This window comes from Lissotriton vulgaris, unplaced genomic scaffold (genome assembly GCF_964263255.1).
Source record: "Lissotriton vulgaris unplaced genomic scaffold, aLisVul1.2 SCAFFOLD_1430, whole genome shotgun sequence".
NCBI lineage: Eukaryota > Metazoa > Chordata > Amphibia > Caudata > Salamandridae > Lissotriton > Lissotriton vulgaris.
The window spans coordinates 339,287-627,644 of record NW_028251049.1 but is presented as its reverse complement, the minus strand read 5'-3'; the positions used below and the strand labels follow the sequence as shown (position 1 = coordinate 627,644).

Sequence of the window (288,358 nt, the reverse complement as noted above, 5' to 3'; positions counted from 1 at the left end):
GTGGCGTGAGAGAGAGAGAGTGAGAGTGTGGCGAGAGAGAGAGAGAGAGAGAGTGTGGCGAGAGAGAGAGAGAGAGAGAGAGAGAGAGAGAGAGAGAGAGTGTGGCGAGAGAGAGAGAGAGAGAGAGAGAGAGTGAGAGTGTGGCGTGAGAGAGAGAGAGAGTGAGAGTGTGGCGTGAGAGAGAGAGAGAGAGAGTGTGGCGTGAGAGAGAGAGAGAGAGAGTGTGGCGTGAGAGAGAGAGAGAGAGAGAGAGAGAGAGAGAGTGTGGCGTGAGAGAGAGAGAGGGTGGCGTGAGAGAGAGAGAGAGAGAGAGTGTGGCGTGAGAGAGAGAGAGAGAGAGTGTGGCGTGAGAGAGAGAGAGAGAGAGAGAGAGTGTGGCGTGAGAGAGAGAGTGTGGCGTGAGAGAGAGAGAGTGTGGCGTGAGAGAGAGAGTGTGGCGTGAGAGAGAGAGTGTGGTGAGAGAGAGAGAGAGAGAGAGAGAGAGTGTGGCGTGAGAGAGAGAGTGTGGCTTGAGAGAGAGAGTGTGGCGTGAGAGAGAGAGAGTGTGGCGTGAGAGAGAGAGTGTGGCGTGAGAGAGAGAGTGTGGCGTGAGAGAGAGAGTGTGGCGTGAGAGAGAGAGTGTGGCGTGAGAGAGAGAGTGTGGCGTGAGAGAGAGAGTGTGGCGTGAGAGAGAGAGTGTGGCGTGAGAGAGAGAGTGTGGCGTGAGAGAGAGAGTGTGGCGTGAGAGAGAGAGTGTGGCGTGAGAGAGAGAGTGTGGCGTGAGAGAGAGCGAGAGAGAGTGTGGCGTGAGAGAGAGCGAGAGAGAGTGTGGCGTGAGAGAGAGCGAGAGAGAGTGTGGCGTGAGAGAGAGAGTGTGAGAGTGTGGCGTGAGAGAGAGAGTGTGAGAGTGTGGCGTGAGAGAGAGCGTGAGAGAGAGAGTGTGAGAGTGTGGCATGAGAGAGAGCGTGAGAGAGAGAGTGTGAGAGTGTGGCGTGAGAGAGAGCGTGAGAGAGAGAGTGTGAGAGTGTGGCGTGAAAGAGAGAGAGTGAGAGTGTGGCGTGAGAGAGAGAGAGTGAGAGTGTGGCGTGAGAGAGAGAGAGTGAGAGTGTGGCGTGAGAGAGAGAGAGAGAGAGAGAGAGTGTGGCGTGAGAGAGAGAGTGTGGCGTGAGAGAGAGAGAGAGAGAGTGTGGCGTGAGAGAGAGAGAGAGAGAGAGAGTGTGGCGTGAGAGAGAGAGAGAGAGAGAGAGTGTGGCGTGAGAGAGAGAGAGAGAGTGTGGCGTGAGAGAGAGAGTGTGGCGTGAGAGAGAGAGTGTGGCGTGAGAGAGAGAGTGTGGCGTGAGAGAGAGAGTGTGGCGTGAGAGAGAGCGAGAGAGAGTGTGGCGTGAGAGAGAGCGAGAGAGAGTGTGGCGTGAGAGAGAGCGAGAGAGAGTGTGGCGTGAGAGAGAGCGAGAGAGAGTGTGGCGTGAGAGAGAGAGAGAGAGAGAGAGTGTGGCGTGAGAGAGAGAGAGAGAGAGAGTGTGGCGTGAGAGAGAGAGTGTGGCGTGAGAGAGAGAGTGTGGCGTGAGAGAGAGAGTGTGGCGTGAGAGAGAGAGTGTGGCGTGAGAGAGAGAGTGTGGCATGAGAGAGAGTGTGGCGTGAGAGAGTGTGGCGAGAGAGAGAGAGAGTGTGGGGCGAGAGAGAGAGAGAGTGTGGGGCGAGAGAGAGAGAGAGTGTGGGGCGAGATAGAGAGAGAGTGTGGGGCGAGATAGAGAGAGAGTGTGGGGCGAGAGAGAGAGAGAGAGAGTGTGGGGCGAGAGAGAGAGAGAGAGTGGGGCGAGAGAGAGAGAGTGGGGCGAGAGAGAGAGAGTGTGGCGTGAGAGAGAGAGAGTGTGGCGTGAGAGAGTGTGGCGTGAGAGAGTGTGGCGTGAGAGAGTGTGGCGTGAGAGAGTGTGGCGTGAGAGAGTGTGGCGTGAGAGAGTGTGGCGTGAGAGTGTGGCGTGAGAGAGTGTGGCGTGAGAGAGTGTGGCGTGAGAGAGTGTGGCGTGAGAGAGTGTGGCGTGAGAGAGTGTGGCGTGAGAGAGTGTGGCGTGAGAGAGAGTGGCGTGAGAGAGAGTGGCGTGAGAGAGAGTGGCGTGAGAGAGAGAGTGTGGCGAGAGAGAGAGAGAGTGTGGCGAGAGAGAGAGAGTGTGGCGAGATAGAGAGAGAGAGAGAGTGTGGCGAGATAGAAAGAGAGAGAGTGTGGCGAGAGAGATAGAGAGAGAGTGTGGGGCGAGAGAGAGAGAGAGCGAGAGAGAGTGTGGCGTGAGAGAGAGAGTGTGGCGTGAGAGAGAGAGTGTGGCGTGAGAGAGAGAGTGTGGCGTGAGAGAGAGAGTGTGGCGTGAGAGAGAGAGTGTGGCGTGAGAGAGAGAGAGTGAGAGTGTGGCGTGAGAGAGAGAGAGAGAGAGTGTGGCGAGAGAGAGAGAGAGAGAGAGAGAGAGAGAGTGTGGCGAGAGAGAGAGAGAGAGAGAGAGAGAGAGAGAGTGAGAGTGTGGCGTGAGAGAGAGAGAGAGAGAGAGAGAGAGAGTGTGGCGTGAGAGAGAGAGTGTGGCGTGAGAGAGAGCGAGAGAGAGTGTGGCGTGAGAGAGAGCGAGAGAGAGTGTGGCGTGAGAGAGAGCGAGAGAGAGTGTGGCGTGAGAGAGAGCGAGAGAGAGTGTGGCGTGAGAGAGAGCGAGAGAGAGTGTGGCGTGAGAGAGAGAGAGAGAGAGAGAGTGTGGCGTGAGAGAGAGAGAGAGAGAGAGAGAGAGAGAGTGTGGCGTGAGAGAGAGAGTGTGGCGTGAGAGAGAGAGTGTGGCGTGAGAGAGAGAGTGTGGCGTGAGAGAGAGAGTGTGGCGTGAGAGAGAGAGTGTGGCGTGAGAGAGAGAGTGTGGCGTGAGAGAGAGAGTGTGGCGTGAGAGAGAGAGTGTGGCGTGAGAGAGAGAGTGTGGCGTGAGAGAGTGTGGCGAGAGAGAGAGAGAGTGGGGCGAGATAGAGAGAGAGTGTGGGGCGAGATAGAGAGAGAGTGTGGGGCGAGATAGAGAGAGAGTGTGGGGCGAGATAGAGTGTGGGGCGAGAGAGAGAGAGAGAGTGTGGGGCGAGAGAGAGAGAGAGAGTGTGGGGCGAGAGAGAGAGAGAGTGTGGGGCGAGAGAGAGAGAGTGGGGCGAGAGAGAGAGAGTGGGGCGAGAGAGAGAGAGAGTGTGGCGTGAGAGAGAGAGAGAGAGAGTGTGGGGCGAGAGAGAGAGAGTGGGGCGAGAGAGAGAGAGTGTGGCGTGAGAGAGAGAGAGTGTGGCGTGAGAGAGAGAGAGAGAGAGTGTGGGGCGAGAGAGAGAGAGTGGGGCGAGAGAGAGAGAGTGTGGCGTGAGAGAGAGAGAGTGTGGCGTGAGAGAGAGAGAGTGTGGCGTGAGAGAGAGAGTGTGGCGTGAGAGAGAGAGTGTGGCGTGAGAGAGAGCGAGAGAGAGTGTGGCGTGAGAGAGAGCGAGAGAGAGTGTGGCGTGAGAGAGAGCGAGAGAGAGTGTGGCGTGAGAGAGAGCGAGAGAGAGTGTGGCGTGAGAGAGAGCGAGAGAGAGTGTGGCGTGAGAGAGAGAGAGAGAGAGAGAGTGTGGCGTGAGAGAGAGAGAGAGAGAGAGTGTGGCGTGAGAGAGAGAGTGTGGCGTGAGAGAGAGAGTGTGGCGTGAGAGAGAGTGTGGCGTGAGAGAGAGAGTGTGGCGTGAGAGAGAGAGTGTGGCGTGAGAGAGAGAGTGTGGCGTGAGAGAGAGTGTGGCGTGAGAGAGTGTGGCGAGAGAGAGAGAGAGAGTGTGGCGCGAGAGAGAGAGAGAGTGTGGGGCGAGATAGAGAGAGAGTGTGGGGCGAGATAGAGAGAGAGTGTGGGGCGAGATAGAGAGAGAGTGTGGGGCGAGAGAGAGAGAGAGAGTGTGGGGCGAGAGAGAGAGAGAGTGTGGGGCGAGAGAGAGAGAGAGTGTGGGGCGAGAGAGAGAGAGAGTGGCGTGAGAGAGAGAGAGTGTGGCGTGAGAGAGAGAGAGAGAGTGTGGGGCGAGAGAGAGAGAGTGGGGCGAGAGAGAGAGAGTGGGGCGAGAGAGAGAGAGTGGGGCGAGAGAGAGAGAGTGTGGCGTGAGAGAGAGAGTGTGGCGTGAGAGAGAGAGTGTGGCGTGAGAGAGTGTGGCGTGAGAGAGAGTGGCGTGAGAGAGAGTGGCGTGAGAGAGAGTGGCGTGAGAGAGAGTGGCGTGAGAGAGTGTGGCGTGAGAGTGTGGCGTGAGAGAGTGTGGCGTGAGAGAGTGTGGCGTGAGAGAGAGTGGCGTGAGAGAGAGTGGCGTGAGACAGAGTGGCGTGAGAGAGAGAGTGTGGCGAGAGAGAGAGAGTGTGGCGAGATAGAGAGAGAGAGAGAGAGTGTGGCGAGATAGAAAGAGAGAGAGTGTGGCGAGAGAGATAGAGAGAGAGTGTGGGGCGAGAGAGAGAGAGAGCGAGAGAGAGTGTGGCGTGAGAGAGAGAGTGTGGCGTGAGAGAGAGAGTGTGGCGTGAGAGAGAGAGTGTGGCGTGAGAGAGAGAGTGTGGCGTGAGAGAGAGAGAGTGGCGTGAGAGAGAGAGTGTGGCGTGAGAGAGAGTGTGGCGTGAGAGAGAGAGTGTGGCGTGAGAGAGAGAGTGTGGCGTGAGAGAGAGCGAGAGAGAGTGTGGCGAGAGAGATAGAGAGAGAGAGTGTGGGGTGAGAGAGAAAGAGAGAGTGTGGGGTGAGAGAGAGAGTGTGGCGTGAGAGAGAGAGTGTGGGGCGAGAGAGAGCGAGAGAGAGTGTGGGGCGAGAGAGAGTGTGGGGCGACAGAGTGGAGAGAGTGGAGAGAGTGAGAAGGGAGTGAGTGACAGTGGAGATAGAGTGGAGATAGAGTGGAGAGAGAGACAGTGGAGATAGAGTGGACAGAGCTGAGAGAGTGTGGAGACTGACTGACTCAGTCTGAATACTGACTGACTGAGAGAGAGAGACTGACTGACTGACAGAGAGAGAGAGACTGTGATGGAATTGGGGTCACAGTGTGTATGAAGCTATGCAATGCCTCTTAAGATTGCTATTGTCTACTAATAAAAATGTATTATCAAAATGTGCTCCTTGTAGTTGCATCTGCTTTTGAAATACTGCATTGTCGCTTTGTCTAATGTTTTAAAACTGAAACGAGAAGGAGCAGTGGATGCACTTTTGTCAAAACTGAACGATGAGTGGGCCCGATGTTGTGTAGCGTGACAGGAGTCTGCATCAGGAAACCCACCTAAAATTGGGCAAACTTCCCTGGCGTACTGATGGCAGGGACCCTGTAATGAATGGACCACCACCTATGATAGTCTGCTGGCAGACTAAGCCCAACCTTTCACTCCACCATCCAGTGTTACTTATAACGGCTGTATTGGTGACAGTGGCGTAACAATCGCCCCACATCCCCTGCAGTATGGCGGGTTGCTGGCCTGAGAGCTCTAGACTAGCACGAGTATGGGAGGGGATCCCCTCCATGTAGTTTGCAGGGGGGGGGGCCCTCAAGTTTCGTTACGCCACTGCGATGCACTACTTCCAAGCAACATGCCCATGCTCGCAAAAGCGCTGTGGAAGCAAAAAAAGAAGTTTCAATTGACCTTTCAAGCACGCAAACTAAAAATCTGTGCATCCGAATTGTTTGAAATACTGCTTGCCCTCAAAGCACTGGGCGCCACCAATTATCCAGAAAACCTCTTCTATTTAGATTACTTACTAGGCAATCTGCACTTTAGTGGGGGGCAGTTCCAAACATCACATTTAGCCCCGACAAACGTTACCTAGCTAGAGTAAATCATGCCCGGACAAAATACAATATCAGCACTTTAAATAATACCCAAGTACTTTTAGCACTAAGAGCACCTTGCAACCATCCTGGCATCAGGTGGGATGAGAAGAGTCTGGCTGGAACCGTGCACGCAGCTTTTCTTAATTGCACTAAAGCAACAACAGAATGTTCTACGAAGAGCTACTTTTTAGTTGTCTCAAGTCTGAAAAGGAAATTTTTAGCAAACATGAATTTGTGCCCGTTCTTTTATCATTATCATGTGTACTAATGATTTTATTGACTGACTTATTGTATTGCAATGGTTTTTGGTAACTATGCAAATAAAATAAACCTAAACCTTCTAATGTTTCTGGGGGCTGCCATGTGACAGATGTATACCGGTTTTTCCTTCTGCATGCACCTTTATAAGTTTGATCTCCATCCCTGGCTGTTGGAGGCTCAGCTGTTCCCCCAGTTATGGATTGTCCTGCTTGGCAACTGCCAAAGCCACATACCAGAACAGTTGCATGTACCTGTGTAAAGCTTTCTCGCCCCAAATGCCCAGCATTACCAGGGTTGGAGTAGGGATCAGAGTGAGGCCTAACCTCTAGATAATGTTTTGCTGACTGTATCCCATCATCCTTGTATACGTGAGCAGTCCCACAGGGTGTGCAGTAGTGTGCCCAGTTATCTGCAACCTCTATTGCCCAGTTATCTGCAACCTCTTAAGTCATCGATCAATGTCTACGTTCCCATTTGCCAACATCTGTACTCTAGTGTAGTACCCCCTGTGGAATATCTTTAGTTGTCTCAATCTAAAACCTGCACGGGTAGCCACTTCACTAAGATAACTCATTGTCCAAGCCCGTCCCGGCCACGTTAGGAGTCCCACAAGGATCTTCACTATCTCCGACACGGTTCAATTTATTCATGGAACCACTCACTGAAATTCTCAACTCGTCTAATGTGCAATATCACATGTACGCTGACAACACATAATTATACCTTAAGAAATATACCCTAGAAGACATCAAAGCGCTCAATACAACTCTCTGAAAAATCAGACCTGGCTGGCCGAAAACCATCTAAAACTGAATGCCCTCAAAACCGAATTCCTCCTAATCTCTCCTCCCGCTCAAGGACCCAGAATGCAAGAATGGATCAATCACCTTGCTGCACTCAACTGCCAACCTCATCGTTGACTCATGAAAATCGCTGGGAATTACACTGGACAGAAACCTCATTATGCAAAAACTCATCAGCGACGTGACAAAAGGAGCAAACTTTCAGTTACATAGTGAGTGAGTGAGAGAGAAGGGGAGAGAGATACAAGTGACAAAAAACAGAGAAGAAGGAGAAAGAAAAGTTTGGGTGAATGGAGAGAGGTGCCAAAAACACACGCCAGAGATGTTTGGAATTAAAGGGAAGGGGGAAAGAGTAGGAAACACAAATTGCTATAATATTACCCGGTTCAGAATATGCTCATCGAATCTTACTGCACTTTAGGCCCATGTTGTAAAAGGAAGCAACAAGATACAGGCACTTTTTTGGTGAGCGAACTGGTACTTTTTCCTGTACACAAATTTTGGTGCTCAAAGTGTGCAAAAGTAGGTTTTGTAGGGTGGGCATTGAGGGAAAGGAACATTCATTTTTTTATCTGAGGTAAATGCACTTACTTTCTCAACTATCTCCAAAGGCATCAGCTTGTGACACTGCCACATTCATGGACATCCATAACTTTTCAACAGGGAAATCCAAATTATTCTTTCAGGTTTATACTTTGAATAGGAAGGTATAGGTAGTGGAAAACAACCATACAAATGGCTGTTCAGTGTTCACCAATGGCTGCTCAGTGTTCACCAATAACTCAGTGCCTCGAAGTGAATGTGCAAAAACATCTCTCTGAAATGAAAAGTATTTTGCTGCACTACAGGTGCTAGGTTCAGTCTGACATCAGTGGAAAGATAGAGACTGTAATTACCTTGATGCACAACAATTCCTCTGACTTGGCCCCTGTTAGAAATGGGGTTCTCTAGTTGGTAGAGGTAGGCGCCTTTGTCCAAGTAGGGACCCTTCTTTCTAGTCCTGGTAAGGGGGATACACTCCCAAAATAACCCCTGCTGTCCTCATTGGTAGTTTTGGACAAGCAGACACGCTTGTCTCAGAGGCAGTGTGTAATGCATTTGTGAACGCATACGGTAATACAGTGAAAACACTACAACTGGTCACCACACCCGTTTAGACAAATAGGTAATCTTTATCTAAACCAAACAACAAAAATCCACAATATAGTAATAAAAATATGACTTTCAAATGGTAGAAATAGTTCAGTTCAAAGCAAATTGCAGTTGCATCACTTTTCACACAAAGTACCTTGGATGTGTCGCACACACAAACAAAAAGGGTCGCAGGGAAGTTGATGCGTCGGCTCCTTACAGTCGGGAAAAGTGATGTTGTCTCCTTGCTCCAGGGGAGGTGATGTGTATTCCTCCTCAGTTTCTCCAGCTCTCCTCTTTGGAAAAGGCTCCTCTTGATTTCGCAGAAGGGGTCTCTGAAGTTGTATCTATCCCGGAGACTTCCAACAAAAGGCAAGCTCTACTACAAGCCCTTGGAGAGGAGAAAACTCTAACAGCAGGATGGTAAAAGAACAGTCCAGTCCTTTCCCTACCCAAGACAGAAGCAACTACTGTAGGCCAACTCCAACAGCACAGGGGCAGTACTCCTCCTCCAGCTTTCCCGGTCCTTCTTCTTGGCAGTTTCCTTAGTTCAGCAGTGATCTAGAAGTCTGGGATCTGGGCCCCTTTTCTATACAGTAAATCTATTTGTTCTCTCCTGGCCCAGGGCTCTGAGCCCAGTCAAACCTGTTCGGGGGGAGGGAGGTACTTTTCAAGTGCACAACAACCTCCATTGTCCGTGTGAGCCCTGGTTCTAGACACACCACAGGGGGGCGGAACCATCATTGTGGAAGGTAGGCACAGCCCTATTCAGGTGCAGGTGCTACTGCTCCCACCTCTCCAAATGCAGACCAGGCCTATTCAACCTAGCGCTGACTCATCCAGACTTTCTGGAGCCACTGCACATCCCCAGCCCCTGTCACTCCAAAGCCAGACAGTCAATACACATCCTAGCATAGGCACACTGGATGGCTAAGCAAGAAAATACCTACTTTCTTAAAGTGGTATTTTCAAACACAGAATGTAAAAATCAGCCTCACTAAAAGATGCATTTTTAACATTCTGAGTTCAGGCATACTAAACTTTATTTTCATACCTTGTTCCCAGGGGTAGTTTTGTTTATAAGTCTCTCCATTATATCCTATGGGAATAAGTAGCCTTGAAATAGTGAAAATCGAAATTGGCAGTATTTCACTATCAGGACATGCCACACACACCAGGGCATGTCCTACCTTTCACATACACTGCACAATGCCCACAGGGATATCTTTGGCCTACTGTAGGGGTGACTAACTTGTAAGAAAAGGGAAGGTTATGGACTGCAAGTATGTGTACTTGCCATGTCAACACAGCAGTACAAGTCTGCACACAGGCTCAGGCAGGCCTGAGTGACATTTACAGGCTGCTTACGTGGGTGGCACAATCAGTGCTGCAGACCCTCTAGCAGCATCTGATTTACAGGTCCTGGGCACACACAGTGCACTGAAATAGGGACTGACTAGTAAATCAAATCAGCCAATTATGGAAACACCAATCCATACATACAGTTTATAGGGAGAGCATATGCACTTTAGCACTGATCAGCAGTAATAAAGCACCCAACGTCTTAAAACCAACAAAAACAGGTCAGAAATAGAAGGCCACAAAGCAAAAAATCTTGGGATAAACCCGCTGTAAAAGCCAGGTCTAACAGCCCCAGCACTGGAAAGCCATTTTCTAGCATTGGTGCTGCAGCTTCTTTTTGAAATTTATCCCCAAGCGCCCTTGGTCAAACCTGTTATTTTAAAGTGGGGTTTAAGTAGCATCCTGTGTGCTCTGAACTAAGGCTCTCCAGAGTAAACTGAGATGAACCTTGATTTTGCACCAAGAAGCTAGCATTTATATGATAGGGTTTCAAACCAGCACGATCCAGCAAAGCACACCATCTTGAGCTAACCTTTGAGCTCAACTAGTTTGACATGGGCTCTATTATCATGAATATGTTTGCTATTCTCCACCCCACTACCTTATTTCTAAACAGCAGATAACAGCCATTCTATTTGCTTTGTAAATTTGCACCAGAATTTAAACACCTTCCAATTCTCCTTCACAAAGTAATTCTTCCATCTGCAACATACAATAAGTGAATATCAAGCGAGTGCACTAGCAGGACATGCTTTAAGTGGGATTACTAGGCGCATGGTTGAAGTAGTGTACCTAGGGATCGTTTCCAACATGACGATGTAATTAGGGGCATAACTAAAACAAAAAATCCTGTGCTTAACACAGCCAGTGACCTGTCCAGTATTCGAGGGATTCTGAGTTTTCTTCCTTTGCATCTATACATATAAGACAACAATGAACATATAAGAAACAATCCATACCTATTAGCTCTGCTAATGCTTGTAAGCATTATCAAAAAATGAGTAACCGCAACAGTTGTGAATAATTACTATTGAAATATTCCAATTCTTAAAATATAACTGTGGATTAAGCATTAATAATGTCTGTGGAGAGGGTAGTGGTCCCCAGAATGACTTATTCAATCACATTCTACACTTTCGTCTGCACTGTTATTACACATGCACAACTTTTTTCTCCCCTCGTCTTTTTTTAAATCTTTCCTCTGCATATCTCACATGGCATCTCTTTCCTCTTCAGCAACATCTTTGCACTCCCTTCTCATTGTGTGTGCTTGCTTACATCATCTTCACTTCACTATCCTCCATTTACACAATCGACCATTACCTGCTGGCACTGCATTGTTTTCTTTGGCAAATGTCCATAGTGCTACAGCTGCATATTTCCGTTAAACTTTCTAAAATGTACAATCCGCATGTATGTGACCATTGCTCTGCACAGAGGCCAATAACTGGATGTACAATGGATCTTAACACCTTTATCACCAACTAGCAGGCACCATTAGAACCTCACACGGCTTTCAGTCTCCACTCTAAAGCTTCCGCCAGACACCTGTAGGTGATTTAGTACAAAATATGCACAACACAAAAGCTGTATTTTGCATGTAACACTACAGAAAAACAGCAGCTTAAAGAAGAAAATATACTGAGCAATGCTAATTCAGGTTGCAAACAGACCCGTTTCAAAATCGCCCCACTTAAAGCTCTACTAAAAGGAACTACTAGGGATGTAATAAAAAGGGACGTCATGCACTGCGACTCTTTCCTTCCTTTTACACCCAAGCCTTCTGCACGGTGTGCAGCACAACCTCTGATTCTAAACTGAGGGACACATTCTTTAAGCTAAAAGGGCTGCTCTGTGTGTGCTTGCTTAGACGTTACTTGTAAGAGAAACATGCTTAATGAGCATGCCGTCAGACCAAGTTATTTTACATTTACCATCCTACCACTCGGATCGTACTGTCGAACTCGGACTGTGGACCAGGCCTGGGCATCAGTTATTTGCCCCCGCTATGAACTGCTCCTTATCATGCTCAATTACGCATTCTGCACATTACTCCTGCAAACTTCGTTACCTGTCATAATGTCTCAACTTCAAAGCTGTAGTGAGTGCCCCCCAACAGCGAATGCTAATCCAACCTGAATTCGCAATAAGAAATTGGACAGGATAAATGTGTAAATGGCAAGACAGCAAGAACACACATTGTTTTAATTAAAGGGGAAATGTAATCTAGGTCGGGTCATTCTATATACATGTGAGCGAAACAGATTGCAGCGTGAGGCACGAGCACTACTAGAGGTGTAAAGATGTATTCAGGATTGTAAACACTAAATTGTCCGCATATAAAAACTGCTTTGTTTATAGACTTGAGGTAACCATTTGGAGCCTTTCTCACAGCAGGATTTTAAAACACACGGGAATGCAATTCAATTTTTACACTGAAGCAGAGACTTTGTACAATAATTTAATTATAAATGCTCTTCCTGCCCCACATCCTACCTGCATGTCATTAGCATTGCGGCAGGGACATCTAGAGCTAAGTGCAGAGACACTGCTTTAGAGCCAGGATGGAAGTCCTGGGACAAACATGCCAAGCCAAGGCCGACATTATCCTCCAGCTCGAATAGTGTCGTTGAAATCATAGATGCAGAGGGAGACTCCGTTCCGCCTTTGATTTATGTATATATGTCTAAACTGTTGTACATCTTTGCCACTTTGGGTGTTGCCCTGGACATTTTATCTTTTCTGCAAAAATTGCAAAGCGATTTAACTGGTAGAGTATGTTACAAGACTATGGGTGATTGCCCCAAGGCTTCTAAATTGACCAAGGGATTCAGACAAAGTAGCTTGTTATCTCTAATTGGATTTTTTTTTATATATATATCAATGATTCAGCCTCAATCTTACCTGCTGGAAGTTCTTTCCTGGACGCTAGGCATTCTCCTTCCTTCCTGCGTCCGTGCTGCTAGGGGAAAAGCCTGTCACATGCTGAGGCGCCGCTGGGGACCACGACTCCCGACTTCCCATGTGCTAGAACGTGTATAAAACAGCGACAACGGTTGGGAAGCTCCGGGGCCTGTGTCCGGGGAGGACACCCAGTGTTTCACCTGTATTAACAGGTGATCTACTATCAGCATCATCGGCAAGGGGAATTTTGTGAGGTTGTGCCACTGCGTCCCAGGTCTTTAAAGTTGTGGCTGTGACAGGCAAGAAATAGAGTCCCCATGCTCTGCTTGCGTGGAAGCCATTCTTCCTCCATATGTTTGAGCCCGCTATTGTCTGATTCATAAAGGACCAGTGCTTTTCTGAGAGCGGGCGTCCATTCTAGTATAAAGCATATTTGGGAGGCATGAAAATATCTGGAGATCCCACTGCTTTGGGTCTAGTGATGAGTTGGAGGTTAAGGCATGGTTGTTTACCCCTCCCCCCCCAAACAAATCGATTGATAGCACATTGTAGGTTACGTAGTAGGGGCGGAGGTATGGTCTGAAAAATGTAAAGGATACACAGTAGCAACATCATCTTGACAGAGGCGATGCGGCCGGCCCATGATAATAAACCAGTGCGGTACCAGGTGACAAGCTTCTTGGTAGCCTGATCTACACAGGGGCTATAGTTGGCCTTGAGCGTCCTCTTCAGGGTAGGGGCCAGGAGGATACCCAGGTATGGGACCCCGTCTTTTGCCCACTCAAAGGGATATTGTGCACGCAGGGTCGCAACTAGTGCTGTGGTGACTCAGAGGTTCAGGATCTGGGATTTAGGAAGATTCACCTTGAACCCGGAGATGTCACTAAAGCCTTTGAATTCCTCCTCTAGGTCAGAGAGCGAGGATGTTTGGTCGGTCAGGGACATGACAACGTCCACGTACATGCTGATCGTGTGCGTATCCGCTCCGAATCTCAGAGACCTGCAGGTTGTCCCATACTCTCTACGGCATAGGCTCCACATAGAGCACAAAGATTAGCAGGGAAAGGGTGCAACCCTGCCGCGTTACCCTCAATATGGGGATAGGAGTGGAAGAGAGGCCATTGACTCTAGCTGTGTCCAGAGCTGCAGTGCGTCCTGGCAGTAAACCTGTCCCCAAACCGTCGGAGTGTTGAGGTTCCGTGACGATTTGAACCCGTGTTTTCAAGTTTGTCGGAAATACATAATATTAGTATCAGCGAACCGCAAATGATCCATTTAGCATATCCTGGTGTTTTCGCTACGATACGAGCAAGAGCACTCCTGTTATGAACACATTTCTGATCTACCCATGGCATCCATCTTAGATCATGGCAGCCATTTTGTGTTTCTTGCCCTCACATATGCAATAACCTCTGATCACTTCATTTCGATTAAGGACACGTAGCCTTAGCCGGAGATTCACCTCTTTCATGACACGTACACCTTAAACCAGATCACGCTGAAGCTGCATGACTCGACAAAGGCTGCCTCCTCTGCCCGAGGCCAGCCCACCTGAACTGGTTTTCCTGTCCATTGTCCTGATCATGATTAGGCGGCCGAAGCTGGTAGCCTTGCCCATTTACAACCCACAAACATCTCTTATCCCGTTTTTCTATCTTCTGCACCTGGCTCTGCTCCTTTCCTTCTGGGCCTTTATTAGGGGGAGGTAACGAACTTTACGATGAGGCGGTCCGGCACTTGAATGCAATATTGACAAGGGATTGTGATGGACTAGTGGGAACCCCTCTTCGTGATGTTTGGCATCAGATATTATCGACAGTTCCTGTGTAACGCCAAATATTTATTGTTTAAGACACAAAGGTTTGGGAATGTACTGACATGTGAAATATTTGCCTGAAGCACAATTTTTGGTATATAAGGAGCAACCCTCAATGTACAAATCGAACAGTCTCCTAGTCTCTGCCCGTGTGTAGATTCTGTGATTTCTGTGTCCCTGCAGTAATAAACCTTTGGTCTTTGACGCCACCATCGAGAAGCCCGTGTTTCTGTTCATTTGCGCACCAAGGCAGGTGGAACTCCGGGGTCTTTGGGTGTTGTTCCCTGACACCTCTGGATGGAACCAAAAAGTCCAGAACTCCAATTGGCGCCCAACGTGGGGCGACGTCATTCGGTACCGGTCCAAAAGCCTGAAGAGTTCGAGGAGCTTCGTGTGAAGATTCCTGAGGGAGGCGCCCCACTTCATCGATCCCGGCATATCGCAAAAGTGGCCCTGAAGTTCTCTTCCACGAGGGTTCCCGTTCAGGACGGCTGCAGTGGGCCGTTGCCTTGACCGTCGCCCTGTCTTGGACCCGAGGTGCAGCCTTAGTACAGCGAAACGTGACGGGTTTCTCCTTGGTGACGTCTTCAGTGCCTCAGTTAAGTATTTAGTGATAGCTAGCTGGTTACTTTGTGAGGATTGTTAAAAATCCCTGATCGGTTCTTGGTTTGGTTTGGTTTCGTAAGATTATCACTAGTTGTTCTGGTTACGATAATCTATTTGGTTCAGTTTGGGTATCGATACATTAGTTTGGTTTTGGTAGGCCTAAGTTCTTGGTTCAAGTGCACATATCTGTTTCGTGTTTTATTTGTTTTGTGTTCCAGACTGAAAATGGTAAGTCGGAAAATGTTGTCTTGTTTCGGTTGCAACCATGACTCACGATTGGAGGATTCTTGTTTGGTTCCTCCAATTGGGACTCCCCTTTATGACCTATATTGCAAATTTGGAGTGGGTCCTATATCTTATAACGAGGTGTGGGTCCGTTACTGTAAGAAGGATGGTGTCCTTAGTTGGCCACTACATGGTAGTTTTGAACCCGAGATCCTTGATAATTTAGAAGCGAAACTGTTTAGTAAGAAAGCCCGGCCGGCAATGTTTGATTCTTTCCGTTACTGGCGAAAAGAATCTAAACAGAGAGAAATGAAAAGGCTGAAGAAAGAACAAAAAGAGCAAGAAGAGTTAACTCTAGAGCAAGCAACTAAACAACTGCAAGATAATGAGTGCGAAAAGGCTATAGATGTAGCAATTAGAGAGCATAATTTAGCGATTGACAAGTGCTACCCTGCCTTGCCATCGAAAACAGCTAAGATACTGGAGGATCCCGAAAACGATCCTCTGTTGTCTTATCTGTTACGTTCACCTCCACCGTACGCACAAGGTGCTGCGGCTCAACTTGTACCGAATGTTCAATTGCCGGTTGCTGGACAACCTGGTGTTCTTGTTCCTCAGAATCTAGTTCCTGTACCTCCTGTGGTTAATGTGAATGTTCCTACGGCTCCTCCTCTTCCTGGGTTGCCGACTTCTATACCTGTATCTGTCTCGCTTACACCTACTACTTCACAAACTATTTTCATCGATACTCCTACTGCTTCGCAATCTGTTCCTACCTCTACTGTGTTCTCTACGTCTGCAAGTGTATTAACTCCACTTTCTGTACGTCGAAAAATAACTGATTCTGTTGCTAATATTCTGTCTCCTTTATATAAATCCTTAATTAAGACTCCTACTTCTGATTCAGTTCAGAGACGTAGTCAGCTACCAAGTACTGAAGAACGGGGAGTTTTAGATTCCACGGCTCTCAGATGGATTACGAAAGTAAGAAGATATAATACGAGAGATGTATTAGATACGTTTATGCAGTGGAAGGAACCAACGCAACGATACGTCTTTGATGAGATGTGCTCGTTGTTACGTGAGGAAATAGAGGAAGATGAAGTTGAATCAGACTTGGAGGATTTAATTAAGGTGCAAAAAGAGTTTGCTGCAGGAATGATAGTGGGTGATAATATAAAAGAAGCGATGGAACTTATTTTGAGTTTTAGGAATGATCCATCTCTTCGTTCGCCGAGAGATTTAGAGAAAGGTAAAATGAAGCTAAGTCGCCAATATCCTATGAGGGAGGTTCCTCCAATTTGGCGCGAAGCTGTGCAAGCTGATCATAACGCTGGTATTGTAGCTGCTCCAGCACAGTTCCAACGAGTGTGGATACACATTCCATGGAAGCGAGCTGAAGTACTAGCAGTGAAACAGGCCTTACCAGATCCGCGTAAGAATCCAGCCGGATATTACAAGGAATTGACACAGACAGTTGAAGCTTGTATAATGAATTTGGCAGACATTGACATGTTATTTGGCAATGTAGTTCCACAACCAGTGTGGGCTAAAATTCGTAGAGAGGATCATCAAGCAGCTTTAGGTGGTGATTGGGCAGCTATCACTGCAGCGGATGGTCAGCAAACGGGTGGTGCAAAACCCGAACCCCTAATTGCTAATCTTCCAGGTAGAATAATTGACTTAATGAAGACTCTGATGCCTGCGTTGCGTGTTAATTGGGATAAATTATCCGCATACAAGCAAAAGAAAGATGAAAGTGTCTCCGACTTCTTCACGAGGTTCGAAGAGACTTTTGTAGACCATAGTGGTCAGGATATGAGCACTGAAGGAGGACAGAGATTGTTTGTCGATAAATTTGTGCATAATTTGTTACCTGAATTATGCAATAAATTAAAGGATTCAGAGAGTGCGTGGGCTGTTTCCACAACTGCGCAAATACTTGCGACTGCGCAGTACTACGAAAATAGGGATAAAGAGGAAAAGGAGAAATCAGAGAAGAAAACGAAAGATTTAAAGACTAAAGTTCTTTTACAGCAGGCGTATCCGCCTCGCACGAACCAGACTAATATGCAACAGAATTCGTATCAAAGGACAGATTATAGTTCAACCAGGCCTCAATATCAGTGGAATCAGTGTGCGTACTGTAAGAAAGAGGGTCACTACAAGAATGAATGTCCGATTTTAGCGCAAAATAACGCAGCAGCAGCTCAGAGAGGTCGTGGTGGTTTTGCGCAGAATTCTAGAGGTCGAGGGCGAGGTGCTATGCCTCCGCAAACGAATGATCGTCCCTCTAATCACTTTGATCAACGAAACGTACAGTCAGCTCAACAGAATAGATCTCAGCAATATCTTGTTGAGGATTATTGTGAAGTTGATGAGGGATTCCAGCAAAATGGGTACTAGGACAGCCATGGACAGAGAGAGGGAGTAGTATCAGTTCCAGTGGATCAGAGTGGGCCTTATGTCGCAGTAGCAACATCAGGTGTAGTCGAACCGTTTCTGTTGGATACTGGTGCCGCAAAAAGTTCTATAATTCATGCGAAACTCCCTGGCGCACCTTTGTCTGGCTCAACAAATGTTTCCGTAGGTTTTTCAGGCGCCCCTGTTTACAACCCGATATCTAATCCTTTGTCTATTTCTGTTGGACCATGCCAATTGAAAGCACCCTTGATTTTGACGACAGGTTGTAATGAAAATCTGCTTGGTTTAGATTTGTTAAAACGACTATATGCGACATTGTACTGTTCTCCGGAAGGAGTACAGCTTACTTTGGGTAAAAGACTCACTTCTCCGATGTACTTGTCAATGGACGCACTCCCGCCAGAGCTGCGCTCACTCCCTAATTCTCTTTGGGCGACTGGTCCTAATGATGTAGGCCTTTTAGAAATACCACCGTATGTAGTAACTTTGAAAGCAAATGTAAAATTTCCCAGAATTCCCCAATATAAAATATCGAGTGAAGGAGAACGTGCACTTTTATTGATTGTGCAAGATTTGATTAAGAAAGATGTGGTTGAAGAAACTCGAGGAAATGTTTGTAATAGTCCTGTATTGCCAATTCTGAAACGAACTGATCCTACGAAGCCTCCAGTATATAGGTTTGTCATAGACCTTAGAGAAGTTAATAAGATTGTGGTTCCGCAGTTTCCTGTGGTTCCAGACATTACTGCCTTGTTAACATTGATTCCTGCTACAGCCAATTGGTTCTCAGTCATCGACTTGAAGAATGCCTTTTTCAGCATTCCGATAGCCGAGGAAAGCAGGGATATTTTTGGCTTCTGTCTAGGAGGTCGAAGCTTCAGATTTAAACGCGCTCCACAAGGCTACTGTGAGAGTCCATCTATTTACAGTCAAGCATTAAAAAGTCAGCTAGATTATTTTGTCCTTCCTCCAGGTTCTGCCTTAGTACAGTACGTAGATGATCTTTTAGTGGCTGCCGATGACAAGGAAACTTGCAAAGCAGCTACAGTATCGTTGTTACATCATTTGTCTGATTTGAATCACAAAGTATCACCTTCCAAGATGCAATACTGCTGCCAAGAAGTGACCTACCTAGGTCATCTCTTGTCAAAGGAGGGAAGGAAGTTGACCCCAGAAAGAATAAAAGCAATTACGCAAATGAGTGTTCCACGCACACAGAGAGAAGTACGTGCCTTTTTAGGTATTACCTCCTACTGTAGGCAGTGGATTCCAAATTTTTCTCTTTTAGCGAAACCATTGGTAGCTTTGACTGGGAAAAATGTTCCGAGTCCGGTGCCATGGTCTGATGAATGTCAAGAGAGCTTTACCGAATTACGAAAAGCCTTGTGTTCAGCTCCTGTATTGGGTACACCTGATTACAGTAAACCATTCACGCTCTACGTTCACGAGAGAGAAGGTTGCGCGTTGAGTGTCCTGACACAGAAGTTTGGTGATAAACAACGCCCTTGTGCGTATTTCTCATCAACATTAGATCCGGTAGCTAGAGCGTTGCCTAGTTGTTTGAGGGCTACAGCGGCAGCTGCGGCTTCCATTCGGCAATCTGCTGGTTTGGTGATGAACAACATGCTAGTGGTCATGGTTCCTCATGCAGTGGATACACTCATGAACCGAACGAAGACACAACACCTTACTAGTGCGAGATTATCTGGTTACGAACTAACACTACTAGCGAGTCATATTCAGATCAAAAGGTGTAATGTATTGAATCCAGCAACGCTGTTGCCGACTGATCAAGAGTCGAGTGATTCTGAGCCACATGACTGCTGTTTTAAAACGGAGGAAGAGACAAAAGGACGCATCGACCTGAAAGATACTCCGTTACCCGATCCGGATGGTACGCTGTATGTGGACGGGTCATGTTTTAAATTGGAGAATGGTGATGTGACTGCTGCTTACGCGGTGACGACTTTGAAGACGATTGTGGAGACTGCAAGAGTGAGTCAGAATTCTGCCCAAGCTGCAGAATTAATAGCTCTAACGAGAGCATGTATTTTAGCTGAGGGAAAGAGAGTGAATGTGTTCACAGATAGTCAGTACGCATTTGGCGTGGCCCATAGTTTTGGCCGGTTGTGGAGAGAAAGAGGTTTCATTACGTCCCATGGGACTAAGATTCAACATGGTCAGCTAGTTAACGACTTGTTGGAATCTCTAACCTTGCCAACTGAAGTTGCAATTGTAAAGTGCAGTGCTCATAAAGCAATCACGGATGATGTTGGACGTGGGAATGCTTTTGCTGATGAAATTGCTAAACAGACAGCTAGAGATGTGATGAGTAGAATGTATGTTGCAACGTCTGCAAGATGGATCGCTGAGTCTGGGATGTGTGAAGATACAATGGAAAGTGTGAAAGAGATTCAGAGAGAAGCAACTGAGGAAGAGAAACGTGTATGGAGAGAAAATACGGGCAAGTTGGACTCGAATGGATGTTGGATTGATTTGACAGAGCAGCAACGTTGGATGTTGCCGGATGCGTATGTGCTTGCAGTAGTGACAATGGCGCACGGAGTAGCGCATATAAGTTCTAAAGGTATCTGTAAGATGTTGGCTCCGGTCTGGAAGAATGATGGGATCAGTAAGTGTGCAGAGAGAGTGGTGAAAAATTGTATGGTGTGCTTGATGCATAACCCTGGCAAGGGAACTCCAACTCCAGCTGGTCATTTCGCTCCTCCTTCCTGTCCCTTTGAAGTGATTCAGTTAGATTTCATTCACATGGAACGCTGTAATAATTTGAAATACGTCTTGGTGGTGGTTTGTGCTTTTTCCAGGTGGATAGAAGCATACCCACTGAAGGACAATACCGCCTTATCAACTGCCAAAATTCTTCTCAAAGAATATTTCCCTAGATTCGGTATGCCACGGATTGTATGGTCAGATAACGGAAGTGAGTTTATAGGGAAAGTTATGCAGAGTGTATGTGCAGGCCTAGGTTTAAAACAAAAATTTCATAGTGCGAACCATCCCCAGTCAGCTGGTTTAGTGGAGGGTTATAATGGCACCCTCAAGCTGAAGATAGCTAAGATACAAGCATCCACAGGTTTGGCTTGGCCAGACGCACTTCCTTTGGCTCTGTTATCCACAAGAGCGACTGTACATTCTCGAGTGGGGCTTAGCCCTTACGAGATTGTATTTGGTCGTCCTGCCAATATTTGGGGGGTGCCAAGACCAAGGGAGTTCAGACAGCTGGAATATCCTATGTTGATAGACTACCTTTACGACTTGACTGCTAAATTGAGTCTTATTCATCAACAGGTTTTCGATGCACTACCAAAGCCTCCGGAGAGTCCAGGGCATCAACTGAAACCCGGCGACCAAGTGGTGGTCAGAAATTTTGCGAGGACAAAGAATCTTCAGCCCCGCTACGTCGGCCCCTTCCAGGTCCTACTGACAACGAGGACAGCAGTCCGTGTAGCTGGCCGTAAACATTGGGTACACGCGTCACATGTAAAGCGTGTACCCTTGCCGCTACCTTACGACGACTGGGTGAAAAAGGGAATTGGTGCCTCCGAAACTGACAGCACACCAAAGTTTATTCCTTTCAGCGATGCCAAATTGATTACTGATACTCCAAAATCTGACTCTCCTCCTGAAAAAACTCTTTTGAACACTGAACATTTGTCTCCAGCATCAGAAGACACTTTGCTATCTGCGAACTTAAACACTACAACAGCTGCTAATGATACACTATTTTCCGATCAGACGATACCTGCGAAACAGAAATACAATTTGAGAAAACGCAAAACGGACAAATAAAGCAGGCAACTGCATATTGTGATTTTTTTGATATATTGAACATTTGATATTGAACATTTGCCTTCAGCCAGGAAGTTTGCTATTGTTTGTTTTTTTAATTGCCTTGCCGTCTGGGTAGCCGTAGGGTCGTGGCTGTGTGCCTAGGTTGAATTTGCAGGGGTCTGACACAAGGTCGATCTTTCTGTTGGTTCTGGGAACTCCCAGGGCTGACAGAGGCATTTTCATCTACGTACACATCATCAGTGGTCGCGAGCGGATTGTAGAAGATGGAGCTTCCTGCGCTGCAACGAGAAAATGTGATTTATGTTCGCAGAAACAGACTGTACAAAATTCTTCGTAGCAAATGCTTTTTGATGCAATGTGCCGTTACATTTTTGATTATTTTAGCAACATTGGTGGGTGGAATCGTCTTTAGTATAAATCTGATTTTTGTGCCAGTTACTACAGTACCTCCCCTTGATCCTGTTACTTCTACTGTTTCTTCTATACACTCTTTTCACTCGTTTCCTGAACATGAGCAAGCCCGACGTACAGAGTTCATTAACAACACTTTTGTACAGCTCTTGCACCAACACCAACTGGTAGTTAACACTACAGACTGCTGGGTGTGTGGCTTGATACCCCACACTATGGATAAAGGTATTCCTTACCTGGTTTTGCCTTTCAGCTACAATGGATCATTTCAGGCCCTTCAAACCATCTTTGCTTATGCCCTTGAGACCTATCCTCCGCGTCCACCACGTTCCACTAAATATAACTCTGCCAACAAAGCTTTAGTCCAGGGAATTATTGACATGATCAAGGATGTCAATAATACTCCATCATACCCTAGAGACGAACTACGAGTGTATTTGAGTTGGAATACTTCAGAGTATCGCCTTAGTTTAGGAGAAAGCAAGCGTAAAAGCTCAACTCCAATCTGGGTCGTACCTCACCGAGGTCAGGTCTGTTTGCAAGGTAATGGGAGAAATCCGAGAGCTCAGCTAGGGAGGAGTGAGTGCGTTGAGACTTATGTGTTTCCGGCTAACTCTTCCCCTGCCTTCCTTACTGCTAGGGGTACCTATTTCATTTGTCGAGACCGAGCTTATACATGGTTGCCTGCAGACTTTTCAGGTTCATGCTATATTGCTCGATTGTTGCCTCCAACATACACTGCTTCATCTGATTACCACAGAACCAGAGTAGCGAGAGGTGTCTTCAGCAAGGAAGATACTGCTGGTCAGGAAGCTGGAGACTTCTTCAAAGGCTTCCTTCCGTTTTGGGGGCCTATGGCCAATAGTAGAAACATACGTCAGCTAACACGGGTAGTTGAATCTACTATTACCGAAACTGCTGGTGCCCTTAGCAACCTGACAGCTGAGCTTCAAGCGGACAGACTCATGACGTTGCAAAACCGTATGGTTTTAGACGTTATCCTTGCAGACCGAGGTGGGGTATGCAGAATGATCCAATCGAGCTGCTGTGTCTTTATTCCTAATAATGCTCCAACAGTCTATGAGGCGATCTCTAAGCTACACAAGATTTCCGACTCTATACATGTAGACAAGGGAAACTGGTCCTTTATGGAGTGGGTTTGGACTCTGATCTCAGCGTGGGGATGGAAGGTTCTAATGGTCATTGGTGTCATCTTAGTATTCCTATTCTCATGCTGCCTGATTATCCAGTGTGGTCCAGCCCTGTGTAGCCTTTGTGCTGCAACCTGTTTTAGGAAACCACCTGCGTTTGGAGAAAAGGCACGAGAAAGGATGATGATACAACAACATGTCACTGACCTGATGAGCATAGAACTCGATTCTGACATAGACTGAGTAATTGCCTATGTAAGGGCAAAAGGAGGGCTGAGGTTCCGTGACGATTTGAACCCGTGTTTTCAAGTTTGTCGGAAATACATAATATTAGTATCAGCGAACCGCAAATGATCCATTTAGCATATCCTGGTGTTTTCGCTACGATACGAGCAAGAGCACTCCTGTTATGAACACATTTCTGATCTACCCATGGCATCCATCTTAGATCATGGCAGCCATTTTGTGTTTCTTGCCCTCACATATGCAATAACCTCTGATCACTTCATTTCGATTAAGGACACGTAGCCTTAGCCGGAGATTCACCTCTTTCATGACACGTACACCTTAAACCAGATCACGCTGAAGCTGCATGACTCGACAAAGGCTGCCTCCTCTGCCCGAGGCCAGCCCACCTGAACTGGTTTTCCTGTCCATTGTCCTGATCATGATTAGGCGGCCGAAGCTGGTAGCCTTGCCCATTTACAACCCACAAACATCTCTTATCCCGTTTTTCTATCTTCTGCACCTTGCTCTGCTCCTTTCCTTCTGGGCCTTTATTAGGGGGAGGTAACGAACTTTACGATGAGGCGGTCCGGCACTTGAATGCAATATTGACAAGGGATTGTGATGGACTAGTGGGAACCCCTCTTCGTGATGTTTGGCATCAGATATTATCGACAGTTCCTGTGTAACGCCAAATATTTATTGTTTAAGACACAAAGGTTTGGGAATGTACTGACATGTGAAATATTTGCCTGAAGCACAATTTTTGGTATATAAGGAGCAACCCTCAATGTACAAATCGAACAGTCTCCTAGTCTCTGCCCGTGTGTAGATTCTGTGATTTCTGTGTCCCTGCAGTAATAAACCTTTGGTCTTTGACGCCACCATCGAGAAGCCCGTGTTTCTGTTCATTTGCGCACCAAGGCAGGTGGAACTCCGGGGTCTTTGGGTGTTGTTCCCTGACACCTCTGGACGGAACCAAAAAGTCCAGAACTCCAGTGTGGCACAGAAGTACGGCCAGTGGACCCTGTCTAACACCTTTTCAGCATCAACAGAGTAGAAGGGCTTCTCTCCGGGAGCGCTGGATGAGATTTGTGAGATGGATGAGGCGCTTTGTGTTGTCACCGCATTATCTTGACGGTATAAACCTGCCTGGTTTGGGTCCCCCAGACCCGGTATGAGAGGGTTGAGGCACACAACCAAGATACCTGTGAATAGTTGCACATCTGTTTTGAGCAGGGAGATAGGGTGATACGACCCACACTCCTTGGGGTCTTTGTGGGGCTTCAAGATGACAGAAATGGAAGCCTCCGACATAGTCTGATACGCTCACTGACTCTAGGAACGAGTTGAACAGCCTGGCCAGCAGGGGGGCTAGTTTCTGACCAAATTTCTTATAGTACAGTGGGGAGAAGCCATCAGGGCCAGTACCTCGGAAGGTTTAAGGTGTGCACTTCCTCTATTCGAATGGGGCGCTCCAACTGGTAGGCAGTCTCAGGCAAATGTCGCAAGTAGGACTCAATTTCACCAGATGGTGAGTCCTTCCCCGCGCATAGAGCTTGCTATAAAACAGCCTGGAAGGCCTCAGCAATATCTGGGTCCGAGTGTACTTTTACCCCAATAGAAGTGCAGATTGTGCAGATTGAGGAGACCACCCTATTAAGCAGCCTATGCAATAGCATGCGGCCTGATTGATCGCCAATAACAAAACAAGTATGCTTTAGGGACAGCTAGGCATATTCATACATAGTCCTCTATACTTTCCTCCTTACCTGGTTTCCTTCTGTAAAATTTGTATCTGTGCACTGCAACACACACCGTGGGCGTGTAATAATTATCCAAGTCTTCAATTGCCTCATTGAAAACATTTCTTTCTTCTTCTCTTAACTTCTTCGTAATGTTATTGTACACTTTCAAACCACCTGCACCCAAACAATGTAATAGTATTTTTTTCTTTTCCTCTGGTTTTAGTGGTTCATCGTTTTTGTCAAATGTTGTGATGTAATTACAAAAGTATTCCTTCCATTCCTCCCACTTTACTAATGGTGTTCCTGCACTCTTCAAAAACGCTACTGGTGGCTGCAAATTGTAAATGTTTCCTGTTGCCATTATGAACTATCACTCAATCTCTTTTATTAAGCCACCAAAGTCAATATTTATTTACTAATTTGATGTTCTAATGAGATGCTTAACTTAGTTTTGTATATATGTTTTTTTACACCTTGAATATGGCTCAAAGTTCTCACCTGTTTTAAGTCCGCTTAGTTTATGTACTCCGTTGAGCCAAGAGGTTCTATTGCCTTTATAGGTCTCACACTTTGCGACGCATGTCGCCAGCGAGACCTATTATTGTTGTTTTCCCTCCCAACTGGTACAGACCGGTGCACGAGCAGACTCCGGTCTGTGAACGCGCTTTCTAGAAACAGTGAACAGCTTGTGCGCTCGTTAATTATAGTTGAGTTCTCCTCTCCGGAAGATGTGGTGAGCGTACTCAACTATAATTAACGCACACCACGTCTTCTGGAGAGGAGCACTCAACTATAATTAACGCGCGCACACGCTGTTCACTGTTCTTCCTGCAATGCCTTTACACTTTTATTAAACCTTCATGGTTTCCATTTTAATTCCTTTCAGTCTTCATTGCGAAGCCTAATGTGCTTTACGTCTAATTCTGAGGTGTTATTTGATATTAAATGTCCATATTGACCAAGCCCAGTTGTGGAGCAACAAACTCCTTAAAGGATTAACACCTCTCCCAGTTCATCAATAGGGTTTAAGATTGAAAACCACAGTAGAAGCCCTAAATCTGTATCAAAGCAGTCTACATAACAGAAAGACGTGTCTAAAGCGTCGACTGCACACAGTAAAGTTATATGCATCTACTAATTTTCCTTGCTCGAACTGTGTGAATATAATAGGTCCAGATACTGCCAGTGAAACATGCTAACGTCCTCTTCAAATACCCAAATACATATTTCTCTTCCCAGTACTCAAAGTATCTAATATCTCCAAAATACAGTCACACATCTCCTCATTAATCGAAGGGTATTTAGCATCCCCAGGGAAAGGGGTGGTCGCAGAGCAATGTAAGAGCTAGCAAACGAAGAATCATACCTGCACGCGTCCTCTAGAGCCTGGCTGGATAAGTGAAACGTCCATGGTTGGGCACCTGCAGCACGATCCTCCTCTCATTAAAAGCTTGGCGCCTCCAATAGCTAGCCCCGGTCACCAACCGTTTACCAGCCCGTCGATGCCGTTGCTGTACGCGGGCATTAGTTGGGTTACCCCGTCCTTGTGTCAGCACATTGTGCAGTTCTGTTTGGCTGTGACGCAGTAGACCCCCCTCTGCCTTCCCGCGGATCCGGCACTGAGGGCAGGGATTTCAACCGCTCGGGCCGGGGTTGAGTGTACAGCGGTTCCGCCCCCATCCCACCAAGTGGCGGATTCTAGGAAGGGTGCGCGTCCTCTACCGTGCCAGCCGCTCGGACCCCAACCGCCACATCACAAGAATCGCGTGAGTCCCGGCGCGTGGCCGCTACTCCCCGCCTCAGGCCCCACCCACGGAATCCCTGCTGCCGCGGTGTGTGAGCGCCTGCACCTGTGGGACCGGCTACGGAGGAAGAAGACGAGTTGATGGAAGAGATGATGCTGGCCATCGCAGAGATCCCTGTGAGCAGCTTGGGGAGGAAGGGAGGGTGGTTGGGTGCGCCTGGCATGGGTAGAACTCAAACATTTTTGGTGCCAAATTGGCCCTCAGATTTCTTTACAACCATTTGTCCCTCCCCCATAACTGCCTGTGATCTGCAGCATTGTGGACGGTGTCCTCGGGGAGCAGGGTCAGCCCTGCTTCCAACCCAGTATTCCGCAGGATATTGTTTTCTTTCTGCCCTAGGGGGATGATGTTAAGCAGTGATAAGCGGTGGTAGATAAGCCTATCAACTGCTTAGTTATCGGGTTGAAAACTGTAACGCGATGTGCTTAAAATTCAATCGTTTATTTTGACGCAAAGTTATTGCGCTTTGGCAAAACGTGGTATCTCCAAAATCACGGAAAATAAACTCTTGGTCCTATTGCTGCCGGAATTTCTATCAGCCGTTGTCTCTGTGCATGTGTCCGCCTATTTAAAAAAAGTGCAAACACAGCCTTCGTTCTTTAAAAAAAAAAGGGAAGCTCTTCGGTCTAGCTATACCGTAGAAAGCAGATATTTCTTATTGCTGTGATTTTATTAAAGGCTACCGAAAATCACAAGGGGGAATACGCAGCACACCAATTAAAACAGGCATTTAAAAGAAGGTATACTGCAAAGTCCTTCGTATAAACTCATAGTAGAGGAAGACAAGTACTTTACCAATCCCGAGTTATCGTCTCAACCAAGACAAAAGAGAACATAGGTTACTCCCAGTAAATTTCAGGTAACTGTGAGAAGACGGACTTTCCTAGAGACAACATTCCAGATCTGCAAATGCTTCTGTCATTATGACTATTGACAAAATCTGAAGATGATAAGAATAATGGTCCACCTTAAGTTAACGAGAACAGGGTGAATGAATAGCTTGTTAGCCTAATTAAGGTGCAGGTTTAACCTTGAAGAGTTTCTTCGACTAGTTGACTACTCTGCTAGATACCCTATCATCATTACTCTCCATATAAAAGCTCGGAAACATTCATGAAGTATAAAATAGGGATTACGAGGCAAGCTTTGATATGAAGCCTTGTCACAAAAAAAATCTGATTCAAATCTACACTATCAAAGATATTTAAGAAAGACAGTAGTCACCGTACACATATGAATCAAAGAAAATTTTGTTTTGTCTTGCAAGATAAGTTGGTGCATAGAGATATATATATATATATATATATATATATCCTACTGGCGGTCGCCAGTAGGTATATATAGTTAGGACCTAGTTTCCATAGGAAATCCGCAACATTCTATTGGGAATAACTTTGGCGCCGGTTAATGAATCTACGCGAATTTCTCAAAGAAGATGGCCCGTTACGCTCCGCTTCTTCCCTGAAAGTTTCAGGGGGATTCATGAAGCGGGGGCCGAGAAAAAAGGGGGGGTCCCAAAATGTGTTTTCCCCATGCAATTTTCCATAGGACATCTAGACAAGGCTACAGCCGAACCGCTGAACGGAATTACACCAAACTTGGCAAAATGGTAGAGACTGGTACGCAGTAGAGCCTTCTGTTTAAATGGTGTAAATTGCTCCAGTAGTTTCTGAGAAAATCGAATTTGAAAAATATATATCTATGGGCGGGACACCGTGCGTGCACTGTAAGCTTACTGTACTCTGTACCTTCCCGAGTACGAGCTGCATGCTGATTGGCCTGCGCTGTCTGTCAACACTCCAAAACAGAAATTGTTGGCAGCCATATAGTGCCTCGGTAGACTGAGGCACAGGAAAGCAGAAAAACAAATGTGTAGAACTCAAAAAGGGGGCAGGGTATAGAAGTACCCTGACCCCCTAGGCCTGCTCAGGGGGTCCCACCAGGACCCCCCATGCCTTTTTGAAAAATCACGGACCGTATGCGTACGGTACGCGTACGGAGTGGGCACCCCGCAATTTCTCCCATGCTAGCCATCTTCAGGTCTCTACTGTCCACATTCCTTAATATCCTTAACATCACTCCGACCAAATAGAATCTCTCGTTATAGTTATAAAAGTATACAACACCGGTATTACATTTCATCCTCTCAACCATTATGAATGTTGAAGGGCACCAGCTGCTGTCAGGGCAGTGTTTTTTTCTGTATCAACAAGTACCAATTCACATTAGTTCTGACATTCTAAGCGATACTCTCCCTGAATCAAGCTGATGTGGGATTGAGGAAATCCTTGATTACTGAATATATAAAGGCTTCTCTGTTGAACATCCCTGCCTTGGGACGCCCCAACCATTCAATCTCCAAATTGCCAGGTGCAACTGATCAATTATTTCTATTAATAATAATATAATAATAATCCACATTTGTAAAGGGCGACCCACACCCGTAAGGGTCTCTAGGCGCTGACGGCCGTTGGGAAGATTAAGCAAGCTATTGCCCAGAGTCACATGGTGCTGGGCTGACCTGCCGCCGAGTCGGGGATCGAACCGTGATCCCCAGATTCCAGCGTCAGTCACCCTGGCTGCAGCGCCACACCTCTCCCTGTTGGGTGCTGGGAGAGGGGAAGTTGGACAAAAATGTTAGCAAGCTCACCACTAGTTATGTTCTGAGGATTTTTTTTAGCATATAATTGTCCATGGGGGTTATCCTGCCGCTTAGCTGGTCAGCTGTTGTTTACATGGACATAAGTGCATCTTGACCACGTATGTGCGCCAGTTGGTGGCCCTGCGAAATGGACTACATAATCTGCACTCTCTTCATTGATTGCATGAAAATTGCTGCCAGTGTAGACGAGCTCATGTTGAGATAAAGCCATGGGACTGCCTTTTTATACAAGGTATTTTCTTGGGTGAATGTGTTTTCATTATGGTTGCTGCTAGATTGCACCTGCTAGAGTTCGCATTTGGGCTAAAACGTATTACAATGACACCTGATGGTGTAGCCTCTACCAGCAGGTAGAAGGTTCCCTTTCAAGTGACTGAATACCTCCACAGAAGTCCATTATACACAAAATAGTGACTGTACGAACCACATTAAGGTTACAAGTGCGCCTGGGCGGAGTTCTGCCTTGCGGAACTCTGCAAATTGACCAAAAACCTCTGCCTCACTACGCGGAGTTCAGCAAACGGCAGATGTGTGCTTGGTGATGACTGTTCGTGTTGATTTTCAGCGACGGGTGTCTGTCATACGATGGAAAATCAATGCGAATGGCACCACACCCAGTGCAAGAGGACGCCGCTTCTTTTCTGTCGCTCGAGTAGATTTTCTACTCGAGCAGCAACTTTCTCAAAGCGAACAGGTTTCTCAACGTGAGTGGTCGTGACGGCACGCATTGAGAAACCCGACCGCCTGCGTGAAGAATCTCGCCGGGAGGCAGATTTTCCTCGCTCAAGCTTGCCAACTTGACCTTGGGCAGCACGAGCGAAGAAAAAAACTCTGCTCCACTATGTGGAGCGGAGTTTTGCTTACCCTCGTCTGCTCCAAGAAGTGCAGAAAACTCAGCAAATAGAGCAGAGTTCACAGCCGGAACTTAGTTACAAGAAAGCTAGCGCAGGATTGAGTTTTAGCACCTTTCTTATTTTTATTTTATAAGCATGCCCTCAAGTATTTTTAGGTCTCGCCTAGCGATGCAGCGCACGCGCTGCTTGCCTTGGCGAGATCTATTGATGTTGATTTAGCTTCTGAAGGAGGACAGGAGTTGTGCACGTGTACGGACGCCGCTCTGTTTTTTTTTATTTTGCTCCTGTGAATAATCAATTTCAGCCAGGGGTCTTCAAAAGGTAGGGCATAGCGGGGGCTGTGGGGCTAAGGGAGGGCACGCAATCCTCCATACGCCCACTGCATGGTCCACAAGGCAGCACCTAGTCCAAACCCAGGTTTGGGCCGCACCCAACCTCGAAGCTGCATGTCACCCCCTGCCCAACTGTCCCAACTCCCCGCACCAGACTCCTTCTCTTGCTCCCAGTCTCTGCTAAAAGCGGCCGCCCACCATTTCTTTTCATTTCCGTCACTTTTTTTACGATTGCGTCAACCACATAGATGCTGCGATTGAATCAAAAGTAAAGAAATCGAGAAAAAAAAAGTTTCTATTAATTTCCTTTTGATGCAATCGCAGCACCTGCGTGGGTGACGCGATTGTAACAAAAGTAATGAAAACAGAAAAAAAATTGCAGGCGGCTGCTTTCAGCATGCACAGAAATGGGGAAAAAAGGTTTCTATTTCTTTGCATGCTGAGACTTATTTAACTGTCTTTAGATAAAAGTTACAATCACTGCAAAATTGTCATTTTTTTTCCCCCCACTACAGTTGTAATGTTGGCTTCCCTTATTACAGGTCGCATGCTGCAATGTTGAAAAAGAAGCCGTTCCTGGGCTCATTTGCATACCAATAATGCCATGGTGTGCGATTGCTACGTTAGGCTGGTTTATTCTGTTTAACTGTGCTCCTGCTGGTGCAGTGATATGTTTGTGAGTTGGGGGTGGAAAGCATGGACAGTGGGCCTTTGATGGCAAAGTCACCCTTGGTGTAAAATCTTTCCATTTGAGACCTTTATATAGTTCGCGGGAGTGAAAAGTTTTAATTCGCTGGCAGCACATTATAGCATGTGGAGTTTCCTCTCGGAGCCGCCCAGGGACAAAATTGTGCTGCCTCGAGGCTACCGCAGCATCTGGGGCCTCCATCACAACAACAGCAATAGATGCAGCTCAGTTTCTGGCTACAATAAACTCACAAGCTGCCTTAGTCACCTCAGATGCGATAAACCCAGCAGTCACTGAGGCAGCTCAGTCTCCAGGTAGAACAAGCACTTGCAGTGCAATAGGTCTCGCATTTGCGTGAGTTTGATCTATTGGCTTTGTAAATGATGCATATTATTTATGTGTTTAGAAAACCTGCAAGCGTTGGGTAAACGCCGCTTGTAGGTTTATAAACGCATAAGTAAAAGGCATTATCATTTACAATGCCAATAGCTGAAACTCTCAGAAATGCGAGACCTATTGTATTGCAAGTGCTTGTTTCCTAACTGTTGCTTATTATTCCTCTCACATGTAGGGCTGTACTTACACTTTTAAGTTCACAGTAAAGTCCACTGTTCCTTTTTATTCATTCCGAACGATATATGCCTCCTTTTATTTTTTTATGCTTTCTGATCATAAATCGCCTGTACATTTTGTTTATCACTTAAAAAAAAAACATTTTTTCCTTGTTTCTGAAAAGGCCTCACACACGTTTGCAGTACGTAAACACTAGACCGCTTCAGTTTTTTCCCTCAATGCTGCGCCGATGCGTGTGACTCACTCCGTCATTTTCCTCTGCGCCGCAATAGTGAAGAGATTTCCAGTCAGTTATGCTCAGTGTGTATCCGCCTGCGCTGAAGTGCATTCACTCATTTTTTTTTAAGTACAGTCACTGGAATTCCTCCCGTTATTTAATCAATACCGCTTCCTGTAGCACTTTTGTTTTCTGCCACTTCACACTTTCTTATTGTTTCAAGATTTCCAGTAACTCATGCTTAGCGTGTGTCTTCCTGCTTAGAAGTGCATCCACCTTATAATCCTGGTAGAGACACTGAAATTCCTCTCAGTTTTCAATCAAAACCGCATTCCATAGCACTTTTTTTTTTTTTTTAGCCCACATCACAGTTTATTTCCTCTTTTTTTTTTTGTCCGCCACAGCTCACAACATAACTCTTCTTACGCCCATGACAGGCTCTGCTTATACATCTTTAAAATGCAGTTCTCTAATTACACTGTACTGGCGGTCATTCCCATTAACAACACTTTTTTCTTCAAGCTTTTTTAAACGCTTCCACACGCTTGATTACTTTATATTGATGCAATAGTTTATCATCACCATTGTTTATCATTCCGCTTTCCACACAAAAATTTTATTTTACTTCTTTACTCTCTCCTGTTCTTTTTATCGTAAATTTTTCTTTCTCCTTTAAATTAAATTTTCTTTTTCTCATTCATATCGTTTCCACAAGCTTCCGACTTGCCTGCTTTCCTCGCATGTCAAGCCCGTGTTCCAATGTATTCCTTTGTAGTTTCCCAAGAAGGTCTGCTTCCATAAATTGTTTTTCCTCTTTTCACTGTTTTTCATTAAAGTGGGTTCTTCTGTGTGCTATCCTAGTACCTCGTTGCCATTGTTAAGTAGACATCCAGAGCCAGCGAGTTAATTCATAAACTCTTTATTTTAATACTATGGACAACACACCATGAACAGGGGTAGAGTGTGTGTGTAACCTCAGGGTGACATCGAGTGACCATTGGTTAAGCTCAAATGACAGTCTAGAACTTCCAGCTGTCAACGGTCCAGCTGGTGAAGAAATGTGAAGGAGGGGTAAAGAAATGAGGTGGAGGAAGAGCGAAAGGGCAGGAAGCTCAGGATAGAGAACACAACAAATATCGCTCTTGGTTGTGAATCGCGTATCACCAACGATAGCATCTAAACTCTCGAGTTGAGATTTTTTATTTTTCTTTCACACACTCGCACATGTGTATTCACGGTCTCTCTTTAAAAACACTGGGCACCACTCTTACTTCTTTTTACTCCCATTCAACAGCCCATACTGAAAGGCCTCCTGTTTCCGTTTCTTTCAGTGACCCCTTACGAAGGGTCTACGGTTGACCCGAAATGCATTGGGTTCTCGAAGAACATTAATAACTGGTTATATCTCACTATATGGATTATGCATGAAAATGAATGCAGTAAACAAATAAAGACCATACACGATGGAATGAACTTCTGGATATACATTTTTTATATTAATTCCTCCAGGTATATGTGCTCCCACCAGCACAAAGAGACTTCTCTTCATGCATTTCTTTTCAATACTTCTTGACCTGCTGCCATTCTTTCTGTTTCAGCTTGTTATTGCTGGGGGAAGAGGTCCCATCCTGGAGGCCAGAGGCCCCAACCTGGGGGCCAGCGGGAGCATTGATTTGAAGCCGAGCACAGGCATCCTTAGCGATCTAATTTGATGTAGGTTTCCTTCAAGGTGAAAGATAATTCGAAATGGGTGGCCCCACAAGTAGGGGATGCTGGATTTATGTAAGTGGTCTGTCACTGGGTGAAAGTCTCTGTGTTTCTGTAGAGTAATCCAAGAGAGATCTTGGTAGAGTACCGGCGAGTGACCTCGAAACTGGATCGGATGGGCTTATCTTGCTTTCTTGAGGATGTCCAACTTTGTTTGAAAATAACGCACACTTATAAGAATGTCCACAGGGGTGCCTTTCCGCATTCTAGGGTGATCAACCTGATAGGACTGTTGACGCTGGTCGAATACTCCTTGGGGCAGCTTGCTCAGTGCACGATATGGTCCTTAATGCGGGGGAGCGGTTTCTAAGCGACAGAGTCATATTCTTCTTTGGGCGCCTCTGTGCCCCAGGATTGTCTCTCTAACCCAAGTAGTGGACCGGTAGGAGCTTCCGAGGTCAGGCTAGCGCCTGTCAACCGAGACTGGGCCACAAACTGGCAGGCCACCTTCAGGGCCCCAAGATAGACCACACACCCCTCTCAATCACGCAGCTTTCGGTGCCATCGCCCCTCAGACGGGTCCTCTGACTTGTTCTCCGGCTCCGCGTAGGTCCAGATGGGTGCGCAGGTAGGCTGTTGGGATCTCTACGCCCCTCCGAGCCCAGGGCCTCTGTCACTGCAGTCGTAGTAACCCAATGCGGTCTGATCTCCAGCAAGGCCCGCTCTAGCAATGCCCAAGCACCAGGGCAGTCTTCTTCTGTCTTCGCCTCTCTGCGCAGCTATCCAGGTTGGGGGGGGAGGGAGGAGTCGTCCCCGGGCCACCAGCAGTTTCCCGCTATGTTGCCCGGGGTCCCACCCGTGGAGTGCCGGCCAGCAGGTCGGGCATCAGGGAGGCCCTCGATGCGGCTCGGCCCCATACTTTGGGCCCCCATGGGCCTAGGGCCACTGTAATTGCACTCACTTAATGCATCCAGGTCCTTTCACCACTGCATTCTCGGAGCTGGCACCATCTGATTCAGCACCCATGCGCAGCGATCCAGGTGGGCGGGGGCACCTCAGCACTGACAGCAGCTCCTCCCCGCGATGGCCGTAGTTCTTACCTGCGAGTCGCTGGTGCTCTACAGCCTGCTGGGAGCCACAGATGCCCGGCGTGCTCCGATCACCATTCTGGAGGCCACGCTCAAACCTCAGGGCCTCGTGATGCGATCGCTCCCGCGACCCGCAAGTTTCCAATCAGAATCAACAGTCCCTGGCGAACGTCACCCCTTCTGCAGGCTGCATCACCGGTACAGGTTTGTTGGTGAGGTGCCAGCGGGCTGATTAAAGAGCTTTTGTGGCTGCGGCTCGGAGGGATCGTGAAAGATGTCGTAGCTGCCCGTCATCTAGGCCACGCCCCCCTTTTCAGTTTTTTAGACGATCAAAGGGAGATTTTTGTTTTACCTCTAGGAAAAAACAAAATAGAATATTTTGCCTTTTGAGTTGTCCAGGATCCCTGCTGTTTTGAAACGTGCTCCATACTAGTTGCATGACATCTTTGATGTATGTGTGCCCTTTTTGACACTACCCCCGTCTCTGGAAACAAGTTACAAAAGAGACAGGAGTACCAAATGATTCTGATGGTTCCAAGGTGCCCCAGCAGATTGTGATTTTCCATCATCTTTTAGATGTATCTAAAACCCTGTGGCTTCTGCTTTAATAATTATTCTCCTCCTGAGAATGGCTCTTTGACATTCTCAGCAGGTAAATGCCCTTTGCACCTAGTGATAGGCAACTACCTCTATAACTGTTAAGGAAGAGCCTGGTCATTGAAATTTGAAACTTGAAACTAGACATGCAGTCTTAGAGTAATTTTCAGTGGCGATGTGTGGATTTAGACCCCATAACAGGTAGAGCAGGCAATTTCAAAGGTCTATGAGTTGCTGGTTGCCTCCTGTGATATGAGATTGCTACTCCTGTTGTGTCTTCGCTTCTGATGTATTTCTTTCGTGTCTGTACCAGAAAGGACTGCCTCCAGGCCTCTAGCAGCATTTTGATGATGCATAATTTGCCTTATTTTGCAGTGTTTTTCAATGTTATGGCGTCTTCGATCATGACACATGTTGCACGTAATCCCGGTGAGGCCCAGGCAACTGTATGCAGGCAACTTCTTTCAGCGACGTAAGCGGACATATTGCGGCTCATGCAACTCAGTAACCCCCTGTGTCGCAGATATCTATTGCCAAGCAACCACTTGAGCATGTCGATGAGCGCAGACCAGCTGAGCACAGGCTCGTCCGAGTCACGAATGCCAGTTAGCATTAAATCGGAGCTAGTTCGTTGCGTTTCAGTGATGTACTCTCCTGAGGTATTGTAAGTAACAGAAGATGGCGATTGCAGGGTATTATTAATAAAGCGGCTGAGTCTACGCCGGTGAGAACGGACAATGGAGATGGTTCCTTGTTTAGCTGTGATACGCACACCTAAAGTACAGTGAGTACAAACTATGCACATTGTCTGTGATGTGTGCACTTTGCGATCAGTCTTTTCCTCTGCATGTTGCACACCTTGGTGACGTGCACACCTAATTTGCAACACTCACCTAATATTTCTTTACTATGCACGTTCTGTCGGTGATGTACACAACACCCTGAGCAGTGAAAGTTACTAAGCAGTTCATGAATGGCACCACTTATGGTTCACTATTTGTGTAATTGTACTGCTTTTATACTCGCGGGTATTGTAGTCACGAAGTTAAATCCTCTGTAACAACTCATTCAGCATCTTCACTCATAAGCAGCATTCAGAAAGCTGTACTACCTCCATCTCCCTTCTTGTCAACACCGAGAAATCCCCCAGTGGATTGGGGATCGTGGTTAGAAGGGTTTGAGGCCAATGAGGGGAAAGATTTTGATCATAAGAAAACACTGACTTTATTGCGCAACTACTTGGGAACAGAAAGGAGAAAAGTATAAAAAAACTTACCTGAGGCTTTTTTTATGGGGAAGGGTGATGCTGTGGACGATTCTGCCTCTGCCATTAAAATGATGGATACACGATTGCGAGTGTGAACGGACACTCTCGTTATTAGAAATGGGGAAAGGCGTACTGCAAGGGACCATTCCAGATTTGTAGAAAGGTGTCCGTGGCAATAGCCTTCGGTCCCTGTCTCCACAAGAAAAACCTCTCCAACTGAGTGGGTAGATAGGAGCAAAAAGTCTGTGTGGCATGGAGCCTGCAATCCTGTAGGAAGTGGAAGATTGCCGGATGTAGTTTCCACTCACTAGTGTCCCGAAGGTACTTAGAGTTTCAATCTGCTACCACATTGTTCTGGTCGGGGAGATACTCCGCTATCACTGAAATGTGATGTTGAAGGCAATAGTGTCAAAAGGTCTTTGTATTCCCTACTAACACTCCCGATTGTATCCCTCCTAATCTAGTTATATTCTGGACTGCTGAGATATTGTCCACTCCCAGCAGGCTGCAACAACTGGATTTGTGAGGTGGTAGTGTGGTGGTGAGCCTCAGCAAGGCCTACCAGTGCAAGGGATTCACCCTTCTCTGCACAGAGTTCTCAGGCCAATAGGAAGAAGTTGGCACAGAAACTGGAATATAAAAGACAGAGTTTATTAAACCTCATGAGGTGGCACTACATTCACTCAGCACACTTCGGTAATGCATGAAGTAGCACTGACTGGAAGGAGCTTGGTCCTTTTATACCCACACAGGAGCTCAAATTAAGGCGGTAGAAGTATAGAATGATGGTTTCAAATACATACAAGCTCATACAGAGAGTGTGCTGGCAACAAGTGGGAGGGGCTGATAGCTAGCTAATTCTGGTGGACACATCCTGACAGTTACAAGTTGAGGACAGCTGTAAGCTCAACTGAGCATGTGTGGAGCAGAAGAGACTAAATATATCTAGTCTCTAGGCAGATTTCAAGAGCAGGTAACAGGAAGGTAGGACAGAGCACATGGTGAGCACATGGCAAACAAAATGGCTGCCAGAAATACAAAATGGATTCCACAAAATGGACAAGATAGTCTCTAAATACATGATGTGTTCTGCTAATGCTTAACCTAATCGCTGCCAAATCACAACAGTAGGTTCTTTATTGCAAAGGATCTTGCATTAAAGCTCCAAACAGTTTATGTGGAGACCACCTTCTACTGAGGACCACCGTCCTCTGGTGGAAATATCACCCCATCTGACTTCCCAACCCCACAGTTAGATGGCTGACTCTAAAATGACGTCTGGACGGGAACCGCATATAGCTCTGCCGTTCCAGGTGGTCATATGGTCGAGTCACCATTGTAATTCTGTTCTGTTCTCCGGGGTTAGGTTCTCTAGTTCTGAGTAGGCAACACCCTTCTGAAGATAATGTATCTTTAATTGCTGGAGTGCTGAGTACTGTGTAAGGAGAGGGGCATAGAAAATGGCTTGGGTGGAGATAGCCAGAAGACTCACTTTCCTAACAAGGACTCTCCAGGATAATTTATCCTTGTGGAGTGTGGAACTAATTTCTTTCTAAACTGTCATTAGTTTTTGCAGAGGAATGGACAATTGAGCGGTCATGGAATCTATCTGAAACCCCTATAATTCTTTGCTTTGTGAGGGGGCAAGAATGGATTTCATTTCGTTCCCTAGGAAGTCTAGTTCCTGAAGCAGCTGGGCTGTCCAACCCAAATACTGTAATAGTAATACTTTTGTTTTGCGCCATCCAAAGGATGTCGTCGTCGAGATAGATAATCAGACATATGCCTCTGGTGTAAAGTTTCTCGACCACCAGACACATAATCTTTGTAAAACACCAAAGAGCGGAGGATAGATCGAAGGGGAGCACTTTGAACTCATTCCAACGGTTGTCCCAGACCAACTGAAGGAACTTCCGGTGAGGAGAAAAAATGGGAATGGAAAGGTACACTTCTTTCCAGTCGAGATGCACCACCCAGTCCTCTTCCCTGAGAAGATCTCTGAGAAGGCGAATTCCCTCCATTTTGTAGTTGCAGTATAGAATCCACCCGTTAAACTCTTTCAAGTTGATGACTAACCTGGAATTCCCATCCTATTTGGACACCACTAAGATATTGCTACAGAACATTAAAGGTTCAGGTTGACATTGGCAAATGGCATCCTTATGCTGGTATTGATTTATTTCTTCTTGTATAAAGTTCAATCTTGTTGGGAAAAATGGATAGGATGGGGATGGGAGGGTCAGATAGAACTCGATCTTTTAAACTGTTACCGTTTTCAAGATCCACAGATCAGATGTCAACGAACACCTGGATAGAAAAAGTTGAGTACTACCCCCCAATACCACAGATGAAGGATGAATAAGCCTTAACTTGAGAGCCTGTTCCAGCAGAGGAGTTGGACAGAGGGAACCCCTTCTGTAACGATGCAGACCTCCACACGCTCTGGTGGGGTAGAAGGTGTTCTGGGTTGGGTGCTGTAACCATGACCTTCTGGCCCAGGTGACTTTATGGGGGCTTCGTACACGTACTGGGCTAGACAGTCACCCTCTATAACATCCTCCCGGGCTGTGGCGAGTTCTGACAGTTTGGGGTAAATGCAAATAAGCACTGATCTCCGAGGTTCCATAGAGAGCACACAATTTGTGTTGCCCAACAAGCACAGCGCCCATTGTCTCCACCCTGCCAGGATATTCAGGTCCACCGGAGTACCCATGTCCTGGCTGCCTATACACCAGAGGATCTGTTTCAAATCCCTATGTACTGTCTTCAGGGCAGTTCATGGGTTAGGCCCCCGACCACTCCAAAATAAATTTAACTGGTATGAGCCTACCCGGTCTCTTCGATCCTCATCCTTAAACCTTATCAGCATACCCCGGATCAAGAAAGCCACCTGTGGTGGCAGAGCTTTTAGCATAGCTGCAACTCATTTGTGGAACAACCTTCCTACTGACATCAGAAAAACAAATGAACTGATGTCCTTTCGAAAAAAGGTTAAAACATGGCTCTTCCCAAAAATCTAATCGACCAGAACTTTAGACCACTGTCCCCTTTCTGTTACACAGGTTTTTTCAGCTATATATACTCAGCGCCAGGATGCCCGTAGGGTTGCAGAGCGCTCTATAAATGCTATAAATAAATAAATAAAGTTGGCGAGCACTGCCATCTCCAGAATTAACCTGTTAGGTCCCATTGTCCTGACAGTCCTTCCAAGACCTGTCAATCCCTTTCTTGGGGTCTTTGGTGGAACATTTCAGGAACATGGCCAGATTAGGGTCAGGTTTGGGGTCTCCACTACTCTGTCATCAAGATCTGGTCTGGGACACTCAGAGCGGAGACGATTGCGGTCGTCTGTCCTAATTCTTTTGTATGCGGTCATGAACGTAGTCAGTGACTAAAGGAAGGGTGGGGGGGTCTAGTCGGAAGAACGGGGATGGTTAATGGAGCCAGGGTTGAAGTCCAGGGTGGTGCCTGGGTTCTTGGGAGGCCTGGGGGAGGGAGTAGGATGCTGTTGAAGTGGAGTGGTTCTGAGGGCTTGAGCGTCATTGTTTCTGACATGGGCTGGAGGTGTTGTCAGTCACAGGAGGGTATGTGGGAACTCTGTCTGTCTCCGTCGGGGGATTTGAGGAGTGGCGATAGCACTAGTGGAGGGATCTAGTGCAGAATGTGTGGTCTTGAGGTAGAGTTTGTGACATGTATGCCATCGATGCTGCGTGGGGCCAGCATCTGATTTTGCCTGGCTTTGACATGTTGGGAAGGGAGCCGGGTTCCAAGGGGTCGTAGACATATCGTACCTTTTTAAATGGCTGGTGATGAACTAGAGGACCTTTGCCAAAGCCTTGTTAACTCATAGTGTGACTAAAGCACTTAAGGCTTCCATAATGCTGTCCGCCAGCTTGCATTGATCATCCTAGTCATGGGACAGATCTGGGGCTCCCTAGTGCCTGCCATGGTGTGATGCAACCAGTGTGGTGAGGGTTTGCAATCTGTTGTACACCTCAAAGGTGGAATTCTGTAGGTGAGTGGGGTGAAGGCCCTCAGGTAGGCCGTATGAGGGGGGCAGTAGCTAAAGTCTTGTAGTTTAGTTACCATATCCATGATAGGCTCTTCGCATTGGAATAATATACACTATAGTTTTGACATAGGACTGAGGTCCGTATGTCTCTTTCGAGTACAATAATCTTAATTACTTGTGTGTGCCAGCTAACTCAGAGGTCACTAGAAACTTCTCGAATGAACAAGAAGGGATTAGTTTCTGACAACCGCATAAACATGACAACTTTATTTCCCTTCGAGTCGGAAAAATATCTTCAGAGTTGTGGAAACAATAGATTACAGTTTCACTCAGTCAATCGTGCATGCTTCGTTTCTACAGAGTTGCACAGAAATAGAGGGACAGGCGTTTCAATAAAAGAGTTTATTGAACAGTCTTATTTCTCATGCAAGAGATATGAACTGCTACAATCGTAAGACCGAATGCGAAGTATAATGCGTACAGCATTAGCAGTAAGATAAAATAATACTGCAATCGCATGGTCTGTAGCTATAACATATATAAAAATACATACATAAATAACACAGTCTAAAATACTCAACTGGTGCTTCTAAAATAATCCTACCTCAGTGTACCTAACCTAAGTATAGTACGAGGGAAGAAGTAGGTGCTGTTTAACTATAGTTTAGTTTAGTTGTGCCAAGAGTTGCCAAAAGTTTTTCTAGGTTCTAATCAGCTCCATACCTTAGAATGAGAGAGGTTGGTATCTCCTACCCTGGACTCGATCTCGAACACCCCGCAAGTGGAGTCAGAAACACTGGAGCAGGATTCTCAGCGAGGACGATGACAGCGTCTGATCAGTGCGACAGTTGGGGACTTGACTTCCTTCAGGACTTGCTGTGGCGAGCCGCGTCGTGCAAGTAGGTAGCCGAACCGCACCTTGCCTTGCTTTAGCAAGTGAAGGTATATTTATGCCTTGAAGGTGTTTAGGAATGCCAGTATTGACGTACAAGTCAGGCATATGATCGTCATGAATGAACCCCTAAGGAATAGATGTTCATGCTTAATAGAGTTTTTGGAAAAATCAATATCCCGGCATGGGGAAGTCCTAAAGGCTTAAGAGTCTGGTTTCCAAGAACTTGTTGTGACGAAGACGATCAGATGTAGTTGACCATGCCTGTTCTTGGTTAGCATGAGCAATGCCTAAATAAGGGCTGGATTTCTATGCCTAAATAAAGGTAAAGTGAACTGTACCTATATAAGGGCATGAATCGGGAAATCTATATATGGTATCTAAATCCACACACAACACCCACTCCACTTTCATATGAATGACATTACTAAATCCTAAACATGTTAAACATATCTAAAATATATCTACACACGAAGTGCTAAAGACATGTCCAAAATACATTCTAAAATGCATTCGAACTGGTTGTAAGCATAAAAATGCATTGGTGCTGTACATATTGAAGCAATGTTTCATACTAAGCATATGTTGACATTTGAATGCAAACTAAATGGATCATGAAAATATACATTTATAAAATGGGTCGTAAATACAGAAGAAAAAAGTGTTGAAACCATTTAATGTCAGATTACATAAAAACTGTTTGTTTGTGGACAAGTTCATATATTGTCTATGGAAGTATTCAAATAATTATATTCCCTATGAATAGTTCTACTATAAGCAGATTACTTGTGCCAAAAAATGAAAAATAAAAATTTGGAGAAAAACAATTAATCATAGGAAAAAGTTCCAAAGTTAGTACCTTGTTTTGAAAAAAATGAAGGTCAAATTCAGAGTCTCAGTACGAATGTACATTGTTTTCCCGTAGTCATTTTCCTTGCCGGGAATCACAACGCGGTCGTTACAACGACCACCTTCTGATTCCGCATACCATTACTCCGCAAGTCGGAACAACGACTTGTGGAGGGGGGGCGCTGGATGTTGGAATAGTATCATTTACTATTCCAACTCCAGTCTGTGCGGACTACAGGGAAGGTGTTGGACCACGTTGTGATTCCCTGCGGGGAAAAAGATTTGTGGTAAACATTGTTTACCTCTCAGTAAACTGTGTGCCAAAATCAAGTCAGTGTTAGGGCTTGGAGAAAACATAAAATCTTCTATTTCTGTAGACAAAAAGTCATCTACCGTTGTAGGTGAAAGTTGGAATACCTCATTTAGAAGATTAACCGCACATAGGTGTGAACTATTGCCTTCAGCATTGTTCGCATCAGTAATGTTCGAATCAGATGTTACCTGCGCGCCTGTTGATTCCTCTCGTACCTCAGCGGTTGCAATTTGTGTCTGTGAGATCTCAATGAATGCCTTCATCAGGATTTGTAGCTGCTGGGGACAACACAGAGCATGGGCCGTTACAGGGTCCAGCAGAGTATCGACATCAGTGGGCATGACTGATGGGAGTGTTAGACAGATGTCTAGCACCCATTCTTCACCGCAAAGCAGGCATCGTAGAATAGGTAAGATTCAATCTTGCCAGATTGGTCTGAATGGCAGGAACCATGTGGTATTTAAGTCTCGTAGATGAGGTAAACCCAAAATTTGAACGATGCGCTCACAACACTTCATCTCCTGCAGAGCTCTCTCCACGGTGAATTGGGTGTCACTGGTGATTTAGCTTGCCATATCGCAGCAGTAGGAGCAAAAATTGTATCACTGTAACGAGTCCCAAAAGTAGGGGCCGTCGCCAAACACAGAGTGCACGAAAGTTTGGAATTATTCTGAGGACTGCTTGAAAAGGTGCTAACAGTCCGGAACACACAGTCTTAAATACATGTACAATACCGCTCCTATCAGATATGTTTAAGATACGACCTAACATTTCTGAGAAATGTATAGGGCAGTTTGTATTTAATTTTTTTTTAATGTATTCTTTACCCAACCTTTCATATTTGCCTGCTGGTATGTGTTTTAGGCAATACTGAAAATGGAAAATTGTAACAGGCAGAGTGATTTTTCCATATATTATCCACTCAGTAGCTGGTTTCTCTGCCAATGTGAATGGTAATCTTTCTAGTTTTTCAATGCTCAGCATCGTGTAGTCTGCCCCCCTTTGTGCCATTTTGATCTGTTTATCAGTGAGATTGAATTCTGAAAACAGTGACGTAGTGTTGATTAAACGCCAAGGCACAAAGCCTGCATGCAGGTTTCGTAGCGTCCAGCCTAATAGCATGATAGAATGTAATTGAGACTGACCATGTTGCAACGTGATCAAGTCTTGTTCCATGATGTCTATGGCAGAAGACACAATGATGTGCAATGAATATATCCTGGACGACAGTCATTAGCCCATTGTCTACTACAGATAGAGATTTCTCTAAATTAATACGATCAATTTCTTGTATTCGTTCTGCAGTCTCTGCTTGGGTAATCTTCCATAATTCGTAATCTGCAGCATACATACTGGCATATATCAAATGTTTTTGATGTGGTTTTCTTGGTCCTAGCAAGAATTCCCTACGGTCTGCTCCATCTTTATGTAAAGATAAGTGATGTTTTACATCCTGTAGTGTAGCTGTCTGTAGTCAATCAAGGCATTGTTTCCCTACACTGTATGTTGTTTTACCCCAGGATGCTGTTTTTGAACATATCTTGGGTCTGGCCTATTGATTTTGAAAACCTGATTCTTGTTCAGGAATCGATCTTTACAGTTGTTTGGAACAAATGGTTGCTCTGGCCCATAGACACAATCTGGATCTGATCTGTTGTGATGCAAAATGTCGACCTCCTCCCATATGGTGCTATTAATTGCATGTTTAGATATGGTCGGTGTGTTCATGTCCTTGATCTTGGCTAACCCAAGGCAAGACATTTGTTGGACAGTGTCATTCAAATTTTCAAGTTTTCATTAGGTTAAATGCATTTGAAAATTTGGATGACTTGAACTCAAGTTGAATGATTAAAATTCTTTCTTGAACCGTAATAGGAGTCTCATTTTCTGAGAACCCATGGAGTGCCCGATATTCAGGGATGCCACTATGGTTACATGGTGACGCATGACACAGTGTTTGAGAGACGTGTCTAAGACGGACACGTTACCTGTTGGGAGCACCCAACCCATAAAAACGCTTAAGAACATAACGCTCTTGTAACTTTGAGAATTAGCTGTGCGCCTCCTACTTCTGAATAGTATTGGATATTCTGTTTTGTTACTTCTGGTATAGGAAAGGCTGTGATGTTCACTGTTGACAAGTCTCTTTGTTCATGATGTGATGATTTGTGTGGCTGAAGAAGTAAGTTCACTCTTTTACTTGCTGTGTCCATTTTTACATATCTCCCATTTATCAGAATACCCAGAGTTATTACCAGAGCTAACCAAAGTCGAAGAAAAAATAAAATATTCCCAATACAATCCAAAATTCAATCCATGGTGAAACCAGATACGTTTTTTCCAGGTGATGAAATAAGTTGGTTTCTTGTTCTTTGAAAGTTCTTTTTGCTGGCACAGTTTCAGGTTCCCTGGGATCCTCAGAAAATGTATCCGAGTCAAGGCTCGAAAAATCCGAAAAATGGTACTAGTCCTGCAGGTCTAGTACCTTGAAAAATCTCCTCGACCTAACTGCAACCTACTTGAGCTCCGTCTATGAAAGCGGAGCAAATGTGACAAGATAACAAGATTCAAAGGCATCTTTATTGCTCATTCACTTTGTGAGCAATAAAAATGCCTTTAAATCTTTTTATCTTGTCACATTTGCTCCGTTTTCAAAGACAAAGGACAAAAGTTAGTTTGTTTTCCTACTTGCCAGAAAGGGCGAGTAGAACCTAAAAATAGCTCGCCCTCATTAATTCTACCTGTACCTCACAAATGCGAGCGTGCGAGTGGATTTGTCGAGCCCTGAAAGTTAATGAAGTAGCCAGATGCAGTCCTGTCAATGTTTGGAAATGCATCTGGATTTGTTGAAATCGATGGAACCACTTAATCACGTGTTACTACATTGTAGACAGGTGTTTCAGGACGAACTGTTATTTGAGTCTCAAGAGGTAAAAGTTCCATAGCTTTGTTGCTTAGTTCTTCTTTTCTCACTGCAGATTCCTCAATGGTGATGAGTCTCTCAGTGTGAACCTTTTGGATTGTAGCTATAGGAGTGCGTCTGCTACATTGGCGGAGTCCACTTGGCCTACTGCTTAGTATCGGCCACATAGTGTGGATTGATCAGGTCGATAGACACTAATCTCTTCTCCTTTTTACCAGCAAGGGGCGGCAGTATTACTGTTCTTGATCTGAGGATTGCTAGGATAGGTACTGGTTGTCTGTATGAAGGCCCAAATTCCTTCTTGTCCGCAATTTGTTCTCTGACTAGATCACCAAGCTTTGGGATCCAGACAGGCCTTTCTGTGATGGCTGGTTTTTCATCAGTGGTGGTTGGCTTCAGGAACACATTGCTTTGTTTCGTTCATAGTTCATTTTAGTCCGGTATAACAGCCAAACGATCTTTGATATCAAATTTCTTATTTTCCACCACTGTTCAATGACAATCAAGGGCCAGAACCAACATTCTTGTCCCAAATAAGACCTCATATGGAATGACACCCCCTAGAGAACTTCTTGACAAGTTGTTAACCACTTGGACGCTAAGGGAATCAGGTCCATTTAATGAGATTTCCATTGAAATGAATGGGCAGTGCATGACGAGTTACCCTTGTCATTAGCATTGAAGATGTTAAGTGCACGTTGAACCCCAATGAGATGTTTGACCCACAGTCACCCGAACCTAATACCCTAGCTGTTGTAGACCGCTTTATGTCCCTTTTTTTCTTTCCACAACAGAATTTCCCTCGGATGGAATGGAGAAGAATACCGCAATTCAACGCCCAAACTGGCCATGGCTTCTTTGCAAGCTCGAGAGCTAAACGCCGGGCCCTGGTCAGAGTGTAGTGTGCCTATTGCATATATGCCGATAAAGACTCGCACATCTTTTATAACGGTTCAAGCGTCAGCCGAGCGCTGATACCAAATCCAAAGGAACCATGAACACGGATCTACTGCGACCATGATATATTTATAGTTACCATTGCTTTGTAAGGGACTGCAGTGGTCCAGGTAAACACTCGCTAGTGGTTTATCGGAGATGCATGATTGCATGTGGTATGTTAGTGGTGTTGTGAGGTCTTTTATGAAGCAAGCTTTAGTTAACTCAGTAGGTCTTTGGTTAATGCACTAATCCTGGCAGGATTAGCGCATTAGAGTGAGACACAGAAGAGAGCCTGCACGAGCAAGTAATTTAGTGGAAGGGGAAGATTACACTCAAACAGCCAATAGTAACACCGAATTGATCATGGACTCCAGTCATTTCTATGTATAAAATTGTATATGATGGCTGTACCTCCAACCTATTTGTATGCATAAATTGAAACCAACATTCTAAATTTGTAGCTGGTTCTAGGAGTACCTGGCTATGGGGAATCTCTCCTTATACCTACATTGACCTTAATTTTAAACATTGTGTTATCAGCTACAGAGAGGCTTTGCTGATGTGTTCAAGATTTGCATTGCTACCCAATCAGATTGATGTATTTAAAAACCTTTAGAGGTTGAGGTTTTAATGTTAGGTCGGGTAACTCAATCATTGACCAAGCCAATCAGTTGGGCTCTAGTTTTTGTGTAGAGAAATGGTTTTCTCAATCTTTAGTAAGAAACACAGAAAAGTTGCCACACAGTTCAACTTATGTAGTACAGGTATCGTAGAGTACATGTTTTAACTAAAAAGGAGACCGGGCTAAACCCATCCATTCTTCATTCTTGTTTAGTCCATATTGTGTCTTAATTTTGTTCTGCAAAAATGCCAATTTGTGTTTTATAAACTCAGGAAATAGTGTGTATTCATGCTGCCTATGCCTCCTTGGGCTGATAAAACAGACCTGCGCGGTGCAGTCTAAGCACCGCTTCCATGATTTGTGCCAGAGCAGCCCATGAGAATGATGTGAAGGCAGGTACAACATACTCTGAGTGGTTGAAAGATTCCTCTAGGATTGCTGAAACTGCATGTTTTTTAAAAATTCTGGTCGGTCGTCTTTTAGCCAAGCAGATTTGATCTCCGTGCTTAAACTGTTATGATTGGCTGCGTAGCAGTCTGTTGAAATACTTTGCTAATCCTGAAGCACTGTCCCACCGGTGAGCTACTTCAGTGAATCATGGACAGTATATTTTTCCCCACTGTCTAGTTCACACTATTTCCACCCCTGGGGAGCTGGTTTAGAACATGCTTTTAAATGCTGGCTAGGCAATGAACATATTTACTCTACTACTAGGAGTGTAAACGTGATCTGGACAAGGGATCATGTTTATAATGCTGCTAGAGCTCAGTGACTGGGTGGAGTAGCCATTACATTGTGTTTGTTTGTTTCTAGGTGAATTCCTGAAATTATTGTATGTGACTGTATTGAAAACATTTTTATTTTGAGAATTTTGTGACCAATCTCATGGGAGCTGCGAAAGGGCAACCAAGTGGGTGCTTTACTGCAGTCCTAATATCCCAAGTGGGCAGGCATGAGGAGGAGCAACTTGATTTTGAAAATGGGTCTCAAACGAGGTGACCCCGTTGCTGGTCGTAATCGGCACTAGGCTGTCCTGACCCACTAGCAGGAAGATTCTCTCTAGCCTGCCTGATACCAGGTCATTTCTGCAGCATGGAATCCACTTGTATTTTACAAGAAGTGGAAGCCAGAATACAGCTAAGCCCTGTTGAAGAGAAGGGCCATCCCCAGTGGGTTTATACTGCCTCCGACCTCTCACACAGCTAAGTGAGTGCTGTAATCTCTCATCTACGAATTTCCATCATGCTCTGTCATTTGGAGTCACTTCATAGGCCATTTTCTTGCTCCTACTCCCAGGATCCTCTCACTCACTTAATCTGTTGCTGTTCTCCAGGATGTGATTGATACCTCCTAGAGTAACCTCTTGGAACATGGGGGAAGCAGGTGCACCGATCTCAAAAAGGGAATGTCGGAGAATGGGGTGAAGTGGCACCCCATTTTAAGCATGAGTGATACCTATCTTCCATGTGTGATCTGGCCATCCAGAATGCTGTACCAGTATTACCTAAAACCCAATTTCATCAACTATATATCTGTAGTCAGCGAGGTGGCATCTGCAAGCCCGCTTGGTTTCTGAGAAGTAGTTGGTTACTAAAGACCCAATTTCCACTCTGCTTAGTGAGCTTGTACCTTTTGCCGTGTGTGTAATAGGACTTAGGCACAAATGCTCCCATTTTACATGTTACATTTAAACGTAACATCTTTTTAGATGGTGACTTTTAGCACAATTTGCTTGCCTGTGATAATGTACTAAGAAAGTGTTTTGGTTACAAACTAATTTCTTCGTGGACATATTATCACAACACTGTACCTCTTGTCCAATTACACTGAGCACACTGCCCTTGCATTATGTTGTCCGTTAGGAGACCGCTCTGAGGTGGGAAAATAAACAGTGACATAGGCATCTGAACTCAGGTACAGTGTAAATGGTTCAATTCTTAATATATAATCTGCCCCAAGCCCTTATTCTGGAGTGGAGCAAATCCATGGAGTATCCCGGTGCTTCGCCCGTGCCCGACTACCAGCCCTGCTGACTCAAGTCACTATCCTGCGAGGGACTGCAGCCTGTTCTACACCAGACTGTCTTCTGGATGAATCTTACACACAGAGAAATGCTTTCTAGGATAGGTAGTGCTAGGTAGGAGTACTATTATATGTATTCATATAATCCCTGTTAGACCCATCAGCTTTTTGGATGGTCTCCCGCAATTTTTGTCCATTTCTGCCTCCCATTTTTTTTTCCCACCAAACCTTTTTGTGTGGCCTTAGGTCTCCGGGTACCCCACCACTGCTAACCAGTGCTGAGGTACAAGTGCGCCTCCCTAAAATGGTGGATAGAGAGGGTTCCTAAGATGGACGCCTACTAGAGTTACCTCAGAGCTCTGGCCCATAGGATAACAGTAGAGGGTTCCAGAACCTCCCAGTCCACTCTAGTGACCCAGGCCAGGCTATATAAGGGAGGAACCTGGGCGGCCATTTTGTTCATGACTGCGCTGGCTGGAGTGCAGACTATAGAGTAGGGGGATTGTGACTCAGGCTGATTTGATTACTCTTAGGGGCTGCTAGTTAGTGGTGATCGCTGCCCTCCTTTCTGCTGATCTTGCTCTGCCTGTGCTAAGTTGCCAGAGCTAAGCTTTAGTGTGGTCACTCTTAAAAAGGAACGACATTTCTTCAGCATCTGATGAGAGTAACCTGGTCCTGACCTTGGAAATCTGGAAGGGTGGTTCCTTGGGATATAGAGGCCACATGGAAGGAAAAGACTTCTAACCTGATCTCTGGAATAAGGTGAAATCTGGAGTGGTGACTACGTTTGTTGATTGACCTGTATTGAGAGCGTCCACCTTCCTCAAGGTGGTTAAGGCTCAACTCATTCAGAGCTGCTGGTAATTGTGCCCGTGATACCCCTCCCACCCCCTCTTTCTCAACCAACGCAACCTGGCTGAGGGGCTGGGCGCCAAGGCTGCGGGCGTCACTGCACCGCAAAATCAGATGTGGAGATCGCCGACTAAATCCCGCGCCAGGCGTGAGGAGGAGAAGGGGCGTCGCCGGCTTGAGGAAAGAGACTCAGGGCGGGGTCGCTTGGCAACCGGATTCCCACCTGGCGCGTCTCCATACTCCCCAGCCAAGCCGGAATTTCCTGGTGTGTGATTCTGCCGCGGCCCTGTGAAAGGCCCGGTCGCCCTCTGGAAGGACAGGTGCAGAAGAGCATGGAGGCCCATGTGATACGGAGCCTCCGGGAAAGCACGCCCTGCGGATCGGCAGCAGCCTCTTCCCGCCTCAGGCATAGTGCCAGTCCTGAGTGGGAGGGGGAAACATCAGTCCGCGGACAGCCCCAGAATCGCTTAGCGCAAGTGCCGGTCAACCTGAGGTATTCGGGAACCAGGGAGGGGAGGGCTGAGAAGGGATTATATTGGAGCAGAGAATTCAAGAACTAGTCCTCTAAGGCAGACCCATCCTCAAGCCAACTTGACACTCATAAATTAAGGACGTGGGTGACAACCTTATTCCCCCCCTCTTTGGAAATAAGTTCTCCCGAGTAATGATTCAGGCCCAGAAGTAAAGAAGAGTTAGCACCCTTTGACTCAGTAGCCTTTGTGATGTTTAACATAAATGCCTTTCTGAGCCTAATTTAAGTTGATGAAGAAGTTGACTACACTAGAATATCAGTTTATCTCTGAATGTACTAAGGGAGCAATTGTATGTACTACAGTAATTGAAAGCCAGATGGCTAAACCATTGTGGAGAAATGTAATGAGCTATGTGGCTAATGAATGTAGATCCGAAAAGGGAATGTTCAAAGAATTAATTTCTTAAGCAATATGTTTTTTCTCTTTTTTCCTTTATTCATTTGCCATATATAAAGATAAAGCTAATCTATTCTCTATTTGACAGATGGTGTGGTGTCATTTTTGGTGGGTTTGTGCTGGGGTGTTGTAGTGTGTGTGATGCAAGCACGTCACGTATGCTTTCTAGATTTAGCCTTCCAGCTAGTGCCTTGCTACCCTAAGTGGGCCGGCAGCCCGGTTCCAACAATCACTGCAATAATTATAATTAGGGCTCCCGGTTTTATGATATTTATTATTTTAACATTTCTGTCCTTATTTATCCATATTTAGTTTTTGACCATTCTGTTGCTATTTATCTATATTTATTCTTTGTTTTGAAAAAAATTGAGTTGTAAAATGGTATTTTTCCACATGTCTTGAATTGATAAACATGCACTCTTACATCAATACCAGTCTCGTTTTAGCAAATAAAGCAGCCAAATATAACAAAACCCTACAACCACCGTTAAATATTAACATTATATCCAAGTATATGTTAACATATGCCAGTATTTAGGGAAATCTCATCAGTTTTTTTAAATCCCGATGCTGTTTATCTGCTCAGCTGCTGTCCTGAAATTCATGAAGGACACAGAGTCACTCGAAATAAGCACCATTTTCTGTTTTTTTTTTTTCCACAATTAAAAATAAATGTAGACAGACAACAGATTGTTTTGCGTCTGTATTTATCTGTAAAAATAAGTAAACGAGGAAAACTGGGAGCCTTAATTATAATGGCTAAACTGCTCATCTTTTTCACCATTCTTGTAATGGTGGTTAGAATGTTTTTTTCCTTCTGCTAAGAATTGGCGCTCACGTATTTTACACCAGAATCCAGTTCCTTCAATAATTGTTTGAAATGCTTATTTGTGTATTTCTTGTTGCCTCCGTTTGGGCATGTCTGAGATGACAACGAAAGAGTAAATATGTATCCACAAATTCCTTGGGGGAATTAGGGCTGTCATGTTCTAAGGTTGCAGACACCATCCGGTACCCTGTAAGATTTATGGGTCCAGAAGGCGAACTGTGAGCTAGCCAGGAAGCAAGCCAGCATATTCTGATGGTATGAGTGGACTCGGTTCCCATATTTTTGACACCTATGCAGTCCAAATGCACAATCTTACTGAATTAGTAGGAACCGTGTGACATTGTATTCTGCAGAATATTTATGTATTTTGAGCATGGTGGCACCAAGTGACCACATAGATGTACATATTAATGAATTGCATCAATGACGTGGGTCCTGTTACATCACCACCCTAAAATCTTAAATAGTTAATATGTACTGTGAACTAAGATACCCTGTAAGCCCATTTATTCACATAGCTGTGCCATACTCTATCAGGGTGTAGAGGTGGACTTCAGCAAGGCATACCAGTGCTAGGGGTTCGCCCTTCTCTCCACACAAGTCCTCAGACCAGAAAATAGAAGTTGGCACCAAAGCTGAAATAGTAAAAAGATATTTTATTACCTCATGAGGTGGAACTACATTCACACAACACCCTTAGGTAGTGTATTAGGTAGCACAAGGAGTAGAAGAACTGTGGGTCTTTTATACCCACACAGGAGCTCAAAAGAAGGCGGTACAAGCACACATAAGAGAGCTATACATAGATGGTCATACAGAGAATGCACAGTTAACAAATAAGGAGGAGCAATGAGTTGCTGACTTCGGTAAAAACAACCTGACAGTTATAGACTAGAGCAGGTGCATGGGCAGCTACAGACTTTTCTGAGCATGTACAGAGTAGCAGGGGCTAAGTATAGTCCATTCTTGAGCACAGCACAAGGGCAAGCAACAGTGAAGAGGGAAAAAGCACATGGTGAGCATGTGGCCAGTAAGATGGCTGCCGAAAGCAAGATGGCTTCAGCTAAACGCTAACAACATATCTCTGCCAAATTTCCACAAGGATACTCTGTCAGTATGTGTTGCATGAGGTAACAAAGTTTTGGCTCCGAGGAACGGAGGATTGTACATGCTTTGGAGGAAACTGAAAGTTTTTCAAACTGGTGTTTGCCTGAATTTCTGATTTGATTGAAGAGATCCCATTTAGCTGGACATATAGTTCAAACTCAGCAGTGCTCTGAAGTAACCACGAGGTAACACCTAGTACTATAGAAATGACTAAATAACCAGTGTGGAGAATGTCTACGGTAATGTAATTGCAATTTAAATGCTGCTTGCTCACTGATATCTTTCCTATGAATAATCACAATGTGCAACATTTACAGAGTAATATAAAGGTTAGTTATCAGAAGTTAGGTATTTACCAGCCTTCTTTATTCCATTATGCCAATTATCTTCTAATATAACAATAGCCGACACAAGTTCTAATGTCACCCAAGTCGTCACTGGCACCTTTCATTAGCCAACAGGTTTTTTTCATATTAATGCAGGCAGTGAACCAAGCCTCTGAGTTATAACTTAAGACCGCTACTTTGTATAAGTTTGCTTTCTTAACTTCGTCTCACATCTTTTATAAAAAGTATCACCTGATCCTAATGTTTCTAAATGCATTTTCCATATGAAAAAAATACTTGATTGCTTACAATTACCACTATAGTACTCTGTGAATGTTGCACATTGCGAGTAATATTTATACAAAAAATGGTAGTAAGCAAGCAGTGCTGAAAATGCAATTCTATTGCCTTCCACATTCTCCTTGTCATGTATTATGGTTAATACTTCATTTACAGAAGAAATTCACCAGTAGTGCCTGCTCAGGTTACCAGCTAGTGTGGTGGAGAGGAGACAGGAAAAGTCTGTGTGGCTGCAGCCTCCGGTATTTGCAACTCAATTCACTTCCTGACACTTGGAGCAACATGTCAGAGAAAGTCAGAGGCTGTGCACAGCTCACAAGCACTTAACCATCACTGAATTAAGTCGCTGCTACTTTCCCGGCAGGGAAACCTGCCAGCCAGCACCTGAATCAGCACATCTTTCTTCTTTATCTTGGAAACCACTATAAACGGGATCCGCTCAGATCCTGTGAGACCCCATCTCTGTACTCCCTAAGATGCACGCTTTGGGAAGCAACTTGCCAGCTGGACGAAGCCAGATTACACAGGAGAAAATCACTCCTCCATGCTTACCTTACAGCAATAGGCGTTGACATGGTGTGCAGCACTGCAAAGGCAGCGCTCTTGCTGAGGGTAGAAAGTGGTGCGGCAAGGAATGTGATTCAATTAGGCACTTCTGTGCGCATGGCTCGCCGTTTAATTAGTTTTTAAAGAAAATTTGTTGCCAAGTTGGTTTGTGCAAGATATCTTTTTCAAGTGTGCTCATATTACAATGTACTATTGCAGCTGCTGAGCTAAAGTCTCTGTTAGCATTTCCTGTCCCAAAAAGTATGTCCAGTTAGAGTACCACTGGAGGATCTACATACCAACATTTGTCCTTCAATGAGGGATTTGACCATTCCCAGCATCTGAACTAAAGTGGTGCTACCTTTCACAAGCCTAATAACCTTATAGCATGCTCGAGTAATCTTTAATTGCATTGAGTTCTTATCAAATCACTTTTATCCTGGGACAGATCCAGCAAAGATGTATTGAGCTGCCAATTACCTCATCTTATTTTTTATGCGGGAGGAACCATTATTTTGAATGCTTCCCCATGTGATGTATAATTTTGTTTTTGAAGTCTGTCCTTAATACCTCATTATGATTCTGCCCTATGTCTCAACATAGTCCTTCTTCTGACTCACTGAGCTGGGAAGGGTCACATCTGTGTTTTTTTCCATATATGAATTAGTGTCGAAGGGATTCTGCTTTTGCATAACTTCCTTGGGATACCAGAACGTCAGAATGCAGGGACTGGGTCACTCTGACAAATCAATATCTGGTGCACCATATTCCCAGTTAGCTCACAGCGCCTTACATGTGCTCCTAAACTCACAGAGCAATAGGTTATTATGGGAACCCAACAGCACAATACTCTAGTCCTCTCAGGGAACAGTGGAAATACAGATCATCACCTTTTGTTATCTGACTCACTCTCACATGTCCATAGCAAAACAGTAAACCACACCCAAAGAAAGTTCACAATATATTTATTGCAACTAACGTAATCTTGCATGAAGCAAGTTTGCTGTTATTATTATTCTGATTATACAAAGCAACCCAATTATCATTGTTATGAAACTGTACTCTACAAATTCTGTAACTGTTAAGAGCATTCAGCCTGAAGAAAATCTCTTCTGTAAAAGATTGTTGGGTCTAGATCTTACTAGCTCAAGTTTTTTTATGCACGAAGAGCTATACATTGACCATGCTGAAGACTAGGCCAAAATTGCCCCCTTCTTGTGCGTTGCAGTGTGGTGTGGTGAACATACTGCATTCAACAGGTATTTGATTGAAGATTATCTTGGGTGCGAGTATGGGCACAAAATTCCATGGCTAGACTAAATCTGGAGTGTTACCATATCTTTAGTCCGCCCAGATATGTTCCATAGTCAGCTGCTTAGCAAAGGAGACCGGAAGTTAGTTAAGGAGCTGCTACTAATGCGTACAAGTGAGAACAGAGAGAACACAACCCTGGAGAAACCTAGCCTGACTGCCCTTTTGCCTTAAAAAAATAGTGTTGGCCCCGAACCTTACCTCTCTTCTGTCAGAAATCCTTAGCAGAGATCTCTTTTAACCAAGTTCCGTTTGTGCACAATCCAATTTTACTTGTGTTTCCCTCCTGAGCAAAATGAGCCGAGTTCTATCAAAATGTTCCTCTGTGATGATGGCTCAACCCAGACCTTAGAGCGTCTGGTACTATTCTGTCGGTATTATTATGATCCCCCTCGAAGGAAGTACCTGCTGCCCAACTTCAGGCCAAATGCTTTTTACCAGACTTTCTTTATCTACAATTGTGAAATGATCATGCTGTGACTTCTTTTTTTAAAAGTACCTTGTATTGGAATAAAGTGATGAAATCTTAAAATGATATCTGCCTTTTTAACATCGGGGTTAGAGGATGTAGCCTCACCGCTAGAGCGGTCGAGATCAAAGGTGGGGAACCGGTTTCGAGTCTCTGCAACGACGCTCAAAAACCTATGATACTGGGCAAATTATCTAATCTCCTGGTGCCTAACAACAATGAATGTGTCCTTATGTAACGAAACTGGTGCTCACGTAAAGCGCTCTGATACATGATATCAGAGGGCAGGACCTCTGACCTTGTCAATGACCCAGCTCTCCGCCCGTGCAGCTCCGCTGCCCCTTCCACCTCCGCTAGGTAGGGGTTCGAGTCTGTCTTGGTGTCCTATTTTCTGTTGCTTAATTGTATTTGCCTTAAGTTTTAGCTTGGCCTTAGTTTTAATTTCTTATTCTACCTCCTTGATCCACTGCTGCCTCCTTCCTGTTCGCCACCTCAGTTTATCGCAGCTGCTGCCCCCGCGACCCCTCCCCCCTGCCGGTTTGCCGCCCCGCCTCCCAGCTGCTCTTCCCTTCCCCCTTCCCATATTTAAAGGCGCCCGCTGTGCGGATACACTAAAAGCCAGCCCGACCACGACCCTGGTCCCCCGGCAACCCACCGGTATGACTAGGTTGCCCTCCTCGCACTCCAACCTGGAAGGAATAACAACTGCCAGCTGGCGACACAGAACACCACCCTCGTCCAGTACTCCTGCCGCCACTGATGCTGAAACTTCACCACCACCCGCACCATTACAGCCGCCACCCCCACGTCAGACGCCAACACCCCCGGAACCCTGAAGTACATCCTCAACGAGTGCTCCCTGCACAGACATGCCGTAGAAATCTGGGACCTCCTCAACACCCTCTCGCCAGACGTCGCCTTCTTCATGGAAACGTGGAACATCGCCTCCTCCGCCCCTGACATTGCAATCGCCATTCCCGATGGCTACAAGATCCAGAGGAAGGACCGCGCCAACCGCCCATGAGGAGCACTCGCTATCACATTCAAGACCTCCCTCCTACTTTCCAGCATCACCACGAGTGGTGAGTTCGCCACCACCGAACACCTCCATTTCCAGATCCAGAACGCCCTAGTACCACACTGCGGGCATCCTCGCCTACAGACCAGCCGGACCTAGCGCTTCGTTCGCCGCTTCCATTGCTGACCTAATCGCACCTCACGCAATCACCTCCATACTACATACACATCGAAGACCTAAACTTTCACCTTGACAACCTCAGAGACCCATATTCCACCACCCTCCTCAGGGCTTGAAAAATGCCAAAAATGGTACTAGTCCTGCAGCACTAGTACCTTAAAAAATGTCCTCGACCTAACTGCAACCTACTTGACCTCCATCTCTGAAAGCGGAGAAAATGTGACAAGATAACAAGATTTAAAGGCATCTTTATTGCTCATTAACTTTGTGAGCAATAAAAATGCCTTTAAATCTTATCTTGTCACATTTGCTCTGTTTTCACAGACAGAGGACAAAAGTTGGTTTGTTTTCCTACTCGCCAGAAATGGGCAAGTAGGACCTAAAACAGCTCGACCTTGTTAAATTTAGCTCGACTATGCGAGCGGTCGAGTGGAATTTTCGAGCCCTGCTCCTGGACAACATTGGACTGAAACAGCTCGTCACGACCCCTACCCACAAGGCAAGAACACCCTTGAGCACATCTTCGCCGGTGGGAACAACATCCGCTGCAGCCACACCACGCAGCCCCCCTGGACGGACCACCACAGCGTTCACTTCTCTTTCAGCTCCTCCACCGTGCCCTCCGTGAAGGTACTGGAGCAAGGTCAGAGAGCAGCACCCAACTCCACCCTCATCCACAACACCCTTCACACCCCAGCTTCGACCAACGCCAACTCAGCAGCTGAGGAACTACACTTCTGGATCGCCAATTGCGGAGACAAACTCGCACCGCTGACATACAATGCCCCCTGAAGGCCACTTCTTTCGCCACCGACCTCCAAGAAGCCAGGCGCTCCTGCAGACGTCTCGAAAAACAATGGAGAAACGGCAAAACCATGGAAGACCTGGCCACATACAAAACGCCATGACAGAATACCAACAACGCATAAGATGCACAAAGACCTTCATCCAGAATCGTTCACGGTATCCCACAGCATATACACATCACCCAACACCTTCAAGACCTCCACTGGCTCCCCGTCTAAAAGAGTCACCCAGGCCTACAAATCCCTCCACAACATCGGCCCAAATACCCCAATGAGAGAGTCTCCTTCCACATACCCAAAAGGAACCTCCGCTCCTCCGATCTCGCCCTAGCAGAAACCCTGCGCATCCGCAGAACCAGAGCGGGCGGAAGAGCCTTCTACACTGCAGCCAGATCCTAAAACGAGTTCCCGGTCAACATCAGATGCTCCCCTACTCTGCACACCTCCAGGAAGAGCCTCAAGACCTGGCTCTTCATCTGATCTGGACCTGCATTCCCCCCCCCCGCACCTTGAGACCCTCACGGCGAGTAGTGTGCTCTAAACCCCCCCTCCCCCCCTCCCCCCCGACTGATTGATTGATCTTCAGGTCCAGTTCACGCTACTTAAAACTCTAAAACAAATTAAAAGTGATCCTCAGTGTAATATGATGAAGTTTTACCCTCATCCATCCTGCTTTTATGATTCACCTGGTTTTAAACTGAATGTGATATGTTTACATTATTTTATTCTTTTATGATTTTATATTTATAATAGAATAAAGATTTTTCAATCGCTGTTGTCATGTCCCGGTATCATGTTGGAAGGCTTAACTGTATCAATTTCCTTAACATTATTTCTGTATTTAAAGATGCAGGCCTGTGGTGGCCCCTTTACTCTCTTGAATTGTCCACCACAAAGCCTGATACTTCTTCAAAGAAAGTGTCAGGCACTTAAAAAGAAGAGAACTGAAGAAATTCAATTAATTGGCTTAATTAAAAGAGCGCCTTCGATACATGTGAAAAGCCAAAGCCGTAATGAGATGTCTTCCCACTCAATTAATTTATTTTAGAGTTACTTCATGGAAAGCGCTGAAAGCTACTTTCACAGTGAACACACATTTTTTGACATGGAGCAGTTACTTTAACTCCTTTCTAACATCTTTTTTCTAAACGTACTTAATTATTTAGCGCAGAAAATGCACATATACTAGTCTCTATTATGTGTGTGTTTTGAGACTTCAAGGAGATGCCTTAATGAGAATTGTGTTCTTGCTCCATAAATTATTGACTGCAATTAAAAATGTATAAAGGCAATAGTTAATTTTTTCTTCTGGTTTCAGTAGTTTGTCATCAAGGAGTTGTTTACCACAACAAAGCTATGAAATAATTTTAGCTGCTATAATTTATAAGTAGAGAGGGTATATGATGGTCAATGCACACATGAAATCTACTTACAACGCTTATTGATGTCATGGGGTACCATCATTTACTCTAGTAATTGGGTGAGAAAGGAGTACCCTTTACCTGCGGGTCAAATTATAGCAAAACTTTGATTTTAGTATATGCAGGGACCATGCCCACCTGCCTTTAAGGATGCATGCTTTTAATTCGAATTTATGGTTAACTTTGAAGCTATGTTTTGACCCACAGTGACGGAGCAAAAATATAGAAAGGTGAGAAGAAGACCCTTTATGGGTGCTAGTGATGCTGTTTTTAAATATAACAATGGATAGTCCTCTCTAATGCTTATTTGAGAGTAATCATTTGTTTTTAATGATAAACCTCCCAAGCTTTGGCTACTGACAAGGTAGCCTTGTGTGGATGTTAACTGTGTAAACTGAAAGAAACACATGTGTAAATTTAATGATATTTGGTTGGTCGATATATGCTAGTACTAGTGTTTCCTTACAATATATTGCCATTGGGGACATCAATATTGATTACTGCTCTACATTATGTACTTGTACTTAATGGTTTGACAGTCCTCCGTCACTAAGTACATTGCCCGAGTTGGGTACCTGTGAAAGAGTACTAAGTCCTTGTCTAACTGATCCCTATGATCAGTACTCAATATTTCAGCAAATAACTTTTAATTTCTTGAGAGAAGTTGGTAACAAATACATATCACATTCTTCAATTAATCATTTGATGAAAGTTGAATTATGTAATTCCTTCCCTAGAATGTATATGTACTTCTTGTGCTAAATGGCTTGAAGTTTGATTGTGAATTCTTCAGCTGTACCCCTAACGTCATTGCAGGATTAGCTTTTCTGACTTTTTCTTTAGCCTTGATTAAAACATTCTCGATGACAGATGCGTTAGGTAATATCAATGCTGTTGTATTGTCTAATAACATTATCTAACAAGACTTCTCTCATTGACTTATTGTTCAGTAATCATTTGCTGTTAACAAGTAGCTCTTGATCCACTGCTTTTATTTTTGTTCATGGTTTTTCTTCAAGTTTCCTGTGCTACTTACCTTTTTCTTATTACTCAGATGCTCCTAGTGAGCTGAGGACGTGTACGGAAAAGATTAGAAAAGCCCCATGCACATTTCCATTAACCCAAGCCATGCTGATGAAGAGCTGAGCTCGTCATCAGCCACGGTGCTCGTGTGCTGATGACGAGCTCGTCATGGCCGTTAGAACCATCACACGCGGGGCTAATTCCCCCGCTGTGCTGAGCGTTCTAAAGAATGGGCGTGGCCGTGACGAGCTCAGCTCGTCATCAGCACATGAGCACTGTGGCTGATGACGAGTCATCAGCACTGCGTGCGCCCCCCGCCCACCCAGCAGAGCGGGGGAATTACCCTCCCTGCAAAGGGGTTAAAGCAAAGCCCCAGTATGATGTTTCTTTTTGTTTCACTGCCTGCTGAGTGGCTAAGACTTCTCCAAACCGAAAATGCACTGCTACGCTTTAGGCAGTTATATGTAAAGGACACAGAAACATACTCGACAAACAATTCAGTACAACAGCAAGTGTCCTCCGAGTACCAGAGAGGTCAGTCCTTCAGAAAGCACAGAAGGGCTTCAGAGCCATCTACTGTCGTGACACTCAGTAGTTGAGCAGCTTGCTGAAAATGTTCATTGTTCGTACAGTATATGGTTTAGCATGTAACAACATATTCAGATGGTATAGACATGACTAGCCTGCTGTAAAATAATTGGCATGTTTCCTAGAGTACTTTTGGTACTGTTTCGTGGTTACATAGTGCTTTCCGCCGCATCCACATTGAAAACCTAATCTATGCTGCAAAGATTGCACAATTTTGTTTCAGCCCCAGACAACACTGGGTAATTCCTTTGTCTCTCTGTAGTTAATTTGTGGCATAGGTAATGCTGAGTTGCATTCATTTGATTTGTTACCCAAGGCAGGCATAACCTCCATAGCATTAACAATCTAGAATTTGTTCTGGTTATTTCTTTTACTTTCAATAAGGCAACATTGCAGCAAAACCTCAAGTGAGCTGCCTTTTTGAAAAACATTTTTGTTCTTAAGTGAAACAGCGCACATTAAGGAAAGAAAATAGCTTAATATGCTCATGTACGGAGAAGTGAAAGAAGTACTGTGTCTTTCACGGAGCCAGCAGCTTCCCTATACCTGCATGCCTTTTACTGGTATTTGCTTCACTGTCTCAGTTCTATTTTCCGACTCATGCTGAGAGGATCTCTGAACGCTTCCAGGGTTTTGTTACCATATTCTGTGAGTTTTATCCCTCCGATTTCTAATTATTTTGGCTTCATTTAGTGTCTTAAATAGGGGTGGGCGGAATTTGCGTAGTAGCGCTACACAAAGCTCCTCGAAACGGTAAAAAATCTCCGCGAGCTTGTGCAGAGTTACCCGAACAAGCGGAATTGCTTGTTCCGACCGTTCGCGATGCTTTTTTCCTGTTTGCGAACACTGTTTGCGGGCTCGGGGGAAATATCTTGCGAACACGCATTTTGATAGCACGAACAAGCAAAAAAATTCCACAAAGCAGAGGATTGCAGAATTTTTGGCAATTCAGTGTTCTCCGTGGAACGCAAAATTACCCAAATTCCGCAAAATTCCACAAGCGGAATGAAATTTACTACCCAAGCCTAGTCTTATACACGTTTGAAGCATTTCCGCTTTCTTTATCTATAATCTGAAGAGGAATCTTGCTGTGCTTTCACTCTATGTGAAGTGCGCCTTTCTGTAGTATGAAGAAAGCAAAAGACTCACGTAATTTATGTTATCTTACAAGGTGTGCATTCTAATAAAGACTGCAAATTTTGTTAGAATTATTATTTTTTTGTAAGCAAGAAGGACCGAACAGAAGTTTGCCCAAGGAGAAAACCAGAAGAGTTAAAGGAAAAAGTGGAGAAATGGAAACATCCCATATGATCACATAACCCCAACCTGATGGAACTCCATTGGCTTGGCTCACCTTGCCAACCACAACCATCTTCAAAACCAGATGCATCATTTACATAGCCATCACAACCAGCTCATCTTGCACACAAGCTAACCATATCTGGTGGTTCTTGGCACAGCCAGGGAAATTGCAAAAGGAAAGGGAGCAGGCCTTTCCAATCCTTGCACCCAGGGTCTGCAACTACATTCCTCTATCACATCAGGACTACCCAATGCTGCTCCAAGTTAGTAAAGAGTTGAAGAACCCCCTCAGGAAAAAAAGGAAAAAAATATACAACCCAAAGTGTTAATAGTACCCAACCAACCTATCGCTGCTATCACTTATTGATTTTGTTTGTCTTTGACCCTGTATAGCGCTCGGCTGCATTTAAACTAAGTTTTTTCGTACAGAAATACCATATACATATATACGGCCAGGAAAGGTGCTTCATCCACTGCACAGAGAATCGGATAGTACCCAGTGTTTGTAGATTCCTCTGTAGGAAAATAAGGAAATAGCAAGAATATAGCTACATTGTGTTTAGGGTGAAAATGGGAAAAGGTGCTTGGTAGGAAAGCAGATGTATGTTTTCCCCCAAAAAAATTGCATCAACAAAAGGTTTGTTCTGCTAAGATCACCATCTTCCCATTACAGTTGAATAAAAAAAAATAACATTGAGCAGGGGAAAAACAGCCATTTGTGGCAGAAGTTTGATCTGTTAATTGTTTGCTACAGTGGCCAATTTACATAGGTAAAATGCTGTTATGTCAACTAGCGACCCTTCTGGTCGCGGGAGATTTACAGGGTTTGTAGCTCCTTCAAAAACACACCAGAGCCAACACCTTAACTGCATCTTAAAATGATTATAATGTACTGATTATACAGTAATTGATATGGTAAAATATAGGGAACAAAAAAATGTATGTGAAAAAATGATGTATTTCTAAAATGTTCACAAGATATTGAGTTCCTAAACTCTAAAGCAGTGGTTATTTCTACAGCTCTGAATTTATGGTGACCCAAAGTACCGTGAGTCAGAGGTCATTTTGCAAAATAACTTCTTTTTTTTAACTTACATTCAGAAATGCAGAGAGATTCAATTGGTAATAACAAATGTTCTATTATTCTGGGTTCCCACACGTCTCCTGATAAAAATGGTACCCGGCTTATGTAAGTGTGCATGGTGCCTGTGACAGGAAAGGGCCCAAAACATAACATGGACAGATGAAAGAAAATTCACTCAAACTGACACTTTTTCTTTGTTAAGTGGGCAGCTGTGGATTTTAGGCCTGAGCATGACAGCCACCCAGAGAATCCTACAAAACCCAGATTTTTCTGAAAACTAGATACCAGGGTGGTGTGACTTGCTAGGCTTTAACAAACTTTTTTTTTTTTTTAACAAAACCCCATTCTAACCTCAACATTTGGCTCTGAATGCATATTTTCTTCACATTTCTGTGAGGGAAAGTTTCTGAGTCTGCAGGGATTCACACATTTCCTACCACCCTGTGTTCCTGCATGTCTCCTGAAAAATCTTGATTTTGCTTGTGTGGCTGGGGCTAGTGCATGGAACAGGAGCACATCAAAGCAGGGATAATTGGAGTCCTTCGTGTGGGCTCCTATTGTCCCTGATTCAATCCTTTTCTGCCACATGCAGATCAACAGCTACCCCTAGTGTCAGTGCCTCCACTTTGCATTTTGGGGCCTTTTGGGTTGCAGTCGCTAGGCCAGGCCACACAAGTGGGCGTAGCATATTTATTGGGGGAAAAAAGTGGGAACTAAGGTGGTAGGAAGTTTGTAGATCCCAGTGAATCCCAAAACTTTCTCACAACAAATTTGTTTTTTTATTTTAAGTTTGAAATTTGAAAGGCATTGTGATACGAAATGGCCTGTGATTCACACAAAACACAGCACCCTGGACTCCCCCATTTGTGTCTAGTTTTCAGAATTTTCTGTGTTTAGTAGGTTTTGTTGGGTGGTGGTCGAGCACAGGCCCAAATAGTGCAGCCGTTCAGTATGCCACAAGATGCAAACCTGTAATCTTTAATCTCTTTTTCAACTTACTTTTTCCCTCCAATTTGTTCCCAGATTTGTTTGCAAGTTGTATGCTTCCCTTTTGTGTCCGCTTGCTTCTTTCCACTATTCCATTTGATTAAGGATGATAAAACAATCACTTTTTGTGCAAAGTGCCTTTCTTCTTCAACAAGTTCTGTGTTGGTTTAGATGTTATATAGACCCCATTATCTGTTAATATAACACCAGATTTACCTCCGCTTACAAATATTTCTTTAAAAATCGACTCCCTCAGGAGTAATTTCAGACAAATGAACATGTCCATCAACATAAGGATAATAAAACTGAGGTACTTTTTCCATTGAATGTGACTCATTATGCCTAAAGCTATCTCCATCTATGCTCCCACTTTCATAAAGGGGGCAAAACTGTCCAAGACTTCAGTACAACTTTGCCTCAGCTTTACCATCTAGGCCTTTGTCAGTTTCCAAAAATCCTCATCATACTCTAGAATCTAGAGGCTCCCTAAAATACAAAACAGGGAAAAGACTATTCTTATGAGGAGACGGTGCACACCTAACTTTTGGCCACGCAATGAAGTTACTTGAATTTGCTATCAATTTAGTAAAACTAACTGATATTTTTCTTCAACTGAAATTAACGCTGCACTACTTCAAATTTGTTTTATGATATATTTATTGTATCCGACTTTAATGAAACTCCAACTGTAAAGAATTTATTTAATCAAATATTAAAAATGGAGAGTAGTTGAAATAAGGTAGTGATTGTAGTCGGTGGCGAGACCTTGAGCAGATGATCACTGTGTAAAATGAAACAGTGGAGCAGAGATGGGTAGGCAATGGCCCGGCACCAGTGAAGATTTTGGTGTGAAAAATACAATAATGAAGGATCAATTCTTAGCCATTAAGAAGCTATTCAGGACTCCATTGGTATAGCACTGTGAGATAGGTTTCTTTCAAAGCACTATGTGAAGGAGAGTAAGATAGAAGCCTCATATGATTAGAGGGGTGCATTAAAGCAAAATGAATATCCGAGAAACAAAAATATCTGAAGAAGCTGACTGACATTACTGAATCCTAAGGATAGGAAGTAGTAGTTCAGTGCCCAAGACTACGTACTAAAGTCACCCAGACCTTCAGAGATTAATTGCATGTTAATGGTGTTTGAACATGAGTTCCATGTAGCTACAAACTCGAAGCCGCGACCGGGGGTGAGCTGACACGCCGTGAACAAACAAGTGATTACAGACACCATAAGAATTGGTTGTGAATATTGGCACCATTCTGACTGTCTACAAAGATGAATACCTAATTTGAAGAATTGACCTGTTCTACTTAGAATAAGGCTACCATTACCACGTATACTGGGAGCTTCGAATATTATATTCTTGAAATACTTCTGACATAATCTCCATATCTTTCGCCCTGAAGAAGTCCTCTGGACGAAATGCGTTGGCTATGCTTTGTATGAAGATTTTGAATAAAAGACAAAGAAAACTTTAAGTCCTACTGAACTGATTCTTCCTTATGATTGCTTTGACTATCATCGTTACTGTGTTTTATGTGGGAGTGCTGAACCATCGTCCGCAAATCCACCCTCTGCCTGAGCACACTCCCCGATGAGCCCACACACCTGATGCAACACCTTCACTTCAAGATACTGGCCAGCCCTACCTCCAACCTCCATGGTACCCCCATCTACCAACCCAATGGACCCCACGGACTTTTTGCCAACTCCATCACGGACATCATCTCCCCGCATGCCATTGCGTCCACCAACTACACCCTACTGGGAGACCTCAACTTCCACCTCGACAACCAACTGGACTCCAGCACCACATCCCTCCTGGACAACCTCCATAACTTTGGACTCCGCCAGATCGTGACCTAACCCACGCACTCAGCAGGACACCCCCTTCACCCCCGCCTCACAACAGGAAACTCCATCACCTTCAGCCACACCACCGAACTCCGATGGACTGACCCTTGATACGTCCACTTCACCTTCAGAATACCCACCATCCATCGACACCAACGCCTGCTCCCACGAAGTAACTGGACCAGAATCACCGACTACCATCTAACCTCATCACTCAGCAACTCCACCCCAACCATCGCAGAAAACGACGACGACAACATTGCAGTGAAAACCCTGCACAGATGGATCTCCGACAGCGCCAACACTATAGCTCCCCTCAAGAAAAACAACACACACACCAAGAAAACTAGATGGTTCACCACCAAACTTCGAGAGTCCAGACTCACTTGCCGCCGCCTTGAAAAGGCCTGGAGGAACACCAAATCCACAGAAGCCCACAACAACTTCAGAGCTGTCTCTAACGCCCACCACCAACTCATCAGAAAAACGAGGGAAAAAGCGAATGAAGACAGAATCTCCACTCATGCAAACAACAGCAAAGAACTCTTCAACATAATCAAGGAGTGCGCCCAACCCGCCAGCGAGTCCACCGTCATCCCTCCCTCACAAGACTTCTGTGAAAAACTCAGCACCTTTTTCCACCACAAATCAAGAGCATCTACGACAACTTTGACGAAGACAACCACCACACTGAACCCTCACCAACCACCCCTGACACCCTGAAGCCAGTGATCTCCAAATGGACAGCCCTCACCACCGAAGACACACTGAAGACGATTAAGTCAATCCACTCCGGGGCCCCCGCGGAACCCTGCCACCACCACATTTTCAACAGAGCTGCTGACGCCATCGCACCCATGCTCTGCCACACCATCAACCACTCCATGGCAACCGCCTTGTTCCCTGACTGGAAACTCGCTGAGATCAACCCCTGAAGAAACCCTTGGCGGACACCTGCGCCTAAAAAACTACAGACCCATCTCCCTGCTCCCATTACCAGCTAAAGTCATCGAGAAAGCCATCAACAGCCAACTCGCCACATTCATTGAAGAGCACAACATCCTCGACTCCTCCCAATCTAGCTTCATTAAAAACTACAGTACGGAAACCGCCCTCCTTGCCACAACAGACGACATCCGTACCTTACTGGACAAAGGAGAAACAGCAGCCCTCATCCTCCTCGACCTCTCAGCGGAGTTCGACACACTCTCTCACCGCACTTAATATGCAGACTCCATGACGCAGGGATCCAAGACACAGCCCTCAACTGGATCCGCTCCTTCCTCCACGGCAGAACGCAGTGGGTCAGACTCCCCCCCCCCCCTCCTCCCCCTTTCCAATCAGACCCTACACCTACCACTTGCGGAGTCCTCCAGGGGTCCTCCCTCAGCCCTACGCTCTTCAACGTCTACATGGCTCCGCTAGCCCCAATCGTCGGAACCTACGGACTCAACAGTGTGTCATACGCAGATGACACCCAACTCATCCTCTCCCATTCCAACAAACCCAACACCGCCAGACACATCTTTGGAGAAGGCATGGAAGCTGCCTACAACTAAACACAAACAAAATGGAAGTACTCATCATAGGCCCAAACCCAGATGCCTGGAACGACACCTGGTGGCCCCCCGCCCTTGAAAACCCGCCCACTCCCATGGACCACACACGCAATCTGGGAATCATCCTGGACTCGGAGCTCAAAATGGACCGCCAGTTCAACTCAGTCTTGTCCTCCTGCTTCCACACCCTCTGCCTCCTACCTTAGACCTTCAAATGGATCCCCCTCGAACACAGAACGACTGTCACTCACGCCCTGGTCATCAGCAGACTTGACTACGGCAATGCACACTATGCCGGAATAAACAAAAACCTCACCCGCAAGCTACAGAACATCCAAAACACCATCGCAAGACTGGTCCTCAACCTGCCAAGCCACTGCAACATCTCCCAGCACCTGTGCACACTCCATTGGCTCCCCATCGAAGCTAGAGGCACCTTCAAGATGTTAACCCACACTCACAAGGCCCTCCATGACACCGGACCAGCATACCTGAAAAGCTGACTCAAAGTCCAAGCACCCCAAAGGACCCTACGATCAGCCCAGCTCTCCTACGCTGTGGTCCCCCACACCAGAAAGGCCAGATCAGGGGGCTGCTCCTTCTCCTACTGCGCGGCCAGTGCCTGGAACGACCTTCCACTCCACCTCAGACAGATAACATTGCTCCCCATCTTCACAAGAAATCTCAAAACCTGGCTCTTCGACGGTCCCCCTTCTTGATGGACAGGAACCTGCAAACCCCCCCCCGCCCCCACCCCCCCACACCCCCAGTGCCTTGAGACCCTTACGGGTGAGTAGTCGCGCTTAACAAACACCTGATTTGATTTTTGATTGATCAATCTTGGCCCAGATCCAACGGACACTAAAATTAGATTTATAAACTGCATGACCCATAGTAACGTCTGGATGCAAACCAATCATCTTCAACTTAATGCCAGTAAGACAGAGATTATTTTCTTCTGGAAAGCCCGTGAACTCTGATCCAGTGACTGGTGGTCTCAGAATCTTGGCCCCTGTCCTTCCCCTAAACTTGTGGTTCGTAACCTTGGAGTGAAGATCGATAGCAAACTGTCCATGAAAGATCATGTTAACCATGTAACAGGCATCTGTTATGGATCGATGTAAAGCCTACATAAGATCTTCCAATGGATCCCAGTCGAATCAAGAAAGCCACTTGTTCAGAGTCTAATCATCAGTCGGCTCGATTACGGAAGCGCCATGATAGCTTCCATCAATGAAGAGCTTCTTACCAAACTTCAAGTGCTACACAACACCGCCACCAGACTGGTATTAAATCTACCTTCATGGTCCCCGTCTACACCAAGCTTGAGAGCTCTCCACTGGCTCTGCATCAGGAAACGAATCTATTTCAAGATCATCTGTCTTGTACATAAAACCATGCACAGGAACGGGCCAAGTTATCTTGTAAATAAACTCAATTGGTACCTACCCAGTAGAACCCTCAGGTCAGGGACCAAACCTCTTCTCACCCCCCACAGGATTTGTACCGCCAGGAATGGCGGTATATCCTTTTCATATCTCGCCCTTACTTTGTGGAACTCTCTTCCACTGCAGCTGCGTATGGTTACTGATCATAATCAGTTTCTGAAAAGGCTAAAAACCTGGCTCTTCTGATCATTCTTTTTCTCATGCTGTCGCCTTTCCATCCCTTCTCTGGTTTTGGCTAGCACTTTTATACCCTTGATGATATGTGTGCTTAATAAAACTCTATGACTATAAAACCCTATGACTAATATGCATAGATTTTTTTTCCTCTTGCTGCTTCCTGTGATGTAGGTCGCTGTTTTGTTTCCCCAAGATGTTACATCCTGTGGCATCAGAGTTGCTACAAATCTAATTTCCGAGGCAATTATACAAATCGTGGCTCGTAAAATAATTTCTGGTAGATTTCAGGCCCAGAACCCCTTTGTCATGTAACTCCTGAATGAAAGACCGGCTCACCTGGTGCCATACTCTGACAAGTTGGATAACTCCTGCTGCCGCAGGTCCGAATGTAATAGAAGCATACACTTCTGGTTATAAGCATGAATTTGGGCTTCATAGACATTCATTCTGTTTTGCATTCTTAGTGGTACAGGCATACACTAGAGAGGTAACACCAATCCCGCCGCTCCTACCTAGGCAGGGGCACCTAAGCCTCCCCAGAAGGTAGTAATTTTGGACCAGAAGTGTTGTACAATAACAGGTAACATAGAGACCAAAGTTAATGCGAGCAGCTGTAGAGATTGTTACCCTTTATGTCTCTTTTGGGTCTGCTCATGATCTGTCGTTGTGGAAATAGCTGTAAGTCTACTTCTATGGGAAGGAAACCCATTTAGAAATGTATGCTGCTCCTATTGCAGAATTACATTTCCACCGGATTGGTAGGCCTCAGGGATTACTAACTGGATATCACAAACTTATGCCCTTGTAAACAGTGAGTGGTGACTGATTTTATATGATTTTGTATATTCTCTAAACTCGTGGATACACTGCAATTTGAAAATCAGGCCTCTGCGAGTGGCAGAATGAGGGCACTGTGTGTTTTTAAAATACTCCTCACACACTATGAATCCCATAGTGTCATTCTCCCATCATTTTAATGGCTTCGCAAGCTGGGAACATTAAAACGAAGCTGCTGAAGGGTATGGAATAAAGCCAGATTAGGCATGCGGTCACTAACCAGTCAACTAATCACCCTAAGACGCACGCTCATGAGGCCCTATCACCACGCTTCAAATAGACCATATTAGGTCATTTTGCATGATAATGCCTCACTGAAGGCCAACTCAAGCCCTAAGGCTAAACCTAGCAGCCGATTTTTGTTGTTAAATTTTAGGACCATAGGCATTTAACATTTAGTTTAGAATTGAGTTTTTTGTAGGGATCAACAGAGGTACTGATGTGTAGGCAGGAGGGGTCTGCCTATGAAACATGTCATGTCGACAAAGTAGACCACACTTGTAATTCTACTTACTAACCCCCTTTTTAATGTTCCCAGCTTGCGAAGCCATTAAAGTTAATTTTTTCGACTAGCCAGGGAATTTTTACCCTATTTTTTACACTACCATTCACTTAAATAGGTCCCTACACTCCCCAACACATATCACTATCCTCATCACATCACATCACATAACCTATTGTAAAAAATATAAGTGCTCCCGCGTCACTCGTAGGTCGAAGCACGCCCAGCCCCATAGAGGGACGGGAAGACCCCAATGATGGGAGAATGACACTATGAGATTCATAGTGTGTTAGGGGTATTTTAAAAAAAACACAGTGCCCTCATTCTGCCACTCGCAGAGAGGCCTGATTTTCAAATTGCAGTGTATCCACGAGTTTAGAGAATATACAAAATCATATAAAATTAGTCACCATTCACATTGATATAATCCCATTGTTTACAAGTCTAGTTCAGGAGGGTGATTCTATCATCTCCTCTACACTTCCCCAATTGATTGTTTGGACAAACTTATGCCCACTAGCAGACAGCTTATCCAGCTCCAGCAATTTGTCTCCCTCTTCTCCAGGCCAACACATGTACCAAAACACATAAAGCCTTAGCAGCTGATGGCTTAATGAAGACTAAGTGCCATTCTGCGTAGACCTTTCTCTCCAGAGTCTGGTCCTTCCTGTTAGATTGGGAGCCCAAGTTTAAGTGGTTCTTGCCTCTCTTTGAGGTTGGATGCAGGCCCTACATCATTACACCTTGAGCGGCACTCAGGAACACTGCTCCACTCTCTTCAAAGGCCAGCTGGGTAAAACCTACTGGAAAGTTACATTCTTACGCTCCATGTGGACACTGCCTATAAGTCAGACAGCAGGGCTGCCCCTATCGTATTTTATATCGCTTAAACATTTGTGATTGATTGTGATGATGCTGTGTGGTGTCTCTTCACTTCTCGTTCTCTTTCTCTACTAATAATTTGTGGGCTCCTCTATTATTCATTTCATGGTTTAGAATGCATGCACACTGTTAGTGCTTCTATTATATGCTATTCTATATTAGAATGTCAGGGACAGGGGATTAGAACTCTGATGTGCAGTTTGTACTGATCCTCTGGGCCCTTTGGACTTGTATGCTTTTCCTGCATTAAACTACAAGAGAAAACTACTTCACCTGGCTGCCCCTATCGTACCAGCATCCAATACCCGATGAGGGCTTGTGTCACCCTTCCTTCCTGGCACAGATACTGTTAGTTTACTCTCATGCCTGAAAAAAACATGGCTTGCATATTATTTAGCAGTTAAGGAAAATGCTGCATTCCTCATGCTCCCACATGTCAACTTTCCATCGACCGATACCGATAGGGAAGGTGGCTCTACAAACTCGTCTTAAAACTTTTGTATCTACATTCTCTCTCTAAATAGGACTGTTTGAAATGTTCTGCAATTGAACTGGAATGGCATCCTCTCTGTCAACTATCCAAATGAGATTCTATAATTTGCAACGAGATAAGTAACCCGAAGTTCAATAGTACACCCTGACGAATAAAGACATGTTATACTAAGCTCCATGTGTGGCACAGTCATTGGCGAGAACACGGGCTCGAGCGGACGCTACAGCAGTGGGTTGAATGTGTTATGATTGGGTGTTTTTGCTAACTGTAGTTGTAACAAAAGGATACTGCCTGCTGGGGACCTTAAAGTCTAATATGCATTTATTGCAAAAAAATAGCCATCAAGCCTGCAAATGACATTTCAAGAATTGCCGCTTCTATAGACAACAGCTTCCACTCAAATCACCTTCGAGAATGTAATGCTAAGTTTCAATACATCAGACGCACGGTTTGGTACACTTGTTCTCAGTGCAAGAGTCTAGAGGCAGAACACATCATAGAAACTGTTACTTTAAGCAAAACCAGCCTAAAGAGCAGATGGGAGAATCTTCTTGTGAGAACATATGCGAGAAGTCTTGAAAGTAGAAAGTAAAGTGAAAAAAATGCTGCGCTTTCTCCGTTTTTCACTTTGATGTGCCAGGTTTCAAAACCAGGTACTGTAATATACAGGAACATGTGTAAAGGTATGACGACAAATAAAACTGATTCTACTTTTCAGAAATTCACGAATCCTAGCAGTTAATGTAAGGTTTTGTTATTGCTCAGGTAGTATAAATACAAAATCAATATTGAAATGTAAACTATCAGTATGTGTCAAGGTTCATTCAAGCAATTACATGTTCAAAACGAAGTAGCACTATAGAATAAATAGATTACAACTTCTCATTGCAATGGGTGTAAAATAGAAGGGTGGTTCAGTTTTTTACTCCATAGCATCCGCGCACACTAAAGTATTAGGTAGCATCCGCGCACACTAAAGTGTTAGGTGTTGTCCACATAAAGGATATTTTCCTCAAATTTTGATGACCGTAACAAACGTGCAGACAGAATTGCTGGAGCCTCTGATGCTCGCCGCCACTTTCCAACTAAAAGAGATGAAAATGAGTTCGGAAATTACACCCGGCTGCTTTATTTGGTAACTTTTGACAAACAAAGCCTTATATGACTATGATAACATGTTAAAGACAAAAGCAGACCATGAAATCATACAGTGTGATTATTGTGAACTGTCTGCTCAGGTTATTAAGCAATATTACATTGGAACCAGGGTGATGTTAGCTTCGCGTTACTTTCTTACATTTCTGTTCCAAATAAAACCTTAACTACAGCATCTATGACCTCGCTTGTATTCTGACCTTTGCAAAAGCCCTATTAAGGACCTAAGGAGTTTGTGTCCATAGAGCGACTAGGAGCATCCAGAGCGAGTGTTTATGGCCACTTATATTTATTTTTGGTTCTCCCTATAAAACAACAATGCCCTCCAAATTATTTCTAGGCCAGAGTATATAAGGTCCAACATGCACGTCCTTGGGCAACCTGCAAAGGTAGTGAATCAATCCTGTATGCTTCTCTAACTTTTTCTTTAAAAAAAAATGCAACTGAAACTATTGCCTTCATAATGAAATGTCTGAAAGGATGAATCATACTGTTTTTAAAGGCTGACTTTAAAGTAAAATGTCTGCCAGAGAGAGAATGCATGGAAATACCAGTTTTGCTTGAATACATTTAATGCTTGTTTTTATTTGAAATAGATCACTTTTGTAATAAAGGTGTTAATTGTACTTATTTGATCTTTTTCAGGTTACAGATACGAGTTGTACTGTTTGATAAAACATACACAGACGCCTCACTGCTTGGTATGACATTTTATCCTGTTTCTTATGGGCAACGTCATTTAGCTTTATATCCCGCTGCCGAGAAAGACAAACATTGGAATGTTGGGCAGAAGACATCTAACAGCCATTATATACCTGGAGCCACCCCATTGTTTGCAATGGAGTTCTCAATATTCCAATGTTCTAATATAGATTAAATGTACTGACCAGTACGTTATTAATAGTATATTGTTAACCTCCAAGTACTTTTCTACTGGTGTTGATGCAGGTAAACTGTACTAAAGTGCTGTCCAGTGAAAGCGTGATCAAGTTTAATTTACTGACACACTATCTTTTGTGAGAAAAGTATAAAAGTAGCAATAATCCTTAAGGAGTTTCTCATTTCAGAATTGCTGTTTGTTAGGGTTGTCCAGCATTGCTCTACAGGGAACGAATCCATGCAAGATTTGGAGGCTAACCACTGACAATTTAAATGATTATAAGTAAGAGTCGTTGGGCCTGACTATCATAGCTTTTTGCAGTTGAAAGTTCAGTTTTCATATACAGCTAGACTTATTTGAAGGAGTAAAGCCTTTTTTGCCAATCATTTATTGGCATTTCACCCTTGTGAAAAGATTTGCCCACACATAGATTTCCATATTAGTAAATCCTTGAAGGGCTGGGAATTGGAGGTTCAAGGGTGGCAATTCAATGAATGTTTGAGAAAGCCCAAAAACGTGTTTGTGAGTATTCACATATAGTTTCTTAGACTATTCCAAGCCAGCAAACAGCCAATGTTGAATTGTTTTAAAGGGCAGGAGTAAATCTCCTTCCAGGGTGGGACGGAGAAGAAAACCTACCCAGAGGTCGAGGGGAAGGGAAGCCAATATCTGAAATAGTGTCTTTCCTGCTAAAACATACATTTTACTGCCTATGCATATTGTTTTTTGGTTTGGATAATATCTAGTTTCAAAATTGTAATTATTGGGTACCTCAAACTAGAAATTTTCAATCCAGATTAGTATACACGTGTTTTCATTGTCTTGAAAATTCTGTGTTTTATCATCCCTAGGAGATAAATCAATTGATTTTATCTTTAAGATTATAGTTGCATACAAGACAGGGATATGGAATTCCTGTAGTCCGACGCCCAGGACAAATTGTTTGGGGTCAAGGGCAACAAGTCTTAATGTGTATTTTGTCCTTGGGACAAGTAGGCCCACCCCCTGCAGCACAAACCCTTCGGCTGCCAGTTTGCAGTACCACATTAAGGATCAGAGAAGGGTACTGCCTGTGGTTAAGTTGATATTTGTGTGCATGTGTTAATGCTGTTCAAACTTGTATTTATAGTTCATTAATTGAAAGCCTTTATTATTAGGGTGAGCGCTCTAAGTAAATGTACGTTCTGACTGCACTACTGACAGTGGTTCCAGTATGAAAATGTGTACACACGGTTTCAAAGTTTAGCAACATGAGTCTATGCATGATGCTCACAGAATGCTCTCTGAATAGATGCAAATATTTGCAGAAGCTTGAAAGCAAGATTAATGTTTCTTTGCTTTCAATATAAAATGTTCCTAAAAAATGAAAGTAGGGAAAGAAACATTTCGCTAAACTACTGTAAAATTTCAGGTACCATTTCTTTGCAGCATCATTTAGTAAAATGTGTTGATGCATGCTAGTATTTACCCAAAATATTCATATTAGAAAATTTGTGTAACCAGTTTCAATAAGATTATGGGAAACAAAAATAAACAAGCCTTGGCAAAGCCAGTAGGTCTGACATCGGTGGTCAGCTTTGTAGTTTTGGCAATGCGTGACTTGTTTTGGCATGGCTTTTGTAAAACCTTATTGATTTGAGAGCTGCCGGGCCCTCACGATTATAACAAACAATGGCAAATGCAAAAATTGTTTTTGGTCTCAAAAATGCACACATTAGTTACTGGCACTGAACAAAACTACTTTGTTTACCGATATGCTCCTTGTGAAGAGCAGAATGCTTTTACTCACAGTGAAGCCAGCCGATTCTGAGAGAGAGACAATTTTAATAAACACAAAAGGTCAACTCCAGACCAAATTAGGGGCCCAATTATTAAAGAAAGTCTCAAAAGTGCACCTTTGGTTTATGGCTTTTGTGAATTCACAAGAATTTACATAAAAGGGCAAGAAATTGTACTTCTACAAAATATTTGTGAACTGCATTTTAGCATGAGCAAATATGCATGTGTAGATTTGCTCATGTGAAAACCTGGATGTTGAAAGGTTTTCCCTCCAACTACTTTTTTCCCAACTCTGAAAGAAGGTTTACGTCTGCCACTCAGGAGTACATTTCCAACATTTCTCAGTATGGGAAAGATTAGAGAAGATTTGTTGAAAACCCTTAAAACATGCAAGTTAGTAGGTTTGCACAGACTCAAAAGGGCATTCTAACCCTGGAACTACTGCTTACCACCATCATCAGTCCCAGTATGTAGATCTCAGAAACGTGGCAACATAAAATGATTACTAGTATTCAAACACTATGGTATATGCCCTGGTATAATCAGAGAGGCTATATAAGAGCTCTTATATAATGAGATTGCTTCCATAATTTGTGGCAGCACTACATAGCACCAAAGGGACAAGTGGATGTTGTTAAAGGACAAGTAGATTTATGAAGCAACCTGCCCCAAGAACAATAGATATTTTAATAAATTCCACACCCCTGCAAGTTATCCTATGCATTGGCAAACTAATTCACTCTTGCTACTCATAATTAATGCAGTTAGCAGCAGTTCTAAACTCTGAATTATGAAGACCACAGCTGGTATAAATTTTAAGAAATGCCTGCCCCCTCCAAAACACCATCAATATAGGTACTTGCTATCACATAAAGTTCTTGAGATTCAAAGGGACCAGCTGAAAGAAACTCTTATACAGTAGACTGATGAACAAAGACATGTCAGGGAGAAGGTGAAACAAATATACCACATAAGTGTCTCTTGAAATCTGTAATCTAAGAGCTGAGTCAACAATGCCTGCTTACTTATCAGTCTTCATTATTTTGAATCCAGGTCTTCCTCATTGGAGTCCTAACTGGGTGACAGTGAGTTGCCATTCTTGGGACAGGCAATTCTTTTGTCCCCTTCCCCTAACACTACAGCAGTTGTAGAAACTCTGCAAAGTCCTCTTTTGTTGTTTGGGGCAAAAGCTCCTTCCCTTTGTCTGCTGCCATCCCAGATTTAGCATGTTCAGGTTTTCAGGCAGCAAACAGGAAAGAGGAATTCTTGACTGTAATGAGGAAAACCTTCACTTGGAGTAATAAAGATTAGCAGCCACCTTGAATGTTCTCTTGGTTGTCAAAGTCCTACTCCATGAAAATATTCTTATTGCAAAAAGTGTGCTGAAAACCAATCCACCAGAACTCTTCCCAGATGAGTGTATTCTACAGAAATGCAGGAGAAATTGCCATCCAAGAACCCCTCCGGATGATCAGAAAAAAACTCAAAATTATGGTGTCACACAACGGTGTGAGGGGTAGCTCAAGCCACAATTCTGCAAACTTGTGCATGGACATACTCTAGTTTAATTCCACTGCCTGGCTATCCTCCTAGTAGAGAAGCCAAGGACAACCCCAGTGCAACACCTGAACTGCTGCCTTGTTGTTAGTTAACTTGACCCATCTGCTTAGGTTTACAATGGAACTCTTTCTAAGCTTCAACCCAGTTCTAAGTGTGACTGTCAAAGACCGTAGCAGAAGGACTCTGAGTAAACTAAGTCGGTCAGTAGAGCCTTCCGCTCAGCCACGGCATAGTAGGTCACCTCCACAGGAGATGAGGGGTTCCATTAAAAACCCTGGCAGAATAATGTGCCCTACTCCACGTGAAACCAGGAGCAAACGTGGAATGGAAGCCTAGCTACGGCTGCAAGCCTAGTTCCAGTTCCCTACATTAGATTTTTTCGTTTTGGTGTCATTTAAAGATAAAAATATTTCCTATTTTTATAAATTGGTGTTTGAGTTTTTATTGTGTTAATTATTTACTGAATTGGTGTTTTTAAATGCTTTACATACCTGTGTCTGAAGTTAAGTCTGCCTGCTCGCAGCCAAGCTACCAAGGGTTGAGCATGGGAATCATTTTCTGAGACCTATTCTGAGCCCTAGACTTTGTTAGTGGCCTTTTTGCCAGTGGTAGATGCATGCTTACCAATTCAAATAATCAATTTTCCAACATAGTACATTGAAGGTTACGTTGGACCATTAATTCCACATTTTGCCAGAAGATCACTGTAGTCTTCTCTCTTGTGCATCCGTTTGTAGAGCGTGCAGTATACTTCCATTTAAGTGCCTTCACCGCCTTCTATACAACAGGGTCATTATGAAGTCTGTCTTCAGTATCCAATGAGGAGGACATGCTAACTAGCAAGGTGTTGACTATGGAAACTCTGCATCGCTTACCTCCCAAGGGTGATGCAGACTCAGGGTTGCTCTGGCCCAGGAAGCAAGGATGCCCAGTCATAGCAGTCGGCTTCTGTTCACAAGAAAGAATGTCCTTTATTTTCTTGGGGACAAGCAAATTATAAGTTCCGGGTGGGGGCGGGAAAATTGTTGGACCCAAAAAAATCCTCTAGGTTACCAGCAGGCTCCACAGTATTGAATCCCAGACACTCCCTAATGTTGTGTAAGACCTCTGAAAACTGGGAACACTTAACTAACCTGCCCTTGTAAGGTTCAGGCTCTTCCGAATAGTCAACAAGGCACCAAAAGGCAGAGAGGTCCTAGCCTAACCTAAAATAGCTTGGAGTTAATCAATTGACAGTGATAATTGGTGAGGTTGCAGCTCCGGAAATATAAAGAAAGATCTACTGTGTCCCCATTTTCTGTGCACTTCTGCCCCTCCATTCTGCTGGAATTAGCCATACACATATGACTACATTGTGAATGCTGCACTGTCTGCTTTTGGGTAGCTTTATGAGGCAGGAGCGCTCCCTTGCTTTCGAGACTGACACAATTATAAATCCAGGCTTCTTGCTTTTCAATACCCAGGCTTGCTTACAAGAAGCGTGTCATATTTCAATATATTAGTACCTAATGAATATAGTATGTATTTTTTTACATTTCCCAACCTGTCCCGCTTCCCTACCTCCTTTCTCTTACCTGTTTTCCACTCTTGTGCACCAATTGGATAAAGGACATGAGCCCCGAATGTTGGGGGTCTTGTAGGTCTGGATGTTAGCAGCTGAGGAGGATGATGTAATGAGTCTCTTGGTTGTGGATGTGAAATAAATACGCTCCTGAAAAAGATTTAGTTTGACATCTTATCGTCATTTCATTACGTGAAATACCACTTTGTTATTGTGGCATCGTGTTACAGGACCTGTTGGTGCGATATTCAAGAAGTACTACGTCATGCACAGCCCGTTGCTTGCCATCTACGCTGGACTCTAATATCTAGAGGAAGATCAGGCGTGGGCAGTGAGTGCTCTGCGCACTGGGTGTTTCTTGGCTATGGCAGGTGGTTGGACTCACTAAGGAGCGTGCTCTGATGATTTGTGTATGCCTTTCAGGGAGGAGACTGGAAACTGATTTCTCCTCTCGAAGTGAGTGATTTGCCAGGTATTTCAAGCCTCACTTTGGTTATTGGCAGCCATTTTGTATTATAGTGTGTTCTACGGAGTTCTCACGTTCCAGCTAAATTTGCAGCCATCTTAAGTGTTTCAGACCTCCTGAATACAGCCTTGTGAAAAATTGGCATATACTGCGACAGTTAAAAGAAACATTATCTTAAACACAGTCACTATGAGAGGTACAATTATAAAAAACTTACTCATTCATATCCTCTTTTTGAAAGTAATGAAGGTGAAAACATGCATTTACACACTTCTTTGGAATTTTTACAAACAAAAGGTGAACCACCTATACCTTGGAAGAGATGAAAGGAGGAGTTTCAAGCGTATTTAATTGCAATTGATGTTATTAGAATAGAGAAGAAAAAAATATATCCTTCTGCATTCTATTAGGTCGATGGACAGGAAGTCTTCCGATCTTTGCCTAAAACGAGGACAAAGATGAGGCAGTGAATGTATTTGATGAAACTATTGAGATTAAATGCCTTTTTTAAGCCTACTAGAAGTACTGCACTAAGATCTCATTACTACAGAAGGCAACAGAAAGAGGGGGAATCTATTGATGAATTCTTAACTGCCTTAAGATGCTCATCAAATACTTGTAATTTTGGAAACACAACAAATGAGATGATATGTGACAAATTCATGGTTTTCACACATAACAAACCTATCCAAGAGCATTTATGGATTATGGGGGATCCCACCATGGAGAAGTGGTGGATTCTGCAAAACCTATAGAACAATCCATGAACTGGGTAAAATAAGTCAATTGAACCCAACAAAGTAAAAAAGAGATGTTTGTGCCTTGGCTGAGAAGCATGTAAAAAATTAGATCTACAATAGTCGATGTAAGGATAACAAAACATACTGCTATAGGTGTGGTGATTCCAACCATTTTGCATCTTCAAGAAACTGTCCAGCTTTCAACAAAGAATGTAACAATTGTAGAAGAATAGTTAACTTTTCAAAAATGTACAGGGACATGAAAAAACAACCCAAACATTGCCTGCACAGTTGTCTGGATGCACAACTTTCAAAAGAAATGATATAAAAGATGACCTGGTCATGGGAAAAATGTAGTGTTGATGGTGCGAGTGGAATCCACCCATCTATAAATTACAAGTGTTGCATACAGAGTTATCTGTGATGGCAGACTCTGGTTCTTCTTTCACAATCATTTCCAAATCATACTTTGAAACTAAATTAGGAGAAAAAATGACACCATTATTACAACCCAATGTGGTTGCTGTCACTTTTGATGGACAACACATTGACTTTCTTGATTATTTTGTAGCCATACCAAAACTTAAAGGAAGAGTGACTCAGCTGAAAATTTGTGGCTAAAAAGAAGCAAATGTGCCAGGTTGAAAAGACCACAGGAGACTAAACATTAAACTCGATCCTAACACAGAGGAACCTGTATTAGTTGTTCAAGAGCTGCAAGCTAGGGAAAAGATAATGGCCTCTTTCCCCGTAGGATTTAGCAAAAAAATGGGAGAGTTACAAAGCTATGAGCATGGAGTTAAACTTTAGAGCGGAGCAGAACCTGCCAAACAAAAAATGAGAATGGTAACATTCAGTATTAGAAAGGAGTTACAAGTTCTTTTGGATCAAATGCGAAAAGAGATGTCATCAAAGAAATCTAAACATCGAAATGGATATCCCCTGTGGTTTTGGTCAAGAAAAACAACAGCAAACTCAGATTGGGTATAGACGTGAGGGCTCTTAACGAAAACATTGTCGCTAGGCATCCCTTGCAAAGATAAATGATTTGCTTTCTATGTTCAGTGGAACCACAAAGTTTTCTACCTTAGACTTACGAAGTCCCTACCACCAAATAAATGTGGTGGAAAAGTTGAAGCATTTGACAGGTATCATCACATCTTGTGGTGTGTATCAGTTAAAAAAGATTCCATTCAGACTGGCATCAGCACCTTCAATTTTCCAAAAAGCCATGCGTCACATGTTTAGGGACACATACCCACCACACCATTCAGCGCCATGCCACTCCAATCTATGCCATGACACAACACGCTACTTCACTCTATACCCCTCCTATCCACACTACTTACCCCACTCTAGTCTATCCCACTCTACTCCAAAGTACCCAATCTAATCCATTCCCCTTCGCTACTATCTACCCCACTCCACCCTCCCCATTCCAATCCATTATGATACCATCTACCCACTCTTCTCTACCCCACCCTATCTATCCCACTCCAGTTCACTCTAATCTACCACTTGTCACTCAAATCTACCCCACTCATGTCCAAGCTTGAATTCACTCCAATTTATCCAGCTCCATTCCACCCCACTTCAGACAACCCCACTCCATTCTACTCTGCCCCATTCCGCTTCACACTAATCTACCACAAGCCATTCTAATCTACCCCACTGCACATAAACAATGTTTGCAAATGTCATCACCTTGTGTATTGATGTGTTTTGATCGTATTGAAATATATTTCCACCGCACTTCAGAATTACCAAAGAAAGTGTTTCATTTGAACTAATTCTGATATATTGTGAAACATTAGCACAGTGCATTTTATTTTTGTTGTGTGCTAGAAAAAAAACATCCTGCATGCTCTTGTCTTACATCGATACTCAGGAGGATTGCAACATTAATTCTCCCACTTTAATGTCAGAGAAAGAAAAGTAAACACTAAACTCCTTCAGTAAGACAAGCTTGACATTTTACCTCTTTCTATGAATGCAGAATAAATGTGACAAGATAAGAACAAAATTTGAAGGCATTTCCTAGGGAGCTCAGACTTGTTTTTGTCACCTGCGCTCCGCCTCCATCTGCATCGCCCACACTCCCTGCAGACGTTGTAAAAACAGTAAAAGACGCTTCCTCTCCTACCTCGCTGCAAAGTTCTGGAACAAACTCCCGCTTCACCTCTGGACCGCATCCTATCTCTTGGAATTCTGAAAAGGACCTGGCTATAAAATTGAGCCTCCCTGCAGATGCACTCTCAGTCCTTGGATACCTTCACTGGTGATTAGCAGCGCTATACAAATACAGATTGGTTTGATTGACTCCATTCCAATCTACCCCATCCAATCCACCCCATTGAACTACCTTATTCCAATATTCCCCAATCTACCCCACTCCAAACTACCCCATTCTACCTTTACTCCACTTTGCCTTACTTTAAACAACTCAATCTACCCTTCTTAATTCTACCACACTCCACTTCAGTCTACCGACTCATTCCCATCTATACCAATATATCCGACTCCACTCTACCTGATTCTACCCCGATACAGCCTACTCCTATCTGCCCAATCCAATCTGCTCCATTGTAATCTACCCCAATCTAGTCTACACCACTCCACCCCAATCTATCACACTACTCTAAACAACCCCCCTCCAATCTACCTCACTCCATTCTACCTAAATCTACCCCACTCCAATCATCCCACTTCAGTCTACCCCACTCCACTCTACCACAATCCCCTACACTGTGATCCATCTACCCCAGCCCAGACCAATCTTCCCCACACCAGTCTGCCCCAGTCCACTGTAACCCAATCTTCCCCACTCCAATCTCCAACACTAATCATCTCCTCTCCAACCAAATCTATGCCACTCTGCTCTAATATACCCCAGATCACCCTACTCCAGTCTACCCCAATGCAACACATTCCAATCTATCCGACTTCACTTCAGTATACCACTCTACTTCACTCCGGTCCAATTTACCTCACTCCACTTTAAACTCCAGTGCAATCTATCCAACTCCTCTCCAGTCTAATCTACTCCTCTCTAATCTACCCCACTCCACCAGTCTACCCCACTCCAGTGTACCCCACTACTCTTCCCCACTCCACTGCAATCTACCACACCTCCAAACCACCCAATATCCTCCACTCCAATGTACCCAACTCTACTCTACCACACTCCACTCCAGTGTACCACACTCCTCAAATCTACCCCACTACGATCTACCTCACAGTACTGCACCCCAATCTACCTCACCCCATTCTACCACATTCCAAAGTACCCCAATAAACCCCACTCCATTCCAGTCTAATCTACTATAATCCACCCCTCTACCCTGCCACCCCAATCTACCCAACTCTACTCCAGTCTACCCCCACTACACTCTACCCCAATCCACCACACTCCTCTTCCCCAATCTACCCAACTCCACTGAAGTCTACCCCCACTCCACCCTACCTCAATCTACCCCTCTCCAATCTACCCTACTTCACCCCACTACAATCGACTCCAATTACACCACTGCTATCTACCCCAATTACCCCACTGCAATCTACCCCAATCCACCCCACTCCACTCTACCCCAACCCACGCCACTAACATTTAGCCATACTGAACCGCAGCCACTGTGGTATACACGTCTCAACACCTTGCCTAAGCCAATAGCTCTAGCATGGGTGAGACCTATTGGCTTGGCCTAAGCGTGTTCCTGCTTACTTTCATTGGTAATCAAAACACCTAGACAGCTAAGGATTAATGCTCTGTACTACCATTTAGTTTCCTTACAATATCCTGATCATTGCCCACCTCTCAGGTTTGGCTGTAAACAACACTTATTAGAGAATATGTATTGAATAAGTGAAGCAACAAATTAGTCCAGTCCACTTTCAAAATTCTTTAGTGTAGAGTCCACAATCAGTAAATAGCAGTATTTCCAGCCAGTGTAACTTTAAAAAGGTTCTTTATTTTTAATTTCTTCAATAAAACCAGACAGCACGTTTCGCTCACCCAGGAACTTCAAGGCTTACAGTAATGGTCATGAACATATAAGATAATAGCTGACATCCATTGTCTATTGAGGATCAATGATAAAGAAAACAGCACCTTGTTCACTGGGTTGTGTTGCCGTATCCGGCAAGCGGTACGTAGACTATAGCACAACACCATGAAGAATGTAAGGCCGTGCTGTTTTCTCTGTCCTGAGTCCTCAATCGACAATGGGTTGGAGGTATTTTTCTCATATGTTCATGACATGTACTATAAGCCCTTAGCTTAGGAGCTCAGGAGCTTAGCCCTTAGCTCCTGTGTGAACGAAACTCGTTGGCTGGTTTTACTTAAGATATTATGTATTAAGAACCTTTTGAAAGTGACATCGGCCAGAAATACTGCTATTTACTGATTGTGGAACTCTACACTAAAGTTTCAAGTTTAATGTTTATTGTTTGATTAATTAAAATCATTACAATACCCCCCTACATAAAATAAGTGAACTTCATCATGCAAACAGCTGAGAGTGACGTTATGCAAGCGATCATAATTGCATCTGTACTCTGATTCCCGTACATTTCAAGTGTGTAAAATTGTATTATTATAAAAATCATTCTAAAACTATTTATCAATCAAGTTACAGCAGAAAAGATAAAAAATTATGTACCATCAAATTAAAAGTATGGGGATACGTTACATGCAATACTAATTAAAGATCATCTGCTTGCAATAGGCAGCTGTTCACTAGTCTCATGAATTTGACTCCTCGGCAAGACAAGATGCATGACGAGCCCTCCAGCCAGCTTATTACTGCTTCAGCGAATGTTCTGGTTGATAAAAATCGCCTTTAGATATTGTCTCCTTTGGGTTAGCATGGCTGGACAGGCGCACAGCAAATGGGCCAAAGTTTCCTTTTGGAGTCCGCATAAGCGACAACGTTCTGAGTTAAAATCTGTCGCCATGAGAGGGATAAGTTCTGGAGACGTGCACCCCCATCCTGAACTTTAGAAAGCACGTCTTTAAAAAGGAACTGAAATGGGCAGATAAATAGGCTTGTGGCTTTAGAGACCTGTATGAATTCATGACTGTCCTTCCATGCCATCATTTTGTGAGCGCAAATTTATCTTCCAATAAAGATTTCTTTTTGCTTGCGGTGTTCACGGTTTCGTTAAAGGATGCTCGATCCATCTTGTTGTCCCAAGCTGGTTGGAGTTCCAAAGTTCCAAAGAGGCCAAGGATGTACTCAGATAACTCCCCCAAGAGTTTGGGGATTCTTGCTTGTTCTCTGACCTTACTTCATCCCAGCAGAGTCTATTTAGAGTATCCTCTTCGGATAACCGGAGGGTGTGGCAGAATTTAATGAAGTTGCTCATTGCCCTGTATTTAAGATCCTGAAGCCCAAATTCCAGTCGTACCTGGGCGGGCGAGCAAGATTTTGGCAAGTCAAAAACTGATTAATAGATTTTTGACTGCAATTCATTCAGGAAATGCGAATCTTTGCCACACCAGGGGACAAGACCGTATGACAAACTTGGCTGGATTTGGGCAGCCATTACTTTTAACAAGTGCGAATGATTAGGGCAGTCCAATTTTCTGCGCAAGGATCTGTAAGCGTAGATCAGGGACTGAGTCTTTGCTTTGAGGGACATTTTGTGTTCTTTGTGACTTGTGCCCTGCCCGATTGTCACGCCCAGACATTTGTATGCAATTTTTTCTTCCACGTGGGCCCCCTTTACCCTCCATTTGAACTTTAATTTCCGTTTTTCCTGGGGGCAAGATGGCGGCCGCTTGAGTCGAGTGAGCGTCACTCCCTGTCTCACCTGTGAGTTTAGATGGTTTGGAGCTGCTAAGGAGCCGCCGTGGAGAAAGGCTGTAGCGGTAATTGAAAACGGGGCCCAGGATTCACAAAGAGACGGTCGGCAAAAGTACAAAAGTGGCGTTTGAACAAAGTTTGGCAAAATTAATGCTGAGGGAGATCCGGAGGCTGTGGGTGCGGTCAGCACGGCTCGCTTTCACCATCCTTTGGAGCAGCGTACACCTGGGAGCCTGGCGGGCGTGGTCAGCGGAGAAAGCCCAGCAATGTTGTCTCGAGTCGGCCGGTGTTCAGCTCAGCACAATGCCGCCGAGGAAAAATGGAAATGGGAACAGACCCTCAAATATGGTTAAACCTGCGGGGGAAGTGTCAACCCTCGGGACAAAGAAACAGCAGCCCTCGGGAGAGAAAACGGAGAGGCTGGGTAAACAGGATAAATCGGACAAATCGGATAAAGTCGACAAGAGTGGCCCCCGAGCTATGCCGGTGAGTGCAAAGAAAGCAGGGCTAGTTAAAGGGAAACCTCCTCCCTCCGCAGGTTCCGAAGAGAATGACAGTGTTGGCACTAAAGACCATGGGAGACCGGGGATTACTGCTGCTGCTGCACCAGGGGCTATTACAGTTGCACCGGAGGGGCCAGGACAGGGGAAAGTAGTTACAGTCCTTGCTATGTTTTCTGTAAAGACCGAGGGGGAAGACTGTTGGTGGTGGTAAACAACCTAAACCAGCGCTGGCACTAAAGTCGCCGGTCAGTGGGAGTGCTGTTGATATAACCAGGGACCTGCGTTCACCCGGGCTGCAGAAAACAGGGACTGGGGGTAATTTGAACTCCGGCGGTGAGGGGGAAGAGCAGAGTGACAGCCTTGAAAGTGGGCCTCTCTCTGACAGTGGAAGAGCCATGTGCAATGGGACGACAAGAAACCTTTAACGCGGAAGAGACGGAGGGGATCAGCAATGGGACTGTGGCTAGAAATCTTTTTAGTGGGCAACCACACCAGCGCACTATTCCCTCTATCATCGCGCCAACGGAGGAGATTAATGGTAAAGGAGCGCCCAGCTCAGTGGACCCCCTGGATGGAGACGTTTTTTTTTTTTCCCTGGCTGAGGAGTCAGACACCGATCTCACTGCTAACTCTGAGACCGGTAGCCTCACCTCAGATGAGGAGGATGGCAGCCCCCCTAACTCAGCTGACACTCTAAAAAAAACACACCCCGACATAGCCGCAGTAAGGCCAAGCTAATTCCCTCGCACAGTGATGGGTCTGAGACCAGCGACAACCTTCAGTGGGACTACGCACAGGCAGCGATAAGCCTAACAGGCTCAGGGGGCTCTAGGGCGCGAGGAGGTGATCATAAGGGATCTAGGGGTGAATCTCATTCACCGCCATTAAATACCCTGATATATGAGATGCTTAAATCTATCCAAAGCGAGGCAAGACAAGAGCACAAGAGGGCACAAATGGCGACTATGAAGATACAGGGGGCCATAAGGAAGAACACGAAGGCCTGCTCAGAAGTCATTGCCAGAACTGCAGCCTTGGAAGAGAGTATTGTTGAGCTTGAGTCTGGTCTTCAGAGTACTGTCAACAAAACCACAGCTAATGATAAGCTAGCGGACATAATGTGGAAACTCGAGGACTCCGAAAATAGACTACGGCGGAATAACCTCCGCCTCCTCGGGATTGAGGAGAAAGTAGAGGGCCAGGATATTGGAGGTTTTGTCATTAAGCTGTTTCAAGCCGCGTTCCCGGAGCTCTCTCATTGGTCTTGGGAAAGCGAGATCCAAAGAGTTCATCGCTTTCCTCTAATGTTGAAAAAAAAACCCTGACCCCGGAGGTAAACCAAGGGCCATTCTGATTTTTTTTTTTTGGCAATTTTTTGTTAAGGCAAGCCATCTTTGAGAAAGCCCTACCTGAGGACAAGCGATCGGCAGAGGGACATTTATTTTTCGTCCGCCCGGACTTTTGCCACGCAACTGTGGAACGCAGGTGGCGATTGCGCCTCCTGATAACTCCATTCCAAAAGAAGGGCTGCGAGGTCTTCCTAATGAACCCTGCACGGTTAAAGGTCATCTTCAAGGGCAAGATCCGGGTGTTCACCTCAAATACAGGCCGATGAGTACCTGAAGGAACTTCCTGATGTTTGACGTCTGATGTTTAGGGGCCTGTGGATCTCGGACTGGGGTTAGTGTGGCAAGAGCAGTCTGGGATTGAGCTCTGAGTACTTGGTATGGCTTATCCGCTACACGCTATATGCTGATGTTTAATTGGCTAATTTCTTCTTTGGGTTCTCCTTTTTGCTCCTTTATTTTTTTCAGGAAAGCTATATAGACAGGGAGTGACCTTGGGGCACTCTGGAAGTGGGAGGCATCATATGGGTCGGCTGACCTATTTTGCCTGTTTTTGGGGTTGAGGATGGGTTCAGGGTGGGGCGGGAGGAGGGCGAATTAGGGTGGGGGAGGAGCTGCGGGAGGAGGCATGTACAGGGTTTGAGGTTACCTTTGGAAACAATCGAAATGAAGTTAGATTGCTGTAGGGGACTGGCTGTTTTTTTTGCTCTCTCTTCCTTTTCCTTGCTGTTTTTTTTCATAGGCATATGTGTTAGGAAGTATGGCTAGTATCCGAAAAGCCACTATTAACATTTGTGGACTAAATGACCCTGTTAAACGGCGGCGGGTTAGAGAAGATCTGCGTTTCTGCGCGCAGACATTATCTGCCTTCAGGAGACGCACATCGAGGCTAGCCGGCACAAACTGCTGGTCATTGATGGGTATCAATTAGTTTCTTGGACCAGATTGGAGGCTAAAACCAAGGGAGTGGCAATTTTGGCTCGTAGGGGGAAGATGAGTGTAATTCGATCCTCGTGGATAGTCTCAGCCGTTGGGTTATAGTACATGGTAGATTTCTTAATAAAAATGTTACTGTGCGTTCTATTTATGGCCCTATACTTGATGACCCAGAACTATATAAGTGGCTAAGTGTGGAGCTGGTCGGCTGACCTTCACCACTCATTATTTGTGGTGATCTCGATATTAATTTGGGTTGCGAATGGATGAATCAACCTAGGGTGTCTTACGTAGGGAGAAAACCCAAAGTCTATCAGGCCCTGCAATATCTTATGGAGCTACACGGGCTGATTGACGTATGGGCTGTACTAAAGCAGAAGGACCCGGGATTTACTTTTTTTTGGGCACCACATAAGACTTGTTCCAGGCTGGATTATTTTTTTATATCTGCTGCTCTTATGTTAGGCTCTAGTATTACGAGGTTTCCAAGAGTCTTGTCGGACCACAATCCGCTTGTGCTCGAGGTCAAGGTACAAATCTGTAGAAATATACCGGATGCTTGGACCTTTAATCGTGGTTTGTTTACTGATAGTAAATACACTGAAGTTATGGATCCCTGGATCTCGACATTTTTAGAGGAAAATTTAAATAGTACCGGGATCCAAAATGTATGGGATACGCTCAAGGCTGGGATCAGGGGGGAGACAACTCGGTATGGGTGGGAAAGCCAGAGAGAAGAATAGGTGAAAATGCAGAGATTGTATAAAGACCTAGAAGAAGCCGAGATATTATTGGCTCAAGTAATACTAGGGGGTAGAGACAGTGATTCAGCTCAAACTCAGACCATCATAGCCAAGTCAGCCATCACAGAAGTGTCACAGGCTAAAGCGGCAGGGAAATTTATGGGATGGCGTTCCAGAATGTTTGAAAACAGTGAAAGAGCGGGACAGGTATTAGCTGCAAGAATTAGAGAAAGAGAATCTGCCTCTCGGATTAATGCTATCCTGGATCCTGATTCGGGTTTGGTGACAGAGGAGGGGGCAATTACGCTAGCTTTTCAAAAATACTATCAAAAATTATATCATGAGGATACTCTTGATAATGAAATTTTGCTGGCTGAGATTTAGGAATATTTAAAAGGTGTTGAGGTTGATGCCTTGTCCACTGAGGAGTTGAGAATTTTGGATGCCGAAATTAGAATAGACGAGCTCTGGCAAGCAATAGACTCTCTTCCGGCGGGCAAAGCGGTAGGCCCGGATTTTATACCGGAGCGAATTGTACAAAATGTTTCGGCAACAACTAACTCCTGTTATGCTGGAACTGTTTCGTAGGGTCCAAAGGGGGGAGGCGGAATCATGGCGAAGAGCCAAAATTGTTGCCTTTTTAAAGAAAGGCAAGAATCCAATTGAGACAGGATCTTATCGGCCCATCATGCTCATAAATAGTGATGTCAAAATTTATGCCAATATCCTCGCTAATCGGCTCTCCGGGATGATCAAGAAGCTAGTATCCCCACAACAACACGGGCTCGTCCCCGGAAGAGAAACGATAGACCATATACGCCGCACTATTGCCCTTTTTGATTGCACCAAGGTTTCTTGAGACCCTATGGCTTTAATTCTGCTGGATGCGGAGAAAGCTTTTGACAGGGTCTCCTGGCCTTTTTTATGGGCCGTTTTACTGCATTATGGTCTAAGTGATGGGTTTATCTGTGCTATTCGGAGCATGTACCAACCGCCCACGGCTCAAATTTCGCAAATTCTAAGAGGCACTCGACAGGGTTGCCCATGTTCCCCCTTATTATTTGCCATTTATATTGATCCTTTAATTAAAAAATTCCTTTCTAATATTTTGATACAACCGGTTAGAGCCAAAGGAGGAGATACTAAAATCCTTGGGTATGCGGATGACCTTGCCATATTGACTGATTCCCCACAGATTGCTTTGGCAGAAATCCAGAGTTTGACAACAAAGTTTGGTAAGATCTCAGGATACCATCTTAATGACTCCAAAACACAAATAATTCGCAACGAGAAAATCAGCTTGATAGACTTACGTGTGGTTGGCAAGGCAAAATACTTGGGGATCGAGCTAACTGCCAAACCTGAGGAGATCGTAGAGATCAATCTTGTTCCTTTATTAAGTAAAATTGACTCTGAGGCGCGTAGGATTAATAATTTGCATTTAACTCTGATGGGGAGATGCAATGTGGTTAAAATGATTTTTTTACCAAAGATTTTGTATTTTTTCAGAGCTATTCCTTTGCTAGTTGATTTGATATGGTTTAAGAAAATTGAGCGAATTATTTCTTGGTTTGTATGGGCCGAAAAAAGACCCAGACGGGCTATGAAATATATGACGCTACCTAGGGAAAGGGGAGGTTGGGCGCTACGGAATTTTCAATTCTATTACTGGGCAATTACAATGCGGCATGTAGGTTTATTATTAGATGGCGAGGAACCAATCGGTCCTGACATCTCTATTTATCGTTTGATTTACAGGGAAGAAGCTAAGGGACTGTTTTTCAGACATATTGATTTTTCTTATTTTAAACGGGTAAGGTTAAGACCTTGCTGGCAGCCTTTAAGGTGTGGACACCCGTGAGAAAATTATTTAAAATCGGAAGATTACATATATATACTCCTGTCCCTGGCAATACTCTTTTGCCAGAAATTTTCAGGGATGGTTATTTTAGAGAATGGAATACGCAAGGAGTTTTGGTAATAGGGGACATTGCTTTGGAAACAGGGGTTATGTCTTTTGAATGTATTAGACAAAAATTCGGTATAAACAACCGGTATTTCTTTAAATTTTTGCAGATACGTGATTTTTTGAGTCGTAAAAAGGTTAGCTGGGTCCATATTCCGCTGGTTGATGCGATCCAGGGTGGTCAATCAACTATCTCCACGCTGTATAAAATGGTAAATGAAACCAGATGTGACGATCTGGATAAACACGTTGGTCGTTGGCTGAATGTCGTACAGGCAGGACAAGAAATATGCGAAGAGTCATTAGGCTTCAGTCAAACCGCAACCATATCTGCAAACCTCCAGTTTCAGTGTTTCAAGACCTGGTTAAATCTGTATGTTACCCCACATCATATTCATCAATGGGGTGGGGTGGATGGAGTTAATTGCCCTAGATGTTCGCCTCATGCTCCAGTCTGACCTCATTGCTGGTTGCGGTCGAGCAACGGCTGGAACAGATGTTTGGGTACTTGATCAAACTTTCACCACTGCTGGTAATGTTAGGAATAGCGGATATGGATATGAATGTATCAGAAAGAAAGTTATTTACTGCGATGGCCACACTGAGATTGAGCATTGCACCGGTTTCGTTGGATCCTGCTACCTCCCCCCCGCCCGAGATTTCACGAATGGTTTAGTAAATTTATAAACATCGGGAAGTGGGAATTGTTGGTCTTTAAAAGGAGAGGCCCGAGGGCTCGGAGGGAGGGGGAACGGATCTGGGAGCCCCTCTCAAACTGGTTGAACTCAAGGAGTTAAGGATGGGGGTAGAGTGTCAACTTTCGAGACCCAATGGGTCTAGGGTTATCTTTCTTGTGCTGGTTCTCCTGTTTTCTTTATGGCTTTTTGGTTCCTCTCCCTTATATGCTTGATATGTATAGTCGGCTGGTTCCGCAAAGTGTTTTTTTTGTCTATTTTATGTATCCTGTTCTGCGACACTCCTGCAGCCCCGGGGGGGAGGGAAGGGTAGGGGGTGGCGGAAAATGTGTGAAAAAGATGGGGAATGACAAAGATTTAATGTGTGTTGATTTTTCTTTTTTCTATTTCTGAATATGTTCTTTTGTCGATCTTCTAAAAAAAATTAACTTTACTTTCCTTCTGTCAACCAGACGAGCAATTTTTGTTTTATCTTTGTTTATCTCTAGCTGTTCCGAGTCCAGATAGGATGCCAGGTTGTTTATTGATCTTTGTAATCCCACTGGGGTTTGGCTTAACAAGACTATGTTGTCTGCATATTGGAGGATTGCGACTGGCTTATTTGCTAGTTTTGGGAGGTGACAATCTGGATTATCAATGTGTTTGGCAATGTCCGATAAATACAGATTAATAAGGCTTGGGGCCAAGACGCAGCCTTGCTTCAGACCATTTGGTGTAGGAATACTTCCGGTAGTGCTCGACCCATTTCCCAGCTTGACTCTTGCCCAAGTGTCAATGTGCAGAGTTATGATGGCGGTGAGGAGTGCGGTTGGTATGCCCCATCTTTTAAGTTTGTTCCATAAAAGGTTTCTACTCACTCTGTCAAATGCCGATTTGATATCCACGAAACAGGCTAAGAGGTGGACTTTCCTTCTTTGCGCCTGTTCCGTCAAGAGAGCTAGGGTTGCAAGGTTCGATTGAGTGTCCATGCCTTGCCTGAATCCTGTTTGGAAGTTGGGGATGATGTTTTGTTCCTCCATCCAACATTGCAGATGGTTCAATAGGCACGAGGTGTATAATTTGGCTTCCACGTCGATCAAGGAGATTAATCTGTAATTTGCTGGGTTACCATGATCTCCCTTTTTATATGTGGGGTGGATGACAGTCCCCCTCCAGGAAGCTGGGATGTTAGAATTTACGTAAATCTCGTTGAAGACTGGTGTTAGGATTTTAGACCATAGCTCTGGGTTATTCCTAAAGATTGCATTTGGAATGCCGTTTGGCCCCGCCGCTCCCTCAGACTTTAATTTCTTTATAAGGATTTTTAGTTCTTTCTCATTTGTCAGAGGAGTTTGCTCTTCGAAGACTGAGTTTAAATGGGCTGAATTAGCCGTTGGTTGTGCCTCATTTTGTTCATGATCTTGCCCCTGGGGATGTTCTTCTAAGTCCCTCCTGGGTTGGTTGAACAAGGACTTTACATGGTCTGACCAGATTTCTGCACCGATTCCTGCCTGTTGGTGAAGTGTTAGACCTGCTGTTAACGTATTAATGATCCCCCAGAAATCGCTGCTGTTGGGTTTTTTGCTGGCTATTAGTAGTTGCTGCCCGATCGATTCTTTATACTCTGTTTTTGCTTTCTCCAACTTCTTTCTATAAGCACTCCTTAATGTCTGCAACTTTGTTTTTTCCTGTTTTAGATTCTTTTCTCCCTCTCGGGATAGACGTCGCACTTCTCTCGCGATCTCTCTTTTGCGCGTTTTCAGATCATGATTGAACCTTGGGTCCCTTTTGGCTGTTTTTAAAGACCCATGTGGCTTGATAACCGGGAAGGTTTGGAGTATTTGCACCCAATGTCTTACATGAGCCTGTTCTTGAGCCGGGCAATGGGTTTTGAAAGCTGACTTAAATAATTGGTTGCCTTTCTTATTCGATACTTACTTAAATTGGTGCTTGAATTCAATTTGTTTCTTTCGGAATACCAGGTGCGATCTATACAAATTACCTGTTGCTGACTACCTGCTACATTTAGAATGTTGTCTGCTTTTCCGAAATGGACAGCTTTTTACATTGACCCATGGGTTTTACACCCATTTTCCTCCTTAAACTGCAAGTAGTTATGAAATGCAAAAATAGGAAATCTGGAACAACACTGAGAAAAATTTAAAAACTATGGTGAAAAATAGTTGGGTTTTTTTCTGCTTGCTCTTGAAAGCTAGTAAGAGGGTTCTCTTAGCAACCAAACCTTTCATGATGCCATTTTTAAAAAAAACATACACTTTCATGCACACCTTTTTTCCCTTCCGCCTACTCCTCTCCTCCTCCTTCCAAAAAGGCCCAAAAGTTTGCTACATGTTGGCTATTTTTTTGGTTCCCTCAAATGTCGGAAGAATCCACAAACCCTGGGTAACTTTTGAATTCCGAACATGAGGGTGTAAAAAAGGGCAGTGTAGGTAGGGCTGGCGCACAGCGGTTTTTGTGAGAGGTTGTTCCTTAATGTTAAGGTGCTATACAAGTGATGTTAGGCGTCCCTCAACATCTCATTTAACAGTCTTTGGTGTGGGGTCAGTGGGTCACTGGTCCCATCCTTGTATGCACACTACAATTCCTCTATGAGTGATAGAGGTTTCAAAAAACTTTCAAACAAAAATTGCAATTGTAGTTTTATTCGTAAATTTCCTTGTTATGAATCATTGACCTTTTTCATTTTTGATTTGCATAATATGATACCATCCTTATGTACATCCAATGCATTTCGGGGTTATCGTACACCCCTTCATCAGGGAAAGGACACTGTGAACAAAAAACATACGAATCATAAATGATGTCTAAATGAGGCGTAGGTGCACCCTAAATTTACACATGCACGGTGATGGGACCTAGATCGTGGCAGTATTTAAATGGAGGTGAAGAAGGTGAGGGTAGTTTATGGGGTACACCTATCTGTGACCCAGATGTTCCCATGTGTAAAAGGAATAGTGTGCAGGTTCAGCGAAAATATGCTTACGTGTATCATTCAACAGGTATACGCATGGTCCTGTGAATGGAAATGTGGGTAGATACGTTAGTTACCATTTAACGGTGCGTCGGGTTTAGCATTGCTTGCATGATTCCCGATGGGTTACGAGCTCGGACTAACCTGGTGTTTGTTAGTAGGGTCCTCCTTTCTTGGACGCTGGTTCTGGCGGAACGCCATTGACCGCGTTTCGTTTCATTAAAGGGACGCGATCACGTGGTTCGGCTAGAGGGAGGTGGGAGTGTTCCTGTCAGTTTAAAGGAACAGCGTAATGTGATTGTGCGTTCTAGTGGAGTTAGAAGCGCGGTGCAGTTTGGGCGTGGTAGTTGTGTTGCGGTGAGCGGGTAGATCGGATAATCCGGAAGTGGTTAAAGAGAATGTGAGGTGACATTTATATACAATAGTTAGGCCGGCGATGTGGTGTACAGTGACTAAAATAAAAACAATAGATTAACAAGAAAAAAAACAAGAAATGAAACAAAAAGTTAACAAGTGATCCTTAAATCATTCAGGAGTCACTGACTCGGTCCGTGAGCAACTTTACAGATAGCAAGAGAGTTCAATTCTTTCATTAAGCCCCAGTGGCTTCTGTGTGGACAGTTTTTGGATCCATGCATTTTCTCTTTGGAGGAGAAATTTGGTGTTGTCTCTACCCTCCTGTTTGACAATGGTTTCCAATATTGTGAATTTCAGTTGAGAAATGTTATGTTTCTCTTCATGGAAATGTACTGCTAGTGTTGACTTGGTACTTCTTAGACGAATGTTGGATTTATGTTCTATGAGCCTGGTTTTAATTTTCCGTTCTGTCTTTCCAATGTATAGTTTTCCACACGGGCATTTTAAAGCGTAGATGACATTGCTGGTGTCACATGTGGCGTTGACTTGGAGCTTGATCTTATTACCTTTCATTGGGTGATTGATTGTGTTACCTCGGATGATACAGTTACAGTTCCCACAGTTGAAACATGGTTTGGTTCCTGAGTAGCTGACTGGTTTGCTTGGTTTATGTCGCACTAGTTCACCTAGGTTGCGTGATCTGGTATATGCAAATAATGGAGGTTCCTGGAAGATCTGGTTGAAGTCTGGTTCCAAATTCAGTAATGGCCAATGTTGGTGAATAATCTTTTTGAATTTGTTGGTGGTGGTAGAAAATTTAGAGACGACCACTAGGCGTGTCTGTTGTTTTTTGGCACTAGGTTGGAGAAGTTTCTGTCTATCTAGGTTGTTAATCCTCTGTATAGAATCTTCAATGATGTTTTCAGGGTAACCTCTGTTGCGAAATTTGCATGCTATTTCTTTGATCCGTTGTGTGGCATTATGAGGATTTGATGTGATCCGTTTTGCTCGTGCCATTTGTGAAAATGGTAGATGTGTTTTTAAATTGGATTCGTGGAAGCTGCTATAGTGTAGCATGTTATTCCTGTCCGTGGGCTTGGTATAGAGATCTGTCTCAATTTCTTGTCCTTTGATGGAGACCTTGACATCCAGAAAGTTGACACAAACATTTGAAATTTCCCAGGTTAGTTGTATTCTTTTATCGATGTTGTTGAATTCCAACAGTCTGTTTTGAAGTTCTTCTTGTGTGCTTTTCCAAACGATAAAGATATCATCTATATATCTTGTGAAGAGCATTAGGTGATCCGTCCATTTTTTGTTGTTGAGTATATGATTTTCTTCAAAATGTTCCATAAAAATGTTCGCATACGCGGGAGCCGCTGAATTGCCCATAGCCATTCCCACGAGTTGCTGGTACCATGTATCTTGATGTTTGAAATAGCTCTGGTACAACGTGAATAACATGAGTTCCATTAGGAATGTCTGGAAGGGTCTTTCCATATCTACACGAACCCATTGGGCAATTATTGGACAAATATCTTCAACCAATGGTACAAGCAATGAACACATATACCAAAGACACCACACATCTCATTTCGAAATTAATGAACCTCAAGCTGGAAACAAACCAGGAATTGATCTTATGTACAGCCGATGTACGTGCCTTGTACACGTCAATACCCCACTCCTTGGGGATAGAAGCAATAGAACAGTCTTTACTCAAATCCGATATGGAAAGACCCTTCCAGACATTCCTAATGGATATATAGATGATATCTTTATCGTTTGGAAAAGCACACAAGAAGAACTTCAAAACAGACTGTTGGAATTCAACAACATCGATAAAAGAATACAACTAACCTGGGAAATTTCAAATGTTTGTGTCAACTTTCTGGATGTCAAGGTCTCCATCAAAGGACAAGAAATTGAGACAGATCTCTATACCAAGCCCACGGACAGGAATAACATGCTACACTATAGCAGCTTCCACGAATCCAATTTAAAAACACATCTACCATTTTCACAAATGGCACGAGCAAAACGGATCACATCAAATCCTCATAATGCCACACAACGGATCAAAGAAATAGCATGCAAATTTCGCAACAGAGGTTACCCTGAAAACATCATTGAAGATTCTATACAGAGGATTAACAACCTAGATAGACAGAAACTTCTCCAACCTAGTGCCAAAAAACAACAGACACGCCTAGTGGTCGTCTCTAAATTTTCTACCACCACCAACAAATTCAAAAAGATTATTCACCAACATTGGCCATTACTGAATTTGGAACCAGACTTCAACCAGATCTTCCAGGAACCTCCATTATTTGCATATACCAGATCACGCAACCTAGGTGAACTAGTGCGACATAAACCAAGCAAACCAGTCAGCTACTCAGGAACCAAACCATGTTTCAACTGTGGGAACTGTAACTGTATCATCCGAGGTAACACAATCAATCACCCAATGAAAGGTAATAAGATCAAGCTCCAAGTCAACGCCACATGTGACACCAGCAATGTCATCTACGCTTTAAAATGCCCGTGTGGAAAACTATACATTGGAAAGACAGAACGGAAAATTAAAACCAGGCTCATAGAACATAAATCCAACATTCGTCTAAGAAGTACCAAGTCAACACTAGCAGTACATTTCCATGAAGAGAAACATAACATTTCTCAACTGAAATTCACGATATTGGAAACCATTGTCAAACAGGAGGGTAGAGACAACACCAAATTTCTCCTCCAAAGAGAAAATGCATGGATCCAAAAACTGTCCACACAGAAGCCACTGGGGCTTAATGAAAGAATTGAACTCTCTTGCTATCTGTAAAGTTGCTCACGGACCGAGTCAGTGACTCCTGAATGATTTAAGGATCACTTGTTAACTTTTTGTTTCATTTCTTGTTTTTTTTTCTTGTTAATCTATTGTTTTTATTTTAGTCACTGTACACCACATCGCCGGCCTAACTATTGTATATAAATGTCACCTCACATTCTCTTTAACCACTTCCGGATTATCCGATCTACCCGCTCACCGCAACACAACTACCACGCCCAAACTGCACCGCGCTTCTAACTCCACTAGAACGCACAATCACATTACGCTGTTCCTTTAAACTGACAGGAACACTCCCACCTCCCTCTAGCCGAACCACGTGATCGCGTCCCTTTAATGAAACGAAACGCGGTCAATGGCGTTCCGCCAGAACCAGCGTCCAAGAAAGGAGGACCCTACTAACAAACACCATGTTAGTCCGAGCTCGTAACCCATCGGGAATCATGCAAGCAATGCTAAACCCGACGCACCGTTAAATGGTAACTAACGTATCTACCCACATTTCCATTCACAGGACCATGCGTATACCTGTTGAATGATACACGTAAGCATATTTTCGCTGAACCTGCACACTATTCCTTTTACACATGGGAACATCTGGGTCACAGATAGGTGTACCCCATAAACTACCCTCACCTTCTTCACCTCCATTTAAATACTGCCACGATCTAGGTCCCATCACCGTGCATGTGTAAATTTAGGGTGCACCTACGCCTCATTTAGACATCATTTATGATTCGTATGTTTTTTGTTCACAGTGTCCTTTCCCTGATGAAGGGGTGTACGATAACCCCGAAATGCATTGGATGTACATAAGGATGGTATCATATTATGCAAATCAAAAATGAAAAATGAAAAAGGTCAATGATTCATAACAAGGAAATTTACGAATAAAACTACAATTGCAATTTTTTTTGAAAGTTTTTTGAAACCTCTATCACTTATAGAGGAATTGCAGTGTGCATACAAGGATGGGACCAGTGACCCACTGACCCCACACCAAAGGGTGTAAAAAAGGGCTCACATTTTGTCTGAATTCATTTTGTGGAAAAAGTTATTGAAGGTTAAGCGTGAAATGCCCCAAATGTGGAAGAAAAAAAAAGGCTCAACTTTAGGTGAAGGTGGGGCGCAGTGGGATTAGCTTTGGCACATAAGGGGTTAAAAGTAAAATCACTTGTTTGAGATTGGTTTATTTAGTGTTATTGTGTGCTTTGTGGCATTATTCCTACGCAAACCTTGGAAAGGTGTGTACTGCACTCTCAATCTGGGTCCTGGGATGACCCTCCTCCAAACCTAGAAAACCGCAAAATGGAGATTCAGGGTTATTACCCAGTGTCCCCAGAATAAATCCTACTGCTGTCCCTCTCTCCGTACTCTCTCTGTTGTGAAATAGCTAGATACATTTTCCATAGTTCCTTGCCCCGTTGGAAAAAAAGCCACAATAGCCCACCATGCAGTCTGTGTAGCATATGCAGTGCTAGGACAGTGCAGCATAACATGTGTTCCCTACTCCTGAGATGGCCCGTGTCCAAACGTACTGCGTCAGCTGTATATGAAGTCAGCAGGTTGCCAGTGTGTGTTTCGGTAAACAAATGCCAGGGCAGCTGAGGTGTGCCCTGCCACTGACTGCATTACCTGTTTAAACTGGTGCCAGCAGAACTACCTCTCCTCCATCCCTTTTGACCGCATTGAGCAGGTTCTCATGGAGGACATTTTGCTGCTGCATGTGCACACAGTGCACTCAAGCAGGTGGGCCGGATTGGCTGCATGACGGGTCCCCTGGTAGCGTTTCATGTGTGGGCGGAGGCAGGGTCCCAGAGGAGAGGGGGAATATCTGGTCGGCACTACGAGATCTGAATAGAGGACTTTATTTCTCTGCTTAGTTATGCAATTGGTGCTCAGCGATGCCAGTAAATACATTGTTTGCACATGATGTGGGGGAAATGTCGGGGGAGGGTTGTTGGTTAGGGTGGCCTGCCAACTGTTACTGGGTAACATTTGAATAATAAGTGGGCATCTTGGATCATTATTGTTACAACAATCTCTGAGCTTAAGAAGGGAAAGCAGATCATCAAGGCTAACTGGTGAAGGAAGACGAAACACATGCCACTAAAGCATTCTTACACCTCTTATATACTAGTAGTGTCGCCTACTCACAACAATGGTACGTCCGCCGGGATAGCAGCCCTATCATCGGTGCGTACTTCTTTCATGCGTCTCTCCTATGCCAAGGCCCATTCCTTCATGTCCCACATCGAAACCGAGTAAGTAGTGGCTCAAGGTGGTATTCAGTGTATGGCTTTTATGCATTTTCCCACGAGGAGACTCCGGGAAGCAACGTTGTATTGAGTTTCTCCTGTTTTGGGTTTAGGATAAGGCCCAATAGACAATGCTTCTTCGGGATCTCAAATGTAGTGTGCTGTGCCGGTCTTAAACTTGCAAGTTCCTTTCCCCCAGTAATGCAAAACAGAGGTACAAAGAGTTAAAGTGCTTTTCCCCAAATCGCACTGTTTAAGCTGAGATTAGGGCTCTAAATTCAGCACTTCCAAATTCCTGTTGCAGTGTGTGCCTCCTTATAGTTGCTTTGAGTTTTTAGACATCTGATGTAACTGGCACACAAGGCAATACAGTGATTCAACAACACCACGTTTGAATATTGAAAAATCAGATAGGTTAAAACGTGATTCAGAGGATCGACGTCTTGCAGTTTCTAAACATATTCCCAGGATACCTCAAAAGATATTTGAGTATCGTGTCAGCCAAGGTTTTTACTTCATCCAGTGGCAAATATGCAGACTTACTTTAATCCAACTAGTACACCATGGACCAGACACCAAGACAGCCACAAGGTCATATTAGATTATCTGATAGAGACTACTAGCTGCACATTCCTTAACATAGAATTATCCCCAGGCGTGAGACTGGATCCGGAAACTTTTTGCTACAGCATCCCTGTGCGCCCAGGGCACCACACGAGTACGACCAGGCGTCGTCCGCATATGTGACTTCAGCAAGGTCGCATAAGCCCCACCCCGGCGCGCCTACGTCAGTTTTTTCGTTTTCCGCGTGCAACTTGGATCCGGTCTCTGCTCAGGTCTGTTTGGGGCCCCTTTTTTCTTTCTCATGGTCTAATTTTTTATGTGGAACAGTGTGCGAAAGCATTCGGTCTTTAAAACTTGCACGTCGTGTGGGCGTCTTAGGTCAGCGATGGACCCTCACCTCATTTGTATGTGGTGCTTAGGGGAGGATCAATCAATCAATCAATCAAGGCATTTGTATAGCGCGCTACTCACCCGGAGGGTCTCATGGCGCGTTGGGGGGGGGGGGGGACGACCGCTACTGCTCGAACAGCCAGGTCTTGAGTTGCTTCCTGAAGGAGAGGTGGTCTTGGGTCAAGCAGAGGTGGATGGGGAGGGAGTTCCACGTCTTAGCCGCCAGGTAGGAGAAGGATCTTCCTCCCGCTTTGGCTCTTCGGATGCGGGGAACGGCGGCGAGGGCGTGGCTGGTCGATCGTAGCTGGCGGGTTGGAGTGTAGAAGGTCAGGCGGTCGTAGAGGTATCTGGGGCCTTGGTTGTGTAGAGATTTGTGTGCGTGGGTGAGGAGTCGGAACGTGATTCTCTTGCTTACGGGGAGCCAGTGCAGGTCTGAGGTGTCCGGCGATGTGGCTGTGTCGGGGGATGTCCAGGATGAGTCGTGCTGAGGCGTTCTGAATGCGCTGGAGTCTCTTCTGAAGTTTGGCTGTGGTTCCGGCGTAGAGGGAGTTCCCGTAGTCCAGTCGGCTGGTGACGAGCGCCTGGGTGACCGTCTTCCTGGTTTCGGTGGGGATCCACCGGAGGATCTTCCGTAGCATGCGTAGGATGTTGAAGCAGGATGAGGAGACGGCGTTGAATTGTCTGGTCATCGAGAGGGAGGAGTCCAGGATGAACCCCAGGTTGCGTGCGTGGTCCGTTGGTTTGGGTGCGCTGCCCAGGGCAGGGGGCCACCAGGAGTTGTCCCAGGCGGAGGGAGTTGATCCAAGGATGAGGACTTCCGTCTTATCTGAGTTCAGTTTCAGGCGGCTGTTCATCATCCACTCGGCTACGTCTTTCATCCCTTCGTGTAGGTTGGTTCTGGCGGTTGCTGGGTCGTTGGTGAGGGAGAGGATCAGCTGGGTGTCGTCGGCGTAGGAGATGATGTTGAGGTGTGTTGGCGTGCGATGGCCACGAGGGGGCTCATGTAGATGTTGAACAGCGTGGGGCTGAGTGATGATCCTTGTGGTATGCCGCAGATGACTTCGGTGGCCTCTGATCTGAATGGGGGAGGCGGACTCTCTGGGTTCTTCCGGCGAGGAAGGAGATGATCCACTCCAGTGCCTTCTCCTGGATTCCGATGTTGCTGAGGCGCTGCACTAGGGTGCGGTGGCAGACCGTGTCGAACGCCGCGGAGAGGTCCAGGAGGATTAGTGCCGCTGTTTCCCCTTTGTCAAGCAGGGCTCGGATGTCGTCTGTGGCTGCGATGAGGGCGGTCTCGGTGCTGTGGTTGGCTCTGAAACCGGACTGCGAGTGGTCGAGGGATCCATTAGTCTCGAGGAAGGCGGCCAGCTGTCTGTTGACTGTCTTCTCGATGACTTTGGCAGGAAAAGGAAGGAGCGAGATGGGGCGGTAGTTTTTGAGGTCGGTGGGGTCCGCTGATGGTTTTTTCAGTAGGGCGCCGAGTTCGGCGTGTTTCCAGCTCTCTGGGAAGGTGGCGGTGTCGAAGGAGGTGTTGATGATGTCCCAGAGATGGGGTGCGATGATGCAGTCGGCCTTGTTGAAGATGTGGTGAGGGGCGGGGTCGGTTGGTGATCTGGCGTGGATGTAGTTCATTGTGCGGATGGTGTCTTCGGTGTTGATCGGGGTCCAGGCGCGAGGGTGGTGGTGGGGGCCGTTGATGTGGTCGTAGGACGCGTCGGCTGTGTGCTGAAACTGTTGTGTATATCTGCGATCTTGCTGTGGAAGAACAAGGCGAGCGAGTTGCAGAGGTCTTGCGATGGGGTGATGTTGTTGTTTCCGGCACTAGGGTTCGAGAGCTCTTTGACGATGTTGAAGAGTTCCTTGCTGTTGTGGGCGTTGTTGTCTAGACGTTCCTTGAATGCGGTTTTCTTGGTGATGTTGATCAGCTGGTGGTGTTTTCGCGTGGCGAGCTTGAGGGTGGTCAAGTTGTCTGGTGTCGGGTCTCTGCGCAAGGCTTTCTCGAGGGCTCGGCAGTTCCTCTTAGAGCTCTTGAGTTCGTCGGTGAACCAGGATTCTTTCTTGTTGCCGGGACTGGCGGGGGGGGTCTTCAGTGGTGCGAGGTCGTCTGCTCAGTTGCTGATCCACCTTGTGAGGTTGTTGGCGGCATGGTTGGGATTCGCTAAGCTGGCGGGAGGGTTCTGGCTCAGGGATGTGGCGAGCTGGTCGGCTGTGATCTTGTTCCAGCTTCTGCGGGGAACCTGTTGCGGGTGGTGGTGGAGCGTGGTCCTTATGAAGCTGAAGTGGACGCAGCTGTGGTCTGTCCAGTGGAGTCCGGTGGCGTGGCTGAAGGAGATGTCTTTGCTGGAGGAGAAGACGGGGTCAAGCGTGTGGCCGGCATAGTGGGTGGGGGGGGTCACCAGTTGCTTGAGTCCGAGGTTGGCGAGGTTGTCCAGCAAGGTGGTGGTGTTGCGGTCGTTGTTGTTCTCCAGGTGGACGTTGAGGTCCCGTAGGAGGATGTAGTCAGCGGAGGGGAGGGCGTCACGGTACACAGTCGCCACGGTGCCAGCACCTGCTGGTCCGGGCGGGGCCACAGAGTCGGTGGACCATCCTCGTCCCACTCTGGTTCTAGGCTGGATGGCGTCCCCACGTCCTACTCTGGTCCGGGCCTTTCTCGCACAGGTGTCGTGCCGCGGATTAGTCTTCGGGCGCTCCCTCTTCTCTGGAGGTTGGGTGCATTTTGGTGTCATCCTCCCCGGGGGCAGGCGGCCGCGTGGTGTCTTTTTCACCAGCATCATCGAAGGGCGATTCCCTGCCATTTTCGAGGCCGAAGTGTTCGTCGGAGGAGCGGCAGGTCCCCCATTCTTCGGGTCCTTCTGACTTCCAGGTCTGGCCTTTGCCCGTCATGCTTGGCTTCGGGGCAGGCCGCCTTAGTTTGCAGCTGTCGCCCACGGAGAAGCTGCTTTCTCCACCGCGGAGCCCTACGGAGGCATGTGCGGCTTTCGCTCACAGGGTATCAACGGCTGTGGGCATTCTGCGCATGGGTGACACAATTGCTCACTTCCCGGCGGAGCATCTCTTGGCGGTTCTCCACCAGGGCTCTGGTGGGAGGGAGATTTTGCTTCCCTTTGAGGGTTCGCTCCTTTTTTCCCTGACGGGAGCTTGGAGCTGTCCCGCCTAAGGGGATCTGGTGCCTCAACACCTTCTGCACCGGCACCTCTCGGCGCCGCGTGACCCGGCGTGTCTTTCCCTCCACTCCTCTGTCTCCAGTCCACTTTTACGGACTGCGTTTCCCTCCCTGCCGACACTTTTGACTTCCGTCCTGGGAGGCCCGCTGGTTGGACTCTTGGGGGTACAACATGTTCACCTCGACCAGCGCTGCCCTGCGGGCCCTTAACACCTTATGTGTGTTGGCTAGGGCTTTCTCTTGTATGTGGGACTCGGCTGAGTTTTTGAGGTCCGCAGCTTCCCAAGAGACGGTTCAGGTGGATTTACGGCATCATGCGTTGGATGACCAGGAGCTAGCGGCGTTTATTCTCCGCTCCGCTCTGCACATCTCTGAGGTGCTGGGCCGGGCCATGGCTTCCTCAGTCGCCCTCCGTCTTCATGCTTGGCTTCAGGACGGCGTGTTCACTGAAAATATTCTGGAGCGGCTGATTGATCTTCCGTTCGATGACAGCCTGTTATTCCATGCCCGGCTGACTCCGCCATCCAAAGGTTCCTGGCAGGGCTTCGTCCTACTCCTCCTCCACCTTACCCTCCTCTTCCTCTTCCTTCCCCTGCTGAGTTGAGCTGGTTCTGGGCCCTTTTTTGGGCCGGTTACCCTTGCTGTAAGGTGTGTTATATGGTCACTCGAGTCCCCCTTGCTGGGACTGTGGCTTTGTTGGCTGCTGGACGGCCCTTTGTTGACTGTGTGTTATCTGCTTGAGTTACCTGCACAGAATTTGCCCTGAGAATAGGCCTTCATTTTTCTCTTGAGCTGCTTGACGAGCCTTCCACTGGGTTTTTTCCCGTGACTCTTTCATTTTTTCGTCTGCTGCGGAAGTACTTTCCAAAGAGGGTACCATGACTTGCCTTACCCTTTGTGGGGCAGTGGTAGCTGTTATATAGCTTGAGCTCTGCTAGGGAGTTCTGGTCACCTCCGGGCTTCTGCTCTCCATGGCATTTATGTATGTTGCTGATGCCTCTTTAGGCTGTGTGCGCGGACCCCTCGTTGTTGTGTGTCCGGGCATTTCATCACCTTCTGCCTCCTGTCCTTGAGGCTGGGATGGTTCTGTTTCTCCCTTTGTTGGGCGTAGCCTGCCCGGTCTTCCTGGGGCCCCCGGCTGTTCTTCCTGTTTCCAGGAGCTTATTGCTGCGGGCGCCGCTCTGTCTGGTCGTTTGCCTTCCGTCTATGGTGTGCTTACCTTCTTTCTATTCTACGTTAAGGAATCTGCGGCTAGTAGTCTCGATCAGATGTACGAGTTAATTACCTTCGGTAACGATGTATCTGGTAGAGACGATTCTAGCTGAAGATTCCTTCCCGGCCCGCCCTTCCTTCCCGTTCTACGAGGACCCTTGGGTTGGTCTTTGGTACCCGTCTCCTGGTGGGGAGCTGTGCCTCCTGTGAGTGCCTTCTTTTGCTCTTGGCGGGTGGCTCAGTCTTGTTGCGGTTCATTCCTTCTCCTTGGTTCTTGGAGGATGGGATTACGGTGCTCCTGTGCCCCGCTGCTCTGGCTACTCCAAGTTTGGGGGGGTCTGTCTTCAATCTCTATCCTACCCTCCCTTCCCTTCCATTCCTCTTGCTGCTGGGGATCCTGGCCCCTCTGCTGACCTCTGAATAAGGGTCATCTGGCCATGTCTTGCCCTTGTTCCTTGGGGGGGTGGTTGCCCTCTATGTTGGGGTGGCTTGGAGGTTTGTTGTTCCTGTCTGCCTTGGGACTGGCTCCCCTTCCTTGTTTCTGGACGGGGTGGTAGGCCTGCTACATGTGTCGTGACTTTTTACGCATGTTCCTTGCCTCCGGGGCACGGGGGGGCTGTTTACGTACTGGCAGGGTTTCTGCTCGGGGCTCTGCTCTTTCTTCTGCCCCTGCCTTTGGACACTGCATTGTGGTACTGTTCATTATGGTGTCGCTTGTCTCCATTCCCCTTTTTCTACTCTTTCGCACACTGTTCCCATGCTCCCACAGTTTTTTGTCTGGTGGTTCCGCGTTGTGGTGCATAAAAGTTCTCCGAAGAAAACTGATGTGGGCGCACCGGGGTTGGGCTTATGTGACCTCGCTGACGTCACATACGCGGACGACGCATCGGCGGAGTCGTGTGGAGCCGCCCCGCCACTCAGTGATTTTGTGGCAAAAAGTTTCCGGATCCAGTCTCGCGCCTGGGGATGGTTCTACGACGAGATAAGTTCACAGACGAGATAAGAACAATCCTAGACCAACGAGGGACGGCAGTACTTATCCTGCTAGATCTGTCTGCGGCCTTTGACACAGTCGATCATAACATCTTGATCGACCGTGTCAATGCTATAGGTGTTCGGAATAAGGCCAAGGATCTTCTTACCTCCTTTCTCTCCAACCGCACACAAATGGTACAATTGGGAAACTTCAGTTCTGCCCGGTTGACACTTCCTTGTGGCATCCCCCAAGGCTCATCCCTAAGTCCAACGCTATTTAATGTCTACGTGACAGATCTAGCTAGGGTCATCAAGGACTTTGGGATGAGCCTAACATCCTACGCAGATGATACCCAATTGATACTAGCCATAAAAAATAACGGAGATAAAATTGCGGCTAATTTTCAACAAGGAATGAAGCCCATCAGCAACTGGATGACGACCAATTGTCTTAAGCTAAACTCTAATAAGACGGAGGTAATGATCTTTGGAAATGTGTCCCCCATTTGGCCAGGAGCATGGTGGCCCAATGAATTAGGCTCCCCGCCTATACCTTCTTCTAAAGTTAAAAACCTGGGGGTACTACTAGATGACAAATTAACATTTGCTGCTCATGCAAATTCTATAGTTTCAACTGCCTTCTATAAACTTAAATCTATCAAAAAGATTCTTCCTTTTCTCCCTCCCGACTCAGGTAAGACATTAGTCACAGCTTTTGTTATGTCAACCCTGAACTACTGTAATGGACTAGTAGAGAGGTGTGGCTCACTGGTTAGAGGCGGCAGACCCGGAGGCTGAGAACGGCCCGGGACCAGGGTTCGATTCCCGACGCGGCAGGGTCGAGGACCAGGGTCAGCGGACTGATAATTCTCGCCTCGGTGCCCACTTTGGGCAGTGATCACACTCGGTAACTCTGGGCATTAAGCTTGCCTCATCTCTACAACGGCCCCCCACAGACGCCGGGGATGCCTGGCTTCACCTTGGAGATACCCAGCATGGGACCATCTCACAGGGAAAGCCAGGACGGGTTCCCCAGCGGTCATTCGCGCCAGGATACTCCGGTAGTAATTGAGCGCGCTACAAAACACCTTACATTTACATTTACATTTACTTTTCATTAATACTCAACAGAAAGTCATTCGCAAACTACAGTCTGTGCAAAACGCAGCTGCTAGAATGCTCTCTGGGACCCCAAAATTTAAATCTATCTCCCAAGTGATTAAAAATTACCACTGGTTGGCAGTAAACAATCGAATCAAATTTAAGGCACTTTGTATAGCCTATAAAGCCTCCTGTAAACTAGGGCCTCGCTTCCTCATCAACTCCTTGGCATTCTATGCCCCTAACAGAACCTTACGCTCCATGAATGCCCTGTTGATGACTGTCCCCCGAACTAAAACAGCTTCATGGGGTGATCGCCGTTTCATTGTTGCCACATCCAAACTATGGAACTCACTTGATGTGGACATCAGATCCTGCCCGACTCTTACCCTCTTTAGAAGGAAAATAAAGACCTGGCTTTTTAACCAGTAAATTTTGTTATCTTCCCGTTTTGAGCTGTCATTATCTAGCGCCGAGACGCCTTCGGGCATTTGCCTGCGCTTAACAAATCTCATTAATAAATAAATAAATACGTTAAGGAATCTGTGGCTAGAATCGTCTCCTCCAGATTCATCTTTACCTTGGGTAAGTAACTCGTACATTAGTATACTATTGAAGTTTCTCTTTTTTATTTTAGTAATTGTGGTTTAAGAATCCTGTCTTAATGTTTAATAAGCAGAGGGTGGTTCGTGTCGCCCTATGCGGTAGCACTCATAAAGTTTAAGACATTTTCTTTTGTTCTTGTGTTATTTAGATTCACTGCCTGACAGCCCCTGAAGTCAGCTCCGCGTGGAATAGCGCCAGAGAGCTTGAGAACCAGTACTCGCAGGAAATGTAAGCATGCCAGTCATTTTGTCAAGTTACAGTTTTTTTCTGTTGCAAGTCATTTTCTGGTTTTCGGTCCGATAACCTCCAAGCGGGCTGTCAGTTTCACAAAAAGACCTATCAAGCGATTGATGTACTCTGCGGAACATTTTTTGAAAACTGATTGATTCGACAATAGACATCTTGTTCAATTAAAGTTCATTTCCTAGATCGGCACGCACCCCTCCAAATTGCCCAGTTGACAAACTCTGCTTTCTTCTGTTGCAAAAAGTAGAAATGCCGTGGCTGTGCTTTTTTTTTTTTTATCGAATTCCTTAGTTACAAACTTTATACATTCAAGATTTAAGTTTGTTTTCTAAACTGGTTTCTAAGAATTCAGCAAAACAAGTTGTATACAATATACATTAGTTTATCATCCGCGTTAAACATTTCGCATGAGGTTAAAATGTAAAGAATTAGTAAAACAATATTTTAAAAATGAATATACCTTCTGGCGGGCCGAAGCGGCGTTGAGGGCATAATGAAGATGGAGCCCCTCATCAATAATAGAGAATCTTTGCATTTGCTACATCCACTTTAATACATTTTGAGTCCTTTAAATTCCGGAAAAAGAACAACACATGCTTTGTATCTTGTGCAGCTTTTTTTTGCTATACAAACACAAGTTTTCCTGCCTGAATCGCCCCCCAGGTTCCAGTATTAATTTGAAACGCAAACCCACCAGAACGCATGTTCTGCTAAACATTTTGCATAGGTTTGCTTACGTTGCAGTACACCAGTGTTGCAAGCTAGTTCATGACTCCATATTTATGTACAATCTGCCATATACATTGAGTACCTAAGCTGAGACACCAGTTTAGAAACTATTCTTTGGAACAGGCGCGCAACAACCATTGGGCAGAAAGGGCTAATTATGTGGCATAATGCCTCACATTTTGTGGTAGCATTACTATATTAATTTGTAGTTTTTACACTTGTCAATACTGTCTAAGCATTGGTTGCATCTCATTAATACCGGTTTTAAACCCAAATACAGAACTAAACAACAGAAAGGTGACCAGTCATCATTTGCAAAGATACGTCCACGGTGTGGCAACACGTTGCTGTGTTTTTAGTACCTTTTGAACCATTTAAGCTAAAAGATTTTTTTTTTCTGTTAAAATCTGCAGATTTTGAGGCAGATTATAGTTTGTGACAAATGCAGCAAATATACAACTGTGCGAAAAACACCACCGGCTTACAGTTGCATAACTCCAGTGGCCCTGGATATATACTTATATCAACTGCTTGGACCTTGTATTTCAAACAAGAATAACTATTAGCTTTTGTTGAGTTCCAAGGTTTTTTTTTAACCAGCCGTTACTTAAAATATCTGCTATTTACGTGGCCAGGTGGCAATCCTATGGGAAGTTACAGCATGGAGGGAAAAATGGATGAAAGTGGGGCAGTGCCACTGAGCGAAAGTAACTAACAGGCTATATGAGTAAGGGAGAGAGCAGGGGGTAAGGTGAGTGTACGAGGGAAATACTCAGTGAGAAAAAGTAATTCTCAGAAAGAAAGAGGAAGCGAAGACATGCGTGGAAGATTACAGAACATGCAAGAGAAGGCAAGAGACAGGTGAGAGGTAAGAGACAGGGGAGAGAGACAGGGGGGAGCTGACAGTTGAAGATTAGGGCATGGAAGCAAGTGGTGAACTGCAACTGCTGATATATTGAATCTGTATTGCTCAATATAAAGCATACTCGTGCAGCTCTGACACTCTAGTGCATGATGGAGGGTTAATCTATGAGAAGAAACTGGCAGTTTTAGTATCAGAAGCCGAAGCAAACCTGAAAACGAGATGTGAGTGCTCAAAAAGCACGTTGAGAACATGCAAGACAGAATCTCATTCCTTGAATACTGGGCCGAAGATGCAGTAGGAAAAGTTATGACGAGCAACATTCAGATATGGGGCCTCACTGAACGAACTAAGAGCTTTAGCAGTGTTTGTTTTTTGGAAGGTTTACTTAGTTCAACACTTGCATCCTATTTCCAGACACAATTCTTCTCAGTTCAACAGGCACAGTACCATGTTATGACTACTGCCATCCAAAGGGCTAGCCAGGTCCATAATCTTTGAACGTTTATACTACAGCCAAAGCGACATAATCCTGCAGTTTGCTAGAAGAGATGACCCCAGCACTGCCAAAAAGTGAGCAGGCAGGACAATTTTCTTCAAGTTCTGCTCCTTGAAAAGGCCATGCAATGCGATGTGTGACACTGTCGGCATGATGCACAGCATTTTTCACAGGGTGTGGGGTTAACTGACTGTAATCATAGTCATGCTATGAAACAGACCATGCCCATGCTGGGACAAAAGCCTTGCTACCAGTTGACAGGCTGTGGAAGGCTACCATGCCAAGGAAGGAGTTTTGAACCTCCTATATAAAGGCCTTTATTTTTAAAGATTGTGCAGCATTATGGTACATTAAACAATATACAAGAGTGGTTTCTAAACAGTTTGCTTCATGAACAATTATTTCATTTTTCCATAAAATATAATGTAGGCTATCTATAATGGCTAAACTGTGTGCCACTGGGCAATTGCTTTCCTGCACTGCGACTCCTTTTCCATAAACTATAATGATCATGGAAAAGGAGTCACAGTGAAGGAAAGCAATTGCCCAGGGGCACACAGTTTAGCCATTATAGATAGCCTGGTTCTTTGGGTTAGGGCACCACAAACGCTCCATACTGGCTTAGATGGCCCGTACACAATTGATGATGCACAATTACTGATTTTTCCAGATTACACTCCAGTGGTGCAACAATAGAGGAGACCATATGTTAACAAACAACCCCCTGAATTACACCTGAAGTACATGTTTTCATTCCAAGCTGACCAGAAAGTCTTTTACAATGTGAAATCTCACATCTTCACTGATACATCAGCAGTATGGAAATGGCCGGAAGCTCTGGCAAACTCTGGGAGCCCTATTTAATGGTCATCCCAGAACAGATTTAAATCCGGACCGCAACAAAGGATAAAAACACAAAAAGTTGACAGAAGCAGAACAGTGTAGTCACATGAATCGTTGGGCTTAATTTGTGACCAGTGGCTTAGAAGACAGCACATTGGTTATTAGTGGCAACACAGATGACCTGGAAACTTTCCCGAATATGGGACTCGTGGCTGAAGCTCCATACATATGCAAAATAGTAACGCCCTTTGGCTGCCTTAAATTAACCTGGGCTGAGGTATATCGCTTGTTAGCGTTACACGTGGAAACTTTAGGTGGCAGCGCTGTGGGATGCAGCTTTTTGGGGGTTTGTGAGGGATGCCAATGTGGACTATTGTAGGGAACGTGGAGGAACATTACGGAGCATACTGACTGAATTACAAGTGTTAAAGCTAATGATTCGGGTGGTGTGTATCAGGATAGTAATTGGGGTTCGAGTGCTGCTAGAGAGGGAAGTATTCAGGAGAGAGACTGCCATGCTTACTGGGATCTGGGGTTGACATTAAGAGCAATGATAGATTACTAGCATGTAGGGAAAGGTACAAGATGATCAAACCTAAATTGAACCCGGTTTGCTTTCAAGGAATTCACAGCCAAGCAACTCAGAGGGCGTGATCGATCAAGCAGGTTGTTAGCAAGCTTCCTGACCTCAAATGTGCTCCAAATTCCAGGGGTGATGCTGTGAGGAGATAACCCGGAGTTTATACTATGCACAGACCAACATCAAGTACATTTTTGTTAATTACTACACCTCCTGGGATGCGCTACCATATGAGATATAGGGCACATTTACTGAAGTTCTAAGGATATCCGGCTCTTCCCATTTCATCAGAAGATCAAAGATTTTCTCTGGAGGCACCCCTAACTGAAACTACTCAAGCTATAGAAGTGATAACTAAGGGTTAGAATGGAGGGTGAGATGGCCATCCAAACAAATTTTACTCACCGTACAAAAGACTGCTGGCTCTTCCGCTCTTGGATGTCTATAACCAGGCTCAAACATTTCTCAAGTTTCTGCTAATGACCGAGATTCTAGAAGGGATTCTGCAATCTAGCTGTGATAGTTTTGATAGGACTTTGAAGTGACCCCTCTCTATGATGAATATACTCTCTAAAATCCTGGGGAAGGTGCTAGCAAACAGATTGTTGTCCTTGCTGTCTGTCTAAGCTCATGATCAAAATGGCTTCATTTTGGGCAGTTAAACTGCCTTGAACTCTAAGAGAGTGGTTTACTCGATGGCAGCCCTCCTAGATGTTTTACACTTGCCAGCAGTGACATTTATTTATTTATGCAATTAGTATAGCGTACAAATACCCGGAGGTGTCTCAGACATCATTGCCCTGTTCAAATGAATACAATTACATTTTCTTCATCAAAACTAGCTCATCCCAAGAAGCTCAGAAAGATAGGGATATTAAAGATTAATCTTTCAGACGTGAGGGTCTAAATACAGATGATCATAATCTGTCTTTAGGAGTGCTCAAATCTATTAGACTACTGGAAACATATGACTCAAATAATAGCAAAAGCAGTGGGTGGAAGAATAGGCTGTACTCTGAGGGTGAGCATGATGTTCTGGCTGCCTAGAGCCAAAAGAAAGAAGAATGATCAAGTGTGCAGAATTGACCACAGTGGTAGCAACATGTTGGGTAGCTATGTCATGAAGAGCAACAATAGCACTCAATAAAAAAAACAGTTTGAGGGAGACCAAGAAATGGGTGGAGGCAGAATGTACAACAATGAGAAACTCAGTTTTACACATACATGGAAAAGATAGGAGGACGCAAAAATATTGGAAAGGCTTTCTAATTATAGGCCAACCTGAATGACAAGCCCACCCAACTGCATAACACACTATACTGGTGTGTGGTTAACAATTAGATATAAACTGTATAATAGGCAGAAGATAATCAGGGAAGGACAAACACTTCTCACCGGAACAGCAGACACAACGTTGGATTTAATAGACTTGCCACCAGTGAGAGACCCAGTTTACTCGGGGTCCAAATCAGTATCCTATGGTATTACATAGTTGTGATCACCCAATAAAACATGTTAAAGATTACCCCCAAACACAGTTTGTTTGTATTGTTTGCTGAGGTATACATTTATTGTCTGCACTTATGAAAGGAAAGGCGATTTCACACACAGAATACATTTTAAAATAACAATGTATGTGCTTTAAGATGATATTCATATGCACTGTAATAACATGATTGTTTTAAAACTTAATAAAAATGTTTAATAAAATAGCAACTATTTGGAGCAGTGTAGCATTGAAGGTACTGCCCTGGAGTGGCTTACCTATTTTCTATTTGGGAGGCCATAAACAGTCCACATCCCCCTATTTTAGTCATGTTCTAGACCTCTCACTTGCAGAATCCCACAGGGCTTTTCTCTAAGACCTACATTGTTTACTCTTTTTCTTATTCTTTAGGGAACCTTCTCTGAATAGACATGGTCTTCACTTCGGTGGTGGTGGAGCTGGACCCATCACCCACGTGGGGCTCTCTCAGCAAAACATCCTGCATTCATTTTCAACTACTTTATCTCACTCTTTCAACAGATCAGGCACATTTTCTACCTGCATTAAAAACATCCTCATGTTCTCCATAATCATCACTTTTCTCAATCATAGTACTGCTGTAAATACAATGATTTTCCCACAACTAGATAATGGAAGTCTATCTAGGGCTTCCTGCTTTAAAATCATTCAAAACCCTCCTGCATGCCTCATCTGTGGATTGCCTGCTTGCTTAATGATCTCTTCTCACTCACTGTTCAACTGTCTATTGCCTTTCCAATGCGAAACGATGTAACGTCAAAGTGTTGTGCCTAGATCTTGGCGCTCTCCATAAAATAGGTTTTCTGCTTTTTCACTATTGTATCACTCTTTATATTCTTTCTAAAATCCAATGCTTTAGAGTAGTCTACTGCCTGCAGCTTCCTAATTTTATAACAAGTCATCCAATTGCCATGCAACAAAAAGAAACATTGGCCGCGCAGCCGCGAAATAAAAAATAAATAAAAAAAACATGAGTGGTGACACGAGTTGTGCGTGCGTGCGACCGGAAAAAGTGCTGTGCACGTTGCGCGTGCTTGTGCACATTCTAGCAAGCTGTTGGCCTGCAAGGTTTCGCTTTTTGAAGCAGCTACTAAATGTTTCGCAAGAGCAGCGCATGCGCTGACTCTAGCAAGACCTAAAAAGGAATGGGCCAGAACACATCCTTGTCTGACCCACTTTGTCACCTGAAAAGGTGCTGTACATTCTCCATTAGAACCATAGCGTACTCTAGCATTAGCATTCTGATAAAGATGTTTTAAAATGAGGATTCTAATATGGTCTACCCCATAATCATGGAGTAGTGCACAAAGCCTCTTGTGTCTTACGCAGTCAAAAGCTGCATTAAGATCCACAAAAGCTAAAAATAGCCTTCCCTTTAAAAAAAAAAACATATTTGCTTATTAAAATGCTCAAGCTTAGACTTTGCTCGATGGTTCCCATTCCCTTACGAAATCCAAATTGGAGATCTGAGATTATCTGTTTCTCTTAGGCCCAGTCTTGTAGTCTTTCTAACACAATACGTCCCATTATTTTTGCCGAGGAATCAAACAAAGATATTGGTCGATAACAACTCGGATCATGTCTATTCCCCTTTTTAAATATTGGCACCAATATAGACTCTGACCATGTCTCTATCATCTTAGAGGAACAACTAGCGTTAATTACTTGCGTAGGTACTGGGCCCCATGGTGCTAGATTGCTTTTGTACAAATCTACCGGAATACTGTCTGGCCCAGGCGCTTTTCATCCCTTACTCGCCATTATTGCCCTGTTTACCTCGTCCAATGTTATCTTGAGGTCAATATCACCTGTCATACATAGTGAGGTTCTATCATCACCTCCCTCTACTGGGATTTCCATAATATTTGTAGACTCCTGGTTATTAACATTTTTCGAAAAATGATTCACCCACTGTTCTTCTGTGATTGCAATTTCTATGGATGGGACTTCCCCGGCTTCCAAAAAGGGTGCCCTTATTGCACTCCAAAAGCCGCCCCATCCTTGGATATGGTGGCTTCATATAGGGTATGCCAAAGCTCTTCTTTCAATGCCCCTTTAAGTACTTTGATTGCATTTTCGTATGCCCTCCTTGCCTATCTTAGGGCTACTGGGTTTCTTGGAGTACAGTGGGACACACCCTTTAGAGTAGCATATGCCTTGGTACATTTAGTGTCAAACCATTCTATAGACTACTTATTTTGTTTAGACCTATGAATTACCATCTTATTTGTAAGATATGCCATATTATTATTCAGTGGTGTCATATACCAAGTCAATGCCAACGTTTTACCTGCAAATGCAAACAAATATCTGGAAGTATGTTTTTTTAAATGACCAAATCTAGTTCATTTGTATGTTGATAAACTCCATCTTGTCAAAAGCATAGCAACCTAAAGTGCCTTTGTGTGTCTCCTAGTGCTAATGTATGCCAAAGTGTTCTGTCACATGGTCAAGTCTTTTAAGACACGTGACATTAGTTCTGGACGGGCTGTCATTTGGTGACATTAGTAATTTCAAGCAGTGATGTCGTCTGTGAGGTCATAGTCCGTGCATGACAAATTGATGATAAATATTCTCATGCTACCTTAAACAGTACATTTCAAGAATCCGTAGGTTTTGAGTCTCAGTTGTAACTTCTTTCAGTTTAAGGGTTTATGGGGAAAACCACCCGACTGCCTCTATAACAATCATGACAGAAGTTTAGCTAAGTTTCGTTAAATGGACTTCATGGGTTTTGTAATCATATACTCTGTTCAGTCATTTCCAGTTCTAACCCTGTACTAGTATTCACTTAAAGCATGACTTATGACTATGCAGAGATATGCACAAAGCTGAGAGAGGACATGGTCTACAACCATGCCTGTTTTCTACCATGCTCCCTTGCAATGTAAGCATTCTGAAGGAATGCATGAAGCTACTATTTGCCATGAATCCCTCTGTGTCATTTGTATTTACTTGAGACTCCTCATCACCATCAGTGTGTTGAAAACTTCCAAGTATGAGAGCCTACAGGGTCAGTGGGACAAATGATTCCCTGGCTCTTCTGGCTAAGGTGTTCTTGTCATCAGGAGCACGGTAGGTGTCAGACTTTTACATTGTTTTTCAAAATGAATGGAATTACCAAAACAGTTATTACAAAGCTTTCCAACATACAATGTTGTAAATAAGTGTTCGAGGCATATGAGCTGCAGATTCCACACTTTGCATTAGATTGCCACCTGGTGTTGGGTTCGGATGATTGTATGTTGTTGTCTTGGAGGAAGTCTTTGTAGTCACGAGATAGGTGACTCCTCCCTTGGATGATAGTGCGCATGGGCATTGGCTCCATCCTTAGATTGTTTTTTTCCGCCACTGGGTTTGGATGAAACTTTTCCGCTTCGATTCGAAATCTACTTTTCAAGTACTTTGACGCGTAAAAATTTCTTCAAACTTCACCAAACAACTTTCGATACCAATAAACATCGACTAGACTTCATCAGCTCAATTCCGGTCGTCGACGCCGGCCGTTGGGCTTACCCACACTGTGAGGCCTACACCTCATGGAAAGGACGCCATTCAAAAGATGCCCCGAGTGTGGAGCAAAATTTCCACCCAGTGACCATCACGAGGTCTGTAACCTGTGCTTATCGCCAGACCACGACGAATCCAGCTGCACAGCCGGTGCATTCTTTCGATCGAAAAAGACCATTCGGGATCAGAGGGCCCGTCGACGCGGCATGCAGAGATCCGTGCCAGAACCAGTGGATATCTTCGACGAAGGTCCATGTGGCCTGGAAGAAGATTCCGATGATCCCCAGATCGTATCCGAGGCAGATGACTCTGATGACTCCATACCTTCGGGTCAACGCGCGAGTACCACTGCCTCTACCCCAGCCCAAACACCAAAATCGAAGGCAAAGGTCAACACTCCGACTGTGGGGCCCAGTCGAGACCGAAAAAACACTTTTAAAGCCTCGCCATCGAGCCCGGCTCCGAAGCAAATAATGAAGCCTTCCGGTAGCTCCATACCGAGCATACCGCATGTGCCGATAGCACCTGCTCCCTCAGCACCGAAACAAAAAGTCCCGGTTCTGAAAGACACTCCGAAACTTTAGTCTCCGAGAGACAAAGCGGCAATGAAGCCTGTTTTCCGATGCCCTGAAAACAGCTTCCACTCCAAAGCCGATACCCTCGATACCGAAACAAACAAAGCCTGCTTCCGATCCTTCCAAGTACACAAAACAGGCTTCGGCTCCAAGGACAATACCTTCGGTGCCAAAATCTTCGCCAAAGGACTCAACATCGGCTCCTGGGCTAAAGACAAGCAACAAACAGGTTCGGAACTGATAAGATCGGCACCGAAGGCTGTACCTCAAGAAGAGGAGCTTTTCCAACCAGATCCTTTAAAAAAAAAGGATCTGCATTGATCCAGAAACAGGACATGTTTCCACCACACCACACAGGACGAGGAAGACAGATACAGCACCTACACCTCCAGTGCCTGTCAAGAAGAAGGACTCTGCCACATCTCCTATGCACCCTTCTTCTCCTGAATCTCCTTCTCCTGCTCTTCCTTTAAACATTTCACCTCAAAATTCTCCTACTCATTCTCCACCACATACACCTCCTCAGGATGTTGATGATGATGAGTATAGCATAAGGGGAGGGAGAGACCCAGATGACCCTTTTCCCTACCCAACAGGTTCACCAGACTGGGAGCATCCAAACCCACAGGATGTACCAGATATTCCTGACCCACATATATATCCATCTAAACCTGCTCCTCCAGAAGACAATATTGTTTTTGGACACTTAATTAATAGGGCTGCCATTTATCACAATGTCACCATGCATTCAGATGAGGCAGAGGAAGATCTTTTACTAGATACTTTTGAACACTCCCAAAAATCTGTGCAAATACTGCCAATGATTAAAGGAGTCATTAAACATGCACCAGAAGTGTTTAAAGATCCTATAAGAGCTAGAATCATAAACCCAAGGATAGAGAAAAAGTACAAAGCAGCTCCTGGGGATCCTGCCTACATTAAAGGACAGCTACCCTTTGACTCCCTTGTAGTTTCAAACGCTAGGAAAAGAGCAAATTCCCAAACATCCGGTGAAGCACCACCTCCTGATAAAGAATCAAAGATCATAGATGCGTCAGGAAAAAGAATAGCTGCCCAAGCTAGCAATACATGGTGCATCGCTAACACACAGGCCCTCCTCACAATATATGACAGGGCTCACTATGATCAGCTAGAGAAGCTCTACAACACCTACCTGACCAATATAAGACACAAGCAGATGACCTCATACAAGCGGGTAAGCTTATATCAAATGCCTCCATTAAATGTTCACTAGATGTACCAGACACTGCCTCCAGAGGAATAAACACCAGTGTCCTCCTTAGACTTCATGCGTGGCTACTACTACTATATTAAATCAACCTTTCAACCAAACAACAATTGTTTGGTCTAGAGGTAGACACAGCACTTGAAAAACTGAAGAAAGACACTGACACAGCCAAGTCTATGGGAGCTCTGCAGTCCACTCAAGAAAGAGGCTCCTTTCGTCGCTCCTTCTACAGAGAAGGCTCCAAACAAGCTGGAGCACACAATTCAGCTTCCTTTAAAACAAATACACAAACATCCTCTAATAAAGGATACTGCAGAGGAGGCTACAGAGGCAACAACAACAAGGGAAGAGGTCGAAGAAATGACAATAATCAAACCTCTCCCAACACAAAACAGTGACTTCCTTCTGCTCCCCCAACAGCATTCCACTCCTGTAGGGGGCAGACTAACACAATTCCTACCTGTCTGGAATTCCATCACAACAGACAATTGGGTGAGACAAATTATCCAGTATGGTTACTGCCTAGAGCTTACAGCTACCCCGCCACATATACCACCCAGACAGAGTCCAATGTCCACAGAACATCTAACGCTGCTCCAACAAGAGGTTCCCTCATTGCTGCAAAAAGATGCAATAGAGCTAGTTCCGTTAAAACATCAAGAAACAGGGGTTTACTCACTCTATTTCCTAATACCCAAAAAGGACGGAACACTAAGACCAATTCTAGACCTAAGGCCTCTCAATCTGTATATACACTCAGATCATTTTCACATGATCACTTTACAACAAGTGCTCCCATTGTTGCAACAAGGCGATTTCCTAACCACACTAGACCTCAAGGACGCCTACTTACACATTCCCATACATCCTTCTCACAGGAAATATCTCAGATTTGTACTAGAAGGACAACCCTATCAGTTCAAAGTCCTTGCATTCGGGGTCACAACTGCACCACAAGTGTTTAGAAAGTGCCTAGCAGTAGTAGCAGCACATCTCAGAAGACAACATATCCACGTCTTCCCATTATTAGACGATTGGCTCATAAAACCCAAGTCATTCAATCAGTGTGTCCAACACATCTCAAACAATTCAAACACTGCGCGACTTTGGGTTTACAATCAACTACACCAAGTCACATCTCCAGCCCTCTCATGTACATCAATACCTAGGGGCTACCATAAACACCAATACAGCTCTAGCTTATCCCAGTCCAGCCAGGATACACCGTATTTAAGCCTTAGTTACAAGGTTTCAAAACCAACACTCTCTCCCAGCCAGAGTGTTCATGCAACTAATAGGCATGATGGCATCTTGCATTTTTATTGTACCATATGCAAGATTGCAAATGCGCCCATTGGAGGAGTGTCTAGCACATCAGTGAAATCAGGCACAAGGACAACTAACAGACCTGGTGTTGGACAGCCGCACACATCGCTCTCTGCAGTGGTGGAACGCCAAAAACTTGTCCAAAGGTCGACCGTTCCTCGAGCCAGTTCCACAGATAGTACCGACAACAGACGCATCCCAGATAGGATGGGGGAACACATCTACTCCAACTCACAACTCAGGGAAGATGGACCGCTCAACAAAAGGTGCTTCACATCTATCACCTAGAGTTGCTGGCAATTTTCCTAGTACTGAAGTCCTTCCAAGTGCACATACGGAACAAAGCTGTCTTAATCAGGACGGACAACACGACAGCCATGTACTACATACAAAAAGAAGGAGGCACACTGTTATACTTGTCCCTGCTGCCCAGCTTGGAATGTGTGATGTAAGAGCCTGCTAGAATGTTCTGTGTGGATGTCTGGCAGTTGAATGTGGGCTGAGTGGCAGGAGGCCACTCCTGGTGGGGTTTTCCTCCTTTATATCTTAAGCAACATCTTACCTTAATAAAGGAGTATCAAGAATGTACCTGGACTACCTGGCCTTATTTACAACATTTTTGGCGACAGAAGGAAGAACCAACAGTGCGCAGGAATCTACAATTTAAGACAGAAGAACCTACAAGGAAACAAGAGTCTTGAACTCATAGAAGAAAAGGAAATCTAAGAGAAACAGAGTATGAACATTTAAGACTATCCAAGGAAATGAACTGAGAAAGAACATTTAAAAGGTAAAAAAACTCTCTCTTTTCTAATGTGTGTTTAAACTTACTGGCACTAGCACTAGAAAACCCCCCCAGTGACCAAGAGATCGGTCGCCCCAAGAATCAGAAGTGCCAAATCAAGCTTAATGTCATTGACTCTGTAAAGTACTGGTTGCGTCAGATTACCACCTTGAAATAGACTTTCATGGCATTTGGAAGAACGCCTGGCTTAAAGAAATAACAGAGAGCGTTTAAGTCAAAGAACTGCCAACTCTTTCATCGTGTGCTTGTGTGTGTTTTAAGCGCTGGTAAATGAAATTGCCATCTGTTTAGTGTCAGGCACTTAATTTACGACCTGCATTCAAGAGAAGTTTTTGACTGAAAGTAGCAGATAGAAATGCGATCTGGCAGAGAGCAACTGAGAGGAGACAGCCCTTGCTTATACACTTTTAAGGAATGCGATGTGGCAGAGATCAGCTGAAAGGAGACAACCCTTCGCTTACTGAAATATAAATCAGCTGGTGTAGTCTCGAAAGGCTGTGTCAAATGAGAGTCTGCCTGTTTGTATGCTTTCATGAGTCATCGAGTACAGATAAGTGCCCAATGTTTTAAACAATTTAAACATGAACGTGTATATTATTGCGCCTTGGAGCTTCACGGTCGGCAGATGCACTTCGTGATTAACTCGTGCTTTGCTATTTGTGACCCGGAGAGATGGTTGTTTTATTTTTCTCACTTAACTCGGAGCAAAATAAGCCTTTCAAGAGACAGTTAAAGTAATTGCCGTTGAAGTGTGCCATGTTTAAACCTATGTGAAGGTTCGGTTTTTACACGCGCACATCTTACCTTGCCTGCCTGTTCTCCTTGTGACGTCTGGTCCTACGTGAGGTGGCACGAGGATTTCATGCTGATTATCGACGCTTTGCTGCTCTAACGTGCCAGTAGCCATCCGGCAGAACGTGAACTGCGTGCCTCCATTTTTAGCTTGCTGCAATCACTTGAAACCATGGAAACGCTGAAGTCGGGGCCATGGAGCTTTTACAGTTTAGTTTACACCTACATTGTGGAGCAGGGTTGCAACGCATTTAACGGAGACAGCAAGGAAATGTAAGGAAGTGTCAAAATGCTTCGTGTCTCAGCTGGGACACTTCAGGAAAAGGTACTGTTGTGATGACTTCTGCCGCAATTAACCATATGCACTGGCATGTTGATGTGAAGAAGATGAAAATGTCAGTGCAGGGTGTGTCTCAACAAACTTCTAAATGCACTCTATGGTTTTTGGATTTTGTTTTGGGTTGTGAATTCCGGAAGTTTAAGGACAGACATCTCTACCCCTATGAGGACCTCGGGTGAGACATCGCTCACCGGAGCTAATTAATTGCTATGTACTTAATTTACTTGTATTACATTTTCCTATATGTACAATTTACTTCTGTTTAAATGGTTCTGTGAAGGTGTTGGTGGGGGTTGCGATTGGAGCTAAGTGCTCTGTGTTTGGTTAAGTGCCCTGTGTTTTTGTGGGGTTGAGATAGGAGCTAAGTGCTCTGTGTTGAGATAGGAGCTTAGTGCTCTGTGTTTTGTTAAGTGCCCTGTGTTTTTGTTCATAGGATGGTCTTTACGTTTAAGGGAGTTGTGTGTTTGAAATGTCACTGGGCATTATGTGCTTTGTTGCTTTTGGGTTGTGGAGTGATAAGTTTATTACTTACTTGAAATTTATTGGAGCTTGGAGTTCCAATTTTTAAATATTTGCTTGGAGTTTCAGGGAGCTTAGAGTTCCATCTTTAAACATTTTTATGGAGTTTGACGGAACTTGGAGTTCCACTTTCATATATTTTATTTTTGTGGAGTTTTGTGGGAACTTGGAGTTCCACTTTGAAATATTTTATTTTTGTGGAGTTTTGTGGGAACTTGGAGTTCCACTTTGAAATATTTTATTTTCGTGGAGTTTTGTGAGAGCTTGGAGTTCCACTGTGCTGTTACGCCGTATGTTGGGACCTTTTTGCCTCTTACTGACCTGGCCAGTTGGTTTGTTTGGTTTTTGGGTTGAGTATGTGATGCGTGGGCGTGATAGTGTGTTGGTTGTTTCGTTGTGTCAGTGATGTTTGTTTATGGAAGAGAGAAGGTGGTGTGAATGTTGTTTATTACTTTGTGAGATTGGGTTGTGAAGTTGTTAATTGCTAATCTTATCTTGTTTTACATTTATGTGGAAATTGCGTGTTGTGACTTGCTATCTCATTTACTCTCCGCAATTTCTATTCGTCTCTCTCATTCATCAAATCAAAGAAGGGAGATGTGTTATACTTGTCCCTGCTGCCCAGCTTGGAATGTGTGATGTAAGAGCCTGCTAGAATGTTCTGTGTGGATGTCTGGCAGTTGAATGTGGGCTGAGTGGCAGGAGGCCACTCCTGGTGGGGTTTTCCTCCTTTATATCTTAAGCAACATCTTACCTTAATAAAGGAGTATCAAGAATGTACCTGGACTACCTGGCCTTATTTACAACACACACATTTCCTGCAGCTGTCCCACCTCGCACAAAACATTTGGAGATGGGCCATTCCACAGTAGATATATCTGCTTTCAGAACACCTTCCAGGAGTTCACAAGTAGATAGTCGATCTGTTAAGTCGACACACAACTGATTCGCGAATGGGAACTACATCTGCAAGTTCTTCAACCATTCTTTCACAAGTTGGGTCATCCAGACATAGACCTGTTTGCCACACACGAAAACGCAAAATGCCCAACCTTCGCCGCCAGGTTTCCACACCCGTTGTCCAAGGGCAATGCGATATGGATGAACTGGTCAGGCAGATTTGCGTTACCTTTTCCGCCAATCCCATTAATACCACTAGTGGTACGCAAGCTCAAACAACAGTCTCTCAAACAGATCATGGTAGCTCCCACATGGGCACGCTAACCGTGGTTCACCACACTGATAGAACTCTCTAGTTCCACACCAAAAACTATCTCTGACACCATCCATGCTATCGCAGAACCATGGAGACATCAGACATCCAGATCCAAGTCAACTGAATCTGGCAATCTGGCTCCTTAAGTCTTAGAGTTTGGTTACCTTAACCTGCCACCAGACTGTATGAATATCATTAAAGAAGCCAGAAGACGTACTGCTAGAGCTTGCTATGCTGCTAAATGGAAAAGATTTGCCATTTACTGCACTAATAATCAAATTGATCCTTTGGATGCTTCCATCCAAAATATTATCTGTTACCTTCTCCATTTACAGAGATGTAATCTGGCATATTCATCTATACACTTACATCTTTCAGCCATTGTGGCGTATCTACAAAACAAACAACATATGTCGTTTTTTAGAGTACCAGTAATAAAAGCTTTTATGGAAGGATTAAAAAGAATTTTTCCTCCTAGGTTACCACCCTCTCCCTTATGGAACCTAAACATTGTTCTTACCAGGCTCATGGGACCACCTATTGAAACTTTACACAAATGTGAACTGCAATTTCTCACATGGAAAACAGCTTTCCACATTGGTATTACCTCTCTTAGCAGAGTTAGTGAGATTCAAGCTTTCACTATACAAGAACCATTCTTACAATTACACCGTAACTAAATGGTTCTAAAGACTAATCCTAAATTCCTTCCTAAAGTAATTACTCCTTTTCATCTAAACCAATCTGTAGAGTTACCAGGGTTTTTTCAAAACCCAAACTCTGTAGTGAAGTAGTGTGGCTCACTGGTTAGAGGCGGCAGACCCGAGAGCAGAGGACGGCCCGGGACCAGGGTTCGATTCCCGGCGCGGCAGGTTTCTAGACCAGGGTCAGCGGACTCGATAATTCTCTCGCCTCGGTGCCCACTCTGATCAGCGATCACACTCGGCAACTCTGGGCATTAGCTTGCCTCATCTTCACTAACGGCCCCACCAGACCGCCGGGGATGCCTGGTTTCACCCTGGAGATACCCATTAAGGGACCATCTCTCAGGGAAACCAGGAAGGGTTTCGCAGCGGTCGAAGCGCCTTGGGACCCTACTGGTAAGTAGTGCGCTATATAAATGCCTATACATATACATATACATATACATACATATACATATACGTAGCAGAGAAAGCTCTACACACGCTAGATGTCAAAAGAGCTCTTCTCTATTACATCGATAGGACCAAATCCTTTCGCTAAACAAAGCAAGTATTTGTAGCTTTCGCTCCACCACATAAAGGCAACCCCATTTCTAAATCAGGAATTGCAAGGTGAATTGTTAAATGTTTACAAATATGCTATCACAAGGCAAAACGCACATTAACGGTTCCTCCTAGAGCGCACCCCACACGCAAACTAGGAGCCTTCATGGCTTTCTTAGGGAACATTCCCCTAGAAGACATCTGCAAGGCAGCAACATGGTCTACAACACACACCTTCACTAAACACTATTGTGTTGATGTGCAAGCCAAGCAGCAAGCTGCAGTAGGCCAAGCTGTCCTCAAAACTCTTTCAAACTACTGCAACGGATACAGGTGACCACCGCTAGGGGAGACACTGCTGCACAATCGATGCAAAGTGTAGAATCTGCAGCTCAAATGCCTCAAACCGAAAATTCTACTTACCAGTATGCATATGTTCTTGGCATGTAGAGCTGCAGATTTCTACACGCCCTCCCGCCTCCCCGGGACCTGTATCTGTTCCAGTTTTATCTTAATTAGATATAGACGCATGGACACCCTTTCTTTCTTTCTACTAACTCCATTATTTCCCATCATGGCGAAAAACAATCTAAGGATGGAGCCGATGCCCAAGCACACTATCGTCCAAGGGAGAAGTCACCTATCTCGTGACTACGAAGACTTCTTCCAAGATGACAACAACATGCAATCATCCAAGCCCAACACCGGGTGGCGATCAAATGCAAAGTGTAGAAATCTGCAGCTCTATAAGCCAAGAACAGATGCATACTGGTAAGTAGCACTTTCCTTACCTCAAGATGCAGAATTTATTACATCTAATAGCAGTCTGTTCGTTTAATGCGCTGTCTAAACATGTCAACTCTGAGCACCAAAGATTGACAATGCAATCAACCTTCACCTGATTTGACCTCATCAGTATGAACCTATTTGATGGACACCTGAGCTAACCAATCCATAGTGGCCTTCATTCAGAGCTTTGCAATATTTGTCTATCATCCTCTAACAACCATATTTTCAGGAATACTCATGTTTGTTAACTTTTTAATGGTTTTAATGGTAGTCATTAGATAAGACTGGCAACCATCTCTTGTCTTTTTCTGTTAAGCCAGTACATGGGTCAAAGAGTGAACACAAATTTACATTATTGGTCTGTGTCGACTAACCTCGTGTCACCCAGCCTCACCTCAGGAGCTATGTTTCTGTGCAACCTGATAGCAGGTTTTACCCAGACAGCGGGCAGCAGTATTATACAGCAGAGAGAGATTTTCAGTTTAATCTGCAGTTGTAGTTCATTCAAGGTAGATGTTTTGAATATTGCCATAAGAAACACTAAATATGTAGTTGATCCAAGGCATTGATTATAAGCAAGTTCCGTCTGAAAGCCAGATGCATTAAGCACAGGTGTTGGATATCATCCCTTGAGAGTATCTGACCAGTATATCAATTGAAAAAGGAAGTAGCGTCCGTGTGTGTCTCTGAAACATTATCTATACTAATGCATTTTAGTGCAAAGTTCCAGTATATCAGCAAGACCTCTCCCAATATTAAAAGTAGGGTGAGATTGGGTTAAAGAGAAGCAGGTTTGCACACCCTTCTGAAATGCAGTGGCCGAATGGATCTTAAAACGGCCAAACCATGCAAATATATTCAAATTGTCAATTTTATTTTTCAGTCCAGCCTATACCTCCTACAAGAAACATTTGGGAGGTTTGTGTTAGACTTCATTACCAGTCCCAAAACAAACACTATTTTAAAGATATCTTTAAAGCATTGAGTACCTGATCACAAGCATTAGTACCGTTACAAAAATAAATATTTTGGAGCGCCTCAGAAGCAATCAGTTATTTTAAATAATATATGCCCTACTCACTCTATTCCACTGTTTCTTAGGTCAAGTTGCTTCAAGTGGTGCCATTTCTATGTAATTAGCTTTATAAACTTATCACATGCAAATATAGTCACTAATCTAAAAAATAAGAACAGGTAGTTATGTAATCTCTCAGCAATACGCTTCAGTGCATGTACCAAACCAGTGTGTTTTTTTAAATTCTAATATATAGCAACCATATTTATTTACTTGCAGTTTTATATCTTGTGAACATGACTTTAATAACTGGCAGAGCGCTGTATGAAAGAACTGTTTTAATACATAAGCATTTACGGTTTGTTACATTCTGTTGTACTGGGGCAGCTTTGAGGATAGCCGTTTTAATCAAGCATCATGGACATTTGTGTAAAATTATTTATTTTTCCAACTTGCAGGGCAAACACTATATGGTGTGGGCATGTAGTCTGCCTCTTTACTAGGCCCTAACCACCTGTCACCAATTCTGCTGTTCTGACCAGGCTCATGTACTTCCTATAAAGGCAGGGATGAGATACACCCGGAAAGGGTGTAGTACAGTGTCATTCTACATCTCTGGGTAGAGATTGACTGATTAACACATATCAGTGTCTTAGAAGCTTTGCCTTTCTTGTTGATCAGATTTAATTAATGTGGTATAGTAGAAGCACTAGTAGACCAAACTTGCTCGCTGACATTTGGTGTCCGATGAAGAATGCAGGGGGGGCATTGGCTCCCTGTCAAAATTCGGTTCTTTATTTGTAGCATACTTTTTGTGCACACAACTGGAAGATCGGACAATTGCGTATAACGGAAGGAATTTGCATTTCAAAATTCCATAACAACTTTTTAGGAAGTTAAAAGAACTTGAACTTATTTTATATTGCAAGTTGATTATAGATGGCAAATGGCAGTATGTTTCAGCCTCCCGACTTACATTTACCCTTCTTTAGGGCATTGTGTGTTTGTTGTTGAATAATGTATTCTTTTACAGACATAGGATAGTTCTCTTGGTATTTTCCCTCTCTCAGCTAAGAGTTTCTATGGTTCTTACAATGTGGTGGAGCTCACGGGGCTAGTATGTGCATGCCATGTCTTATGACGTACTCTCGGTCTCTTGTTTATGATTTGTAATTTTTTGTGCGAGGAAACCAGCTTGTACCTAATTTGAACCAGCGTGCTAATTGTTCTAGCAATGTGTCTTCGAACTAAAGTGGTTAATGAATTACTGCTACTTCCATAATGTATAATGTAAAATAGTTTTTCTTCTTTAGTTGGCAAAGATTTCTCAAGCTTTGTTGGGGGTGTACGAATCTTCCCTGTTTTATTGGCATACAGGATATTTTCTTTTCAGTGATTACTGACACACTCTCATGTCAGACAGGTTTCACGGTGTGCAATAATAAATCATTCAGGCCATAGGTTTTGAGGCTTACATTTACATCTCTCAATCCAAAACCTGTTTTTTCCTCCCTAGTTTTATGATATTTGTCCAAATGCAAGTTACTCTTAACAAGTAGAGTCTAAAATATTTCAGTGAAGACTGGTTGTTATACTTTGGGCAAGATGCAAATTGTAATGAGCGCAGCAGTTAAGCCATTATCATTGTTTTCTGGTTTTCATACACTTGGTAGAAGAATCCTTAACTCACAAAAGAAGTTATGAGGATAAAGGTCCCTAGGTAGTTGACCTATCTGTCCCAACCAACTGTTTGTGCCTTTGCTTTAGCGGTTCTGATACATTTAAAAAAAACATTGTGCACAGTTTGAATCTGCAAATTATTAATAACATTGGTTCAGAAATTGTCCTAGACTGGTCTCACCACTCTTTAGAATCAAGAGGGCTCCTCCACACTCCCTTACTGTAGGCCCTGGCTGATGGCAACCTAACTATAGTATTGGAGTTTTATAACTCCACCTAGAGTTGTTGCCTCGTGGCGCTGTTTAAGTTGGTATCAGTGACTTTCCGTTTAGATTTGTTAACGATATGAAAAGATTACAGTTGTATCAATTTCAATCACATTAATGATCACCATCATTGAAATGTGTGCAAGTGGAAATGTGATCAGTCATCTCCAGAGCGGATCGCAAACATCATTTTGTGTAAAGGATGAGTAAAAATTGGAGGATTAATGAATCCAAAGACAGATCTGCTTCTCTCCTTCCCCAGAGTCTAGCTCGAGGGAATACACAAATGTACTGCTAGAGAGTCCCTCATGAGGGTACATCCATAGGGTGGTGGTACTGAGTCACCAGTGCTGTAGTGCATGCTGACTGATGAAAACAAAGCAGTGGTAAGTGAAATGCTTGAATTAATTAAACCGGCTGGTAATTATTCGGGCCACATCCCAGTCCATCATTTATTTGCCCATTGTATCTCAGACCAGAAACCGCTAAATGCAAATAAGCCCTGGCCCTTCTCCAGTGGGAAAAGTTAAGTGCAAACTGATTGCCCAAGTGCTGTCTAAACTAGAACACAAGAAACTCCAGACTGGTTTCACCTTCGTTAGGCTTTGTGAGTGAGACCTTTGGCATAGTCCCCACAGGATTCAAGTCTAGGGAAAGCTGTTTGTTTTTTGTGCAAAATGTCATTGGTTCCTTTTGAAATATAGTCTCTTTGGTCCTTTTCGTTTAAAATATATTGTTTTAGTTATTTTGTATTTTTTACCTCACCCCATAAACGGAGAGAGTTCTGCCTCTGAAAACTCTTATGTGTCCTTCTGTATACCTTTGCACTCTTTTTTCACTAGGTCTGCCGCTCCCCTCTGCCCATTCTACTCAAATGCCTAATGACTCACAGTGTTACTATTGCATGTCACCTCTTCCCATGATGGCAAGCAATTATGTGCTCTTAGAAATCTTCTAGCTCTTACTCTTATATCCTAGTGTTTTATTTAATTTTCAGTCTGTGGTGTACTTGGCACCTGAGGGCCTGTCTACCTCTCCAGAGTGTCCCTTTCTTTTACTTGTCTACTTTCAGTGCGTCTCTGACAACGCCTGTCCTGCTACTTGCAGCTTAGCTTATCTTCCATGTTCAACCTAGTAAGGTAAAACCTCTCCTCTTGGTGGTTTCTAGAGTTGGGCATGTCTTTCAACCTCTGGAAGAAATATATTATGAAACAAGCATGCCTTTGTGACAAAGCTTTTCTCGACCAGTTAATACCTACTCCATGTTCAGTGAACCTACAGGAGCCTTGCTGTCACAACATGGATGCATTCACTACTCTCTGTGTTCAGTGCTGAGTAGCAATGTACATGTACACTATTCCATTTCCTTCACTGTATCTCTTACTACAGAGGCTTTACCGTAAAATCAACCTCAAAGTCTACAGCCACTTACTGGTTTATATCAGATTGCAACTACATTGGAGGCCTGCTTTCTCTGCGTCACTCTCTGGGAAAGTGAGACTTGTGACACCTGTTATCACCTTCTGTACCGCTACTACCCTCCTACTTCCTGAAGAGTTCCTTTTCGAGGAGCTGTCCATTTTGTGTATTTTGGGTTTTTTGAAAGATAATTGTTAAACTCTCAGCCAGTAATACATTTTATATTAAAAACTGCTATGGTTCTTGCCTGCCAAAAACATAAGCAGCATGCATACATTATATACATTCTGACCCCATTACATATCAATTTAGAAGCATTACGACGGATACCTATAACCAGAGATTCCTCACCTTGGGAATTCTCCTAGATATGAAACTGGATTGCGAATCCAAACAATACTTACGACATAGAGCCACATATAGGTGTCATCCCTTTCTGACAGTGTGCTGGGATTTCAGCCCCTAAAATGACATGGATTTAAATCATGCTGCTCTGTGGCACATGCACCCTGATTGTTAGAACTGTGGGTCTCTAGTTGGCAGAGGTAGGTACCACTGTCCAAATAGGGACCCTTGCTTCTAGTCAGGGTAAGGAGGAAATACTCTTTAGATAACCCCTGCTCACCCCCTTGGTAGCTCGGCACGGGCAGTCAGGCTTATCGAAGGCAATGTGTAAAGTATTTGTACCAACACTCACAGTAACACAGTGAAAACACCTCAAACTGACTCCACAACAGTTTATAAAAATAAATGTATCTTTAATCTAAACTACACTAGACCAAAACAACAAAAATCTAACATACACACACAGTTCCAGAATATGGTTTCAAAACATTTCTTAAGGTTGTGTTAGAATTGTTCACAGTTGCATCACGTTTTAGCCAACAGTACCTTTAAATGAGACAAAGTTCCAAGTGAAAAGCTGTAGCGATTAAAAGCAAGCGATGTGTCACTCCTGAGACCCTAGGGATGCGATGCGACAACCTCGCTCGATGTAGCGTGCGTGTTGCGGTGACTCCAGTCTGTACAGGGAGGGATGCAATACCATGCGTGGATTCCGGTGCACAGGTTTTCGTGGAAGTGTGTCGCAAAAGAGATGATGCGACGATCTTTGGGGCGGCAACGATCTCCGGTGCGGCGACGATGCGCGGCTCAGCAGCGATCTTCTACTCTCGTGGCCAGTCGATGCGATGGCTCTGAGACGATTCTCGCAGCGAAGTGATTTGGTCCGCAAGTAAGCGGTGTGACGATCTCACTCAGTGACGGCAGGCTCTGCGACGATCCTCGCAGCGATGGTAATTTTCCCACACCGGTCTGGTGCGTCCCGCAAACAAAGGATGCAATGGCTCTGGCAGCGGCAACAGGCGTTGCGACTATCTCGGCCTTCGTAGCGGCGGGAATTTAATCGCACTGACGGGGGTGCACTCAGCAAATGAGCGATGCGATAAAGTTTGCAGAAAGTTCTCTAAATCTTGGTTTCCAACTTCTCAACACAAGTACAACTTCCAGAGGCACCACACATGATCCAAGCACTCCAGGAAGGACAGAACTCTCTCAGCAGAGTTCAGGGAAGCTGGGGCAGAAGTCCTTTTCTTCCTGGGACTTCTTAACAGGGAGCCAGCTCTTCTTCAGGCCCTTGGAGATTCCTTCAAGCAAGGCGACACAGCACAAAGCAAAGTCCTTCCCCTCTCCTTGGCAGCAAAGCAACAGCAGGTCAGTCCAGTAGAGCAACAGCAGGACAGTCTTCCTTCTTCAGTTTCAGCTTTATCCTTGGCAGAGGTTCCTTCTTGATTCCAGGATGATCTAATTTTCTGTAGTCAGGGGTCCTGTACGTATACCCCTAAAAGTCTTTGTTCCCTTTGTGCAGGAGGGCTCTGAGCACAGTCTGAACCAAATCCAGAACATCGTCAAAAATACAGGAGGTAGAGGCCAAAAAGACAGGGGAAACCACGCCAAAGATGCCAGTTCTAACACTGATGCATCCAAAGCCCATCAGTGAGGAGAATCTAAATTCTTGCTTAGCATAAGAAATGGGCCCAGTCCTGATCCAAGTCCGTTTTTGTCAGTGGGTTCTTCACTGATGCCAACTGACCCTGGTTAGATTATGCCTGCTATGCCTCCTTTGCCGCAGGCTCCATCAGTAATTTCTCTATTGTCACCAGTACCTGCTGCATCTCTGACTCTGATATTGTATTCAGAACAAGCTTTGGCTATAGGATGCCAAACCTCAGTTTGGGGAAGCCTCACTTTTTTTTGGGCTTTCCTCTGAGGCAGTAATTCAGGAGGATGGCAGCCTTAGTTGGTTCTTATTCGGATGCATTTCAAATCCTTGAGCATGTTTTCCATAATGAAGATGATAATGAGATGACTGAAAGCTTGCTCTCGCCTTATTATACTAATGCTAGTTTTTAATTCAATCTCCAGAATGAAAATGGATACTTTACAAGAGACTGACTTGAATTTGCTCCAATGGCCCCCTACAGAATACAGTACTAATTTTGTAGTCTTAATTCAAAGATCTACAGAGGTGTGAGATGTGCAGCTCATTGCAGTGGAGGGAAATACCAACCTCCTGACTGACATTGTACAGCCCAATCCGTCAATATGAAACTTGCTGCCATTTAACAACACCTTGATTGTCTCCTCATAGTGGCCTGCTGTAAGTGGTGTTCAACTCCACCAGTGAGTAGATGTATTGCAAGATAAAACAGACCTGTATCATATGATCCAACCTTCCTGACCTGCATCCCACTCCTGATAGCCTTATTGTACAATCTTCTATGAGCAAAATCAATATTTTCGCATTATCTACTGCTTTACCAGATCAAAAAGAATATATATGATGGATAAGAGGGTCTTTTCATAAGCCAGCACTTTAATCCTTGAATGGTATTGGTCTCCTTGGTCGCTAAACTCCAGGCCCTTGGGATCTGGGAAATGAGGCTTAATCCATTTAGTGTGAAGATGTATGTAATTTCTTCACTCAGACAGTAACAGATGGCCCTGAAATGGCTAAATATATTTTACAGTTGGGCCTGTATTTCAGATTCTGTTGCCTGATCCATGGGCACTAGTGTTGAAAGCAGATGGCACACTTAGATGCTTACCTTCGGTTTTTCTGGGGATGTCCAAGCCTCACTCATGGACACTCCTTTTGATCGGGCTGGATTGTTTAACACGAGGGGATTCTGCTCTGCTGGCTTGAGGACAGCAGAGACGTGGCTTGTCTCTTTTGGTTGCTTTCCTCCACTTGCCAGTTCCATCAGCAATATTGGATATTTTGTGGGTAGTTGAGGGCCCTTTTCAATCGCCAATGGCAGTTCTCACATTTTTATGGTCCTGGGAGTAGGGGATAAGGTTATTAAAACTAGCATCAGTACTCCTCCTCCTCCTCCTGATTGCCTGGCACCACTGCTGCCTAGTCTCAATTTTTCCTCGTTCAGCCCTTTGTGTCCAGCAGGGGGTCGAATACACTGCTGCTTCCTCAACTGGCACTCCATCACGTCAGACCAATGGATTCTTCAAAATTGCATAGTTGTACCCATCCCTTTTCAAGCACCTCCTCGTGTTTCTCCATTCTTTCTTAGCCATCAGCAGATCATTCTTCTTTTATTTTCATATTTTCAAGGAAGTGATTGTTACTTGGCAAGAGAAGTATCAAACTCAAACCCAAGGCAGAGGGAAGCCTGGGTTGCTGTTCAAGGTACATCATGGTTCCCAAGAAGGGAATGGCCTGGGAATAATTTTAGCTCTCAGAATATTTGCCTCTATCCTCAAAAAGAAAAGTTCCTCAAGAAGAAGTTCAAAATAATGATACTCACTCAGGTTCTGTTGACCTTAGGTCCAGAGGACACTACTTTCATGTGCTGGTCCTACAGTCCCACAGTAAGTTTCTCCACCTTAAATGGGATTGGACCACTTCCAATTCACTGTACTGCACTTCAGCATGACAGTAGCATTGCAGAGTTTTATGAAGTTCATGTAAGTAGTCATTACTCATCTTTGCCAGTTGGGGATCCACATATTTCTGTATCTTGATGACTGGCTGTTAAAGGTAAGTTTCAGTCTCAGTTAACCTTCAGGAAGTGTTGTTATTAATTCTCTGCTCTTACATTTTTCATCAAAAGCCCAAGTCCTATCTTCTACCATCTGATAAGCTTCCCTTAATAGGAGCCGTTCTGGACACAGTCTTCCTGAAGGCTTTTCATCACCGGGGAGAGTCTGGGACATTTGGGCTATGATACTGATGTTGCAAGTGAAAGCTACTTTCCAGCCTTGATGGTTGTTAGGCTACTCACATCCTACTCCCATCCTGCTCATATTGCATCTTCTAGCACCTTCACCATCTGGCGCCTCTGAGGTTCGTTGGCGTAAGCAGGCCCTTCAGTCTTTGTATGCAGTGGATTGATCATTGGGAATGCTTCACAAACCCCGGATTGACATCTTTGAAGAGAAAGCCCAGAAACTTCATTCTTTTTTCGGGGATTCTAAATGGCTCCTTTAACCAACAGTGAGCAAACTTCTTGGTCAAGGATGGAGGCACAATGAGCCGACGTTTGAGAACAAGCGGGCGGAGATTGGAATGAGAGGGTGTAGCCATTCTTGGTCAAGGATGGAGGCACGATGAGCAGAACTGAGGGGCGGAGATTGAAATGGGAGGTTGTAGCCATAATGAATGACCTGCAGAACCCATCAGCTGGATGTAACCAACTCATTTGGATAGCAAAATCGTATCCTGCCCCCTACCATGCATGGAGATTGAGTAGAACCAGCTGAGAGGGTTTGATGTGCCCATAGAAGTAGTAGATATTGTCTTGCCTGTTCCCCCAAACCAATTTTCTCTGGTTGCTCTATGAAGTTTACGACCTAGTGTGTGGACCGTCGGGCAGATACTCTTACGACCAAGTTGTCTGATGTACTGTTTTTTTTTTATTACTAGCCTAGTAAGCTTTTGCTATGTGCACCATAAAGGTTTATTTATCGATCTTTTGTTTTTTTCCTGACCAACCTTCGTTGTTTAAGTCACTTCGTAATACTTTCCTGAATGAATTCACACGTTTTCCTCTGCACCCTTTATAATGCCACAGTAGTCCCCACGTTCTTTATATGCACAGTGTCGTCCTCTTATCCTGCTAGCCATCAAGGCAGTTTTCCTCATTGCCACTGTAAGTGCAACTGTGTTTACGCCATTTTTCTCTCACAAACTGATGCATCTTTGTGCCAAAAGTGGTTTTACCCTTCCATGTGGGAAGTCAATGTTTCTCCCTACTTTGCTTCTCTCTGCCTCATCCTTTTAAGTAGAAGAGGCTTCATCAGATAGATCCTACGAAGGTCCTTAGCTTTTACGTCCAAGGGACTAAGGTAGCCTAAGGTAATCTGGTGGAGAACAAGCTTTTTGTTGGATTTGCTATTGTTAAAAAAAGAATGGCAGTTCAGAAAACTACTTTGTTCAGATGGATTATCCTTTCCAATACAGAGCCTTCTGAAGGCCTTTGGGCTCATTCCACTAGTGGCATTGGCGAGGAATGTTCCGATATTGGACGGGGTGTCAGTTCACACCTTCAACAAGAATGACTGTCTCGTTCTCAAGTCCATAGAGAGGGCTATATCACAAACTTTGTTTTAAAGGAGTTCCAGGTACAAAGTCTGCACCTAAGATCCTCCATCGTTGCGAGGTATCTATTTAAAAGGTGCGGAATCTGATTAAGTGTCCATCAGAATGACAAGTTACTTATATTTAGCAATGCTCCTTCTGGTGGACACTCTAACTTCAGATTCCTCACTGGCACCCATCACATTATGTGGAGTGGACCTTTGTGCTTCTAAAAAGAACTTGAGACAGGACAGTCATGCTGTCATGTTTGCTGTCGGTCACAGTTGACCCTCATCTGAGGGTGAGGAAGTAAAAAAAATGAAAACTGATATCTGTATGTTGGGATGATGCCTATAAAGGACTCTTTGCCGTCAAGTCCTGATGCAGTAAGCTGGCAATGTTGCCACCTAATGGCACGCTGAACATTTGCTGAAAAAGTTCAGCATGCAAATCTGCCCCCCAGGGGGAATCAAATGGTGAGGAATATGCGGTTAAAGTATTCACCAGAAAGAGTTTTACCAACAGTAAGTAACTTGTTCTTCTGAAGACACTGTGTCAAGCATTCTGCACTGTAAAGCTTCCCCCTAGTTGGTCTCTAGAGCACTCGTTCTGCTGTTAATAGTATTCCAGTCTCCTATACACATTTCTGCTTCTGATCAAACAGGTCCTGAAGAAAGTCAGGCAGGGCCCGAACACAGGTGATCCTGGTGGTCCCTATTAGGCAAGGAGGTCTGGTACACCAAACTGCTTAACCTCAGTATCTAACCTACTCTTCGGCTTTCTCTTTGGGCGTATCAGCTATTCTGTCAACATGACAAAGAACTACATCCTGCCTGCTACAATCTACTCCCCCATGTGTGGAGATTGAGTGAAAGCAGCTTAGCAGTTTTGATTTTCTGTCGGAAGTGGTGGATGCTCTTTTTTTGCTGCTGACTTTCCACAAAGTCAATCTACTCAGGCAGTTTGTTCAAGTTAGTCGAATGGTGCAGAGAGAAGCAGTTTCTTTTACAAGCTATGTTTTCTGGTCTCTTTTTGTTTGTGTTTTCTTTGACCTTACATGTCCATGCTGTGGGTACTGTTGAAGGTTGCATTTGGCAACTGTCAGTCTTTCTTGCCTAATGATTTCTCTTTATTCATATCATTAGTTGTGATGTGGTATTCACACGTGTTCCTCACTGCCCTCTTCATTATGCCTGAATGGGACTTAATTTAGTCCTCACTTTCCTTATAAATGCTCTTTTTGAGCCTTTATGTAGTTGTATTTCAAAACACAATCACTTCTGCATGTTGATTCAGTGAGCTATAGGCATTGTTTTTCCGACTTCCATGCACTACCATTTTCACTGGCAAGATGATTCTAAGGACTAGGGCATCCTTTCCTCTGAAAGCGACATCACCCTTCCACATGGGGCCATGCATTATGCTCTCTAGGTTCTCCTCTCTGCCCTTAGGAGAAGAGGCTACACCTCTAGAATCTACAGTGGACCCTTTGTCTCTACATTGATTGAGCAGTACCAGGTAGGTCATCAGCTCTTCATTTAATTACTTGGCGCAAACAAGGTAAAGTCATTTTGAAGTCTGTCCTTATCGTGGTGGAATATCCATACTTTGACCAGGCAGTACTCTATTAATTCTTAGGTCAGCAGGGGAGGGTCTTTTTGCTTGCTAGTTCCTACGGGAGTTCCTGGAGTCCAGTCTGCTCCTCACACCCACCACCTTAGGCGGGGCATTATTTTTCAATTGATTCTCATAATGGGTCATGTGCAGTTAGAAGTAACCATTGGAAGAAAAAGTTGCTTACCTTTGGTAACACTTTTCTGGTGGATACTCCATCTAGCTGCAGATTTCTATCGCCCACCCTTACCATATGGTGTGGACTTTTGGAAGTTAATACGTTAGTTTGACATAGGTCAGTGTTCTCAATCTGTCAGTTACTCTCTGCATTTTAGGATGCTGAAAGCATTAATGAATAAACTGCCATCAGCTCGCCGGATGATGCCTGTATGTGGGCTCCATGTCATTATGTACAGAGGTGGTGTAAAATAGCAAAGGAGGTTGATTGCGATATTGCAAGCGTTTCTGGATCCAGTTTGTCGCCTGGGGAAATTAACAAGCAGAGGAATCTGCAAGTAGATAAGATTATCTACCATAGAGAAGGGTGCTAAAGATAACTACCTAATTCTTTTTGCTAAATGGTTTAAAGGGACTTCAATTAGGGCAGGAGGGTTGGATAGTAGCCCATACCGGCACATCACAAGACATAGTTGGATTATCTTGGTTGATAGGTAGAATGTAGTATACTCGTTGACGTGCTTGAAGAGCCATTAGAATCTTGGTAGCATTGCAACACAATCCAAATTAAGTCTAGTGAGGGAATCTAATTTTTGATGCACAATGGTCCCAATAAGGGCGGTGGAGTAGTTTGCTAATTGTTATCAAGAGAATAGTGGCTTGACATTGGTTTGATTGAATATGCAAATTCTCTGTTCCAAAGTCATTACGCACACTGGGTTTTTTGATCCAGAAATTGTCTAGATAGTCTGCCTTTTGTTGGGTCACCATATACCTTGTTTAGTAGCCTGTCCTTGTTTAAGCCCCACATATTGCCTGCTCTTATTTAGGCCTCCCAGCATAGAACCTGGCTTGGTTCCATAGTCTGCTAATAGGTAGGTATCCTACAGCATACTCTTGCCCTTGGCTGGGCCTCTCATAGCCTGCACTTGACTGGGCCAGACACCCTCATCCTGCCCTGTGCTAGTCACCCTCAATCTGGTCTTGGGGAAATAACCTATGCCTTCTCTTGGTCAGGTTCCCTCAGTCTGCGCTTTGCTCACTGGCTGTCAGACACACTTGGCTGGGAACCAGTCACTGACATTTGATTGTGTATATTTCTTTAGACTCCTTTATGCCTTCTTAGATTACTGTTTTTTACTATTACAATTTCCCCTCTGCCACGTGGCAGAGGGGAAATATTAATAGTTAAACACAGTAATCTAGCAAGGCCTAAAGGAGGACAAAAGAAATATACACAATCAAATGTACTGTTATTTATAACTTCCAATGTAGAAAGTTAGTGTACTCTTGTATCGACCCAGTAACTTTGACTCCTTTCACTCTACAAGTCCTATTTTGTACTTTTTTCATGCTTCTTCCAAAACCTTTCAATCGCTCTGTGCCTTTAGCCTGTTTTGCAGCTACTTGCCTTTTCAAGAACTAAAAATTTATGTTGAAACCGTGCCTTTTTGTATGATGGGACTTAAAAAAATGTTTGTCTTGCATATGCCCCATTCTCCTACAGATTTAATGCACTTGTACAGCGTTTCGAAGCCCCTGATTCAAGGAACCGCTGGGACAGTCCTATATTCACTGTGCAGAAAGATGACACACTGCCATTTGAAGCCATTTGTGATGCCATTTTCCACAGGAAAGCCCCTCCTCCAAACCAGTCAACACAAACAGTACGTGGATCGAACACTTTAAATTTACAATTGTAAATTAATTATAGATGCAAACATTTCTAATATTTTATATTTCATACAGCAACCGCTTTCATCCACTAATTTCTTGCACGAGCTGGACAAAATTACGCGAGATGTTGTGACAGTAAGTATTTACTTACTATTTAACTTATTTAAAGCACTTAGGTAAATCTACTTCAATGGATTGTTTGTGCAAATAACCTATCAAAGAAAAGGTGGTCTACATGTTGCATGCATGCGTTTAGATGGATAAGCTTTCCAGAGCAGTACACTTTTCTTATATGGCAGAAAGGCAGGTTGTGTCCCTTTTCCCTCAAGGACCTACTATTTCAATTGGCCAGTTCCATTTAAATGGCCTCTCTCTCAAACAATGTGAGGAGCTCTGGTGCGTTGTAGAAGATACTGCACTTTAAGGTTATGACTGCTCCTGGATGTTGCTCTTCTGGTATCCCCTTTTCTTAGTTTATGCTGGGTTCAAAGCCTCAGTGCCTTTGCTAAGGAATTAGTTAAGGCACATTTATAAATGGCATTCTAGTACTAAGTGCTAGGTGGAGAATCCTGTATTTTTCCCTGCTTCAGTGGTAGGAACAAGGGCACCTTTCGTACTAATTCTTAAAATCATTTCCAGTGTGCGTTGGTAGATTTGAATTGCACTTTAATATCTCTGTATGTTTATTTAATACCAGTACAGTTTACCACGATCGTTGATTACAATTACCGCAGATCTATACACAAAGCCTCTGTTAGCAGAAAGTAGAAATTCAAACAAATGCTATTCTTCCTGTGCTTCCGTTGTTAAGAGCAAAGACGTCGCTGTAGTTTTAGCAAGATCTCCTACTCAGATTAGCCACTGTCACTGTCTCCTATTTGAAAACTACATTAAAGCAGTTTGCAGCAATTTATAACTGAATTGGACATCTTTGGCACCAAAAAATAATAGGTTATATGTACTCAAAGATTTAGATAAAGAGTTGTTTACCACACTTGTGCAACGACTAAACTCGTTTGCAAACCTACCTAATAGGTTGGTTAGTAAAATAACAATTTGAAGTGAGTCGCAAAACGACCTACCTAATTAATATTCATTAGGCACGTCGCAAATTGTGATTACCTCCAATTGGCTACAAAGACAAGGATGTTTGCAGCAGATTACCATTGCCTGTCCTTGCATTTCAAAACTGAACTTTTATTTTTAAAGCAGCCCTGAAGAATGGACTGCTGTTTATAATTTTTTTTTAAGTTTTGAGGAACTTCACAGCACTGAAGTTGCCATCCAAGTTAGCCCCCCCCTAACCAACATCCACCCCAACTTGGAAGTCTTAATTCATCAGTTGGTTGCTACCGGTATGCTGGTTGCAAACCATTGATAGATAAGGTACCCATTTGGTATTTTGAGGGAACTTTAAAAACACGTCCTTTCAAAAAACCAAAGGGGTAACCATTATTAAACCTTTTTTGCAAATCATAAAATTGGTTTAGTACATATATACAAGGTTTTTGCAGTCGCAAACCCCGAATTTTAGAGATTGAGGACTTACGACACCAGAAACCCTTGGTGCATCTGGCCAAATATTTCTTTAATGAAAGAAGCCATGCAGATGTTTTTTTAGGCTGGCTTCCTCACAACCATGTAATCAGAGACTGAAAAGAAATTACAAGGCTCCTGATGTGCAGCAAAGATGTTTGTATTTTATTTTTACAGGCAATTCGCTGTTTAAAGAACACAGGTGCATGAAGAAATTGCAATACTGAAGAATGCCTAGTGATCCTTAAATTGGTGGATATAGAAAAGATGGAAAGTCCACAAAAGTATTTCTACAAGAAACCGTGTTTTCAACCTGTTCAAGGTTTTGCTTATCTAGACCAATGGCATTAGTGTCCTGTATTGATTTCCCTATTTTTTTAGAGGACTAACTCTAGGCAGTCTCATCTTAGAGCTGGTCATCATCCTTACCTTCTTTAGGGTGAGAGGTGTACTTCACATCTTGTCCACTACCTCCTCCCAGCTTCACCCCTTTTCCTCCACGTCCTCCGATTTTTTCAACCTTCATTGTCTCTCCCTCGTCGCCCCAAAGCATCCTTGCTTGCGCCGTCTTTGAAGGGTGTCCAGAGACGCTTCTGTGGTCAACATTCATTGAGCAGCGATTAGCTCATCTCAGCAAATGTTTCTGGAACATTATGGTCTCCATTCACAACCAATGAGCAAGGCTAATTCTGCTAGGCCTTAACTTCATTATTTCCTGATATCCTGTCTGTCCATCTGTCCCTCCTTCTAGCAAGATCTCACTAGAAGATCCTTACAAAGATGAGGGGAAAAAGTGCCCATGAGAAGAAAAGTTACTTATCTTTGGTAATAAGCTTTCTAATGGTTACTTTTAGTTCCCTGCATATTCTTCATTGCCCCAACACCTGTATGTTTCTGAATGGTGAGAGGGTTGGCCCTTCATACCTGATTGTTGTGGTACACTGTAGTTTTGTGATTCTGTCATCTCCAAGGTGTCATCATCTTGCCTCTGATGGATGGGGAAAATGTGCACCGGATGTGAGAAGTTGGCCTGATATGTGGTGTTTCCAATTCTGGAACCACCTTGTATCAGTCCAAACAATCCCTTATGGTGTCTGGTTGTACGTCAACCTTTTTAGACAAGCTATCCTAGGGGTAGCATGGACTAAGCAGCCTTGAAGGCTTAACTTAAGAGGTCGTGTTAAGCGAGCTGTTTCACCACATACAATCCTGTAATACCAAATGAAAGGACACCACACAAGTATATATTATAAAAATATATGTGTTTATTTCTAAATTAATCCCCAGTACTCTTTATGAGCAAAGGGGCACAAGCGTTAAATCAAAAGCACAGTATAACATACAAAGTAGCACAATTATGGATGCGGGCGGGGGGGCAACTCAAACCATATATTAAAAAAGTGGTATAAGAGATACCAATCGAACAGTGGTTAGGCCTAGGGCCTAGAGAATCGCTGGGAGCAGTCAGGACTAGCAATGCTGAAGTCGGGAGAAGCCCGAAGAATTCGGGTGCAGCACGTAAAGTGCGGCTTGCACCAATGCAATGTCAATGGTGCGTAAAAGTTACACAAAGTTAGTTTAAAGATACTTCCGCTGAACCTAGAGGAACAAAACTTAAGACACAGACCCTAGAGGTGTGTACCAGTGTAGGAACACCGGCGTTGCAATGTTACCTCACCCACAGGAAGTGGGTGCACAGGGTCGAAGTGGCGTCGGGTTTTGACACGCAGGCTCTTGGTGCTTGGAGCTGAAGATGCAGCAGGCGATGGGAAGCAGAAGTGTCCGGTGTGATCCAAGGGTGTATCGAAGTCGAAAAGTATCTGAAAGCAGAGGGGACAGAGTCTGGGTCTCTCAGCAGTGACCAGGTTGGAACCAGGACGGAACCAGGCAATGTCGGGCGCAATCAGATGGTTGTCGTGAGGCTTCTCTCCGCTGTCACGTGGGCTCTGGGGCATCTGCGACGTCCAGGAGCAGGTCACGATCTGTCCCATGCAGGCTCTCGCCGTCAGCACCGTTGGCTTCAAGATTGGAGCAAACAGCACTTGGCAAAAGCAATCCACGCGGAACCGGGAGATTGCTTCTCACTCAGACCAGGAGGGTCAGAGCGGGGGCTCCTTTTCACAGGAGCTGGTGCAAATCTGGAGCAACCAGAAAAGCAGGTTGGTTTAAGGTTTTCGTCGGCACAGGGGCTACAAGCCAGCTGGCAAGTGACCGGGCCAACGTGTTGAGCCAACACAAGCAGAAGGGCCCCACGCAGCACTCATCGAGTGTGGAGGGGGTAGCTTTGGTGCAAGTGTAGCTCAGGGTTGGGGCTTCTCAAACCCCGGTGTACAGCTTCGAGGGTCACTCGTGGGCTGCACGGCCAGCGTCTCGTGGCCTTTTCAAGATGGCGTGCCCCACGCTTCCGGTCGCCTCCACGCGTCTCAGCTCTGCAGGGACTGTGGATCGGGCTGGAGGAAGGCAGGCAAGCTTGATCTCGTCGATCTCTGTCGCTCGAGTTCCGGCGGGAACTGCAACAAAGCAAGGGTCGAGGTGCTGGATGGTGCCTGTTTGCACAGGGTGGTCACTCCTTGGCCACAAGGGAGATTCTTCAGTCTTCTACGTTGAGTAGGATGTCGAAAGGTCCAGAGTTTCGTTTCTTATGTTTCTTAAGGATAATCTGAGTTGCATTGGCACTGCTCCCACTCTTATTCGAATCTGGTGGGCTGGATTACCTGCTAGGTCCCCTCCTATGGGTGGGACCCAGGAAGGGGGTGGATACACCCCTTTCCTTTGATCCAGGCCGCGCTGGGACTGGGGCTGGTGTGCGCCAGAACCGGTTTGGCCGGATTATGCAAGGGGCAACCTTGTGCTCCCCAGGCAGTGTCTGGTTTCTTTGAAACCTCCCTGCTACAATCCACTATCTCCTGTCTGGGGTGGTGTGACCCCTCCCTGTGACAGGAAATCCTTTGTCCAGGCCTCCCTGGCTGAGTTTCGGTCAGCTGCAGGAGGTCAGACTCGTGTCTGTGGCAGAAGCATCCATTTTGTGGATCTAAGGCTCCTTTTAAAATCAACCGCGTTTTAGCAAAAGTAACATGTCGTCCCGTCTAGAGGGGTGTAATGCTACCCCGGTCGCCAGAACTGGCGAGGGGGTAGTATTTCAATTCGTATGACACCTTACACGACATGTTTTGATAAAGCCAAACCAAAGTTGCTATATAACCACGAGGATTATAAGGCACTTAATAGTATATGGTATGGCATTATCCCGGAACAGCTTAGGGAGTTGTTCCCGACAGCTGCAGACAGGCTCAGCTCATGCCAGAGCTCCATCTCACATTAAACCACGCACTCTGCCTCCAAGATTGATAAGGCCTTCCATAGGAGTGACTCACAGGTTTATATATGTCCAGATAGGTTTAGATATAGGCATACTATATCTAAGCAAGGGGTGATTACACCACCTTGCCCCAGCTGAGTGATCAGCCAGTTGTGTCAATTTTGGATAGCCAGCCAGGGGTGGCAAAAGATATGCTGCAGCCCCTGGTAGGCCTTGGGTGGCACCTATGCCCTGGGCACCTATAGTGCACTATACAGGGGCTGATAAGGTGACCCAAGCCAATTTAGTTATGCACCTAGAGTACATGGAATCCATTTTACAGAGAGAGCAGATAGCCTGGGGCCCTGATTAGCAGGGAACCAGGCCAACTAAGTCGAAAACCAGCTAAACACAGGCAAAAAAATCTGGGGTAACCATAATCAGGTAGCCACCTTCCTACACCGGACGTCAGCGCATTGGCGGTGTTTTAATAATATAATATCTGGTAAATTGATGAGGCTGCAGTCGGAGCATCTAGGACATCAACTGGTTCTAATATGGAACTACTGCTGTCTCAAAATTTCCCAGATCTAGTCTGGCGCCTGAAAGGGGATTTCAGAGATGAAGAAACTACAGGAAGATGGAATATTCGTTTAGTTGTAATCTTTAAAAATATTGGTTCTTTTGTACTGTTGGTCTCGAGTAATTTTCTTTAACAGATGTGCATCACATTTGTAGACCTCTTCTTTTATTGTCAATCTTCCAGCAATCTGAGACTAATTTTGGGGGGAAAGGGCACTTTTCAAATGTGCTAAAATATCAAGAAATATAAATTAAGAATGCTGTTTATTTAGAAAACCTTTTTCTCTGTTCATAAAGGCAGTTGGCTCATTGTGGTGGATCTGGAGTATGCTGGTTTTCATATCTGAGTATGTCCAGTTCAGACTAGGTTTTTCAGGTTTCAAGTTGGACTACCCTTTGGTATAAAGTCTGCTTCATGAGTATTGTTCACTTGCATTGTAGTAGTAGCTGCTCATCTCAAGAGGCAAAATATTTTATTAATAGCCTCGGAACCCTGCCGGTGATTGCTGGTGAGAAGCTGTGAGGAGGGGGTGCCTCGGCCTGCTGAGGGGCTTGGTGGTCCCCATGAACTGCGTCCTGGGGTGAAGCCTGGTTCTGGTGCCCCGGGCATGAGATTGCGACCCTTCCCGGCCAGCTGCAAGTTGGTGGGCGGCTGCTGCATTGAAGATATCGAGTCGGGCCCCCCCCTGGCTGCTTTTTGCGCCGGTGGACCGGCGGCTACATCTGGCCAGGTGGGGATGCTAGGGGGGCCCTGTGTGTGCTGCCGGGTTCCCCCTCCTCGACCCCGGCGGCCCTGAGTTGGTGGTGGTGGTGAACGACCCCGAGGCCCAACCGGAGATCGCTGTGGTTGAGCAATAGTTGCAGTGGAACAATCATGCGGGCCCTCTCCCGCCGCCCCTTGGACTGCCGTTAGTGCCCGGGGATCAGCGGCTATATCAGGCCACGTGGGGGAGTAGGGGGAGTCCGGTGAGTGCGGCCTGGTCCCTCCTTGAACACCGGGTGGACTTGGACTGGTGGCGGAGGACAGGCACTGTGGTGGCCCTGGTCCTTTGGGACCCTTGATCTGGAGTGGGGGTGGGCCTGGCCGGGTGCATGGCCTTTGGAGGTACTCCGTGGTGGTCCGGTGCCTGGTGAGGGGCCAGGAGGGGTGGCGCAGCCGTCGGGAGAGGACGCTGGATAGCTGCTGACCTTCGCTGCTGCGTGGGCCCCGGGCATATATGTAGGCTCTGGGCATATATGTAGGCCGGTGGGCCTAACTTGGTGGAGACTCCCTGCTCTGACGGTGGTGGTGGGGCCTGTGATTGGCGGCCACATTGGGTCGCTGGCCCCCTGGGTGGACGAACAGTCTGGGTCTCATTATCGGCCCTGGGTGTGGGGTCGCCGGTAGGGCCTTGCCGCCTTTTATGAGCTGCCACGTTGGCTGAAAGGTCGGCGGGGGTTCCGCAGGCTGGTCGAGGCTCCCCTGTGGTGGATAGCGCTCCCGGCTTGGGGGTGCCTTCCATACTTCTGCTCTACCTTCACTTCTTCCCTTAGGATTGGGCCAAGTGACGGGCGGCCTGCAGCGTGTCGGAGCTTGGTTGGACCCGGTGTATGTGCCTAGCCTAGCCATACTTGAGCTTGCCGGGGGTCTGTGACAGGCCATCATGACGAGAGACAAGGGCGGCAGTGGTTCCACGAAGCACGGTCCCATCGATAAGTTCACTGGCCCGGGAGCGACGGGTGGTGCGGCCGCGGGTCCCCAGGAGGCTGTGCCTGACAACGCGGCCCTGATGGCAGCAATCACCTAATCCAGGGACATGCTGGATGCCAAAATTGGTGCGGTGGGCGCAGATGTTATGCTACTACGTCAAGCTCTACGGAATGCTGTGTCCCGCATCAGAGGCCGAGACCCGCATCTCGGGTGTGGAGGATGATGTCTCTGTCCTCAAACAGAAGGTGGCAAGAATGTAGGGCATCCAGAAGGGTCTGGCGCTCCGGGTCGAGGATGCGGAGGGATGGGCAAGGCATAACAACCTGTGCTTTGTTGGATTTCCAGAGGGGTGCGAGAATGGAAATATGGAGTGCTTCCTCACACAATGGCTGGAAGGCTGGCTCCCTCCTGTTGCGCTGTCCCGGTGCTTTGTCGTTGAACGGGCCCACAGGGCGCTCACTCAAAAAAGCCGGTGGGGGCTCGCCCGCGACCAGTGATTGCGGGGTTGCTGAATTACCTTGACAGTGACACTGTGATGAAGCAGGCCTGCATCAAAGAACCCTTGCTATATGACAACCATCGCATCTTGGTGTTCCCAGACTATACCAGACTTGTGCAGCAGCAACGCCAATCGTTTATGGCAGCAAAGGCCAGATTGAGGGAACTTAAGCTCCCGTATGCCTTGCTGTTCCCGGCTCACCTGCGCGTTGTATTTCAATCCCGCACCCATTTTTTTGAGTCCCCGGAGAAGGTCTTCAAGTGGACTGATGAAACGGTGCGGGTACATACGCCGCCTGGGCTGCAATCTGATTCATCCCTGAGTGAGGGGCAGTTGAAGAATCCCCGCCGGAGGGGGCACAGATAATCACGGTCCCAGAGGGGTTCTAAGTCCTGCAGAGCCTCCTCCCGGGGAGATCCGGCCTTCCAGCACCAGACCGTGGATCCTTGATTCTTGAGCATTGGAAGGCGCCTAGATGCTTATCCAATTGGACTGTCTGATTGATTACGCTGTGCTATATAGAGAGAGCCCTTAGGAGGGCTGAACCCCCACCTGTCTAGTGTGTGTGGGGTGTGTGCCTGGAGGTTATGGGCTGCGAATTGGGGATCCATTGGTGGGTGCAGACTGTGCCCGCCCAATTGGGGATATGGTGTTGGACCCGTCGCGACAGGTACTTCAGTGTTTTTGAGGTATGGGGTGGGGGGGTTTGTTTTGGGGATGGGGTTTGGTTAGGGGTTTGGGTTGTGCTTTTACACTAGGCACACCACAATATGCATGCACGCTGCCGGGTCCACCTGTCCATGATACACCATGCTTGATGCCTGATGGCTAGTGGAGCTGTAGATGTTCGGGTGCCCGCAGGCACTCTCCGTGTAGTGAACTGGAACGTGCGTGGGGCTTTAGATAAAATCAAGAGAGGGGCTGTCCTGCCCAGGCCAAGAGAGTCGGAGCTGATATTCTCCTTTTGCAGGAGAACCATGAGATGGGTTCCAAGGTCCTTTGCCTGCAGCGCTATGGCTTCCAGCAGGTCTTTCATGCTGGGTTTATGCAAGGTTCTAGGGGGTGGCGGTCTTAATTCACCACAGGGTCCCGTATGTGCATGCGCAGAAATGGTTGGGTCTGCAGGGAAGATACGTATTTCTTCGGGGCATGATTGGGGAGGATCCCATTGTGTTGGGTTGTGTGTATGCCCCTCCCCCTTTACAGTGGTCCTTAGTTGAACGGCTGCTCTCTCTGTGAGCAGATATACCAGACGTGGCCTCAGTAGTGGGTGGAGATTGGAATGATGTTATGGATATGGGCAGAGACAGCAGTAGGGCGGGAGGGGGCCCGGGCGGCACGTATCCCACAAAATTGCACTCCCTGGTTACTGGCCTGGATTGGGTGGACACCGGGTCGACACATACATGGAGACAAGAGGGAGTTTACCTACCTCTCAGCTGTACTAGCAGTTTCTAGGTTAGACTATGTTTTTGTCCCCTGGGCGATGGTGACGAGTGTGGTGTCTGCTGGGATCCTCCCCAGGGGGCTGTCGGACCACTCTCCGGTGCTTGTGGAGATACGGCTGGGCAGGAGGCGGCAGCCCTTTCACTGGCACCTAGCTGTATGGCATTTGCAGAATGCCGACTACGAGAAGCACATGTGGGAGGTGATCGTAGACTATTTTGTCACCAATGTAGGATTGGTTTCTAGCGTGATAACACTCTAGGAGGCACTGAAGCCTTCTCTAAGAGGGGTGTATATAGCACGGTGTATGGCGGCCTGTAGAAAACATCAGGACAAGTTGGTCAAGGCAGAGGTGAAGGCCCTTGAGCGTCGGAGCCAGGGAGCGAGCGATGGTCTGGTGGTGCGTCAACTGCTGCAGGCACAGCAAGCGTACGCCTCTCTCCTAATGGATGAGGCTCGTCAAATTTGGCTGCGTCACGTAGCAGAATCTGCCAAAGGGGCGACAAGTCGAGCCAGATGCTACATCGGCTCTGCCAGGGCATTTTTCATCTTTGGGCCCTTCCAGGGGTGCTCGATGAGAGTGGGGTGCCGATAACAGACCCCAGGGTCATAGCGGAGAGCTTCGCCACCTACTACATGGTTCTCTGTGCTCCGCGGGAGTGTCTACCCGAGGCTACGGTGGACAATTTTATTAAGGATCTCCCGCCCAAAGTTGTGTCCGATGATATGCGCCAACGGCTGGAGCTCCCCCTATCGGTGGAAGAATTAGGCAAGGCCCTGGGAGAACTCAATACCGGGAATGCCCTGAGACCCAATGGGTTCCCCGTTGAGTTCCATCGTCGGTACAATTTACAACTGGCGTCTTACTATCGGGCGTCGGTAGAGGAGGCCAGGGAGACCGGTCGGCTCCCCCCAGACTGGCAACTTGCGGAAGTGGTGGTGTTTCATAAGCCGGGTCGGCCTCCTGAGCAACACATCTTACCGCCCCATTTCTCTTCTCAATGTGGAGGCAAAAGTTTTAGCCAAAGCTCTGGCCAACCGCCTCCTGTCGTATATCTTGGCTTTGGTACGCCCAGATCAGGGCAGGGTCAAGCCCCAGAGGGCGACGCGGCACAACATACGGCGGGCCCACGTAGCATTGGCAGCGGTCCGACGGACAGGGGTACCAGCTGTGCTCCTGCTGTTGGACATAGACAGGGTGTTCGACTCCCTGAGCTGGGCCTACATGTTTACCCTCCTTCGTAGGCTTAATCTTGGCCCCCGCTTTCTGTCCTATGTTATACCGAATTGACCGCATCGTTCTGAGTGGCGGGTGGGGTATCGTCTAGCTTCCCAATTCTTTGAGGCACCAGGGAGGGGTGCCCCCTGTCGCCTTATTTATTTGCCCTGACTATGGAGCCTCTTGCAGTCTGGGTGCGCATTGATGCACAGTCGGAGGGGTTTGAGTGGGCTACTGTTCTCTCAGATAAGATAGCATTGTACGCGGACGATGTCCTTTTCTTTTTAACGGCATTGGATAGGTCGGGCCGTGGATCCTGGAGCCCATGCAAATATTTAGGGAGGTGTCCGGGGCTGTACATGAACCCTCGTAAGTCTACACTATGGGTACTGGGGGCTCAGGATGGAGTGGGTGCATGGGTGGCCTCAAATATCTGGGCGTTTTCCTCTCAGACGTGCCGGCTATGTAATGGGAGCGGTATGTGGTACCAGTTTGGGAGCGTGTGCAGGCGGATATCAAAACATGGTCCCGTATGCCACTAACCATCTATGGCAAGTCAGCAATATTCAAGATGTTTGCTCTCCCCCGCCTGCTGTACCAGTTGCAAAATCACCCGTACCAGATCGTGCCCAGGTGGTTCCAGCTGGTAAATTCAGCACTGGGGCAGTTTCTCTGGGGGAGGGAGCGGTGCGTGTCGCATTGAGTACATGCTTTCTCTTCACTTACTGTGGAGGCCTAGCGACCTCAGATATCCTTTCATGTTATCAGGCCTCGCACCTGTTGGTCCTCAACGAGTAGTGGTATGGGGACAGGGGGGGAGCCGGCCTATGCTGTGGAACGGTACATGATGGAGCAGTCCCCTCTCCATACGATACTCTATTCAGCTGCGTTGCGTGGAGCATTGCCACCGGCGACAAAAGTAGTCTTCCAAATTTGGCGGCAATCTCTGAAGCGCATGGGGTGGTGGAATACACTGACGGAAGAAACCCCCCTGTGGCATAATGGGCGCCTGCCTGACCTAGCGGTCCTACAGGTTGGGATGCCATTTGACATCTCCACCCTGGGTGATGTTGTGCGCGATGGCTCCCTCAAATCATTTCGAGATCTGCAAGTGGAATTTAGCATGCCCCAATCGCAGTTCTTCCGGTACCTCCAGTTCAGACATGCGCTTACCCCCAGCCTGGAGGGCCTTGACTCTATTCCGAGTTTAGCCCACTGGAACTGAAAGATTTTATGGGGGTCCTGGAGACCAAAAAGATATCGCGGATATACCAGACCCTGGTCACCCACAGTGCGTCCCAACTGGAGAAATTACAGGGGGCGTGGGAAGAGGATGTGGGGGTCTTGGAGGAAGAAGACTGGAGGGAGGCCTCTGGGGGAGGGGGGGCCGGGGGGGCAGCCATATCAATGCGTCTCCGCCTCATCCAATTTAAATGCCTCCACCGGGTTTATTTTACTCGGGTACGATTGTGGCGGGCGGGAATGATTGCTTCCCCGGAATGCCTCCGGTGTGGTGGGACGGAAGGCACATTTCTGCATACAGTCTGACAATGTTTGTCGCTACACCGTTTTTGGAGAGGGATATTCACCTGCCTCTCTGAGGTTCTGGGGTGTTCTCTTCCACGTACACCACAGATTGCCCTGTTGCATGTGATGGAAGGGATTGGGGGCAATATCTATAAAAGGCATCTGTTACAGTTGGGCCTCACATTGGCGAAACGTGATATTGCTAAGATGTGGAAGGATGCATGGGCACCCTCGGTGGCCGCCTGGAAAAGCGGCCTTAATTTCTGCATGGGGTTGTAGCGGCCAATCTTTGTGGCCTGGGGATGCCCGCGTAAGCATTACAAAATTTGGAAGCTGTGGGCTGACTATAGGGGCTTGTGGTTGTAGCCTCCAGTTGAAAAGGACGATATCCCAGTGGAATGAGGGTAGGGATGGGGTGGTTGGGCCTGTTGCGGGGGGGGGGGTAGTCTGGGATGTGTGTGTGTTCGGGTGCGTGGGTCTCGGTGGTGGTTGCATAACTCGGGGTGGGGGAAGGGGGGAAACAGTTGGGGCAAGTGAGGCTGTTATCCTAAATGATGCTCATTGTCAAATATGCTGGTTGCATTGTTTTCCAAAAAAGTCAATTGCAGCCTTGTAAATGTGTAACTAGATACTGCAGTGGTCTTGTGAGTACAGAGCCATGCGCCTACTGTGCACATTGACGAATACATTTTATTTTGATTTTTTTAAAGAAACTAGAAGATGATTACGCCCTCTATGCAGAGATTTTCAAACACTGTGCTATTTTTCTCCAAAACATTCGTCATTCCAGAGAGAAAGACTCCAAGGCAAACACTGTAAGGGTGTTTTGGGAACAGTCTGAGTTGGTGTTAATTTAAGATGTTGCCAGCAACATTTTTGAGGTCATGTAGTTTTGTAGACGCCGATTCGTTTTGTCATGAAACAAAACATAGCACAAACTGCGATCAGTTCAAGGCTTGAAATAATGTCTGCCACTGGCAATTACATCCTCTTTTCATTCCATCATTCTTTAGCTCTTCTATGACTTTATAGATAGGGACCAACCATATGCACTTCATTCTTCGCCCCGCACTAATGGGGCATTAAGTCACAAACTTTAATGACTGGTCCATTCTGCACAGGTTAACCGACAACTCTAGGCTTTACTTTACTTTTTTTGGCCTCATCAGTGAGGTGCAGCTTAAGTCCTATGGCTTAACAAGCCTGAGCCCAGTTCTGGGCATATCCTCCCACTGAAGTAGACTCACTTAGGCAACACACAAAAGTGATATGTGACTGATCAATGCCTTGGGATGATGCCTGGAGTAATTACCAGTAGCTGAGATTATTTTAAGAGTTCACTTTTTCTGCTAAGAGAGAAGCCCTAAGTGTGATAGAGAGGCCCAGGCATTCCTGTGCTCGGTTTGCATAGAACCCAAAGTTTGCTAATCATGCCTTGAAAGGTAAAACCAGTCTGATGATGATGGGTTTTTTCCCCTTTGCATGAGAAGCGACATGGCTTGCTCATCCTGGACTGTTCGTATTGTGGCTAGACCATGGTTGGTTTATATATATTCGGTCTCTGTTCAAAATAGGAGAGTGGGCAAAAAAGTTAGAACTGGTATAAGGCCTGTTGTAATTATAGGTGCCTCTGATGATCCTCCCACACCTTTTCATTTGTCTTGGTGATGTTCTCAAAGTGTGATGGGTATGCTTAGAATGAAGTCCTGCAACTCACGGATGAGGCCCGATAAGACTAAAGCTGGTCATGGTATAGAAGACATGGCCTGCTAGTTCTGCCATGGGAGTGTCACTCTTGGGTGAGGGCCAAGGCTCATTTGCACAAAGCGTGTGTTCATGTCTAGAGTGGTGCTTGGGCAAAAGAATTATGAGCTGGAATGTGGGCTGGAGCAATTACCAATGGCAGACATTAATTGCCGCGTATTCACCCATTAGTTTTTAGTTTTCCCCTGAGAACAAAAAAAAGTAATCGCACAAAACTGTAATTATAATAGTTCCTACTTGACCATGCCATTGGTGGGACTTAGTCCTTCTTTTTTTTTTTTAAAGACGAAATCAACTTTCCAGGGTGAAGTAGAGGACTTTGCATCGCAAGCAAAAATAGTTGAACTTGGCAGCTTACCACCTACCGTCATTCAGTACAGTTATTTCGAACTGTCTCCCTATTCCATCCAGACATTGAAGGAAATGATGCAACCTTCCATAAGTATTCATTCTTTTCAGGTGGACGGGATTCTGCATTTAATGCTTTCAGAATGGGTACGAACTGCTGAGATGTCAAATCAAAGCTGTCAACCTAGATCTTCTGTGTCTTGTTTGTTCAGTCCTTCAGTATTATTACATGAGTGCTGTTTTGTGGTCTCCTTTTATATACAAAAAAATCATCCCAAAGATAATAATTGATTATTTCTGTAATCAAAAACTTTGAATATTGTCAATTCAATTCAATTCAATTCAAAAACTTTATTCGATCATTTGTTGATAATAATCATAAAAGTACATACATACATAGATCGATAAAATATATATAAATACAGCTGATTTAAAAATAATCATGTATCAAAGGACATATTATTCCTCAGGTGTACCGACTTTAAAATAAATACAGCAGTAAAAAAGCAAATGTCCTGCGAATCAAGTCCAAATAAAAGCCTCATGGCGGATTCAATAGTGGATACATTGTGTTTTTTTAAAAGTGGTTTCAAATAGGTTTTACGGAGATGAAGATAAAAAGGGCATAACAATAAAAAGTGCTCCGAGCTTTGCTTTGTAGTCCCATCACATGGACAGGGGGCGATAGTGTGAGTCTTAATATGTGGATACGCAACAAGCAAGTGAACAGTCCCCATCCGCAATCTTGTCAATACATATTGGTGAGAACGAATGGTAACCATTTTAAGGTATCCTGCGAATCCCGGTTCTAACATGTTATACCTATCGTAAAAAACATGTGTAGAATACTGAGAGGTGGCAGCATTACGCTTTACAATACTAGCCCTCATAAATACATGTTTAAGCTCTTTCTTGGGGATGTCTATAACAAAGAGTGGGTTATCACACACAAATAGATTGAAGACATCTTTAAATACACGAATAATATAATTGAGCCAGGGGATACGGGAACATTTATCCATGTGGAGACAATCTAAAATGATCTTTTTTGTGAACCCCGTCTGCTCCTTGATGCAAATAGATCTCCATACTAAAAGTGGTCTTAAACTGATCAAATCAGAGAGATGTTCCAGACCAACCTCCTGGTGGATCAGTTTGGTTGAAGCAGAGGGTAGTAAACACAAAAGCTTTTTGACAAATTTGTTTTTCTCCACCTGGAGCATATTGTGATTACAATGGCCCCATACACCTGAACCATAGAGGGCCAGGGCAACACATTTATGGCGATATAAGTACAACATGTCGGGTATCCGCCTAGAACCTAGCTTAGATGCAAACTTAAATATGCCAAAGGCACACTTGCCCATTTTAGCTCTTACATTAGTCATTTCAGACGCCCACATCCCCCCACTATTAAAAGTGATACCTAAATAGCAAAATGTGTCAACCACTTGTATTGTTTGATCCATAATTGTAAAAGGTCTTAGGTTTTTGACTTACTTACCACAGGCCATAATAAAGGTTTTTGAATTGTTAATTTTTAATTTTCTCCCATTGATAAAATCCACAAATTTGTCCATGAGTTTCTGCAGCCCAAGAGGGGTTCTCGAAAGTAGAACCGTGTCATCAGCGTAAAGCAATACCGGAATGGGTATGCCGTCGGCGGTCGGTGCGTCAGCACTGACAGCACGTAGTTCAGACTCAATGGCATTAATAAAAAGGGAGAAAAGAAGGGGGGCAAGGACACATCCCTGCCTAATACCAGAGCCTACCGGAATATTAGGGGAACACTCACCTAATTGCCCATAACGTATCTTTGCCGATAAGTTCCTATACAATTGGGCCAGGAAGTAAATGATTTCCCGTGGGGCGCCCATATCCAGTAGAGTTGACCACAGGAGACCATGGTTAACCAGGTCGAAGGCACTGGAGAGGTCAGCAAAGCAAAGAAACAGCGAGCCTTGCTTAGCACGTGTATATTTGCCTATGATGAGGTCCAGGTTTATGCACTGTTCTATTGGGCCTAACCCCTTGCGGAATCCAAACTGGGAGTCCGCAAGGACACCTTTTTCTTCAACCCAGTCCTCCAAACGGCTCAATAATACCCTACTCATGATTTTTAGGGAGGCAGTAAGGAGTGAAATCGGGCGATAGTTTTTTGCCTCTCCTCTCGCACCTTTTTTGTAAATAGGGATAATGATGGACTCCCCCCAGGCCTGTGGGGCCAGGGTCATTGCTGCTGCATTAAACACCTTGGTCAGCAGTGGACTCCAAAGGGATACCTCAGCTTTATAGAGATCGACGGGTACCCCGTCGGGGCCCGGTGCCTTCCCCCCCTTACTACACCGAATGGCAGCATCCACCTCGGTGACTGTAATGTTAAGGGGTAGGGGGGTGGCAACCACAGCATCCCTATCACTCCCTGCGTCTAATCCATCCGGGTTAAAAATGCTAGAAAAATGAGCAACCCACTGTTCTTCGCTCACCTGGGCAGACAATACTGGGGCTTCATCCTTCTGAAGTAAAGGACTATTGACCGTGGACCAGAATAGCTTGGCATCCTTAAGATCCACGGCCATAGTCAGGTTGTTCCAGGCCTCTTCCCTTAATTCCTGTTTCCTGGCCTTCAGGTGAGTTGTATAATCCCTCCTCAGGGCCCTAACAGCTTCCCTATCCCTAGGTTTACAATTAAGAGCGGCTTTTAATTTTTGTAGGGATTTAGTGCATTCCTTATTGAACCATCCACTAGTAGTCCTAGTGCCTTTAGGTTTTGTACCAGTTAAGATTTTTGCGATATTTTTATTAATGGTATCAAAACTAGCTAATATGTCGGCACTACCTTTGTCGGGTTCAAGACAGCATTCTACCTCATCTAAACAGGCTGACACTATGGTGCTTAGTAGGCGTTCCTCATTATGCCTACCCCATTTAATTCTGGGGCCATTTGATCTGTGTGGAACTACGTCTGTCACTGTACCATGCGACACCTTTGACTTATCCCCCCACAAAGAAAGATACATTGTTAGGCAGTTGTGGTCACTAAGGGCTAAGTCTACTATTACAGGGGAGGTACACAAAGCCATAATACTGGAGGAGACGATGAGGTAATCAATAACCGTCGCACAGTTCCTACCTGTAAAGGTTGGTACCGGGTTACCCTCACTGTCTACGCCAGGTAACTTAATACATAGATCCAGTTTGAGCATGAGAGTGTTTAAAGAGTCACCATAGGCCGTATGTAGGATGTGGGCCTGATCTTCCCCAACCTCCCCACCATACCCACACACCCTCATGCCGGCAAAGGGACACATGTGAATGTTAAAATCGCCTCCCCGCAGAATTTCAAAAGACACTCTACTACGGCCACACAGCCTATCGACCTCCGCATCAAGTTCTTCAACCATAACAGTATTTGAGTGGTTAAAAACATTGTTATAGTGATTTATTATTAGGACATTCCGCCCATTCCTATGTTGCAACCATAACAACTGCGAGTGCAGACCGACAGTCAGATGGATTTTCACTTGTACCGGCAGCCTCACAGAAAGCAGTATCACCAACCCGCCACTGGCTCTACCCATGTTGGATGGCTGGGCTTGACAATTATAGGCAGCATAACCATCAAGGTGGACATCTTCGGTCGCCCAGGTCTCCTGGAGACATAAGATGTCGAATTGGGTTAAAAATTCTAGCCACCCTAAACGATCCGTCTTGTTATTCCACCCAGCAATATTCCAACTCCCCAGCTTATAACCTCTCTCTATTGAACTTGCAGCCTCATTGGGCAGAGGGCTCATGTGGAGAGGGGTTACATTCCTGATCATGGGGTCATCGGATAACCGGGGAATACTACCACACATCGATGAGCCTATGGATGTTATGATACCATCTCCCGAGGTAAAGGAATCCGGGTTACATTGAATCTGCCCAATATTGAATTTATTGCAACTGGAATAACGGGCAGCGTTATACCCCTTAAGCAGGTTATCCATAGTAGAACCTCTCTCCACCATACACGAAACCACATCCCCCCCCTGCATCTCCACATGTTCCCTCGCCCACCTCCCCCATGACTAGTTGGCTTCAATCACAGTTCTCCAGGCCACTAAACAGGTCAAACCTATTGGTGGTCTCTAGGGGTGTGAAGGGTTTAAGATGATCCATTCTCCTATGTGTTGAGGAATTATGCCTTGGGGCCACAATGTTCCACCCATGCGGGTCAGCTGCTATTGTGGTATAATGACCATTGGATGTAAATCCGTTATTGTAGACGGGTGGACAGTATAGATTTGGATACATTTGCCTCAGCAAAGGGGGGGGGGGGCTGACGGGAATTGGTGAGGGTGTGGGAACACCACTGAGCGAGGATAAAAATATGTGAGAGGGCGAGGGGTGATATGATTACTATCGTGATCAGAGGGCCAGTTAAGTATAAAATGAACAGCATTCTGGTCTCTAAAATTTATGACCACTATGTCGCCCTCAATGTCTTTGGGTCTTCCCCCCAGCCAGGTAAGACGACGAACATGGACGATTTCGCCATTGATGTTATTTGCAATGGGTCTATACATACTCAACCAATGCATTATTTTATTCTTCAATTGGGCAAAACCCTCACGTTTGTTCGCCTCTAGCTCTGGCACCCCGGTAAGGACCACCACGAAAGGCACTGCTTCCGGTGGAAGTTCTGGAAGGGGGCCCTTGTTGTAGTTACCCCAAGTGGGTCGCCCATTCCCCCTATCCCTCTTCTGATTCCCAGAAGCTTGACCTAAGCTCTTCGTCGGTCCGTTACAGCGGGTGGCAGTGTGGGTTTACTTTTTGGTAATACAGGATTAGCTTTAGGTATAATTTCTCTCACGGTATGTAATGATTGTGACATGGCTGCAGTCTGGGCAGGGACAGATGTAGGGATTATAACTGGAGTACTTGAAGGGGTTGGTATAGTGGAAGTTTGTAGAGCAGGATTAGATGGTACCTTAGTAATTGCTAACTTGCTACCCAGTTCGCGCTCTATCTTCCCGAGCCTATCGTCCATTTTATTGAGTCTTTCTACGATAGCAAGAGTATAGGTCCTTATTATGGACTCTATGCTATCGATTAGGACACCGTTTTCTCTTTGGTAAGTCGGACCTTTTCCGCCTTTTTTTATTAGGTGGGGGGCCATACATTTTAATAGGCGTGACTTTCTTTGCCCTATTTCTTGCTGATTTGATTTGGCTAGTGGTAGGGGTTATTAGTGCCTTAGTTGTAACTGTGGCTTTAATTATACTGGGATTAATAGGATTAGATGTGGTATTGATAATATCCTGGGGTTCAATATCAGACGTGGACGTACCCTCTCTGAATATTAAAGGAACGCTATCCTGAGAGAGAGTACAAACATTCTCAGTTGAAGTACCCTCTAAAGTAGAAGTAATCAGAACAGGTGAATCAGTTAATAATCTATTTTTTAGGCTTTCTACCGAGCGTCGGCGCTCAGCCCGGCGTTCTGCTAGGGTAGGAGTAGTGGGGGTGTCCATAACAGATTTCTTAAAATAATTATCTAATTTCTCATTAATCAAGCTCACTGGTTTAACAGGGCCAACATGCTCCGGGGTTAGGATTTCAATAGACATAATAACCAATGATATTAGACCCCCAAAAACTTACTCCAATAGTCCAGGACAGTACAATGTTCGACCAGGGATTCTGGCCCGACCCGGCTTCCTCAGGCCTCGGAGGGCCACAGAGGGCCCGCTCTTTGCCCGCTTTTTGCCCGGTCTTAGCCCCGGCCTATGTCCCGCGTGCGTCCCGCGTGCGCGTTCACCAATGCGTTAATATAGGAGAGTTGGGGGCGGGAGGAGACGCCAGGAGCGCTCAGGTGTTAAAGCGCTAGGCACCCTGGGTCTCGCAGTCCCGGCCCCGGCAGCGTCCGCGTGTGTCCCAAGGTCCTCGTTGATCAGGATACGGGAATCGACAGTCCGTTGAAACAGGGATTCAGTGGCAAAGTTTAGCAAAGTTATCCCGCTTTGAAGCGGAGAGCTGGGGGCGGGAAGAAACGCCAGGAGCGCTCAGGTGTTAAAGCGCTAGGCACCCTGGGTCTCGCAGTCCCGGCCCCGGCAGCGTCCGCGTGTGTCCCAAGGTCCTCGTTGATCAGGATACGGGAATCGACAGTCTGTTGAAACAGGGATTCAGTGGCAAAGTTTAGCAAAGTTATCCCGCTAAGGCTGCGAGCGGCTCCCGCGGAGCGGGGGCCGCGAGCCTTAAGTAGCCGCTAGGAAGCGGAGAGCTGGGGGCGGGAAGAGACGCCAGGAGCACTCAGGTGTTAAAGCGCTAGGCACCCTGGGTCTGGCAGTCCCGGCCCCGGCAGCGTCCGTGTGTGTCCCAAGGTCCTCGTTGATCAGGATACGGAAATCGACAGTCCGTTGAAACAGGGATTCAGTGGCAAAGTTCAGCAAAGTTATCCCGCTAAGGCTGCGAGCAGCAATATTGTCATTGTAGAGCGTTTCCCCTAGTTAGGAAGTCTGCTTTTGAATTTGAAATTGTGTACGAGTTAAAAACTATTTCTTGGAAATGTGTTTCTTTATAGCTGTGTATTTTATGAAAGTGACCTAAATATAGTTTTTTGGAAGGCACAACCATATGTGATTTCTTTTTTGACGGGGATACATTTTATTTATTCATCCTGTCATGCTTCCTAAACAGTCTCATGTATCCATGTGAATCATTTACAGCCAGGTCAAGATGGACAAATAACCATCTTGAAAGTAATGTCAGAGGGCAGTGAATAAGAAATAGTTTTTGGCAATAAGAGGAAAGAATCAGTGTAGGTGGGAGGCCTTTACTCGCCTTCAAAATAAACGGTTTGGGCTCCCAGGCATTAATGGCGGCAAGTGCTAGTAACTGGCTGGCCAAGATCAAAATTGCTCTAATGTTTTCGATCTGTTGTAAAGATGTCAAAGCTGGGCAGATATTGGATTGCACTTTTATGGGTGCCCCTTTAGACTAAGATTAATTATGTGGCATTAATGAAGATGCATAAGCTAAAAACTTACACTTGCATCTAAATAAAGCCAGTTTCGTGTTCTACACTCAGGTGAGCAGAGCCATGGAGAATTAATTTTGGTCTTCAAGGACACTGTCGTCTTCAATTAGTGAAAGAAAGACTGGACAAATGTCTTAAATTCCAAGAATAAGAGATTTCTTGTTGTGACTGCAATATGGATAGATATAGCAAATTCGGTTTTAGGAATTAACCCCTCAAAAAATGTCCTGAAGGGTAGAATATGAGACTCTACCCGAAAGCAGATGATTTTTGGCCACACTTTCTCGTGACGCACAAATACACAGGTACACTCTGACTCGCGCACTCTCTGTCTCTGCTGCCACCTTGTGTGTGTATAAGATAGAGGAAATCCGTCAGTGCTTAGCTTTGTTGAAGTACGGGGCTGTATTGGCATTGAAAAGGCAATTTGTGGCACCTACATTCATAGCAGTTTAGGCATTTAGATTCTCACTGGCAGTACATCATTTCAAAGACGATTCCAAATTCTAGAACACGTCCATACAATTGTAATAGGAGCTTGCTTCCAAGTGCATTTTACTTAATAGGCATCGGTAGTATGAGTAGTGGAGATGCTAGTGAGAAGTTGTTGCAGGGTATCAAATGTAATACATGTTATGAGTAATAGCTGGATTGAGCCAGTGGATCAGCAAGAGTAGCTTAAAATTACCCAAGGCTTTATCACGAGTATTTAGCAAAATGGAAGTCATTTTTTTCTGATTTGTGCTATGCTGCCAAATACACAGTAACCTCATAGATTGTGGTTTTATGAACGCCGCTAACATGCAGAATGAGTTGGTTCAGTGTGTATCCATGCACTAGAAACTGAATTGTGCTTGAAGTGGGTCCCTAAACATTTCATCCTTAACCGATGCAGAACATTATTACATGTTACTTCTGATGGATACTAACTGCAGATTCCACATTTCGCTATATTTCCCAAGCATCAGACTGAATCCACAACATCTCTGAAGCAGTAGTAATGCCACATATAAGCGCCTCCCATTTTCCCTGACCGCACTTCCTTTCTTTCTGCACCTTCAGATGTGGATCCTGCGCCCTACTTCTTTAGTCTGTGATGATACATTTCTCTATTTTTTTGTGTCAAATTTAAACATTTACCATTCCACTTCATTTCAGCACACTTTATTTCGGTCAATATAGACCATGAAAAGCACAAGATAAAAAACGTTTTGCACGGATAAAAACACATACCATAGAAAAATACAAGTAACAAACACATGGAAATTATAATTTTGGCGGCATTAAAATACATCAGAATAAGCACAGAGTGGGAGGATCGAAGGGTCCCAGCCTTCACCGCATCTTCACCCAGCTGCCCTGTCAATTGCCCTGTGGAAAGCCACTAGGGATATAAACATTACATATACAGTCTTATCAGTACATATTTACAATTCATCACTATTCTTAATTGTTAAACATAGAAAAAATGTAAAAAGTTAAAAAGAAGTGAGGCTGCATGCACTATGGGATTTTTATCACTGTGGTGCCAAGTTTATCAATCTCCTACGGGTGTGCCATATTGAATTTAGAAAACTGGATACGCTATTGGTCTGATTCCCAAGTCCATGCGTAGGGGGATAATAGGGGTGCTGTTCGGAAGGCCTAGCATTTGCCTCATAAACCTGTTCTCTGTTTTGGTCAGTCTATCAAAGGGTCGATGACCCCATAATTTAGCCCCATACAATGTAGCACCCCTAGCTTGCACCTTGTATATCTCCGCTATAGGGCCAGCTGGTTTGTGACAGGAGTTTCTATACATTTTTGCAGTTCCCCCGCAATCTGAGCTAACTTCAGGCTTGCTTTAGCCAATTGCGGGCCCCATTCAAACGTTTCTGACCGAGTGACACCTAGGTAGTCAAAAACTGACACCCTCTCAAGCAAAGTGCCGTTTAAGGAGGGGTTTGGGCGGGAGGTTTTGGCTGAATTGAAGACCATAAATTTGGTCTTTAGTGTGTTTATCTCCAGACCCTGTTTTTGCAAAAGATGGCAAAACTATCAAGGACCCTCTGAATGCCCATGGGCGACTTACAGAGTAACAATGTGTCGTCTGCAAACATCATTGCTGGTACCTTAGTACGTGCCAGCTTTGGGGCATCGTTATTGTCAACCTCATTAAGATGGGCAACCAAAACATTAATAAAAAGGCACAACAGGGTAGGGGCAAGCAAGCACCCCTGCCTTGCTCCTCTATTTACTGGGAAGCGGGGGTTAGTTCAGGAAACTTCCCATATCTTACTTGAGCGAAATTACCCTCATGCAGTCTCATGAGCAAACTCAAGAGGTAGGCTGGGATTCCCAGATCTTTAAGTACAACCCACAGTTTTTCTCTAGGGACCAAATCAAAGGCCGTCTTCAGATCTACAAAAATTAGATAGAGGCTGCCACCCTCTATTAACACCGTTTTCCAGTAAAGTACTTGGACTGAAGATTTGGTCGATGGTAGAGATGTTTTTTCTGAAACCGGATAGCAGTGGACTCAGAATTTCATGCTCCTCCATCCACACATGCATGCGGTTGAGGAGGATCCTAGTAAATAGTTTCTGTATAACATCGATCAAACTGATCGGCCTAGAATTGGTAGGCAGGAGGGGTGAACCCTTTCTAAATGATGGGAACATTTCTGCCCCAGCCCAAGTTTCTGGGAGTGCAATGCCTCTCATAATGGCATTAAATATTGCCCATAAGTAGGGACCCCATATTTCTGGTTCTAACTGGAATAAATCTTCAGGTAGCTTGTCTAGACCCGGGGCTTTTCCGAGGGCAAGCTTTCTAATGGTGTTTAGAGTATCTGCCAGGGTGATCCCGTGGGGCTCTTCATAAATGGTCCCAGAGAATATTAAAGATGTTTCATCCGTTGGCGGTGGAACAACCTCTGTGATATATTGAGCCTGAAAGCGAGTCTTCCATGCAGCCGCTGCAATATTCGGCTATAAGGCGTATTTCCCTTCACAACTGCCTCTACAGACTATTGCCCAGAACACCTTCATGTCCCTGTTAATTAGGGCAATTTTGAGGGCCTCCGATCTTTCTAATTCCCAGCTCTTCTTTGCTCGTTGGATGTTAACTCAGAAAAGCACCCTCATTTGTTTTATTGATTGCCTATCCTTAAGTTTAATAGCTTCTAACAGGGCTTGTTTGGTCTTTCGGCAGGAATCGTTAAACCAAGTTTGTTTGGCCCCCTTTTTCACCTTAACAGATGCCCTAGGATAAAATAGGTCAGTCAGATTGGATGTCAATTCTGCGTGCAAAGTCGCTAATCTATCGTTGTTATGGGAAAAGTCCATTGTCATAGCAGTCACTCCCCATATTTTGATAGACGAAATAATTACAGTATACAATGTGGCAAGCTTGTGTGGTGACTGCTCAATTGTCCCTCACCTTATTCTCTATCTATTATTAGAGAGTGTTAAGGTACTGGCTGCGGAGGAACCGCTGCTCATTGGGTTCATAAGGTCTGGGAGCTCCAAGCCCAAAGTCAAGGCGTTATGATCACTGTCCTGTAACGGCAGAACAGCAAAGTCAACAACCCTTTGCCAAAGCCTAGTCTTGACTAAAATATAGTCTAGCAGGGAGGATTGCCTGTTCTGTTAAAAGTTACTTTCCCTGGTCTCTCTGAATTAGTGTGGCCATTACACGCTCTCAGTGAGTAAGTCAGTATGACAGAATAAATCTGAAGTGCTAGCGGGACCAAGCCTTAATCAGTGAGATTTGAGGGTCAGGAATTAGCCAAAAGAGATCCTCCTCACTGGGGATTGTATCAATTGAATCGGCTAGTGTCTCAAATTGGCAATTAAAATCGCCCCCAATGGCCAGATTTATATTCGTGGGAATTGAGTCAATGAAAGTGTTCATTTGGTCAAAGGTCAGAGATTAGCGAACCAGATTTACGGGACGGGAGTAGGGATTAATAAAGGATTTTTTCGAACTAGAAGGAAAAGGTGAGCACAGTGCACTGGATGTCAGTAGAAAGGGAATTTAACTGTTCAGCCGTACATTCCAGATGTGTAGCAACCCAGGTAGATAGACCCCCTGAGGGTCTGCCTCTCCCCCCCCCCCCCTTGGTGGCGGATGCATAAATGGTGATATACCTGAGCTTCGCGATATCTTCCCTCGCCCATGTTTCCTGAAACATGCACACTTCATTTTTTTTCATAAAATGTCCCCAATCTGGGCAGTGGAGTTTGTTTTTTAAATCAGCAATGTTGCAGGATAATACTATCGGCCTGTTTTCTGGGTTACAGTTGTCAAAAGGGGCATTGATCATATAGGTGTTAGGGAGTTGGCGGGCCTCCAGCTGGTCCAGGGGAGAAGGTGCGAATGCTGCCAAGGGAGCACCAACCCTTAATTACTGGCAGCTAGGAGGGGAGGTGGTGCAGCAAGTGGTGTACCAAGCAACTCGTCTCGCGCCCCACTTTCGCCATTATTCACTGGTTGTAGTACACTTTCTCTATCCAGTAAATCCTCCACATCTCCACTGTAGGTGGACTGGCTCGGCTGGGCACTGTTGAGCTCGCTTATATCCCTTCCAGGCCCAGACACATAAGTCGAGTGCCTGGGCCCCGATTGTTGCGAGTCAATCGACCTCTTTAGGGCCCCGAATCTATTCGCTACTGGAAGGTTGTATAAGAGGGGTCTGGAGAAGGACCCACTGTGTGATGTTGCAAAGGACAATTTGCTAAGTTGTTATAGTTATAAGCCCTAGGCTGGCTGTGACAGTGGGAGTAAAAGTAGTCCAATGGGTAGGCCCTAACCCTTTTGTATGGGTCCTGGGGATAAGAATTTTGGCCTACTAAAGTACGCACAGTCAGGGGTTACTAAAGTTGATGACCACACAATCCCCTTGCGTGGTTTTTTGTCTATTACCCACCAAACCAACTCTACGGACCATTATAATCTCCCCTGCCCTATCATAACTGAAGTGCCTGTACCTGGCCAACCAGAAAAGGTATTTTGCTCCTGAGGTCCAATTGCATTCCTTCTGTCCATTGTTAATTTCTGACACTCCGGTCAGTACGATGACATACTGAAGTGATGCTGGGGGTAAATTTATCATGGGAAGAATCACTGCTTCAGGCCTCCTCAATGCACCCTCCTCAGTACCTATCCATTCCCTGATTTCCCTAGGCACTGTTTAAGTGGGGTTATTTTTTTTCAGACCCCTCAACTGCGATGCAGGATTGTTATTCCTGTCGTCGTTGTTAAATCTCCTGGGGTCGGCAATCCTGGGGACTTGGTGCTGGTGATTGCCTGGGGAGGGGGGGGGGGGGGGGTAGAGTGGAATTGCCTGCCTTTTGACTATGGTGATCTGCCTTACTGAGTCCTGGGTTAAAGTTAGGGACCACCTCTCCTTTGCGCTTATCTAAAAAATTTGGGCCTGCACTGTCGATCTGGGAGCTACAGGCTATCACCCTCCCTAGTGCCTGGGTGTTGTTAGTGCTGGTGTTGGTGGGACTTCGTTAGAGCCACTTCATCTATGCGATCTACAATGAATGCAAGTTCTTCCTTCACAATGGCTCTCAGTTCGGTCTGAAGGTCCACTAACAGATTCTGCCCCCAAGATGGACAGCCAGCGTCTGTTCGAGGGTTAATGGGGAGTCCTACTGAGCTCTCTACATTGTCTATCTCGTCAGCACTGGAATTCGACTCAACATTTTTATTTCTATTGGGTCCAGTTCCACTAGCTGGCTTACGCTTTCCTTTCTTTGGGCTGTTAAAGACAGATCCACCTTTGTGAGTTACAGGCTTTGGTGGAACTGCTTGGAGAGAAGGAGAGGACTCGCAGGGGTGACAACTGGGGAAGTGAAAGTCTCAGGCACCGGGCAGAAAATGTCTGGGGTTATTGACAAACGCCTCTCTGTCAATTCTATTTTGTTTATTACCACCCATATACCCCTCTGAAGCATCCTGTCGACTGAGGTTTGTGGGATTGAAGGAAGGGGCGGGAGGAATAGACGATTGGGGACAACGCTGAAGTTTGGCTATACATGTTTGTTTCCCCCATTCTAAAAGCTTAATGAAAGTATAGGACAATCCACCCCACTAAAAATCACCTAGGTAAACTTAAGACAAATAAAGATTATCAGAACAATAGCAAGAGCGGAAAACCAGCAAACAAACAGAACAGCACAGTCAACAAGAACAATGACTTGAGGCGCTTTTATAGAGCGTCGCGCCCTCGAGGGAATAGAGGCGTCTGGGGCTTGTAGTCCTGAGGCCCCCCCCCCCTGCCCCCGCAAAGAGGCAAGTCCAACAGTGGCATTTGGCGCATCCCGCGCCGCGGGTGACTTGAGGCGCCTTTATAGTGTGTTGCTCCCTCCAGGGAGTAGAGGCTTCTGGGGCTTGTAGTCCTGAGCCTCCACCCCCTGCAAACAGGCAAGTCCAGCAAAGGCGTTTGGCGCGTCCATTTACCAGTGCGCAAGCAAAATGTCCCCCGCTAAAAAGAGAGGGTTTAAAAATTGTAGAGACTGTCCCCAAAAAAAATTGTGACCGATTTTGCTGAACACACCTTCAGAACCTGCAACAACTGCCCCACATGAACACAAAGGCTATTCAGGATCGCAAGCCTCTTAAGCTGAAAGCCTCTGTGCCGTGCCTTGGCCGGTCAAAGTTGAGAGGAACTTCCCGTTCCTATGGCAGTTCTTCGTCATTGTCAAAGTCTTTGGGTAAGTCAAAGAAAAGAAGCACAAGAAGTTAAAGCAGGAATCTGCCCCTTTCTGTTCATCTCGATCTCCAAAGAAGGAGCAAGAGCATCCATGAGCCATTCAATCTCCTGAGGAGCCAATTCTGAGTCTGGTCCTGATGCACACTACATTCGTACCCGTCTGCGATGTTGCAGCAAATTAAAGCCTTTAGGAAGGCCATGCTGCGTGTTTTCAGCAGTTTCCAGTTTCCTCTGGCATGTGCCCTTCGAATCGCAAGAATCCAAAGGGGCCTCCAGTAAGATTTGCACTGGCAGGTCGCGCTCAATGACGTCTGTTTCTTGAACCTGTTTCAGGTTCCACACCACCTTCTGTCCTATTGCTAAATTCTGCACTGGTTCTTTCGATATTGATGATGCCGGAGAAGTATATACAAACTGCAGTGTCCTCCAAACTAATCTCAACCTTGGCCAAGCCATGCGTCGAACCTTTTGGTGTTAATCCTGACTCTGAGGAACCCCCTTTACTGCATAGTCAGGCTCAGATGCTACACCAAACTTATGGCTCTGATTCAGACCAAAGCCAGAACTTTGTAGAGGTTGGGAACAAATGTGTTCCACAATACGATGTGGACCGTTCGTATGAAGACCTACAGGATGCCAGCTAGATGCTTTCTCAGACACTAGGTCAGCCTGTCTCCTGGTCTTTCCAGGAATGAGTGCATCTTTTGCAGTAGTGATCAGAAGGGCTGCCGAGGTCTTTGACCTGCAGCTACTGACTATGGAAGTTAAAACCAATATCCTTACAGAGGGGCTTCAATCTGGCCAGGCGCCTACTGAAACTCTCCTGCCTTTTAATTAGGCGCTTACAGATAACGGTCTTGGGCGAAACTATGGTTTGTAGCATGTGTGGCTTTGAGACGCACGGTCTTCGTACTCCTACCATTTAGTGTTGGGCTCCATCAGTGGCAACTTGTTTTTCTTCAAATAACTCTTACAAGTCACAAGGTCTTTGTCACTTCTCCTCTGGTAGTGAACGCACATGGACACCAACTCCATTGTTAGGTCATTTTTCTCTGTCATCAGGTTTGACAGTGTATTGACACTGCTCCCAGTCTCAATGTTTACTGTCGCAGACTTGGAGGTCCTTGCCATTCCTTCCCATCACAGAGAAGAGTTTTCAATGATTCTACTATTCCTTCCTTTCTTCCCTGTTCGAACTTCCGTGTACATAGTCATCAAAGAACGGGACCTTCCATCTCTCGGGGTGCCCCTGCCCTTTGGGTCCGTCCTCCTGACAGACTTTGAAGAATAAGGATTCACAGAAGGTAATGGATTGGACGCCTTTCAAGAGACATCCTCAGTGCCATGCAAAGTACTCTGGGAGACATCCACTATGTCTGTAAACTGTGTCTTTTCCAAAGCATGATGACTATTGTTTGCTCTTCAGGAGCAAAGAAGACCCTTTGGCATCAGAGACAGGTGCGGGTGTACAACAAAATGTACTGATTATCCTTAGAGATGCCGGAGATTTTTGGCAAGGCAGACTCGCTCTGTTCCAAAGAGGAAATATTTGTCGTGTCACCTAACGGTATGGGCCACCAACCCAGCCCTGAGATCATCAGATCAGACTACTCCAAGTCAGAGGAAAAAGCAGTTCAAGAGTAGGAGGGGGCACTCAAGGACAATACAGTCTAACTGTCAACACTAGATCTTGTCTGAAGACCACACCCACCCACCTGAGTACGATTGACACCAAATCTCTTCTAATACTCATAAGGGGCTGCATGTTGAAGCAGAGTACTGCCCCATGTTTAAGCCACCACCTCTCTCAGGTTCGCCTATGCCCTCAGGCACTGATTGGCACCGAAACAGGGTGTGGGAGACAAGACAGGATCCCGTCAGGAGCTTCAACCCGCCCCTCAGCGGACCAGAAGTCTAAGATCACACTTGTGTGCCAAAGTCTCAAATTCAATGCCTCTTTCAAGACCGAAAACAATGTTGGCACAGAAAACAGTCCGCTCTGAGGTTGTCAACTCTAAGGAGAGGCCTATCCATGAAAAAGCTCCAACAGAAGATTGAGATAGTACGTACTATCCACTGACATACAGGCAAGATCTCAATTCAGAAAAGACTTTGAGTAAAAAGCGCAGACTTGCTTTTGAGGGCACTCCAGCTCCAGACATTCCTCTACAACCACCAAGGCCACCCCCCCCTCACCCCAAAGGCCTAAGATAAAGGCTATTGGCCCAACTTCTACTGCTATTCCTCCTCTACCCCTACCACCACCTCTTCCCTTACCTCCTGTGTCTTCCCCCTTAGGAGTCACCGGAGTCGTACTCACATAGGTAGCCCCTACTCTCGAGCAGAGTGTTTTACCTACCCAGTCTACTCTTCTTCCACTTATGATTCTTGGGAGGACTGTTACATGGATCCTCCCCTGCTCTTGATCATGTCCCTATTAGAACTTTCCCTCCAGACGACATCACTGCATACAATGGCATTATCCAACATGTAACTACCTGCCGCAAGGTGGATATGTAAGTCACCCTGAAGAATGATGACTTTCTAGTGGAGACATTCTCCAAAACCGAGATCTCCCTCCAATATTTTCCTATGCTCAAGGGGATTGTAAAATCTGCCCCTGAGGTCTTTAAGGAGCCTGTGAAATTTTGGGTGGTAACACCCAGGATTGATAAGAAGTTGAAGCTGGCACGCTCAGATCCTCTCTAAATAAGGGATCCCGTCCCACCAGACTCTGGTTGATTCCACCACCCAGAAAAGAGCAGCAGCCGAGGCGACACTTCTCTTCCTGCGAAGGAGAGTATGCAAATCAATGCTGCTGGCAAGAGGGTGGCAGTTGGTGCAGCCACCACTGGCCAGTCTACGAGCCATTAGGACTCCTTTCTCGTAACGAAGTGGAACACTAGGAAGAGATGAAGGCCATACTCCAACATCCACCCAACCAATACCACAAAAAGGGAGAGGGAGTTGTAGAGGAAGGAAACCTTGTTTCTACCACCACCATTAGTGTGTGCTTTGAGTTCAGCTGAAACAGCTGTCATGGGAGTGAATACCTCTGTCTACCTCTGCTGTCACTCCTGGCTCTGTGTCTCTGGCTTCAAGCCGCATGTCCAACATCTTATCAACCTGTCCTTCGGCTGTGAACACCTGTTCGGCCCACAGGTTGATGTGGAAAAAAAAAGGTGGGCACCAACACTGCTACGGCCTTGGATGCTCTTCATGTCCTAACCGTTAGGAGCTCCTGTCAGTGGCAACAAATGTGGGGTAGGTCCAAGGCCATTGCCCCAGAATAACCTAGTCCTATCAATGACAGATCAGTGTTACCACTAACAGGGGAGTAGAGGTTACACGCATGGTACCTTTGGGGAAACAGTTTCAAGGTTCGAGTCATAGGTGCTCCCATCAAGAGAGCATCTACCTCGAAGATCTAACTTGCCTGTTCCCCCCTCCCCCCCCCCCCCCCCCCCCCCCCACTGGTTGGGGGAGACTTCAGGAGTTTCTTCCTGGGAGGAGATCACTACAGGATGTTGGGGGTATGTCCTTCATCAAGCACTGCTACTGCCTCAAGCTAATTTCAGCCCCACCAAACAGCCACTTTACACATACACCCTCAGCCCATACCACCTTGCCCTACTGCAAGAGGAGGTTCAAGCACTCCTTCTTAAAGGGGCCATAGAGACAGTGCCCCCTCAACGCGGGAACAAGGAGTCTACTCTCTGTACTTCCTCATCCAAATAAAGGACACCTTCCATCAGGCCAGTACTCTATCTCAGGTTGCTCAAAAGATAAACCTGTCCTAATATTTCCAAATGGTCACCCTACAGGATGTCATCCCCCTGCTGTACCACAGCAACTTCATTGCCACATTCGACCTGAAGGGTGCTTATTTTTACATCCCAATACTTCCTGGTCATTGGCGCTACGTGCGGCATTCCAGCAGCTTCTGCCTCTTTTTCAGCCACTACGTCCTCAGGGGTGTAGCTTATTCAGTTAGATTTGAAGGGGGTGGGGTGGCAGAGATTTCACAACCATCACTGTCATTGAAATGGCAAACTGGATGAAAATGGTATTACATTTAAAAGGCTTCTCTACACCACATAAGAACCATCCAGTCCTTTGTGTATTCTTGGCCTGTGAAAAGGAAGAGGAAGGGTGGGTGTTTACAAGCCCTGCAAAGTTTCGTTGACACCTGTCTGTGTTATGAGGGCTGCTAATATGAGTGGAAACTTGACCACCAATTCTGCTAGTCTGACTGGAGGCCCCTGGACCCAAATACTCACACCAGAGTCCATTTATTAGGGGGGTGTCACACCCCAAACACCCCCCTGGAGCTATGATCCTATCCTTCTCACAGTTCAAACAGTAATGCACCTCCTGGGTTCTTGCCTAGTCATAGTCCCTCACAGAAGAGGCTCCATTTGCGCCCGCTCCTGGAGTGTCTTTCAGATCCGTGGTCACAATTGGAGGGTTACTGGGAAGATCTAGTGTTGATAAGAGCCAGCACCCATTTGTATCTGCAGTGGTGGAATAGCTACAGTATTGTTGCGGAGCAGGCCCTTCGAAGACCCAGTTCCGCTGGTGACCATATTTATGGATGCATCACTTGTTGGGTGGTAGCGCATCTCAACAACATGATATTCCAGGGTCAGTAGACACCTCATCAACGGGGGCTCCACATTACCCATGTGGAACTTTTAGTCCTACACCTAGCCTTCAAAGCTTTTCTCTAGGTCCTTGCGACAACATGGCCGCCATGTATTATCTGCTAAACCAAGGGAGCACATACCGTTCTCAATTGTCAGTACAAGCACAATGAATTTGTTTTTGTGCAATCCACTACCAAGTTCACCTCTTAGCGGAGTATCTCCTGGGGGTGAACACTGACTTTGCAAACCTGCTCCGCAGGACTCTGCAATTCCTCAAGTAGAAACTCGACCAACAAGTCCTACTCCCTTATTTTCATCAGTGGGCACCACAGACATACACCTTTTTGCCACGTGCAAAACTGCAAAATGACCAACTTTGCCTCCAAGTTTCTGCACCCCCAAACCATATGCAATGCTCGGTGAGTGAACTGGTTAGAGAGCTTTTGCATATGGTTTTCCTCCTCTCCCACTTCTACAGTATGAGGTGAGTAAACTGAAGCAAACGTCCCTCACCCTCGTCCTGGTAGCATCCACGTGGGTCAGCCAGTCATGGTTTTCGACCTTTTTAGATATGTCCATAGCTCCACACAAGAAGCTCCCCAGTAGGCAGGGCCGTCTTACACAAACTCGACACAAGCACCCAGACCACTGGCCGTTCAGCCTAGCGATCTGGCTCCTGAGATACTAGAATGTAGTTACATTAACTTACTTGAAAAGTGCATGGACATATTGAAGTTTGTAGACCTACCACATGTACATGCTGTGCTGCTAGGATAAAATGGTTTGTCTACTAATGTAGCGGGAGTCAAATCCTCTCACATTTACAGTACAAGACATCATTTGCTACCTTCTAAATCTGCAAAAGTCAAGGTTAGCCTACACCTCAATTCAGCTGCACTTTTACATACAGAATAGTGAACACTCTACATGATCCCGGTTATTAAGGCCTTTATGGAGGGCCTTCAACGTGTCATTGCTCCTAAGGTGCTACTTACCCCAATCTAGAATCTGAATATTATCCCTACCAGACTCATGTGACCGCCTTTCAAACCACTGCATTCTTCCAATTTGCTGTTTCTCACCAGGAAGAATACCTTTCTGGTATCCATAATATCCATTAAGCATATTAGTGAGGCCCTCACACTGCGGAAACCTTTCTTTCAGATCCATAATGATGGGGTGGTTCTTAGAACCATTCCAAAGTTCCTGCCTATGGTGGTCTCCCCATTCCACCTTAACCAAATAATTGCGCTCCTAGTCTGTTTTCCACATCCGGACTCAGGCGATGAGAGAGCACTTCACACACTTGATGTCAAGATTTTTACTTACCCTGTGAGCATCTGTACGTTTCATGTAGTGCTGTAGATTCACATGTTAGCACCCTGCCCCCATAAGCCAGTGTTTGTTACAGATATCTTCAACCTTCAGAATGATTTATGCTACATGCGTGGCCACTTTCCTGCCCAACTCGCAGCTTCATACCTACTGTTACCCACTGTGCGGAAAGCAATCTAACAATGCAGTCGGTGCCAATGCGTGTTCACTACCACAGGAGAAGTCACAGAGACCTCTTAACTTGAAAGACTTCTTTGAAGTTCCAACAGTCCGAGCCCAACACTAAATGGCAGGAGTATGCAGAGCATATGAATCTACAGTACTTCATGCTTACATGGTACTTTAATCTAATCCTTCTGGCCCTCTGGACAACAGACATGTCAGTCATCGCCACAGACCAGCTCAAGGTGACTCTGAATTTCTCTCACAGCATTCGGCACCAGAGAGCTAGGGGGTTCAGATGTGTACCAGTTAAATCAAACCGAACACCTTTCCTAAAACCCCTTCTGACTCTAAGTCCATACATATAGAAGCATTTGTTTTAGAATCGTGTTGGTGGTTGACTACATGTGAGCCCTGATCAAGCAGCAACCACAATCCTAGTTGGGGTAAGAGGCTGGAAAACCCTAAATCAACCTGTTCTTACCCTTTGGTAACTTGGCACAGAGCAGTGAAGCTAAATTTACAGGCACTGTTAAAGTATTTGTGTAATATTTCAAACAGCAAAACAGTGAGTACATCGCACACAAAGATCCCATACCAGATTTAGAAAGAGTAGTGTTCAATAAATAAAACCAGACCAAAATGACAAAATTCCAATTAGTAGAACTGGAGATATAGAATTTTAAAGATTATACCGGAAAATGGTGCCAAAGAGCTATTGAAGGATATTTGGTGACATTGGAGCTGGAGAAATTCACTAGGTCAGGCTGACTGCGATGGACCATCGGGCCGGATACAGGCACCCAGTTAGGCCCGTTGAATGTAGTACTTTAAATCCTGGTTGCAGAGCGTTGCGTGGATTCGCGGGGAAGATGCATTGTGCAGCAGAGTCAATATGTCAGTTCCCAGATGTGGCGAGGCTGTGTTTCAAGGTCCTGTTCTGTTGATATAGAGGACCCTGTCAATGGGGCTTGAAATGCGTAGTCCGATGTTGAGGATGCGAGGCACAACAGAGGTGATGCGTCTATTCCAATGAACGGTGAAGTTACGATGCAGAGTTTCACTGTCGAGGCTGGCGTTGCCTAGGGATGCGAGGAGCTTGCGCCAGGTTAAGCAGGTGCTGTGTCAGTCCTAAGATGTCAGAGGCAACGGCAATGAGTCTTTTGCGACAGGTCCAATCCATGCAGCAGCTGCAGTACTTTGATTCTGCTCAAGGAAGGGCAGCTGAGCCAAGGAAATATGGCAGTTCTGTTCTGGGATGCGTCGCTCAGAACATAAGCTGCATCATTTCCGCTGGCAAGCACCTTAGGCCCACTTTGCAGGGTTCAGGACTGGGGTGGCACTACTTGAAAGAATAGACTTACAGATGATACAGTCCAGGTGCAGTGTTTAGAAGTCTGTTATGTCCTTGAGGCTTCAGATCATGAGACCAGCCAGCTAGCCTTGGAAGTCACTCTGGGTTCTAGGGTCAAGAGATGCAGGACCAGTCCTTCTCGCCCAGGCAAAAGGGCAGCAGGCAACATATCAACACAGCCAAGCAGGAGTGGCAGCCCTTCAGCAGCACAGCTTCCTGATAGAGTATCCAGAGGTCCACTTTCCTGGTGGTGTCTAGGGTCCAATATTTATACCCAGTGGTGCCTTTGAAGTGGGGGAGACTGCAGAGGCATGCCCTTGAAGTGCACAGACGTTCTGCCATCGCTCCAGACTAACAGAGGGTTGGTAGCCTTTTCTATGGGGGCAGGACAACACAGGGAATAAGTGAGGATGGGTCCAACTCCTCTCTCCCATCCTCTCAGGATAGCCCACTCAGTCACACCCAAGCTCCCATTGTGTGTGACTGTATAGGTAGAATACACAAATCCTAACTGCAAACTACACCGAGTCATGTGATCAGAGACTGGCTGCAGGCACTACATGGCTAAAGCAAGAAAAACCCAACTTTATAAAAGTGCCATTTTTAGAATTGCAATCTAAAATCTGACTTAACCATAAGTTTGGAGTTCAAATTGCGATTCCAGAGACACCAGACTTGAAGGCATTATCTCTTCCAAATTGGAACTTATACTTTTAAAATATAATAAGAGGATCACTGTGTTATCCTACGGGAGAGATATGCCTTGCAGTAGTTAAATACTACTTTTTAGATTTTTTTCACTACCAGGACATATTAACCTTAAAAGGCCTATCTTAAGGGTGATTTGTATTTGGGCCTGGAAAAAGGTTCATTTTGCCAGGTCAACATGGCAGGGCAAACTGCACACAGTTAGAGGGGCTACTTAATTGGACGGCATAATTTGTGCTGCAGGCACACAAGAGCATTTAAGGTACTGGCCCTGGGTACATGTAGTGCACTTTACCAGGGAATTAGAAGTAAATTAAATATGCCAGTTGGGTATGAGCCAATGTTACCATATTTATGGGAGAGAGCCCAAGCACTTTAGCACTGATTAGCAGTTGTAAAGTGCACAGAGTCCTAATGCCAGCAAAAACTAAGTCCGAAAAGTAGAGGAGGAAGGCACAATGTTGGGGTTAAGACCACCTTAAGGCTGTCGGGTCTAACAATTTGGTACAAGCACGTTTACTTTCACCAGCCTTGCTTTCCATTCAGTAAATTCTAGCAGTCTCATTGGTGCCTACAGCCATGCACTATTGGAGGATTACTTTGGCGTCCTCCTGACCCTTTGCAACACCTGGTGAGCAGCTTGTTGAGTTTGCAACCTAACCCAGGGTGTGCTTGACCAGAGCTACAGTTGGTTAGTAGTGTGCAGTCGCCATATTCGTGGCTCTCTCTCCCTACTCGGGGTGGCCATGGTGCACACCCAGCCGACCAAGGATGATGCTGAGTCCGCTGAGAGGGTGTCAAGCAGGGCGCTAGTAGCGGAGATCTGGCATATCTGTATAGTAAATTCGAGAAGCTCCTGCCCACCATTGATGCTTTTGTAAAGCATTTGTAGAGTAACAAGGGTAACATTGACACTCTCTCCATGGAACTAGGCCTTGTCCGGGAGGACTCAAGGAAAATCTTGAAGAGGGACAATACTCTGTAGGGCACTGTACAGTCTTTCATATGTCTTCAATCTGCGGCCCTTCGCAGCACGGCTGCACAAACGCGGCGCCTGGCTGCTCGTCTGGATGATCGAAGTGACGGTCCATCTGATTAATTTTCACGTAGTGGGCCTGCATGAACGTGTTAAGGGTGGCTCTGTTGGCTTATCTAGAGGATTGGCTGAAGGAGGTGGTGGACCATGAGGGCCTCTCCAGATTCTAAGCATTGGAACGAGTGCACTGAGTACTGGCAGTGACATCTCACCACGCTCCGTGGTGGCCCGCCTCCTGCATTTTCGGGATAGAGATCATCTCTTGCAGCAAGAACACGCACATGGCTCCTTTGTGGTAGAAAATGCCTAGGTGTCCTCCTACCTTGACTACACCCTCCAGGTTCAGACACAGAGGGCATCATTCCTTGCGGTGAAGAAGAAACTGCGCAGCATGGGCTGCATTACTCATTGCTCTTCCCTGCTCGACTGAGGACAATGTGCTTTTCTTCTACAACCTGTCTGTGACATGGGATTGGCTCGATGCCTTCGAAATCCACCTGGGTAGAGGATGATGTCTCGGGGATCATGGAGCTTTTGGGTCTTATTCTTTGTTGCGTTCTGTCTCTATATGGGCACTGTGCGGCCTGAGGTATGTTATCTGCGGCAGCCTTTGCGCCCATAGCGACAAAGACCCAGTCATCTGGGACATCCCGGCCTACTAATTTGGAGGTGGCACTAGAACAGATGAGAGAGGTTGAAAACGCTGCTTACATAGGGGCAAGCAAGGGCTCCTCTCGCCGCTCATCACCGGTACATCACAGCTCTACTTCTGACTCAGTTGTATCAGGGCTCGAAAGGACTCTGCGAAGTGTTCACCTCGGGACGGTGAACTATCTTGTCTAATGCAGATGAAGCTGGTGTTAGATAATTTCACCTTGGTTCTTTTTTGCATTATGATGACAGGATGGCTGTGTGGTCGATTTCTCCTGTGTTGATGTGTCTGTTCCTGATTTGGGTGGTCCAGTAGGAGGGCTGGTGGAGGCAAGGGCTTGTGGGATGTGTCCTATAGCATTTAAATAACTACCTGAGTGATTGTCTTCTTTAACTGGCAGCTTCTTCCTTATTTATAGCTCTGTGCTGTGTTTTTGGGACATGAAAGATGGGTTCACATCTCAGTCCTGGGAGGAAAGGGGGTGAGGGGGGTTAGGTTATAACTACAACTAGTTTGAACTTTTCAACTATGTTTCCTGGCGGCAAAGCGGATATGACTGTGGAATTTGTATTTTTAATATGGTGAGGTGCGACCCTCCCCATTGAGTGCAGATATGTGTGGGGGTCACTTTCTGGCCTGAGTCCCATGGCAGCGCAGGTTAAATTGCTCACGTGGAACTAAGTGTTAAAATGTGATGTCTTTTTTAAACTTGGAGGAAGGCACATTGCGTTCCTACAGGAAGCACCTATTACGGAGTCTGAGGAAAGGATACTTTGGGGGTGCTGGCAGGGTCTACTATATGCCATTTATTACTCCACTTTTTTACTGGGTGCTCTTATTTGGACTTGGGGTCCTCTTTTGCTTGCACAGTGCACTTACTGACCCTGATGGCCATTATGTCTTGCTGTTCGTTTGATTAGACGATAGGGATATGACCCTGTTGTATGACTAGCCTTACCTCTCTTCTGTCATTAATGGTCCACTATTGGGGAATAATAAGGGACAATTAACTGTATAGTAGACCTGGGCTTGGATAGATCACCTCCACCCCTGCTCGGTGTGCTGGCGACTGGGCTTGCGTTCACTGCCCACTCCTGGGCTGTACAGTGGGACCTGATTGACTGTTGAAGAGTGCGGGACCCAGTATCTTGAGTGTTTTTATACATGCTCTTGCTTTCACGACCTTGAGGCAAAAACATATTCTGATCATTCCCCATGTTGTGTTCCTTCCAGTGGTCGCTCCTAGATCTAGTGTCCCTACTTGGCGTTTCAACCCCATGATACTTGAATATTAGGCTTTTTGGTTTTAATGGATATGCACCTCGCCCATACTGGCTTGATAATGCCGGCTCTGCTTTGTCTTTGTGGGTGTGGAGTGGGAAGCCATGAAGGTGATGATCCAGGGTTACTGCATCTCAAACAAAGTAGGTGTACAGTCCCAGCAATTTGGAAGTTGAATCTGTCGGTAACGGAGAGTGGCTTGGCAGCACCCGATCTCGAGCTGTATTATTTAAGGACGCAACTACAATGGGTGACCAGCTGGCGAGCCTATCTGTGGGATGGCATGGGTACATGTAAGGGTGGTTCTCGGTCCAAGGAATTGTTAACCAGTATTTTGATGAAGCCGGCTGCTGCATCTAGAGTGTGGGAATTGAATGTATTCATCAGAACAGCATATTATCTTCAGGAGACTCATATCAAGACATCGTATACATGTGAGTGCCTGCTCCTGGTTGCACGGCACTGGGAGGGACCGGTGGGATGGTCATGGCTCCATAGGTGGATGTTGGCCAGGGTCACTGTACTAGGTGATCTGTTAATGGGGAGTGACCTGTGTCCCTTCCTGGGACTTCGAGAGACCTATGACCTCCCTCAGGCATTTTTTACTCCGCAGTGTCCTGGCTCACAGGATATGCGAGTGGTGGGGTTGTGGAGGTGCAGAACCATCGAAAGATGAATGCTAATGCCATCTTTTCTTCATCACGAGGTGTGCAAATGTGGTCAAACTACTTTATAGGGCTTTACTGAAGGGGGTGCAGTCAGACCTTACAGGTCTCTGTTCTCGATGGGGGAAGAACTTGGGGATGCCTATAAATGATTCGGCCTGGAGGAAGGTCCTGGATCCAATCTTAGGGTATCCAGGAATGCCTGCTTCAAGCTTATCCAGTTTTACTATTTGCACCAGGCCGATCTTTCAAAATGTCCATCTACACTGAGAGCTGGGACATATGTGTTGACTGGTGTGGTGCCTGAGACACTGACCTCTTACAAGCCTAGAGTTCTGATGTCTTTTGTTTGTCTTCTTAACCCAGCAAGCCATTGCATTGGGCACAGTAAATGGTTACTCTGCTGCGCTTTCGATCTTTTGATCTTTACACAACCAACCGTCTTTAAGAACCTGGTTGTGATGTGTTTCGTAAAATGTTTTGCATATATCTTTCCTCCCAAAAGATTTGTAATGCCTAGTGGTAACTTAACCTGTTCTTGACGTTTCTTATGTGTACACCCTTTGAGCTATGCACATCTGCACCTGAAGGCTCTTGACGTTGAAAACACTCTTACTTATTGCCGTGCAGCAGCATGAGTGAGCTGCAGGTGCTGTTGGCGCAACCACCCTACTCTACCTTATTCCCAGACAAGCTGGTCTCGAGGTCCCAGGTGGTTTGTCTCACTTAGGTTGTGTTGCCCTTCCACATGGGCCCATCAATCACCTTGCCTGCATTTGTTGCTCTGCATCATCCCTCGAAAGAGGAGGAGAGGGTACATCGCCATGACCCAAATAGGGTATTGAGCTGTTCATTGACCGGACAAAAGATCGACTACACAATTTGCTCTCCTTCATCGACTTCTCAGGTGTGAAGAAGGGCAGGACAGTGAAAAAGAAGACCCTTCAAGGTGGATAGTCCTCTACATTAGGATCTGCTACGCACTGGCAAAAAAACAATACCCCCGTAACCTCCTCAGGATCTGAGAGTACATTCTCCAGGGCCAAGGTCACACCAGTGGCGTTGGAAGGAGGGGTGCTTGTTCTTGACATCCGCCAAGCTGTGACGTGGGGTTGTGTGCATACATTCATGAGGCACCTAGAATCTTAAGAGCCTTGTCCAACAAGAAGGTCATTTAGTTTACTCGGTCCTATAGAACATTTTGGTTTGAGTCCAAACCGTCCACCTTTGGGGAGGTACTGCATTGTTATCCGTTATAAAGGTGCGGATTAGAGGCGTGGCCAAGTAGGCCAAAATTCCGGTCGCACTTTAGTGCTGTTCTGCCGATAACTTCTTTATCCGTTGCCTACTTGGCCCATTAGCAGCTATCCATCGCCTGCCGATACACTGAGGGGTCAGGACTGCGGCACTGTTGACATTCCTGCTCCCTGCAGCCTCCCTATTGAATCCTGGCAGCTGGTGGGGCCATACGGCCTGAGGCAGGCCCTCACCGCCAGAAGGAGCAAAGCATCACAGCGTTTAGGCTCCTTTGACTTCGCTATACCCTGCACCACCCGGGGAAGCTGTGCTGCTGACTGGCGTGCTGAGCTGTGACCAGTGCCAAAAAGGGCCTGGAAGGAGCACCTAGGCGGAAGGCGCTGAAGTGCGCTGAAACATCCTGTTCTGCTGCAGAAGCAGCTGGGCGCCGAGGCCCGCGAAGTGAGGGCCTCGCTGCTCTGTCTGCTGGACATCTTCCCAAGAATACTGGGGAGTTACTCGCTCACGGCTGTGTGCCTGGGCGTCCGTACGCCTGCCAGGCGTTTGATGCGCAGCCCCTGTGTGGATCCTGGGGTCGTTGGGGTGCCATGCTCCTACACCGCTATGAGGGGTGGGGCGCCACAGCCCACAGACTCCCACGAACCTGCATCGCCCCTGTACCACCTGTGTAGGCTCTGTTGTGGAGGTTGGTGTGCCTGCTTGGGTCGTGGCTAGGAGAAACCCAGAAGAAGCATCTGGGACCGGGAGAGCTCGGTTACCAGCATAACGTTCTGCGCCAGCACCGCCTTGACTGCACCTGGGACTGGCACGGACCTGAGCGGTAAGGGACCTGCCACGCCGCAACCTGCCTACACTCTCTGCGAGTGAGAGACCGCCCTGCTGGAGGCCTTGCATCTGAGACCTGGCGTGCCAACCTGGACGTCGCTGTGCGGCCTCCTGCGAGAACCCAGAGACAGGCAGGGTGCCATGCCCCTTGTTCCTGCTTGGATCCTTGACCAAGCCTCTTGCCCCCTGCCAGGAACCCTACTGTCCTCTGTGTGTCTGTCGGCGGGCGGGCTCAGCCTCACTTGAGCGGCTCCTTGGCAAAGGCTGACACAGTGGCAGCGGCCTCCCTGAGCACGTTGCTTATCCCCTGGGGTTGTGAATCGCTGTGGCAGACTGCCCGCCTCACCCTCTGCAGCGAGTTCGGACTGTGGCTGGGCTCATCTGGGGACCCTGGTTGGATCTACTCCCCTTCGTACTGCCCCTGGCCTCATACACAGCAATTGCTGGATGCCGTTTGGCCTCATCTGGTCCTCCTTGTGTCGTGTTTATATCTAGGACCCTAATTCGATATTCCTGATTTATGCCCTTATGAGGTTATAATCAATAATATCCTGATAAAGGCATAAGAATCAGATCCATATTCAGTAATAGCCCATGCAGTCCAAAGCACAGCACGGCTACTCCCATCGACTCCTAGAAAGCACAACGCATTCTTTAAACAAACCAAGCCTCCAGCAGCCCGGGAAATCCCCCTGCTTTTGTTTTGATTTGAACAAGAACTCCTGAAGTCCAGAAAGAACTGTTAGTCTTATGTCCAACCTTACGTCAAACCAGACACCTTCCAGGTATAAAATACCAACAGTTGCCTTAAGCAAACACATGGTGGTTTGGAGCAGAGCGGCCATCTACTTGCCCGAGAGCCCAGCTGATGCGAGAGCCCACGGAAGCCGCCCCTCCCGTTTGACGCACTGAGAGAGAGGCTGTCTTTTTCTCCAGCCGAGAAAATACAGCTCCGGTGTTTCCAGCCTACCCTTGCGGGTTGCCGGGATATCGAGTCCTGTGGAAAGAGATACCAGACCTCCCACATTCTATTACCAAGGGACGGAGCTGACTAAACCCTTAAGAGAATTCTTGATGCAGATTCTTGGCAAAATAATCTTAACCAACTTAACTTAAACTGCTACTTACTCATCCCTTCCCAAGTATTAGGCTTGTGTCAGGTACACCGGGGTAGGCTTAGTTAAAAGCACCAGTTGAGTATGTTAGTCAATATATTTATGTATGTATATATTTTATCCATTTTAAAGTATCATATGGCTAAGAAACCATATCAATGCTGCTTTTACAGTATTATTTCCTAATACTACTTTTACTGTACGCACTTTACTTTAAGTATTGCAATTGTGGCAATTCATTTCTCTTGCATGAGAAAGAAGACTGCTCAATAAATTACACCTTTTATTAAAAAGGCCCGTCTCTCTATTTCTCTGCATTCTGGTGAAACTAAGTATGCACTGCTGACTGAGTGAAATAACTGTCTATTGTTTTCACACGACTGTAGAGATATACTCTTATTCTGAGGGAGCAAAGTTGTCATGTTTATGCGGTTGTCGGAAACTGAATCCCTTCTAGTCTGAGCCAGGTGAGCTTGTCCCTCCCTATTCATTCAAGCAAGTTTCCAGTAACCTCTGAGCTAGCTGGCGCAAACCTAAATTAAGTTTAACATAGTCAATAGAGACCTAGATGACCTCAGTCCTACGTCTACACTGCTGTTTGTTATTCCAATGCGCAGAGACTATTGGGAAAATAGGACCACTTGGGTGGAAAAGTTCTAAGATTCTGGAGTCAGTGTTTGCTTTTGGACTACCATCCTCCACAAACGTGGCACCTCTTGCAGAACCCCACAGTGACTGTTAAGCACCCATGATCAAGAGGTACCTCCCCTTTTGATTCCCACTTTGCCCCGGCCTAGCACTCTGTTAGCACCTTGCTGCCCACCCCAGAGATTACTTGCCAGAGGCTAGTCATCCCACCTTCTTGCCTCACCTGCCGCTGCCCTACCACGATGGTGAAGGACAGAACAACCAGCACCGTGCCCACTCAGACAAAAAATGAACCAGTACACGACTGGTTTGTCTGGTGGCTCCGTAGGGCCCCTGTTTGGGGACAGGTCCGTCTCCTCCACCAATTATCTCACAGTGATACTGCAGGTCATCCAGACTTCGCAGGAGGCTGTGGAGACCTAGATCGGAGAAGTTAGGATGGACGTTGTGCTGCTATGCCAAGGTCTCCGCAGCGCCACAGCACGAATCACTGAAGCAGAAGCCAATAATAGCTTGCATTCTTAACTACCAGGACAGAGACTCAATTCTCAATGAGACTCGGCAGCACACTGACCTCTGGTGCTTAGACGCCAAAGTCCTTCTTTTGCCGGACTTCACCCGCAAGGTCCAGCATTGTAGGCGCTCCTACGCAGAAGTGACACAAAAGCTGCGGCAGTGGGGCTTCAGTACGGCTTGCCATTCCCTGAATTGATCTGCGTCATCCACCTCAATAAGTCTTACTTCTTAGAGATTCCAGACACCGTCTGCCAGTGTCTGGCGGAAGATTGCCAACTCCGTGGACCCTCCTCCGTCCCCTCACAGCCCCAGAGGGCACCTGATAACCTGTAATCGCAGACACTGCCAAAGCCATGTTGATGCAGCTCCTGGTCATGGAAGAGCTGTAGAACTGGCCGCTCGCTCTTGCCCACAGAGTATCCCCAGATAGCAGTCACAGTCACTATCCAGACTGGCTTCGAACTCCACCACTGAGGCGGAAGAATGTGAGGGAAGGAGTAAAGACCAAATAGCTGCACTCCCTAATCTAGTCACTCTTCACACATACACTGACTTGTCCCACAGTCCCACCATCTGACAGAGGTCATCATCCATTGACTGCGCACTATTCTCGCTGCTCTGCAATAAGCTTGGCTCTACTAATTGCACTACTCCTGGTTCACGCAAATTTTTTGTCCAACTACTTAATACTTTACCTACTGGGCTTGCTTTATACTCAGGCCTCATACCTTTCCTCCGCGATATCGTCCTGAGGTTCTGTTGCTGCAAGAGACTGATTTACTTGGGGTGCGCCGCCCCTTCCTAGAACGTAAAGGTTATGATAGAATCTTCCACAATGGGTACTCTTGGGGATGAAGGGGGTTAGTGGAGTCGCTATCTTCGTGTGCTGCTCTTTTCCCCCAGTAGTTACTTGGGTGATGCTTGATCTGCATGGAGGTTTCGTTGCCCTGGAGGGTACTTTGGAGGGACAGGCTTTCTCACTGATATGTGTTTGTGTTTATGTACTCCCCACCTCTTTGCCCTCTGTGCTCGGATCTCTTGCACCTTCTTTCGGGCTTTCCACAGGGGCTAACAATAATTGGGGGCAATTTCATCGTGGTGCCAGACCCTGACTTGGATAGCATCAGAACCTCCTCAGCGTCCAGACAAGCTGGTGCCTGTCATCTCACTGACTGAACCAAAACCCTGGTGTCTCTGTGATGTGTAGAGACCCTGGCATCCCCGGCAGCGGTAGTTCACACACACACACATCAGCGGCTCACCACTCCCAGATATATCTCGTCCTACAACTAGCCCTTGATTGTCATTTATTGACTCAGATCTTGCCCAGTGGAATCTCAGACCATTCACCTTTGCTTCTCCATGTTGGACAACTACATCTGGGCTTTAAACGCCTGGTTCCTCCAGGACAAGAAATGTGTCCACTTCCTTGGGTCTGAACTCCAGTATTATTTCCGTAATAATGAGGGCTCGGTTACACACACAGGCACCCTATGGGCTGGAAGTAAGGCAACTCTACAAGGCCCAAGAGTGTGACGGTTCCTCTCTGATCGCTCGATTGGAGTCCCAGACATTTGGTCTGGAGTAACAGTTGGAATCTGCTCCTCGGGCACATGTCACTCAACAGTTAGGTCTCGCCTGCAAGGGCATTCAGCTGCATTCTATTGCGGCAGCCAGGCACCTCTAGCGGGCCACGACGATTCGGATTTAGGGCTGGGGGGCAAAAACTGGAAATTGCTCTACTGGTTGGTCTTAAGTCAACAGGTCAACAGTATTGCCCCTGAGGTCTTGGATGGTGCTGGCCTTTCCCAGCAGACCCTTGTTGAGATAGCCCAAGCCTTCGCCCACTATTATCACACATTGTATGCCCGACCAGCGGACAGGCACACAACTGTGTCTAGATCGTTCCTTGACTCGAGCTCCCTTATGAGGCTGCCAGCATCAGATGCACGTCTGTTAGACGAACCCCTTGCGGCAAAGGAAATTGGAGAGTCATTGTCTGGTATGACAACGGGTAAAACACCGGGCCCGGATGGGTTTTCTATGCAATATCATGCTGTGTTCCGGGAGACCCTCATCCATTACCTTCTGTCGTTGTACAAGGAGGTTTGCCACACTGGGTTTTTCAAGTTTGTATTTGGCTTCGGCCACCATAGTAGTAATACCTAAGGTGCAACCTCCATCCATGTTGCGCCCAGCCTATCGGCCAATATCACTCCTTAACTTCGAGGTAAAACATTTTGCCACCATATTAGCCAACAGGCTCAAAAGCATCCTGCATGAATTGGTGCGAACAGAACAATTCAGCTTTATGCCATCCCGAAGCACAAGACATTGTATCCATCGGCTCCACGTGGCCCTGGCCCACCGCCATCGTTTGCCATCAAATCTAGCCCTGCTTCCTTTCTACTTTAAGAAGGCTTTCAATTCTGTGTACTGGGACAACCTCCAATGGGTGCTGACTCATGCAGGCCTCGGTCCAAAGTTCTAGAGGATGGTTCTAGTCTCTACTCCAACCTCACCGCTCGGGTCAGGGTCAACGGGTTGCTCTCTGATGCCAATGCCGTAGAGCGAGGGACCCTGCAGGGTTGCCCCCTGTCTTCCCTCCTCTTTGCCATGGTGATGGAGCCCCTAGCCCAGCACATATGTCCAGACCCCCAATACGTTGACTGGGCATGGAACAGGGAGCATGAAGACCGTTATTGCACTATACGCAGACGATGTACTGCTCTATCTTGCGCGCCTGGCTGTAAGTGGACCCAGATGTCTCTAGCTGCTGTAACGCTTCAAAAGAGCATCCTGCCTATGGATGAACCCTGCGAAGTCAATACTGGTACCCTTGGCATTGTCCAGAGACTGCTTTGACTGGCAGACGACCATCCCTCTCCGCCGCCTCAGTTTAAATCACTTGGGCATATGAGTCGCTCGACACCCAGAGCTCACTTCGGCCCTCAACCTCCAACCCCCTGATTCAAAAAGCGAAGTATGACCTTGTTAAGTGGCCGGTGTTCACCTTCAACGTCCCGGAATGTATTTCCCTCTTCAAGATCTTGATCCTCCTGCGTTTTCTCTGTCTTTCAGAACCTACCACTCGCCTCGAACGGGGTTCTCTGCTCTAGACCACACCATCAAGACATTCTTGTGGCGAGGTTCCAGGGCACGTATAGCCTTTACGGACTGTCAGCAGGGGCTCTATGATGGTGGTTTGGAGATGACCAATCTCCACCTCTAATATTTATCTTCCCACCTCCTCGTTCTCCATGATGGTCTGATACCGCCTACTGCTTAGAACTCTCATTGATGGGTTTCCCTCAGCTACAGGCTACGCTCTATGGGTCTCCGATTTCTCTTTCCCTGCCCCTGGTAAATCAGGTGGTGTTCCTTGCATGACCGACTACAATCGGGCATGCACGATGGGAAGCGAGGCTCACGCAACAGACACCGCTGTGGCACGGCACCTGGTTTAACGAAGTAACCTCGCCCCACAGCTTCCATTCTTGGAGTCTTATTGGTATCACTCTACTTGGAGATGTATGGTCGGGACACACATGTACTTCTTCCAAGACCTTGGACAGACTACAACGTTACACATAGCCAGTTTTACAAATATCTCCAACTCAGACACGCTCTCCAAGCGCATTCCCTGCCCACCGATACAATCCCTTGGAAGCCAAGCTACTCAAGGGCAGCATAGGCTGGGGCGGAATATCCCAGATCTACTGCACACTTGTTCACTTGACCACTTTAGTACCCGTTGGGAGAGCTTGGTGGGACCTGTAGAGGATGAAGACTGGCGTGACACCCTGATGACCCCTGCAAACCTACCACCTCTTCCAGATTGCGACTTGTTCAATCCCATTATCTTTACTTTACGTATCTCTCCCAATTCGCTTAAGCTGAGCGGGCTTACGCCTTACACGTACATGCCCTAATTCGGAATCGTAGATTTCTACCACATGGTACGGTTGTGTGCAGTGATACTGCAGCATTGGACCAAGGTGACCCATGGCGCAGCGGAGCATATCAGTGCAAGGATACCCTGTCGAAGTGGAGAAGGGAGATGACTGGTGAGCGCAGCAAGAGCGAGTGGCTTTTGAAGCCCGGACTTTCTCCAGAAACTTGAATTCGTGTGGGGAAAGTAGCTGGGTCAGTTTGCTTAATTGCCCATGAATCTGTACTTGTGGTCATTCTTCATGTGTATTACGATATTCTTACGAGAAGTTCCGCCCTGCGTGGCGTATATAACATTCTGCTATGTGTGTGCCATGTGTTCACGTTGGCCAGCTTTGCTGGCCGGAAGTTTAATAAAGTTTTTTATTTTAAAAAAAGGTAGCATCTAAAAAGTTCCCAAGTTAACGATCGTCACACTTGCACCACCTGATGTTCTCGCTCTGTGTTTGAAGATAAAAAGAGAAAAGAAAAGGACGTCAGAGCGCTGGGGTGGAGCCTATAGGCGCCTCTGCACTGTCAGATCCAGGTTGTAGGCTAGCACTACTGTTGAAAGGGAACTTCAGTTACAGTATTCATAAGAAAGCGTATTACCAAAGGTAAGTAACTTGTTCTCCATAGAGCAATTCCATATAGTTTGACTATATCACAAGTCTTTGAAATTATTGTGTAAATACAAAAAATATTCCTTTTTTTTCAGGAACTTCTAAATGCCCAGAAAACCAGTGTTCCAGGAGACTTGATCGCTGTGCCCGGAGCTAATGAAAAAATATCCTTTTGGGTTTGGCTAGAGACTCATTTATCTATGCTGCATTTGCTTATATGACCTATGCAGAGTGGGCAAAAAGGCATCCAGTGTACGTTGTTGGTTGGATTTTGCAAGCTCCTTCATATGTTGATCAGTCTTCATTAATAAGTCATTGATAACATATTTATGACATGGAGTTTTATTGCACATTGGCTCAGTAACCTGGTGAGTTCTTGTGGGATGGGGCGGCTTGGGACAACTCCTGGTGGCCGACCGCACTGGGAACAGCACCAACCCCCACCGGCCACACATGCAACCTAGGTTTCGTCCTCGACTCAACTCTCCATGACCAAGCTAGTCAACACCTTCTCGTCCTCTTGCTTCTACACCCTCCGCATGCTCCGAAATATCTACAGGTAGATCCCCACTGAAACTAGAAAAATGGTCGCCCAGGCCCTCGTCAGCAGCTGGTTAGACTACAGAAACGCCCTCTACGCAGGAACCTCGGCCAAACTCCTGAAACAACTACAACACATACAGAACACCTCTGCATGCTTGATCCTCGACATCCCTCACCACAGCCACATCACACCCCACCTGAGAGAGCTGCACTGGCTTCCTGTCAACAAGAGGATCACCTTTAAGCTCCTCACAAATGCAGACAAAGCACTCCACAACACCGGACCGCCATACCTCAAAAGATGACTCACCTTCTATATAATTTGTGCAGAAATTGTGCACTTCTGCACAAATTAAGCACTACCGCAGAAAGAGTGCTCATATTGAGCTTTGTTATGTTCCCAGGTTAGGCCCATGTAGCGAAGCTGCTCATTTCTTACATTGTCTTATTTTTCACATAAACATTTCTGGGGTGAATCTTTGCACACATAAGCATGCATAACACTGTTGGATTAGTTTCGCACAACATTATCACAATGCCTCAAACATCATGTACAAGGCCTATTTGTGCACGATGTACAAATGCCATTCTATCTACATGCAGGGGACGACAGAGCTCTCTACATATCCATAACATCTCTAATCTACAACGTACATCGCAAGGTTGCTTTCTATTATAAATAATGAGCATCCAGTTCGAATAGCAGAGGAGGCATTACAGCTGACACCCAGGGTCTCTGCATTCTGAAACTTTACCACGCTGCGGTCTGACATCTCCATGAGGGGGTGTCCAGTATGTGACCAAGATGGACTCTTGCATTCTCCCCACCAGGTAATGTGGTTGTATTGTGCCTTCGGGGGGGATTCTTGGCTTTACACCCACACGCCCTCTGGTTACACTTAGAGTGTGGTTTCGCATAGGAAGTAGTACTCTAGATTACTGTCTTGTTTATATGCCTGCATATATACACTGTTTCAGCACCATGGTAGATCAGTATCTATTATTCACGCTCTTGGTGATGGTAATCACTTTAATCTGCTTTGGTCTATTGATTATCACAGCACATGTATTCTAAACAAGAATATCATTGGATCTCTATCAATATATTGAAAACGTCCCACTGTGTATTCTGTATACTTCTGAGACCACAAGTAAGCATGATGTGACTGAGTAAAAGTTTTTGATGTGTTTCCACGATCCCTGAGGGGTCTGGGTTGTCATGTTCAGTGGTTGCCAGAAAATATTTGCTCCCTTGTAAGGTTAGGGGGTCTTATTGTGGCACTGTGCTTTAGCTGGTCTCTAGGCCAACATATCCTATGGGGTGCCCGGAATCAGTCTAGGCACCTCACCCGAAGTTTATTGTCCAACAAACTCACAGATTCTGCGGATTAGTAGAAACTACACAACATGGTACCACCAACGTTGGTTGAGTTCTTACTCAACAGTCTTAAGTTGTTCAGTTGTGCTTTTCTCAGAGAATCCTACTCCCCTCCAAATACAGAGATGTCCTTGGTGGGAAGGAAAATACACCACAGCTGTGTAGGTATATCCTATGTATTGGCTGTTGGTTATTCATCCTTGTCGGATAAAGTTTTCCCACATTGTGCCAACCCTATCTCCATAAATTCATTTAATAAACTATCTTTTCTCTTAATACAATGTCCATAAACGGAGAAGCAAATGAGGACATTGGAAAACAAGCATTTAGACTATATAGAACAGAAAATTGCAGACATGCAGTTACTATGAAATGATTACATTACAGCCTCCCAGCAACGGGTGGAGCCATAACCTTTATGGTAGGCTTACGAAGCATTCAGAACAGAGGTATTCCACTCCTGGGTTAAGTTCTTGGCTGTGGATGCACGTACACAATTGTTTACCACTTACATTGACGATGAAACACCAGAGGAATACTTTGCATGTCGATATAGAAATTTCGTTAATTTACCAAGAACACATAAATTGGTTTAAAGGCGCCCTACGCTATGCCGAAGAAGATGTGAGACTCTGTTCGCTCAGTAAAGGAGTGACCTGGCAGATCCTAGCTGCTTTAATGCCACATCCTAATGTTGTTAATTTATATGCAGCAGAAATAATGCTATACTAAGATCCAGTAAATGTTTACAGAAACTTATCACAGTACATTATGTGAACACTCAGTTAACCCTACGCAGATGGCTATGGTTGCACAACCACAATTGGCTGCTATGGTGATAAACCCTCAAATGCTGAAAATCACTTGGGAAATGTTCCCGCTAGTCTGGAGCAAATGCACTTCTGCATAGTACAGAAAACAAGCCTGCTTGAAGCAGTTTTTCCTCATGCCTGAACGCAGGACAAACACAGAATTTTAACAATTTGCTTGCCAATGGGGATGGCTCCACTGACGGTAGATTTTGCCTCTCTGGGCACAGTCTTCACTGCAGTTAACACCAGAACTCATGGTACCCCTTAAATAGCAGTTTTGCCGGATGTACTTAAACAAGTACAGAATCAGTACTGGGCAGGATCTGCCTTTGACTTGGGAATGATACTGTTGGGCAACTTTGCCACAGAATCAACCACTATGTTAAGTGACATAAAAGCAGAAGCAGCATCAGTGGCTATGCACCAATGCCTGAGGGTATTTACTCCCGCGAAGTAGGATCGAAATTACTTAAAACTATTGAAGAAACGTATGCTACACTCGCAATATAAAACTTTAAAATAAATAATAAAGAAGATAATTTGGGAGCCAGACCTGGGAAACCTAGGTTAAGAGTAATTCTTCAGAGGATAACTCCAAGCAAGCACCTTATTTAAACAAGAAAATAATAAACAAAATAAGACACAATCACGGAATGGGTCTCCTCAGCAGGAATCCACTGATAAAAATGCAATTTAAGAAACCATGATAATATTAGAAAGCCTGACATGTATCAGGATACTGATGCACATTCCTCTCGTTCCTTGCAGGATTAAACCAATACGCTTTCTGACAGAGGTCTGAGTGCAGAGCAGAAGAGCACATGAAGCCGAAAAGGGAAACACATTGCACTTCAGACAACATCCTTAAAGAGGACAAACCAAAGACTCAAAAACTTCAATTCAAAAGGAAGAAAGTAGCAGAGATTAAAATAAGAGATGCCAGACTACTGAGGACTCTGCTTCTGAACGGGGATTAGGCAATGGCAATACTAGACATCGTAGCAGAAGTAACAATAGCTTGCCAAAACCTGATGGATTATCTGTTGGTAGTAGCGCTGAATAGCATATCACAGTGGAAACACCTTATACAAGAATAAGTGTCCCACATCGTTTATATGAAATAACACTCCAAATAGAGGGGGAGATATCCAGGAACATCAAGGCTCTCATTTGGGAAAACCTAACTTACAGTTGCAATGTTCTTTTTTGGCTGAAAAATAATGGATAGCCCACTGGAAGAAACTAATTTTACCCACTTTCTCTGACCTTTTCCAGAATAGTTTAAACATTCATACACCAAGGAGTTGCGTAAACGCTAGCTCCTGCACTTTATAGAAATCATGTAGGTTGGGATGATGAGTCTCCTCATCACGGGATCCCATTAAAATCAGCTACTCGACCCCAGAGACAGTACCCCATATGAAGCTAAGAAGCAAGTTAGGGAAATCCTAGACCAACTTAAATACCAGGGTGTAAAAAAAATTGCACATTACCTATAAATAATCCCTTGTGTCCTGTAATAAAACCAGACAATTCATACCGTCTAGTCTTAGACTACAGACATTTGAACACTTCCACAGGCACATTAGCAGTACAAAATGCACATAGTGCAGCACTAATGAATAACATTGTGCGGAAGAAGTACAAAACAACACTAGATATCACAAATGGATTCTTCTGCCAGAATATAGCACCTGAGAGCAGATATTTGACTGCATTTTCATCGCTAGGTTCACAGCATCAATTTTTTCATTTTTCTTTAAGGTATAAGAAGAGCCTGGGCTGTTTTCAGCCAGGGTAACAGAGTAGATGACTATGAATTAATGGAACATTTGGCTACAGTGAACCACATAATTATTTGGTTATCTCACTTGGCTACAAATTTAATTTAAAAAATCCAAAATTGCGCTGCTCAATGTCGTGTCTCTGGGATATGAGCAGTCAAGTGAAGGTAAAAGCCTGGCAGCACGTTTTATTTTAAAAATACACACTGGTCCAACCGCCAACAACTTTGAAAAGGCTACAATCCATTTGAGGATTTTAAAATTTTGGCAGAACATACATTTTAGATTACTCAGAACGAGTAAAACCATTCTATGACTTGATCAGACCCGATTTTTCAATCAACCATTGGATACAGGAGCACACAAACATTTTATGGTCTGTACAAACTGATAGTCACTAGACCCACCGGGTACACCTATATCACTTTCAGTGAAGGTGATACGGTACCAGTAGCATACAAATCACATTTGTACACAAATGCTGAAATGCGTTTTGCACCCACTTAGAAAATACTCACAGCGGTACAGACTTCTGTAGAGAGAGAGAGTATTGGCTCAGGGTAAGCATCATTGTTGTTGCCCCAGTACCGACCCTAGAGGCTGTTACTACGGCAAGCGTTCCAAATGCCAAAGTATCCAAGATGTATTCAATGGGCTAACTCTCTCACTGCAACCGATGTAGACTACAGATTACATTCTACATTACAAACGCAAGCATTCCTGCAGTACGAACACGAATGTCCTCTGCCGAATGAAATAATGACTTTAGATCAATATGAATATGTCATTTATACCAATGGATCTGCTCAGCCTGCCGTAGGGACACAACACCAATATTCTGCGGCATGCGCAATCATAAAGGGGCGCATGCATGACGGAAAGTTCCATCCTGAAAAAACACACACTCCAGAGGACTGTACAGCCCAGTACTAAAAGTGGTGATACTGGCACTACAAAGTACGGATACTGAATTCCCCACACTTATAGTGTGTGATACATACTACTGTGTCCAATCCTATAAAGAATATCTTCACTATTGGGGCCAGAATGGATTTCGAGATTTGAAGGGTGACAGTCTGGCGCAAGCTGCTTTGGGAACAAGTGGCAAAGCTGGAAGAATTATTGCCACTGGCTCATGTTATCCATATATTAAGACATCAGCATGTTGGTGTTCACGTTGAGGGGAATTCTGTGGCCAATGAGGCCGCAAAGGCTACAGTCTGCACTGCTGCCGTTGCTGCAGTCACTGGTTCTGCTATGAGATTAGACAGAGACATTATGGTGGCCATCAATGCTGCCCGCAACAACAGCCACCCACCAGAAGGCTTTGCACTCAAGAACTCTTTTCATGTTAGATGCACAAAACATTCCGTAAGCTTAGATTCCAGGAGTGGGGGATAGAGCAATACCAAAAACTGATCGCAGATTGGCATTAATATTAGCTGCACAAGAGGGGCCTGGTTTCAGGATACACAGGGGTTACTTAAACAGTCTTGTTACTGAAGCAGTGGTATTGGTGGCCAGGTGTAACAAAATAGACCAAGGACTTTGTCTGGAAATGCAACGTCTGCCAGCAGATAAAACGCTCCACAGTAGCACGCCCACCAGAAAAGACTCTGGTGTTTGTTTATTTGGATCCCTTTGGTCCCTTACACTCAGACGGGGCTTTCAAGTACATCTTGGTGGCAGTAGATTCATGCTTTAGATTCCTGTGGGTTTGGCCACAGCACTCGGTTGACGCTCAAACTGTTATAAAGAATTTGTAAGCCTTTATCGGGACATAGGCATTTGCACTCTACATTCTGAGCAGCGCCCGGCGTTTAGCTCTCGAGCTTACAAAGAAGCAATTGTCGTGAGCAAGCCTCAGCTAGGCCTACTAGTGCAAGGGGTTCGCCCTTCTTTGCACGGAGTCCTCAGACCATAGGAAGAAGTTGGCAATGAAACTGGAAAATACAAAAGCAAAGTTTATTAAACCTTTAAAGGTGGTACTACAGTCCACACAACACCTTTCAGTATTGTATAGAGTAACACACCGAACTAAATTACATGGCCCCTTTTATACACAATGAGGGGGCTCAAAAGAAGGCGGTACAGAATACAAGAGCAGTTTTATGACCATACAAGGACATTTTGGAAAGCACAATCGATAAGTGGGCGGAGTTAACAGTCTTCAGAAACTAGTAAATACATTCCGATCTGGAACTAATTAGTAACAGCTGCAGACCCTACTGGGCATGTCTGGGCATGCTGGAAGTGGGGGATGCTAAATATAGCCTGTTGCCGGGCAGACTTCAGGCGCAGTTAACAAGGAAGTAGGACAAAGCACATGACGAGCACATGGCAATGTATGGCATACAAAATGGCCGCTACGAATACAAAATGGAGTTGGTGCATTTGCTACGATAATGATCAAATACAGCATGTCTTCTGCTAATGCTTAACCCAATCGCCGTTGATTTACAACAGACGACCCTTTCAGCATTAACTGAAGACATTCGACTTCCTGGGATAAGCTAGATACTCATTCCTTATATCAATGACCATCATATCGGCTATCTCTTTGTTCAAGTTATTCTGCATTTTGACTTCTGCAACATTTCTTTTGGTCGGTGTGCAAACCGTAATACACATAGAACATATTATCGGACTACACTGGATACACATACAACAAGTGAAGACTATTGCAATTATTATACATAGAACAGTCAGTACTTTCTAGCCCCAGGCAGAAATCAGAGTCCAAAGCCATCCTGTAAAAGTCCACGTACCATTTTCTGTATGAAGGTCTGCAGCGATTTTATGAAGTTTATTAAGTGCTTTACACACTGATGGTGTGTGATCTGGAATAAACACGCAGCAACTACTACCTATAATGCAACATGCACCACCTCTATCTGCTAGCATGACGTCCAGAACCATTCGATTCTGTAAAGCGACAATTCTAGCAATTTGCAATTCTCCGGTGAGGTTTCCTAGAGCTGCAGCTGTTTGATCAGTAACAGCTTCTACAACTCTAGTTAAATTCTGCTATTTAATGCAGCACCCACAAAAAGAACAATCCTAAATTAAAATCTATATATTGTTGTAGGCTAGTATCTGTTTGGTCTATATTATCAGTATTCAAGGTCCTCTTATATCGATTTGCAGTAATATTGTTGAACAATTTAAGATCTCGATGATACAATGGAGGTGCCAGAAACACAGGGGGCAACAAAAATGATACGTAACAGACTCCTGTCCACCCAGCTGGCAATCGATAATATCCACGATTCCCACACACAAAATAGGTGTTATGTGAAGCTAAAAAGGTACTATTATTCAAACCATCTATATTCAAAACAGTAATACAATCGCTAATGCCAACAGGAATATGTCCAATGCTCTGTACACATAATTCTGCTTGCTTTTGAATAACAGAAATAACAAAATGTTCAGCATTAACAGAGTCTCTTGTGTTTGTGAAGATATATGGCGTTGAAATATTGTCCGGTCGATATTCCTCCCACTCCCATTTAGTTCCATTCGCTTGGGGATACCCATCTTTGTCGTGATGACACTCTTTGTTCAACCGGAAAAGCAGTCTGGCCACTGTAGGCTTCCTAGTCGTAAAAAGCAAAGTATACCAGGCTCGACAGGAGCCATTATGCAAAATAGGGAGAGGTGTAAACTGTGTATCTCCTTTCTTTTGATGTGCAGGCATCATCCCACAAATCCAACAGTTCATGGTATTCGTAGCAATGTGGGTATGATGTAACATCTGAATAAAAGTGTTATTAAAGTAAGATTGTCGATGCTTCAATTCTTGATATGGGAGCGTAAAGAAATAATGCTCCTCTGGTGTCGGTGTAGTAACAACAAACCACTCACGAGCAGTTGTCTCCTCAACAGACCATGTTATTGTTGCCGCATTCACTAGGACAACAATTAACCCTACAGTGCAAAAAATCCTCTTCCTTTCCATTTTAATCAAAGCACAAAACAATTCTTCCTGAAACTAAAGTAGTTGTCAGAGCTCTTACCCCTGGGTAGCCGCTGATTTCTTCACCATGGGCCAAGACGGGTGTCACTACTCTAATGCAGGGCTGATCCCCCCCCCTCCCCCTTCCCTTGCCACATTGGCTCTACGTTTCACTAACCCAGGGAATGCTCAGACAACTTTCACAAGCGCTGCAGACTTTTCTCTCGGTCTCATACACAGAACTTGGTTTAGGAATTCCCCTGATATTCATAGGCCTTCCAAACAAGATCTCATAAGGTGTGAGACCTGTTCGAGAATGAGGCATCTATCTAATGGACAACAATTTAGTGGCAACGCATCTGGCCAAGTCAGAGAAGTAGAATCCTGTATCTTGGCTAATTTCAGCTTCAGAGTAGCATTGTATCTTTCCACCAATCCTGCTGATTGTGGGTGGAACACTGCATGGAACTTCTGCTTGACCCCTAATCCTTTCAGGACATACTTGAGTATGTCCCCTATAAAATGAGGTCCGTTATCACTCCACAAAAATCTACAAACACCATAGCGAGGGAAGAATTCCTTCAAAGGTACCTTTGCCGTAGTAATTGCAGTATTGTCCTTTGTGGGGTATGCCTCAATCCATTTACTAAAGGCACATACCACCACCAAGACATACTTCAGATTATTACAGCGTTCAAGCTGAATATAATCCATCTGCAATACTTCAAAAGGTGCAGTTGGTGTAGCAAATCCTCCTGCTGGAGTTCGTGTCCCTTTTCCAGGATTGAATTGTAGGCAGATCATGCAGGACTGTACTACTCTCTTAGCTGTTATAGCAATTTCTGGATGCTCCCAAACTTGTGTAAGCAATTTCACTATTGCTAAAGCTCCAACATGTGCTAGCCCATGTGCCATCTGAACCATAGGTTGTACAAAAGCTATAGGCAACTTCCATCTATCCATCTGTTTGTTTCGCCAACATCCTTCATCATCCAACTCTCCATCCTTGGACCATTGCTCCCGTTCTTTGTCAGAAACGGTCCTCTGTTTCTCTAATACTGCCTACCTAGCATTGTGCCACCGCTCAGCTTGTGACTTCAATACATGGAAGTAGTGTCAGGCTGCATCGCAGTCTCACGTGCCACTCGATCTACAACAGCATTTCCTTGTCCCACCTTATCAGTCACTTTCTTGTGCGCACTACATTTCACTATACCTATCTTCTTTGGATATGTTAATGCAGTCAAAAGATTATGCACTAGTTCTCCGTGCATTATCTGCATCCCGTGTGATGTCAGAAAACCTCTTACCTTCCAGAGCAGGCCAAAATCATGCGCCACTCCAAAAGCATTGCGGCTATCTGTATAAATGTTCACACGCAAACCTGTACTAAGCTCACTCGCTCGTGTCAAAGCTATTAGTTCCGCTGCTTGAGCTGACTTCTGTGGTTTGCGAGCTGTCTCCACTATTGTGTGAAGCGTAGTAATTGCATATGCGGCTGAAGTTGTACCATCCGGTAACTTCAGACAAGACCCATCAACCCACAATTCTCCATCTACATCTGGAAGGGTTGTATCTTGCAAATCAATACGACCCTTTGTCTGTTCCTCAGTCAGGAAAATACAATCATGTGCTTCTTCCGCCTCAGGCTGAGTCGCCGGAAATGGCAACAACGTGGCTGGGTTCAGTGTTGCACATCTCTTCAGTGTAATATGAGGAGCTAACAGTGTCAACTCATATCCTGTCAGTCGATCGCTATTTAAGTGCTGCGTCTTTGTTTGATTCAAAAGGGCATCAACAGCATGGGGTACCAGCACCAACAGCTTATGTGATAAGACTATCCCTTCACTCTGGCGTATTGACACTGCTGTTGCTGCAACCGAGCAAAACATCCAGACAACGTTCGAGCAACAGGATCAAGTACTGCTGAAAAATATGCACAAGCGTGTTGCTTAACACCATGTGTCTGTACTAAAACTGACAATTCACATACATCTCTCTCGTGTACGTACAATGTAAAGGGCTTTGTGTAATCTGGAGTACCTAACACTGTTGCTGAACCAAAGGGCTTGTCGTAACTGTCGAAAAACATTCTCACATTCATCTGTCCATGGAAGGGGTATTGGAGTATCTTTTGTCAAAAGTGCTAACAAAGGTTTAACAATGTATGAAAATCCCAATATCCATTGCCTACAAAAAGAAGTAAGACCTAAAAATGCTCGAACTTCTTTCTGTGTAGAAGGTACTGGTGTGTCTAAAATTGCCTGAATACGATCTGATGTGAGTGCACGACCCTCCTTAGACAAAAGGTGACCTAAGTAGGTTACCTTTGGTCTACAATACTGCAATTTCTTTTTCGATACTTTGTGAGGATGTGAAGCAAGGAAAGAAAGCAAAGACAGGGTACACTTTTCACATTGTTCAGGGGTATCGGCTGCCAACAAAATATCATCAACATATTGTATGAGCGCCACACCTTCGGGTAGAACAAAAGAATCAAGTTGTCTTTTTAATTCTTGGCTGTAAATACTAGGACTCTCAGTATAGCCTTGAGGAACTCTACAAAATCTACACGATTGATTATTCAAAGTGAAACCGAACAGATATCGGTTATCAGGATGAATAGGGATCGAAAAGAAGGCGTTCTTCAAGTCTATAACCGAGAACATATTTGCAGTAGGTGGAACTAAAGTAAGAAGTGTTGTGATGTCAGAAACCACTGGATATTGTGGCACCACTATCTTATTCACCTCCCGTAGGTCAATTATAAATCGATAAATCCTAGTATCAGTATCTTTCTTCAAAATTGGGAGGATCGGACTGTTACAAATATTAAATGGAACTTCTTCAACAACCGTCTTTTCCGGGTACTGGATCATATCTGCAAACTGACATGTTTTCTTTTAATGCGTCAAGGCGGGATGAATTAGAGGAGTGGGGAGACCTGTACGTGAGAGGACTCTGCATATCTCTGAGATTGAATCTGTGAGTTGGTGGCGGGGTCTGAGGACCCGCGGTCGCACCTCCTGAAGCGGACGCTTGTACATTACCTCCCTGTGGAGTCTGTATCTGGGCTTGAACTTGTCGCTTAGGTGGATCAGGCAAACGTGGTTTCGGCAGGTCTGTTTTGAGTACGGGAAGTGGCGGGGCTGGCGGAACGGGAGAAGTCTGTTGCGGTACCGGCGGAACGTGACCTGGGGGTGGAGTGCCACCCCCGTCCCTGTCAGTAGGCAGGGCACGAACAGGCAGATTGGTGTAAGCTGGTGCTACATCGTCTAAGTATGAATTTAGGAATATGTCTTTAGTAGTTTTGTGCATTACTTTAGTTGGAACTAATGGTGACGGCAAATTTTTCGGTATTTCTGAAATGGCGTCAGGTGTACCTTCGGCCAAAAGATACATGTTGTTTACTTGGCTATTTCGGATGCGATCTATTTGTTCTGATTTTACTCGAATTCCTTCAATAACTAATTCGTTTTCTTGGGCCTTTTCTGATTCTTTAAGTCTGTCTTCTCTACGGAGTGCCCTTTCCGCACGTTTATGTGATTCCTTACGCCAAAATTCGATGGCGTCTTTCTGAGATTGTCTGCCTTTCTTTTTCCGTAATGCTTCTTCTACCTTTATGATGCACTCGGCATCCCATGTTCTGTTAACTGGCCATCGGTATCTTTCCTCTAGGTGCTTGGTATAATCGGTCCATAACTCTAGATACAATATGGCGTCTATGCCATGTTTGTTATACATGAAATTACCTGGAGTGTCCCTAGGGGGGATTGGAATTTCTTCCTCTAACATCCCTTTCCTAGTTCCTATCTGCTTTAACTTGTTGAAAAACGGCATTGTGCCTACTTGATACTGAAATGCTCGATCCTTGATACTTAATTCTGAATGTAACTATTTATGCAAGAAAACACAATGATGCACAAGGAAAACAATCACATTCATACCACGACATTAATCACAAAAACATTTAAAACATAGATGACTACCCCACTATACTAGATGTACTGCTAAACAGTACAGATGCACTGTTGTAACAGTGCAAAAATTCAGAAATTTCGGAATACTAGATATACTGCTAAACAGTACAGATACACTGCCTAAAAACAGTGCAGACCGGACTTGCGTACCCAAACCCGTCTAGATACGACCCAGCAATGGTACTCACCGGGAAGCACGGAAACAGAAGGCCTCGGAAAACTCGACTGGACTCGACTCGATACTTCGGAAAACTTCGGAAAACTTCGGGAATTTTCGGAAAACTTCGGAAACCTGGTGGGCCTCTTGACACCTCGGACCTTGCTTCTTTCGGCTAGGCTCTGGTCGGGATCCTCCGCACTCCTCACCGCCTCGTCTGGGCACTGATCGCAGTCTTCGTCACCTCCGTGGGTCAGAGGGAGATGCAGGAAATCCTGCCGGTACGCGTATGTTCCTTCTAACTGATGGCAGGGGACAGAGCTTGCAATGCGCCAACCGGCGCGTGAGGTGGGGGAGGGGTCCCTATTCGGGCGCCAAAATGACGTAAATAATTAATTTACTCTCTTAATTTCTATGCAGGTAAGTACTTAATCAATAATAACTCAGATCGGATGAAAAAAGACAGAGTCCGTGGTGTGAGAGTTCTAAGGGGTTTTATTCCTTAAAAAGGAATGGTCATGGCCAAGATATCATGTTCTGACCACCACACAGGGTGTCAGAAGGGATAGAGCGCGCTAACATTTTATTAACAGTACATAGCTTATATACTTATTTCATTCCATAAGTAACAGTGCAAGAGGCGTAACAGCTGAGAGAAAACAAGATAACAATATACACGTGGTACATGCACGTAATCAAGAGGCGTGAACTAGAGGTGTGTTCTGGAAACGTCACTGATAGGTGTCACAAAGGGGTGGCACTAACAGAAAATGTGGCAATGTCAGCAGAAATCCGAAGCTTGGATGCGCGCGCAGCTGCATGACGTGTAATTGGAGGGGTGCAGGGGACTTGACATTTAAACTGACGGAAAGAGACAGAAGTCTGGCATGTCAGATCAACTTGTGCTTCTATCATATCTGATATCTGATGTTTAGGAACTAAGCTATCTGGGCAGAAAGGTCTCTAGAGCAGAAGCTATTCTATACTTGCTGTGAGTGCGTGTATAAGCGCCTGAGTGTCTGTATGAGAGGCGTGGGGGCATGGGGCCTTCCATGGAAGCATGGCAACGAAGCTATGAATTACTTGCACAGAGACAGGTCGGCCCTTTAGCCCTGTAGCTGAGGAAGGATGTTTACTGAAGCTAGCAGGCTGGAATGTATTTTCGGGGAGGGAAACAGATAACTCGAAGGTTATAGTCAATCTTGGCAGGCAGCAGGCTGAGCTGAGCACGGAGGGCCGCGCTAGAAGTAAGTCAGAGTTCACGGGTACGGGGGCTGCCTGGGCAGAGATTTCTCGGAGTCAGAAGCCAGAAAAGAGGCTCGGTGGCAGAGATTCAGGGCCTACTTCAGCCAGGGCTGAAAAACATAGGAGTACACTTCAAAAAGACGTTGGCATAGCATATTTAGGAACGGACCATTCAACCCATTCATGGTGGGTCTGAAAGAGGACATGTTAACGTTGGACGCAAATGTATTTGCGTCTTCATAGCTGACACAGGAGGGAAGTTACATGCACTTTTAACTCGTACATGGAGTCGGTGGGGTACTCGCTAGGGAACACAACTTGACCATAAAATTTATATTACCTCATTCCCTCCTTGTTCCCTACGGACCCTTCATGATATATCGATCCTCATGAATCGATCAGTCTGTTCTTGTAACATTATATGTTCATCTTTCTTTCTTTGACTGTTTGAGAGACAACTGGAATGTTCAATGCATGATGTGGCACACAGTCCACAAATCGCTGGCCCACACTGTAGGCACAGGCAGCAGCTGAATACTATAACGAGGCCAATGCCTAGGAATGATAAGATCTTCCATCCCCAAGCTGTTAACGTAGTCCAGAACCAACCGGACCAAGTCCAGGTGCCTGGATTCTGATGTATCTGATTTGCAATTTTATGCAGACGGGTAATAGCTTGATAGACAGATGGTGCGTTTTGTGGGATGAAAACACAGCAACTTGACCCGATGACCTTACAGGCTCCACCTCTATCTGCCAAGATGACGTCAATTACGAGACGATTTTGAAGGACAACAACCCGTATAGCAGATTGCTCCTCTGTTAGGTTACCTAAGGCGGAGGCAGTTTCATGTACTACTGCTTCAAGTGTTCTGGTTAATCTGCGTATTAATTTACTGTTTTGGACAGGCCCTAGAAAGAAAAAGAATCCTTTATTGAAATCAGTGTACTGTTCCCATGCCGTTTCTGTGTAGTCGACAAGTGGAATATCTCTTTTGGGTCTATTCTGTACTAGATTCATATTTCTATGGTAATCTGGGGGAGCTAAAAAAACAGGTGGCAGAAGGAATGCAATATAACAGGTACCATCCCAATCTGGAGGCAAACGTATGTATGCGGTATGACCACAAACAAAATAGGAGTGACTGGTAGCTTTAAAGGACGATTTACCATGATCACTGAATTCGACCACAGTAGTGCATTTACTATGGCCTACGTGTACTGAACCTTTCTTGCTAACACATAGTTCACCTGTGACTGGTAATACTAACATATGGGCAGAACTGGAGCAGCTTCGGATTCAACAGTAAGGATCATAAGGCTAATTGTGTAATTACCTAATCCATATACTTCATTTTCTAGATCAGTTCCTATTCGAGTGGGAAGTCCCTCTTTATCAGGATAACAGACGTTGAGCAGGACTAAGTTCAAGTTTCCCCAAACCCAGCTCCCATCGAAAACAGCAATATCAGGATCTAAGGAGTTAATTATTTTAAACCATGCTCCACAGGAGCCATTGTGAGTGAAAGGGTACGGAAAGAGGGGCAGAGCTCCCTTGTAATTCTGGTAGGGAGGGAGTCGGCCACATATCCAGCAGTCGGTAGCATTATTTGTCTGATGGGAGTGGTGTAACATACTAATGAATGTATTGTTGCGCAGCGCAAGTCTGTAAGAGAGTTCATGTGCAGGAAGTTCACTAAAAGTGTGTTCAGCAGAGACGTTGTAAGCAGATTGTTCACGCCTGAAAATAGGCCAATATATATGTAGCAGAATGCTGGCAATAATAATTAGAATACTTAGAAAAAACATTATTAACAACGTCACTATACAGTGACTACGCAGTGATTTGCAGTATGTACGTTTCTTTGCTTCTCTCTCTCTCTCTCTATCTCGATCTAGGGGATACATGTCAGAAACTATTTAACCGATTCACCTAGGGGAGGACTTAAACAATTACACTGTCTGACTTGCTAGATCGGAGCTTCATACGGTACAGTTCTTGGGGAGTCTTTTCTCGTTCGGATACGGTAAAGTCTTTCGTTTCAACACAGTCTTTGGTGGGGGTGGACGAGTCAGAGTCCTGTTTTAGTCCGTTTTTTAGTTCATTGCAAAGTTTGATGTGACTCGTATGGACCCACCCCTTTCTCCCCTCTATCTTCACGGCGGTCCTGGTTGTAAGGAGGACGGTCTTCGGAGACTTCCAACGGGGCTCCAGCGGACTTTTCCGGTCGAAATTCCGGACGAGTACCAGGTCCCCAGGACGGACCTCATGCGCCTTTACATCGGTGTTGTCAGGGAAAGCTGCGGCAACCTGTGAACGACATGATTGGAGTGCAGACATCAAGGAGGCAAGGTAATCTGTCAACATATTGCAATCAACATCAGTTATTTTCTTCGGAATGGGCGTCCCCCACATATTCGGTGGTCTGCCAAAGACCACTTCGTACGGGGATAGCCCTGATCTTGAATGGGCGACCATTCTCATGTAGAATAGTGCCACGGGCAGGGCGACTATCCAGTCGACCCCTTTTTCCTGACAGATCTTTGCAAGGCGGATTTTTAGTGTCTGATTATGCCTTTCTACAAGGCCTGCTGCTTCGGGATGTCGGACACAGTGGAACCTCCACTGATATCCTAGCAAAAGGGAAACTTGTCTCATCAACTCGGACGAGAATGGCTGTCCGTTATCTGAATACACGACACGGGGCAAACCGTACCGTGGGAAAAATTCACGAACCAACTGTCTGGCAGTGGTCGGAGCAGTGTAGTCTGGGACTGGGTATGCTTCGGTCCAGCGGGACAGAGCACAAACAATTACAAGGACATATTTGAATCCTCGACAACTGTTCATCTGGATATAATCCATCTGGAGGACTTCAAAAGGGTGATCGGGAGGATGAAATCCTCCTTGCTCTACAGGGACGCTTTTACCTGGATTGAACTGACAACAGATCATGCAAGTACGCACTTTCTGTTTTGCTGCTGCTCGTAAGTGTTTGTTGTACCAGAGATTCTGTAAACTGTCTAACATCGCCTTCTCTCCTAGATGTGCCGGGCTATGTGCTGTATTTATCATGACTTGAACCATTGAGTCAGGGAGAAACCATATAGATTTTCCTTTCGTCACCCAACCTTGATCTGTCTGAATCCCTCCTAGTTCAGTCCATTTCTTTATTTCATCTGGAGTAGCATGTGTCTGAATGTCAATTACGTCTAGGGCGGGATCTCTAATTGTCATACACTTTGTCGGTACTATTGTCTTTGTCACATCAGTAATCTGGATGTGAGTCAGTGCTGTATGTTTTGCTGTCTGGTCTGCCAGGTCGTTACCCTGGGAAACAGAATCTGTAACTTTAGTATGTGCTTTACACTTCATGACGGATATGCCCGAGGGCAAATGTATTGCTTCTAACAGTGCTTGAATGAGGGGACCATGCTGAATCCTGGCCCCATGAGAGGTCAGGAAACCTCGTTCTTGCCAGAGGACTCCGAAGTCGTGTACAACTCCGAAGGCATAACGGGAATCAGTGTATATGTTAACATTTCTGTTCTTGGCTAGTATACAAGCTCGGGTCAGAGCGATGAGCTCTGCTGCTTGAGCAGACAGTGTATCTATACGGTGTGTTTCTTTAACTTCAGTTTCAGTGGTCACGGCATACGCGGCCACTAATTCTCCTGTACTTGTTCTCATGCATGAACCGTCCACATAAAGCGTCAGGTCTGGATTTGCCAATGGAACATCTGTTAAATCTCGTCTAGGCTTTGTTACTGCATTAATGATTTCTATACAATCATGTGGGGCTGGATCTGTCATAACTGTTGGTAATAGTGTTGCGGGGTTCAGGATACTGCAGCGTCTGATTTCTATGTGTGGCTGGAATAGTGTTAATTCATAACCTGTCAGTCGTGCTATAGTCAAGTGTTGAGTCTGGGTTCTGTTTAACAAAACCTCTACAGAATGTGGTACTTGAACTGTTAACTGATGACCTAAAACAATTGAATCACTTTGTCTTATTGCTAACGCTGTTGCTGCTACTGACTTTAAGCACGCAGGGAGTGCTTGGGCTACTGAATCCAATGTACTAGAAAAATAAGCACAAGGCTTATGTGAACCTGCTTGATCTTGAGTGAGGACAGACAACGCTGTACCGTCACGTTCTGTAACAAAAAGTGTAAACGGTTTGTTGTAACATGGTGTCGCTAAAACTGGTGCTTGACATAAGGCTTTCTTTAAGTCTTCAAAAGCTTGTGTGTGTTCCTGAGTCCAAGGGAGGGCAGTCGAAGTCGCTGCCTCCTGTGTCGTTAACTGGATGAGTGGTTTAGCTAGAAATGCATATTGAGGAATCCATTGTCTGCAGTACGAGGTGAGGCCTATAAAGGCCCGCACTTCCTTCTGTGTCTGGGGTTGTGGCATATTTACAATTAACTGAATGCGATCGGGAGTGAGCTGTCTCCCCACTTTGGACAGCAAGTGACCCAAGTACACAACTTGCTGAACACAGAATTGTAGCTTCGAAGGAGACACCTTGTGTCCCTTGTCGGCCAGAAAGTGTAGAACTGTCAGTGATGCTTTTTCACATTCGGGCTCACTTCGTGCGGTGATCAGCAGATCATCGACGTATTGCAGTAAAGCGGTGTTAACTGGCATTTGAATACAATCTAGTTGTCTTTTCAGTGCTTGACTATAGATGCTGGGGCTTTCTGTGAATCCTTGAGGTGCGCGCGAAAATTTGAAACTGCGTCCATTTAAACTGAATCCGAAGAGATATTGGCTCTCTGGATCAATAGGCACGCTGAAGAAGGCGTTCTTGAGATCAATTACAGTAAAGAACGTTGCTTCTGAATCAATAGCAGTCAATAGAGAGGAGATATCGGGGACCACAGGATACTGTGGAATAATGCATTTATTCAATTCTCGAAGATCAATCACCAGCCGATATACTGGCGGTGCATTGGGATCAGTACGTTTAAGAATCGGAATGATGGGTGAGTTACAGATATTGGAGTCGGTCTCGACGACCACTCCTTGGGCAATGAGCTCTTCAATGATTTTCAGTAAAGCCACTACAGCATCGGTGGTAACTTATATTGTCTGATTCTGGGTAATACAACACCTGCCTTGAGTGTAACGCGGTATGGTGTAATGTGCATACATCCTACATCAGTTGGGCCTTTTGCCCACAAGTAATCAGGTACATTTCTCAATCTGACATCAAACTCACGCAGAACATAATGACCCTTGAAATTCCGCAGAAAGAGTCTAACTCCCTCCGGGGAACAGCAGATTATAGCTCCTAGAGCCTTCAATGTTTTAATTCCTAACAGATTTTCTGGACATGATTTCGTGAGTAACAGGTCTGTAACGCGTGATAATGGACCCACAGCCAGGGGAACTGGTTCGGATACTTCATTTACAATAGGCTGTCCTGAAAAACCCAGGGAAACATTCTGTGAGCCTGAGAGGGGTGCCCCTGGAACTTCATCATGACTTATTGTAGTGCGACTTGCCCCTGTGTCAATTAAAAACTTTCTGTCTTTTCCCAATACTTGACTGTGTACATAAGGACCTTCTTGATCTACAGGAATCTCAATAAGAGGCAAGCCACCTTCCCTCTCTAGGCTGTTTCATGTATATCGGGAATATTCGGGGTAAGCAGACTGGGCATACTGGTACATCTGCTGTGAAACTTGCTGAGTTGCGGCAATGGGCTGTGGCTGTGGTACTGCTACGGTCTGTGCTGGAGTCGAGGAAGCATGCATAGGCGGTGTATTCTGTGTAGACTGATGCTGGTTATGGTTTTGTCTAGGCGGATGCGGTCTTTCTTTAGTTTTACCTGTCGCTATGTTATGTTTCAGAACTGGGCATTCGTGTACGTAGTGACCTGGCTGCTTGCAATAATTGCATGTCCCTTTAACGGGAGCTGCAGTGTGACTTGTCTGGGTCGTACCCTTTCTGTGTCCGTCGGATGGGACTGTCTGAGCTACTAACATTTTCATCTTTGTGTCTTTCATGCGTTTTTGTTCCTGATCTTGTTCTTCTCTAATTCTGTTCTGATGATATTGTAACATTTGTAGCATCTGGGATGGCGTATTTGCTTGCCATGTACTCTCGACCTTGTACACTCTATTTTTAACTAACGGTAGGGAATTCTCGACTAACTTTGATACAAAAAGATGTGGGTACGACTCGCTACTTGGCTGGAGGCCACTATTAATAATAAAACATTTCTCGAATCTTGAATAGAAGTCACTAGTATCTTCATCATGTTTCTGTTTACAGGACGAAATTGCATCCCAATCCTCCTTTCTAGTTGTCAATAATCTGGGCAGGACCTGTACTATCAAACCTGGTAATGCTTTAGTTTTGTCCCCAAGGCCTAACCCTGGGACCCGTTTCTTTTCTTCTTCCTCTATTTCTGCCCAGGCAATTTTTGTGTCTCCCACCTCCCATTCCTTTTCCTTTAATTTCTCGAATATACCCGTCGGCAATAATACTTTCAACATTTTCATGATATCATCATATGTGTAATCCCCCATTAATAACATGTCTTTAAGCTCTCTATGGAAACCTGCAGGGTCTTTATCATGGCATGGTACTAGTTTCTTCATTTCTAACAGTTCTAATTTAGTCAGAGGCGTGTGAACATACACGCGTTTCAAAGTTTTATCCTCACCCATAACAGGGTGCACTTCTCGTAAGGGGTTCTGACTTTCAATACCACCCCCGCATTGCATATGGTACATTTTCCTTTCTGGAGGTGGGGCGGGAACATATTCAGAGCTTACAAAGGTATCATATCTGTGTCGTTGTTCTAGAATTATTTGAATTAATTTAGTGCTTAGACCTCTCCATCTATCCATCAGTAGTGCTTCTAGTGTTTCATGTAAGGGACCTGGATCGGAATAATGTTTTCTGTATTTAATGAGAAGGTGCTGAATCATGTATACACCTGCTAATTTCTGTTCGTCGGGGGAGAGGTTCAGAAATGTCTGCGCTACTGTGTCATCATTATATATGTCTGCATTTTCGGCCCATGATACAGCTGATCGGGCTAGTTCTTGTTCATCCATAGAATTGAGTACATGGTACCCAACTCGATCTCGAAGCCTTTTATCAGTTTCCTGGAACTGATGCTCAGAAGAATTCGGATTTGTTAAGGCAGAGAAGAAAACTCTCTTGCTCTCTGGACGGATACCTTTCCTAAGGTAAGTTCCCTTACCTACATATGCTATTGTTCCTACATTTCTTTCGGATTCTTCCTGTACTTCTTCCTCCTCGGAGGAAGCCTTTTCTTTCTCTTTCTGGTGTACTGCTATCACTGCTTTCTTAATCTTCTTGTACATAGAGTCTATGCAATTTTGTCTGTCATGTCTTCCATCAGCTATATTTTGACCCCACTTGTTCAATGCGTCTAATTCACTCTGATCTGTTCCGGGCCTGTCTCGTTCTCTTATTAGACAATTTATAAAAAATCGTAGTATCAGTGCTTGCATGCCAACTTTCTGTTTCTCCATGGCATCCTTAATACTGTCAGAGTCCTTTCCTGTCTGAACGAACTCATATATTCTGTCTAGACGATCCTTCATTCCTGCATAGCATAACAAGCTATCAGTAGCGGATCTTAACCGTAATGATGCCAATATCATTGAATCGTCTTTTCCGGGTACTGGATCATATCTGCAAACTGACATGTTTTCTTTTAATGCGTCAAGGCGGGATGAATTAGAGGAGTGGGGAGACCTGTACGTGAGAGGACTCTGCATATCTCTGAGATTGAATCTGTGAGTTGGTGGCGGGGTCTGAGGACCCGCGGTCGCACCTCCTGAAGCGGACGCTTGTACATTACCTCCCTGTGGAGTCTGTATCTGGGCTTGAACTTGTCGCTTAGGTGGATCAGGCAAACGTGGTTTCGGCAGGTCTGTTTTGAGTACGGGAAGTGGCGGGGCTGGCGGAACGGGAGAAGTCTGTTGCGGTACCGGCGGAACGTGACCTGGGGGTGGAGTGCCACCCCCGTCCCTGTCAGTAGGCAGGGCACGAACAGGCAGATTGGTGTAAGCTGGTGCTACATCGTCTAAGTATGAATTTAGGAATATGTCTTTAGTAGTTTTGTGCATTACTTTAGTTGGAACTAATGGTGACGGCAAATTTTTCGGTATTTCTGAAATGGCGTCAGGTGTACCTTCGGCCAAAAGATACATGTTGTTTACTTGGCTATTTCGGATGCGATCTATTTGTTCTGATTTTACTCGAATTCCTTCAATAACTAATTCGTTTTCTTGGGCCTTTTCTGATTCTTTAAGTCTGTCTTCTCTACGGAGTGCCCTTTCCGCACGTTTATGTGATTCCTTACGCCAAAATTCGATGGCGTCTTTCTGAGATTGTCTGGCTTTCTTTTTCCGTAATGCTTCTTCTACCTTTATGATGCACTCGGCATCCCATGTTCCGTTAACTGGCCATCGGTATCTTTCCTCTAGGTGCTTGGTATAATCGGTCCATAACTCTAGATACAATATGGCGTCTATGCCATGTTTGTTATACATGAAATTACCTGGAGTGTCCCTAGGGGGGATTGGAATTTCTTCCTCTAACATCCCTTTCCTAGTTCCTATCTGCTTTAACTTGTTGAAAAACGGCATTGTGCCTACTTGATACTGAAATGCTCGATCCTTGATACTTAATTCTGAATGTAACTATTTATGCAAGAAAACACAATGATGCACAAGGAAAACAATCACATTCATACCACGACATTAATCACAAAAACATTTAAAACATAGATGACTACCCCACTATACTAGATGTACTGCTAAACAGTACAGATGCACTGTTGTAACAGTGCAAAAATTCAGAAATTTCGGAATACTAGATATACTGCTAAACAGTACAGATACACTGCCTAAAAACAGTGCAGACCGGACTTGCGTACCCAAACCCGTCTAGATACGACCCAGCAATGGTACTCACCGGGAAGCACGGAAACAGAAGGCCTCGGAAAACTCGACTGGACTCGACTCGATACTTCGGAAAACTTCGGAAAACTTCGGGAATTTTCGGAAAACTTCGGAAACCTGGTGGGCCTCTTGACACCTCGGACCTTGCTTCTTTCGGCTAGGCTCTGGTCGGGATCCTCCGCACTCCTCACCGCCTCGTCTGGGCACTGATCGCAGTCTTCGTCACCTCCGTGGGTCAGAGGGAGATGCAGGAAATCCTGCCGGTACGCGTATGTTCCTTCTAACTGATGGCAGGGGACAGAGCTTGCAATGCGCCAACCGGCGCGTGAGGTGGGGGAGGGGTCCCTATTCGGGCGCCAAAATGACGTAAATAATTAATTTACTCTCTTAATTTCTATGCAGGTAAGTACTTAATCAATAATAACTCAGATCGGATGAAAAAAGACAGAGTCCGTGGTGTGAGAGTTCTAAGGGGTTTTATTCCTTAAAAAGGAATGGTCATGGCCAAGATATCATGTTCTGACCACCACACAGGGTGTCAGAAGGGATAGAGCGCGCTAACATTTTATTAACAGTACATAGCTTATATACTTATTTCATTCCATAAGTAACAGTGCAAGAGGCGTAACAGCTGAGAGAAAACAAGATAACAATATACACGTGGTACATGCACGTAATCAAGAGGCGTGAACTAGAGGTGTGTTCTGGAAACGTCACTGATAGGTGTCACAAAGGGGTGGCACTAACAGAAAATGTGGCAATGTCAGCAGAAATCGGAAGCTTGGATGCGCGCGCAGCTGCATGACGTGTAATTGGAGGGGTGCAGGGGACTTGACATTTACACTGACGGAAAGAGACAGAAGTCTGGCATGTCAGATCAACTTGTGCTTCTATCATATCTGATATCTGATGTTTAGGAACTAAGCTATCTGGGCAGAAAGGTCTCTAGAGCAGAAGCTATTCTATACTTGCTGTGAGTGCGTGTATAAGCGCCTGAGTGTCTGTATGAGAGGCGTGGGGGCATGGGGCCTTCCATGGAAGCATGGCAACGAAGCTATGAATTACTTGCACAGAGACAGGTCGGCCCTTTAGCCCTGTAGCTGAGGAAGGATGTTTACTGAAGCTAGCAGGCTGGAATGTATTTTCGGGGAGGGAAACAGATAACTCGAAGGTTATAGTCAATCTTGGCAGGCAGCAGGCTGAGCTGAGCACGGAGGGCCGCGCTAGAAGTAAGTCAGAGTTCACGGGTACGGGGGCTGCCTGGGCAGAGATTTCTCGGAGTCAGAAGCCAGAAAAGAGGCTCGGTGGCAGAGATTCAGGGCCTACTTCAGCCAGGGCTGAAAAACATAGGAGTACACTTCAAAAAGACGTTGGCATAGCATATTTAGGAACGGACCATTCAACCCATTCATGGTGGGTCTGAAAGAGGACATGTTAACGTTGGACGCAAATGTATTTGCGTCTTCATAGCTGACACAGGAGGGAAGTTACATGCACTTTTAACTCGTACATGGAGTCGGTGGGGTACTCGCTAGGGAACACAACTTGACCATAAAATTTATATTGCCTCAACAATCATGTGCTTCTTCCGCCTCAGGCTGAGTCGCTGGAAATGGCAACAACGTGGCTGGGTTCAGTGTTGCACATCTCTTCAGTGTAATATGAGGAGCTAACAGTGTCAACTCATATCCTGTCAGTCGATCGCTATTTAAGTGCTGCGTCTTTGTTTGATTCAAAAGGGCATCAACAGCATGGGGTACCAGCACCAACAGCTTATGTGATAAGACTATCCCTTCACTCTGGCGTATTGACACTGCTGTTGCTGCAACCGAGCAAAACATCCAGACAACGTTCGAGCAACAGGATCAAGTACTGCTGAAAAATATGCACAAGCGTGTTGCTTAACACCATGTGTCTGTACTAAAACTGACAATTCACATACATCTCTCTCGTGTACGTACAATGTAAAGGGCTTCGTGTAATCTGGAGTACCTAACACTGTTGCTGAACCAAAGGGCTTGTCGTAACTGTCGAAAAACATTCTCACATTCATCTGTCCATGGAAGGGGTATTGGAGTATCTTTTGTCAAAAGTGCTAACAAAGGTTTAACAATGTATGAAAATCCCAATATCCATTGCCTACAAAAAGAAGTAAGACCTAAAAATGCTCGAACTTCTTTCTGTGTAGAAGGTACTGGTGTGTCTAAAATTGCCTGAATACGATCTGATGTGAGTGCACGACCCTCCTTAGACAAAAGGTGACCTAAGTAGGTTACCTTTGGTCTACAATACTGCAATTTCTTTTTCGATACTTTGTGAGGATGTGAAGCAAGGAAAGAAAGCAAAGACAGGGTACACTTTTCACATTGTTCAGGGGTATCGGCTGCCAACAAAATATCATCAACATATTGTATGAGCGCCACACCTTCGGGTAGAACAAAAGAATCAAGTTGTCTTTTTAATTCTTGGCTGTAAATACTAGGACTCTCAGTATAGCCTTGAGGAACTCTACAAAATCTACACGATTGATTATTCAAAGTGAAACCGAACAGATATCGGTTATCAGGATGAATAGGGATCGAAAAGAAGGCGTTCTTCAAGTCTATAACCGAGAACATATTTGCAGTAGGTGGAACTAAAGTAAGAAGTGTTGTGATGTCAGAAACCACTGGATATTGTGGCACCACTATCTTATTCACCTCCCGTAGGTCAATTATAAATCGATAAATCCTAGTATCAGTATCTTTCTTCAAAATTGGGAGGATCGGACTGTTACAAATATTAAATGGAACTTCTTCAACAACCCCAACTTCAAGAAGATCTTGTACAATTCGTGTGAGTGCTTCCTCACCCTCCTGTGAAATTCGCTATTGAGGCAAAAGTGGTAACACATCTCCCTCCTTTACACTAATATGCACCGGTGGAATAACCATCTGTCCCACATCAGAATCTGAAGTAGCCCACAAAGTTTTAGGTAGGGAGGCTAATGCAGTATCCTCTTTAGCAATGCAAACTCTGTCCGTTACTGGATAATTATCATTCAAAATCACACGCACTCCTTCAGGGGAACATCTTATTGTGACTCTGAAATATTTGAGCATATCAAGACCCACAATATTGTCTGGTGTATTTGGGGAGAGCAAAAACGGGCACGGAGCAGCAAACTTATCAACATGAAATGCAAGTGGTTGTGACAATGGGATAAGGGAAGGTGTTCCATCGAACCCTATCGATGTAATCGTTAAGCCAGACAGGGGAGCCCTCAGAACCAATTGTTTAGACAAAGCGCTACGAGTAGCTCCTGTATCAACCAGAAACTGATCAGTAGAACCCAAAACATGTGCTGTAACATAAGGACCCCTCAGATCTACTGGAACTTCAACTGATTCCTTACCCCATCCTACGCAATCCTATGCATAAGCAGAATCATGCAAATCAGGCTGCACATAATCAGACATCTGGTATTGGTTGCGCCTATCAAAAGTATTGAACCCATTTTGTACCCGCACATTAGAATCAAACCTAGAGCGATCGTTTGTGTGGTTTCTGGGTCCTGAATTTCCCGCGCGACTTCTCATTGATCCTCGGCCACGGACATAGCGTTGTTAGCGCAACAACAGACACTCATCTGCCCAATTGCCAAATTTCCTACAATACGCACATTGATCAACAGCCAAATTCGAACTAGTGTAAGAGGAAACATAAAATCCTCGTTCGCCTCTATTGTTGCCTCTAGGAGGTGAACCATAAACCTGAGATAATATAACCTTTGTTTTTAATTCTTTAGACTTCTTACCCTCACTACCCTTCGCTTCTAATTCCTGACGCTCTTAATATTGAATCAAATAACAAAAACAAACTGGGGGTCTATATAGGAGCCAACTGAACTCCCAAAATACGCACACTCCTGTATAAGTCAGTAAGCGTTAAAGGGGCTAGATACAACTTGCTCCCTCATAAAGTGCCAAAAGAACAACCTATATCGTTGGACTCACAGCAATTGTTGATTAGACCCATACAGAGAAATACTGGATTCCCATCAACGTCAAATGTAGATCAAATATTCTCATTTGGTCATCCAAACAGGGATGGTATGTCTCATGATCATCGAGACTGGTCCATAGCCCATACTCATCTGGGTCACATCCTCAATCGCCGTGAAGACCATGAGTTAATGATCGTGATGGAATTGAGTGCAGTGCAAAAATAATGAAGTGTAGTGAGTTAAAAAAGGATAGAGGATCAATACAACAAACTTTAATAGAACTTGACCTCTCCCTTAATAAGAACAAGAACAGTGCAAAGAGAGCAGTCTAACCATATAACTGCATATATAGGGCCAACATGTTTCAGCCTAAAGGGAAACATCCCACAGCTTTATTCAGGGCCACAGTCCTTACTGTTTGCTACTGCATATCAAAAAGTAAAAAATAACTAAACCAATTAAAGGATACATATGTGTAATCCGAATTTCATGTTCCTCTGTAGCAATCAGTATCGTTTACATCTGTTCAGAAAAAATCAGAATACAGCGTGAGTCCTAAACATAAGGTGTCATCTAGTCAAGATCCCTAAAAGGTGACCAAAATATTTAACTTGCTCATACTCACCTGTATTGTACAGGGGAGATACCTCACCTCTCCTGGAACCTTGCTCAGGATAAAAGAGGGGCCCGCTCTGTGGAAAGTAAGGGAGGGGTATCAAAAGGAGCGATAGGCCAATCTGACTTCATCATCCCCTTAATACTTGGTGAGTTCCCTCACATATTTCAACCTCCCAGAGCTACAATCAGGTCTTTAATAAAAGAACCAGGTCCTATTCCCAGAACAAGTCCCCGGTATCTCACTCGGCATATATAGTTATTAGAGGGATAAACATAACTCTCCTGTTGAGCTCAAAACCGAGTAACATTCAGCAATGTGGTTTAGGAGGTACCCCAGCCTGACTCCACGCTCTAAACTCAACCCTCTGTAAGGACTCCAAACAGCCCAACACTAACCTGTCCGTCGTTGCCTCATTGTAGGAAACTGAGCTCAGGGGGAGGCAGCGAGGACCTTACTATGGCCGTTTATAAAGGGGAGGGGCGGAATGGAGAAATAGCATACTATCGTTCAGTGCTCTAGCTTCACAATGTGTTCCTTACCTTCCAAAACCCACAGCAAGTACCGTACAACGGTTGTTACCAATCACAGGGCGTCCAGATTCCAACTGCCAAGTTCTAAACTCAACCAAACGGCCACTGCACGACAAACCAACAGAAGAGATCTCAGTCAAGGACGGGCACCACCTGGATGGTCAGATCGGAAAGCAAGGCAAAACGCCTTGGATGCCTAGACTCGGGTCTCTTCTGGCATGCGTTTGCGTCCGCAGTGAGATACCAATCCTTCGTAACGACCACTCCTTCGGGCATCCGAGTCGCCGATGAGCCCCACGTGTCGGGTGCCAAATTGTCGTGAGCAAGCCTCAGCTAGGCCTACTAGTGCAAGGGGTTCGCCCTTCCCTGCACGGAGTCCTCAGACCATAGGAAGAAGTTGGCAATGAAACTGGAAAATACAATAGCAAAGTTTATTAAACCTTTAAAAGTGGTACTACAGTCCATACAACACCCTTCAGTATTGGATAGAGTAGCACACCGAACTAAAGCACTTGGCCCCTTTTATACACAATGAGGGGGCTCAAAAGAAGGCGGTACAGAATACAAGAGCAGTTTTATGACCATACAAGGACATTTTGGAAAGCACAATCGATAAGTGGGCGGAGTTAACTGTCTTCAGAAACTAGTAAACACATTCCTATCTGGAACTAATTAGTAACAGCCGCAGACCCTACTGGACATGTCTGGGCATGCTGGAAGTGGGGGATGCTAAATATAGCCTTTGCCGGGCAGACTTCAGGCGCAGTTAACAAGGAGGTAGGACAAAGCACATGACGAGCACATGGCAATGCATGGCATACAAAATGGCCGCTACGAATACAGAATGGAGTCGGTACATTTGCTACGATAGTGATCAAATACAGCATGTCTTCTGCTAATGCTTAACCCAATCGCTGTTGATTTACAACACAATGAGCGGTTTGGGTGTGTCCTTGCAGTGCTCCTCCCCCTACCGTCCCAAGGTAAATTCAGTAGTTGAGAGGATAAACCTTGGCTTAAAGCAGTCCTTAACAGCAAGGATATTAGACTCGGGTGGCAGTGGGGTAAATTACCTATATGAGCACATGCCAAGAAAATTTCTGGGGGGTGGGGCCGTACTCCTTACTAACACCTGTTCGGTTTGAGAATGTGGGTCCCAGCCCTCAATAATGTCAGCACAGTGGTGGCGGAAACACCATTTGACATCAATGAACATTTGACTGCTTTACTGGAGCCTAATGAATTCCGTAGCACACACAATACAACATCCAAGTAAATCTCACTGCCACTGGAGTAGTGAAGGTCGTACCGGCAAGACCTTCCTGGGTCCCGCAGATTGGGGACGTGGTCAGAGAGAAAATAGTGGACAAGAAAGAATTTGGGCTATCTTGCAGAGCGTCTATACCTGTCCTGACTGTCAAAGGTACCAGAGCCCTACTTCTTCCGCCCCTTGCTGATCGAAGACGAGAGGTTTGTCTCTAGTGATCTGACCAAACAACACTATGTGGCTGATTCTCAACTGTAGGCCGCATGTGCTTCTAGGTAGCTGCCACACTCCTCTCGTTACCATTCAGGAAGTTCAGGTGGAAGCTTTAATAACAGAAGATTCCCAAATACTTTTAGACAAGACGATGAATGGTCTACTACTGTGTGCACCGGAAAGCTATCTAATCAAAGTTCGTACCTAATTACTATTGATTGTGGTCACTCTCAACTTCCTAGTCGTTCATCGTCAACAACCCCTGAATACTGAACATACTTCAAATTATAGAAGGAGCGTGAGGTATTTAAAACTGAAGATTCCCCCCTGCAAAGAGAAGCTGTAAACAATTAAGTGAGACTTTTTCCTGTTGAAACAACTACTACTGTACAGTCAACCAGTACAGAAATCTCAATTTAAAAGATTGACGAGGTCTATGTGAATATGCCCCAGATCAAGTCATCTACCAGTTCTATAAAACCTGCTAAGTTTTCAAGAATAGAGCGAACACTTCTGGCTACTTGCTGCACTATGACGACTTCATCAGATTCAAGTGATTTTGAGCTGCCCCCACCACCTGTCCCTTACAGGCTACGATGTGTGCTCTCTAGCTTTGGCTGAAAAATACTTACTTTGTTGTTTCTTGGATACGCCCCTAGATTACAATTGAATTACGTTTACTGGTCCTCTGGATGGGTTTGGTAACGGTCTTTTTCCTACTTATGAGTGGACACTATGTCCCAGAACTCTCTGCAGTACAACTTGCGAACTTAGTTCTGAAATCACATGCATCATCGCACTATGACCAAAGTGACCTGTCCCTGGTGACCATTACAGTAGTTCCGATTCCAGAAGGAATAGTATGGTACAGGGTATATATGATGTTTACGGTCCTAGTGAACTTTTACAAATTCCACATTTGTTTAAAATTTCTCTAAATTATATTATCACCTCGAGTATTTTCTCTGATGATTGGGGCAGTGGAACATCTAATTTGGAGATATGTCACCATTTCTAACACAAAGCTAGTATCCCACGTGCTGTTTATAATTATACTCAACTGGAACTCTGCCCAGCACCTCCGAAAGATAGTTTGAAAACATTTGCACAAAAGTTTGCTTATTTTTCTGATTTTGACAGATTAGACACAGCCTCTTATTATTATTATTATAGGCTTGCACATACACCTGCAAAGAAAAATATGATAACGAACACCAAACTGATCTACTCTGCTTCTTTTAGTTCCCAACTGTCTATACAGGGTTTCAACTTTTTTATAGACACAAAATTTGTCTGGGGAACAAAAGATTGGCAGGTTCCAGGAATGAACGCCTTAATCAGAGCATGCCTCCTACCACATCAGTTTATTTTCTTGAATAAAACAGTGCAACAAACTTCCTGTCTAGGAATAGCAAAAATGAAGGATTTAAACACACCGCATATTCCCACATTTTCACGCCTTGAAAATTGGCAGCATCTAACACACTTTAGTGAGAATACACTAGATATCATGATACATAATGGTTCTTTTTATTCATCAGATTCCAATTGGAAGGGATGATTGGTTTGGCCTGTGGATCCAAATTGGTGCCATTCTAGATTCCTGGGCAACACCGAAGTGTTTAGGAGCAATAGACATGATCAACTATACATACAATCAGAACGTTCTGGGGTAGTGACATTACATAGTGTTGGGAAGTTGTGCTTTGATTGGCTAAAAACCTCAACACTATCCCAGTTGAAGCATACTTTTCCCTTCTTTCTGATGACCTGGATCTTGAGAATTTTCTACTATGTCCCTAGAACCCACATCAAAAGCGCTTCTTGTGCGGAATTTATGAGCTGTGGAAAATTTCTCAACAGCAAGCTGCTGAAAGATTGCGTAAGAACAACCTGGTTAATTTAGAAAAGGTTTTGACTGTGGTTGACAACGGAATGACCACATTGTCGTCCAGAATTTATTCACTGGCAACATAGTGTCTTCTGCAGTTGACTTTATACAGTAAGACATGTACATTTTAAAGTTCGGGCAGTGACAATTACGGTCCATTGTAATACTGAGCTGGCTTTTGCAAACACTACATTGTGGCCACTTGCTGTGGTGTTACATCAATAGTTTGTCTGTTTTCTGCATATGATCTAACAGAACGGCAGATATAGTAATGGCACAAAGAGATGCGAAATGTACCATGTTGCACATTAAAAGATTAAACCAATTACCTTTTACCGATAACATCCTCATACTGGATAATCCATGGTTACATTACCCTACCGGTCACGACTTTCCAGTTCCAATATTGTCTCCCATACCAACAGGTAAGCAGATATGAAGCACTGGCGAGAAGGTTATGTGCATGAGAACTGGGAGTTACCATTCAGGTTTAAACGCAGAAATGGGGACACTGAAGTTTTTCTTAGTGATTCTGACTGTGAGAATGCTTTAAGTGGGTCTTTAATATGTAAAGACAATTCTCATCATGGAGCATGTTGTGCTTCAGTTGTGAACTTGTCTTGTTATCTGAAGGGTTTCCCGTCTGCTGTGAGTTATCCGGTCTTGAGGCTGCCCTCAAACATGAGGTATTTGATGTTGTGTGATCAAGGTTGCTGTGTAATGGAACCGGACATCGCTTATCTGGTGACTGTTAATTCCAAAAAGTCACTTGTTGCACACAAGTACTGTTTCTACCGGCTTGCATAGTTAGGGAGGCAAAGCTAAGGCCTTTGATACATTTTTCCAAAATATGCTTTGATTCTCGGAGTACGCTGAAAGCCATGCTTTTTCAAAAGAATGGCGTCTTAACTTAGGCTAGAGAGACTTTTGATCTCTAGGTTTCAAGGTCCTCTTCTGAGATACAGACACTACTCCACACTAACTTCCAACTGCATTTTGGGGAGCTGGTTCACTGTATCTTTAATATGTCTGTTGCAAAGGGAATAGTGCACTTTTTTTGGTCTTGCCTGAGACAGCGCATGCTTAGTAAGTGGCTTTTACAAGTGCCACCAGAGGCTTTTGCTGGCCTCAAGCTTGCGGTTACGCGCGCAAGTGCAGCCGCCAGCTTTCAGTGCCCGAAGCGCCATCTGGAGGGCAAGCACTTTCAATTTTGCCGCTGCTGCGCGCGCACCACTCGCGTGCTTCACACAACTCCTGGGCTTGCTGCTTTCACTTTTTCAGCCATGTGCGCACCACTCGTGTGCTTTTGCTTTTCCCTGTAGCTGCTGGGCGTGCCGTTGCCCGTCTGCACTGAGCTCTTTCTTGTAAATATGTATGCTGGGTGATGTGGTAAAATCTTTTGGGATTTCACTGGTATCATATGCAGACAATACCCAGCTTATTTGATCACTGACTGCGGGTTCCACAGTGTGTGCTGCCAACTTTAAGAACTGTTTGATCGCTTTTGCTGATTGGATACATGCCAACTTCCTGAATGGCAACAAACAGAGATTCTCCTCTTCTGGAAACACTTGCAAGAATCGCAAGGTCAAGTGTGTTAAGCTTTTTCCCCTAAGCCCAATTCTGTTGAAAAACGTGGCCATTTTTCAATATCACTCGTTATCTTTCCAGCCACAAGTCAAAGCACTGTCTTCTGTTTATTTTTGCCACTCTTGGAAACCTCTAAACTATTATTGGCTTCTTTTGTGCTCAGGTTTGAAGGACGGCCATCCAGTCAGTAATCACCTCTCGCCTATTGCAATATCCTGTACTTGGGTGCTATGAGGCATGTGAAAAACAGGCTGAAGATTATTCAAAATGCGTGACGAGACTACTTTTCCATCTGCCGAAAGTTTGCTCAGCCTTGCAGCTACTCTGCAAGCTGCATTGACTTCCGTTAGAGAAGCGCATCCAGTTTAAGGCATTTTGCGTGGCTGTCCGGGTCATGGATAGCAGGGTGCAGGGTGAAGTCACAAACACCACTTCACACTCTCTTACTGAGGTGAGCTTGATTCTTGCACCATCCCCACGTGCCAGGAATTGACAGTGTGTCCTCCCCCTTATGCACCACACCTACTCGCACTTCCCCACACCCCAGCTCTCAGTGACACTCAGACTCGTGACCACATTTCACTCTCTAGGTCCCAGTATCTCATTGGCTGAGAACCCACACTGTATCAAAGTATTACGGAAGCACTGATATGTTACTTTGCATTCATACCCACAGACCCCCCCCCCAAGCACATCTAGTAACATATGCTTCTCAGGGAATTATACCTCTCCATTGCTGTCCCTTAGGAAGATTGACAGATGTGGGGGTTCTTTGTGGTTCATTAATTCTGCATTGATAGAAGCCACACAATAGGACATTACTTCATGCTCCACGTGACACAATAATATATTTCATTTCCTGCTACATATTGTGTTATTTTATTGCTATTTGTAAAGCAGTGTGTATGCTGAGGATTCATGGTGATGTGCAAGACAGTAACTCAACCGAAAGTACTGTTAAAAAAAAGTGTGCAGACCAAAAGTTATAGATTAAAGAAAGGTCTTTGGTTTTTTCCTTTAAACAAGGAGCGATGATGCTAAACGTCGCTGGCCTGTAGATCGTAAAGTGCACTATGGGTAATACAGCTTGTTGGGGTGAGGAATTGAAAGTGTGTTAAAGGGTCCAACAGAGTAATGGGATTGTAGGTTTTAAGAATCCTTATATACCAACCTGAGAGTAGCAAGGGGTCAAAAAAACTAGTGTGTGTATGCCTTGTCCGTTGAAGGTGGGTGTTGTAATCAAATCAACTAGCAAAATCTGTCAAAGGGTCTCTCCAAATGCTCAAAGAGATCCCATCAGACTTCCACCCTGTACCGCCCTACATCATTTGGGAACCTTCAAAGTGCACCTGGGAAATCGAGTACCCAGTGCAAGATTTGGCCAGACTCAACCAAATCCCTCACATCAATCCCAAACAGTTTGTGATGTAAATAATAGTAGGTATCAGGGGGTAGTTGAAAAGCAGTGCTCAATAATGTAAACCAAAAAATGTGTAAGGTGTTGTGGCTAAAATTGAGTAAGAGGAGGAAAATATGTTTAATGGATACCTCCCTTTTCTCAATATTAAAAACAGTGCAAACGGTAGTTTCAGCAAATAACTACACAGATGAACAAAGTGGTCGACCTGTTTCTGCAGACTTTCACTGGGCCCACGGGTCACCTCGCTGCTTCATCAGGACCTATTTTTGCTACTGCTATGTGTGATGATGTGAATCAAACTATAAATTAAAGTGACAATCAAAGTAAATATCACCTGAAAGTTCTCCCAATTTGTAGGAGAATGTCGCCCCCCTTCACCTGGCCACAGCTCAGGAAACACGGAGCACCGCTCTGTCCGTCGGTACTCCAGACGTCCTTCTGGGCTGTCTGTGGGAGGTGAGACAGCCCAGAAGGACGTCCCTGGCCTTTTAAGATGTGATGTTATTAGCGTAAATGCTCAGGTATTTTAATTGGTACCCACATTCTTTCCCCGAGACTGAACTTGGGACATGTCAGACACCCTCATGGGCTTTAGCAAGGTAGTGTGTTCAAATTCCTAACCTACTCCTCAAAACATTTGTAGCAGTTAGGTTTGGCATTTTAGGGTCCACAGGCAGGTTCTCTGGCCTGGTACAACACGTTGTTGAAACTCTGTAGCGACCGCCTGTGGGACTGTTTGTATGTTTTCCTGATGTGGTGGTCTCTTCCTGATCCCCTAATCTGGGTGATGAATGGAGAAAGCTTGTTCTCTCTTGGGATCCCTGGAAATGCAACAGGGGGCTACAGTGCTCTCTCTGGTTACTCTCTGAGTGAATCTTCCATCAATCAAAGGATTTCTTTTAGTCAGCTGGATCAAAGAAAGCATTTGTAGAATCTGTAAAATAGTGTGTTTGTTGGCAAAGGGGTTAGCTTGTAAGCAAAAAAATATTCGGAATGAGCAGAGATTATGTGCCGATGGTTAACATCTACTTGAAACTTCAGTGTCTGTCTCCATGTACTTCACAATCTATCCCAGCCTGCACATGGTCTTAAATGAGAGAAGTGTAACAGAACTGCTGTGTTCAACTAATCCGAAAACACAGAACCTTTTTCCCTTTCAAAGGGAGCCCCTGCCTTACCATTTGGGATCTTCTTAGTTAGTCATTCTTTTTTTTTTCTGTTTGTTAAAATTTGTTTAGTTGCATTTCAGTGTAACATATACATAACCGAAGTAAAAAACAAGATACAATCAGCAATATCAGTCTTGCCTTAATGACAATGCAAATACACTATCCTTAATTTTAGAGCAAAAATAAATACGACAGACAAGCATTTGCAATGCAATAGGTCTCGCATTTACGGGAGCTTAGGCTATTGGCTTTGTAAATGACAATGCCTTTTTTTATGTTTTAAAAAGCATAACAAAACAAAAAGGCATTGTCATTTAGAGTGCCAATAGCTCAGACTCTCATAATTACAAGACCTATTGCATTGCATAGCAAATAGGTCTCGCTTTTGAGATCTAGTAAGTGTTTAGCCGCGCAACTTTTGATGCTGTTGCACCAAGGATATTGTGCTGCATAACTAAATACTTATAAGGTCCCAAAAGCGAGACCTATTGGCTATGCCAATGCTTGTTTTAAATGCATCTTTCATACACTCCGTGTTGGAAAGCATTTTTGGAAGTCCCAGTTCAACCCACAATGGAAACAGTACTGCTTAAGGTGCGGTGCTGTGAATGCATGGTACACTGCTTTGGCACACCTCGGCTTCGAGAACTAAATAAGCAATGGTTATTGGCCTTCAGACCTGTTTGGCTTCACTGCGTACAACCTCTATTCCACTGCCTTCTTTGCAGCCACAAATGCAGATTGGATTTGGATGACAATCTGTTGCGCTACTGGACATTGAGGTACTGATGGACCCCTTAAAGGCCTATGGGTATTTTTGTCCCCAACGTATTCCATTACTGATGAATGCATTCTTTGAGCCACCCTTGGATGCTTTGGCTCCTAGTAAAACAGACACTGGCTTTCTGCTACGCTTACAGGATGCAGTCCCTTTGGGCACATATCCTGAGTCCAAGGATGAGACATGTTGCTGAATTCTGCATAAGCTGGAGTCTCTTCAGTAAGAAACCAGACAATAAGGGAGCTACAGTTGTCTTGCAGTGACGAGGGCTTGGGCCAGGTTTTCTTTATTGAACTATGGAAAAGGTATACTTTTCCTAAGGACTTTCATCATAAAGAAACCGGTCGAATTGAGTTTGTTTCAAATCAGAGGAATTAGTCGAAGAGGATGCAATTGTTGTGGACGGAAGTGTTGAAAAGAGGGCCCAGTGTGTCAGGCCACCAGTTAGGCAACCAGATGGAGGTTTTTCCGAAAATGATCACCCCAGTTTTGTCTGAGATCAACTTGAGTGAATTGGAACCCATCCATAAGCAAAAATGCAAAGTCAGTTTTTAAATTATTTTGAAGACTCTTCAGATTGCCATCTTGCCTGAGTATGTTCTACAAATCACCTACTTAGCCGTAAATGTGAGGCTAAAACACGCTGAACTCAGTGAGTATAATGTTGTAGATGTTGAGTCGAAGTGGGCTTCTATGAGTGCAGTAGGTGAGCTGGATGTATGTGTATGTGTGAGTGCTGGGTGAATTAAGTGCATGCCTTGGACCTTTGAGTGCAAGGTAAGAGTTGCACCCATGTTAGTGCGGGGAGACTAGTGTGTGGGTGCAAGTTGAAAAGTGTGCCCATGTGAATGCAGGGTCAGCAGTTTTTGAGTGCAGTATGTACTTGTGTGAGCACAGGGTGAATAAGTGCTGGGTGAGTGCATGACGAATAGTGTTGCCTGCTAGGTGAACAGTATGCTTTCTCAGTGCAGGTTTAAGTGTGCCTTTAGTGCAAGGTGAGAGTTGCACTTTTGTAAGTGGAGGGCGGGTGCTGTCTGAGTCCAGAGAGAGAGAATATAGCATGCTTTAAGTACATCTGTTGTGAGTGATGATTGAGTTCATGATTGCCTTTGACTGGAGGCTAATTGGGGACGTGAGTGCAGTAGGGTGACCAATGTGCCAGTGTGAATGCTGGGTGAGTAGTGTGCCTGACTTGAGTATACGTTTGAATATGTGGGAGTGAAAGTTGTGCCCATGGAAGTGTAAGATGAACAGTGTGAGTGCAGGGCGACTGGTGTGGAGTGTAGGGTGAAGATTGTGCCGAGTACGTCATGCCTGTGAGTGGAGTTTGAGTGGTGGGGTTATGTATGAATACAGGGAGAATGGTATATCTATCAGTGCAGGGTGAGTACTAAATGGAAGATTTTATCCAAATGAGCACAGTTTGAGGTAACTGGTGTGCCTGTGTGAGCGTCGGGTGACCAGTGTGCTTGTGTGTGAGAGGTGCTCATGTGAGTGAAGGGCAAGTGGTGTTTCCATGTTAGTGAAGGGTGAACAGTATGCCTGCCTGAGTACAGGTCTGTGTCTGTATCAGTACAAGGTGAGATTTGTGTCTTTGTGAAGAATGCTGAGTGTGTGTGTATGTGTGCTTGGTTGTGTGTGTTGTGTTTGTGTGTGTGTGTGTGTGTGTGCAAGCAGTGTGCCAATGTAATTGCAAAGTTAACTGGGTGCCAATGTGAGTGAGCGTTGTGCCTTTGATAGTGCAGGGTGCAGCATATTAAAGTCAGACCGGTTGTTGCTAGTACTTAGTTTTGTATGTGCAATGCACAACCTACAATAAGCAATCTTTTGGCGGAGTTGTCTCTGTTCATTTGTGGTTGTCTGGGCGAGCATGTGTTCCTTTCTGTTAGCTTAGTTTATGTTCACGTATACATCTTGCGTATGTCATTTTGGCCTCTGAACATGCTGTGATGTCAGTTTGTACATGTTATGTAACAAAACCAGATTCATCAGTTGTGACTATGCTTGGTAAACTGATGTTCCCAAGTTAATTTTTAAGTACTGAGGTATTAAATTAAAGTAAGAATTTTACAAAGAAGGGTGGTGTCAAAGTCAGAAGTATATAGTCTGTTTATGATTTTGCTTTTATGGGTAAATACAGTTGAAATTTTTGATGTATCAACATATTTAGTTATGTTTAATGTTAGCCAAAAAGCTACATATATATTTAAATATAAAATGTAGATTGGTTGTCATTTTGTAGTGAAAAAGCACTCTAAAACATATTTACATCTGCATCATCATTACTTTACAGGTTAAAGTTGCTCTGTTCTGTTCATTTGCTAAATATTTTGAAATCAGTAAAACTGCAATTACATGAAAATGAAATGAAATGAAAAGTAATTTTTCTATAACGCAACTGCCACTCCTAAAAGAGTCCCCTGGTGCTGTGAGTAACAGCTCCGCTATATAGAGCAAAAACCTAAATAGGGTCTAGGCAACAAGCATCCTATATTCCGAAAATCCACGTATTTAACAATTTCCTGAACTACCCCTCCTGTTCAATAACTCTAAGTTCCCTAGGCATACTATTCCAGGTCTTTGCTCCCAGAACAGTGGCTGATCTTCCGCCTCTGGTAGCTAATTTGAATGCCGGAACCCTGAGCAAACTTGCGGTGGTGGACCTCAGTGTTCTTACAGTAGTATGAGGCCTGAATCTTACTGAAAGATATCTTGGGCCCAGGTGACGATGGGCTCTAAAAGTCATCAGTAGGAGTTAGAACAGGATTCTTTTATGGACTGGGAGCCAATGAAGAGCCTTCAAGGCAGCCGATGCCCTATACGTTTGTGTTGTCTCCTAATCAGCGATTTAAAGTGTGTGGCAAGTGAACTCTTTCAGAAAAGAGGGATCTTAATGTATACATAAAAACATGCAAGAACTGTGATATGTGAACAGCACCAAACTCATATGTAACCCTCTGCAATTCCTTAACGTTGTATTACGTAGAGCTTACAAGAATCCTTGGCATGGCAGAGCTGCAGAAAGCAAGACGTCAGTTTATCAGCTACACGAAGATGCACCCGAATGAGAACATCTCGCAACTAGCCAACATGTTTGTTCAGTACCTGAACAAGAGTATACATTAGAACAGACAGTTATGCTGCTTCTGGTCATCATGGTATAATTTGGAAACGCTTAAGAAGGACTTCAAATGAGGAAATGTAACGATTTTTAAGAAAAACTCTGGACTGCAAAAACATTTATTTTAACCAATTGAAAATAAAACATTTATTTTCATACCTTGTCTTCTGCTGCATTTTCTTGTAATGTAAATCACCATGGGGTGACCCATTATCCCTCAGAACCTGGGCAATACAATTTAATATAAACAATGGTACTGTGGGGTATGTAACCTGATTACTTCAATACATGAATTCAATCTTTTCACAGTTTAAATAGTCAAAAGGTTACTTAAGACAGTGCTCCAAAAGAGGAGCTGTCTCACAATGCAAATCCAAAACCAAAAACATTCAGGGTAACCATCCGTTTTTTAATCTATGAATTATTTTTCATTCATAAATAAGTACCCTGTTTATACATAAGAATTATTCAATCAAAACGTATTCACAATTTACAAATACTCTTTCTAAAGACAGCGCATTATAAATTTGAGTGAATATCATGTGACATAAAGTGAAATAGTGACATTCAAACGTGATTTTTTATATATATATATATATATGCATATATATATATATATGCATGCAAATCCACTCGTACAGAAAGTACAACGCACTCCACACAGATGAGTCGGACAAAATACTGTCTGCTTAGTCAAATCCTTGGTTTATTTCAAAAACCACAAGCCAAAACAACCCTACGCGTTTCGGCGGACAACCGCCTTGCTCACGGGTAAGTGTTGTTGTTTATCCATAGGTTAAATAAAGTGCATGTGATGCATTAAACCAACAACATCAAAAGGGGACAAAAGTGCTTTGAGGAGTCGGCCATCTTACAATGGGTTAGTTGCAATGCGTCAAACAACATAGGATATGCATTCGAGCCAAAGAATAAATATTGTATTGGTGTGCCAGTTTAAATTAAGTAATGTTCTTTAGAAAAAATATAACAATATCATGGAATAGAACCTCCTGTGTTAAATACATTGGAGAAACAGAGGATTCACCTGCCCAAATGCTGATGGCATAACGCTTGCGTCAGCTAAATTAAACAGTATTATTTACAGAAAATGACAAAGTCATGTGATAGAGCCTCCTGCAATTGATGCGTTTGGAAAGATATGGGGCTCGCCTGCCTATATAATAATGGCATAACGCTTGTGGGAAACCTGGGTACAAAAGGGTATTATATTAGCCAAGTGGCATAATGCAATATACGGAATATATGACCAAGGGTAAATGTTTGTGCACATATTTAAACATTTGGTATAAGAAACGTGTAAAACTCATGATTTTAGAAATCACATATTCTAAGCCCAGTGGCACATTAGGGAGAAAAGGATAGATGTACCCGTCAGGGAGAGGACCTAATCCATATCCTGGTATTCATGAATATAAACAATATAGACAAATCAGGTAGATTCCAAAACCCAAGTGGGGTAGTCCATAGTCTTTTTCACCAAGTCTCTTAGTTTCTATCATTCCCAAGTTCATCAGATAAATCATATTGTAACATTGACTAACATTGTTTCCCAGTTGGGCAGGCAAGTTTCATATCCATAGATTGTCCATTCCATATATTCGCTGGAGTTCCCAATCTGCAAGAAAAACATCCCTGGCTCATTAACTATACCAAATTGTTTCATCTATAACCCAAAGTGTGGACATTCCTCCTATTCATCAATTAGTTACATTAAAAACAAGTGAAACAGTGAATGTTAAAATTACAGCAGAAAGCTTTGGACTCAGTATAAATATAACAGCATAACAAAGTATTCAAGTGCAGATAGGGCAGGTCGGTCAGTAGAGCAATGCCCCTTGCCAACCCTGTTTCCAAAACTAGTTTTGAATAATTCATGTAAGGCCTACTCTCCCAGGAACCATGCCATTTCTTCCTCAGAATTCAGACCTATCGGGATCTTCGACTCTAGATTAAGAATATATTGGGATTCTAGTTGTCTAAGTTTGCGAATTCTGTCCCCTCCCCTGTTGCTGGTTGGTATTCTATCAACAACACAGAAACGTAACAGATCCCTGTTACTCTGATGGTACTCTTCAAAGTGTCGGGCAATAGGTGAGAGCTTATCTTTGTTTTGGATGGCTCTCATATGCTCCAATACACGCTTTTTGGCAGCAAACATAGTGCTGCCCACATATCTCTTGGGGCAGGGACAGGTCAGTATGTAAACGCAATGGTCTGAGAGACAGGTTAAATGTTTTTCAATTGTTTTCTCCACGTTTTCCACCGGGTAGAATACTTTCTTGACATTACAACTATATTTGCATGCCTTGCAGGACATGCATGTAAAGAAGCCCTTAACATCCAATGGAGATTCTTTCTTTTTTGCAATATCATTGCTACACAGTCTATCTTTGAGCGATTGTCCCTTTCTAAAGGTCACATTAGGGAAATTTCGTATAGCCTCTTCAATGGTAGTTTCAGTTTTCAACACCTGCCAGTGTTTAGCCAAACACTGTCTGACCCTCATGGATCCTGTGTTGTAGGTTGTAATGTATCTGATATTACCGTCCTCCTGTCTATCATTGGATGAATCTAACAGTTCACCTTGGGAAAATTGACTAGCCTTTGATCTAGCAAGGCGCACGATTTCTTTGTTATATCCTCGCTCAACAAATCTATTTGTCATGAGGTCGCATTCTTTCTCAAAATCAGCATTGGTTTTACAATTCCTTCGAGCCCGAAGGAATTCCCCATAGGGGATGCTGCGGATGAGCGAGGGGGGATGGCTGCTGGCTGCGTGCAAAAGTGTATTGCCCGCTGTTTCCTTCCTAAATAAGGTAGTCACCAGTTTGTTGTCTGACACAGTTATCTCTAAATCTAGAAATTTGGCATTAGTCTTGCTTGTAGTGTGTTCAAATTTTAAATTCCAGTCATTGTCATTAAGACTTCCCACAAATGACTCAGCCAAGTCTACGCTGCCATTCCAGATCAGGAATAAATCATCAATGTATCGCAGCCACAATACCACATGGCTGCGATACAGATGATGTCTCATGGGCACTGCCTGCTCCCATCTGCCCATGAATAGATTGGCAAAACTGGGAGCAAAGCAAGTGCCCATGGCAGTGCCCTGCTTCTGTCTGTAAAAATTCCCATCGAACACAAAAAAATTATTTTCAAGACAAAAATAAATCATCTGAACAATCATCGCACTGTGCTCTAGGAAAGAGACAGATCTGGATTTCAAGTAGTGTTCACAAGCTTTTGCACCATCCTCATGTTTAATTGAAGTGTACAAACTGCACACATCAAGTGTTATCAGCAGGAAGTTCTCATTCCAAGTGACATTTTCTATTTTCTTCAAAAAGTCACGGCTGTCCTTCAAATAGGATGGTAATGTCTCAACGTATTGGCGTAAATAAAAATCAATATATCTGGAACTGTTTTCTAACAGTGAGTTCATGGAGGAGACTATAGGTCTCCCTGGTGGTCTAGTTGGATTTTTGTGCAGCTTAGGCAACAGATACAATATCGCAATTTTGGGGTTTCTATTTAAGAGAAATGCATATTCATCATACTCCAACAATCCATGTTTGTGCCATTCTTTCAGCTTACCATAGTAAGTGTTGTTGGACTCCTGAATAAGGGATTTAGGTACTGTTTCATAGCATTCCTGATTACTTAATTGGTTACACCCCTCATCAATGTAATCTGATAAGTTTTGGACAACCACGTTTCCACCTTTATCACTCTGGCGTATCACTATATTAGTGTCTTGTTTGAGCGACTTGGTGGCCAATCTTTGAGCTTTAGTCAAGTTGTCCTTTGACCACCTTCTGTTTTTGGCCATGTTTTTCAAGTCTTTTATGACCAGATCTTCAAAGGTGTCTATACCACTAGATGGTACCACTGGACTAAAGGTGGATTTAGATTTAAAGTTATTGCAGCTGCTCAGATTTGTTTTGTATCCCAACATCTGGGCATCAATGGGTGGTAAGTCAGGATTATCACGTTCTAGTTCCTCGAGAGCCATCAGAGTTTCTACTTCATTGATGGTCTCTACTGCCGGAACCTCTGTTTTAGAACCCTTATTAATGTTGCCCCCCTTCGCCTTTAGTTTGTTCCATTTGTGAAGGCGGAGTTTTCGTAGAAAACAAAATAGGTCAACACGTTCCCGATGATAAGAGAACTGATTAGTGGGACAAAAGGATAAGCCAAATTGCAGAACATCAAACTCATCATCAGTTAAAATATGATTTGATAAATTTACCACATTGTTGATGTTCATTTTCCACGTCGTTTTTGGCCCCGTGTTTCCACTCCCATAGGGGTTGCAGTCGCCTTTCCAGCCACCTCTCCTGACTTGTTTCCGGATGTTGCTGTATTTTCTGTAGTTTTTCCTCTTCCTTTGCCGCGTCCGGAGAATCCTCTTCCCCTCCCTCTTCCTCTGTCCTTTTGCCAATTCGATTTGGTCTGCGTTTGATTCATTGCTTGAAATTCCTTCCAATAATTTGACGGTTGGGCGGTGGTAGTATCATCCACTGGGTTTCCATCTTCAGAGATATCGCTCTCACTGATCTCCCCGTCTACTGTTTCTGCACCTTGTGTTTTGTCCAGTGCGCCTTGTATACCTTTCCTTATCAGGTTGTCATACTTATGACTAAAGGTAAATACCCTTCCGGAGCGGTAATCAATTTCATCCCTCAAGAATTTCCGTTCTTTCTTGGCTATGGTTTCTTCCTCATGTTTTTCAATCCTTGTTCTTATCTCCTCCATTTTATTTTTGAAGATGTCATCTTTCTCTTCTTTTTCAATTTCATTTCTTAACTCATCAATAGCCAATATTAGGGTGCCTCTATTCTTCCATGCGTGTTTGATTAGTATTGATAGCATCCGATTAGAGCAGTCCATTAGGTTGTCTGCCCACTCCCCTGCCAGTTCTTCATCGGTGTCTTCATAAGAGGGGGCTATCAGAATCCTCAAACCACGTGGCACGCGCTTTTCTTCCTGGTATTTCTCAAGGGTGATCGCCTCCCACCACTTGGATATCTCCTTGCGCATCATTTTCTCCAATTTAAAATACTTTTGCTGTAGTGATGTTGTTTTCACGACTGGATCTTTAACAGGCGCGTTAGTATTTTTTGCGGCAAACATTGTTGTTGCCCTGAGTCTCCTCTTCGCTTCCATTTCTTCTCCCATAATTTGGCTTGCATATATTGGTGGTTCACGTTATATTAATCCAGACGTTAAGCAGACTTGAACTGAAATCGCGCTTTCAGCATTAGTTCAAATGAGATGTCCACTGTGCGCCACAAGTGCAAACAAACACTCGCTTCCTGGTTTGTTTTGCACGTGGACCGTAGCGCTACTGACAGGTCACACAATTCGCCGATGTACGTTAGTAATGCGCGTTCCGCTTTTATGCAGGTAATTGTCTTTGCCGCTTTCAGAGGGAAACGGTTAAGGAAAAACCGTTCCGTGTGCAGTAGCAATCACACAGCAGCGTTCTTACACATCCTGGAAAGCTGGAAACAAAGCGCAGGCTGAGGGTACCTGGTCAGGGCGCGGTCTACCGGTTACTCGAAAAACTTCACTTTTCACTTCCTCCATGTAAAACCGGGACTCTTCACTGGCGGTGCGGTCGGGTTTGGAGGGTCCCGAATAAATGCAAATCCACTCGTACAGAAAGTACAACGCACTCCACACAGATGAGTCGGACAAAATACTGTCTGCTTAGTCAAATCCTTGGTTTATTTCAAAAACCACAAGCCAAAACAACCCTACGCGTTTCGGCGGACAACCGCCTTGCTCACGGGTAAGTGTTGTTGTTTATCCATAGGTTAAATAAAGTGCATGTGATGCATTAAACCAACAACATCAAAAGGGGACAAAAGTGCTGTGAGGAGTCGGCCATCTTACAATGGGTTAGTTGCAATGCGTGAAACAACATAGGATATGCATTCGAGCCAAAGAATAAATATTGTATTGGTGTGCCAGTTTAAATTAAGTAATGTTCTTTAGAAAAAATATAACAATATCATGGAATAGAACCTCCTGTGTTAAATACATTGGAGAAACAGAGGATTCACCTGCCCAAATGCTGATGGCATAACGCTTGCGTCAGCTAAATTAAACAGTATTATTTACAGAAAATGACAAAGTCATGTGATAGAGCCTCCTGCAATTGATGCGTTTGGAAAGATATGGGGCTCGCCTGCCTATATAATAATGGCATAACGTTTGTGGGAAACCTGGGTACAATAGGGTATTATATTAGCCAAGTGGCATAATGCAATATACGGAATATATGACCAAGGGTAAATGTTTGTGCACATATTTAAACATTTGGTATAAGAAACGTGTAAAACTCATGATTTTAGAAATCACATATTCTAAGCCCAGTGGCACATTAGGGAGAAAAGGATAGATGTACCCGTCAGGGAGAGGACCTAATCCATATCCTGGTATTCATGAATATAAACAATATAGACAAATCAGGTAGATTCCAAAACCCAAGTGGGGTAGTCCATAGTCTTTTTCACCAAGTCTCTTAGTTTCTATCATTCCCAAGTTCATCAGATAAATCATATTGTAACATTGACTAACATTGTTTCCCAGTTGGGCAGGCAAGTTTCATATCCATAGATTGTCCATTCCATATATTCGCTGGAGTTCCCAATCTGCAAGAAAAACATCCCTGGCTCATTAACTATACCAAATTGTTTCATCTATAACCCAAAGTGTGGACATTCCTCCTATTCATCAATTAGTTACATTAAAAACAAGTGAAACAGTGAATGTTAAAATTACAGCGGAAAGCTTTGGACTCAGTATAAATATAACAGCATAACAAAGTATTCAAGTGCAGATAGGGCAGGTCGGTCAGTAGAGCAATGCCCCTTGCCTTGTTAACCCTGTTTCCAAAACTAGTTTTGAATAATTCATGTAAGGCCTACTCTCCCAGGAACCATGCCATTTCTTCCTCAGAATTCAGACCTATCGGGATCTTCGACTCTAGATTAAGAATATATTGGGATTCTAGTTGTCTAAGTTTGCGAATTCTGTCCCCTCCCCTGTTGCTGGTTGGTATTCTATCAACAACACAGAAACGTAACAGATCCCTGTTACTCTGATGGTACTCTTCAAAGTGTCGGGCAATAGGTGAGAGCTTATCTTTGTTTTGGATGGCTCTCATATGCTCCAATACACGCTTTTTGGCAGCAAACATAGTGCTGCCCACATATCTCTTCTATCTATCTATCTATCTATATATCTATATATATATATATGCATATATATATATGCATATATATATATATATATATATATATATATATATATATATATATATATATATATATATATATATATATATACATACATACATACATACATACATACAAGTGAGTGAAGGGGGGGGGGGGGGAGTCTTTTTTGGCCAGTTCCAATATTTAGTTATAATTATCCCAGTAGTCCACTTAGGTTGGCTATAATGAAACTGGATATCCTGTACTGGTCCAATGGTTTCCATATCGTCGAAGTTTCGACCCTAGGGACGCCTTGGTTGAGGTTCTGGGACGGGTCTTCTACAGGACATAGGGCAGTGGTAAAGCACCTGTAGATTAGATAGGTAAGTTATCAGAATTAATTTGCAAGATTGGGGTGAGGAAAAGGGTGATGAGTGACATTCATTACTTAAGCACTCACCCAGGGTCTAAACATACGAAGGCCCATCGGTGAGTGCTTAAGTAATGATGTCACTCATCACCCTTTTCCTCACCCCAATCTTGCAAATCCTTTCTGACCAGTACAGGATATCCAGTTTTATTATAGCCAACCTAAGTGGACTAACGGGATAATTATAACTAAATCCTGGAACTGGCCAAAAAAGACTTTCCTTCCCCTCCCCCCCTTCACTCATTTGTATGTAATCACGTTTGAATGTCACTATTTCACTTTGTCACATGATATTCACTCAATTTTATAATTCGCCGTCTTTAGAAAAAGTATTTGTGAATAAGTTTTTATTGAATAATCCTTATGTATAAACAGGTTACTTATTTATGAATGACAAATAATTCATAGATAAAAAAACTGATGGTTACCCTGAATATTTTTGTTTTTGAATTTGCATTGTGAGCAAGCATTTCCTTGTAGGAATAAAGAAGTAACCTAGACGGCCGCTTAGCTTTATACAGTGTCGATTACGTTAATTTATTTACTACAGATATCTGTGGATCTTGAGAATTACACTTTAATTACAGTGGATCGGCTCTGCCTTTCATCCTTTAGAGGTTGATGAGATAGATTTTTTAAATAGGTGACACCTTTTCTGTCCCCAGCATAACAATGTTTTTTAGCGTGTTTGGTGCATGGCTCACCCTTGCATAGTTCTAAATTCCCTTTGGCAGCTTTAAAGAGTAGGTTTTATTCCCAATACCAGGTTGCAGGGTCTCCCAGTGGTTTGGAATAGGAGAGTCTAGGCTTAGAGGCAATGGAGTGGGCGTAAAAAACACGTTACTTACTTTCGGCAAAGCCTTATCTGGTAGAGGCTCTATCTAGCCACACATTCCTTACCTTAGAATTATCCCCAGGCGTCAGACTGGATCCAGAAATATTTTAGTGAGCAGGACACATGCACACCGGTAGGTGGCGCTGATGAACTCCTGGTGGCGTCGTCGATATGAAGTGTGCGGTGCCTATATTGGTGCCTCCCAAGCTCGCAGGCGTCCGTTTCTTTTCATGACTTTCTACACCAGGAGTGTGGAGCCACAAAGAACGCGGACACTGGTGTGAAAAACTATGGCCCTGAAAAGCAAAAGCCTTGTCCCTGAAAAACAGTTCAGAGAGGGTGGGTTGAAAAGGAATCTTCGGCTGAATAGAGTTTCTACCAATTAAGTCATTACCAAAGGTAAGTAACTTGTTCATCTGATAGATTTCTAGCTGCAGATTTGTTGCCTTAGAACAATACCTCCTTCGAGGTGGATCTGCGACACAATTTCATACCAAAACGTCCTGCAGGAGTGAACAGGCAAAGTGCTCACTGCTGCCTGGCAGATGTCCAGGAACTGGACTCTCCCTGCTAATGCAGCAGTCACAGCCTTGGCTCTGGTGGAATGAGCATGCAAGCCCTCGCGGGGTTGCTTCTTGGCCAATGCATAGCAGATGTTAATGCAGCGCATGATCCATCCGCTTCTGAACAGCCTTTCTCTTCGCTCCAACATACATCACAAAGAGTTGGTCATCAATCCGGAACTCTCGTGCGATCAAGGTAGAACAAGAACGCTCAGTAAAGTCGCACCTCTTCATTAGATGAATGTGGTGGAGCGTAAAAAGCAGGCAGTGATGGATTGGCCTACTTAAAAAGGGAGTGATGACTTTCGGTAGAAAGGAATCTCTATTCCCTTGAACCCGCTTGACTGGGTAGATGTTCAGGTATGGAGGCTTGGCAAAACCAGAAGCTCACGAAAACGCTTGGCAGATGCTATTGCCACCAGGAGGGCCGTCTTGATGGTAAGCAGCTTGAGAGGACAGTTGTGCAAGGGCTCAAAGGGGGAGCACACATGAATCTTAGGACGAGATTAAGGTCTCACTGAGGCATGATAAATGGAGAAGGAGGCAAACATGATTGCAAACCTTTCAATAACCTATGTACAGTAGTGGGTTGGCTGGTCAGGCGACTGCACAAAGGCTAAATAGCAGAACTATAAGCTTTAAGCTGCCCAGAGCAGAGTTTTGCTGGGCAAGGGAAAGAATGAATAGATCCTGAGATAGGGGAGCATAAATGGGGTCAATCTGCTTTTCTGCACACTGTTTTGAATGTGGCTTCTAACCAATAAGCCACACCCAATCCGTGCACTCCCACCTGAGAGGCAAATATACCACTGCACCTTTGAATAATATACACTTTTGAACATGTCTTACCACTCCTGGAACAGCAAGACTTCAACACAATACAAACGGCACCTTTTTAAAAGGGGTTTTATTTAACAAAATGCAAAGACTCTATCAATTTTAGAATAAGGCTAATGTAGCAAACTTGTAATCTAAAGGCATGAATCAATAATTGAGCAAACCTATAATCTAAATGGCAGGAATCAATAATTATACTGATTATTAAACAAGCAATAACTTAGATAAGATAAGATACACTGTACGTCCTGCAAGAGATCAGAAAGATATATATACATATATATATATATATATATATCACAGACTCCGCAGCTGAGCAGCAGCAAATCCTCCTCGCCACCTCCACAGCAAATACGGACACGGACCAGCAGATAAGTGCAGAATTCTTTATTTTTTTTGCTGTATGTCGCCATAACGTTTAGCTCGTTCGAGCCTTGTTCACATGACGATGTGATATTGGAAGACAACGACTTTTAAAGGGGCAGTGAATAATTCAAATCAAAACATGTGACAGTATTTGCAGTGAATAAGGTAGAAATACTTCAGCAATCACAAATGTTAAGACTGTAAAAACTCTTCTCATTGAGTTATAAAACATTTGATTATTTAGCTGAATACAGTGCAAATATAGCAATAATGCACAAAACGGCATTTGTGCAAAATACGCTGTTCAGATTTCATTTGTTTATAAAAACAAATACAAAAATTGGTAACTGAATCTGCCCTTGACAAGAGCTTGCATATTACTCAGACCTACAATGCTATAAATTATATCAATCCTGGGTTAAATCCCGAAATGTACAACCAAAGCCTATAGGATACATGTGAATCCTATTTGTGCAAAATACGCTGCTATAAACAGGTCTGGTTAATAAGATAAATAATGCGCGTCACTGTATTGAAAAAAAGGAGAATATTCCCGTTCCATAAATATATTGTGCAAATTCGCTTATGATGTGCAAAGAGGCATATGTGCAAAAAATAAATCATTGACATTACATTTGCTCGCATCGATACATACTTCAATACCTGAACGGCCATTTCCATGAGCCTACATCTAATTCTACAGTATGATTTTACATATCAAAACCGATCATGGGTAGAATCCCAAACTGTACAAACATTGCTTACAGGATATAAATATACCACATTCAATGATGAATCAGGCGTCAACTTAGTCACAGGAGATCGCCCATGCATCAACTCAAAAGGAGACTTGCTCCAATGCTTATGAGGAGTTGAACAATAAGCCCACACAAGTTCCTGGACCTTGTCATTAGAAAAACAACCAAATTCAACAGACATCTGAATACCACCCTTCACCAACCTATTAACTCTTTCACAAATACCATTGCTTTGTGGGTTATATAGACTAGTCCGATGATGATCAATCCCGCAATCTTTCAAAAATGAAACCATTTTACCAGACGTCAATTGAGTGCCATTGTCAGTAATCAAAACAGAAGGAAACTCTTCATCCAAAAACACACTCTTCAGAAAACTGATAGTAGAATCAGTAGTGATCTCTTTAACAAAATGAACAGTAAGCCATTTTGAGAAACAATCGATAATAACAATGGCAAAACGGTGATTAAAAGGCAACTCATTAATAGGGCTAATAAAATCGAGATCACCTGCTTTAAAACAACATCAGAGTCCATCCCTTTTTGCCACTCATCACAAGTGAAAGAGCCAGCACAAAGAAAAAGAACATGCTCTGTGAAAGCAATGGCACAATCATCAAGAGGCGGGACCAAAGGATTTACAGAAACCAAAGGTTGAGCAGGAAGACGAGAAAGACAATCAGCTTGAATATTTTTCCAACCTTGGACAAACTGTACATCAAACTGAAAGTCCTGTAGACGTGACTCCAATCGAGCCAACCTAGGTGAACCCTTTCCCGTACCACCAGGAGACAAAATATTAACCAAAAGTTTATGGTCGGAGCGCAACACAAATTTGGTGCCCCATAAGTACGTCCTGAAATAAGATGCCCCATTCAGCAGCAAGTGCTTCCCGTTCAATAACCGAATAATTACATTCGGAAGTAATCAAAGGTCTGGAAGCAAAGGCATTAGTCTTTTCCTCATTACCATGCCGTTGGAGAAGGACAGCACCCAAGTCAATACCACTGGCATCGACCATTAAAACAGAAAAACGTTTAATGTTAAAAGGTGTGAGAACATTAGCAGAAGCCAGTTCACTTTTGATCAATTCAAAACAAGACTCTTGTTCACTGGTCCAGGTAAATTTCACTCCTTTCTTTAACAAGCGCCTCAAAGGAGCAGTCTTAGAGGAAAAATCCCTCACAAATTTAGAATAAAATTTAATTAAGCCCATAAAGGACCGCAATTGATCCTTATCCACAGGACACGGAGCTAGTTCAATAGCCTCCAATAAATTTGTTTTAGGTTTAACCCCGTCAGCCGAAAGAGAAAAACCTAAGTACTCAATCTCATTAACCAAAAATGCACATTTCTCTTTCCGTAGAGTAAGGCCAGCCTCATCAATTCTGCGCAACACACTCTGAAGAACATTATTGTGTTCTTCCATAGAATCTCCGAATATCAATATGTCATCCTGAAAGGAGACAACTTTGTCAATCCCTTTGAATACCTCAGAAACCATTCGCTGAAATACACTAGCAGCTGATATGAGTCTGAAGGGTAACCTGGTAAACTGGAAAGTCCCCTCACCAGTAATGAAGGCAGTCAGATGTTTAGACTCATCGTCAAGACGGATCTGGTGATATGCGTGTTTGAGGTCAAGTTTGCTAAAGAATTTAGCTCCCTTAAGAGTAGAGACAAGTTCCCCAATATTGGGTAATGGAAAAACATCAGCAACTACACACTTATTCAAGGACCTAAGGTCCACACAGAATCTGATTTTGTTGTCAGGTTTTTGGGAAATTACAACTGGAGAAATCCACGGGGACGACTCCACAGGTTCAATAATTCCGCCTTGAAGCATTTCCTCCAAAACAGCTTTGACCTCGCCCCTGACAGACAACAGCACCCTTCTTGCTTTATGTTGAACAGGGATACTACCCTCTTTCAATAAAATTCTATGAACATATCCTTGTAGTTCACCCAACTGCTCTCTGAAAATGTGCTTGAAATTCAACAAAATATCATTCAGGGTGGGATCATGCACAATCATAACAGGTGTTTCAGCCCTTGGATTTACTACAATATGGAGATCATTCTGATGAATACGAGCTAAGATGGCTGGACCATTGACAGAAACATAAATCTTACCCAGAGTGGATCTATTCATAAAAGACATTTCACCCTCAAAGTACCCAAGTATGTCTATTTTTTCACCCTGATATCCAGAGGGAAAAATATCACTATTAACAAGAGTTTTCTGACCCCAGAGATGCTCCACAGTAGACATGGGAATGATGGTCCATTTGGAACCAGTGTCAACCATAAGACTAATTAATTTGTTGTCAATCAAGAAATCAGCCTTAGGAATTCTTTCTATTTTGTCTTGACACGTACAAACAGCATCCTGAATAACAAGCAATTTGTTAACATCACGATTCAATTCAGTATAATCGTTTACCACTGTTACTCTGGGATTACCTCTATTTTTGCACATTTTTGCAAAGTGGCCTAGTTTGCCACACTTTAAACACTCTATTGTTAACAAAACAAAATTTTGCATCTGAAGAATGAGTGTTGCTACCACTCCTTGAGCACATTTTCACTTGTGACTTGACGTATTGTTGATTCATATTTTTTTTTTTGTAAAACATACCCTGTTTTCCTAACTAGGGCAACAACATTACATTCACTATCAATAATATCACCTAAATTATCAGTTTTATGAGAAATTTCAGCAACCTTCAAATCTAAACCACTCTTTTGTAACTCTTTCATGCATTTTTCACTTTCTTCAACAATCTTTGCAAGTTCAACTGCAACCTTTAAAGTAGGCTTCTTTGCGGCCCATAAGCGTTCCTGTATTTTACGATTGTTACACTGAACAATCAGCTGATCACGAATGAGTTCCTCAGTCATCTGTCCAAAGTTACACTTGACAGATAGTTCACGCAACCGTGCAACAAAGTCATCAATAGACTCATCATCACGTTGCTTGTTTTTATAAAATTTAAAACGCTGCAAAACAAGAGTCTCCTCCTTCGCAAACCTAGTCTCAAGTCTAGCCATAGCCTCCTTGAAGTCATCAAGAGGTGACTGTGAACCAGAAGGAAGAACTTGAGGTAAGTACTTAAATACACGTTGGCCCTCTTTCCCCAACGTTGTCATCAAGAGTGCTTTTTTTCTTTTAGGAGAAAAATCCTGCCCATCTAATGCCTCAATATAGTTGTAAAACATAGCGATCCAATCTTCCCAGGCAGTAGAGGGATTTCCAGGCTCACTGAGGAACTGAGGTGCCACATTTATATGTTGTGAGATAGTAACACTTTACTGTAAAGATTCGAAAATCCAAACAAATAAATAAAATAAAATTCTTACTTAGCTGCCAAGCAAATGGATAGTAGAGGTGGATAGTAGAGGCAAAACGAAGAATCATTCTTTTTTTTTTTTTAAACAAGTGTTATTTCGATGAATAAAGTATGTTTCACACCTTGCAGGAATTAAGAAACGTCTGACAAACAGGGCATCAAAAATCGGAAATCAACTTCACACGCCGCTTCCAGCGTTAACAGGAATCAATTTCACTCGACGTGTTCTGTGCCGCTTCCAGCGTTACCAGGACAACAAATGAAGATACTGAATGCGTAGGCAGAGTCGGCACGGAGAGATGACACGCTGACAAAGGGAAGAGTCGCGCTCAATTGCAGGTAGCGCGAGACACTTCAAACGTTGTCACAGCAACAGATGATGACGCTGGTTACGCGCTAAGCATTCAGGCGTTGCCACAGTAACTGGTTTCCACGTAGATTACGTAGGTAAACAGCAACCAAGTAACAACGGTGACGCACTGAATCACGGAGAAATCGTGCCAAAATTCAAATCTCTCACCTTGTTGAAACTTGCCCATGATTGTCGAGACTTCCTAAAAACAGAGAGAAAGTCTCACTGCACGCAGAGTTCTTTGTGTGGTGACAGCTCTGTTTATTCCGTAATTATCTCACCACTGCGCTGCTGAACATCGGACTGTTGGCCAGATACGAACAAAGTCCTTGTCGCCAAAAATGTGGTACATTCAATGATGAACCAGGCAGGAACTCCTTCTTGAATAAAGAGTTTATTCGCAGTACGGAATAAACAAGCAGGCCACCATCTGGCCAAGGCTCAACTGACATTACCTAGAATTCTACATGGAATCAAAACACAAGGAACACACAGAAAAGTTCTAGATAAGAAACAAGGAAGACAGACTAAAGGGACAAAGCTATTTACAACAATCCCCTTGTGCAAAATCCGCTCTTCTTACATGCCAAGTCCACACCGTTGTTTAAAGCATCTCCCTCCGTTATGGAACACATGAGGAACTCTTAAATAGCGGGTTGAATCCCTGATTCTTGTGTTTTGTCCTCCGCTATGCCGTCCTTTCCCTACCATGTACTTGTCCCAACCAACTATGTGCAAATGGTGCTAAAAAATGTGCAAGGTGTCTATTAAAATCGTTCAGACATCCCTATATGCTTCATGATGTTAATAGATCCCCATATTTGCCACTCATGCTTAATATAAATATCTATTTTTCTTATTTTCTTATTATTTTCCTCTTACTTTTCCAATCATGGTTCCTCTTCTTTGTTTCATATTCTGGGCACCAGCACACTAAGATATACTAGTATATGACATAAGGGAAATAAAACATAATTAAGTGTGTGTGTGTACAGCCTACAAGAAACTATGTTACAAGAAACTATGTTACCCCATAATATATGTACACTGAAAGTATAGCTGCGCTAGTACCTTGCTAGAGTATCACAAGGGTAATCAGATCTAACAGTACATGTGGCTAGTGACCTTCCTGCTATCATAAGATTCTGGTTGGCACAGATACCAAAAGGATAAAAATGTAAAAAAAATATCCATATAGCAGCATAAGAAGGTATTAAAACAATAAATATTTACTAAAAAATGTGGAATAAATCTCTAATTTCCACCTTCTAAAGTAAATATCTATCAACCAGAATTCAGGGCAGACACGTATGCAAATCTTCAGTGATGTTGAGAACGCCAGGATTCTCGGAGTCCAGCTGGAGAATGTATCTAGTCTCTAACTTTCGAAGCTTGGACTCCCTGTCACCCTCTCTCCTGCTTGCAGCTACACCATAAATTACAAAGTATTTCAGGCCCTGATTGTCACTGTGATGTGCCTCCCTAAAATGCCTAGCCACGGGATAGGTGTTTTCCTGATTGGCTATCGCCCGAAGATGCTGTAATATAAGTTTGTGCACCGCATGTTTGGTACTTCCCACATACTTAAGTCCACACGGGCACATAAGTACGTATACCGCAAATTCTGTTTTACAGGTAAGTACTTTGCTAATTTGGTGTTCTCTATTACTAAAAGCATCTGTGTAAGTTTTCATGTTGATAGCGTGTATATACGACTTACACGTTTTAAATTTGTAAAAGCTGCTGTTCGTTTGAAACCATGTCGTTTTTTCAATAATTTCAGGGCTAGTATTGATAAGGCTGTGTTTCATTGAGGGAGCCTTTCTAAAAGTAATGGAGACCCTCCTGGGTAAGGTTGGGCCTATGACTGGGTCACTTAAGACCGTAGGCCAATTTTGATTGATGATCTTATACAGGTCAGAATGCTGCCTGCTATAGCCTGTGATTATTCTGAACGGGCTAGGTTGGGTCATAGCGTGATCTACATCTGTTGTGTCGGTTTGTGTCTCAGTCAGTTTAGCCAGCCCATACGTGTTGAGCTCCTGTCTGCTAAATCTCAAACATTAAACTGTGGCCCTGTCCATGGTATGTTCTGTGTATTCCCTTTCGAGAAATCTGAGCTTGCTAGCCTGTTGTGCCAGTTTCAACTCCTGCTCGTCACTGCATACTCTCCTAAGGCGGAACATCTTCCCATATGGAATACTTGCTATTAAATGTGCTGGTTGAGCGCTACTTGCATGTAAGGTCGTATTGGCAGAGGTGCTTTTTCTGAATAACCTGGTTTCCATCTTATTATTACTGATGTACACCTCCATATCCAGGAAAGATACAGCTGACTGACTCATGGATACTGTGAATCATTGACATTTGTTTGTGTAACAAACGCCTCAGCCTGCTCCCTAGCCCCCCTCCACACTACAAACAGGTTGTCAATGTAGCGCAACCAGATAATTACATTCTCCTCGAGGATAGATTTGTACTGAGCATTGAGGACCAGTTCTTCCCAGCTACCCATATGTAAACGGGCGTAGATTGGGGAAAAACTGGCCCCCATTGCCACCCCCTGCAGTTGTTGGTAAAGCAGATTGTTATACATAAAAATGTTGTTTTTCAAACTGTGCTCCAACATAAGTAATAACATTTCATTGTGATCATTAACCTGCTCGGGTCTTTAGGGTAAATAGTGACGCGCACTGCACCTAACCCATCCTCATGTTTGATGCTCGTATAGAGCCATGTGACATCTATGGCCATCATCCAATAGCCCTCCTTCCAAGTGACCTGCTGCAATTTGTGTAAAAAATCCCCCGTGTCCTGTACATACGATTTTAAGGATCTCACAAACACTTGTAAAAAGTGATCAATGTATACAGAAGTACTTTCTAACATGCCTTCCCTGGCCGAAATAATAGGCCTGCCAAGCGGTTTATCCTTATTTTTGTGAACTTTGGGGATGAAGTAAATCGAAGGAGTTACTGGGTTATCATTTTTAAGGTATTTGTATTCATCCTCCGATATTAATCATTTGTTCCTCCACCTAGACAGTTTCTGATAGTACTCCTTCTTTGAAATTTTCATTGATGCCGGGTTAATGCGTTCATAACATTGTCTATCATTGAGCTGCAAATATGCCTCCTTGTCACAATTTGTACGTGTGAGCAGGACGATGTTGCCACCTTTATCACTGCCCCTGAAGATGATATCTTTCTCTTTCTTCAATTTGGCCACAAGTGCCTCATATTGCTGTGATTGTTTGTTGTATTTCAATTTCTGATTCTGGATTTCTCTCTGTAACTTATTTAATTGAATTATTACGTTTTCATGGAAAATGTCTATCCTATCCCGATGCATTAATAGGTTAAAGGTTGATGAAGGTTTGAACGGAGTGTTTGGAGCCATTTGTTTGATATTCTGTATTTCCATCTCCGCACCTGCTTTCTGCCTGTCAGGTGTTCCATAACCGGCCCCTTCAGTTTCCCACAGCTCTAGTATTTCTTTGGACATAGGTGTACCTGCTTGTGTCAAGTCCTCCACAATTTCCATGATATGAGGTATTGTTTTCTGCTTGCCTTAAGCATGTGGAATGTGCATAGTTTTAATTTTCTCACGGCTTTGTAGACATCCAGTCTGGTTTGATACATAATTGAAGTTTGTATGTGGCGCAAAGGATAAGCCCAGTTTAAGTATGTTATCCTCTTCTTTGCTGAGCTCAAAGGCTGTCAAATTAATAATGGTTTGATTTATACACTTTTCGGCTATTGCTTGTTTGTTACATAGCAAGGCTCTCGCAACTACATTCATGTATGTTCCAACAAGGTACAATGACCAAAGTCTAAAGGAAGCGCAGAAGCAGGTTCTTTGATGTAGGTTTTCTTGTTACAGCAAGATGTTTATTTTCTCCAGACTTGAAATAATACAAACGCCGACACGTATTTCGTCGTGTACGGTTGAGTCACACGACTCATCAGGGCTGGTGATACAAAATAATGTATGCAATTGTTAACTAAACATGTTCTGCTGTATACTGCATATGGTGACATTTGTGCACACGACATGCAGTTTGTGATGTTGAAATGTGGTAAGGAAAACTTGCATGGTGGAGCAAGTGATTGGACTATGGTGTTAATGTGCACGTAGCGAGTGAAATGAATTTAAAAGACCCAAGTGTGGTCATGTGTCACTCGTACACAGTGGTCCTATAATTAAGAGGGTGTTCATAGTGATGGTGAGTGCAACGTGAAATGTCCTAAACATTTAATGTTTTTTTAATTTTTTAAGAAGATGTATATATTATACGTGAGGAGGTATGTGTCCGACAAGGCCTAGTTGTGGTGAAGATCCAGAGAGTACAAACACATGCAAATCCTTTTGTTTAAAGGCTGATAAATATTACCTTCCACTCCGATCCAATTATGTGGATGGAGTAAGTCTGGACCTCTGAAAGCTCTGTGTCGAGCTAAAAATTGTGGAAGAAAGAAAAAGGGGGACTCATAAGGAGGCTTGCATCGAAGGAAATGTTTACACATATGTTTTGAGTTTGGGCAATAAAGGAAGGACCGAATAGCCAAACAGTCTCTTACCAATGGTTTCACTAGGTGGTTATGCAACAATAGATGCTGTGTGGCATAATATTTGGTTGCAGTATAAGGATAATAGATGTCTTATCCTGCTGGTAATTTTCTATGTGGAAATAGCACTATATCTGCAATAAAAGGGGGATGAGTAAAATTGTAAGTCTATATTACATAGTGCCAATGAAAAGCTGAAGCACGTTAGCTTCGTCATAGGGATAGAAAAGAACACGCGTTCACCCAAACGTTTGTTCTATAATTATTGTGGTTGTCCGAATGGTGAAATATTACCTGCTATTTGTTCTGTGTTAAAACGGAAAGCCGGGAGGGGATTCTTTTTGGCGCCAGAACAAGGAAGGAAACGGGTGCGTGTCCTCCGCAGTAGTTTGCTAAAAGTAAAAACAGAGTATTCAATGCGAAAACGTCTTTAGAGACGAGCGTGTAAAGCCTTGCATGCTCCACGCTTGGGTTGCAAGCCGCGGGTATGCGGAGAGTCGAAACAGCGGTGGGGAGATATGAAACTTACCCACTGCAGGCAATCCCTCCTCTGTAGTTTCCCGGCGGTCGTCTCTCGTGTACGGACACGTGACCCCGGGAGAGGAGGGATTAAGTAGGAAAAAGTGCAAAATAGAAGAAGTACTATCGAAAAAGAGATAATACGGGCGCCATTGTTAAAAGGGGAAACTTGTGGCGAAAAGAAGACGTTTTGGTTTACTTCCCATTAAAAATCCATCCCTCATTGTACTTAGTCGCCACATTTAGACATGAAAGGAAAGGAGTGAAATTAAACTACTACCTGATGTGAAACATATAAGGGGGAAACGAGATTTATTCGCTATTCACAGTACCTCAATGGTTGTTAATCTTCATATGGTAACAGAGTAGCGGCGCTGTTGGGCATGAAAGAGATCAGCAGCCTCCTGTCCATAGAGGCGAAAAGTTTAAGTTGATGGGTGAGGTAAAAGTGAGCTGAGCAGGGCCTGGGTATGGCCATATTTATCCGGATGTATAATATAAAGGGGTGAAACATGCAGAAATTGAAAGTGACACAAAGGTGAACGAAAATAGTGAAAGACCTCATGTCCATATACATTTGGAGTAATTGAAAACTCTCAATACACAATTGCGAAAACAAAACTTAGGATATGTGTATAGACAGTAAGGATTGCGAAATTGACAAGCAATGTTTGTATTGTCATTCTTAATATTCAAAAAAAACATGAACAATCATCTAAAAACATGAAACCATGTTGAATGGGTCTATATACAAAGTTTACATTATAAACACATACATGGAGGTAGAATACATTTCTTCCCTAAAAAGAGGCAAACTAACGTATTGTTATTCGTTTTTCTCAATTTAGGACTCCTAGTATTTGCGCAGTTGGTTAATCAGTGTGCACCAAGGATCCCCCCGGTACATTATCAGTTTCCAAGAAAATATTGGAGCTCAGAGTCATAGTTAAGCCCGTGTTCTACGCTACGTAAGCGCATGATCCACGTAGCCTCCCTACGCCTGAGCATCAGTTCACGATTGCCCCCCCTGATGTTGAGGGGAATTTGATCGATCCCAAAAACACGTACCTTGATGTCATCCTCATTGGGTTGACATTCTGCTACATGAAGTGCTACTGGGTATCTGGGGTCCCTTCTTTGTATAGCTCTCATATGTTCAGCTATCCTCTCTTTAAGAGCTCTAAAAAAAAAAAAAAAAAAAGGCTTTACCTTGAGAAACAAACTAAGTCCTACCGTCCCCACAAATACCACAGCACAGAACTGGCTTTCAACACGTGGAATTGGTTTCTACAGATGCGGATTCTGTTCTATGTGCATGTGGGGGAAACACGGTACAATAAACTTTGCAGGGTATGATGGTATGGTATATCATATTAAACATAACATCACTTGCCTTAGCAAGTTTGTGGTGTACATCATCGAATGCCATTGCGGCAAGAAATATGTGGGGAGCACCATTAGAGCTCTTAAAGAGAGGATAGCTGAACATATGAGAGCTATACAAAGAAGGGACCCCAGATACCCAGTAGCACTTCATGTAGCAGAATGTCAACCCAATGAGGATGACATCAAGGTACGTGTTTTTGGGATCGATCAAATTCCCCTCAACATCAGGGGGGGCAATCGTGAACTGATGCTCAGGCGTAGGGAGGCTACGTGGATCATGCGCTTACGTAGCGTAGAACACGGGCTTAACTATGACTCTGAGCTCCAATATTTTCTTGGAAACTGATAATGTACCGGGGGGATCCTTGGTGCACACTGATTAACCAACTGCGCAAATACTAGGAGTCCTAAATTGAGAAAAACGAATAACAATACGTTAGTTTGCCTCTTTTTAGGGAAGAAATGTATTCTACCTCCATGTATGTGTTTATAATGTAAACTTTGTATATAGACCCATTCAACATGGTTTCATGTTTTTAGATGATTGTTCATGTTTTTTTGAATATTAAGAATGACAATACAAACATTGCTTGTCAATTTCGCAATCCTTACTGTCTATACACATATCCTAAGTTTTGTTTTCGCAATTGTGTATTGAGAGTTTTCAATTACTCCAAATGTATATGGACATGAGGTCTTTCACTATTTTCGTTCACCTTTGTGTCACTTTCAATTTCTGCATGTTTCACCCCTTTATATTATACATCCGGATAAATATGGCCATACCCAGGCCCTGCTCAGCTCACTTTTACCTCACCCATCAACTTAAACTTTTCGCCTCTATGGACAGGAGGCTGCTGATCTCTTTCATGCCCAACAGCGCCGCTACTCTGTTACCATATGAAGATTAACAACCATTGAGGTACTGTGAATAGCGAATAAATCTCGTTTCCCCCTTATATGTTTCACATCAGGTAGTAGTTTAATTTCACTCCTTTCCTTTCATGTCTAAATGTGGCGACTAAGTACAATGAGGGATGGATTTTTAATGGGAAGTAAACCAAAACGTCTTCTTTTCGCCACAAGTTTCCCCTTTTAACAATGGCGCCCGTATTATCTCTTTTTCGATAGTACTTCTTCTATTTTGCACTTTTTCCTACTTAATCCCTCCTCTCCCGGGGTCACGTGTCCGTACACGAGAGACGACCGCCGGGAAACTACAGAGGAGGGATTGCCTGCAGTGGGTAAGTTTCATATCTCCCCACCGCTGTTTCGACTCTCCGCATACCCGCGGCTTGCAACCCAAGCGTGGAGCATGCAAGGCTTTACACGCTCGTCTCTAAAGACGTTTTCGCATTGAATACTCTGTTTTTACTTTTAGCAAACTACTGCGGAGGACACGCACCCGTTTCCTTCCTTGTTCTGGCGCCAAAAAGAATCCCCTCCCGGCTTTCCGTTTTAACACAGAACAAATAGCAGGTAATATTTCACCATTCGGACAACCACAATAATTATAGAACAAACGTTTGGGTGAACGCGTGTTCTTTTCTATCCCTATGACGAAGCTAACGTGCTTCAGCTTTTCATTGGCACTATGTAATATAGACTTACAATTTTACTCATCCCCCTTTTATTGCAGATATAGTGCTATTTCCACATAGAAAATTACCAGCAGGATAAGACATCTATTATCCTTATACTGCAACCAAATATTATGCCACACAGCATCTATTGTTGCATAACCACCTAGTGAAACCATTGGTAAGAGACTGTTTGGCTATTCGGTCCTTCCTTTATTGCCCAAACTCAAAACATATGTGTAAACATTTCCTTCGATGCAAGCCTCCTTATGAGTCCCCCTTTTTCTTTCTTCCACAATTTTTAGCTCGACACAGAGCTTTCAGAGGTCCAGACTTACTCCATCCACATAATTGGATCGGAGTGGAAGGTAATATTTATCAGCCTTTAAACAAAAGGATTTGCATGTGTTTGTACTCTCTGGATCTTCACCACAACTAGGCCTTGTCGGACACATACCTCCTCACGTATAATATATACATCTTCTTAAAAAATTAAAAAAACATTAAATGTTTAGGACATTTCACGTTGCACTCACCATCACTATGAACACCCTCTTAATTATAGGACCACTGTGTACGAGTGACACATGACCACACTTGGGTCTTTTAAATTCATTTCACTCGCTACGTGCACATTAACACCATAGTCCAATCACTTGCTCCACCATGCAAGTTTTCCTTACCACATTTCAACATCACAAACTGCATGTCGTGTGCACAAATGGCACCATATGCAGTATACAGCAGAACATGTTTAGTTAACAATTGCATACATTATTTTGTATCACCAGCCCTGATGAGTCGTGTGACTCAACCGTACACGACGAAACACGTGTCGGCGTTTGTATTATTTCAAGTCTGGAGAAAATAAACATCTTGCTGTAACAAGAAAACCTACATCAAAGAACCTGCTTCTGCGCTTCCTTTAGACTTTGGTCATTGTACCTTGTTGGAACATACATGAATGTAGTTGCGAGAGCCTTGCTATGTACTTATGTTTTGTCTTTTGACTTGTTTGGACGGTTAAGGGTGTTTGCCGTCTGCTCTTTACGCACTACATGAACTACTTCTTTGCATCTTACACACTTTTGTAACGTATTACCCCAGGCAGTGCGCCCTTTAGTCCTATCTTCTAAAAACCCCCGTGTCACTGGAATATTGCTTGTTTGTTGACCATTGACCCCTGCCCCTCTACCTGTTTTGAAAAGTTCTGCCTCTTCCTTGCTCGGTACCTCTGCCGCTGCTTGAAGTTTGCACATTTTCGCTGTAATTTCTTTGTACTCTGGGCCGAAGAGTTTGCATTTGCTCGTGGCACAAAAAAACGATTTCTTCTCCTGAAGAGGGTTTCACAACTTGTCCTCTCGCATCCCTGCCACCGAGCTCAGATTCTGAGTCACTGCCTCCAAATGAACTCATTTCGGACTGTGATGTATCCGTCTGATCTTTGTTTTCATTTGACACTCTGGTATTGACTTGTGTTTTCAAGGTGGGGCCTCGTAGGGCATCGTTCATCCTGGCAAATGTAATTATTTGATCTGGGTCGTAATCATTGCGGTCCCTTTGGAATTTAAAAGCTTTTCTTTCCATTATTTTTGCCTCTTCTTATTTCAACCTGACCGTCATCTCACTTGTCAGTATAGCCTTCTCCTCTGTTTGATCGATTTAATCCTATTCCTCTTGGATTTCCGCAATTTCCTTAAGCAGATGTGCCCTTTCTATATCTGCATATTTTATCAATATCAACACCAGTCTGCGGGAAGATTCCAGGTTACTTTCGGCTCATTCCCGCATGAGGTCAGGGTTGGGGTTTTCGGCCGATAGAATTCTTAGCCCTCTGGGGACACGGTTCACATTAATATACCTTTGCAGGGATTTCGATTCCCACCATTTACTTTGTTCACTTCGTAGTTTCTTCTCTAATATTTTATACTCGTCTTTCAGTGTGCTGTTACTGGAGTTACTCTCCATGTTATTTCTCCCCCGGATGTTAGATGGTATACACAGTAGAGGATCACTCTGGATGTGCACCTCCCAGACCACAAAGAAAACACCTCAAATGATCACAGCCACTGGCTTACATCACAATGGCAATAACCACAAAACTCAATACATCCCCTAATGCATACACTGCCCACTTCTGGGAGGGGGAAGTCTTCACACAGCCGGGGATCAGAGCTCAGCAATCAGTGTTTAATCCGAGATACATACGTCTGCCCTCGCTCTGAATCCAAACTGCCACCGGATCAGTGGAGGCTCCCCTTAATACAAATCTGAACATAATGAAGCTTCTAGCAAGCCTTTCCCCCTCCTTCTCATGAGCCTGTACCAGTCTTCTCCAAGGCCACGGCATCGGTTGATCAGGCCTTTGCTATGGCTTTGAGACGGACCATGTACATTCCTATAATAAGAACCGGTTTTCTCTAGTTAGTAAAGTGTGAAAAACAAGAGGTATAGCCCTCCCCACTTCGCAGCTAAGTGCAAGCACAGAAAATAGATTCAGTCATGAAAATGGAGTTAGATAGGCCATGCACACAGAAAGGCCCAAAGCAAGATGGAATTGAAAAACAAGATGACATGAAAGCATGTCAAAGCTAAGCACTTCCATAAAGCAAGGTAAAGTCAGAAAACCAAATGACATTAAACCATGTCAAAGCCAATAGTAAGAACTCATAATTCTCGCCAATGCACAATACAATACACATTCCTGCACAACTGCACGCCTTCAAATGCACATCCCACACGCTCTGTTCTTGGCAAGACTGTTCCACTCCGTAACAGCTCCCATTGAAAGACAGCAAGATTACAGGACAGAAGAGAAGCAGGTATATGCAGGACCATCCTACATTAAGGCAAGGGTAAAATAACACACTAAAGTCAGTTAAAGTGGTGGTGGTTGAGGGTCATCATAAGGTGCCAAAATCAGAAAAGTGGCTTTTTTATTACATTCCACCCCATGACCCTCGGCCATCACCATTCACATACATCAAAAACAGCACATAACTAAAGACATAACTATCAATGAAAAACTGCATTTCTCTACTAAAAAACACAACTCAGTAAAACAGAAAAACCACAAAAGCATATGTTAAAGCAAGTCTCAACTGAGTGACACAATTATGTAATTTCTTGATTGAAAGCAAAACCATCTAAAACTACATGTCATAATTAAAATAAAACTGCATTTCCCAAGTACATGTAAAAGCAATAACTTTGGTGCTAAACTGAAAAGCACAAAAATAACTCCTACATATCTGGATACTTGTTGAATGGATACACAAAATAAATGAACCAAGCTTTTGAACCAATATGAATTGCCCGCTGAAAAATAAAAGCAACATCAACAGGTTTTTCTCTTTTCAGTCTCAGAAAATATCTGCTCAAATTGCAGCACAACATCTCAGTTGTTCACCTTCTTCCGTGTTCAAGCCAACAGTTCTTCTGTGTGAAAGACACACAGCTCTTGCATTTTGTTTCCTCACATGTCAATAAAGCAACTCCAATTGCAGCACATTCTGCTGCTCACTATTCACATGAAAACCAACTGTCTGTCTGTGTGAAAGGCACACAGGCTTCTCGCTAGGCGGGTCATCTCCATCTCCAACACAGCAGCTCAAAGGAGGACCCCGTCCGGTCCGGTCAGCAAAGGAGGACTGCATCCGGTCTGGTCAGCCACAGGACTTCAGCTTCCACTGTCCGGCGATCACTCTAGGCTAAGGGGGGGGGGGCGGAGGGGGGAGGAGGGAGGGAATCCCACTCATATGGGGACTGGGCGCCACATGCACCAAGGCGCCGCAGTACGATGATCTGAAAAAAGAAACAAGCATCACTCTTAATGCAAAAAACATTTTTCAAAAGCACACGTTTTCTGTCTTGCATTTCTGAAAGTGCAATATTTTCATCACTGTCTGCATAGCTCTCCTCTAGCTCTGGGGAATTGTCTGAGAATTCTACCCACACTTTAGTCTTTGAATCCTTGGTATGGGAATGAAACTCTCTTTTTCCCTGCACAGTGAGAAGGGCTGGGGCAGTTTTCTTCCTGACTATTTCTCCACTCACTGCCAGATACGTGCTCCCTTCATCTATTGGCAGAAACCCAAGACACTTCATCTGGTCTGGTAATTTTCCTTTCCTCGATCGGCATTTCACCTTCTATGGGACTTGTCTGAATTGTGCATTCTGGCACATAAGAATCACAATTCTGATTAAATCTATGGGAAATCCCTTCATTTTCTGCCCACCTGTTTGTATGATCATGATCTCCTTGGTGCTCGTATTTAGGTATGCACACCAAATCTGAATCGTATCTCAAAGATTTTAGCCTTGTCCCCTGTAAGGAAATTACTCAATCTCCACCCCTGGACTTTTCATTAGGACCTGAAAGTTCACGTTATATTGTATTTTAATGCCCTCTGTCCAGTATCTGTCAAAGCACAATAACACAAAAGTATCTGTAACTTTTAAAAACTAACAGCTAGATTCATCAAGTATTTTTGCGGGCGCAAACGGTGCGAATCGCTAAATTCGGCCGTTTGGGCTCGCAAAAATGGCATTTGGAATTCAACGATGGGTCAAGAACTCGCAATTTGAAAAATCGGAAAAAATTGCGATTTTTCAAATTGCGATCGCATTCAAGGAATCTCAATTTGAGATTCCTTAACCCTTTCGATGCTGATGACGAGCTCAGCTCGTCATGATGCACAGTTGAGCTGTGCTGATGACGAGCTCAGCTCGTCATGAATACATACTAAGAGCAATTTCCAGCACAGAGGGGGAAAACACCTAGCAGCCAAGGTGTTAAATGCTATTCATGAACCATTGAAAAATTGCGATTTCGCTATTTTTTGCGCTATTTACCGCAAAGTCTGACTTCGTGGTAAATAGCGAAAACTGAGAAAAATGCACTTTTGTGCATTTTTCTCAGTTGTATGTTACACACACACATGTCCTTTGAACATGTGTGTGCGCAACATAAGTCTAAATTTACATTTCAGGGGTACTACAGGGTGTCCTTTGGACACCCCTGGCACCCTTGAAATCGCATCCTTATTTGCGATTGGCAATTTGCTAATCGCAAATAAGGAATGTGTAGGAATCGCAATTTATTTAGCGATTCCTACATGAATCCCGTTTTGCAAGTCCTTAATAGCGATTCCTTAATAATCGCTATTAAGGACTCGCAAAACGGGACAATGATGAATCTAGCTGATATTTTTGCTTTCCCTATTCATTACACAAGCAAAAAAGAACACATTTCTCTTGAACTGGCACACACAATAATACACTGTCACATTTCTAAATTGACTACATTTTAAAAGCATTCTAGACAAACTGCTTGTGCAGCATTCATTTACTATAATAACAGTCCGCCCTGTAAAACAAAATGTATTATTTACCAACATGTCTAATTTATACCTACGAACATCGATTGTTGACTTAAATTTAAAAAAAAATGGTCTGTTAATTTTCCTCTCGTTCTCTAAACTCACCTGTTTTTCACATCTGACTCATCCTAGCTGGTCAAAACAATGGCTTGGGTACATCTTTAATTCTCTCTTTAAAAAAAACGAACTTGTTTTCAAATTGCTTTAGAAGTACATCTCTTCATCTAATGTACAAATCTGTTACAAGGATGGCAAAAGGACACCTTTTAACTCTTATTCTGTGTAACTCTTTCCTACTTCATTTTTTTTCAAACTATCAGAAGCTGCTCTCTGTGTCTCTCTCAATCCCCCTTAAGCGCTGCCCCACCTTACACAGGCTACAGCGGAACCTGCTGGGTCCCTGCCAAAAATAACAATCAGTACCTTCTTCCTCTGCTGCCTCTAGCCCCCACCTTATCTCCTACAAGGTCGAAGTGCCATGCACACCTGCAAACTTTCGTCTGCCCCCTTCTGCTTTGACTCTTCTCATTGGGGGGGGGGGGGGGGGGGTGAAACCTGGGGGCGTGGCTAGCCAGCTACCATGGCGGGCGCAAGCACTTAGTGCTCCTACCAATATCCCCGAATTATCCGCCCAAAAGATCCTGAAGGGGTGCCCATGGTGCTGAAAGCGCCTGGGACCGATGGGGTATTAAGGAGAGACACCTGCGAGACCCAGCAGAGTGATTACCCCACAGATGTGATTGAAGCTGCAGCCCACGGAAGCTGAGAGGCCTAGAGCGAGAGAGGAGGCGGCGCGCGACGGGGCTGAGGCTGGTGCCTGCAACTGCCCTCTTACAGACAGCCGCTGTATGCAAAAGTGACAGCGCCGGCTGGAGGGAGACCTTCGCGATCGGCAAGCACACAGAGGAGTCCTGAGGCCGACTGCCAGGAGGCGGGGACCCTTCGGGGGCAGTTGGAAGCAGCCCACAGTGCCTGGAGGTGGTGGCGGCACTGAGTCGCAACTGAGCGCTGACCTGCCCTGACGCGCATCTATCAGCGCAGTTGAGGTGAGGAGTGCGGGCGGGGAGAAGTGAGCGCCCGAGTCAGTGGCCGAAGACATGTGACAGCAGCCCGGACCGGTGAGACAAGCAATATTGGGCGGGGAGCCCTGCCGCCAGTGAAGCGTGACGGGCTCCGGAAGGGTCCTACTGCTGCGGAACTGGGCAGGGCGCAAGGAGTATTGCATCAGGAGCGGCCCACAGCAAGCAATGCCCTCAGTGGGGGACAATGGAAGCCCTGAAACCCTAGGACAGAAAGGAATTATGGGGTAGGAGACCCTCAGAGAGCCCCTCAATAGCGTATTGGAAGGGACACTAGAACTCTGGGGGTGACAAAATGGAGGCACCCGGGCTGAACGGGCGCCATTTTACAAACTGCAGTGACTGATGCTGATACTGCGGACGAGCTAAAGTGAGGTGCTGCAGCGCAGGAAAGGCCCTCTGGAGCACCTTAAGGACACACCAGGGAGGAAGCGGGCTGCAGCAATTACAAGTGGAAGTGGCAGACATAGCACGGTGCAAATAGGGCGCCCTACACCTGGACTGTGGGGCCTGACGATCCTCGTGGTGGGGACAAGTCCTGACGGTCATCAGCTGTGCAGAGGGGAAACGTGACATCCTGAGGGCAGGTGGGGCAGCACGAGGAGAGTTGGGTGCCTGCGGAATCGCACGAATGGCCTGAGGTGTAGCTGAAGGAGACACCGACCCTAGTCAAGGGCTGTGGAGACCCTCTGGGGCGGTGGGGGTCGCCCCGCCAGGTCTGGCAGATTGAGGAAGTGAGCTGCTGGCCTAGGTATAAAACCCAGTAGGAGACACACAATCACTGGCTGGATGCCTCCTGTATAGCGGTACCCAGAACATTGGGGACCCCTGCCAAAGCAGACCCTGAGACTGCAAAGGCGGCGGCGGACGGATCAGACGAGTGCTGCCTCACGGGCTGCAATTACTGTTGCGGCTGTGCTGCAGTGAGTGCCTCGAACACAGGGCGGAGCCTCCGGTGCCCTCTGTGGCGCCTCTGGGATGGGGCGGGCAGGAAGCGGAGAATTACGCAATAGTGAGGGAACGGACATTACGCAGGAACCCACTGGGGATACCATCACCGACCACCGTGTGTGGTGCACTGAAGGCCCCACTGCCAGGGTCACACAGATTACCTGCCGCGGAACCAGCTTCCAAACTCAGAGGACACCCGCAAGGGGGTGGCGGAACAGCCGCAGTCTCCAAACCTTGTCAGCTAACACAAACAGTGAGTGATTAGGGGTAAACCCAGAGGCCCACCGACCAGTGCCCCACCAACAGCAAGGACCATCCACAGGAAGGGCTTCTCACAGATTCCAACAGCACAGCAGCTTTTAATAGGCCGTGGTACGAGACAAGGTGCAGCAGTCGCTGCTGCGCACGGGAAGCCTAGATCACCTGCATGGGAGGCAAGAAGCGGAGATGGAATCGCAAGTGCAGTTTTAGCGGCTAAAATGGATTTGGTGCTTGCTGCAGTGGAGAAAATTGGCGATACCATGGAAAAGACTATGACATCCCTGGAATCAAGGATCGACAAAGTCACCTCTGACTTCACACTCCTCCATGTAGACCATAACAAGCAGTCTGAGAAGGTTGCAATTCAAGACCAAACCCTCCAGGAACTTTACCCTGACGCCCCGAATCTCGCTGCTGCGCTACCGCTACAGGATATAATAGACTGCGTGCATGCACTCGAAGACACAGCTGAAGATGCAAAAGGGTGCTCCCGGCACAACAATGTGTGCGTGGTGGGCCTTCCAGAGGGGAAGAGGGCAAAAACCCGGAACAGTACGTTGAGCGCTGGCTATGAGACCTATTCAGAAAAGGGGGTGGTGAAGGACAAATCTGAATTAAACAGAACACTCATACCCAGTCAACAGATCAGGGCTTGGTCCATCACCGTTTTTTTAACTCACTGCACCATCCCAGCTCAGAACCTGGCTACATGCAAATTAGTCTGTCCCTGGCCCAGTGCATCATGGGAACAGGGCAGACCAAACTACCAAGCCAATTCTTATACTGGGAAGGAAACAAGCTTCCGGGGACCGGTTTCTGGCATTACAGCCGTCTTCGGCCCGGCTTGCTTGAATCCTGATGGTGCAATGAGCAAGGGACTCACATCTGAGTATACCCTTCCACGCATATGGTGGACAAAACGATTCAGAAAAGGGGGGGGTGATGGACAGAGTATCTGAATTAAACAGAACACTCATACCCAGTCAACAGAAGCTTGTTTCCTTCCCAGTATTAGAATTGGCTTGGTAGTTTGGTTTGCCATGTTCCCATCATGCACTGCGACAGGAACAGACTAATTTGCATGTAGCCAGGTTCTGAGCTGGGATGGTGCAGTGAGCTAAAAAACGGTGATGGATCAAGCCCTGATCTTTGGACTGGGTAAGAGTGGTCTGCCTAATTCAGACACTCTGTTCATCACCACCCCCTTTTCTGAATCGTTTTTGGCCACTATAGGTGTGGCAGGGTATACTCAGGCATGAGTCCCTTGCTCACTGCACCATCAGGATTCAAGCAAGCCGGGCCGACGACGGCTGAAATGCCAGAAACCGGTCCCCGGAAGCTTGTTTCCTTCCCAGTATAAGAATTGGCTTGGTAGTTTGGTTTGCCATGTTCCCATCATGCACTGGGCCAGGAACAGACTAATTTGCATGTAGCCAGGTTCTGAGCTGGGATGGTGCAGTGAGCTAAAAAACGGTGATGGATCAAGCCCTGATCTTTGGACTGAGTAAGAGTGGTCTGCTTAATTCAGACACTCTGTTCATCACCACCCCCTTTTCTGAATCGTTTTTGGCCACTATAGGTGTGGCAGGGTATACTCAGACATGAGTCCCTTGCTCACTGCACCATCAGGATTCAAGCAAGCCGGGCCGACGACGGCTGAAATGCCAGAAACCAGTCCCCGGAAGCTTGTTTCCTTCCCAGTATAAGAATTGGCTTGGTAGTTTGGTTTGCCCTGTTCCCATCATGCACTGGGACAGGAACAGACTAATTTGCATGTATCCAGGTTCTGAGCTGGGATGGTGCAGTGAGCTAAAAAACGGTGATGGATCAAGCCCTGATCTTTGGACTGGGTAAGAGTGGTCTGCTTAATTCAGACACTCTGTTTATTACCACCCCTTTTCTGAATCGTTTTTGGCCACTATAGGTGTGGCAGGGTATACTCAGACATGAGTCCCTTGCTCACTGCACCATCAGGATTAAAGCAAGCCGGGCCGACGACGGCTGAAATGCCAGAAACCGGTCCCCGGAAGCTTGTTTCCTTCCCAGTATAAGAATTGGCTTGGTAGTTTGGTTTGCCATGTTCCCATCATGCACTGGGACAGGAACAGACTAATTTGCATGTAGCCAGGTTCTGAGCTGGGATGGTGCAGTGAGCTAAAAAACGGTGATGGATCAAGCCCTGATCTTTGGACTGGGTAAGAGTGGTCTGCTTAATTCAGACACTCTGTTCATCACCACCCCCTTTTCTGAATCGTTTTTGGCCATTATAGGTGTGGCAGGGTATACTCAGACATGAGTCCCTTGCTCACTGCACTATCAGGATTCAAGCAAGCTGGGCCGACGACGGCTGAAATGCCAGAAACCAGTCCCCGGAAGCTTGTTTCCTTCCCAGTATAAGAATTGGCTTGGTAGTTTGGTTTGCCATGTTCCCATATTGCACTGGGACAGGAACAGACTAATTTGCATGTAGCCAGGTTCTGAGCTGGGATGGTGCAGTGAGCTAAAAAACGGTGATGGATCAAGCCCTGATCTTTGGACTGGGTAAGAGTGGTCTGCTTAATTCAGATACTCTGTTCATCACCACCCCCTTTTCTGAATCGTTTTTGGCCACTATAGGTGTGGCAGGGTATACTCAGACATGATGTATGACGGTACGACGCGGGCTATTACCACGTGTACCGTTACAACGCGTGTTTTACAACGCAAGTCGTTACCACAACTTGCGCTGTAGGGTGCCGACTTAGGAATAGTTTAATTTACTATTCCAACACCAGTCCCCGTGGATAGTAGGGAAGGTGTTGGAATAGTAAATTAACTATTCCTTGTCCTTGAGCGCCCTCCAGCGCAAGTCGTGGTTACGACTTGCGCTGTAAGAGACGTGCCGTAATGGTAGCGCGGGGTAACATCCGCGTCGTAAAGGATGTTCCCCGGCCCCACCCATTTCTCTTTAAACTCCTCAACTTCAGGGGCGGGGCCTAGCTAGCCAGCATGGAGGACGTGAGTTAGGCGAGCTGCGTCCAGCCCACATGTTATCCTTAATTTATCCTTGTCCCCCTGACCCACGAATGATCCTGTGAGACCTGCAGAGGTGCTAAACTACCCCAGCTGACATTTGACGGGGCTACTGGCGCTCGCACAAATCTTGAGTGCAGAGACCGTGCCGTGGAGGGGACGTGGCCTGTCGGCAGAGGAGGAGCTTGGGTGTCGGGCCATGATATTCGATCAACACTGCGGGCTGAGTGCTGCTCGAAGCTCCTGCCAGCGGTGGGCCGCAGCCGACTGTGGGCCTGCGGGAGTCGGCGTGGGGGAGATGATCGCCTGAGGCCTTGCTGTCCTGGGGTCTCACGGAAGGAATTGGCGGCGAACAATCTGAGCCCAGCTGGGTGGCCTGGGTGAGAGGCCAGCACGGAGGAGTGCCCCGAGGCGGGGACGGCGGCGGTAATCTGGACTGAGCAAGTCGACGAGCTAGCTGCCTGGGGGGAGGGTTTGTTGGGGGGGGTCATTTAAAGTTGCACGCCCGCTTAGAATTCATGATCTAGTACGCACATGCCACCTCGGTCCATTCTCAATGATATTGACAGGGTCCCTCCGCTATGGCTAATGCGCCCGGTAGAGATCGGGGGTCTCCAGGTACCCTCCGTATCATAAATTGGAAGGTGCGAGGGGTCCTAGACAAAATTAAATGAGGGGCAATACTACACCAGGCGAAGAGGGCTAGAGCCAATGTTCTTATGTTACAGGAGACCCACCTAATGGGAACGAAGCCACTCTGTTTACAGCGTTCGGGTTACCAGCAGGTCTTCCATGCAGGGTTTACAAGGGGCTCCAGGGTGGTCGCAATATGGGTCCATCGCATGGTTCCATATATTCATTTGCAGCAGTGGATCGCTGCTCAGGGACGCTATCTGTTTATCCGGGGCCAAATTGGGGAGGTCCCATTGGTTCTTGACTGCGTGTATGCCCCCCCTTGCAGTAGTCTCTGGTGGAGAAATTATTGGCTTTATGGGCGGATGTACCTGACATGCTCTCGGTGGTTAGCGGAGATTGGAACGATGTTATGGACCTGGCCAAGGATAGGAGTGGGAGGGGGGATCCCACGAAATTGAATTTACTGGTGACGGGCCTTGACTGGCTAGATGTGTGGCAGTGTGCTCACAGTGACAGGTGACACGTTCCTCTCAGCGGTCCACAAAACCTTCTCCAGGCTAGATTATCTTTTTATTCCCCAGGCAATGGTTGGTAGGGTGGCGCTGGCTGAGAGCCTACCTCGTGGTCTGTCGAATCACTCTCCGGTGGCTCTGGAGATGTATATGGGCCGGGGGGAACACCCATTTAAGTGGCGCCTCTCAGTGTGGCACCTACAGGATGAAGAGTATGATACACACATGAGGGAGTTCATTGCTCAGTACTTCACCTCCAATGAGGGGTCGGTGTCTAGTGTTGGGACCCTGTGGGAGGCATTGAAGCCCACTCTCCGTGGTGTCTATCTCCTGGTGCGCAGCGTCTCATAGCAAGCGCAAGGAGGAGTTGGTTCGGACAGAGGCCACTATAGAGGCACTTGAATGACAGACGCGGGAGGAAGAGAGAGGGCAATATGGAAGACAATTACTTCAGGCCCAACAGTCTTATGCCGCCTTTCTGCTGGGCGAGGCCCGTCAAGTCTGGCTGGCGACACGTAGTAGGGTCGATCAGTGGAGGGACAAATCCGGAAAGAAGCTCCATCAGCTCAGTCAGGGCACCTTTCATTGCCAGGCCCTGCCGGGTCTCTTAGACGAGAAGGGGATGCTGATCACCGATCCTGGGACTATAGCAGAAAGCTACGCCGCATACTATGCGGAACTCTATACTCCCCGAGAATGTTTACCCGCGGTCAACATGGATAAATTCCTCGCCGATCTGCCACCCAAGGCAGTGTCAGATACTTCGCGTGACCTATTGGTGCTTCCGTTAACAGTCGAAGAGCTGGGCACTGCCCTGGGAGAGCTCAATTCTGGAAAGGCTCCCGGGCCTAATGGATTCCCGAGCAAATTTTTTAGATGCTACAATACGCAACTGGACCCTCACTTTCGAGCCATGGTGGAGGAGGCCTGGGAAAGGGGCGTGCTCCCACTGGATTGGAGACATGCAGAGGTGGTGGTGTTTCTGAAGCCTGACTGGCCACCGGAACAGCAGGCCTTTACTGCCCCATTTCCCTCCTTAATGTAGAGGCTAAGATTTTGGCCAAGGCGTTGGCCAATCACCTTCTGCCTCACATATCGACACTTATACACCCCGATCAGGCGGGGTTCATGCCCCAGAGGGCAACCAGACATAATATACGGCACACATATGTCGCAGTGGCAGCAGTTCAGCAGACCGGGGAGCGGGCGGCGCTCCTGTTGGCTGACATGGACAGGGCGTTAGACTCCCTGAGCTGGGTATATCTATTCGAATTATTATGCAGACTAAATATGGGGCCTGATTTCTTTCTTATTTAATGCTCCTCTATACAGACTTGACCGTGACGGTGCAGGTGGCGGGTGCGGCCTCTTCCACCTTCCCGATCCAGAGGGGTACGCGGCAGGGGTGCCCCCTATCTCCTTATTTGTTCACGTTGGCTATGGAGCCCTTAGCGGCGTGGGTTCGCATGGATGCACAGGTCGTGGGTTTTGAGTGGAACTCGGATTTGTCTGACAGGATCACGTTATATGTGGACGTTGTCCTGTTTTTCCTCACGGCCTTAGACAACACAGGACCGCGACTCCTAGGGATCATACAGTTCTTTGGAGAGACGTCGGGACTTTATATGAACCCCAGCAAATCTACATTGTGGGTTCTGGGAGACCATCGGAGGTTGGGCGCTTGGGCGAACACACTCCACCTTGCTGTTCGGGGGTTAAAATATTTGGGGGTGTTCCTGTCGGACGTGCCGGCCGTCTCCTGGGAGCGGAATATGAATGACACCAGTGTGGGAGCGAGTATGCGCGGACCTTAAGACCTGGGCACGTATGCCATTGACGCTATTCGGCAGGTCAACGATCTTTAAGATGGTGGCGCTACCTCAGCTGTTATACCAGCTGTAGATCACCCATACCCCATTCAGCCCAGATGGTTCCAGCTGTTTAACTCTGTGCTGGGGCAGTTTCAGTGGGAGGGGTGTAAGGTGTGCGTGGCCCTGCGAACATGCTTCCTATCCCCTTACTGTGGGGGCCTCACGTCCTCGGACCTCCTCTCATACTATCAGGCCTCGCATCTACTAGTCCTCCTTGAGTGGTGGTACAGTGCCAGGAGGGCCCTGGCATACTCACTGGAACCACTGCTCATGGGGTCGCACGCGCTGCATACTATCTTGTATTCAGAACCGATACGCAGCAAATTGCCATCGGCTACACGGGTGGTCTTCCTGATATGGAAGCAGGCGCTGCGCCGCATGGGTTGATGGAATACTTTGACCGGGAAGACCCCCTTGTGGAATAATGGACGCCTGCCAGAGCTGGCGGCTTTGCAGCTCTTCCAGAGATGGGACGACATTGGTATTTCGACTCTGGGGGATGTTATGAGAGACACTACATTCAAGTCTTTTCAGGACCTACAGAGGGATTTCTCTATGCCCCGGGCACAATTCTATAAATATCTCCAGTTTCACCATGCCTTGTCCCCTTTCCTAGAGGGGCTGGAATCCCTTCCTGAATTCAGTCCACTGGAGGCAAAAGTTTTTATGGGTGATTTGGAGACAAAAAAGATCACTCGGATATATCAATCTCTAGTCATACACTGCTACACCTTTATGTAGCCCTGACTTGCCCCCAATGGATGCTTCATCTTTATGTAATGTATGGATATTGACCCGTACCATGTACTGAATTTTCTCTGTAGTGGGGTTTTTTTGTTGAAAATGATCAATAAAAAAAATACACTGCTCTGCCTCCCTTCAGATGCTGCGAGGGGACTGGGAGGCAGATGTGGGTGCATTGGAGGAGGACAAGAGGGAGGCATTGGTGGCACCCAAGGGAGGGGCTATAGCAATGTGCCTTCGCCTCATCCAGTTTACATTTCTTCACAGGGTCTACTTTACCCGAACCCAACTATACCGTGTGGCATTGATTGCCTCCCCGAAGTGCCTCAGATGTGGTCGGGAGGAGGGTACATTTATACATACTACTTGGTCCTGTCTTTCTCTGGAGCGGTTTTGGAGATGGGGGTTTTTGTGGCCTATCAGAAGTCCTGAGGTGGGAGCTCCCACGGACGCCACCACTAGCTCTGCTTCACGTCATGGAGGGCATAGGGGGTAACATCTATTAAATACACCTCATGCAGCTTGACTTTACACTGGCAAAGCGGTATATCGCTAGGGCGTGGAAGGCGCAACAGGCCCCATCATTGACAGCATGGAAGAACTGCTTAGATTTGTGTATGGGACTGGAACAGCCTATTTTTGTGGCCGGGGTCTGCCCAAGCAAGCACTTCAAGATATGGAAGAGATGGGCGGATTACCGGGGGATGTGGTTGGAGCCACCAGTGGCTGTGGAGGCTCTTCCACTAGGATAAACCTGAATGCACGTAGGGATGGGGGGATGCAGGGTGGGGGGGGCAGGGGAGGTGTGGGTTATTGTGCTATGGATTTGTTGCTGTACATCGGGGCTGATTCAGAAAAGGGGGTGGTGATGGACAGAGTATCTGAATTAAACAGAACACTCATACCCAGTCAACAGATCAGGGCTTGATCCATCACCGTTATTTAGCTCACTGCACCATCCCAGCTCAGAACCTGGCTACATGCAAATTAGTCTGTCCCTGGCCCAGTCCATCATGGAAACAGGGCAGACCTAACTACCAAGCCAATTCTTATACTGGGAAGGAAACAAGCTTCCGGGGACCGGTTTCTGGCATTACAGCCGTCTTCGGCCCGGCTTGCTTGAATCCTGATGGCGCAATGAGCAAGGGACTCACATCTGAGTATACCCTTCCACGCTTATGGTGGGCAAAACGATTCAGAAAAGGGGGTGGTGCTGGACAGAGTATCTGAATTAAACAGAACACTCATACCCAGTCAACAGATCAGGGCTTGATCCATCACCGTTTTTTAGCTCACTGCACCATCCCAGCTCAGAACCTGGCTACATGCAAATTAGTCTGTCCCTGGCCCAGTCCATCATGGGAACAGGGCAGACCAAACTGCCAAGCCAATTCTTATACTGGGAAGGAAACAAGCTTCCGGGGACCGGTTTCTGGCATTACAGCCGTCTTCGGCCCGGCTTGCTTAAATCCTGATGGTGCAATGAGCAAGGGACTCACATCTGAGTATACCCTTCCACGCCTATGGTGGACAAAACGATTCAGAAAAGGGGGTGGTGATGGACAGAGTATCTGAATTAAACAGAACACTCCTACCCAGTCAACAGATCAGGGCTTGATCCATCTCCGTTTTTTAGCTCACTGCACCATCCCAGCTCAGAACCTGGCTACATGCAAATTAGTCTGAACCTGGCCCAGTCCATCATGGGAACAGGGCAGACCAAACTACCAAGCCAATTCTTATACTGGGAAGGAAACAAGCTTCCGGGGACCGGTTTCTGGCATTACAGCCGTCTTCGGCCCGGCTTGCTTGAATCCTGATGGTGCAATGAGCAAGGGACTCACATCTGAGTATACCCTTCCACGCATATGGTGGACAAAACGATTCAGAAAAGGGGGTGGTGATGGACAGAGTATCTGGATTAAACAGAACACTCATACCCAGTCAACAGAAGTTTTGTTTCCTTCCCAGTATAAGAATTGGCTTGGTAGTTTGGTTTGCCCTGTTCCCATCATGCACTGGGACAGGAACAGACTAATTTGCATGTGGCCAGGTTCTGAGCTGGGATGGTGCAGTGAGCTAAAATCGGTGATGGATCAAGCCCTGATCTTTGGACTGGGTAAGAGTGGTCTGCTTAATTCAGACACTCTGTTCATCACCACCCCCTTTTCTGAATCGTTTTTGGCCACTATAGGTGTGGCAGGGTATGCTCAGACATGAGTCCCTTGTTCACTGCACCATCAGGATTCAAGCAAGCCGGGCCTACGACGGCTGAAATGCCAGAAACCGGTCCCCGGAAGCTTGTTTCCTTCCCAGTATAAGAATTGGCTTGGTAGTTTGGTCTGCCCTGTTCCCATGAGGCACTGGGTCAGACTAATTTGCATATAGCCAGGTTCTGAACTGGGGTGATGCAGTGAGCTAAATAACGGTGATGGATTAAGCCCTGATCTCTTGACTGGGTAAGAGTGGTCTGCTTAATTCAGACACTCTGTTCATCACCACCCCCTTCTCTGAATCGTACATCGGGGCTGAGGCAAAGACTGTGCGGACATTGTGCGGAGGGGCCCGGAGTGGGTGCAGGGAGTTGGGGGGGGGAGGGAGTGGTGGTTTTATCGAGTTATGCATTCTTATTTCTTTCCTGGCTGAAATTTACAAAAGTCAGTTGCTCCTGTGATAATGTATGGTATGATCCAGCAGAGGATTCTGGTGTGCAGAGCTCTGCGCCGTGTTTGCAATTGACAAATAAAAATATGTTTTAAAAGAAAACACTCCTCAACTTCAGAGACAGTGAAGTAGTGCTACGAGAAACCCGGAAGTTGGGGGACCTCAAAGTAGGCAGTAGTCAAGTTGTGTACTTTCCAAACTATACTGCCCTTGTGCAGCGGTGCAGAAGCAATCACACGGCAGTAAAGCATCAACTCCGGGAACTGGAGCTGCTCTTCTCTTTGCTGTTTCCCGCCCGACTGCGAGTGGTGACAAAAAGAGGACCCGCTTCTTTGACTCCCCCACGGATGCGTGGGACTGACTGGAGGAGTCGGGAAGGTGGACAGGAATGCGCCCTCTGGGCCCAGTAGACTGCGGATTCGACAGCATAGAGAACTCGTCGGAGGAGGCGGCGAGGGACACTCCAAGCAACGCAGCCAAGTCAAGTAGTGCCAAGTACAGAGAAAATCCGGATGGAGCAACAAGATATCTTGGAGGCAGTGGCAACCCTCAGACCTGCGCATTTCTTGTGACTGCGGAGAAGTCTCCATGCACTAAACATCAGGAACCAGTGCCACATCATCCCAATCTACAGTAATATCAGAAGACCATAACATGCCGAGGGTCACCCCACAAACTGCAGATGGCATCATATGATCCTGTAAAGGTGCCACTGGACTCAATCATAGTCAAGCTACGCAAGTAGTACTTTATTCACCTGTTTTCTGTACATACGTTTGGGCGAGATGCGCTGCAGGGGCGCTGCTGGGAGGTGGGAGACGCGCGTGCGGTGTTGTGGGGTGTTTGGAGACTGCCATGCGAGAGCCCCGCTGCATCAGGCACCTGGGGAGGGCAGTAGCGGTACTTAGATCGCAGGTGAGATTCTGGACCATACTACCGCTGACAACGGGTAGGGTAGCGCTCGCCAAAATGGTCGTGCTCCCTCGCCTCCTGAGTTACTTTGTCAATTTACCCCTGTTTATCCCGGCGGCCTTCTTTACCATACTCACTAAACTGTTAAGGGACTTCATTTGGGGCACCGCTCAGTATAGGCTAGCACTGGTGAAGTTATATTTGCAGACGGATCAGGGAGGCTTGGCCGCGCCTTGTTTCAAACACTACTACTTTGCCGCCCAGCTGCAGTGAGTAGCCCGCTGGCTAGCGGACAGGGGTAGAGAGGACATGGCCACACTACTACCGTCATCCTCGCTGCAGTGAATAACCTGACTCTTTCACCCTGGCCACGCCTTGTTTCGAACCCTACTACCTTACCGCCAAGCTGCAGTGGGTAGCCCACTGGCTAGCGGACAGGGGTAGAGAGGACACGGCCACACTACTATGTCATACTCGCTGGAGCGAATAACCAGACTTTCACCCTGCCGCTTCTGTCACGCCGCTGACGCCGCCCCTATTGGCAGTGGCATACAAATGCTATCGTAGGGCTCTGCATCTCACCAAGACTGTCGTCCCCTACGCACCTGCATTACCACTGGAAGGATCCCCCAGCGGAGAGAGGGGGTACTCTCAGCCCCTACACTTGCAGAATGGCTGGAAGCTGATGTCCACACTCAGGGATCTATATCAGGATGGTGCGCTTATACCATACGAGTCCCTGTTGGAGGAGGAGGGGCTCCCACCTGGGCGATTTTTAGCACACTACTCACTAATAGCAAAACTGACTGCCAAATGGGGGGGATATGACCATGTAGCCCAGCCAACACCTAACCATACAGTATTTGCATGTTATGGGGAGAGGTAGACACCTCGTTCGCTGGTTTGCAGCGTCACTGCCGACACATACGGCCCACAACCTAGACCACCTTCACCGCAAATGGGAACTCGATCTGGGGTGACAACTGGTGGATAAGGAATGGGAAAGGATACTAAAAAGTCCTGTGTGTATACCCAGAAACATGCGATTCCACCAAATTCTGTTATTTATTGTCCATAGGGCATGTCTTACACCCGAGCTGATCAACAGGTACTTTCACTGCAATGATAATTTGTGCCCCAGGTGTAGAGAACAGAATGCAGGATTGCTACACATGTTATGGAGTTGCCCTAAGCTGGGTACATACTGGCGCACAATCAGTGGGCTGCTGTAGGGTTGCACAGGCCGCACCATACCCTTTGAATGGCCAGAACACCTGTTACACAACTTCAGGAGGGCCCCTACCAACAAGGTAGCGTCCCGGTTCCTAGATCTGGGACTAGTGGTTGCGAAACGCCTTCTAACGAAGAGATGGAAAACACAGGTCCCGCCACACACTCAGGCCTGGAGCTATTCACTTCAAGCATGGGCTAAATCAGAGGGAATTGCCATTCGAAGGGAGGAAACACTAGGGCTGAGAAAGGAACCAATAGCAGATCACTGGGAGCAGATGCTTTGTTTGCTCCAGCTGGCGGGGAGGACAGGGGAGTCAACCAGAGAGAGCTGTAAATGACCACACACACGTGGAGACATGCCTTCCACCGGTGCACCGACATGATATTCCAGTAAAGCTTTATCCTTAATCTAATTCCTGTACATGTGTAGTCGCTGCTAATGCACAGTCACACGTATGAAATACATAAAGGATACTGGGGGCTGTAATAGGGGTTGGGGGGAGGTGAAGGAGTTCAATGTATGTACACCGATTTAAGCTGCCACTGTTATAATTTAATTGTTATGTAGACCATCTGTTTAAATGCCCAGGGTGAATGACCGAGACAGAACTATACAAACTGTCAAGATGTTAACGCACTGCTGCCGAACTGTTTCTTCAGTACCTGTAACACAACTTTCAGATCCAAGCCAACTTCTCTCCTGCGCGAGCGCTTCTCTTAATGATTACGGTACATTCAGTTTTTATGTAAATCCAATGTTGCTATACATCAAGTTGTTGGCGATGAGCCACATGCATGACTGTACGTTTTCATGTAAGTTGCCTGTCATGTCCAAGTAAAATCTAAAATCAATAAAAACAGATTTGAATTAAAAAAAATGGGGGGGAACCTGCACATTTGCAAGCCTCCCAAACATCTATCTCAAAGAAGCTGTCTCTGTCTACTGGGACGAGGAGCTGGGATGACCCCTCCCATAGTAATTTTTCCTTAGTCTTCACAGAAAACCTGACCTCTTCTCAGCGCTACAGGATGATCTCACTGCAAGACTCCCAAACATCTATCTTAAAGACGCAAGCACTTCACCATCACTGACTGTGTATTTCATTTCTCCTCCTGCACCAGATTTTTACGTGCCATCCACTCCCAAGATGCATTTCATGTCTAAGAAGGAAAACAGCCTCGCATTTTTTTCTCAACCCTTTCACCTCTTGTCAGAACGAAACAGAATTCACAAGCTAAACATTTTATTCAACACTAATACACCACTGTCTACCATTCTACTGTTCTTATCTCAAAGTTATAAATTGCCCCCTGTCAGACCATGAGTCTGTATTTCACTTGTCCTAGAGCACATTTAAATGTGTGTCTGTACAGAACAAATTCACACTGGCCTGAACAGTCAAAGAACTGCCTTTGATTTAAACTCACATTTCTTTTTCCTAACATTTCTCACATGTTGAATCACTTCCTATGTTAAAATAATGTACATTCTAGTACTTCTAATCAAACCATATTTTTACATTTGTTACATTTTAAAAATTAAGAGCAACCAGGACAACAAGAAACTCATTCCAGGCATTTTCAGAAAAGGACCAAATTCATTAGTTTGCCTGGGAAAGCAATTGCTAATGCTCCTTTTATGTTATCATGTTCTCAAATTCACTTTACAACTGAACATATGTTGTATGCATTTCTAAATAAACACCTGAAAAGGAGTCAGCCCTTTCTGTTTAACGTAGCACATTATTTATAAGCACTTTTTACAAAATACACTTAAACACACACTCCAATTCTCTCTCAGCCCAACACAATTAGCTCACTCACGGGCAAGACATCATATTGGCTACCTCCCATTCAAATATATACATATATCAATTGGTATCCGAGAGTCCGCTTTTAATTTCAAGAAAACATATTTCTTCCCCTTTTAAATCAACCTTCGCATTTGGCAACCGACCACGCCAAAAATGTTTTGAATGTGACTTCTCACTAATAAGCCACACCCAATCCCTGCACTCCCACCTGGGAGTCAAATATACCACTGCACCTTTGAATAATGAGCACGTCTTACCACTCTTGGCACAGCAAGGCTTCAACACAAAACAAGCAGCACCTTTTGAAAAGGGGTTTTATTTGACAAAGACTCTATCACTTTTAGAATAAGGCTTAGGAAGCAAACTTATAATCTAAAGGCATGAATCAATAATTGAGCAAACTTATCTAAATGGCATGAATCAATAATTATACTGCCCACCCCGCATACTGCTGCGCTTTAATGTTGCCTGGAATCACCCCCGCCGCCCGGGGCGCAGAGAAAACCCGGGCCGCTGCGCTGCTCACAGCAACCCGGAAGCCAGCCAGGAGCGTGCCTGGTTGGGTGCATGGCCTGCCAGCCAGAAGGAAGAAGCCGGAAGTGAGGAGGAGGGGGCTCCCGGAGTAACGAGGGAGCCCCGTATCCCCTGAGGAGCCAGGGCGAGCCTATCCCGCACTGGCCAACGTCCCCACGTCGACGGAGGTTTCTCTCCGTAAAGGGGGGCTCTCCGTGGACGGCGGAGAGCCCCGAGTGCAGCCAGAGCCCCGCAGTCTCCATGTCCAAGTCCCGGGCCCCAGGCAAGGGACCCGGATGAAGAGCAGAATTGTTGCTGCCAACGCGGAGAGCCGCTAGGAAGGTGCTGCTGGCGGGGCTCCCATGTCAGGAGAGAGCCTCGCCTAATGAAAGAAGAGCCCCGAGCAGCCCGAGGAGTCCCGGTGAGTGGGGCTCAGGCTTTACTGGTGAGGCGGAGGAGATGGGGCACATTGTCGGTGTCCGCCTCCCTGTGGCTACACTGTGGGCCCCTTGGGGCCCGTGCCGGTTCCACAGCTGCCCTGCTAGAGCTGCTACGTTGTGGGCCACATTTCTTCAATCACCGAGGGACTCCAACGTGCCAGTCAGTGTTCTTTTCGTGGCTCCTCCTTGACCGTGACTGCATGTGTGTGACTAACTGCACAGAGGGAACACAAAAACAGAAGAAAATCGAAAAAGGAGGAACAAATATATATTACTATTTCTCAAATAGGTGACTATAAATTCTCCTATTGTTTTGTGGCCTAAGTCCACTGCTATATTAGTCACACAGTCTCCACATCATCACTAACAAAAGGGAACATAATTACACATTTTATTTATTGTAATCAAACCAAAATAGTCTTCATTTATTTTCTTTTGTCAGGAATTTTGCAATGGCGTTTTTTACATTATACACATATATACATACATATGTACACACCTATATACAATTAATACAAACAGACAACATATACACTTTATACAGAAATCAAAAAAAGGTTATCCACAAAAAAGTTTTTCTTCTTCACCCTATGAAACAATATTACAGCAAAAGCTGAGTGTCCTCCTATTCAATCGAGGGGGTACACTTAGAGGTAGTCAGACACAACTGGTTCAATACAAGAGCTTAACAGAACCTAAATCTTCAAGTGTGTCAAATGGCAACAATTTCCAAAATATTCCAAAACAAAAGACTCCTCTTTATGGAAAGTGTCAAAAGTGCACCGAGGGGGCATCTCTGCCTTCAAGAGTCCTGGTGGGGGGCTCCAGAGGCACCGTAGGTGCCAGGGACCATTGGTGACTTCCTAGCTGCTCCGCCGGACAGTGGGCAGCTGCAACGTTTTGGGACATTTCTTCAATTACCGAGTCTCAAACGGTACACCTACGTGCTCAGAATGCCCAACACTATGCAGGATGTGATTCATGCCTAATATGTTTATCCCCCAAGAGAGGTGCAGGATATAATTTGTTATACCTACTGGTGCATTCAGGCTTATTGGAAGTATTGGCTCCATGTGAATAGGCTTATGGCCAATGGGCCTTTTGTTGGCTGTACATAATGTCTTTCTATGCCTATGGTGATGCCTCATGCCATTTTGCCTAAGGTTATGCTTTATACCTTGTGGCCCGTGGTTCTAGGCCTGAAGTATAGGCCTAATGCTAACTAGATATAGGCGTAATGTACATATGCTAATAGGAGTAGGCCGAAGGTTGCGCATGATGTTAGCTATGCTCAGGAGGATGCCTAATGTATTTATGCTGATGAGGTATTGATGCCTATTTTGTCCCCTCAGGGTTCTATTGTTGGTGTTCTGCATTATGGGCTTCTGCCTAATCTAATGTGCTTTATGTGCAGGATATCTATCAAATGTGGTTTCATACCTAACGTCAGGTTATGATGTGCAGAGGCTAGGCCTGCGCTACTGTGTTCATTCTAATGCTTTTCCCCTAGTGCTGACCTGGATGGTCTATGCATAGCCTGTCTGCTACCTACTAATGATGCCTTCCTGTTCCAGGTGGTTCCAGGTGGTCCCATGTTTGTCCTGCTGATGTTAAGTAGGATGTACCGTTGCTGATGGACCGTATGCCTAAATATCATTCATGTTTAATGCATCTATGTCAACGAGTTTACTTAGTACAGGATGTGTGGTTTACACCCTAAAGATGCCTCATGCAGATGTTTAAGGCCTAATGTTATGCCTAAGGTCATGTATGATGTGCCATTCTAATATGTCACACCTATATTACTATAGACTTTTATTTACCCTGTTTATGCCTGTGATGATTCTGGCAGCGGCCCAATTGGCCCTGCCCTATAAATAGTCCCCCCCCTGTATATGGCTAACTGGTGCCATTTGGGGCCGCATTCACAACTATGATTGCATCCCACTGTGTTTAGTGAAAGACCGGACATCCTCCCGAAGGGCTCCGGACCGGCCTCTTTAGTCAGTGTTGGTAAGGCTTTCAGGAAGATTGATTGGAGAGGATTTGCCTTCAATTGCTGCCCTGTGTATTGAGCAATTTTTGGAAGCAATGTGGCTACTGCAAAGAAGAGGAAAAGGTGAATCATTTGAAAACTCCATGAAGATATTAGTGGTGTGCACAGATAGCGCAGCTTGACCCAGCTAATCAGAAGACTTCGAAAGCAGTTATTGTTGGTCTTTGCTGAACTTTGGTTAACACCTCGCGGTCCCCGCTACGCGGGTCCCGCTTCGCCTTCGTGTCAAGGCGCTACGTGTGGATTGCATCATCGGGGGCAGGAGGAGGAAGCACAGGGCTGCGAGCGCCAGGTGAGGAACAGGGACTCCATTGCCCAGGAGTCCCTGCGCTGCAATCACCTACACCTGGTCGCTCTCCCTGTTTGCCCCGCCCTTGAACACCTCCCCTCTATATTAGGAGTAGCCCTTGCCGCTTCGCGTGAGCGCGCGGGAGCGCGCCGGGAGAAGCCCGGGACAAGGGCGGGACCGTCTGTGGCCGTCCGGGGCCGCTGGAGGCCGGGCTGGGCCACCCCATTAACAGCTACGGGCCAGGTATTGATCACCCCACTGTTGTTGTAACGGTTTTGTGACCTATTTCCTCATAGGTGGGTAGAAAGGGGGTCCCTAGTATTATGGCTAGCTCAACAAGTACCTCCTTTCCGCTGCCTCCCCTGGGGGAAGCTGAACCTGCTGTCATGGGCCCCCTTGACTCCTACTTCAAGCGTCTGCCGCAGGATATCGATAAAGAGATCGCTCTGGCAGAAAGACGAGCCGGGCGTAGGCTTTCGATTGAGCTTCTGAAAAACCCACTGGAGAAAAACCAAGGTTTGAATTATCCTGCGCTGGTTACACCATTATCATCTATTGTTCTACCAGCCTCTCAGGACTTATCACTTGACGTACCTCTGTTTACTGAGTTAGTAGCTAACTCCCAATCGGACATTGTAACTACTAATTTATCTGTTGTGCATCCTGATGCACCTAGCCAAACAGTAACAGGGAAAGGAGCTTCAGAAAATCACTGTGTACAATCAGATGCGACTAAACTTAAGCCTGGTCTTAAGAGGAAATGGGGAGCTACTGTAAAAAAATCACAACCTTTAAAACCTGCTAGAAAATACAGGAAGCTAGGTACCAAATCGACTTCTAATCATGCCCCTCCAAAGCAGGTCGCATTAATGACAATAGGGGAGGCTGAAGTAGCTCCAGTTGAAGTGGACCCTGTAAGTATAGTGCCCCCGTCAATAATGGTGGTGCCTGTCCCAGATCCAACTGTCATAGTACCCCCGGGCTCGCTATCCCCTAACCATGATCTTCTGATAGAAGTGGAAAAAATAATGCGCTCCCTCCTTAATCCAGTAGAACTAAGACTTAAAAAGCTAGCTGAACAACTTGACCATCTAGAACAAGCTAGCCTAGATAACTTTTTTTCTATTAAATCCTTAATTAAGTCTGGCAAGAAAATGGATGAGTCTGGGAATTACCAACAGAAAGGTGACAAAGTCCAAGGAGCCGTGTTGGTTGACCTACAATCTCCGCCTGTAAGTGGTATCCCTGCACAGGTTAATAATAAAGGGGGGAATAGCAAGAATGTTCCTGACCTAGTGTCTAGTAAAACCAGTAGTAATTGCGGGAAACCGAAGTCCAATAACATCAGCAACAAGGGTAGCAAGGACAGTGTAAAAAACCCACCTACGACAACTAGCAAAAATGCCACACTTTTGACGACCGGATCGGGAAAAGCTATGGCCCAACGGTCAGGAAATGATAAAATTCACCCTAGCAATGGGAATGGGAGTAATACCTGTGTGACAGTGGTAAAACCTCCCACACAGAGCCATGTTCCCCCACAACAAGTCCAAACACAGACAGATAAAATTCACCCTAGTAATGGGAATGGGATTAATACCTGTGTGACAGTGGTAAAACCTCCCACACAGAGCCATGTTCCCCCACAACAAGTCCAAACACAGACCCAAATAACCAAATTGCCAACTAGGATTCCGCCAGTACAGCTCACCCCTGACTCCTTCCCATATGTGGCCATACTTACTAACGTCCCACCCCTAACGGAGGGCCAAAGAGAAACCTATGACATGTTAAAAAACAAGGCCATGCATTGGCTTTCTGTCAATAGACCGCTCCCAGGGGGGGTGGATGGCCTGATAATCGGGGCTAGAAGGGTCCATTGGATAGGGAATACTATAAAAAAACAGGGGGGTGAGTGTATTATAATCAATTTTCAGGATCCAAGGGTTGTGGGGCTGATTACGGGACAGGGTTGGAACATCAATATTGGAGGGATTGGGGTTGTTGACCTCACTTTTTTTTACCCAAGACCGGCGATCTATCCAGGGGGCTCCAGGGAGCAACCGAGACCCAGTCCTTGCACTTGGGTAGAGGCTGGCCCACCTGCTGCTCCCGTATTTAGATCGATTAATTGTTACACTGAGGCATTTAACCCCTATAATGGGCAGGGGCAGATGAGGTGGGGATGTTGACAGAGAACAGTTGAGCAACTACGACTGGATGAGGACATGGTTAGTGGAAAGGTCCAGGATGTAACATTAATACCCCAAGATGAAACGAGCCGAAAACTCGTAGTGGAGTATGTGAGGGATGTGGACATCATTGAATGCTCGGGGGGGTGTGCGGGTGAACCGGGTTTGCAAACTATTGATTGCTCCAAAGATGGTACAGATGCTAATTGTATAAATTTTGTTCCAAGTGTGGTTTGTGATTGTGGGAAGCAGGATGATCTACCGCCTACGACACCTAATGACAAGGGGATTTGTGTAGAAAATATACTGGAGAGATTTTTGTCATGGAATGTTGCGGGGTTGGGGGCTAGATTGTTGTCACAGCATTGGATTGACTTTGTAGGCGGGTTTGAAATGTGCCTATTTCAAGAGACATGGGCATGTGAGCCAATCCACTTCCTGGGTTACTTAAACTTCTGTATACCGGCAACGAGAGGCCACAGGGGTAGACCTATGGGAGGCCTTGCAATCTGGATTAAGCAAAACTCAAATATAAAGGCAAAAATGATAGATCTAGGTTGTAAGGATATCCAGTTACTGAGATTATCTGTAGCCAAGGGTTCAACAATAGACATTTATAATATATATGCCAGGGGCACGAGTCTAGGGAATTCTGTTACCCTAGAAGTATTATCCGCTTCCCTAGAATCCCAGTCACTTGGAAACAGAGTAATTTTGGCTGGTGACCTGAATAGGACATTCGAGCCCCTAGAACATACCGCATACCCAATAGGACTAGAGGAAGATGCCCTCTGGGACATCCCTAATCTAGACCTCCTACCAGTGAAGCGGTGGACCAACGATATTTTGTTGTTGAATGCATTATGTTTGGAATATGGTCTGAGGGCCCTCAATGGCAGGACAAAAAGTGATCAATGTGGTAGTTGTACATACGATAATGGACATAATAAAAGCAGGATTGACTATGTCATCTGTAGTCTTGAGTTATGGTGTGGCGTGGGTGACATGGAAATTGTGGGCAGAATAGAAAGCGACCACAACCCCCTCTGTGTCTCCCACTCATGGTGGAAGGCCGCACGAGCCAACCCAGTGTCAGGTAGTGGGAGCGTACCTGTTATGGCCAATGACTCAAGAAGGGTGAAATGGCCATATGTCCTGGCTAATTTGGCCACTTTGGAGTCTATTAATTTGGAGGTAGACAATGCCATTGCCGCCATGGAAAAAGTAGATCTTGTACTACCAGGCTCTGTCCAAATAACTGACATACATGAGACATTCTTCTCTCTGTTAAAACCGCATTTTACTAAGCCTCTGAAGGCTAATAGGAAAGTACCAATCACAATGCCAACCTGGTTCAACAAACAATGTAGGGTAGCTAGGCTAGAGCTGGGCAGAGCACTTAAAAGTAGGGACAATGCCTCGATCAAAGTCACAAGGAAATGTTATAATGACAGTATTCGAAAGGCTAAGAAGCAGTGGGATGAGGAGCACTGGGAGGAGCTACTGGAGGCTTCAGGTCAAAAGGACTCCAGAATGTTCTGGAAAATTGTGAAATGGGGAAGAGGGGGCGTCCCCAATAATCCCGACAACAATGTCGATGAGGCATTGTGGGTCGAGTATTTTAAACCCCAGTATGCCGAGTGCAGGGATATAGTGGCTATGGAACCTATCCCTTTGGTATTTTGCAAAGGTGATTTTTTCAATACCAAGGATGCGGAAATTGTAATTTCAACACTGCAGGGGGGAAAAGCCCCCGGGCTGGATGGAATCCCTTCAGACATTTTTAAGCATGACAAGGTCAAGTGGGCAAAATATGCGACTCTGTTGGGAAATGGCTTGGCCAAAGGGGCAAAAATCCCCAATATATGGAAGGGGGCTATAATAATACCGATTTTTAAAAAAGGCGATCGGTCACTCCCAGCAAACTACAGACCAATAAGTTTGCTGGCTACTATGCAAAAAGTAGTGGGGAAGATGCTTGTCGACAAACTTATGGCCTGGGTAGATGACAATAATGCCCTATCCCCTTACCAGGCAGGATTCAGACGTGCAACCAGTACGGTCGACCAAATTTTTCGTTTCACCATGCTACGGTGGGGGACTGTACTCCTGGGTAAAGGCAGCCTTTATGTAGCATTTGTAGATCTAAGGGCTGCCTTTGATTTGGTGCCCAGGTGCACGCTGTGGGAGGTTCTGTCTAAAATAGGGGTTCCTCTTGATTTGCTCTCGCTGACAATGCGTCTTCACGAAAGCAACTATGCCAAGGTCCAGTGGGGGAGGAATGGGGAATCCACTACTAACTTCCCAGTTGAGCGGGGAGTGCGCCAGGGATGTGCAATGGCACCCCTGCTGTTCTCCCTGTTCATCAATGGCATCGTGGATAGGATGTTGGACGCAATGGTTGACGCACCTTCGTTAGCGGGCATCAGAGTTCCAATTCTGATGTTCGCGGACGATACCTTGATTGTGTCCAAGACTCCGTCGGGCCTTCAGAGAGCCCTGAACATTTTTGACGTATTTTGCAAAGAACGGGGTCTTGAGGTGAATGTAAATAAAACCAAGTTGATGGCCTTTGGGCAAAAGCGCCAATCCCAACCTAGGGTATTTTTGAATAACATTAAGTTAGAGTTAGTAAATGTTTTTACATACCTCGGGGTTGAGATATCAAGCAAACTTGGTTGGTCAAGACACATAGAGAAGGCGCAGTTGAAACATCAGCAAATTTCAGGAGCCCTCAGGCTTGAGCAAGTAAAATCCAAGACCAGGCCCATAAAACCAGTTCTTATGGTTTACGACGCCAAAGCCTTGGGCGCAACCCTTTATGGGGCCGAAGTCTGGGGCTTTGAGAGTCTTACCACCATCCAAAAATCTGAGAACAAGTTTTTGAGAGGGATAACTAGTCTTCCCCAAAGCACCCCATTAATACCGCTTGTCCTTGATCTAGGCAGAAAATCGCTCAGGGACCGTGCCCGACTGAGGCCAATCCTTTACTGGAGACGGCTTTGGACAACCATGGAAATAAGGCACTACGCCGAGGGGTTCCTAGCATTAGCCAAATTAGATGTTTTTCGTAAAATTAAATGGCTAAAAACGCTTAGGGACGTTCTTGCTGAACTTGGGCTCTCCAAATTATGGGAAAACCCCCTTGGGGAAGTATTCCCTAGCAAAACCAATATTAAAGAAATATATTGGGATTACATTGACCAGAAACTATGGAGGAGCGTAACCTCGGAATCAATGGGGGGAAGATTTCTTGAAATTAAACAAAGCCCATCCCTAGAAAAGTATTGGGACAGCATAACTGTCCCATTAGACAGGAAACTATTTTTCCAGTTAAGGGCGGGCTCTCTCCCCCTGAGGTGCTTGACGTCCGGCTGGAGAACTAGTAGTGGTTCGTGCTGCCCGTCATGTGGGGCCCCCAATGAAAATATTGCACACTTCCTGTTTATATGTGAGTCCTATGCAATCCCAAGAAAATCATGGTTGGCCCCAGTATGTAGGAATCTTGGTGTCCGAAGCGGTGTGGAGGGGTTGAGAATTATCTGTTCCTCCATTGAAATGCCCATCGTAGTTGGAACAGCTAAATATCTGGGGTGGGCATGGTCCATAAGGAGGCGGGCTCTACTCCCCAATGTGTTTTGAATTTTACATTTTTATATTTGTCTGCCTAAATCTTGCAAATATCTACGGGGAGTTGTATATGAATTTTAAACCACAAAATGCGGGTAACATGTATGGTATGAGTTTTTATTTGTGTAAACTTTGGGAATGGTCCGTAACGCGGAGGTCCCCATACCTCAACATGCATTTAGTTTTCGCACAGTATGAAAAAGCTTATCTTATTCCAATTGGTAACAATTTTAATGCCTTTGTATTGTGTATTTTCAATTATAAATTGCTGTAACAGAATGTTTGATGTTTTAAAATGTATGAATTTATATGCCAGTGCTTTTATGAGTGTATAACTCGAATAAAGCTTTTTCAACCGTTATAATACACATGTTATTTTTCATGCAACCTGGTGGGGAGTCTCTTTTTGTAGTCTGCCTGGTGTGTCGCCTGTGAGTGCTGCGCGGATGCTTTACACATTTCCTCCGGAGTTTGGACCGCCCGCTCTGCACCACGCTACCCGTTTCTAACAGGTAGAAAGACTTTTAATGCCAGCCGGAGCTGAATCTCCTGGAGCACCAGATGTTTTAAGTGGAGTCTGTATTCACCGGAGACCAGAGGCCTCTGATCTCCACCTTTCCCAGATGGCCGCCAAATCCCAGGAGTGATGCATCTTGTCACCACTGACACATTTGGTTGGGAAAAGGAGAGGGTTCTGCTATTGATAAAATTGCTGTTCATTAATCACCACAGCAGATCTTTTGCAATTTCTGCCAAGCTCTGGACCATGTCAGAGAGATTTCCTTGATTTTTTGCTTATTGGAACTTCATGTCACACTGAAGAGCCAGCATATGCCAGCGGGCATGCCACAGGTAGGGTGCATAAGGCGATGAGGCCCAGCAGCCTCCGAGTCAGTCGTACCTACATCCAGGATAAAGGCTGAAACTTCGGTATCATAGCCTGAATATCTTGGATTCGCTGTTTGGGAGGATAGGCCCGAGACTGCACTGTGTTGAGAACAACTCCAATGAGAGTGATTGTGGTGTGACTTTAGCACATTGATAGTGAACCCCAGCAAATGCAGGAGTTCCACTGTAGTGTGGAGGTGGGAGACGATAGCCTGGGGTGAGCCTACATTCCAACTGCCAGTCGGCTAGATATAGGAAGACTGGCACCCCTGATCTCCACAGATGAGCTGCAACTACCACCATCACCCTGGTGAACACCCAATGGGTGCTAGTAAGCCCAAAAAGGATCACAGCAAACTGAAAGTGCTTGTGGCCACTGTGTATTGGAGGTAACGAACGACTGTGGGCAGGTAGGACGAGAATGTGGAAGTATGTATCCTGCAAGTCCAACACTACAATCCAGTCTCCTGGGTCAAGGGCAGACCGGCATGAGCGAGCGAGCGTGAGCATTTTGAACTTCTTCTTTCTTGGGAGAAAAAATTGAGAGTGCACAGGTCTAGGATAGGATGAGTTGCGGGATTAGTAACCACAGCCTATTTCTTGTATTGGCACAATCTCTATGGCTTCCTTGGCAGAGAGCTGTCACTTCTTGGCTGAGCATGGGAAGATGGTCCTCACTCAGCTTGTTGCAAGCAGGCGGCATGGGTAGGTAGAAGGGTAGTTTTGAAGGGGAGGGCGTCGCCCCTCTAGACAATCTTCAGAGCCTATCAGGTTGATGTTATAGACTTTTAGTGGGGCAGGTGGTGGCATATCCTGCCTCCTCCTGGGTGCCTATGATGGTAAGGGGCAAACTGAACTGAACTGAATTTGGAGGCATGGGGGGTGGTGGACTAACCCGACCTCTGGCTGCTTGACCCACGAGGCCTGTGGGTACCGCGTCCTCGGCCACACAGGCAGAAGCTTGCGCACCGTGGCAGATATAGACACGGCTGGAAGCCCCTTCAGCGGCCGGGAAAGGCAGATTGGGGTGGCGAGGGACCAAGGTAGGGCACAATGACCCTACTGTCCTTAAAGCGCTTCAGTTCTGAATCGCCTAATAGCCGGTTGTCCTCAGCAAGGCGTGGCGACGTAAGGCCACTGTCGATTAAACTGTTCTGCCCAGTTAGTCAGTATTCATTTGCATCCAACGGATAGTGAACTTTGCTGCATCTCTCCCCCTGACACCAGCCAGGGAGAGTATGGTCCGGCCCTCCTCCGGAACCATGGGCATCACTTGTGCATCTGAGTCCCATAGAGCATGGGAGTATTGGCTCAATAGGCACGCCGTGTTCATGAACCGCAGTGCCAGGCTAGTAGAAGAAAACATCTTCTTCCCAAAGGTGTCCGGTCTCTTGAATTCCCTATCCGGTGGGGGGATAGGGAATGTGCTTGGATTTACACGGGAGGTGAAGGCTTGGACCACTAAGCCCTCTGCTGTAGGGTGTTGTGCGAGGAAATTGGGGTCACCAGGGATGGGGTGGTGGTGGGTAATTGTCTTCTTAAAAAGAGCCCCTGTGTAGGGCTTGGACCAGGTTCCAAGCAGTACGTCAATAAGAGCTTCATTAAAAGGGAGTAGCGGTTCTGAGGGGGCCACTCCCACTTGAAGCACCTCTGTCAAGATTTTCTGTTGCAGGGAGTTTGCTTAGGAACAGAACTATCAGAAACAATTTCTGTGGAACACGTACCAGGATAACGTTATCCATAAAGTCAAGTGCACAAGATAGTGCTTAATTAAGAGAAATTACAGAGGTCGACACCGGTACTTTCATGTGATAGATGATCTTTATGCAAACTTAGAGTTTGTCAAATGAATGCACCAGCCGATACATGTTTCGTCACCTGGGTCGTAACCCGTGACTCTTCAGGGCTGGGAAGGCCACAAGATGTATAATAAGTTGTAGGATCAACTTTTACAAAAATGATAATGTCAAACAGTAGCCGTGAAATGAGTGAGGTGACACTCTAACCTATGTTTTATGAATACCCGCCCCGACTGGGTTGGAATTATCACCGGTCCATCAGTGAGTCCTCCTATCGTTTACCACTGTACCTCCTTTTGGCCCCTCTTATGTTTACTTACAAGCCCTCTTCCCTAGCGCATAACTTTACAAACCGCGATACTTTCTCCCCTTTTTCTCACACTAGATAACGCATTTTAGCAGGATAGTCAGGTAACTCGTGTTCCTTTTTTGTGGCAATGCCCCATCATCCACACAAGCATGAAACCATTCCATAATAGCTTTTCACCCCATTGCACGCCCTTTCGTTGGCTTCTCTTGAGGTATTAAGACTCAATTCATTTTATCAGCACTAGTAAAAATTGAGACTTAAATATTGGATATCATTACAATGTCTCTACTCTGCCGCATGGTTATTCATACTCTTGGCGTTTAATGTGAGATACAATGTAACCCATGTTTTTTTCTATTGTAAATAGTCTTACATGCACCATCACTGGATGCCACTTGATCTTTCACGTATGCACACTGTCGCTGACCATATTTTCTCTTGTTTCGACAGTCACTATTTATTTGTTGATAACCCTAGGCGCAATCTTTTAGGAATGCCAATTTTCATCACGCTGATGAACAATTCCTATAGGAAATACTATGAAGTTACAATTTATGTTGTCTATTTGTTCTTTTCTTCTTTTCGGTTCTCTGAAAGAATTTTCATTAGGATTTCCGCATATAGTTGGGTGTTGTGTAGTGTCACCTCACTCATTTCACGGCTACTGTTTGACATTATCATTTTTGTAAAAGTTGACCATAGAATTTATTATACATCTTGTGTCCTTCCCAGCCCAGAAGAGTCTTGGGTTACTACCCAGGTGGCGAAACACGTGTCGGCTGGTGCATTCATTTGACAAACTCTAAGTTTGCATAAACATCATCTATCACAAGAAACTACCGGTGTCGACCTCTGTAATTTCTCGTTAATCAAGCACTATCCTGCGCACTTGTCCTTGTACGTGTGCCCAGGAATTGTTTCCAATTGGATATGTGGGTCCTCCTTTCACATAATATGCAGGGGTTTTTCGGGTCTTCCCCTGACCTGGTTTCACCGTAAAGCACTTGTTCTTTTTCTTTTACACTCTACTGCTAACCAGCCTGAGCGCCACTATCCTTTCTATCCAAACCCTTCGCAGAATTTGAATAAAGGAACAGAATTATGCTGGGGACCATTGAACATCAGTAGATAGGGACTGTCACCATTTCACCTCATACCGTGAACCCAAGTCTAACTAGCTATAGTGTCTCACTTGCCCTCCTACTATATCCAGAGAGACAAGTAAATTGATACCCCAGAACACAACACTCCCGACCCTTTCAGGGATTGCAGTAACAGGATGCATCTTTTCGCTCACACACTCAATAAGATATGACAGAGACATGAAGGAAGCTTGAAATGTTTATTTAAACTATCGTGCTCTGGAATGCAGTATACATGCCACAATCAGGAAACAGTAGTTTGGGAGCATCCTTGGTTAGGGCACACCTTTGGTTACAATAACTGGACTCCTTTCAAGATTTTTGCTTTTTCAAGACCTTTATTTCATTTCTTATTTTCATTGTATAGGTCCTTTATCATTTTTGAATGTTCTCGTTCTTTTTACAAACAAATCATAGCCATAGCATTCTTGCTGTTTTTAACTCATGCTCCAATGCATTTCGGACATACGTGCCCTTCATCTGGGAGCTCTACAAGCAAAAGGATATAGCATCGGTATATTGAAAGAACAGAACTTTCTTCACATTTGCGCTGTGTTGCATATAATTAACACATTGATAGCTATATGTTGTGCATCATGCTGTTTATTTTCATGCAATTTCCCCATGTGTCTAGTGTTATGCATCGTGCGCCCTTCGTGCTCTAAATTTAAAACGTGAGCTTAGTTGTGTATTTGGAAAGCTTACATGTCTATGGCGTTTTTGTTATGCACGTAATCTGGTGGGAAACAAACAACAAAGAGATGTACCATCTGCATTTGTTGTCATTCAGTTTAACAAACCCTTTTAGCGGGTTAAGGTAGATGCGCGGCATCAGCCAACTTACTTGAAATGTTCGGGAGTGTCTCCAGGAGTGTTCGTGTCGGGAATCCGGACCGGCGGTTTACCATTACGTATAGCGCGTCAGTGTAGCCATTAAGTGTGCATGCTATAGACAGTAACAACGGACTCTCATTACAGTCTGTTGCGGAAGTAAAGCTAAAAAGCAGACTGCGCAAAGATGGCAGAGCTGAGTGCTGACGACTTCAGAGAGTCAATAAAGCTTCACAGAATCAATAAAGCTCGACTTTCCAAATAGGAACAATAAAGTGAAATTGACATGAAACTAGACCGGACTTATTATTTCGAGGTGTGAATGGCGCGATGGTGTGTTGTGACCTAAAGTGTGCTACTTTCATTACCATATTATGTTTTAAAACTACAACGCACAAAAGAATAAGCATCAATACACTACCAATATAGGTATATTACATTTTACAGATAACAGGAATATTCCATACGATTATTCATGGAATTGAGCTTGTAATTCCAAGCATTTTCCCTTTGTAGGAGGTATTTGGTGTTGTCTCTACCTTCCTTTTTTGTTACTGTTTCCTGTACCAGAAATTTCAGTTGGGAGATGTGATGTTGCCTTTCGTTGAAATGTACGGCAATTGTTGACTTTTCATTCTTTGTCCTGATGTTCGATTTATGCTCATTTATCCGTATTTTCACTTTCCTCTCGGTCTTGCCGATGTTCACTTGGCCACATGGGCATTTTACCATGTAAATTACGTTCATTGTTTCACAGGTAGCATTGGTTCTGAGCTTGATGTTAAAGCCTTTCATTGGTGGGTTACTGTATTCCCCTTAATTATATTATTACAGTTACTGCAATTCAGACGTGGGCGAGTGCCCTTGTATTCACAAACTTCAGGTGTTTTTGTCGTCAGTATCTCCCTGATGTTTTGGTTTCTGGTGTATGCGAAAATAGGGGGATCTTTGAAAGGTGTTTTGAAATCTGGTTCCGTGTTAAGTATTGGTCAATGTTTTAATATGATTCTTTTGATAGCTGGACTTAAAGTAGAAAATTTAGAAACTAACACCATTCTGGTGTTTTCAGGTTTTATTGTTCTCCTTAGTAGGTCGCTTCTTGGGATCTGAGAAACCCTGTTCTTGGTCTGTTCAATCATGATTCTTGGGTATCCCCTCCTTTCAAATCTTTCTCCCATTTCCTCTATTCGGAGGGTATCTTGACTTTCATTAGATGCGATTCTTTTAGCCCGCAACATCTGAGAGTACGGTAGGTACCGTTTGAGGGATGTTTGGTGAAAGCTTGTGAAGTGTAAGGTGTTGTTTCTGTCTGTATCCTTGCGGAATAGGTCCGTTTCAATGCCCGTGGAGGTTAAAGTGATTTGTACATCCAGGAAGTTGATTTGTTTGTCTTGAATTTCCCATGTAAATTTGATTTGGTCATTCAATTGGTTCAGTGCTTCTAAGGCTTTCTGTAGTTTTTCTCTGGTGTTGTTCCATAAGATGAACACATCGTCAATGTACCGTACTAACAGTTTAACATTATTTGTCCAAATCGGGTCTGAATAAATATTGTTGTCTTCATATTGTTTCATATAGATATTCGCATATGTGGGAGCCGTGCAATTGCCCATAGAGGTCCCCAACAGTTGTAGGTACCACTCTTGGTTGCATTCGAAGTAGCTCCGAAAAATCTCTGCATTGCTAGTTCGATGTTGGTGTTGAGTATAGTTGTTTCTATGGCTTCAATGCCTCCCGCATGGGGGATGGAGGTGTATAATGACCTCACATCTGCCGTGCATAATAGTAGGTTTTCATTTCCATCGATGTTGATGGCTGACAGTTTAAGTAAGAAGTCTGTGGTATCTTTGATGTAGCTGGTCATTGTTTTGACCATAGGCTGTAAGTATTTATCCAAAACCTTTCCTACAGGTTCATGTAAAGAACCCTTGAGGACACAATCGGTCTAAAGGTGGGTCTTCCAAACTCTTATGAATTTTTGGTACCAAATGTATTGATGGACTCTTTGGGTGTTCTTTCAGTAGATACTTTCTGGTTTTGTCATTGATGGTCCCCTCCTCTATAGCTGCATCCAGTATGTTGATGAGCGTTTCTTTGAATTTGGATGTCGGGTTGCCTTCATGTTTCATGTATGTTTGTTCATCATTGATGTGTTCCATGATCTTTCTTTCATACATCTCTGTATTTATAATCACTAATGCCCCTCCCTTGTCCACCTTTACACACTTAATGTTGCTGTTGTTTGCAATTCTTTTGAGGGTATCCATGTCTTTTTGAGTAATGTTTTTCTTGAATTGTTTCTTATAGTTAAGCTTTGAAAGATCTTGTTTCACGAGGTTTTCAAACAAATCAATACATTTGTGACTAATGGGTGCCTGGTACATGCTGTGTGGTCTTAAACCCATGATTTGGTCGGCTTTTAGCTGGGTTGAGGGGGTGATACATTATCAAAGAACTGTCTGAGCCTGAGTTTTCGTGTAAATTTGAACATGCTCACTTCCAATTCTAGTTGGTTGGTGTTGTTCGTTGGTATAAATGATGTCCCTTTCTCCAATAGTTTCATTTCATTGGGTCGTAAATTGAAATCCGAAATGTTGATTACTAAGTGTTTTTCTTCTTGTCCCTCTTCGGAACGGTTGTACTTCGAGTGCTTAGATGTTCCTTCTCTTTTTCTTTTTCTCTTGCCCATCCTGGGTCTCTTTTATCCTCTTGGCGCTGATCTAAAAAAGTCGCCAGTGTTGTTTGGTTTGATGGTGTCTCACCCTGTGCAGGTTGGTTAGTGGTTTTTGAAGATGGTCCGGGTAGATTAAAGCTCGCTCTCTTTTGGGGTCTATTTGTAGTGTTGCTCCCTGAGGATGAAGTGTCAGTTTTTGCTGGCTGTACGGTTTATTTCTCCTTCTTTGGGCATACACTTCTGCCCATGTGTAGACCTCCCCTAGTTTGTAGTCCAGGGTGACTCTCCTGAATTTTCGAATTTTCCTGTCATTAATTTCCCTCTAGTGTTTTTCTAGTTGAGCGTTAATTTCCTCTAGTACTTTCGACCATTCTTCCCCTGGGACCTTATCGGTGAGCTCCTTTTCAATTTCTTTGATTTCCTTATTGAGATC

General features: G+C 45.0%; 1 protein-coding gene across 1 annotated transcript; it reads left to right on the top strand.

Annotated features, from left to right (window-relative positions):
* Positions 1-73,647: 73,647 nt before the first annotated feature.
* On the top strand, positions 73,648-227,458 carry LOC147663060 (protein KTI12 homolog; the record flags this gene model as incomplete). Its single annotated transcript, XM_086950710.1, has 6 exons — positions 73,648-73,703; positions 108,572-108,651; positions 139,347-139,506; positions 139,589-139,651; positions 188,001-188,069; positions 227,162-227,458. Coding segments are annotated over 6 exons (572 nt in total), but the record flags the coding sequence as incomplete, so codon positions are not given.
* Positions 227,459-288,358: the final 60,900 nt, after the last annotated feature.